General features: G+C 46.3%; 4 protein-coding genes and 1 pseudogene across 6 annotated transcripts; 2 read left to right on the forward strand and 3 right to left on the reverse strand.

Moving 5' to 3' along the window:
* Positions 1-93,786: 93,786 nt before the first annotated feature.
* On the reverse strand, positions 93,787-126,931 carry LOC115314300. The gene is made up of 3 exons (XM_029973359.2): positions 126,822-126,931; positions 102,072-102,429; positions 93,787-94,734 (listed from the first exon to the last, which is right to left on the reverse strand). Exons 2-3 carry the CDS (start codon positions 102,369-102,371, stop codon positions 93,787-93,789), a joined length of 1,248 nt encoding a protein of 415 aa, XP_029829219.2. The 5' UTR covers positions 102,372-102,429; positions 126,822-126,931.
* A 17,143-nt stretch (positions 126,932-144,074) lies between these two features.
* LOC8026720 (protein EFR3 homolog B) lies at positions 144,075-214,495 on the forward strand. Of its 3 annotated transcripts, none has more exons than XM_029973357.4 (14): positions 144,075-144,406; positions 145,903-145,979; positions 156,525-156,803; positions 160,741-160,862; positions 163,284-163,421; positions 184,597-184,807; positions 185,608-185,858; positions 189,223-189,442; positions 190,018-190,425; positions 194,893-195,024; positions 197,772-197,958; positions 199,734-199,822; positions 201,578-201,739; positions 214,290-214,495. In XM_029973357.4, the coding sequence occupies exons 1-14, from the start codon at positions 144,403-144,405 to the stop codon at positions 214,446-214,448; spliced, it is 2,439 nt and encodes an 812-aa protein (XP_029829217.3). In that variant the 5' UTR covers positions 144,075-144,402; the 3' UTR covers positions 214,449-214,495. The 3 variants fall into 3 exon arrangements, with proteins under 3 accessions (XP_029829217.3, XP_029829218.3, XP_029829216.3); XM_029973358.4 differs by lacking the exon at positions 144,075-144,406 and adding an exon at positions 144,434-144,631; XM_029973356.4 differs by lacking the exon at positions 144,075-144,406 and adding an exon at positions 145,069-145,840.
* Positions 214,496-223,328: 8,833 nt separating this feature from the next.
* Positions 223,329-228,370, reverse strand: LOC115311828. Its single transcript, XM_040214535.3, has 2 exons — positions 227,260-228,370; positions 223,329-225,139 (listed from the first exon to the last, which is right to left on the reverse strand). Exons 1-2 carry the CDS (start codon positions 228,368-228,370, stop codon positions 223,359-223,361), a joined length of 2,892 nt encoding a protein of 963 aa, XP_040070469.3. The 3' UTR covers positions 223,329-223,358.
* A 20,818-nt stretch (positions 228,371-249,188) lies between these two features.
* Positions 249,189-250,192, forward strand: LOC8033088 (NPC intracellular cholesterol transporter 1). The gene has a single exon (XM_002402545.4). It carries the CDS (start codon positions 249,238-249,240, stop codon positions 249,919-249,921), a length of 684 nt encoding a protein of 227 aa, XP_002402589.3. The 5' UTR covers positions 249,189-249,237; the 3' UTR covers positions 249,922-250,192.
* Positions 250,193-251,261: 1,069 nt separating this feature from the next.
* LOC8040885 lies at positions 251,262-251,970 on the reverse strand (annotated as a pseudogene).
* Between the last annotated feature and the right edge of the window lie 36,388 nt (positions 251,971-288,358).

Below are 288,358 nucleotides of genomic sequence, written 5' to 3' on the forward strand. Positions count from 1 at the left end.
TGATATGAGTACAATGTCGTCTGCATACATTAACCCTGGCAATACTTGATTTACTTCATGTCCTTCCTCCATGTAAGTCAGGTCAAAACCTAGGTTGCACCGTTCTAAACTTTTTTTCCATTTCACTGAGGTATATCATAAAGAGCAAGGGAGACAATGGGCAACCCTGTCTAAGACCTCTTTTTATTGCTGCTGGTCTTGTAGTTTCGGCTTCCCATGTTATAACTACCCTATTCTCCGTATAAACCCGTTCTAGAAACTTAACCATGGTTCCCTCTAGCCCATATCCCTTCAGTTGGTTCCAGAGTTTTTCCTGATTCACATTGTCATATGCCCCTTTGATGTCTAAAAATGCTATCCATAATGGCCTTTGACTTGTCACTGCTATCTCTATGCACTGAGTGATTACGAATAAATTATCATCTAGTCGTCTATCTTTCCTGAAACCGTTTTGAAGCTCCCCTAGGATCTGCTTTCTCTCTGCCCATTCTTCCATTCTTCTTTTTACAATTTGCATAGCTAGCCTGTATATTACTGAAGTTACTGTGATTGGTCGGTATGATTTGATACTGTCTTTGTCTCCCCTGCCCTTATATAATAATCGCATCCTGCTCAATTTCCAGTCACTGGGTACCTCCCCTCCCATAAGTATCTGGTCAATCACCTGCCTTAGTTTCAATTTGCTTGTTTTGTCTAGCACTTTTATCAATCTCATTGGTATGCCGTCTGGACCTGTCGCAGTTCCAGCCGGAACCCTTCCTTCTGCTTTTTCCCACTCCCCAGTGGTCATTTCCTCTTCTTCGCTATGATCCTCCTCTTGTGTTGTGTAGACGCTATTATTCCCTACTGCCTGATCTGATTCTAACTCTGAAAATGCTGCTTCGATTGTATGTCTAATGTATTCTCTTGCCTCTTCCCCCTCTACCTTTGTCCCTTCCTGTGTGTTTAGTGTCTGCTGGTACCCCTCGGTCTTTTTTCCCTGCGCACTGATGTGTTCCCAGAACCTTTTTGCCGCATTCCTATCCTTCTGGTTTATCTCCATCATCCACTGGACCCCTGCCCTCCCAATTTTGGCCTGTATTAATGCTGATGCCTCCCGCTTTCTTTCCTGAAATTCCTCCCATTTTGATGCTACTTCGTCTAGTGTGGCCCCCTTTTTCTTTGCCCATCTGTGTTCTTTAGATGCCGCCTGGCGTCTCGATATTGCTGCCTTAACCTCTTTATCCCACCAGCTTTTCAGCTTACGTTTTAGTTTTCTACCTCCTTGTTTGATTCGATATTTCTCTAACTCTCTTTTGAAAACACTAATTAAGTCTTCATATGTACATTCTCTTACCGGTTGCTTGGATACTATGATCTCGATTTGCTTAGATACCTCCTGTAGTTGTTTATCATTTAAGTTATTCCTTCCTTCTTGTTTTTGATTTTGCGTTTCTAATTTTACTGTGCCGAATCTGATCTTGATTCTCTTATGGTCGCTCCCCAGACTTTTTGTGCCTTCTTCATCTATTTCCATGCCTCCTAATCTGTTGTATATCTTACGCGACATTAAACAGTAGTCAATAGTCGAGTGAGAGTTCTTTCTTTCCCATGTTATTTTTCCATCACATTTTACCTGAGCATTAACCAATACTAGATCTAGAGCTTCGCAGAACTCCTCCAACAACCTCCCCGTTGTATCTGTATGTCCATCAAAGTCTTCCAAATGTGCATTCATGTCCCCCAAGATAATTATTTCCTTGTTAGTGCCGATTTCCCTAACGCCTCCTGATATACATGTCAAGCGTTCTGCATTTTCCTCCGCTGCATCACTCCCTGTTTTTAGATAAACAAAACCCAAGATTGTGTCCAGACCCCTAATATTGCCTTTGACCCACATGTGTTCCCTGCAGTCCTCTTGTTCCCTTTCCCATTCCTGACCCTTAACTAACACCCCTAATCCCCCTCCCTTGCGTTCCCCATTGGCCCGGTTGCATCCCATCCAATGATATCCTGGTATGTATGGTGGTTCTTCCATATCCCTCAGATGTGTTTCTGCTAATCCATACACTGCAAAGTTTTCGCTCTCTAATTGCTCCTGAATCTCCTCCCACTTTATTCTGTTCCTGCCCCCCTGCATGTTTATGAACCCTATGTTAAGCTGTTTCTTTTTCTTAGTCCTGCGAGGCTTCCTCCCACCCACCGAAACCCTCCCCTGTGTATCTACATTTTGGCCCTCATTCACACCGGCACCCTCAGGGCTTCGGGACCCCCCAAAAAATGTACGATGTGACGTCCAATCCTATCACCTACCGTGCTCCCAGTGATTCCACTGTAGTGGATGCCCCATGTAAAAGGGTCGGAGCGAGCCTCGTACACCACCCTGTTGACTTCCATTACTCCGTACCCAAATCGTCGGCTCAACCCCCTTATCACCCGGTTTGCTTCCACCACCAGCCTCTCTATCTGCAAAGACTGTCCCCAGACCTCTGGGACGGTGCATATTTGCACATGCACAGTCTCAGAGACCTCCCTCAGCTTACGTAACCCCAACTCTATCTGCCTGGCAAGGTTCTGGCTCCGTCCCTTTAACACATCATTTAGTCCCGCGTGTATTACAACTAGGTTCTCTCCCTCCCTGTTTTCCCACACCTCATCCTTCGCTTTGGCCATAGCGTCTACCATGCACTTTCCTGACTGAGCCACTACATTTACCCTCCCATCCCCTTTCACCCTGCCCAGCAGCCCCTCCTTAACCCTTGTTATGTTTGAGTCTCCTACCACCAGCACCCTCTTAACCCCCGACTGCCTGTCTCCATCCCCTCCAGCTATATGTGCTTTCTCTGCCTCAACTTCTGCTGCCCTCCTCGAACCCTGCTGTACTGCAGCACTATACAGCTGTGCAGGCTCCTTTCCTGCACAGTCCAACACCCCGTCACACCTGTCTGCCGCCCCCACCGCCGTCTTCTCTGCCACCTCCTCCTTTCTCTTATTAACTACTCCTGTCAGTTGCTGCACCATCTCCTCACACTTCTTCTTGTGCTCCTTCAACTCCACCTTCCACTCCTCCACCTGTCGCTCAAGTTCGGCTCGCTGTTCCCGTTCTCGCCTCAGCTCTCCCGCCACGCTATCTACCTTACTTTCCCATTCCCTGGTCATCTCCTCCACATCCGCTTCGGCCCTCTTAATCAAATCTCCCACCTGCGCCTCGAGCTGTACCCGCTTCTCCCGCTCTACCCCTATCTCCCGCTTCAACTCCTGAACCGTATCCGCCCATTCCCTTCCTATTCTCCCAAAACCAAGTTCTACCTTCTCGCAACTCCGGCAGGTAAAGCTGCTCTCCTCGGCTTCTGCTACAGTTTTGAACTCCGTCTCCATCATGCAGCACCAACGGCCACACCCCTCACACTCCACATCGGGTCCTTCTTTTACTTTAGGCTGCGCATCCTTCTTCTTTCGCGTATTCACCATTGTCTACCGACACACAGCGCGACCCCACGACGAATATCCCACCAAAACTCAAACCAAGAAAGCCTGTTGTACGCCTCTGCCCTCACAACCAACTAGCCCGCCAAAAAAATTCCAAACGTGCAGGTGGTTCGGTCTTGTAACCCTACCTAAAAAGCCTGCTGAACCCCCTATCGCTACTCTAAACACTTTTTTTTTTCTACTTATAAAACCACTAGCATAATCAAAAAATGCTTCGCAGTAGGGCTGTAAACCTGGAGGATCAAACCCAACGCGGTGTGCCTCTTGCCTTTAGCGCGCAACACCACCAACAACGCCGCCAACCATTCAAACAAAGCACGTGGCCCAGTCACGTGGCACCGTTGATAATACTCCCGTGCCTACAAGAATCTAAACTAAACTATAAACTATCCTATCCCCCTGTCCCTACTAGTACTACAAAAAACTACCGTCCCTATTCCATGCACAGCTAAATAGGAAACGAAAACAAAAAAAGTACTTAGCTTCGGGAGCTTCCGAAAACACGTCCGCCGCGGTCAGAAGTGTCCGCCGCGGTCAAGCCGTCAGCGCCTGATTTCCAGTGTTGCCGGGGCCTCGAGCGGCTAGTTTCGGTTTTGTTGGCCGCGGCGCAAACAAAACTTTCAGGCGTCGATATCTTTAAAACTACGCACAATAACGAGAAAAAAATTACACCTTGCAATTCAGGGACGCTGACTGCACTAAAAACAGTCATAATCACAAAATCGAAAGTATGGACCGGAGTTGCCCTTTGAATAAGCAAAACATTGCGCTTCATGACGTAAAATGAAACAGTTTAGCGATTGGAGCAAAGCGGTTGGCCAATTGGTGCAAAGCGCCGGCCCGGGCGATTGGAGCAAAGCGTCGGCCCGGTCGGCGCGTCGGCCATTAGGCCTAGCTGCAACCATCGTAGCTTTGGGATCGGGTTGCCATCATCCATGAATTTACCGGGCTTATCGGATTTTGAGTGCGGAGCTGGGCGTCGCGCCGTACGTCGCTCCACGCAAGCGCCGCGACGCGTCTCTGCCTCGGTCGGCTTCGACTGCCGCGGAAGACTCGTCTCCCGCAACTCCGCCACCGGAGCCACCTCGGCGAGTAGGAGCTACAAACTGGTGAGCGGTCCCGTTTGGCAAAAGCGGGGTCCCGTCGCCGCATTTCACTCGAACAGTGAAAAGTCTGTCACAGCACTAAAAGAAAATAAGGGTTCCCCTGGCTCCTCTTACTGCTTTTAGTTGACCGGGACCGGGGGCGCACAAGTGAAAATACGGTGCGCGTTGTCTGCATGGATCACTTGTCGTCTGCTCGCGATGGTACGTCGCGGACGCCGCTGGGAGGCGCGCATGAGCGACAAGGCGTTGTTTTCGCCCTTTTGAACTTTACTTTGCAACTTTATTAGGTCTATAAAAATGACTTGTTAGAGAAATAATGACGGTTAACGTGTGATATACTTTATTTCGCTTCAAAATTCCTGGGACGGCTCTCGCCAATCACGAAACCCAGAGAATGTGACGTATAGTGAAAGGGAGCGCCGTTTTGCGCGCGCATTCCGCACCTCACGGCGCCACCGTCGGAGGAGGTGTTTCCGAGTTGTCAAATTAAAATATGATGCGCTAATATTTTCAAACTCTTTCGTTGTCCACTGGGTTTCCGGGACCACTAGCGTGTAGAAACCGCAAAAAAAAAAAAAAAATAGATGCTCAAATACTGTTGGAGGGCTCCTTTAAATTGCAAACGCTCTCCAGGTTTTGAGTTGCGCCCACCCTCACTAGAGCCTCCCTAGTTTGAGTTCGGTGCACACATTTTTTTTTTGTATTCATACGCGATCTTCTTTTGTTCGAGCGACAGCGAACGCGGTTTAGTTTAACGCTGCGGCGCTTGGCGTTTGGTGCGTTCGAATATTTGCCGTTCGGAAGTGTTACGTTCGCCTCTGGCGTCATAGGTCGAAAGCAGGCTTCCTACGGCAAGCGAAAGCTAAAGGAGTGCCTGATTGAGAATACTCGCAAGCGACAGTGTGTGGAAGCTTCGCACGTTGAGGTTCCTGGTGAGATCGAGCCATCGTGTTCCAGCCCGGATGGTTTTGTTAGCGAGAGGAGCGAAGGTGGTCCTCAAGCCGCGACCGTGCGAGGCTCGCCGTAAGGTGTTCTTCTGCGGCCGTATTCCGCGCCCTTATCCTGTTTCATTGTGCACGCCGAGGCGTCAGCGTGCGTGTCTCGCTTTCCTGGTTCTCGGTGGATAGGTCTCCGTGTTTTCGCACGTGGCAAATTCACCTTGGAGCTATGGGTCGAAGACAACCGTCCTATGGCAAGCGGACCGCGAGGTGTTCCACAACCTCGTGATCCGTCAATGCGTTGTGCTTGTTTGTACTTTTTTTTTTTTTTTCTGACGCAAAGTTTTATTTTATTGTTATCTTTCACACAAACGTCCTTCCGCCTTGGGGTCGTGGAAGTCGGGAATGAAACGCGCACAGGGTAGATCGTTCTTTTCCTCCTTTATATTTTTCACGGACGTTCTGTGAGCTCCGTACGGTTCGTGGTCACCGCAATCTGACGCGGGGAAAACCGGGTCGCCTGCTCTGTAGTCAGGGTATTCTTAGGGGAGGGTGATAACTCGCTGTTCTTTTGGAAATTCACAAATATCCCAAAATGGTGACATGGGTAATAATTAAAGTATGTTTTTTCCGGTGTTTATTTTTGAGCAAAAAGTCGGTGCATGTTTTTCGGTGCTTATTTTTTTAAACACCAGTTTGTTATGATTGAACGTCTCGTGATGATGCTAAAAAGCGTGGATAACAGAGGAAGAAAAATGCGATTGGACAAGAACATTTCCAATTCTATTCACACAGGGTTGGGCAGTATCGCGATACAAATGTATCGCGATAGTATTTCAGAAATACATTTCGTATCTGTATTTCTGTATCGCGATACATTTTTTTCACCAGTATCTGTATTTCTGTATCGAAATACATTTGGAACGTTTCTTTGTATCGCGATACAATCAGAATGAAATGTATTTCGTTACATTTCTTGAGCAATACTTCTCCCCCCCCCCCTTCCCCCCCCCCCCCCCCCCCCCTAACAACAACAACAAAAAAGTCCGAACGCATTTTTTTTTTACTTCTGAGGGCACCAGGAGTTCAAGACATATTAGAATGCGTCTGCGGCTGCGCCCGTAATATTGCACGGCTCACGGGAACGTCATCAGCCGACGTGAACGTGACTCGGTGGTCTCGTGATCTGAGACCCAGGAAGGAGGCCAGACGTGGCCTCGGGGTGCCGACCCAGACTTCGTACACCTGCGACTAGTCTCGAGCTCGCTGTTTCTCGGAGAGCTCACTCCTGTGCCGGCAATATCAGGTCGCAGCCCACGAGGTCTCTGTTTGGATAATGCTAGGCGAGACTTGGAGGACTGCAATTTATGTGTCGGTGGCGGAGGGTCGGCAGAAAGGACCTTCACAACAGGGATGCCACCATACTGTTTTTTCAACCGTAACATACGATAAGGCACGTGTTTCAGAGTGCTTGAGGTGGTCCACTATTCTCGAAAATTCCAAATGACACTGCCTGCTCGGTCTTCAACGAGGTAACCTACAACGAAAGTACGCATTGTCCTTCCATACAGCAGCGTGCTAAAGTTTCACGTTCAAGGCCACACCTACAGATAAAGAATACCAGTTCATTCCACCGTGACGTCATGTGATAAATGTTGACAGGGGCGTCCCTATTGGACAGGGGCGTGGTGATTTAGGACGACATAGAATTTATTTAGAGGTCGAAGTCTTTTCGCATCACTGTTAGACATGTCAGGGAAGGGACCACGGTCAATCCTTGATAGATCATTTGTTTTTTTGCCCATTGAAGACTCTTGAGACGTCGTCGTGTTGCTTCCACCCAGTATCAGGTGGTCTAAAAAGAGGGCGACTCCTCGTCGTCCGAAACCACTACCTTCAATGCAAAGTGCCAAGCCTACGGGAAAGTAATTTCTGGATCAAAAACTTCCTCTTCAAGCCTCATCTCAGTTGGCGTCTCAAACAAATTTCAAAAATGTATCGCAGTATCTGTATTTCTGTATTTGTATTTCTGCGCTTCCTAAAATGTATTCCTGTATTTGTATTTCCAAATACTTTTTGCCTCTATTTAAAATGTATTTCCGATACGTATCGCGATACATTTTTACACATATATTTCAGTATCAGTATTTTAGGTACTATTTTAATGTATCCCAGTATTTGTATTTCCAAATACATTTTTGAGTATTTCTGCCCAACCCTGTATTCACATATCTCATACGCTCTTCTCGTGGGAGCATCTATCCCGACCAAAAATGCCTGTGAACGCATAATCAGTGTACAATATTTTGGCCTAGAGAGCTATTGCACACGCTCGAACGCGCTTCACACCCCAGTAGACGAAGTTGGTGGCACCCAGAAGGCGAGTTTTTGAATGGTCTGTAGTAGGCAAAAGAAATAAAAAATACAATCAACGCATCTCAGTTCCCCAAACGAAGAGGCGCGTTTCTAAGGTCAATGGTTCCGGACTACACTAATGTTGTTGACGTTGTCTTCCAAGAACCACACCGACCACTGAATAGGCACTGGAAGGATGGAGGATTGACGAGATAAAATGTTTCACAAACTTCTACAGAGGAGGCGTTTCGAAGAAACTAGCCGTCGCTAGGGCGGGAACAGTCACCGACTGGAGTGTTTTGGTTTTACCCAGGCCGAATAGAATATTTCGAATCACCTGATTTTTTCTGTTGTAACCAATTCAGTATTTTTGTCACCGGCGGATGTTTATCAACTGAGAATAATAAAGTTTGTCCTTAAAATATGTGTTTTTTTTTCTTGGTGAATAGAGGTGATTTGTTGAGTTCAAAACTTCGCATTATCAATATAACAAACATGGAAACGCTGAACACCGGATAATGAAGTTGCTAAAAGGCCAAAGCGCCGGAAGGCAACCCTGAACTGCAACAATATTTATTTACTTCGACTTCGAAACGTATGCTTGCAAGGTAAACTGGACGCGGGCAAGAAAGAAGGGAGAATGAAAGGGCCGGGAAGGAAAAGGTAGTTCGGAAGAATAGAGTGAGGAGAAAAGGAGTTTCAGCAGATCGTTCCCGAAACCCGCTAAGCGCCAGTTTAGCTCTGCGTCATCCGCCACGAGACCTTGAAATATGCAGAAAAGACTGGAGGCGTGCATGCTCAGTTGCGACGCGTTCTTTGAGGATACCGATACGGAGGAGAAAAACGGCCTGCTGAATCTCGCTATCTCCAAAGCTGACTGGTAACGCCACGCAGAGGAAACGGCGGCCAAACGTTCCGGGCGTTGAAAATGAACCTCCTTTCGAGATATGCTCATGAAGGTGGTGCATATGTTATGTTTGCAGCGACGCATAGCAACTGCCTCAACGATCGCGATTCCTTTCAAACTCTGGCCCACGCAAATGATAATCTACAACGCGGTCAAAAGCGATGTCTTGGGCACCCCGATCAGTCGTTTTTGTTCGCACTGCGGATTATCGGTTTCCCGAAGTTAGCACAAAGAAGTTCAAAATGGGGAGTTTCTGCGTGCCTAACAGAAAATTAAGCACCCTCAACATTCCATAGCTTCGCTTAGTGAAGTGGCCTACTAATCCTTGGGGTCTCGTGCCTAGTTGTTCTGAAAACGGAGAGAGAAAAAAAAAAGAAAAAGAAAGAAGGAACGTTTGAAAGTTTTTGTTTAGACATGAGTGACGGACCCAACCTCTTTCGTAACAAGAGTCGTAAGAAAATTTCTACCTTTCTCCAATATATGTGGCCTCGTAGGACCGCCGAGTTCGTCAAATAACCCCAGCGAAGCACAAGGAACAGCTCCCTTGCGGCAACACAAAAATATTCTATAATATAATTTGTACACTCGTTACTTTCACAACACCATGGGACCTCGTATTTTATCCTTTCCTCGTTCATATTTCTTTCTGCGCGTTATGGTTGTTATGGCGACAGGTGCTACTTCACTCTCGATTTTGAACGTTAGCTGAAAGAAGAGACGCAGAAATTGGGGTGGGTAATGACTCAGGATATTGCAGTGTGTCACGAGATTTATGTTTTTATATAGTAAATAGATTTGTTCTGTGGAGTTAGCAACCCACCGCAGTTCTCCAGCCGTGATGTATTTGGAAGGCTGCCATGCAGTGAGGGAAAAATGTGACTTCGGTTACCACGTCTAGTTTGAGGTCAGCGGGGCAGAGAGCAGCGGAGAGAGGGGGGATTCAATGCGGACGCTGACATCGTCGGTCCCAAGATACCGAACGAGGCGAAGCGCGCTCGCTTTGCATCTACGCTTTGCCTTTGTTCAACTGTTCGTCAGCGTGATTTGTTTCTGATACAATGACTTTCGCCGGTTGTTTCTGCGGAAATAAAGCAAAAGGACACTAAGTATTGTCATTGCAAATGATGTTTTACCAGCTTTTGCGTTTATGACAGCAAAGCATAAAAATGATGCTGGGCCTTTTCCTCGATATTATTATATGATCTCTGTGTTCGATGTAGACCATCGCGATGCTCGTAAGAGCCATCAATGCAAAGTCCTACTTTTCTCTCCCGCCCGGCTCTGTAAAACCACCGAGCTCGTCAAATACCACAAACAAAGTAGGAGCACCAGTTCTTCTGAAAAAGCTCCTTCAATATATGTAGAAGCCTTGTCTATGTTATACTATTTTCAGCCGGATATAAACGCGACGTTCAACTTGTAAAACCACCATCAAGTAAAAAGTGTACGATAGCATCCGTCGTATATTCATTACTTCCATAACATCGTGGCACCTCGTATCCTAATCTTTCCTCGTTCAAATGTTTCTTTTTTTCTGGCATTACGGTTGTTACATCGTCAAATAAAAAAAGGCGTAACAGTTATTTAATTACATGCACGAAGCAAGTAATCTAAAGACCGTACATTCTGTGGTTTCAGTCCACCTAAGCTTTCAGTCCACCATGTCATGTGTTGAAGCAAGTAAAAGTCATTGCCAAAATGATTAGAATGGAAAGTGAGTCTAACGCGGGTATCTTCCAGCAAACGTTCGCGCGCCTTCAATACGATTTCTCAATAAATCGCCACTGTGCCCCTTGGACACACTTTGGAGACCAACACATGCTTACGTCCTTGAGTCAGCGTGTAGTGCTGCACCGCAATAAAATGCAAAACGAACTTTATAGGCTGGTTCACACTGTTTGTTTTTGCTAGCTTAGGAGGGGGTCACAGAGCCTATATTTTTATCTTCCTCCGGGACAGACGTACAGAGTCATACCGCAACACGCATATGTGGAACACACAGAGCTATCGCTCTCCTGTTGGCGGTACAGTAGCAGACGACACGACATAGCTCCGTGGTCTATCAAGGGCATGGCTTTTTGCCCTCGCCCACGTACCTCCGTAGGCGAGGGCAGGGGCGTGGGCGTGCGCCGTTGAAGACTAGGGAAATGGTCTCGAAGAACCGAGAAATGGTAGCTTGGGGGGGTATATAGTAATCACGTGCCGTTAGTATACTCTAGTTGCTAAGCCAAATAAATATTTGCAGCTTGTGAGAATATGTTTGCGTGACGATTTACCGTTCGCACTACTGACGGATGTTAGCGAATCCTTCATGTTCGTGGCTCACAGTTGTCGGTACCCCTTCAGATGGACTTCATCATATATCTATATCTATATCTATCTATCTATCTATCTATATATATATATATATTGTGAGGATGTTAAGAAGGTGATTTAATAAGAACTGGATAGAGGTGTTCAAGCGACAAGATCGTTGTGCAGCTGAAGAGCGCGCGCAGCTTGGACCTCCTCTTTCAGCTTCGTCGTCTTCTCCCTAACACTTCCCCCGGGCGGATAAAGGGCCGGTCCACCGGCCTTGGTGTGTTCAGTCGTAGGGTGGGTGGAAAGGTTTCATGCGGGAAACATGGACAATGTCACGTGACTTCGTGCGGTGATCTCTAGGTGGTGCCACTGGTTCCACTTCGTAGTTTGTAGGAGACAGACGGCGGAGAATGCGAAACGGCCCAGTGTATTTCTGGAGCAATTTTTCACATTTACCTGGCTTGCGGAGCGGGGTGGCGAGAAGGACTTCGTCACCAACGTTGTAGGATGCTTCGCCATGCGTCTGTGCGTAACGAAGCTGTTGTTGCTGCTGCGATCGTAGCGTTTGAAAACGCGCGAGTTGTCGAGCATCCTCCGCGCGGCAGATGACCTCTGAAGGATACGACGTGTGAGGTTCATAGACGGAGGGTAAGATAGTATCCAGAGTTGTAAGTGGTTCACGGGCGAATAGCAAGTAATACGGTGAGAAGCCTGTCGTTGACTGACGCGCGGTATTATAAGCGAAGGTCACATATGGGACAATAGCGTCCCAGTTTGTATGATTGTCCGCGACGTACATCGACATCATCTCTGATAACGTGCGGTTAAGGCGTTCTGTTAGCCCATTGGTTTGGGGATGATAAGCGCTGGTTAATCTATGAGTTGTGTTAGCCAGGCGCAAAAGATCATCGAGGAGCTTAGCTATAAAAGGAGTGCCCCGATCGCTTATTATAACCTGGGGTGCACCATGCCGGAGGAGAATGTTGTGCAGAAAGAAAGTTGCCACTTCTTGGGCTGTGGCGGTTGGAACACAGGCTGTTTCGGCGTATCTGGTGAGATAGTCTACAGCGACAATTATCCACCGGTTGTTGTTTGTAGACGAAGGAAATGGGCCGAGAAAATCGATTCCGATTGTTTGGAAGGGTCGATGAGGCGGTGTTATGGAATGCAAAGGGCCGGATGACTGAATGGTTCGAGTCTTGTGAAGCTGACATTGGTGACACGTGCGAATGTACTTGTTGATGGTGCGATACATGCCATTCCAGAAGTAGTTCGAACGCACGCGGAAGTATGTCTTTGCGAAACCGAGATGTCCAGCGGTAGGGTCATCGTGGTGTGCTTGGATGATGTCTTTCTGGAGGGTCCGAGGAACAACGAGCAGCCAGGGTCGTCCGTGTGGCTCGTAGTTTCGTCTATAGAGGACACCATCACGAAGGGTGAAGAGACGAGCGCGCTGTTGAGTGTGCCGCGTGAGAGATCCAGGAATCCCCATCAAGCATTGTATTAGTGGCCGGATATTCTGATCGGACGCTTGAGCAGCCGCGATGTCAACGGTATCCAACAGAGCGATGGAAGAATCGTGGTCGCTTGGAGCATGATGTGAAATGTCAGTGGGGAGAGGACATCGGGACAGCGCATCGGCATCCAGATGACGTTTTCCTGACTTGAAAACAACGCTAAAGTCGTAGTCTTGAATTTTCAGCGACCAACGCCCAAGGCGGCCAGATGGATTTTTAAGGCTGGCAAGCCAGCATAGGGCGTGGTGGTCTGTAACAATTTTAAAATGGGTGCCGTAAAGATATGGTCTGAATTTCGATATCGCCCATATTAGCGCTAGACATTCACGCTCCGTAATACTGTAATTTCTCTCACACTTCGTTAGAGTTCGACTAGCGTATGCTATGACGCGTGGGCGACTATTTACATTTTGCGCCAGAACAGCCCCGATGCCATGTCCACTGGCATCCGTTCGGATTTCCGTGTCAGCTCCCTGTACGAAGTGGCCAAGTATTGGGACGGAAATGAGTGCACGTTTAAGAGATAGGAATGCCTGGGCCTGGGAGGGTCCCCATTGGAATGTAGTGTTATTTCGAAGTAGTTCATTCAGGGGTTCGGCGAGATCTGAGAAACGAGGGATGAATTTTCGGAAGTATGTACAGAGTCCAAGAAAAGCCCGGATGTCTTTTGTGGTTCTGGGATTCGGAAAGTCAGAGACAGCTTGGACTTTGGTGGGGTCTGGGCGGATGCCTTCCGAGCTGACTAAGTGACCCAGAATCCGAATTTCCCGAGCCCCGAACGTACACTTTTTTGAGTTCAACTGCAAATTAGCGGAGCGAAAGCAGTCCATAACTTGCTGGAGTCGATGTAGATGATCTTCAAAGGTAGAGGAGAATACAATAACATCGTCGAGGTAGCAGAGACATATGTTCCATGTTAAACCGCGTAGAACACTGTCCATCATCCGCTCAAACGTCGCGGGAGCGTTGCACAGGCCAAAAGGCATGACATTAAATTGGAAGAGACCGTCCGGAGTGACAAACGCGGTTTTCGGTTTGTCCGCGTTGGCAACCGGGATTTGCCAGTAGCCGCTACGGAGGTCAACAGATGAAAAGAACGAAGACCCTTGAAGTGCGTCGAGCATGTCATCGATACGAGGGAGCGGATATACGTCTTTTTTAGTTACCCTGTTTAGACGCCGGTAATCAACACAAAAGCGCCATGAACCGTCTTTTTTCTTCACGAGAACCACGGGGGAGGACCAAGGGCTGGATGACGGCTGTATAACATTGTTTTTCAGCATATCAGTCACATGGTCTTGAATCACTTTACGTTCCGCAGGTGAAATACGATACGGGCGGCTCCTAAGGGGACTTGTGTTTCCCGTTTCAATCTGGTGGTGCACCACAGATGTCTGTGGGAGTGCCGAGCGGTTGAAGTCAAATAAGTCGCTATATGCGTCCAGAAGACTGGAAAGAGCTTGCCTTTGGTTGGTTGTTAAGCAGCTGTCGATCATCAGCGTTGTATGTTTGGTGGAGCACTGGGTTTGAGGAATTGGCTGCGAGTAGAGATGGCACGTGTCTTGAGCCAAAACGGCGAGGCTATCATGGTCGAACGTCCGGATGGTTGCAATACCAGCTCCTCGAGGTAATATGAGCGGCTGTGCAGAAGCGTTTGTAACGTATAGATTAATTTGGCTTGCTATTACGGCGACGGTACAGTAAGGCAGAAGCAAGCCCTTTGGCACGAATGTGGTAAGCAGTGGCTCGACAAGACCGTAATCTCCTTGGAAACTGAACTCAGGCTCCAGTGTTACTGCGACAGCAGTCAATGGTGAGATACATAGATCGGCTGTCGTTCGAAGGACAACAGGATCACAACCGGCAAATTCGTCTGTGTCAGAAGTGTTTAAATGCAGCTGACGTTCCCCACAGTCAATGATGGCATCGGTTGACGACAGGAAATCCCACCCCAGTATCACGTCAGCCACGCAGTTCGAGAGGACTGTGAAGACAACAACGTAGCGATTGGAGCCCAGAGTCACTGAGAGTGTGGAACAGCCGAGAGGACGTATTAAATCTCCATTTCCCATACGTAAAAATCGTCCAGGTGCTGGCGTCAATACTTTGCGCAAACGCCGTCGGAAAGTGTCAGAGATACAGGATTTGGCGGCACCGGTGTCTACGAGGGCTATAAGTTTTTGTCCGTCAATTTCAATAGCAACAGTCGTTGGGCCATCTCCAGGAGGATTTATATTGCAGTTTCGTGGTGCAGCCTGACCTCCTGTGGCAACGCAGGCTGCGGGCTTTAGTTTGACGTTGTATTTGCGACGGCGGCGACATTGAGGGGCGACACGGAGCGCTGGCGTCGAGGGTAAGGAGACGGTGATCGGCCTCTGCGATTGTCACGCTGTGAAAATGGAGCTGGGGTCTGGCGGTCAACGGGACGGCTATCGTCATCGGGGGAGTAACGTGGATAAGGTTGAGGGAAACGGCGATACTCGTCAGGGTTCATGCGACGGCGGCAGTAGCGCGCGACGTGGCCGGGTAAACAACAATTAAAACAGATGGGTCGCTGGTCTTCCGTTCTCCAAATGTCACTTCTTCGGCGCGGTGCGTAGGTTCGCGACGCTGGGGAGGCCTGATTGAAACGGGAGCCTGGGTAGAAGTGCGGCGCATCATGTGGCATGGTACAGAAGAGCGGCGGTGCGGGAGGTGGTGAAGCATATGCCGACGTCGATGGCGTCAGTGATGCAAGCGCAGCATGAAGTTCGTTCTGGACGACTTTCTGGACGCTCTGTGCCTGAGGGTGGGTTTGGGTAGTCTCGGAAGGTGGACGGAGGTGATCAAGAAAAGAACGCAGCTCTTCCCGAATGATGCTGCGAATCAATGCCGGCAAGTCAACACCGGCAACAGATGCAACGGATACCTCTGGAAGGCGTTCGAAAGGTGCTTTTGAGATCCGTGCACTCTGCAGTTCTTCGTACTTTTTGCACTCACCGATTAGTTGTTGGACTGTCGTGGGTGACTTGGGTGCGACAACAGCGAAGAGGTCTTGGGACAGCCCCTTAAACAAATGACGGATACGATCTTCTTCGGTCATGTCGGCATCCACTCTGGTGCAGAGACGAAGGACATCCTCAATGTAGCTGGTGGAAGATTCGGTGGTGGCTTGAAATCGGCGAGCCAGCTTGTCTTTCGCTTGCTGTTTGCGTCGTTCTGGTTTTCCGAACGCCTCCGAAAATGCGACTGTAAAGGCGTCCCATGAACTGATTTCATCCTCATGGTTGTCAAACCATTGCAATGCAGTGTCTTTCAAAAAGAACACTACATTGGCCAACTTAAAGCTGTCGTCCCATCGGTTGTGGTGACTTGCGCGGTCATAACTTTTCATCCAGTCGTGAACGTCAGTGTCAGGAGAGCCAGAGAAAATAGGAGGGTCCCGTTGCCGGTTCTTGACGGTCGGTGGCGATGGAGTGGAACCGGGGGGTGCCAGGCCGTTTGAAGTACTTGCTCCTTGAGACATGGTGTTAACGGTGCGCCCGCTACGTAACTCCAGAATAGCGGTCAGCCGAGAGGTTGGGAAACGTACTGACCTCCACCAATTGTGAGGATGTTAAGAAGGTGATTTAATAAGAACTGGATAGAGGTGTTCAAGCGACAAGATCGTTGTGCAGCTGAAGAGCGCGCGCAGCTTGGACCTCCTCTTTCAGCTTCGTCGTCTTCTCCCTAACAATATATATATATATATATTGTTACGGTGAAAGATGCTTTATTTACAGACGATTAAGGAGGGTTGTAGGAGAAGGATGAGGTGGGTGCTTCGAACTTGAGGGATCCGGCGATTGGGCACTTCTTCCTTTTTTCCTGCCTGATTGCCCGTCTTTGTTTCCTTCCTCTTCGTAAGATTACCCCCCTCGGTAAGAAAACGACGTCTCGTCGTTGAGCTACGGGGCCGACGGTGCGATGTATGGCTTTAGACGGAGCACGTGCACTGTGTCTCGTTGTTTGCGGCGTCCGTCGTTTTGTTGATGGAGGGGTTCTATTACATAGGTGACGTCACTAGATTTGTGGCAGATCCGGTAGGGTCCAATGTAACGATGTTGTAGCTTGTCGGCCAATCCGACATGGCGCTGCGGTGTCCAAAGAAGGACAAGATCCCCGGGAGAAAAACTAACATGCTGGTGGGAACTGTCATACCGAGTGCACTGGCGCTCTTGAGAATCGAGTGTGCGTAGACGCGCTAATTGGCGGGCGTCTTCGGCTCGACTTACTGCATCGGATGCGAACGCTGTTAGCGAAGCGTCTGGTTGAAGTGGAAGGAGAGAATCAATCATTAAGGGAGGTTCACGGCCAAAGAGTAGATAAAATGGGGTAAAACCCGTTGTGTCGTGGCGTGAAGAATTATATGCAAAAGTGATATAGGGTAAGGCGGCGTCCCAATTGCTGTGATCGGACGAGACGTACATAGACAGCATGTCGGATAATGTCCTGTTCAATCGCTCGGTCAATTCATTTGTTTGTGGATGATAAGCGGTGGTGACTTGATGGCGTACGGAGCAGGATTGCAAGATTTCTGAGACCACGCGCGAGAGGAAAGAGCGTCCACGATCGCTGAAAAGTTCTCGGGGAGCTCCGTACTTCAATATGACGTCCTCCAAGATGAAATTGGCTAGGTCAACAGCAGTACTGGTTGGAAGGGCGCGGGTGATCGCATAACGAGTGGTGTGGTCTATTGCAACTGCGATCCAGCGGTTGTCAGTGCGTGACAAAGGAAATGGTCCTAGGAAATCAACTCCGAGTCGCTGGAATGGGCTGAGCGGAGGGTGCAGTGGTTGAAGGAATCCTGATGGTCGAGTATGCGGTTTCTTTCGACGTTGACAAGGGTCGCATGAGGAGACATATTTCTTAACAGTTTGATACATGCCCGGCCAATAAAAACGTTGCTTAACCTTTGTGTAGGTGCGAAGCAGACCGAGATGACCTGATGAAGGGACGTCGTGTAGTTCGTTGAGAATAGTTATCCTTAGGTGTTTAGGAACAACTACAAGCCACGGTAATCCATCTGGTCTGAAATTTTGCCGGTATAGGATGTCGTTTCGAATGCGAAAGAGTCCTGAGGGTGGCTGGTTTAGGTTTGACGTTAGATGTTCAATGTGAGCTCGAAGAGCTGGGTCACGGCGTTGTTCCTGGGCAAGGTTGAGGAGGTCTGAGATTGGAAGGACAGGCAGTTCAGTGTCATCTGAGGAATCGACTGGGCTCACTGGGTAGCGGGACAAACAGTCAGCATCTTGGTGCATTTTTCCGGATTTGTATACGATGGTAAAGTCGTATTCTTGAAGTCGAAGCGACCAGCGGCCGAGGCGGCCAATGGGATCTTTCAAGGACGACAGCCAGCAGAGCGCGTGGTGATCAGTTATGACACGAAAGGGACGCCCAAAGAGGTATGGCCAAAATTTACAAATTGACCATACCACAACCAAGCATTCCCTTTCAGAGATGGTGTAATTACGTTCAGCTGGCGAAAGGAGGCGGCTGGCGTAGGCAATTACTCGTTCTGTACCAAGTTGATGTTGCGCAAGAACAGCTCCGATGCCGTGACCACTGGCATCGGCTCGAATTTCGGTGGGTGCCGTGTCGTCGAAATGTCCAAGAATGGGGCTTGATGTCAAAGCAGCCTTGAGATATCCGAACGACGAGTGGTGTTGATGGTGCCATTCGAAAGGTTGATTCTTCTTGAGGAGAGAGGACAGTGGTAGCGCGATGTGTGCAAAGTCTCGAATGAAGCGGCGAAAGTAGGAACAAAGCCCCAAAAAACTCCTAACGTCTTTCGTTGATTGAGGTTTGGGAAAATCTTTGACTGCCTGAATTTTTTCTGGGTCTGGGAGGATACCATTTTTGTCGACGAGATGTCCCAGGACTTTAATTTGCTGACTTCCGAACCGAGATTTTGATGAGTTGAGTTGTAGTCCAGATTGTTGAAAAACTTCAAGAACTTGCTGCACACGTTCGAGGTGCTTGGAGAATGAGTCAGAGAAAATGATTACATCATCGAGGTAGCATAAGCAGGTTACCCATTTTAGGCCTTTGAGGAGACGATCTATCATTCTTTCGAACGTGGCTGGCGCATTGCAAAGGCCAAAGGGCATCACCTTAAATTCGAAGAGTCCATCAGGTGTGATGAACGCAGTTTTCTCGCGGTCCGATTCGTCCACGCTGATCTGCCAATACCCCGAGCGTATCAATGCAGGAAAAATATTCAGCGCCATATAAGCAATCGAGAGTATCGTCGATACGGGGCAGAGGGTACACATCTTTTTTTTGTTATCTTGTTTAATTTGCGGTAATCGACGCAGAAGCGCCATGATCCGTCCTTCTTTTTTACTAAGACGACAGGAGAGGACCAAGGACTTGACGAGGACTGGACAACGTTTTGTGACAGCATCTTATTAACTTCATGTTGGATAGCGCGGCGTTCGCTCGGTGATACTCGGTAAGGACGGTGGTGGATTGGAGGTTCAGTACCTGTGTCGATTCGGTGAGTAACTGCATTTGTCTGGCCAAGAGGACGACTTTGAAAGTCAAAGATGGTGTGGTACTTGGAGAGTAGGTCGTGAAGTTGATGGATCTTATCCTCGTCCAAAGTCGGATCAATCATGGTTGTAATGCTGGCCAAGGCAGGGCTTGATAGTTGCGTTGCGACGGTGCTTTCTGATTGTTCCTCGGAAATGGCTGCGACGACACAATTGATTGTAGGGAAACTTCGCGCAATAGTCATACCTTTCGGTAATATTTGATGACTCTGACCAATATTGACTACCCATAAATCTGTGGCACCACTTTGGATAGTTGCGACGCAGTGTGGTAATGCAAGTTGCCTTTCAAGCAAGATGCTCATATTCGGTGTGATAATGTAGTCACCGTCTTGGATCGAGTGGGTCGTTGTGACATTTATGGCGGCAGCGGACAAGGGAGGAATGCGTGATGTCTCAAGACAACATAATCTCGACACAACCGAGTCAGAAACGTCGCAGGACTCACTGGTATCGAGCTCAATCTCGCCTTTGGCACAGTCGATGAGGGCCGAATGTGAGGAGAGAAAGTCCCAGCCGAGGATGATCTCGTGGGGACAGGTTATAAGGACTGTAAAAAGGATGAAGGTAGTCTTGTTGTTAACAATTATGCGAGCGCCGCACATGCCATGAGGTGAAATAATGCCGCCATCTGCACCGCGGAGCGTTTTCGTGTCAGGTCGCGTCAGTACTTTTCGTAAGCGTCGTCGGAGGTCTTCGCGCATTATGGAAATTGCGGCTCCAGTGTCGACAAGGGCTAATGCGCTAATACCGTCAATATGAACCATGAGTCGATTATGAGATGTAGCGACGATATTCTGTAGAGGATTTGCGGCTATAAACTGTGATGCAGCCTCACCTCCTGAAGCTGCATGGTTCAGTTTTCCGAGGGTCGAAGATCATGGGACGGCGAAACGGGGCGGCGAACGAGTGGGGCAATGATTGGCGGCGACGCGGGGACTGAGGGCGAGGGTTCCGCGATGAGCGATAGAATGTTGCATCTTGGCTTGGGTAGTCATCAGAGGGTGAACCGAAGTTTCTATTGTAATAACGACCGTCATTGGTGGGTAGAAACGTCCGGTTGTTTGGTTGTCGGTTGTTCCAGCGATTTCGACAGTAGCGGGCGACGTGACCAGCCATACCGCAAGCAAAACAAATGGGTCGGTTGTCGGGGGTCCTCCAAGTGGCGGGATCACGTCGGTGGTACGGTCTGAAGGATGGCGTCGCAGTTGACGATTCACAGGCGCAGCATTGGAGTGTCTGTGCCTGTTGATCAAATGATGGTCGAAGACTTGGACGCGGTGAGCCGCCGAACTTCTCTATTTCTTGCCTAACGACAGTTTTAACGGCGGCGATGGATAACTCGCTAGTCGATGAGCGGGGAGACGGGGAAACACCGTCAGCGGGCATCATCGCCTCGAGTTCTCGGCGGACGATTTTCGTGATGCGCTCTGTGTTAGTATCAGAGTCTTCACAAGATGATGTTGCCGGGGTGTTTGGCAAACGGTTGAATTTTTGCGCTATCCTGCGAGTCTTTGCAGCTTCGAACCTGCGGCACTCTTTCAGGACGTCGTCGACAGTCGAGCAATCCTTAATGACAAGTAGCTGGAAGGCATCATCTGCGATGCCTTTGAGGATGTGTTCCATCCGTTCGATTTCTGGCATTTCGTGGTTAGCTTTCCTGCACAGAGATAGGACGTCTTGGATGTAGGTCACATATGACTCGTTCGATGTTTGGACTCTGGATGCCAGCTTTCGCTTGGCCGAGAGCTTGCGACCGGTTGGACGTCCGAAGAGGTCCTGAAGCTTGGCTTTGCAGAGGTCCCATGACGTTAGTTCCTCTTCATGTGTTTCAAACCATGTTCGGGCGGTATCACGCAAGTAGAATATGACATTCGCCAGCATAATAGTGCCATCCCAGCGGTTGTGGACACTTACTCTTTCATAGAGGTCTATCCAGTCTTCAACCTCCTGGTCTCCTGTGCCGGTGAAAAGGCCAGGATCTCGCGGTTTGGCGATAACCAGTGAAGGCTGCGGCGGAGCTTGAGCGCCTTCGGGTGGTGTTTCGGAACTGGAAGTCATGTCGGTGGAAGGTTGGCGACGTCTGCTTCGTGTGTCCAGGTCGGGGCCGATCCTCACCTCCACCAAAGAATGTTACGGTGAAAGATGCTTTATTTACAGACGATTAAGGAGGGTTGTAGGAGAAGGATGAGGTGGGTGCTTCGAACTTGAGGGATCCGGCGTTTGGGCACTTCTTCCTTTTTTCCTGCCTGATTGCCCGTCTTTGTTTCCTTCCTCTTCGTAAGAATATATATATATATATATATATATATATATATATATATATATATATATATATATATATATATATATATATATATATATGACTGGTTTCATCTCAAATCGTGCAGGCAAAAAGGGTCGAATTTTCAATTTCGATGAAAAAAATATATGTTATGGCGCCCTTTCTAAAACCGCTGTCGACACAAACCGCAAGTTCGTCGGATTTTGTATTCTCGACTTATGAATTTTTAAAGAGGCCGCGGCGAAAAGCAGTGTTTTTCACACCCGTCGTGGGTCGGATGTTTCGCTTGATCTCCCGCCATGGATTTTCAGTCCACATTATATTATCTTTTTTGAAGCACTCTGTGGACACATTTAAAAGGCTCCAATACCATGAAATAAGTTTAGGCCTTTTGCTTTTTTTCTGTAAAAATGTCAAAAACGCCTCCTCGGTCAATTGTTGACGAACTTTGACAATTAATTACTGGCGATCTACTTGGGTTACACCGATATTTTTTATGTCCACGGAGAGCCCAAAACACGCTCTTTACATTTAGTATAAAATGCCTTGGCTGTATAAAATATCCTTTGCGGTACGTTTACTTTAATACTATAAAAAAAACCAAAAAGTACCATTTTTGAAATTGATTTTCTCAAAAAACCCATTTTTATTTTTTTATTTTTTGTTCAAATGTAGATATGATAGTTGTCTACACGAAAATTAAGCCTAGAAAGTGTATATTTTGTTTGTATGTTCTACATTTAAGCATCAATATCGTAGAAAAACGTGTTTTTACGGCTCAAAATGGACTTGCGAATTGCGCGTCTTCACAAGCTTGGAAATAGTTTTTTTATTTTTTTCAACGTTCCCACATAAAAATGAAATACAGTATTTCCACCCTGGTATATTTATTGATTATTTAAATTTTATTAAAGGCGGCAAGCTACATCGGAGGAGTCCCAAAAAGAGAAAGCAACACTTCTTAGCAGACCAGCAGGTGTCGTAGATTTTTAACGTGTAGGAGTTGGCAAACGTCTTATTGATTCGGGGCCCTCATTGGCCTGCATGAACGTCCCGCCCTTTCGGAGCCAGCAGATGACCACGGCTTTTCGCGCTCGTTGTGTTAGATGCGACGGCCCGTGACAGTAAAGCGAGCAACGCACCCTGTGTCACGAGGAGTGAAATGGTACGATTGTGTCGTTGACGCGGCGAACAGTGACCGCCACCCAGGAGGAGTCTGTCAGAGTATTGCACAAGGGAAAGCAAAGGAATCGTTGCCTGAAAGGATGAGGACACCACGGCTTGACAATGTCGACGGTCAACAACTGTTCTGCCAGCCAAAACAACGCCGCGTGCGCGCTAAAACCGGCGGCGCGGGACAGAAATCCCGCAGACGCACACACGAAGATGGGCCGGTTTCGTTAGGGATGTGGGGAAATTTGAAACCAGCCATCCGTGCATGCGTGAAACGACACCGCCTGTTTGCCCTAGCTTCGAGCGGCCTATCCTTACCTTGAAAAGGCCGTGCTCCCTCTCTCTCTCCCCGGGGAGATCCGATAGCACCGAAGGGTTATCTATTAAACTTGAGGAAGAAAACGAGAAGGGAGTGTTTAAGTTTAATTATCCCCACCAACCCGCTCGTTCTGTCCTTATAAAGGGCTATCTCTTTTGGAAACAGCAAAGCCCGGAGACTGACATTAAAACGAGCGTGTTGGTAAATATACTTGTGTTTGTATTCTGCACGGAGACTAGTTGGGTCGAAGTCAGCCTCCTTGTTAACTATAACCGTTTGTGAAGAGTGGGCTTCTCCCGAGATGAAACGTTAGCGCCGGCTGACGTGTTCCTTTGAAAAAAGGAAGGGGAAAGAGAAAGTTTGAGTAACTGCAGAAACTACCTCGAAAGCTCCTCTCCCGATATGAAGCTTGAAGCATAGTCTCGGTTACTTTCTCGCGCATCGCCTGCTCGAATCTATTCTTCACTTTGTTTCGTACAGCCACTGTTCCGCACAGCCGTCGTGGATGTGCGTAATAGAGGGAGGAACAGATTCGAGCATCATCTGGACGCCGTCATCCTGCCATACTTCAATGTCGTGGGGCCGACTCGTGTGTGATTTTTCGCCCCGCTGAACTTTGTTTCTCGAATGCGGTTTTTTCTGAACGTTTTTTTTTTTTTTTCAATGTTTTCTTACTAACTGTTTCTTAGCACTGTTCAGTTGTTGGGTTTATTTCGTCATGGCGTAGCGGCCTGGCGGTGATGTAGAGAGCGTGTTCGCACGCATTTGGTTGCGTCCCGTTTAGGGAATGCCCGGGGGAGTTGGTGTTTGTTCTTGCCATGTCCGGCTGAGTTTTCCCGTCTTTATTAAATTATCGATTTTTTTTTCTTTACCTTTACGTGCCGTCGATTTCTTTGTCTGCGTGGACCTATCGCCTTGCCACCGCTCGAACCTAAATACTTTTTTTTTTTTTTAACGCAATTTTTGTTAAGATTGGAGTTGGGCAATTTAATTCCTATTTATTTATTTTTATTTCCTACCCCTCTTCATGACACACTCTCTGTGTGTTTCGGACCGTTTCTGTGTCATCAAATTTGTGTATTACGGAAGTGAAAGGACATTCTCTGGTGACCTGTGCGATGTGCGGTGAACAAGCCCCAGTGTTTGGTTTCGTAAAGAATTGTATATAATATATCGACGATGTGGTGACTTTCTTTGTCTTAGTAATATGACAGCTAATAGCTAGTCGTGCTAGTTTACTTTGAAAGGTTTATAAATCGAAACAATACAACGTCTGTGCCTTTTGGTTATTGAAAGTCTACTAGGCCTGCTGATTTGGTTAGATATGTATCTCGTGGTTCCCGCTCTTATCGAAACATACATAAATATTCAATGCCACAAAATTCGTTTATAATTTATCACAAAATGCAGAAGAAAATTCAAGAAAACTTTTTCACAATTCATAGACACGCATGGGTCGCTACCTGACTTAGGTCTTGCAAAACAAAGACGTCTTTTTCCGATATTGAGGCCTAAATATAAAACATGCAAACAAAATATACACTTTCTAGGCTTGATTTTCGTGTAGACAGCTATCATATCTACATTTGAACAAAAAATAAAAAAAATTAAAAATGGGTTTTTTGAGAAAATCGATTTCAAAAATGGTACTTTTTGGTTTTTGCATAATATTAACGTAAACGTACCGCAAAGGTTATTTTATACAGCCAAGGAATATTATAATAAATATAAAGAGCGTGTTCTGGGCTCTCCATGGAAATAAAAAATATCAGTGTAACCCAAGTAGATCGCCAGTAATTAATTGTCAAAGTTCGTCAACAATTGACCGAGGAGGCGTTTTTGACATTTTTACAGAAAAAAATCAAAAGGCCTAAAATTATTTCATGGTATTGGAGCCTTTTAAATGTGTCAACAGAGTGCTTCAAAAAGATAATATAATGTGGACTGGAAATCCATGGCGGGAGATCAAGCGAAACATCCGACCCACGACGGGTGTGAAAAACACTGCTTTTCGCCGCGGCCTCTTTAAAAATCCATAAGTCGAGAACAAAAAATTCGACGAACTTGCGGTTTGTGTCGACTGCGGTTTTAGAAACGGCGCCATAACATATATTTTTTTCATCAAAATTAAAAATTCGACCCTTTTTGCCTGCACGATTTGAGATGAAACCACCCATATATATATATATATATATATATATATATATATATATATATATATATATATATATATATATATGTATTGCTTCCAGGGCGTTGTAACAATCACAAACACGCGAGAAAAAGAAATCTTATTGAGTACGCGTGATTTTGGGCGTCGCAGCTCTAAAGATGCCTGATAAATGTCGTCCAGCTTGGGGAAAAACCAATCCTTTTTGTTGTAAGTTTGACAAGCGTATGCTCGCAGCTCGTTTGCTGTCTGTTTTGTCTATACTCCGTTTCACCGTAATTTGGCAAACCTCAGTTAGAGCTGCTGTGAGGGAATCACAGTCGCGGAGCAAAGCACGTGACAGCTACTTTTAGGAGCAGTTCTATGGCACCTGGAGCGCGTTTCCGACTGGTGTGTTTAGCGTCCTATCCCGCCCACACATTAAAAGTAGGGGTGTGCGAATACCGAATAGTAGCTTTCGAATCGAATACCGAATCGAATCAAGGAAAAAAAACCGAATATCGAATCGAATATCGAATAGTGATTTTATTCGTAGGAATTTTTCAAAGTGTGCTGCGAATGCGATTATTATATGTGCAGAGTATGCGCCTGGTGCAGAATATACGTCTTGTACAAAACAAAAGCCAAAATGTAAAAACGTTCTGGTGAAAAAAAAAAAAAAAGCAGTTGCTGTTGAACGTTGGGCACTAAAGATCCAATTTTATGGTGCAAACATAATCTATCTACCCTAAACGTCACAAAAAAAAAAGTTACAGCCACGCGTGCCTTTTTTTCTCTTTAAAAACACAACCTAACACCGCAACTTTTTTTAAAAAAAATATTTGTATATCTCAGAAAAGGGGCATTTTGCGATAGTTGGTCTCCATTTTAAAGGAAAAAAATGGCACCTGGGATTTGATTTCACATAAATAAATAGACAGGTGTTAAATCTGAGTAAACAGCAACGAGATAAACTGGCTTAAACAATATAATCTAAAGTAAGAAAAAAAACGTGGTTAGGTGGCGCAAGTCACCGTCCAACTGCCGCTACGCATCCATTTTTCCGTTTATATATCCTGTTTTAGAGAGCCTTGATTTAAAAGAGGGAGCAACCGAAACTGAAAGCACAAAGACTGCTCCATCGCAGATTGATCGTGAATGCGCATGTGTTGTGTTGTCGCGTGGAAAGAAGGCGAACAAACAGAAGAGCGACGACGCCTGCCCTGCCTGCCCGAACCCGACCGACGCTTTCGCCTTTTCAGCACCTTCTCGCAGTTCGTAATTCAAACGCGGCTATCGAGCTGTTGGAAATCCTCTCAAATCTAGGCACACTATTTTTCCGTTCCGTTTCTTCCGCGCCAAGCCTAATTCTTTTCACGAGTAAAGCCCCTCGTTTCAAATTGAAGCGCCGATGTAAAACACACTTGCCGCACTCGCAGAAATCGGCTACTGCACCACTGCACGATCACAGAAAGAAAACCAACGTTACCACGTCGGCGAAACCAACCGAGTTGTCGTTCTGATTCGGAATCAGAATGTGCGGTTCCAAAAGAACGACGACGAAAACTCGGTTGGTTTCGCCGGCGTGGTAGCGTTGGTTTTATTTCTGTGATCGTGCAGTGGTGCAGTAGACGATTTCTGTGAGTGTGGCAAGTGTGTTCTACATCGGCGCTTCAATTTGAAACGAGGAGTTTTACTCGTGAAAAGAATTAGGCTTGGCGCGGAATTCCGGCTTCCCAACAATTCATCTCTGGAAGCGGCGCAAGCGGGATGTTTCAGTTGTGATTCAAGGGTAGATTGTGTCATGATCGTGAGTAAATCTTCGTGCTATAAAGTTTGTGGCGTTCGTTACTTTTCTGTTTTCTAACCTGTGCGTTAGATGTTTGTGGAATGGTAGGACCAAGAGGTGTTTCTCGCATGGTCTGTCTAATAGAGAGTTTTAGTAGATCGTTCCCATGACTCCGATAACGATATCCCGATACTCCGCCACCGCCTCCCTTGCGCATGCATAGTATCGTTACCGGGGCTATCGGAGGTATCGGAACGATCTACTAAAACTCTCTAATATCACGGCGCTTACATCGGAAAAAAAACTGCTTTTTTGTTTGCTCCGCGCCCACCGCGCGTCTTTGGCCGAATATATCGAATATTCGAGTAACCGAATACTAGGAATTCGATTCGCGAATCGAATTATTCGGGAACTTTCTATTCGATTTGAATTCGTATATTCGAGTATTCGCACACCCCTAATTAAAAGTGGTCCCGCAGTGGTAAAAATGACGTCACAGAAGCCGGAGTGTCATGCTGTTGCCCGTCGCGGCCCTGGCGATTCATCGTAGAAATGCTGGCGAAAAGCACAAGCGAACGCAAGTGTCGCTGTCGCCATGGCGTCCCAACGAAAAACAATTATGCAATTTTGACGTTTTTGTAATTCGGTAATATAAATAACCGTATATTTTTAAGGAGGTGAAGACATCATAATTAAATAGGAACTTCCATGCTAAAACATGCAGTGCGAAGGGAAGCCAACTACTTTTTTTAATGTCCAAAACAAAGAGGCTATGCAGCATCGTTCGTACAGTTTTTTCTCGCACATTATGTGATGTTTTCTACCGCGAAAGTACCGACGTAAAAACGCTGTGGAGACGACATGAAAAAAAAAAAAAATTTGAAGTGAACCCAGTCTTGTAGTAAAACGAAAAAACACCAACAAATATTTAACAATTTTTTGGTAAACGCTTCACCTCTAAGTAGAACTTCAACCAAGTGGCGGTTACGCGCTTTCATGCCCATTTCAACGAAGTTGGGAGAACGATGTATCGCGTCTTGTGAATACACATGCGGAGCAGCATGTTTATGTTAGAGGCATTGTGTGTAATCGCTGCGCAGTACCTGCCAAAAGAAGATATTATTTGGACACAGTCTCCGTTTCCGTCTACGTGTGCTACGAATACAGCAACTCTGTTCGTAGAAGAAGTGATGAGGAAATGGCGTGCCCTTGATACGATTGTGATTATAAAATACAATTTTAATGAACCAATAATTGCAACCTGTCCGGTCGCCTGGAACTATCATTCCAGGCGACCGGACCGGACAACTGGAACTACTATCGTTCTCTGGAAAGTTCATTAGCTAAACCTACACCAGTTCCCGAATCCAACACAGCACTTTTGAATTTTAGCGCTGTAGATAGCTCTGCAAACAGCGTATACTTGTGTGCAAATATTCGTCTGACAGTTTTGCAACGTTGGAAAGCATCAGAATGATTCAGAATCACTGCGGAGTTGCTTTGGGAGACTGGTATTTGGGAGAAACGGACCGTGGCATTTGAGACAGGGGAACTGCCGCGGGACAAACGTGCTACAATCGCATACCCTTCCAAGGTCGTCGCTTGGGCGACCGCGTACGCCCAAGAAACCTTTCTTTTCTTCTCTTTAGGGGGGGGGGGGGGGGGGGGGGGAAGTGGTGAAGCGCTGATAATCTTCCTCCTTTGTGGCTTCTGACAGACGCACAACGAGACTGGCAGAACAAGCGCATGATTCATTTCCTTCGATGGAGGCGTTCTGTCTGTGTATGCGAACATGATTATTTTCTCCCTTTTAGTAGTTAGTGTTTCTTGCCTTGACTCGGGTCCCAGTGGGTGCGTGGTCATTGTATGCCCATTATTTATTTATTTTTTAGTTTATGGTAGTTTTTGCGCTGATCGGGGGTATCAAGGTAGACGAAAAGAAAAAAAAAATTGTGCCTCGACCAAAAAAAAAAAAAAAAAGAAACAAAAAAAGCTGTTGCGATCAGGAGCGTTTTCAAAGCCCGGAGCACCTCGTCTTCGTTCCCGTGACCATGTCGCTCGCTTTCTCGTAGCATTCCTCAAATCTGAAGGCCACGGTGTTTTTCAGGGAAGGAGGCGATTTTAGGTGCGCGCAGTGTTACCAAAGGTGCAGGAATGAAAGCGCAACCCAAGCACTTGAAGAGAAGGGGAACACGGAGCTCTCTTTTTATCGGGACTCTCTTTTATGGGTCTCCACGTCGCGATTGTCCTACAATATCAACTTTCATTTATTTCTCGCTCGTGGCTTTCAAGTACTGCGCGGAACTTTTGAGATTGGGTATAGTCATAGCTGATTAACACGGTGCATATTCTAACACACAATAGTTTTGCGAAATCAAGGTTTCGCTGAAATGGATAACTCTCACGTACAGTTCGACGCGCAATACCTTTCACGTATTGACTCGCGAGAGATGCTCCCAACACGGCTGAGTCTGGTGGTGTTCCAGACCTAACATCTACATTTTGTTGCCTTACCTGTTACTATTTCGCGCGCAATTTGCGCCATATCAAAATGAAAGCGCATGATGAAAGTGACGCTTGTTTTCCGAAATTTCACGCCAGCTCGTTGTCTTCGCTGGTACCTTGAGCGTTTCCCAGCGATGCAGACCGTTCAACAAGAAAAAAGCGTACGATGGCATCATTCGATCGTACACTCATTACTTCTATAATACCGAGCCGTCTCGTATCCTTCTGTTTTTCTTTCATGGTACCAATTTATTTCTGCGCATTACGGCTGTTACGACGCTAAGTCTGGCTGCACCCTCGAATTTGAACTTAGCTTAGATCAGGGACAGACCAGTGTAAATCAGGAAAATATAATTAACACTGTAGCAAAGTAAATCCATCATATCGATCGGAAATACGATTTTACACATTCCATCTGAACACATACTGTGCACAGCGAATGCAGTAGAGAGTCAGCGTGCAAAACGCCGCCACACTAGGCTACCATAACATCTAAGCGATTTTTGCATAGCACCGAGCACGGAAAAGAGAAAACAGATGTTCATTCACATAAACGAAGCAAATTTTTTTAAAGCCCGGACACTCCGTACGTCCAACCTAGCTAAGGTTATCAATAGACTCGACCATGTCATTTGTCGAAACAGATAAAAGACGTTGGCAAAAATGATTAGACTGAATAAGGGAATCTAACGCACGTATTTTACCAACCGACGGTCGCGCGCCTTCAATACCATTTCCAATTGCCCCTGCGCACCTTGGACACACTTTGGGAAGCAATACATAATTACATCGCCGCCCGAGGTCTTCATTGAACGTGTAGTGCTGACCAAAATAAAATGCTAACCTGACTCTCAATCGCTCGCCGCAAAGGACGATTTCGAAGAGGCGGTACTCTAAGTCACTTGAGATTAAAAAAAAAAAAAAAAAAACTCAATTTATAGAAACGGGGTGTATCTCAAAACGTCCCATTCGCATTTGAACCTTGCACATTTCGACCCATTCTCATTTGGTCCTTCTCGTTTGAACCTTCTCATAAGATCCGAATGGTGTTTTTCGCAACTGGACCCATTCTCATTTCGCCCGTTCGCGCTACGACCGAATGGCACTAGTTCGGCATGCTTCTACCGTCGTTACGCCTTCGCGGCTTTGTTGATTAGCCTTAATTACCTTGCTTGGGCCCCCAACATACCATCAGATATATGTTATGTGTAGAGGTACGCACTGAGAATCGTACATTGACGCCTGCTTCCCTTCCTCTAAGCAAACAAGAAAAAAAAAACGAACATTTAATTTGGAAACTTTGTTTGAACAAAAATAGCATACATAATAGGAGTAGCTCTCAACCATTGATGTTTCGCGGATACCTTGTAGAAAGGCGGAGATGATGGGGGACCCCGTTCGGGGTGAGGGGAATTGAGAGATATATGGTTATCATGATAATGATTTAAAGGGATACTGAACCAAGGAATTTAGTGTCTATAATAAGTGGCGCACGTTCTTTCCACGAGCCAGCAGCCGCGAGCACACGCAACGAAAATGACGTCAAGGACCTCCATTCGCGGTTAAGATGACAGTGAAATGTATGGGCTTCGGACCAAAGAGAATAAACACAAGTTTTTCATCTACACAGTGGTGTCTGGTGTAAAAGGTAAGCGATTAATTGGTCTTACAAGCACATAGCTTTCACTTGTAGAGATGAAAAGCCTATCTTTACTCTGCTTTGGCCCGAAGCCCTTGCTCTCTTGTTTTCTTAAAGGGCAACTCCGCTTCATTTTTGATTTTGAAAAAACAATGCAGTCCTCTTCAGTATCGCCTAGGAAGACCACACGTCAAATATTACGACGCAGTTCTGTCTAAATGTTTCTTAAACGGTCCGGCAAACTTTGCAACTCGCCAAGTTGCCGAAATCGGCTGACTTGAGCGGGCGAATTCAGGCGCAACCAACAGCGCAGTCAAGGCTACGGCATGGGCGGAGCCAACATTGAGCTAAACGCCATCTACATGGCCCCCTTTTACTTGTTTTCACTTCTCCGGGCGAGCGTAGCGCATGACGTCAGCAACGTTGCCTCTCGGCGCTCAGCAGTGTCCACGTGATTGGCGTACGCGCCTGCGCAGTGCGCTTCTTGGGAGCAGACCAACCGCCCGCCGTGGTCCCGCCGTTACCGCCGTCTTCCGCGTCACAACCACCGTCGTCGTCTCACTGTTCGTGATTATTGCCTCCCGGAGTTTCGTCCACACTATGGACACCACGTGCGCAGTGTCGCAGACTTATGCCGCAGTTGTGCAGACCAGGGTGTAAGATAGACAAGTGGGGAAACGGCCCATAGAAACCTACCGCAGCGCCGTGACCCGATTGTGTACTCGTCTGCTTGCGGGTGGCTTGCGGGTACTCCCGATTTGCGACAGATGGCGCTGCGGCGAGAAGAAAAAAATTGGAATCGAATTTGCATGGAACTCCATGGGAGAGTGCGCAAAATAAACTTAGAGCACGACAGTCCTCCATTGAAAATCCACGAGAAACCTTCTCCGTCAGTTTAACCGGTCGCCAGCGTTCGCCCACCCGGAGTGAAAGTTCGCGGTGCTCCACATAGATGGCGCCACAGAAAAAGAGAAAACCGAGGGGGACACAATCGGGTCGCTCATTTGGCTCTCGTTTCACCACCTGTCTATCTTACACCCTGGTGCAGACGTCGTCGAATGCCGTAGACACCAAAACGTGACGAAGACTGCGGTGCAGACGACACTCGCGCCTGCCGCACGCCCGCCCGCCCCCATCCCGCCCGTTGTTGGGCCAAGGATCACGTGACATTTCGTATCACGTGATGGCCATGTACTTGGCGGCCCGAGGCCAATGTTGCCGGACGGAGCCGAAGTTTCGGTTTCGATTTTCGCTCGTGTTTAAAATTAGATTTAAAACTCTATATCCCATTTTTCGCGAAGCAAACGACGTAGTGTCTTTTACTAGGGCTTTTTCATTCGAAATCACTCATTATCCCGAAATCTTCGGAACTGAGCGATGGAGGTCTTTGACGTCTTTTTCGTTGGGTGTGCTCGCGCACACCGGCGGCTGTTGGCTGGTGGAAAGAACGTGCGCCACTTATTATAGGCACTAAATTATTTGGTTCAGTATCCCTTTAATAAATGGATATAACTAATTTCTAGTGTGAAGTAGACTTATCTCAATGACATACACACGAGAGTACTCTCCCCAATATTGGAACGTTTCTTTTCAACGTGAAGAAATACAACTAATATTGCCGTGCCTGACTGATGAGACAGGGCTTCGCGGACCCCTAGGATGCCTTCGCAGACCCCCTTTTGAGGACCACTGCATTATAGAAGTGGTGGCATAGTCCCAAGTCGAGAGACCTCAAACAACGTGACATTTCGCAATATGATCTGGCTGGGATAAATAGTTGGTCTGTTTTATTGTCAGCTTGTAGCTTTTCGCTACACCTTGACGCACTGCAGAAATCCTTAGCAGAGAGAGTATGCCTGTAGCGTGGCACATACACACACACCTAAATTATATCAATGTATTTTTTAATTTTACCCTAAAAACGATTTTGGTATATAAAAAGTTAAGTGCGACGGGTCAAAGCGAGATATTTTTGAGAATGACTGTTTTTAAAAGGGCCAGGTGAAAAGGGCGAAACGAGAACGGGCCCAAATGAGGAGGGTTGGAATGCGAAAGACAAAACGGGAAAGGACCAAATGCGACAGGTCCAAGAGAGAAGATCCTTTTGAGAATGTTTGTTTTGAGAAGGGCCAAGTGAGAAGAGCGAAACGAGAAGGGGCTCAAATGATAACCACCCATAGAAACGAGCGTCGTAAAAAAGGGGATCGACATTTTTATTCCTACCTCCAAACAGAAACGAGCGCCACCCACTGCATCACACAGAGTGGAGGCCGGACTCGGCCACCGCGCGTATTATCACTGACGTCCGATGCTATGCACTCTGAGCTGACTGACCGCAGACATACCAAGCGCGCGCGAGGGAGGGAGAAACTTCCTCCGCCGGGAGAACACGACACATTTTGGGGATCTATTTCACGTAGCGGATAACGCGGGCCTTTTCACACTTCGATACTGGCGCCATCTAGAAGTTGCTGGTTCAACCACGTTACGATCCGCGCGCCATCTGGTGGCTGAAACGGACGAATAAATAGAGGTACCGCACCCCCTTAAATCGACCTAAAAATTCAGTTTCTTAACCTATCGCGCTACGACTTTGTGCAGCGTTGCCTACAGATGGTGCTTTTTTTTTGTAAAATTTGCAAAGAGCGAACTTACCTGAGGAAAAAGTAAAAAAAAGAAAAAGGCTTAGCTCCTATGGAAACGCAGCGAAGCCGCCGGTCTTCAAACCATGGAGTTATTAGGGAGTTTTAGTAGACCGTGTTTCCCCCTCCGCTAGCCCTTCGCTACGAAGAATCCGCTACTGCGCCTGCGCGCCGATGGCCTTGGCTGGAGAGTTCCGGGTAGCGGAGGGGCTTAGCGGAGTGGGAAACACGGTGTACTAAAACTCGCTATTATAATGTACGCTAGAGGTTCAACTGGCGCTAGTGTCTATGCGACTTCCGTGACGCAAATTGAAGCAGACAGCAACCAGTCTACTTTTGCGATGCTCTTGTGCATCCCTATGGGAAAACGCGCGTGCATTTTGTCTCTTCGCCGGAAAATAACATGGAACACTGGTTATTTCGGTCGTATCGAATAGTATGTGTCTTAATGAACATTGTAAAAGTGTAATTGCTTTAGTTTACGCTTTTTTTTTTTTCCAGTGAGCGATGTTTAACTTCGCTTCATTTCAGTCCCAAACGCGTGCGTTCCGCAGCAGGTGTGTAAGAACAAGCGACGATTCAAAGCAAAATTACAATCGAAAGGAATATGGAGTGTGTTAAGGGCTCGCCAGCATTCCGGTGACGCTTATATACATTGATAATGCCAGTCCTGTCACTATATGAAAATGACCCCATCGTGCATGCGCGGATAAAAACTTTCAAGACGTAGATAATAAAGAGTGTGGGCTATGAAAGGTGTCTCTTGGTATTGTTTTCTCTGCCGGGAAGCTTTTATCGAGCAGTTGTTCTCAAAGATTTCGAGCGTGCGGGTGATATCTTGAACGTGCGAACAAACATCTTCGCACAAAGCAGAAAGAATAATGCTGTACTTGCTTATTTAAAATCGGAATATACTGCGTGACCTTCAATTTATTTTGATCGTACATGCACGGGTAATTATAGTCAGTTACAGGTTAAGAAGGTAGCGGCAAATGCCCCTCAAAGGGAATAAGATATCCCTCCGCCACCTCCGCATCCAATAGCGTCCCACCGTTTCCGTGACGTCGCGGCCAACGCGCAAGGAAGGGCTTGCCTTTCTGTACATATTTGCTTTATATTTCGACTTTTACTTAGCATTGTGGAAGGCACGAGAGGGAGATTAAAGTTCTCCCCCACCGACGGAAACAAATACGACTTTCGGGGATTAGCTTCCCCCCCGATGGATACAAAGGCTGCTTTCAGGGGCACGGTTCCCTCTCTGATAAATACAAAGGTCGCTTTCTTAAAAAGTGGGATCGGAGGCAAGTTGGAATCTATTGAAGCGGAACAAGGAGTGTTTCCAGTGAACTCTTCTTTCGACTGCGGAGAGATTTGAAACGGGCGCATCACGCTTGTGGGTGGAGCTTCTCCTACCTTCTTGACTTGTAACCGACTATAGTGATCCAGTGTTACTGCGTAGTTCTTGCCGTCCGTCTCCCTTTATTTCCAGACGCCGTGTTCGCGCTAACAGTGTCCGACAGTGCACATAAATACACGTACGAAGCCGTTTTAGCACCGTTTTTAATCCGGCCAATTTTAAAGAAAAACGCCGTAACTGACCAATTATTTCGTCGGTCTGACTGAGAAATGTTCCATGCTACTTAGTACGTATACAATTATTCGGGATATTTGCTCTTACGATCGATCGCAGGGAGAACATGCACTCACTTTTTTTCATGGAAATGTATTACCGGAAGTCAATTTTCGACTGGTTCCTGTCTGCTTCAATTTGCGTCAGCACACTAGCGCCACTTGAACCTCTAGCGTGCATTATAATAACTCTATCGCAAAGTAGAAATTTGGGCTAGTTGGTTCATGATCAGTATATACAGCGCCAAAAAACGACACGACAAAGACGAGAGTAAACAGGACGAGACGCTGTATATACTGATCATGAACCAACTAGCCCAAATTTCCACTTTGCTGCAGTTCATTTCTTTTACAACGGGCTCTTCTTTATGTAGCGCCTCGTCCTGTTTACTCTCGTCTTTGTCGTGTCGTTTTTTGGCGCTGTATATACTGATAATAACTCTATGCTTCAAACAACACGGCGCCGTTTCGCTCGGGAGACAAGAGATGGCGCAAGCGGTCGCGACGCCAACTGCCGCCAACGAACGAGTATACGACGCCGAGGGCCGGCGTCTTTAGCAGACAAGAGACTGCAGTTCCTTGTTGTTAACGAGCCTGTTTTTGTTTCTGCGACTGTCGACGCCTGCGGAACGCGCGCCGCTTTTGAGTCGAAAAGATCGCCTGCTAAATACGCCGGCTCTCGACGCCGTATGCTCGTTAGTTGGCGGCGTAAGTTGCGCCATCTCTTGTCTTCCGTGCGAAACGGCGCCGTGTTGTTTGAAGACCGGTGGCGTCACTGCGTTTCCATAGGAGCTAAGCCTTTTTCTTTCTTTACTTTTTCCTCGGGTAAGTTCGCTCTTTGCAAATTTTACAAAAAAAAAAAAAAAGCACCATCTGTGGGCAACGCTGCACAAAGTCGTAGCGCGATAGGTTAAGAAACTGAATTTTGCGGTCGATTTAAAGAGCCTGGCGTCTCCTTGAATGACCCTGTACTGAATGCAAGGGTACTTAAATGCCACAGCATCGTATTAAACAGAAAGGTATCAAACAGAAGAGAACGAGCGCTCAGCTTCCGCCGTTGTTACGGGCAGAATCGCTAGGATCTTGAGGAGACGATAGACGTTCTGAAATAGGGCCTTCGGACAGAGGGCGACCACCTGTAGCGCAGACCTGGCGGGCATTGGACGCCTAAAATTTCCCTGTTTTTGATGAAGTCTCCCTCCTTTTGTGAAATTTTCCTCTATTGAGTCCCTCACGGATAAGATGACGGTCCGTCTTGCTTTCTTCTTTGCATGTCCAGGTGGCATCCGATGCAATTCGTTATTAGATCAATCGTTTCATTGCACGGAACATCAGAAACTCCGAAGAGCCTTCATATTCTTACTACGGATAGGCGCATGGCTATTCAAGTTCATTCCCACGTTCGGCGTGTGTTTTGCGTGTTTGTGTGTGGTGTGTCATGTCATTTCTCCGAATGACGGAAAGACGAGTTCGCACTGATGACTTCTCATGACCCCGAGGATATGCTGCTGCTGTCTTCGGACCACGCTGCAAGATAAAGCGGCCTAGCAAAGATAAGACTTTCTTTCCTTCGGCAGCTGGTTCTGAAACACGAATTTGTTAACCCTTTAATAGATAATAGATTTTGATTTTCGTTCTAATTTTACAGCGTCAAGATTTTTTTTTTTTTTTTTGCTGCTTTATTTGTGTTTTGTCTGGCCTTCACGTGTTGGTCAATGGTAATGCAGTGGTACCTCAAAAAGCGGAGGGAGTTGTGTGCTGTGAGGAAGCTTTTAAAGTTGGTGGGTGGCAACTGCGATGACAGTAGAACAGTGAGTCACCACGCCCCTATTCCTGTAAATGAAACCTGCTCAGTTTTGAAAAATGACAATGCAGCTTTACCCGTTTGATCTTAAAGGGCCCTTGAAAAGAAGCTTTTTTTAACAGTTGACGGCGCGAGACGCGATTTAGTCGGTAGTCACCTCCTTTCCACTTGTTTTCTCTCTCAGCATTTCGGGAGCGTGGAGGAGAGGTGACCACGAGACTGTGGTAAGAGCTGGGAAACTTCGTCGAAGAAGAAAGACGGGGAAAAAGAACGTCTCTTTACCCGAGACTGTGGTAAAAGCTGGGAAACTTGGTGAAAGAAGAAAGACAGGGAAAAAGAACGTCTTTTTACCCGAGACTGTGGTAAAAGCTGGGAAACTTGGTCAAAGAAGAAAGACGGGGAAAAAGAACGTCTCTTTACCCGAGACTGTGGTAAAAGCTGGGAAACTTGGTCAAAGAAGAAAGACGGGGAAAAAGAACGTCTATTTACCCGAGACTGTGGTAAAAGCTGGGAAACTTGGTCAAAGAAGAAAGACAGGGAAAAAGAACGTCTCTTTACCCGAGACTGTGGTAAAAGCTGGGAAACTTGGTCAAAGAAGAAAGACGGGGAAAAAGAACGTCTCTTTATCCGAGACTGTGGTAAAAGCTGGGAAACTTGGTCAAAGAAGAAAGACGGGGAAAAAGAACGTCTCTTTACCCGAGACTGTGGTAAAAGCTGGGAAACTTGGTCAAAGAAGAAAGACAGGGAAAAAGAACGTCTCTTTACCCGAGACTGTGGTAAAAGCTGGGAAACTTGGTCAAAGAAGAAAGACAGGGAAAAAGAACGTCTCTTTACCCGAGACTGTGGTAAAAGCTGGGAAACTTGGTCAAAGAAGAAAGACAGGGAAAAAGAACGTCTCTTTACCCGAGACTGTGGTAAAAGCTGGGAAACTTGGTCAAAGAAGAAAGACGGGGAAAAAGAACGTCTCTTTACCCGAGACTGTGGTAAAAGCTGGGAAACTTGGTCAAAGAAGAAAGACAGGGAAAAAGAGCGTCTCTTTACCCGAGACTGTGGTAAAAGCTGGGAAACTTGGTCAAAGAAGAAAGACGGGGAAAAAGAACGTCTCTTTACCCGAGACTGTGGTAAAAGCTGGGAAACTTGGTCAAAGAAGAAAGACGGGGGAAAAGAACGTCTCTTTACCCGAGACTGTGGTAAAAGCTGGGAAACTTGGTCAAAGAAGAAAGACGGGGAAAAAGAACGTCTCTTTACCCGAGACTGTGGTAAAAGCTGGGAAACTTGGTCAAAGAAGAAAGACAGAGAAAAAGAACGTCTCTTTACCCGAGACTGTGGTAAAAGCTGGGAAACTTGGTCAAAGAAGAAAGACGGGGAAAAAGAACGTCTCTTTACCCGAGACTGTGGTAAAAGCTGGGAAACTTGGTCAAAGAAGAAAGACGGGGAAAAAGAACGTCTCTTTACCCGAGACTGTGATAAAAGCTGGGAAACTTGGTCAAAGAAGAAAGACAGAGAAAAAGAACGTCTCTTTACCCGAGACTGTGGTAAAAGCTGGGAAACTTGGTCAAAGAAGAAAGACAGGGAAAAAGAACGTCTCTTTACCCGAGACTGTGGTAAAAGCTGGGAAACTTGGTCAAAGAAGAAAGACGGGGAAAAAGAACGTCTCTTTACCCGAGACTGTGGTAAAAGCTGGGAAACTTGGTCAAAGAAGAAAGACGGGGAAAAAGAACGTCTCTTTACCCGAGACTGTGGTAAAAGCTGGGAAACTTGGTCAAAGAAGAAAGACAGGGAAAAAGAACGTCTCTTTACCCGAGACTGTGGTAAAAGCTGGGAAACTTGGTCAAAGAAGAAAGACAGGGAAAAAGAACGTCTCTTTACCCGAGACTGTGGTAAAAGCTGGGAAACTTGGTCAAAGAAGAAAGACAGAGAAAAAGAACGTCTCTTTACCCGAGACTGTGGTAAAAGCTGGGAAACTTGGTCAAAGAAGAAAGACAGAGAAAAAGAACGTCTCTTTACCCGAGACTGTGGTAAAAGCTGGGAAACTTGGTCAAAGAAGAAAGACAGGGAAAAAGAACGTCTCTTTACCCGAGACTGTGGTAAAAGCTGGGAAACTTGGTCAAAGAAGAAAGACAGAGAAAAAGAACGTTTCTTTACCCGAGACTGTGGTAAAAGCTGGGAAACTTGGTCAAAGAAGAAAGACAGGGAAAAAGAACGTCTCTTTACCCGAGACTGTGGTAAAAGCTGGGAAACTTGGTCAAAGAAGAAAGACGGGGAAAAAGAACGTCTCTTTACCCGAGACTGTGGTAAAAGCTGGGAAACTTGGTCAAAGAAGAAAGACGGGGAAAAAGAACGTCTCTTTACCCGAGACTGTGGTAAAAGCTGGGAAACTTGGTCAAAGAAGAAAGACGGGGAAAAAGAACGTCTCTTTACCCGAGACTGTGGTAAAAGCTGGGAAACTTGGTCAAAGAAGAAAGACAGAGAAAAAGAACGTCTCTTTACCCGAGACTGTGGTAAAAGCTGGGAAACTTGGTCAAAGAAGAAAGCCAGGGAAAAAGAACGTCTCTTTACCCGAGACTGTGGTAAAAGCTGGGAAACTTGGTCAAAGAAGAAAGACGGGGAAAAAGAACGTCTCTTTACCCGAGACTGTGGTAAAAGCTGGGAAACTTGGTCAAAAAAGAAAGACGGGGAAAAAGAACGTCTCTTTACCCGAGACTGTGGTAAAAGCTGGGAAACTTGGTCAAAGAAGAAAGACAGAGAAAAAGAACGTCTCTTTACCCGAGACTGTGGTAAAAGTTGGGAAACTTGGTCAAAGAAGAAAGACAGAGAAAAAGAACGTCTCTTTACCCGAGACTGTGGTAAGAGCTGGGAAACTTGGTCAAAGAAGAAAGACAGGGAAAAAGAACGTCTCTTTACCCGAGACTGTGGTAAAAGCTGGGAAACTTGGTCAAAGAAGAAAGACAGGGAAAAAGAACGTCTCTTTACCCGAGACTGTGGTAAAAGCTGGGAAACTTGGTCAAAGAAGAAAGACAGGGAAAAAGAACGTCTCTTTACCCGAGACTGTGGTAAAAGCTGGGAAACTTGGTCAAAGAAGAAAGACAGGGAAAAAGAACGTCTCTTTACCCGAGACTGTGGTAAAAGCTGGGAAGCTTGGTCAAAGAAGAAAGACGGGGAAAAAGAACGTCTCTTTACCCGAGACTGTGGTAAAAGCTGGGAAACTTGGTCAAAGAAGAAAGACAGGGAAAAAGAACGTCTCTTTACCCGAGACTGTGGTAAAAGCTGGGAAACTTGGTCAAAGAAGAAAGACAGGGAAAAAGAACGTCTCTTTACCCGAGACTGTGGTAAAAGCTGGGAAACTTGGTCAAAGAAGAAAGACGGGGAAAAAGAACGTCTCTTTACCCGAGACTGTGGTGAAAGCTGGGAAACTTGGTCAAAGAAGAAAGACAGGGAAAAAGAACGTCTCTTTACCCGAGACTGTGGTAAAAGCTGGGAAACTTGGTCAAAGAAGAAAGACAGGGAAAAAGAACGTCTCTTTACCCGAGACTGTGGTAAAAGCTGGGAAACTTGGTCAAAGAAGAAAGACAGGGAAAAAGAACGTCTCTTTACCCGAGACTGTGGTAAAGCTGGGAAACTTGGTCAAAGAAGAAAGACAGGGAAAAAGAACGTCTCTTTACCCGAGACTGTGGTGAAAGCTGGGAAACTTGGTCAAAGAAGAAAGACAGGGAAAAAGAACGTCTCTTTACCCGAGACTGTGGTAAAAGCTGGGAAGCTTGGTCAAAGAAGAAAGACGGGGAAAAAGAACGTCTCTTTACCCGAGACTGTGGTAAAAGCTGGGAAACTTGGTCAAAGAAGAAAGACGGGGAAAAAGAACGTCTCTTTACCCGAGACTGTGGTAAAAGCTGGGAAACTTGGTCAAAGAAGAAAGACGAGGAAAAAGAACGTCTCTTTACCCGAGACTGTGGTAAAAGCTGGGAAACTTGGTCAAAGAAGAAAGACAGGGAAAAAGAACGTCTCTTTACCCGAGACTGTGGTAAAAGCTGGGAAACTTGGTCAAAGAAGAAAGACGGGGAAAAAGAACGTCTCTTTACCCGTGACTGTGGTAAAAGCTGGGAAACTTGGTCAAAGAAGAAAGACAGGGAAAAAGAACGTCTCTTTACCCGAGACCGTGGTAAAAGCTGGGAAACTTGGTCAAAGAAGAAAGACGGGGAAAAAGAACGTCTCTTTACCCGAGACTGTGGTAAAAGCTGGGAAACTTGGTCAAAGAAGAAAGACAGGGAAAAAGAACGTCTCTTTACCAGAGACTGTGGTAAAAGCTGGGAAACTTGGTCAAAGAAGAAAGACGGGGAAAAAGAACGTCTCTTTACCCGAGACTGTGGTAAAAGCTGGGAAACTTGGTCAAAGAAGAAAGACAGGGAAAAAGAACGTCTCTTTACCCGAGACTGTGGTAAAAGCTGGGAAACTTGGTCAAAGAAGAAAGACAGGGAAAAAGAACGTCTCTTTACCCGAGACTGTGGTAAAAGCTGGGAAACTTGGTCAAAGAAGAAAGACGGGGAAAAAGAACGTCTCTTTACCCGAGACTGTGGTAAAAGCTGGGAAACTTGGTCAAAGAAGAAAGACGGGGAAAAAGAACGTCTCTTTACCCGAGACTGTGGTAAAAGCTGGGAAACTTGGTCAAAGAAGAAAGACGGGGAAAAAGAACGTCTCTTTACCCGAGACTGTGGTAAAAGCTGGGAAACTTGGTCAAAAAAGAAAGACAGGGAAAAAGAACGTCTCTTTACCCGAGACTGTGGTAAAAGCTGGGAAACTTGGTCAAAGAAGAAAGACAGGGAAAAAGAACGTCTCTTTACCCGAGACTGTGGTAAAAGCTGGGAAACTTGGTCAAAGAAGAAAGACGGGGAAAAAGAACGTCTCTTTAACCGAGACTGTGGTAAAAGCTGGGAAACTTGGTCAAAGAAGAAAGACGGGGAAAAAGAACGTCTCTTTACCCGAGACTGTGGTAAAAGCTGGGAAACTTGGTCAAAGAAGAAAGACGGGGAAAAAGAACGTCTCTTTACCCAAGACTGTGATAAAAGCTGGGAAACTTGGTCAAAGAAGAAAGACAGAGAAAAAGAACGTCTCTTTACCCGAGACTGTGGTAAAAGCTGGGAAACTTGGTCAAAGAAGAAAGACAGAGAAAAAGAACGTCTCTTTACCCGAGACTGTGGTAAAAGCTGGGAAACTTGGTCAAAGAAGAAAGACGGGGAAAAAGAACGTCTCTTTACCCGAGACTGTGGTAAAAGCTGGGAAACTTGGTCAAAGAAGAAAGACGGGGAAAAAGAACGTCTCTTTACCCGAGACTGTGGTAAAAGCTGGGAAACTTGGTCAAAGAAGAAAGACGGGGAAAAAGAACGTCTCTTTACCCGAGACTGTGATAAAAGCTGGGAAACTTGGTCAAAGAAGAAAGACAGAGAAAAAGAACGTCTCTTTACCCGAGACTGTGGTAAAAGCTGGGAAACTTGGTCAAAGAAGAAAGACAGGGAAAAAGAACGTCTCTTTACCCGAGACTGTGGTAAAAGCTGGGAAACTTGGTCAAAGAAGAAAGACGGGGAAAAAGAACGTCTCTTTACCCGAGACTGTGGTAAAAGCTGGGAAACTTGGTCAAAGAAGAAAGACGGGGAAAAAGAACGTCTCTTTACCCGAGACTGTGGTAAAAGCTGGGAAACTTGGTCAAAGAAGAAAGACAGGGAAAAAGAACGTCTCTTTACCCGAGACTGTGGTAAAAGCTGGGAAACTTGGTCAAAGAAGAAAGACAGGGAAAAAGAACGTCTCTTTACCCGAGACTGTGGTAAAAGCTGGGAAACTTGGTCAAAGAAGAAAGACAGAGAAAAAGAACGTCTCTTTACCCGAGACTGTGGTAAAAGCTGGGAAACTTGGTCAAAGAAGAAAGACAGAGAAAAAGAACGTCTCTTTACCCGAGACTGTGGTAAAAGCTGGGAAACTTGGTCAAAGAAGAAAGACAGGGAAAAAGAACGTCTCTTTACCCGAGACTGTGGTAAAAGCTGGGAAACTTGGTCAAAGAAGAAAGACAGAGAAAAAGAACGTTTCTTTACCCGAGACTGTGGTAAAAGCTGGGAAACTTGGTCAAAGAAGAAAGACAGGGAAAAAGAACGTCTCTTTACGCGAGACTGTGGTAAAAGCTGGGAAACTTGGTCAAAGAAGAAAGACGGGGAAAAAGAACGTCTCTTTACCCGAGACTGTGGTAAAAGCTGGGAAACTTGGTCAAAGAAGAAAGACGGGGAAAAAGAACGTCTCTTTACCCGAGACTGTGGTAAAAGCTGGGAAACTTGGTCAAAGAAGAAAGACGGGGAAAAAGAACGTCTCTTTACCCGAGACTGTGGTAAAAGCTGGGAAACTTGGTCAAAGAAGAAAGACAGAGAAAAAGAACGTCTCTTTACCCGAGACTGTGGTAAAAGCTGGGAAACTTGGTCAAAGAAGAAAGACAGGGAAAAAGAACGTCTCTTTACCCGAGACTGTGGTAAAAGCTGGGAAACTTGGTCAAAGAAGAAAGACGGGGAAAAAGAACGTCTCTTTACCCGAGACTGTGGTAAAAGCTGGGAAACTTGGTCAAAAAAGAAAGACGGGGAAAAAGAACGTCTCTTTACCCGAGACTGTGGTAAAAGCTGGGAAACTTGGTCAAAGAAGAAAGACAGAGAAAAAGAACGTCTCTTTACCCGAGACTGTGGTAAAAGTTGGGAAACTTGGTCAAAGAAGAAAGACAGAGAAAAAGAACGTCTCTTTACCCGAGACTGTGGTAAGAGCTGGGAAACTTGGTCAAAGAAGAAAGACAGGGAAAAAGAACGTCTCTTTACCCGAGACTGTGGTAAAAGCTGGGAAACTTGGTCAAAGAAGAAAGACAGGGAAAAAGAACGTCTCTTTACCCGAGACTGTGGTAAAAGCTGGGAAACTTGGTCAAAGAAGAAAGACAGGGAAAAAGAACGTCTCTTTACCCGAGACTGTGGTAAAAGCTGGGAAACTTGGTCAAAGAAGAAAGACAGGGAAAAAGAACGTCTCTTTACCCGAGACTGTGGTAAAAGCTGGGAAGCTTGGTCAAAGAAGAAAGACGGGGAAAAAGAACGTCTCTTTACCCGAGACTGTGGTAAAAGCTGGGAAACTTGGTCAAAGAAGAAAGACAGGGAAAAAGAACGTCTCTTTACCCGAGACTGTGGTAAAAGCTGGGAAACTTGGTCAAAGAAGAAAGACAGGGAAAAAGAACGTCTCTTTACCCGAGACTGTGGTAAAAGCTGGGAAACTTGGTCAAAGAAGAAAGACGGGGAAAAAGAACGTCTCTTTACCCGAGACTGTGGTGAAAGCTGGGAAACTTGGTCAAAGAAGAAAGACAGGGAAAAAGAACGTCTCTTTACCCGAGACTGTGGTAAAAGCTGGGAAACTTGGTCAAAGAAAAAAGACAGGGAAAAAGAACGTCTCTTTACCCGAGACTGTGGTAAAAGCTGGGAAACTTGGTCAAAGAAGAAAGACAGGGAAAAAGAACGTCTCTTTACCCGAGACTGTGGTAAAGCTGGGAAACTTGGTCAAAGAAGAAAGACAGGGAAAAAGAACGTCTCTTTACCCGAGACTGTGGTGAAAGCTGGGAAACTTGGTCAAAGAAGAAAGACAGGGAAAAAGAACGTCTCTTTACCCGAGACTGTGGTAAAAGCTGGGAAGCTTGGTCAAAGAAGAAAGACGGGGAAAAAGAACGTCTCTTTACCCGAGACTGTGGTAAAAGCTGGGAAACTTGGTCAAAGAAGAAAGACGGGGAAAAAGAACGTCTCTTTACCCGAGACTGTGGTAAAAGCTGGGAAACTTGGTCAAAGAAGAAAGACGAGGAAAAAGAACGTCTCTTTACCCGAGACTGTGGTAAAAGCTGGGAAACTTGGTCAAAGAAGAAAGACAGGGAAAAAGAACGTCTCTTTACCCGAGACTGTGGTAAAAGCTGGGAAACTTGGTCAAAGAAGAAAGACGGGGAAAAAGAACGTCTCTTTACCCGTGACTGTGGTAAAAGCTGGGAAACTTGGTCAAAGAAGAAAGACAGGGAAAAAGAACGTCTCTTTACCCGAGACCGTGGTAAAAGCTGGGAAACTTGGTCAAAGAAGAAAGACGGGGAAAAAGAACGTCTCTTTACCCGAGACTGTGGTAAAAGCTGGGAAACTTGGTCAAAGAAGAAAGACAGGGAAAAAGAACGTCTCTTTACCAGAGACTGTGGTAAAAGCTGGGAAACTTGGTCAAAGAAGAAAGACGGGGAAAAAGAACGTCTCTTTACCCGAGACTGTGGTAAAAGCTGGGAAACTTGGTCAAAGAAGAAAGACAGGGAAAAAGAACGTCTCTTTACCCGAGACTGTGGTAAAAGCTGGGAAACTTGGTCAAAGAAGAAAGACAGGGAAAAAGAACGTCTCTTTACCCGAGACTGTGGTAAAAGCTGGGAAACTTGGTCAAAGAAGAAAGACGGGGAAAAAGAACGTCTCTTTACCCGAGACTGTGGTAAAAGCTGGGAAACTTGGTCAAAGAAGAAAGACGGGGAAAAAGAACGTCTCTTTACCCGAGACTGTGGTAAAAGCTGGGAAACTTGGTCAAAGAAGAAAGACGGGGAAAAAGAACGTCTCTTTACCCGAGACTGTGGTAAAAGCTGGGAAACTTGGTCAAAAAAGAAAGACAGGGAAAAAGAACGTCTCTTTACCCGAGACTGTGGTAAAAGCTGGGAAACTTGGTCAAAAAAGAAAGACAGGGAAAAAGAACGTCTCTTTACCCGAGACTGTGGTAAAAGCTGGGAAACTTGGTCAAAGAAGAAAGACAGGGAAAAAGAACGTCTCTTTACCCGAGACTGTGGTAAAAGCTGGGAAACTTGGTCAAAGAAGAAAGACGGGGAAAAAGAACGTCTCTTTAACCGAGACTGTGGTAAAAGCTGGGAAACTTGGTCAAAGAAGAAAGACGGGGAAAAAGAACGTCTCTTTACCCGAGACTGTGGTAAAAGCTGGGAAACTTGGTCAAAGAAGAAAGACAGGGAAAAAGAACGTCTCTTTACCCGAGACTATGGTAAAAGCTGGGAAACTTGGTCAAAGAAGAAAGACGGGGAAAAAGAACGTCTCTTTACCCGAGACTGTGGTAAAAGCTGGGAAACTTCGTCGAAAAAAAAAGACAGGAAAAAATAACGTGTTTTTATTGAGACGTTCTTTTCCCCTGTCTTTTTTCTTCGACCAAGTTTCCCAGTGTTTACCACAGTCTCGGGTATTCTACATCATAATCAACTTCCACCAGCTTGCCTGCGCACTCACTGTTTTTTTCAGGAGAGGTGAATCGGCTTCACCTTCACCTTAAAGTGGAAAAAGCGGAAGACCATCTCGTTGAGGTCGAAAGAGCGAATGACCATTCCGTGACGTCATGGACTTTGCGCGCAGAATTTCAAATAAGTCTCTCGCCGTGAATATGGCTCCTGAAATTTTTTTTCACGTAAGTTTTATTTATTGACACGCGTGTCCAAACCAGACTGTTAAAAAAAAAACATGTTGTTTTCTATTCAGGGGCCCTTTAACAGCGCCTCCCTAATCGTCCGTACCGCCGAGCTCACCCTGCGTCATTGGGAGGGGGGGGGGGGGGGGAGAGAATGCTGTTGAACCCCTCCCGAAAAAAGATCCTGGCTACGCCACTGATTCCGACGTTGACGTTCTACGATAAGTAACTAATGTAATAGCTACGATGGTTCCCCATGGCTGTGGACAACTTTAAATTTGGGAGCTAAGTTCACTTTGCTTACCCGCCAATTTTCTTACCCGATGTTAACAGGAGAAAGCGGGTAAGCGGCAAAAGACTTCAGGAAAAATTAGGCAGATAATCGTAGCCCCAATAGCGTACTGACTTGAACGCATAATTGAAAATAAATTGACGGCTGTATTCTAGCTTTTCTATATATTATTAAAATGATGTAGTTAGCCCACAAAAGGTATAATTACTTTCCAAGGGCCTCTCAAAATTAGACACTAGAACATCCCTAGCTGGGTCGACCAATTTAAGCGTGTTGGCAATGTTAGATGTTCCATGTGTAATAGCTACGATTGTTCCCCATGGCTGTCGACAAAATAAACCTGATTATGCACTTACTATTTTTTAAACAACTTTAAATTTGAGAACCCAGCTCACTTTGCTTACCTGCCAATTTTCCATTTTGATGAATTATTGGAGACTGTGTCGAGAAAACTAGAAACATCAACCGTGGAAGAGACAGAAAGAGGTTCTATCTCTCGCTGGCAGAGAGCTCGAGCGAATCAGCGCACAATGTCCGTTCACTTGGACCATATTTTACGACTAGATGCACAACTACCAAATCGTGAAGTATCAGGCCCACCGCCATGGATGCTCTTGGGTCCAATTGTAACGTTGGGTCCAACCGTTTATTATAATAACTCTATGGGTCCAACCACTGATCTACAATAGAGTTCAGTGGGTCCAACTGCTAGTCCTGGAGCGTCTACGTTAGCAGATGGAGATTTGCCACGTTCAGCACCAACCGCTCCACCTCCAGTGATGCAGCCAGGGTCGGCCGGCGATGCCTCCTCAACGCCGGCTGAACGTTCAACTCGGTACCCGCAACGCGCTCGGCGTCCCCCGGACAGACTTGGAGCGCGGCCTAACTCGGGCAATGGAGGAAGAGAACGTGCACGAGCTGGCAGAGAGCTCGAGCGAATCAGGAATCGGCCGCCATCGGGCAAGCATCGGCTAGCACAGCCTAGGGTGCCTTCATGTGCGCTTTGCTTAGGGTGGTGGCATTTCGCCATTTTGTCACACACGTTTATTTTTATTTTTTGTTCGGAAGCGCGTGAAAGAGCGTGTCCCTGCACGCGCTTGTAGCGCTGACTGTGCTATGGTGACATTTTGTTTTCGTCGATTTCTTTGTATTTTTGTCGTGAGCGCGGGCTGTCGGCATCTGGTACTACAAAGGGTGGCATCACCCTAAACAGAAGGACATTGAGGCACCCTAGCACAGCCTAGGGTGCCTTCATGTGCGCTTTGCTTAGGGTGGTGGCATTTCGCCATTTTGTCACACACGTCTATTTTTATTTTTTGTTCGGAAGCGCGTGAAAGAGCGTGTCCCTGCACGCGCTTGTAGCGCTGACTGTGCTATGGTGACATTTTGTTTTCGTCGATTTCTTTGTATTTTTGTCGTGAGCGCGGGCTGTCGGCATCTGGTACTACAAAGGGTGGCATCACCCTAAACAGAAGGACATTGAGGCACCCTAGCACAGCCTAGCCTGTATAAATATGTAATTAAACCGCAATTTACTACATTAGTCTCGGTATGGTGCCTGGAACGCGTCTCCGACTGGTGTGTTTACCGGGTTCAAAAAAGTGGTCCCTCGATTTCCGCCTGATGACGTCATAGAAGTGTCATGTTGTCGCCTGTTGCGACCCTGGCGGCGCCCAACAGTTGTGGTATAAGTGGCAGAGGCCTGTTCTGCTGCAGGTCGCTTTCCACTGTGACAGTTCACGGAAACTAGAGCAGCCGGAAGTTGGGACGCCTAAAGGGACGCCGTGACGAAAGCGACACTCGCGTTCGCTCGTGCTTTTCGCCAGCATTTCTACGGCCAACCGCCAGGATCGCGACAGGCAACAGCATGACACTCGTGTCATTTGTTGCCACATTGGGACCACTTTTGATGTATGGGCGGGATAGTACGCTAAACACACCAGTCGAAGACGCGATCCAGACACCATAGTCTCGGGCAATTCATCCAATTACTGTTCATGTACACCCCAGTCCCGGGCTCTCACAATAATTCCTTCCAATTTCGTTCAAGAGAAGGCGAGTCGGCAGCGAAAGAGTTGAGGGCCAATGGGGCAGATAGTCGTAGCCCGTATTGCGCACTGACTTGAGAGGATAATTGAAGAGATTTACACTGACGGCTGTACCTCGTTCTTTTTATTTTATATAATATTGAAATGATGTAATTAACCTACAACAGGCATAATTATTTTTCAAGCAACCCTATATTGCCGCGCGCCAAGTAGGCAGCGCGGCCATAGCCTAACGGTTATCGCGCTTACCTCCCACGCGAAGGGCCAGGGTTCGATTCCTGGCCGCGGCTATGCATTTTTGTTAACACTGTAATGTGATGTTCTGGTGAAATCGAGAACCGTCTCGCTGATTCGAGATCAGAATGTTCTACGCGTACAACCGTCTACGTCGAATGCTCCAGAAGCCAACGTGTGTACAAAAGCGGCTCCGCGGGCAAGCCGGAGGCAGTTTTCGCCCCAGCGTTCGGCTGTGCTGCTCCGCCGACCTCGACGCCCGCGACGCTCTGTTTTTATCGTTGTACCCCTTTTATTTTTTGGCACAAGTTCGCCACATTAAACGTTTATTTCTTCCTGTTTATTTCCTATTTTGTTGGTCACCACACGTGACATTTTGGTGGAGGTGCGGGGTACAACGATAAAAACAGAGCGTCGCGGGCGTCGAGGTCGGCGGAGCAGCACAGTCGAACGCTGGGGCGAAAACTGCCTCCGGCTTGCCCGCGGTTAATCATGCGGGCAAGCCGGAGGCTTGCCCGCATGATTAAATAATATTTTCTAAGCAATATTGGCGATCCTTTCCTGGCACAAAGACTCAAAATATATCAAATTTAATTGTACCTATAGAGTAAACAAAGCAAATAGTGCCGCAAAAAAAAATCTTATTAGTAGTCAACCACAGCAGTGTTCAAAACTATCATTGTGCGGTCACATAAAAAATAATTTAAAAAAGGCGACGCTTTACGACGGAAATGCAAGTCGATTGGAGATCACTCTCTTCACTAATGAAATTATAAATGGGTTGCTGATGCACGTACATGAATTGCGATTCCACTGCTTTGACGGCAGCGGCATACGCGCGCAAACACAGTAAAGTGTCGCAACGTAAAATAAAAGTTTTCTTTTTTTTCCCCCTTTTTTTAGACTTGGTAAAAAAAAAGTGAAAGCCGCTTAAAACTCCCTGTAACGTCGAATTAGAGCGCAGCTCTTGAGGAGGAGGAGGGAGGGCACTGGGGGGGGGGGGGGTTAAACTAACCAGGGGGGGTCACGTGACCTTGCGGGTCGCGCGACCCCCAATGCCGATGATGTCATCACTGACGTCACTGATGACGTCATCAGTGACGATGACGATGCGGGTACCAATGACGTCATTAGTGACGTCACTGATGACTTCACCAATGATGATGACGATGCGAATGTCGGTGACGTCATCAGTGACGTCGCTGATGACGTCATCAGTAATGATGACGATGACGATGCGGATGTCGGTAACGTCATCAGTGATGATGACGATGACGATGCGGATGCCGGTGACGTCATCAGTGATGACGACGATGACGATGCGGATGCCGGTGACGTCATCAGTGATGATGACGATGACGATGTGGATGCCGGTGACGACATCAGTGACGTCACTGATGACGTCATCAGTGACGATGACGATGCGGATGCCGGTGACGTCATCAGTGATGATGACGATGTGGATGCCGGTGACGTCATCAGTGATGATGACGATGACGATGTGGATGCCGGTGACGTCATCATTGATGATGACGTCATCAGTGATGATGACGATGACGATGTGGACGCCGGTGACGTCGTCAGTGACGATGACGTAATCAAGGGGTCACGCGACATCGGCGGGGGTCACGTGACCTCGAGGAGGGGGTCACGTGACCTCGGGGGTCACGTGACCTGAGGGGAGTCACGTGACATCGGGGGGTCACGTGACCTGGGGGGTCACGTGCCCCCCCCCCCACGAGGTCACGTGACCCCGGTGGGGGGCTCGCGCGGTGCATTACGGGACATTTCCCATGACGCACCGGGGTCACGTGACCTCGGGGGGTCACGTGCCCCCACGAGGTCACGTGACCCCGGTGGGGGGCTCGCGCGGTGCATTATGGGACATTTCCCATGATGCACCGCGCGGTTACGCCGACGGCGACGGCGACGCCGCTCAAGCCGGAAACGGGCCCCTAAGAGCTGCGCTCTAAAATATTTAGAAACAGATGAGCGGTGGCCTCTTTGACGTCTAGTTTTGGTTCTTTACTAGAAATTAACCAAGTGTGGGGATCAGGCTGTTCATGCCTCGTCATTGACTTCATTCGGATGGATCAGAACAGGCGCGGCATGCTTCCAGCAGCCGGTAACTCCGAGTTCCCAAGAGCGCTGACCTGAGTTCGAGGAGTGTATGCGACAGCGCAACTGTGCGCGAGAAGACAAATTAAACAATATTGCATCCTAATCTTTGTCCGAATAGCCCGGACCGTTGAAGAGCTAGCGAAACCACAGAGAAAAAGATCATTTATCTTGAGGCGGATGTTACAGTCGACGCCGCCTTGTACTTGTGAGACACACTTCCAGACGACAGATGCCCTTATGCCTGGGTTATTTCCTCTACCCCGGAGACCTGAAAAATTATCACAGTTTTTCAAGACACAGAAAGCCTCAACGCGTCAACCCGGTTACGGCTAATTAGGGCGAATTTGAGCCACGGCGCGACGCTACTGGTATCGCTCCAGCGCGCCCTCTGGCCCAGCCAAACGGTCCCTTCTCTGGCCGTCCCATTCGAGTCGCTCCCCAGCAGTAGGAGAGTAATTACGCTAACTCCGTCGCTCGCGATGTCTGCACAGTCATAACAGAGGGGAGAGCCGTCAGTGTCGCAGGTAGAGATCACTGGTACGGGCCAAGCCGCGGGCCACGGGCCGGGCCGGCCCGCGGGCCGGGCTCAGGCTTCACGGGTATGCATTCATGCACGAAGGGCCCGGACCGCGTACGGGCCTTGCATTCAAGTCTACAAAGAGGACCAAAGCGGGCCAAGCAAGCGTGTTTGGAAGTTGGGAGAGGAACCACAGTGGGGGGCTAAACAGATGCTGAAACATGTGTGTGTGCGCGTATGTTTCTGTACGGTTCGGTGTGTGCAGCGAATGCTCTTCCAGAGAAGAACATAATGGCGCTTCACGACAGGGACGAAGAGTAGGAACGAGACAACACAATGCTCTGTGTTGTCTCGTTCCTGCTCTTCGTCCCTGTCGTGAAGCGCTATCATGTTCTCCAAGTTTCAGTACTAACTCGCCAAAGAATCCGCATTAAGGCCTGTTCACACATACACCGGAGCGCTATAGTTAGCGCTACGTGAGCGCTCCAAGGAGCGCTCATGTGGCGCTTCCAGCGCGTGACTTCGTTCTAATATAGCGCGTGGTAAGCGCTTTACTAGCGCCTTGTTAGCGCTGCAGTAGCGCCTTGTTAGCGCTTCAGTAGCGCCGTGTTAGCGCGTCAGAGCATGTTTCCCGCTCCGCTAAGCCCCTCCGCTACCCGGAACTGTACAGCCAACGCCATCGGCGCGCAGGCGCAGTGGCGGTTTTTTCGTAGCGGAGGGCTAGCGGAGCGGGAAACACGGTCTACTAAAACTCCCTATTACCGCTTCTTGTACCGCGGTGCTGCGGATTAGCACGTGCACTGCGGTTTCGGTTCCTGTGGTTGGGTGTGCATCAGCAGCACCATGGCGGACATGTGCGATGCTGAAATAGAAATTTGACAAATGCTCTTACATACGCGATTAGTGCATATCTTTGTGGACGCTTAACTCCCAGAAGAGCCTTCTGGGTGCGCGAAATCTTTCGCCACCGAGATACCGACGGGTACCCAGAGAACCTTGTTCCTATAGGCTGAGGGCCCGAGACACAGAGCTCTTTCGAAGGCGATTATTTTTACCTGCGTGTCCTTGAAACCAGCGTCACACATATCGAATTGAAAGTTATGAGGTCGTACCCAATCAATTTGTCGCTCAGAGTCCACGACTCTGGGTCGCCTGCCCGACCCTCTGCTTAGAGAGCGGCTCATTTACTTCCTCTTCTTTCAATGCCAAAGGAAAAACTACAACCAAGGAACCGCCGTGCACGCGCTATTCCCCAGCAGCAAGCACGGCACAAGGGGCGTGAGAGCGCTAACAGAGCACTACATCACGCGCCAGGAAGCGCCACATGAGCGCTCCTTCGAGCACTCACGTAGCGCTAACTTAGCGCTCCGCTGTATGTGTGTATGTGTGTGCTGTAGCGGCGCGGTGTTCCTTTTCGTTCCCGGCGGCGCAGCCATCATACCATGGCTTCTCACCACCAACACGCACACACGTGCATACACAAGGCGCACCCTCGCCGGCGTAAACCAATCTGTGCGTCCGAGTGCTAGCATCCCCAATATGGGTGAAGAGGTTCCCCTGAGGGGTACTTTTAAGAAACAATTTCTCGCAAACCAAAAAAAAAAAAAAACTTTTTTTTTTTTTTACGGTTGTTTGCAGCGAGAGTGGCCAGTTTAGAACTTTGTCCGTCTTCTGTACAAGCCCGCCGCGATGTTTCCCTTCCTTTTCAATTCTGGCACGTGGGTTACTACTGCTTGTCATTTTCTTCCTTCGTCCTTTCCGCGCAGGTTTGGTTGCAGAAAAGGAAGATCGGGATGATTTCTCCAGGCGAAAATTTCTAACTGGTCCCGAGTGGGACCATCTGCAACTGGTTTATGGAACCTGGACCCAGTTGCAACTGGTCCCAGTTACCAGTGGCGTAGCCAGAATTTTATTTCGGGAGGGGTTCAAAGACATTATCCCCCCCCCCCCCCCCCCCCCCCAATGACGAGGCCAAATACAATATAGCTTCGCCAATACTGGAAACTCCTCCGAAAACACATAGGAGCGGCGGCGAACGTGACAGTGGCGCCTCTAGCGGACTCGGAGTCTACTGAAGCAGTCGTCGCAATGGAAAAGTATAGGCTCCGCGACGTCCTCGAGCTTTACAAGCACCGTATCGTCACCCTAACAGCAGAAACAATTTATTACGGTCAGATCGCTTGCAAAGCGGAATCTACTGATCGCAACTGCAACGACAATCGAATAACAACGCGCGCATAAACAAAGATAAAGCAGTTTATTTAGCGGTCTCAAACGCCTCTCAGGGGATCACACGCGTTTGAAACGCGTCTGGGAAGCGGAAAAAAGGCGTTTAGCTGCTCGAACTACATCGTAATCGTTAAAACATGCAAAAACGACACGTTAATATTAGCAGAGCAAGCGCACGAGCTGCTGGAGCATAAAAACAAAACAAAAAGTAAGGATCAAAATGAACGTGCAAACACTTACCGAACTTTGCAGAAAAAATGGTGTCGCCATTCCCGACGAAAATAAGAAGAAACGGGAAAGAGAAGCGAACAACGGCGAATAAAACAAAGAAGCTAGCAAAAAACTATTTCAACGACGACGATCGTTGCGGCGCTTATAGAAAAAAATAAAGAAAAATGGAAAGCAGCAAATGAATAGCTGGTGGTCGCCACCGGTGTTGAGTTCACGACAAACAAAGCGGAAGCAACAGACGAAACTAATGAAAAAAGAAGAAAGCGTCCCTTTTTTTTTTTCAGCTGCTTGTTGTACATTTCTTTATTTGCTTTCGCGGCGTAGGTACGAACTTAAAACAAAACAGGAGAAATGAATAACGTAGTGCAGCTCACACTGCCCGTTAAAAAAGAGTCGCAGAAATGTTTTGGTCGCAGGCAGCAATCTTCTATATGTGCTAGCAGTGAGTAACCTTTTTTTGCTTTCGAATTTCTTTTTCCAGTGACTTTGGCGGGTTGTTCGTTCGCTCACTTGACGAGGCAGTTTAAAAGTGCATTCAAGTACTTGTTGACGTAGGTGTCCGTAGGTTGACGTAGGAAGCAGAAGAAAGATTTTCCACCACATCGCACAAACTTGTTCTTGCAATGGTAGGCACCACATCGCACAAACTTGTTCTTGAATGCGGCCGGTTGATCAACAAACGATGACCCGTAGCAGACGTGCCGGCCGGAGTACACAAATAAAATTCGAATAAAAATGGGTAACGAGCTTACACTTCTTAATATATTTAATAAATATCAAAAAGCACGTATGGCGATTTTAGATTAGAAACTCAATCGAAGGCGAAAATAAGAGGTTATCGGAGACGGCAGTGGAAGAAAACAACAACAACAACAGCAAAGTTGCAGACGGCCCTCAAAATGCCCGGGCCTAGCGCAGACGAACCGGGGGTAGTAAGCGCCGAAGCGAAGGAAAGGGAGTAAAAACTAAGCCAAACAATGCAAGGATACGCGATTGTTTACACGTCGGGCAAAAAAAATAAAAAAGCAAAAAGCAAACAAAAAATATACACAGCAACATATAAGCAGAAGGAAGAAATAACGCAGCAGAGTGCCGTCGCCTCAAAAATATAAAAGAAAGAAGACTCATAAATGAAGAGTGGAGACGGTTCAACGGGTGTCGGCCTTTACCGTAGAAGTAAAGAAGCAGCGAAGCAGAAGATGTTGGTCGTCCCCGCGCCAACAATCGGAATTTGTGCACTGTAAATAACGTGACTGAAATCATCTTTTTTCGCGGGGCTACGACGCTCTCCCCTTCTTTCTTTGCAAGCGCGAGAAGTCTGCTTTTTTCGTAACTCCGCTTTTGTTAATCTATAATCGCGTCAGATTTGCATATGCACAACGCCTTCTTTCGGAGCATACTGACATCGCCGTAACGTACGTGGTTCGAAATTGACTTCTGCTTCTTCATCCGGAGACGATCTTAACGGGATTAGCCAGCTCGCCTGTTCGACGAAACGGTTATAAGCAAGACACTCATGAGAAATGGGAATTGCAACGACAAAACGAATTGACTGATAAGAACAATGAAGTTGAAACGAAGCTATGTTCTGAAATGTTAGTACATTTCCTTTTTTCACGAAACAGCGCGAAGGCATACATTCGTGTTTTGCTTGGCTTACATAAGTTGTGACAATGTTTTCTTCGGGAGAACTCCGAAATTGCACCCAGAAAGCTGTAACATCTTTCCCACGGGAAGAGAATGTCTTTCACTCATGAGCTGGCACCCATTTTTTAACTTTCAAACCAGCGAATGTCCGTGACAATTTTTTTTCGTTGGTCACCTCGCACGGAGATAGGCAAAACCAATGCATTTCGGAGAATTTGTCTGCCAGCGGAGACTCCGAGCTCGCCAGGGGCGCTGCAATCACTTTTCGCCCGTTTTCCGCGGGAGTTGCCAGTATTGGCTTCCACGGTATTTGACGAGGCAGAGTGAACTCGGCGCTACTAGAGCCACTGTATAAAGCGTAGCTTCATATAGTGTCACTAGGCGCTACGGATGACGCTCACGCAAAGATTAGGGAGGTGCTGTTAAGATAAAACGGGTGAAGCTGCATTTTTATTTTATTTTATTTTTTTTTTAAACGGAGCAGGCTTTATTTGGCCTTTCTGTTCTACTGTCGTCGTAGTTGTGGCCCACTAACTTTAAAAGCTTCCTCACGGCACACAACTCCTTCCGCTTTTTGAGGTAGCACTGCATTACCAACGCATGCCGGCCAGAAAAACAACAAAAACCAATGGATAGATATACTGTCACAAAACATTAAACAGCAACACACAAAGAATCTTGACGCTGAAAAATTAGAGCAAACGTCCACCCACAAACACTAGGCCAGATTCCAACTTCGCCACTAAAATAGCCGAGACAGCAGAAGTTGAAATTCAGATGCCGCGAGTAACAAGTCAGCAACGTCACCGCTGTAACATTCCCACTAGAAGCACAGAAGAGCATTTTACGCGCTTCGTGTTCCTTCCTTTCATGGCTTACCTCACAGTTAGATGGTAGATTTAAAAAGCACCAGCGTACAATGTAATTACTTTCGTCCCTTCTGCCTGCAAAGATCTCGGACAGCGGGACAGCTCCCGGCGCTGAAGAGTTTTTGGAGCTCTATTCAGGCCTGGTTTCAGTTCCTGAACTCCAATGCTGATTGTTGGGCAAGTTGGCATGGTACGTTAGAAAACATGATTGCGCTTTGAAGACAGGGACACAGGAAGAACAGACACCACAAAGCGCTCTGTGGTGTCTGTTCTTCCTATGTCCATGTCTTCAAAGCGCCAATCATGTTTTCTAACCAACCATCTGAACTACGAAGTTCTAGCCGACGAAACGCCAGCCACGACCCGAGGTGGTGCCTGTCGTCCGGCTCAAGCCGTATTACGAACGATAAAACTTTGGACTCTCGTCAAAGAGTGAACTGTGAACTGTGGAACTGTGGCTCGCGACTTTGCTATCCTTTTTTTGTGAAGTTCTGTTTTCGTTTTGTGCTGCATCGGGACAATGCACTTTCTTTAAAGGGAGGAATAATGCCGCGAGCGCAGCTGACTAATACCCCTGTTATGCCTGATTCACATGGTGCGAATTTGCCTGCGATTTCGCAATTGCGACGCCGGTCTTGCGGCACAACGCAGTTGCGGTGCGAATTCGACTAATTCGCAACTCCGTATTTTGCCAAACTTTCCTTGCGAACGGCCGCTCTTGCGAAGGGGACGGACAGCCAATCAGACTCGGCTCGTGAAAGGCGTCACGGTGGTCATAGCAACGTGGGAATCAAAAATACGAAAAATGCGTCACCTACGTCGTCGTCTTCGAAATTCGCTGCTGGGGTGGGGCGGCGGGTGTGCTTCTTCCATGTGAATATTTTTCGCCGGGGGATGTAAGCTTCAGTACGGCATTAAAACGAACTGGCGTTTGCGTACCACGAGAGGGTTGTGGTTGCTTCCTTTGTAAAATTGCAGGCGATAACAATTGACGCTTCTGTTCGATCACTTTGCGTAAGGGACTCGTGGCATAGAAGAAAGATCCTTTCTTCAAATCTGTTTGCAGATGACGCGAAGGTCTGTCTAGAAACTGAGAAACGCTGAACAGAACCTTGTTATTAAAGCCATTTGATAAAAATCGAGCTTCACATTTTTACGTATAGTGAGAATAACTAATCGATATGTAAACGCGCTGGACGCGTGCTACGCGAACGACACGCGTATAAAATGGCTTTAATTACAAAGTGCCGATCAGCGATTCTCGGTTTCTGGACAGACCTTCGTGTCAGATCCCCAAACAGATTTCAAGAAAGGGTCTTTCTACTATTCAATGAGTCCCCTACGCAAATGTCACACGTGCCACGCGTGACATTTGTCATAGAAATCCTGTGACAATTTGGTTTTGTGCATAGTTTGCGATTATTTCACCAACATGATTGTTTTGGCTTTTTTTTTCATCTGAATACCTGTGGTTTTTTTATTTATGTCGTTTCCTTTATCTTCAGTGTTTTTGTCATGTTCGCAATCGCTAATATTGTTTTGAATTTAAAAAAAAAGCTTAACATTTACGTTAGCTTGTTCATGCTGACCTACACTGAGGAAGTACAGAATGTGTTTTGCACGTCCAGCGTGTCGTTCATTTCATGAAAGTCGGCCGATAAAACGAATTCTGTGTTAAGTAAAGACCCGATTGGGCAGCGTAGGTCCAACGAAAACAGTAAAATAGCAACTTACCCTGTGGGGAATCAGCCAGTACTCTGTCGATCTACTTTGGGCTATACCTGCCACAAAAAGTGTCCGCCAGTTTGTCCGTAAAAGGGGCAAAGACCACAACCCATTTTCTACAAAAATATTGACTGATTTAGAGGCAACAGGTCCGGGGTGGAAATGAACTAGAGAGATGACATGATGCAGGGGTGATTCAGAAATCACTTTTTTATTGCTGGCTTTAAATGTTGAAAGATAACAACTAACAAAAGACAAAAAAAGATGCAATTACAAAAGAAAAAAAGAATCAAGTACAGGCTCACCTTTTTGGCAGACATCAAATATGAATAAAGAGGAACATAACATGTTGCTGGAGTCATGGGGTGCACCGGCGCCAAAAGGCAAATATTTTCATTGTGCGCCGGTGTTGCAAGGCCGCCCACTCATCTACGCACGCCACCGACGATCCGAGTACCCCTTGTCAACGGCCAGACGAAATCGACCCCTACGTGACCCGGAAGCTACAACGCAAGGCACGACAAGGAGGAAACTCGCCGTGCCTTGTGTTATAGTTTCGTCGTAACCACATAACCCCCTACAGCCCACCCCACACTGCAGAGAGGGCAGATGCTACGCTTCTTCGGCGTGTACAAACACACTCCCTTTCAACACTACACTACCTCCAGCACGTTGCAGATCTACCTGAACCGCCTAAATGCACATATTTCCGGAGACTACTCAAATAACTCTCACACACCAAGTTAAAAGGAAGCTGAAGTGGTTTTGTATTTGAGGAAACACACTTAAGTCGTCTTCATTTCACCTCCAGGATCTCGAATATCGAAATTATTTCTTTTATAAATTGGGGCATGGAGGTTGCAGAAAATCATTTTCAGAGTACTACCGAAGGCCCTCCTTCCAGGAGCGTGACGTCACAAAAGAAGTTTTCGGAATCTTCCTTTCAGCAGCGTCCATCAAAGCTATGCATGCGTACTCTTGCTATTTGTTTTTAAGAAGGGCAGAAAAAGATGTTAACACTTGTGCCAGTAGGGGGGAATATACCTGGCAAGCTAGGGATTGCATGCGCGGCCCTCGAGTGACACGAGCTTTGCGGCCGAAAGGCCCTCTTATGACGCCACGACGGGTCGGGTGTTTTCCGTGTTTTCTCGCGTTAAGTTACATCTTCGGGGAAAACGAACGCGATATTCATATCCACGGGATAAAACTACGCTAGAATCAAGCTCTATCTCATTTTTTTTAAAGAAGTGTTCCGGCTTCCCTTTAAGGACTGCGCCTCAGCTCAGGATCTTGCAGAACGTGCACTGAAAACACTCGTCCCACTTATCCAACCAAGGATCTCAGAGGACTGTTTCACTCCTCCACAGGCGGCAGAGTATAAATTACGTCCACCCCTAGTTAAGCACATTAATAGCGTACATGAACAGGGAGAGTCCCTAATTTCATCCCCCTCCAGTAGCACCGGTCTTGGTACAATACAAATGTTTCACTTTCTCTGTTCAAAGTCCTAGTGGGCCTCACACGGAAGCCGTCTCTCACCAGAACGCCCGTTCAAAAGTAGCGAACTCGCAGCGGCAGAATATTGTTGTAATGGTGGCCTCAGCTCCCTGTTCCACCGGAAATAGGTCAGACGATCCTCACACACAAAAACTTGAAAACTTCGTGATTTGTCACCATACCGCTGACACTACTTATAGGATTTCAGTCCAGCGCGGTTCCTTTGCCATGACACTGCAGCTTCCTTTACCAAGTACCTGCGGTACAGGTCTCTCACTGCGGTGGCCACTGTGTTGCATTTTCGGACAGATTGGTCGACGTGCCGCGATCTCAGCCTTGGTAGGCGGAGCAACGCGTTTGTCTGTTGAGAAACCTCCTTGCGCCACTGGCCATCAACGATGTTGCCGAAGTGGTTGACTTCAATCAGCATTGGCATTTAGCATGTGCAACTTCTCGTCTTGTAGGTAGTTGTGCAGTACACAAGCTGCGCGGACGACTCCAGTGGCGTGGTCTGGGAGGAGGTCGATTGGCCTGCGGAAGATGCAAAATCTAGTAGCCAAAATTTCGAATGCGTTCTGGACGCACCTTCTGGAAATGGGACAAAGACAACACTGTGATTTTTGTTATTATAATGCAAGTGCAACAATTCTAAAGGTTACCTCGCTCTACACAGTCGATAGTTGAATATTTTTAGATAATCGCTGAGGTATCAACCAGGACAGGGCCACAGAAAGTCCGACCTCAGTTGAAATGCCTCGTCTCCAACGAAGACGGACGCGGCGATAACATGGGAAGATGGCAGCAGATTTGGTGGTGGACAATTCAAGGCAGCTTGACTGAGGCACTGTCCTATCCTTGATGCCTTGAAGACGCCACCATCACTTTGGTGGCCATACGCTCCAGCGTCTGTGGCCATAAACCTCGACTTGCTGTCCACGACGGCCATCAGCACTACAGAGTAGGTTACCCTAAAAAGCCGAATGTTACGTCACTTCATGCGCTCTTCCAAAACATGATATGTGTTAAAGTAAAGTTGTAGACCCATAAACAGCACCTTGTAGTTATAGTACAGGCTTCAAGAATCGGCAAGAGCTTCGATATGTCCGTGTTTTCCGTCAACGTTCCCCACACAATGAGGAAAATTCCGCCCTGTCTCAAAGCCCTTGGCGATTTCCCTTGGTCTGTGATTCTTGATGGGAGCTAGAAGTACAGCACAAAGTTCACACATGGTTTTACGTTGTTATTTAAAAGCCGTTCATGTAATCTTCACCTATAGTAATACTTGTAATAAATGCATTCTCAAATATGAGAAATACTTGTTGACGCTTAACAATTGCGAACACTTTTGTAACTGAATCTGAAAAGCCGTGTGTCTGTTTTTTTTTCTCCCTCGCTCCTTTTTTTCTACGTTCACGTGGAAACTTTCAGAAGCATGTTTAGCCAACTAGCCCAGCTCCAGGCACACACCACTTAGTTTTGTAAGCTATCATATTATGCCCAAGTCAGGCCGGTGTCAGACTGCTTATACAAAAGACAAAAAACAGTCTGCAGACATCGATCGAACGCGACTCACTGACGCATCTGTGTTTCATAAGCCGCGTGCCAGGCTGCTCCTTTCATTGGTTGCCGTGCGACATAAAAAAGCAGGGATGCTGCGGTGCCTCAAATTACTATTTGTCTGCAAACTGTATTCGTAGGATGCCTAATGTGTGACCCCGTCTTTTGAAGGTGGCGCAGTAATAGCATTGGGGCCCTCAACATCCTCAGGTCTGCAGCCCTCTCTTCCCAAGTTCGTCCCTAGAATCATAAATCAATGGCTTTCTGTTGTGTAAACTTTTTGAGAAACCATTTTTGACAGTACAGCTTTCAACATGATTCATTTAGATATTTCGGCTGCGAATAGTTAGGAGCAGCTGCAAAGGACAAGTTTGCTGCAGTGATTTGTACACCCGACTCCCATAATTATCTCCAGGTGGGGTGTGACACCCCCCTCCCCCCCCCCCCCCCCCCAGGATGTCTTAAGCAATGTATATAAACCTAAAGCCAGCCCCTTCTAACACCCCCTTATTTATCTCCAGGTTGAGGGCGACACCCCTCAGAATTTCTTGACCAATGCATCTAGACCTAAGGCCACCCCCTCCCAACAGCCCCCCCCCCCCCCCCAAATAATTGCAACACCCCCTGATTTAGAATTCTGGATGATTCCGTGGTTTGGTAGTGTGTAGAAAGAGTACACCGGGGCAGGGGGGGGGGGAGGGGGGGGGGGGAACTTGAATTCATCAATTTCCCAAGACCACCACTGTGAGTCTTGTTGTTCGTCATGATCTATATCTTTAAAGGCGGTATTTAGTGGACGCCGTATTGGCGCGCATTGTTCGCAGCTAGAGCTCAAAAAGAACTGCTACGTACAGCTGGCAAAGATAAACAATCTTGACGGTGTGAAATATACGTTGCAGAAGCGTTGTGCAAATTCACTAACAGCACGTGCTCTCAACAGCAACCGGCGCAAGCTATGGCCCCCAGTGAATACCACACGACCGGAATACCACCTCCATTTTCAAGTGTTTTTTCATTACGAGACGCCAGCGACTCTTTCACAGCATGCATGCGACACTAATGATACGGTTGGTTTTGGATGAGGCGCGTTTTTATTGACTGTCTTTTCGTACCATCGCAGCGCCGCTGGTGACGTCTCGAAAGATGTTTGACAATTGACTCAGCTCCGATTATTTCATAATCGCATTGAACCTGCCTGTTTGCCGCAACAGCGCCGTCGCAACTGCGAAATCGCAACTAAAATCGCTCCATGTGAAACCGTCCTCTTTTTCACAAGTTACCAAAAACAAAATCAGATTTCTTTGCTTGCCTTCATGTGTTTTGGGCGAAGCACCTTTCATATATGGGGACATCTCTCATGCACGATGGATGCCCCTGTTGACACTCCAACCTTGAATTGCAGTGCAAGATCCTGCATTGACGTTGCCGATGACAGGTACCTGAATAAAAACAAAACATTGCTGTGTACATCAATGTCTGGAAGCCGAGAAACTAGTAATGAGTTCGCCATATAAACCAGTTGAATTGCACCTAGTATTCACTCCAAACAGTGAAGTTTAAAGAGAATACCATTTTACCTCAAAGTGATAGCAAGCCGCACCCGCTACGAAAATGGGCTCTTTGACGACATATTGCTTCGTAAGCTTTGTTTCCAGGCGAGTGTGGAGTCTTTCAAAGGCGTTCCGCATTATCCGGTAATATCTTCGAAACTGCTCCGGGTCGCTGTGCAGCATAAAGAGGGTCTGCAGAGAAAAAGTATTCCAGAAAAATGCTCGCAGAAAAACACAAGTCGACTTACCAATGAGTAAAACTCCGATTCTTTGGCTCTGTTTTGCCAGCACGGCCTGACCCGCCATCACCGCGGGCTGCCGTCTAGGAGCAGGAGTTTTTTTTCCGCAGAAGTAGGTATTCCTTTTTACAGAGCAGTCTGAACTCGTCGTCATCAGCGGCCATCATGCTCTATGAAAGTCAAGACGCGCTGCTACTTGCCATCTTTCAATATGGAACATCGTCCACGTGACGAAGCCACCGGGACAACTGTTCGCCTTGCGCGACATGCCAAGCAACGCAGCAACTAGCTTGCTCAAGCAGTTATGAGCTGTGACTCTCCCGGTGTCCTTGTCGCGTTCGTCGTACTCGTTGTTTTCGTCGTTTTCGTTGATGCGAATGCAGTCGATGCAAACGTCTGAATCGGCCCTAAATATAAGTATACGGCGTCCTTTTTACCAGAAGCTAATAAATAAATCTAAAAATTTTATAATTTTGTTAAATATCGAAATTAGTATCGTCAAACGAATTCAAGGGTTCCAACCATGTGCTTCGCAAGTGCGAAAAATCACATATGTTCTCAATCAATGTGTTTAAAAACAAATACCTCCGACTTGCATAACAATATCAACATTTATCAGACGTTTCGTCTCCTATACGGGAGACATCATCAGTGCGGCCTGGGAACACCCGACTAGCTACCAGAAATCCAACGCTTCTTAAAGGGGGTGTGCAACGATATCCAATTGGAATGTTTTTCACTTTACACGAGCTTACTGGCACTAGTGGGACTCAAGGATACTCGCACGCAACGCCACTGACTAAGAAACTCCTTTGTTGCGCTGTAATTTCGAGGACAAAACCGAGCGTTTTCATTCAATTTCTCCGTCGCAAAACCTGATGACGTAGCTGGGCGGTAGCAGTACCGCCCAGTGACGATATTTGAATGCGGCTCATAGATTGGAACCGAGCATTGCGTGGGCACTCGATTTGGGCTCGTGATAATCTATAGCTCGAGAAGCATTCGGGTGGTGTCCTGCGTCCAATCGCTGCAATGACGAAAACAGCCAAACCATAACAATGTCTGGAACGCAGCGCGTGTCCTGTGCCTTGCCAACCCCAGCGCATGGCTATGATCAGCATTGGCGGCATATAATCGGCTCCAGATCACGTGCCCGCTTGTTCTGGCTCCGAGTTGAGGGAGTGAACTTAGCTAGTTTTTCTTTATTTTTTTCTGCGACTTCGATTGCATGTGGTGAAGAACGAACGGGTATTTTACAGGTCATTAACGTCAAGGATCCGTTCTAAGCGGTATTTGCGTAAAATACAAAAATCGTTGCATCGCCCCTTTAAGCTTTTTTCTTAAACTTCATTTCGAAGCCAAAAGATCCAACCCCTCCTGAATCTCAAAGTGGTGTTGTATACAAAGTGAACTGTCAGGACTGTGACAAGTGTTACATCGGAGAAACTGGCCGCAAACGGAGTACCCGCCTCAAAGAACACAAAAGAGACGTGGAGAAGGCAACACATGCCACAAGATCAAAAACAGAACTGGTGGACCATTGTTGGACGACTGGTCACACTTTCGACCTGGCGAATGCTGTGACCCTGGCACGCGAACAACGGTGGGGCCCCAGAAGATTTCTGGAATCATGGTGTATTCGGAGTGACCCATCTGCCTGCAATTCTAACCGCGGCCCCCTCCCCGACGTATACACCGACATCCTGAAATAACTTGTCATTTAACTTACCATCCAGGACGGACGTAAAAAAAAGTTGAAGCGAGGGCAGACAATGATAATGTCTCCCTTATGCCATGGACGAAGAAGTCGGCAGAACCAGCGCCACGGATGAAGAGAAGGAAGAAGAAGCGTTGGATTTCTGGTAGCTAGTCGGGTGTTCCCAGGCCGCACGGGGAAAGAAGAAGCTGCCGAACAGTTCGGACGCATTTTTCTTGCTCTTAACCTATGGCCCCTGAATTTCTTTTCGGGGGACATGGCGAATCCTGTCCAGTTCCCGGAACTCACCCCACAAGCTGGGCCTTCGACGGAAGAAGGTCCTCCGCCTTTTGCATGCCAGGCAAGTGAGGCTACTTTCAGTAATATTGTAGCCCAGGTCAGAGAGCCGAGGATCGGGCTGTGGTCCGAGGTCATGGAGGTTACCGAGAATACGGAAATCTCCGAAGACCACGGAAACAGGTCTATACTACAAGGGGCTCAAACTCAGCCATCTTCAAGCAATGTAGAATTGTTGGCAGAGACCGGGATCAGAAGATTGCTCGAGGGATTACCCCACGAGCTTCAACTACAAATTCTCAAGAAGCTTCTCGTAGAGAAGCATAACGAGAGTACGAGCAAACCCAAGAAAAAGAAGAAATCAAAGAAAACCAAGGGTGCTCCCCAAGGTCACGGCAGCGTGGCTGCGAGCCAAGACCGTCCAGGTCAAGGAACGCAAGCAGCGCCACTACCCAATACGAAGCCATCAGGTGATGCCGGCGGGTGCCCCGTCGACACCGACGGTGCAACACCTGCAGATGGAGGCCTGACGTCACTCAAGGAAGTTGCGGAGATGGTGGCGCAAGATTTTGCGCACCGCCAAGCACCGCTAGAAAGAAAAACGGAGGAAGACACCGGAGATCCGTGGAAACACGTCACATACAAGCGCGCGCCTAAGCGAGTTCGCGAAGAACCTGCCGAGGTACTGAAACCACCAAACAAGACCTTCAATCGATTTTTTGAACTGAAAGTGAGACTTACCAGAAGCCAGACTTCGATCAAGCCATACCTCCAGTCATTCAAGATGCAGTGCTGTAAATACCTGCCTGACAAGAAAGTCGCACTCACACTCCACCTTCTAGAAAACGCCAACATCATTTCGATTCGTACTGACTCCGAGGAAGTGGCCCGCCACATCCAAGAAATCAAAACGATACAAGCAGAAGACCTCAAGGAGCTCCCCGTGCAAGTGTTTCGCACGTACGGCAATACGTATGTCAAGGGGGTCATTTATGACCTTTTTTCCTTAACCCAAGACAGAGACGACCACACTCTAAACAACGAACTAGAATCGAATAAGATCCAGATCGTTGCAGCGCGCCGGCTTGGCAAGACCAACACGGCTATCATCACCTTTGAAGGTGATCAACTGCCGCGATCGATCCTATACGGGAATATTTACAAGCGGGTTTTCCCATACAAACCAAAAGCGGTGGTGTGCGCCAACTGCCACTGCCTCGGCCATAAGGAGGACATCTGCCCCAATTCAGGGGTATGTACGACGTGTGGCCAGGCGAAACATGCGATGGTTCTCGTCCCTGACACTGGAGGGATGCAATGCGCTGGAGACACACCCTTCTGTCAGGGATGCAAGAAAGCAGGACACTTAGCAACCAGCAACAGCTGCCCCATAAGGAAAGCAACCAACATGAAGATGCGAGAGGAACACCAGCGATTTCGCAAGCAGCAGAAACAGCAAACACATCTGCACCCCGGCCCGCGGGAACGACTGATTAAGATTCCAGTACCCCCGAGTGGAGGAAGTTGGGCAGATAGAGTAAAGAACGGGAAGCAGTCTTCTGATTCCTCGAAGCCCGATGGAGCAGCACCACCAGACTTCAGGAACCTCTATCTCTACCTCCGAGCAGAGACGGAAGCCATTGCGAAGCATACTGAACAACAACTAGAAAGGCAAGCACGGAATACCGCCGTACTACAAGCCTTGCAAGCATTCATTAAATGATAAAAGTCCTGCAATGGAATTGTCGGGGGCTCCGAGGCAGGGCGGCGGAGCTCAAGGCAAGGTACGTAGACAGACCATCAGAACGCTCTGACATCCTGCTGTTGCAAGAGACGAACACAACGAACATCGTACTCCAAGGGTACGAATCATACTCAAGTCCATCGATACCAGGGCGGGCGAACGGACACCTCATTGACCCTCCCGGGATGGCCATGGTGTACGTTCGCCAGGACTGGCATCGGCACCAAATAAACACTACGAAGTTTTGCACTGAGAATCAGGAGGTGGTTGCCATCAGGGTATCGTACCAGCTCCAAAACCTGGTAGCCGTCTCGGCGTACTACAGACCAAGGCGAGGAGGAGGTACTCCACGAGACTACGGCTGGGTGGCCTATCTGCACAACTTGTACCCACGGGACCACAAGTTGTACGCAGGAGATTTCAACGCACAGCACACTCTTTGGGGTTACGCAAGCAGCGGAGGCGGAGCGGAAAAGCTCATTGAAGAGATGAGCAACTACCAGATGCATCTAACTAACAAAAAAGGAATCAAGACGAGGATCGGTGGCGCCGGTCAGAAGGACACTACCCCGGACCTTACTTGGGTAGCGAATCCTTACATACAGCATCACAAATGGAAGTGCCTTCCAGACAACTGGGGGAGCGATCATTTTCCAATCACTTTTCAATTTTCGTTGACTCGGAAGGCACGCGACGGGCCAGCGCAGAAACGACAAGTTAAGACAATATACTGGGATAAGTTCAGGCAAACATTGAAGGACGAGACTATGGAGGCCGCCCCCCTAGATCTAAGACTTCGGTGCGCAATTGAAAAAGCCACAATCAAGACCAAAGTGGATGAAGACGCGCCTACACCCGATTTGGGCCTGCTGCAGCTCTGGGCTCACCGCCTGCGAGCGGTGCAGACTTACAGAAAGGGACCACGCACTCCAATCAAAAGACGCAACATTACGCGAGCGACGGTTGAGGCTAAAGTCTACGCCCAGAAGCTTGGGCTTCAGCGGTGGTTAGATTACAGCTCGACGCTTTCCGAGAAGACGTCAGTGGCTCGACTCTGGGCCACCAGCCGCTCCATGCTTGGAAAAAAGAGGACAAAGGCTGCTACCGGCACCCTTGCACTCAAGATGGGAAAGACGGAAGAGGAGCTGACGGTCATGGCGGGGGACTTGTTCTTTCCGCAACCGGCGGCCGACTCCTCTGACTATGACTCCTACGCGCAAGAAGTGCTTGCACCAGACTCAAACCTGGACAGACCATTCACAAGGGGAGAGCTGGAGAGCGCCCTGCACTCTGGGAAAGCCAACACCGCACCAGGGCCCGACCAAGTCACCACGAACATGCTACGGAATTTACCTGACCACATCGGACAAGAGCTTCTGTGCCAGGTCAATCAGATCTGGGAGACGGGACAACTACCGCAAGATTGGAAACACTCTGCAGTGATTCCCATTCCTAAACCAGGGAAAGACAAAGGTGACCTTGCAAACTATAGACCCATCTCCCTCACGTCGTGCACGTGTAAGGTCATGGAGAGAATGGTTCTGCGGCGTATCGAATGGCTCCTTGAGACGACCGGGGCTTTCCACTCCGTGCAGACTGGGTTCCGGCCCGGCCTAAGCACGCAGGAGAGCCTAACGCTCATATCGGCAGGAGTCATCACAACAGCCACACGCCAAGCCGTGCGTGCCATTGTTACGGTGGACGTCAAGAAGGCGTTTGATTCGGTTCCCCACGCCGCAGTCATTCGCGAGGCACAACAACTCGGCCTCGGTGGGAGACCGCTCAACTTTATCCGGGCTTTCCTTGCGGGAAGAACGTACTCGGTTCAGTGTGGCTCTAGTCACAGCGAACCAAGGGCGAACCGGGTAGGGGTACCTCAAGGATCTGTATTATCGCCTATGCTATTCAACATAGTCATGGCAGCACTCCCACACGAACTTGACAAGGTGCCACAACTTGGGTTTACGATATATGCAGATGATATATCAATCTGGACGAGAGAATCGAGCCTATCCCAACAACAAGACACGCTACAAGCCGGCCTTGACACGATAGAGAATCATCTTCGTCGCGTCGGGCTACAAGCGTCACCAGAGAAGACCAGTTTCGTCGTTCTTGCCCCGAAACGGTTACGCGAAGCCAAGATTTCCGACGCCTTCAACCTGGTGCTGGCAGGGAAGAGGATCGTCGCAGCGCCATCAGTCAAGATCCTAGGGCTCCTAATAGATGAGACCGGTGGAGCAGACCTCTGGCTTCGACAAACTATCAAGCAATGCAACTCGGCCCTGAACGTTATTCGCCGCATCTGCTCGGCACAAGGAGGAGCAACAGAAGAAGTGGCCAGGCGGATGGTCAAGGCGCTCGTGGTGTCACGCGTTTGCTACGGCGCGACTCACTGCAGGCTCACCAAAGCACAATGGAAAAGACTGGAAACGCTAAACCACCAAGCGATGCGCGTAATCACCGGTCTACCGGCTTACACGGCACTTCCAAGACTCAAGGAGAAGGCTCAACTCAACTCACTCTACGACACGGTGCATGCGCGAAGTCGGGCCCACTGGGACCGACTGAAACACTCTAGACAAGGCAGAGAGATTCTCTGCCGACTCGGCAGTAAACAAGAGGATTGGCCAGCACTCCCGGAACAGCTTCCCCCCTGGGAGGATTTGCTGGACATCGTGGAACACAAACCCCTGGGGAAGCTCAGGAAGGGCGACACACAGAAGCAAGAGAGACTTGTAAAAGCCCACAACAAAATGGTCGGATCCTGGACAAATCCAAGTACCATACTCGCTGCATACACAGATTTTGCTCTCGCCAACGACGGCCCCGGGGCGGCAGTAGCCTGCTTTCCGGAGATCCAGGTCGATGCGACCACGCAGCTTCCAACTAGCATGACAGTTCGAGGGGGGGAACTAGCGGCCATTCAAGTGGCCCTAGAATCTGTCCTGGCGAACTCCACCACCAGACCAAAAGAACTACACATCTTTTCCGATTCTAAGGAAGCAGTCACAGAATGTAAAAAAGCCAACAGCCCGTGCCGAAGGGTGAGGAAAATAAAGAAAATTGCTGCTCGTCTCCTCTTGGAGGGGACGAAAACTATTATCAGCTGGGTTCCGGGTCACGCCGGAATCCAAGGCAACGAAAAGGCACATCAGCTTGCTCGCGTCGCCGTTATCTCCCTCCGCGAGCAATCCGCTATGCCCTCACACCAGCTGGACCACGGCTACTTTATCGCTTGTAATCAAGCACAGGAGTCCGCGGACGAAAACAACTACGACCCCGGTGAAGAGAAGCTTCGCATCAAAGAGCAATACAAGCATCGCCTGTGGGAAAGCCTGCCCCCAGATCCGGATCCCCTTCCAGGGGGATTGGGACGAAGAGGACGAGTAATCCTCAGTCGCATACTAGCCAACGCCAATCCCACTCCGGCCCGGATTGCCCGGTGGGGTAAAGGACGATCAGGCACATGCGTAAAATGCAACGGAACAGCAAAGGCGGACACTGTCCACCTTCTATGGAACTGTCCATACTACAAGGACTTGAGGACAAAGCACAAGCCCACAAACATCACATCGCTGGAGGAATGGGTGCGCCCACCTCCAAGACCACCAGACAACGTGAACATCCTGAAGAGTCTCTTGGACTTTATCTTTGAGGCGAAACTCGATGTTCACATGTAGTGTATATAGTATGTAGTATAGTGCCAAGAGTGTCCAGGTCGCCGTCACCACCGACACCGCCCTTATTCCTCATCCCTTAGTTTATGGCCAATAAACGTTTTCAATCAATCAATCCAGGCCGCACTGATGATGTCTCCCGTATAGGAGACGAAACGTCTGATAAATGTTGATATTGTTATGCAAGTCGGAGGTATTTGTTTTTAATCATGAATCCCGGCTTTTGGAACATTTTTGCATCAATCAATGTGAAAGGAAACGCGAAATTTCGCATGTGCGGTTCATCGCTTCACCAATTTCGCAGGAGAAAATCGCACCATGTGAATCAGGCTTATACCCCTGTTACACGGGCACACTTAACCGCGGTTAACTCAGCTTTAACTGTGGTTACGTGGCAGCACAGATGCCGCACTATACCCTCGGACAGCTATTTCAAAAGAAGTGAAGAGAGCGCGTGCACTGCTTCGATGGGTGCTCAAGATGCTCAAGCGCACGTTCGCCCATAGCTCTGACTGCATAGCCGCAGAATGTTGTCGGCAAGTATTGTGCGCTAATTCTGGTTTAGCGTAACTGCAGTTAAGTGTGCCCGTGTAACAAGGGTATTACACGGGCACACTTAACCGCGGTTAACTGCGGTTACGTGGCAGCACAGATGCCGCACTATACCCTCGGACAGCTATTTCAAAAGAAGTGAAGAGAGCGCGTGCACTGCGTTGATGGGTGCTCAAGATGCTCAAGCGCACGCTCGCCCATAGCTCTGAGTCTAGAGCACTGCACGGGCCGGAATTTCTAGGCCCGGCCCGACCCGGCCCGGTAGAGACACGGCCCGGGCCCTGCCCGAGCCCGACAGAATTCTTAATTTCTAGGCCCGGCCCAACCCGGCCCGGAAGAGAGACGGCCCGGGCCCGGCCCGAGCCCGACAGAATTTTCAATTTCTAGGCCCCGCCCGACCCGGCCCGATGGCTGTAGCCCGAAACAACCCATTCCCGTTTGAACCCGTCCCGTTTCGACCCGTTCCCGAAACCAGCTCCCGATTTGAACCCGTCCTGTTTCGACCCATTCTTTAAACGCCCTTCCCATATGAACCCGTCCCGTTTCGACCAGTTCCCTAAACGCCCTTCTCGTTTGAATTTGTCCTGCTTCAAACTATTCCCTAAACGCTCTTCTTACTTGAACCAGTTTCCGAAACACCCTTTGCGTTTGAACGCGTCCGGTTTCAACCCACTTTTATAAGGCCCTGCCCATCGCAACCTCTCGCAAAAAGTCTCCATCGTTCTAAGCCTTGTCTGCGCACCTTTTCTGTTTAAGAATACGTTCTGAAGTAGCTTTACATGTCAACGCGTTCTTAAAATATACAACCCTTTCAGGCAAGCTTAAGTTTAATATATTCCTACTTAACCCCTTAAAACGTTTTTTTTTCTCAAGATGGTTCCCAAAACGTGCAAGCGCGGAACGGATTATGTACACTGCGCGACACTGATACCGCGAACACGACGTTGGCTCTTTTTTCGAATTTTACTTCGAAATGGTGTTAGTAGGCACCAAAGTATACCGCCTAGGTCTGTGGCCCAGATGAGCACTTCTAAAGACACTAATAGTTTTGAAAACAGCATTTTGGTTCTATGAGATAAACATAAAAACACGACGATCGCTTGTTCGCGCTAATATGGTGTCGCGCTCTGTGCAATAAGGGAGTCTTAGAATAACGTACTCAAGCACTTTGGGCAAGCTAAACTTAGCATCGCCATAGGTTTTATATCGCAACGCTATTTTTACGGTACCCAAAGCGCTTGCGTAGGTTTTTCTAAATCTTCCTTATAGTGAACTAGATATTTTTGAGAGCGATGAATCAGACAGGTTGACAAGCATATGACTGGGACTTTACTTTGTTTACAATTTATAACACTGAACCCTCGCTCACACGGAAAAAACTTGAAGGCTTTCTAGCTTCAAAGACGTCTTTTAGTTATTATTTTTAACGACGCTGTACTGAATTTGCACTTCGCTTTTTTTTGTATTCAATGAACCTAAAAGATTAATAAGGAAACTTGCTATCAACAACAATTTATGACTTACGGCACAAGATTGCCCAGGCACGGCCCGGGCCGGCCCGGGCCGGCGCGGCCCGAGAGCTTTTTTGTTCAAGCCCGAGCCCGGCCCGGGCCCGAGAAAATACGTGCTACCCGGCCCGAGCCCGGCCCGCGGGCCGGGCCGGGCTCGGGCTTTCGGGCTGGCCCGGGCCCGTGCAGTGCTCTAGCTCTGACTGCATCGCCGCAGAATGTTGTCGGCAAGTATTGTGCGCTAATTGTGGTTTAGCGTAACTGCAGTTAAGTGTGCCCGTGTAACAAGGGCAGCGCACTCGTGGCCTAATGGTTATCGCGCGTGCCTTCAACGCAGAAAGCCAGGGTTCGATTCCTGGCCGCGGGTACGCATTTTTCTTTCATTTCATTTCATTTTATTACCTTAAAGACCCCGTTAGGGGTATTACATAAGGGGTGGGTTACACATAAAAGTATTTTTAACAGACATTCATGTCGGAAGGCGGTTGACGACAGTCTCCATGAATACGGACGGACATGTGATGGCGGCGACGTGGTGGGGAAGGCCGTTCCAGTCTGCTGCTGCTGCTTGAGAAAAAAAGGAGGCTAGAAAAGTAGTAGTGCGGGCACGTGGGAGTGTTACTTGAAGTGGATGACCAATGCGCGGAGATATGCGTGATGGGGGCACAATGTAAGGTGCATGGTTGAGCGAGCTGTAGTAAAACTTGTGAAAGAGAGAGAGGCTGGAAGTGCGACGGCGAAGAGAGAGAGGTGTCAGGCTGGATTCTGCTTTTAAGGATGAAACGCTGATATCGTATGAGTAGGCAGAATGAATGAACCTAGTGGATCGATTTTGAACAGATTCAAGTTCATTAGTAATATATGCTTGGTGAGGGTTCCAGATGGCAGATGCGTATTCGAGTTTTGATCTAACAAGTGATTTGTACGCAAATAAACGTGCGTGCTCCGGGGCATGGCGTAGATTACGTTTAAGAAATCCAAGGACTCTGTTCGCGGCTGATATGACGTTGGTAGTATGCGCGCGCCAAGATAAATCGTTCGCTAGCAATTGTATAGGTAAAAAGAAATTACGGCGACGATGGAATGATACAAGTTTACTTTTGCTGGGATTAAGGGTCATTTGCCAACAGTCGCACCATTCTTGCACATGGTTAAGGTCATTCTGCAGGCATGACTGGTCAGAGGTGTTAGTGATTGAACGATAAATAACGCAGTCATCCGCAAACATACGAATGTGGCATGACAGATGCGATGGTAAGTCATTTATGTATATTAAGAACAGGAGGGGGCCGAGGACAGATCCTTGTGGGACGCCTGATGTTACTGGGAGAGGGTTAGATGAGTGGTTGTTAACAAAGACAAACTGAGACCGATTAGACAGAAATTCCTTGATCCATTGAACAATAGCAGTGTTTAGGTTTAATTGGGAAAGTTTTAGTAGGAGGCGCTGGTGCGGTACTTTGTCGAATGCTTTGGCAAAATAAAAAAAAAACCGTGTCAGTTTGAAGGTTATGGTCAAGATTAAAATACAAGTCATGAACGAAGAGTGCAAGCTGAGTTTCGCAAGAGAAGCCCTTACGAAACTCGTGCTGGGAGGGGTGGAAAAAGTCGATTGAGTCTAGGAAATTAATTATTTGAGTGTAGATGACGTGTTCCATGGCTTTGCAGGGGACGCTTGTTAAAGAGATGGGCGGTACTTTAGTGGGGAGTCCTTGATACCCTATTTGTAGACTGGAACGACCCTTCCCACCTTCCAGTCGTCCCGTAAGATGCCTCTAGAAAGTGACTGTGAAAACAACATGGTCATGTACACAGCAGATATACGTTTGGTATTTTTTTAAAAGTTTTGAGTTAATTCCGTCAACGCCGGATGACGATGGGAGTTTGATATTTTCAATTAATGATGAGATGCCACCTACAGAGAATGTGAGAGCTGGCATAGTAGATACTGCGTTAGAAGGTATTAAAGAGGGAGGGACATCGGTTTCTTCGGTAAACACGGAAAAGAAGGCGGAGTTAAAAGCATTGGCGCACTCAGTGTCAGTGACTATTTCGCCCGCTCCGTTCGTCAGGCTAATGATGCGCGTCTCTTGAGGATTTATAACTTGCCAAAATGTTTTGGATTGTTAATTAAGATCTTTGGTAAGTCATCATAAAAAAAGGAATGCTTTGCGTTACGTATAGATGCCAGATAGGAGTCTTCAGCTGCGTAGTATTTTTTCCATGCGCAGGGGTTTCCATTCCGCTTTGCCGAGCGGAAAAGACGTTTTTTATTGTTGCCTAGCTTTTTTAAAGACTTCGTAAACCAGGGTTTCTGTCGATTCTCATGGAACGTAATTATTGGGATAAATTTATTTGCAAGTTCATTTAATTTATTTCTGAACATTATCCAGTTTGTATTAATAGAGCGATTAAAAAATGATGCTTCAAAATTGGAAGAAAGGCGTTTAGTTCCCTGTTTATTACTTCATAATTTCCCTTATCATAAAGACGAATTCTTTTATCGCGTGTTTGATGTCGTACCGGGCAAAAGTTGAAGGTAGGATGAATTACTTTGTGGTCGCTGATTTCGCGGAGATAAGTAACCGATGATAGGCTGTCGGGATGACTGGTTAGTATTAGATCTAAGATGTTTGCAGAATCCCGTGAAACACGTGTGGGTTCGGATACTAGTTGAACAAGGTTGAAATCAAGACATACGTTAATAAAATCTTTTTGTGGCTTCATTGCCTATAGCTGAGGGGACCTGGTTGCTCCAGTCTATTTGCGGGTAGTTAAAGTCTCCAAAGAGAAGGATATGCGCATTCGGGTACGTTGAGGCAAATTCACTAAGGATGTTATTAAGTTTACAAGAAAAGTCAGGAGAAGTATGGGGAGGCCTGTAACAGACTCCCAAGAGAACCGTCTGAGGTGAAGCGCGACATATGATCCATAGTATTTCAAGGTCGGATGTGATGTTAACAATAGAACATGACAACTGCTGGTGTGCGGCGATGAGAACACCACCTCCTCGTGTGGCTTGGCGGTCATTTCTATAAAGTCCGGCAAATCGGCCAGAACTTCAGCATCAGTGATTTCTTTAGACAGCCAGGTTTCGGTTAATATCAACAAATTACTACAGGAGGACAACACGAGATTAGACAAAATTTCTCGTTTCGGAAGAAAACTTCGCGCGTTGGTGAAGATTACAGAAAATGAAAGATTAGTTTCGGTAGAAATCCGAGAGGGGGCTGTTATTTCCTTCTGACGGGGCAATTGCTATGCTGTTTCCTTTACAGTCTGTGATGATTCATCAAAAACATAGCGTTTCGGGCCCATAAGTAGGGTTTTAAACCGTAAAGAAAATGGCGTATTTTTGCTCTTTGCAAACGCAAGTAGGTGTTTGCGAGCGTTTTGGACGGGCCGAGAAAAGTCTTCGCCAACACTGAAACTTGTTCCTTTGAACTTGCGGCCATTAGCTAGTATGGTGTCTTTTGTCTAATAGAACGTGAATTTAACGATTACTGGGCGAGCGCGGTCAGATGTATGATGTCCAAGACGATGTGCACGCTCTATTTCTTTGGGGTCTATGGTTATGTTCAAGTGATCACGACAGTGCCGGATGACGAGTTGTTCAGATTGGGCGAACGTTTCTGGTCCAGTGGAGTTAGGGATGCCATAGAAAATAAGGTTGTTGCGTCGAGAATGACGCAACAACAATATGCCGCCTGCATATGCCTTCCGCGCTGAGTTCGGTTCTGTTTTCCCGTGCCGAGTGCCAACCGGCGTTCAACGTGGTTCTGTATTTCTGCGTGTCAGCAACATCGTCATGGCAGTGTTGTGCAGTGGCGGATCCAAGGGGGGGGGGGGGGGGGGGCGATCGCTTCCACCGCCCCCCCCCCCCCCCTTGGATCCGCCACTGCACAACACTGCCATGACGATGTTGCTGACACGCAGAAATACAGAACCACGTTGAACGCCGGTTGGCACTCGGCACGGGAAAACAGAACCGAACTCAGCGCGGAAGGCATATGCAGGCGGCAGGAAAACCTGCCTGCCTTGGGCGCAGTTCCTGCGATTTCCAAAACGTCGAAAACGTCGACACAGTTCAGCGTGGTTTCGCTACTGTAGCTCCGCGTGGGTCCCGCTCCCACAATCGAGAGACGGCCATCTTACCCAGTGTACGTAGCGCTGCTGGGACTGCTCCGGAACTTCGTTGTTTCTAGCAGCTTCGTTTGCTCGTTTGATAAAATTAGTGGTAAAAACGTCAATGCAACAGAAATGTTCTGCCCAGTGGCGGATCCAAGGGGGGGGGGGGGGGGGGGGGCGGTGGGGGCGATCGCTCCCCCCAAACGCCTCGCCAAGCAACCCCCCCCCCCCCCCCCCCCCGGGGTTCTTCGTCAGCTCGAAGAAAAAACGTAAGCAATCGACGCAGGATGCAGCTTGTACAACCAGGTGACCAATTGCTTTTCTTCTCAACTGAGAGAGGAAGCAAATTCTCTGGGTACAGTGTAGTCTGGGTCTGAGCTTCTCCTGAAGACGCTCCGGACTTCCCCACGACCTTGGCTTAAACATAAGCCCGCTTTCGTCCTCGCCTCCATCCCTCACTAGAGTAACTGTATAGGCTCTGCTTGCAGAGCCGCAAGCGGAGCATATACAGTTACTCTATCCCTCACTGAGGATCAGCGCCGCAGCGCGGAATACAGAAAGAAGCCGACAAGCGCCAGAAGGGGGAGATGTTTCCTCTAATGGGCTTCGTACTGCCTGCAGTACGACTTCTCATGGCGGGAAGCTATTAGCGAGTTTTAGTAGACCGTGTTTCCCGCTCCGCTATGTCCCTCCGCTACCCGGAACTCTACAACCAAGGCCATCGGCGCGCAGGCGCAGTAGCGGTTTCTTCGTAGCGGAGGGTTAGCGGAGGGGTAAATACGGTCTACTAAAACTCCCTAATAAAAGAAAGATAAACGGTAGGAGCACTCTAAAGGCTGGAGGCTGCTTACACGGGGTCCTCAAGCTGACGCCGTAGGCATTTATTTGTATACAATACTGTTTCAACCTAGGGTGGCGGGACATATTTTAGGAAAGGCGCCCACTACTCCTTGTCTCCCCTTGGCGCCGTCTTTACTTTTCGAGTTAAACGCGGCTTCTGTGGATTGACGGCAGAGCTTTCGCGCGGCTTTGCAGGAGCGAATGTGTGTATCGAACGGAACAGAGGCGGGGCTTGCTGGTTTCCAACTGCGGCTTCGAATTCCCTACCTTGGGACTTGGGGAAAACTAGCCCTTTCAAAGATGCGACTATACATAAATTAAATATACAGTGCCTGTGCCCGTTCGAGTGACCACCGACTCCCAAACATCCATGCTGCAGTCGTGATCGGCCTTTAGTCCAGTTGAGATTCGCCGACCGGGCAACCGTTCTGCCCCATCATATCTCTGCACCTGTCCTCTCGACCCCTGACGAATGAGCTAACTACCCAGAAACAAGTGTTCTTTTCATACAGAAAATATCCAGACGAAGTGCAATTGAATATATTTTGGAAGGATCCATTGCTGGTTTAAGGTCTTGTCTAAGTTTAAAAGTTATGGTTGCCGAACTGCAACATGCTTTCAAAAATATTCAACAATTATTCGCTTTCGTTCTCTCGAGTTGCATCCAGAACACGTGAAAACACGAGTTTGGGTTGGCAATGCCGCATGTGCTGCGCTCTGGACATTCCAAATATACGGCGACCAACCGACGAACTTGCCTGGTAGCGTTCGTTTCGCTCGCTGCGTCAACAGTGTTTTGACGCCGCGAGCAGCGTCGAAGACGCCGGGCCATTTTTGTCGCTTGTTTGCAACGTACTTGCTCCATTGATTTAAGCCGCTCTTCCCGTTGCCGCAGCAGTTGAGCACTAGCTCCAACCAGAATGTCTGCCAAGGCAATGTCTTTAAGCTGCCCTATATCGACTGCTCACGTAGTGTCGGTCTGAAACCCAAGTTTCAGGAAGGATAGTGCCACCACAATTTTCTAGATACTTACCTCTAGCGTGGTCACCCGAAAGGTTTTAATTCAAAGAGTTCATCCACGACAGGTAAACCGATACAAAAGCTCTCAAGATCTATATTATGTTATCAGAGTTTAGTAAAAACGATAACTCCACGAAAAATATAAACACCCCCCCCCCCCCCCGCCGTTTTACACCGAGGAACCGCCCCCCCCCCCCCCCCCCCCCCCCTAAAATGGAGGTCTGGATCCGCCCCTGGTTCTGCCCGTTTGGACTAGAAGACGGAATTACAGGCGGCGTTCGCTGCCGCTGAAGTTCAATCAACTCAACAACATTTATTAAACAACGTGCGCGACGTGCTCGAAAAACGAAACCCGAAAGCTTTCTCCCGTCTGCCTGAAGAAGGAGGAAAACGTCTCGTTCCCCTCTACCTCGTTGCGTTCCTCCCCGTTTCTCGTGTCCGCTCGGGGGCGCGTCAGTAGAAGGGAGGAAGACGCGACGTTGCTACCTTTCTCCTCTATTTTTTCTTGGAGTGCATAGTAATTATATGTACGAACCACGTGACGTGCGCAAGCAATGGACGTGCAGTTTGCACGGAGGAACAGGGCAACAAATTTCGAGTTTACCCTATTGTGCAACTCAATATCGAAGCAGCAGACTACCGAAGCAGCAGACTACGATTAGTGGAGTTATCGTATTCGAAGTAACAAACAGGAGCATGGTTAAAGTACGCCGAGCAAATCTACCGCTCACGTGAGAGCTGCTGGCCGGTAAGGTTTCAGATCGGACCGCGTTTCAGTAGAACTATCAAACCACGATTTATCTTGCGGGAATGCGGTCCCAACTTCTAACGATGAAGTCCTAAAAGGAATCTTTTGCTCATGTGTTTTCAACTGGCTGACGTCCGGATCCCGGGCCGCAGAGCCTCAGGCACCTCGGCCGACTTGCTTATTCGGTTTTGGTTGAAGAATAAAAATCCAGTCGCAGGTGGTGTAGCGCTTGGAATCCGACCCCCGAGTTTTCTCGCGCGCTTCGGACTCGGGATACACAGGGAGAATAAACAGAACAAAAGATTGCAAGGCCGACCAAGCTAAGCGCGCTTATTGTTGCCAATCGAGTCAATAAAAACCGAAACCAAGACAAAATAAAAAATTTTTTTGGCGCACGTTTTGCCATTTGGTGCATAATGGCGCGAGGTAATAACTGTGGCGCAGTTTCCGGAACATGGCGCAGGATGGCGCAGACAAATGCGTCTGGCGCAAAATGGCGCAGCCGTTCCACCCCTGTAAAAGGAACGCGTTCCAGGAAAACCAGACGGAGTTCCATCAAACGTGTTTATGTTTAAAACATGCATCTCTATATATTTCTTTTTGCAGTAGGTAAAGCGTCGTGTAAGGGAATATTTAAAAGACTACCACTGATTATCTCTCTTTCTGCACATTCACTGTATTTGCCTTCGGATCTATTATGTGAGCACACAGCTCTTTTTGACATACACCACGACCCGGTCTTTCATACTGCCAAACAGCGAACAAAAAATCACGTTTCAGCAGACTCAACAGATGGCGTATTTTCGAGTATCGTCCTCCGTGTCGGTCTCAAGCGGTTATGTGAACTTCATACAGTCAAATTTATTGATGACAATAAAAAAAATATTTTATTACTGCCTGAAGACCTAAGAAATAAATGGCCGATCACCTTCAAGATATACATCATAAGTAAATACACACCCAAATTATATGAAATAGGCTCTGCAAATCTTTTCCGGTGTTTTTATCCTCGATAGGCACGTCTATAAGTGATTTGGGAGAACCTTAAACATTTTTTTTTATCTTGAAGCTCGTTTAAATAACATATGGGTTCCTGACGAATATTCAACTTCTAAAACATATACCCCGCAGGGGGCACCTGTGAAAGCAGGTGTTAAGAGAGTGGCGTCTCCACGGAAACCGAGCCATGCGGGTTCGCCCGCCCACGTATGGCTGTGCGTGGCTTTCCCGTGTCCGGGGAAAAGGGCATCCTGGTGGTTGAGCCAAGCCCGGTGTAGGTTTGGACCCTTCGGGACCCCCCGGGTGAGGCAATACACGACTTCGGCCCCTGCTTCTCGTAGACGGGAGTTCTGGTAAGGCCCGGCCAGGATGATTCAGTCTAGTCGCCACTTCTACTATCCCCTTTCTACTCTCACCCTTGTCTTCTCCTCCTTTTCACTCTTCTCATTTCTCTTCTTTCCTTTTCAACTCCTTTGGCGGCAAGGGCTAACCTTGGGTGGCGACAGACACCTTGTCCAGAACCACTCTTGGTTATAGAGACTGGGCAGCACTAATAGAGTAACGTCTTCAGCCAAGCCTTTCTTGTTATGGAGCGTTACCTATTCCCTTGTTGGGCTCGGTGGTGGGCGGTGCACCACAGTTTCCGAAAACCCTCCCCCTTCATATGGGCTCTCAAGCTAAAAAAACCTTTTGATCGGGCCCCGAAAAGGGTCCGCACCGAAGCACTACGCATAGAAAAACCAACATACGCATTTTCAAAGTTCTCCAAGTTTCTTGTCATGCACTCTGAGGATGAAAAACCGCTTGGCAAGTTGTCCCCTTTCCTCATTTCAAAAGTTCTTGAAGGAGTGATTGGGAAGAACTACAATGCCAAAAAGATGGCATCTGGTGATCTCCTAGTGGAGATACACAGTAAGCAACAAAGTGATTCACTATTAGCACTAAACTGCGTGACTGATTACAAAGTCAGTGTCACACCTCATAGAACACTTAATACAATTCAAGGGGTGATCTCAGACGACGACCTGCTCGAGTGTATAGAAACCGAAGTAGTTGAGGGCCTTTCTACACAGGGAGTAATCGCTGCCGAGCGAAGTAGTTGAGGGCCTTTCTACACAGGGAGTAATCGCTGCTCGGCGTATTACCCTTCGCCGCGATGGTGTTGAACGCAAGACCAAACACATCATCCTCACATTTGAGTCAACTACACTTCCTGAAGTTGTGAAGGCAGGATATCTCCAGTGCCGCGTCCGCGCCTATGTGCCAAACCCTCAGCGGTGTTTTAAATGCCAGCGGTTTGGCCATGGGTCACGGAACTGTCGAGGAAGTGACACTTGTGCCAAGTGTTCTAGCAAGGAGCACGTCGCTGATGTGTGCGAGAATAGGCCCCACTGTGCTAACTGTAGCGGTAAGCACCCAGCGTACTCCCGATCCTGCCCATTATGGAAACAGGAAAAAGAAATCCTCACCTTGAAGGTTACCGAAAATATTTCATACGCTGATGCAAAGAAGCGCTTCGCCTTTGTATCCAAAGGCTCATATGCCGAGGCCGTACGCAGGGGACCGGTACGGCCAATGGTTTCGACGGGAACGCAGACATCTACGGACAGTCTGCGCCTCCCGTCGAGGTCTCCTTCGTCCTCGGGAGCGGTGCCAGTGACACCGCTTTCGAACCGTAAGGTGGATGCTGCCTCTTCTGCATCCACCTCAGGGCAGGGGCTGACCCCCCCCCCCCCCCCCCCCCCTGCTCCACCTGGCCCTTTGGCCCCTAAGGGCCGAGGCCTACCCCCTCGCTCCTCTGCTCCCCAGAGGAAGCCCGGGGAGCCGCCGAAGCAGTCGACCTCCAAGGGTCAACTGCCGGCGGCAACAGACGAGCCCATGGACGAAAGTGGGCCCAGGTCCGAGGAGGATGCTCCCCTCTTAGGATCAGAGTCCTCCCTTTCTGTCGCCAGTGAGCCCACTTAGAGGCAGAAAGACCATCCTAAAAAACAGAACACGCCACGTGTTAAGATAGATTTTAAACCTTAAAATCTCCTTTTAAATCTTTTTTGTGTATATACATTTTTCCTCTCTAGATGCCAAAGTATAGTATCATGCAGTGAAATTGTCGCGGCATTTTTTCTAATATTGATGACATAAATTTTTTTCTTGATGAGCTTCGACCTGTGGCCATATGTCTGCAGGAGACTCATCTTAGGGACACGCATGCCAAAGTTTTACAGCGCCATCAAGTTTTCAGAAAGGACCGTGCATCATCTAGCAACTCGTCTGGTGGAGTGGCTGTTGTTGTCCAGAGCGGTCTAGCCTGTGCTCCAGTTCCTCTCACGACCTCGCTGGAGGTAGTGGCAGTCCGTGTGCTTCTTGACCGCCTGATTACACTGGTCTCAATCTACCTACCACCAAATATTTCACTGCATCTACAGGACCTTCAAGGACTCATTAGCCAGCTTCCCCAACCTTTTTTTTAATTTTAGGAGATTTTAATTTGCACCACCCCATGTGGGGCAGTGCCCGCCAAGACTCCCATGGTGGGGTCATTGAACTTTTTTTGTTATCATCTGGCCTTTGCCTTTTAAATTTAAAGTGATCCAACTTTTTTTAGTGCATCTCATAATACTTTCACCTCTATAGATTTGTCTCTTTCATCACCATCCTTACTTCCATGCTTTTCATGGAAGGTTTTAGACAATCCCTTTGGAAGTGACAATTTTCCTGTGATTTTAGAAAGTATTGCATCACTCCCTTCTCTTCGAACCAGCATCCCCAGGTGGAAGTTGGATGAGGCGGACTGGGCTCTTTTTGCGTTGGAAGCGGTACTTTACTCTACCGAATTTTTATCTATGACGCCGGAATGCAACCTTGCACATTACTGACCGAATCATAAATGCAGCATCTATTTCTATTCCACGAACATCGGGGAATCTTCCGAAGCGGTGCAAGCCTTGGTGGACCAAGGAGTGTACTGCCACACGTAGGTCTCAGAACAAGGCCTGTGGCACTTTTTGTCGCTACCCAAGTACTAGGAACAAGATTGAATTAAAAAAAAGTAAAGCAAAGGCTCGTTGGACAAGGAGGCAAGCCAAGAGGAGTTCGTGGATGAAGTATGTTTCCAAAGTAAACAGTTTTGTTATTTCCAAAGAGGTGTGGGACCGAATGAGAAATTCGGGGCATTTATTTTTCTTTTAGGATACCTCTTTTACCCTCAGCTATACCAACGTTAAAGGGCCAGGCAAATTGTCTTGCAAATTATTTTCAAGAAGTCTCTAGTTCATCCAGTTACACTGCCAAATTTCAGAAATTCAGGGCTATGGCGGAAAAGCAGACAATTGGTATGTCTGGATCAGATGCTCTAGGATATAACCAGCCTTTCACATTGTGTGAACTTGAGATGGCCCTTGCAACAAAAAAGGAATCTGCACCTGGACCTGACAGAATTAAATATGAAATGTTGCGGCACTTGTCCCGTGAATCCCTAGGACATCTATTGACTTTTTTTAACCATTTGTGGGGAGCTTCTGTTTTTCCTCAGTGCTGACGTGCGCATATAATTCCCTTGCTGAAACCCGGTAAAGCTTCGTCACTGCCTACGAGTTATCGTCCCATTGCGCTGACCAGTTGTCTCGGGAAAACGTACGAGAGGCTGATAAATAGGCGACTAGTGCACTTTTTGGAGGCTGAAAAAATTTTTAGATACGAATCAATGTGGATTTAGAATGGGTCGCTTAACCTTAGATCATCTTGTTCGCCTGGAAACTTCCATACGTGAAGCTTTTGTACATCGACAGCACTGTGTGTCGGTATTCTTCGACCTAGAGGAGGCTTACGACACTACTTGGCGTTTTGGGATTCTCAAGGACTTGCACATGTATGGCATCCGTGGCCGAATGTTGCGTTGCATACAAGACTTTCTTACTAACCGAACTTTTCAGGTTAGGTTCGGCTCCACACTCTCTGATGTTTTTCTTCAAGGAAATGGGGTCCCCCAAGGGGGTGTATTGAGGGTCACTCTGTTTGCAGTGAAGATAAACAGCCTGGCTGCAGCTATACCACCATCTGTCTCCTATTCGTTATATGTAGACGATGTGCAGATTTCATTTTCTTCCTGCAACCTCTCAAGTTGCGAGCGCCAACTGCAGGTCTCTATAAATAAAATGAGTAAATGGGCCGATGATAATGGGTTTAGATTTTCTCCTGAAAAGACAGTATGCGTGCCCTTTCCACTACGGCGTGGCCTCTCACTTGAGCCCAGTTTACAACTCAATAGTAAATCTGTACCTGTAAAGCAAGATCACAAATTTTTAGGAGTTGTTTTTGACAAGAAACTTACGTTTTTGGCCCATATCAAGGAACTAAAGAAGAAATGCCTGCAAGCGTCTAATATCCTCAAAGTACTTTCCCACATGTCTTGGGGTCTGACAGGCGATGTCTCATCCGATTATACAATGGCCTGGTTCGTTCCCGTCTGGACTACGGTGCAATTGTGTATGGATCAGCACGGGAATCTGTTTTAAAAATGCTAGATCCAGTCCATCAACTTGGCCTTGCTACAGGAGCTTTTCGGACTTCGCCTATAATGAGCTTGTATGCAGATGCTTATCAAATTTCTTTAAGAAAAAGGAGACAATATCTTAACATTGTTATGGATACAAAGTTAAATCTGACCCTGCACATCCCGCCTTTAGCTGTGTACAGACTTCTTCTCTCGTACGACTTTTTGAAAACAAGCCAAGCATTGTGCGACCATCAAGCTTTCGGCTTCAAAGTATTTCAACCTCCCTGCAGCTTGCAATCCCTGAGAATAGCATGATTACAATGGTCGAGAGCGTTCCTCCCTGGAGTGCCGTAAAAGTTCCATGCGACTGGTCACTGGCCAAATTTCATAAGAAATCAGTCGAACCTCTCGTGATTCAGCAGGAGTTTTTAGCATTGCTGGAGAAATATCAAGATTACATACAATTTTATACTGATGGTGCCAAAACCTCATCCTTCGTAGGTTCTGCAGTGTTTTCACCACAGTACAAGAAAGCAAGACGTATCGATAGCATTGCAAGTATTTTTACTGCTGAGCTTTATGGTATAATGATGGCCCTTGAACATATCTTAGAGAATCATGTGATGAAAGCTTTTTTGTTTGTTGACTCCCAGTGTGCCCTGCTCTCAGTTTGCTCCCTTACCGACACAAAAAACTGGCTTACACAACAAGTGCGTGTAAAGCTGCACCGTGCTCTCCTACTTGGATTCGATATTAAACTCTGCTGGGTACCGAGCCATGTAGGAATTATCGGTAATGAAAGGGCAGATGAGATAGCCGCCTCTATCAAGGATAAGATTAAAATATCCTTTAAACTTCCATATGAAGATTTTACGCCAGCTTTCAGAAGAGTAATTATTAAGGTATGGCAGTCAGAATGGGATAGGGAAATTGACAATAAACTGCACGTTATCAAACCTTGTTTGGAGGTGTGGGAGAGCTCCCATCACAAGAATCGTTTCCATGAAGTTTTGATGTCCCGATTGAGGATTGGCCACTCGCGCTTGACACATCTGCATTTGCTTTGTGGTGAAGATGCTCCACAGTGTGAGCACTGCGGCAAAGTAGCGACTGTATTACACATCTTGTGGAATTGCAGGCACCTACATGAACAGCGACGGGCACGTTTTCCAGAACTTTTGAGATGTCATCTCTCGTTTCACCCAGCCTTCCTTCTTGGCGATAAACCTCTAGTCCCTTTTCGACGCGTTTTAGAATTTCTTGAAGTAACTGGCTACATACACCGGTTGTAACTTTTATTCATAAAATATATCACTCCCATTGTAGATATCTTAAAATGTTGTAGATTATGGTCAGTGTGTAATCTTAAAATTCATAGACATAGTAATTATTATACCCAGAACTCATGTTTATGTGATACACGATTCATGTTCATAGTCTTATAAAATCATCAGCTACTATAGCTCTGTTTCTTCAACCCTTGTTTCTGCAATATTTTATGCACTTGGCGCATTTTGGCCCTGGTAGCTCTCGCGCCATAAAACTCAAATCAATCGATCAATCAATCTAAAACATATAGAAGTCTGTGGCCTCTTTTATGTAAAAAGCAAACATTTGACGTGACTGCGGGCTAAAAAAAAACAAAGTACGTAGTTGCGCCTGGCGGAACTATGACTATTGCGCACGCAGACCGTTAGAAAGTGACAAAGTAAGTAGCTGCGATGTCGAGTTGAGTATAAAATGTTACTTTGCTTTATTTAACAAACAAGCAAAAATTAGCAAGGGTGATGCTTATTTGCAAATTGAATTGACCGGCATCCTGTCAAGAACAAACCTCAAACGCCAAGCTATGACGAAAATATTCACTTCGGCACGCGCTATTTTAGGACAAATTCGATCTAAACACGAAGGTCCCTCTTTTCCGCATGGTTATTCGCCTACATCATGGTGCTGAGGGTAAACAATATCGGTCAGGAAAGCAAGCGTTGTGATTGCCGCTTCTATAAAAGGTAGACTGAAAGGGTTTGTTTCAAAACTTTCCTGACATTTTGAAAATATTATTCGTTCTAGCTCAACTGCGCCGTCATCATATATAACTTGAAACGTATTTTGTAAACTAGACTTCAGAATATATATGTCGAGGACGGGCCCATTTCGTGATTTTATGCTCTGTAATTAACTCATAAGTTTAACAGCACAACAGGATTCGATTTTTAATAATGCGACACAAAGTTGTACCAATCACGGGTATTTTAGGCGACCTACCAGACTGATAACCTTTTGATTAAGGTAAAATATATGCGACTGAGGTAAAAAAAGCAGATCTTGAGTCATATATGTTAGTTTAGCTTTTCTTTTACTGTTTCATCGAACTTAAATAACGCAATTTATTTTTGGTACCTGAAAATAAAAGTGGATTCTACGAATGATAAAAAGCTATATAGTACTCGTTTCACTGTTGAAATAGTACTTAGTGCCAAAGGAATCCGGAAAATATATTCTCAATTTAACGGTTCGCACCGGTTTGAACCGGTTCGAACCGTTATTTCTGACTCCTCGAAACTGAAGCGGAGAGGAACAGAAAGCCGTGAACCCGAACCGGAACCGAACCGATAAAAATTTCGGTTCAACACTCTGCTCCCGAGGTTACAGATAGAGGTGCAGATATGTTTCCATTTATCTCAACCTTCTGACCCCGATTTGACAGGTATGCTTCTATCCAGTTAACGATTTTATCACACAACCCTATCTTTTTTAATTTTAATAATAATTTTTTTTGTGAGGTATGCGGTCGAATGCTTTTGAAAAGTCTATAGAAATTACATCGATCTGTTGGGTTGGATTGGGTTTTTATGGCGCAATGGCTGCTAAGGCCGAAGAAGGAAACTATTGCATTGAGGGTAAGCAAGAACAGAGGACTCTAGTGGTCAGGGTTAAAAATAAATGAATGAGACATGAACCGGATAATGTCACAAACAAAAATGGGCATGAGTGAAAAGCTTTAAAGTTCACAGTCGATGTAGAAGACCAATAGCATCTAAAAACTTAAAAACCTGCTTGTAAGTCACGAATGGCTCATCACCCAGTAACAACATTGGGTGTAAGGGATAGGAAGTGAGATCGGCGTTCCCGTTCATAGAAAGGGCACTCAATTAGAAAATGGAGAACACTTAGAGGTTTGTCACACTGTTCACACAAAGGGGCATCCTCCACATGGAGCAGGTAGCCATGAGTCAGATGCGTGTGGCCAATGCGCAAACGACACAGTATTACTTCATAAAACCGTTCCTAGTGCCGGTTTGCTCGCCCATTCACCCAGGTTCGGCTTAAAGGGGCCCGCAAGGACTTTTTTACTGGTTTTTAATTTAACCTGACTCCTGAGCGCACTGAACGTAGTAACTTAATGACACTTTTCTTTTCTCGAAATTCGCTTTATTTTAAAAGTTATCGGCAAATTAAAATTACAAAAACAAGCAAAAAATAACCTCCCTCATGGCGTCCTTGGTTGCTTGAGTCGCCGTGAACTAGAGGAGGCGTAGTAAGCTCATCGAGCGCACACGGCTGCCGCACTCCGTGTCTACGGCGCGAGAGGGCGCCAATAAAGCATGTTCTGAATAGGTTGTATGCAGTGGGCGGCCAGAGCGGCTCTCATTGCATTTGCTGCGCGATTAAACACTAATTCGGCAGGACACTTCATTGGCCACAAATGACAGCAAACACGGGGTAAAGATCAGTTCAGAATGGGAGCCACTTCGCGCTGCCATACCGCGAAACGGCCAAACCGCAAGACAAAGCTTCTCGCCGAAGGCCTTCGGAACGCTCGCAGCCGGTCGGATCCTCCTGTCCATACGACCGCAGCGCCGCCGCGTACATCCGGGACCTTTCCGTGTTCGGCGCCTGATCCCACTACTCCTTTCTAGTATGCGCCGCCTTTTCCACCACTTGGTGGCAGGTATGTCGACGGGTCATTTCTTGTTCCCGTACTTTATAAACTGCATTCGTTTCTTTTCTGATCTAAAATACTTAACAAAAACTACTTTTATAAATAATCGAAACGGTTTGCGCTACTTATATTTTGTATTTCGACTAAAAAGAAGCTTTTAGCGGCTCTGACCAGTAGTAAGCCCAGGACCAAAGACGTCACATTTCGCGCGCTTTCGGTACTGGGGGTCGCCCTCGTCGGTGGAGGAGGTTTCCGCGTCGTCCGGTTAAAATATGACGCACTGGTATTTGGTCACTCTCTCCGTGCCCGCTGGCTTGCCCGAACCCCAAGAGACGTGGAAACCTCAAAAAAGGTAGACGCTTATATATGACCGCAGGGCTCTTAATGAGATGCAGCTTGTTGTAGATCTCCTCACACCACTCGGCTTGCCATTGTGCTCGTATGCGAGACCTTATACAGAAGGGCGATAGTCCATGTAGGGGATCCTTTTAATATCTACCTGTCTGCTAACGCATGTGCGGGCAGCACGGTCGGCCGCCTCATTGCCTGGGATACCAACATGGCTGGGAATCCAACAAAAGACAATAGTGTAATGCTTTCTGGCTGCAATAATTTTCTTCTGAACTATGTAAGGTTTTCTACTTATCGTTAGCAGTTACCTCAATATCCAACCATAAACATTAATAAAATTTGGAGTAGTGTAATTAAAAAAAGTTACTTAGAAGTCCGTACCCATAAGTGCGCGGGCACAGCGCTTACTTGTCTCAATATGGGAGAATGCAGATCGTTAGAGAATTCCTCTGGGGCCTTTTGTTTTCGGCTTAGAGTTTGAAATACCGAACTTGATATGTAATTGTCATATGTTTTATGTCAAACAGATATGCAGTGCATATACATATGGGTGGTTTCACCTCAACTCAGGCACGGATTTGGGGTCGAATTTTTAATTTTGACCAATAAAATATATGTTTTGGGGAAATCCCTTCTGTGACACGGAGTGCAAACCGAAAGTTCGGGCGATTGTTTGTGCTCGAGTTATGGTCATTTTAAGCAGCCGAGGCACAAACTGACATTACTCTTGCCTGTCGGAGGTGTCATGTTTCACTCGTTTCTACTTTTTGCCCTCTTTTAGTACTGCAATGTAACTTTTTTGGTCCACTCTCATAATAGGGATTATATATGCTCAATAATTTTATTGTGATCATTTATCCTCACTTTTGTTTTAAATATAGTCAAAGTGCGTCCCTTTGACAATATTTGTCAAAGTTTGACCAGCTCTTCCGTGTGACCTATTTGAGATATCGTAACATATTTAGTATTTTCAGGAAGCTAAGAGTGTACTCTTTCTATTGATAACAAATTTAACGTTGTGTGTAAAATAAAAAGGGCAGTGTATTCTCGTAAAACAAGGACTTCTTCAAAATATTGGCAAATTGGAAATCCATTTTCTACAAAAACCCACCTTTTATTTGCCTTTTTTTCTCTAGCTAGCTATTGCAGTGCTTTATAAAGTAATATAAATAGTAAATGTAACATTTTGTTTATATGGCAGCTATAAGAGCTTGAAATCTGATTTTGTTTGTCTGTTTTGTCAGTAAATCAACTTACTCGCAAAAATACACTAATTCAAAATTGGCACCCCTTATTATTTTTTTAACAGATACCTGTGAACACACTTATTGTCTGATAAATATTTTAACGCGATTATTTATATGAAATATATTTGAGAAAATTTGTCAATATGACGCTTTTGGACGATATATTTGTTAAAGTTTACCAGCTCTTCGATGTGACCTATATGAGCTGTTTTCCGAAAGTTTAGAGTACACTCCCTCTCATGATAACACATTTGATGTTGTGTGTAAAAGAGAGGGTGCAGTATTTTTTCGTAAAGCAAGGACTATTTCAAAAATTTGCAAATTGAGGGTCGATTTTCTAAAAAGCCTACCTTTTCTTTTGGCTAATTGTTTTTCTCTAGCTACCTATTGCAGTGCTTTATAAAGTAAAATAAACAGAAAATTAAATATTTTGTTTGTATGACGGCTATAAAAGCTTACATTTTGGTTTTTGTTCACTTGTCGCCCAGTAATACAAGTGACTCACAAAAGTACACTAACTCATAATTAACACCTCTGAAATTTTTAGTAACTACCTTTAAATTCCTTTAATAAAAGAAGATGCGAACGGCGAGTTATGCTAATAAAGCGTCTAGGTCATAATAAGTTTAATGTTTTTTTTTTTTTTTTTTATTGTCAAACCGTTTATCTGCAACAATATTTGACGAAGTTCAGCAGGCTGTGCTGTGTGACCTAATCAATATATTTTTATGATCTTTAAACCACCGTAAATCTACAATTAAGCTCTTTCTTTTATATATAATTTGAATATTTTGCCCAACCTATAACGCGGAACATTTGCTTGAAAAACGTTGTAGTATCCCTTTAAGCTAACATATTTTTGTATATCAAATTATCAATATATTGAACTACTTTAAGATTCCCTTTGATTTCGATATACATGGATTCGACTGTATTTTCTTTCTACGCAAAGTAATTCATGGCCACATAGATGCTCACCTAATAAGCTATGTACATTTTCCTACAGCTGCTCGCTTTTGTAGACACCACTCTATTTTATCCCTTCCTTTAAAGGGATACTTCAACGAAATTTGAAATTTTCCCGTCGTGTTCAAAAATAGGTTCAATATGATCCACAATATCCGTAAATGACAATCGCACGTTTGTATTTTGAGCCTGGTGGCTGTATTTTTCGTTATAAACGGCCCACTCTGGCAAGCGCTCGGAGAAAGCCCAGCGGAGACCACGTGACATCCGATGCAGTCGAGACGTAGGTCGTCTCGGGACGATCAAAGCTACGGCGAGGCTGACGTCGAGAGGATGGCCTAGTCGTTCCAGCCACCAAAGCGGCTGCTTTTGTACGAATTTTGGGTGACGGGTTAATCTTCTATAACCCTTCTAGGGGGACAATAGCGACTTCCGCGACACAAAAGGCATTCTCGGGAAGAGGGGAGTTCCTCCTTCCCCTCTTCTCTCGTCGTGGCCGGAGGCGAGACAACCTCCGTCACTAGCTGTCAAGGTTCCTAGACGAGCATTACAAGCAAGGCGTTAGCGACATCCACAAGGTGCTTTTTGCTAATCGTTTAATTCGTTTTAAAATTCCTTTTCGTGACTTTTTTAACAAGATATTGGTATGTTCGATGTGATGCTGCTCCTTTGAACACATATAGACCAAAAAATGAGCGCCGAAATTTCGTTGTAGTATCCCTAAAAAACAATATTACAATTAATTCGCATGCAACTCTAATTTAACGATTTAGAGTATCCATGCTTGGACATTTTTGATGAAATGAACACTTTCAAGTATAAACTGTTTTGTTAACTCCATGTTCAAGACTCTTTTGATGACATAGACCATTTTCTTTCTTTTTTTGTGGGAATTTATGTTAGGAAAAATGTGTTCATGGCTTATTTTTTGTTACTTTTTCTGAGAAGCATGAGTTTTTTCTAGTGCAATCGTTTTGTGACATTTATTTGACTTTCCCGTGATGAGTTGGACCTTTTTCATTTTATATCATCTGTGAAAGTGTATGAATAGTATCTTAAATTTTATATCTTGTGCTACCACATCCAAACCGCGAGGTTTTTCTGGGGCACGAATAAAGAAATATTATTATAGACTGCAACAACAAATGAAAAGTCATGTGCGTCATTCGTCGCAATTTCTCTTTAACATTCGAGATTTGAGGAAGGGTGCTATAGGGCGTAGCTAGAGGGTCTCCAAACAAAATAGACAAGGTATACCAAATCCCTCATTCAACTAACCACCTCCACACAATATGAGGGCAGTCAATGAAGCTTAAAATAAGAGCAGAATTATTGTAGGCATGGAAGCTTGTGAATGAGATCAGCTATTTCTTAGACAAATATCGCCCCCATGCTGATTTTCGATCATCATAAAACCGATTATAAAATACCACGGGTGTGCATAATCAAACGAGACGCTTTGATATTAAACTGAATTAAGAATCAGAATTTTATTGCAACGTTTAGAACCCAGTGTTCAATTCATCACCAAAATTATTCTATCTAGAGATTGTTTCAGTGGAATACTACTGCAAAACCCTTTAGTTTAGCAGCCCTGATTTTTCGCGAATTGGGCAGGACGGTCATATTCGCGACCATTAAATTCCGAATTTTGCAATTCACAAAAATTAGGGGCTCGCATATGTTAAGGGTTTAACAGTATTTGGTACACCTTTGGTTTCCTAACTAAAATAACTACTAACTACTAAAGAATGCTCATTCTATGACCTTTATCAGTCAGCACATTTGGAGAGTGACTGCTGAACAATGAGGCTTTTCAACCTAGAGAAATTAATTTCTCATTCTTCTAGGATTGTCTGGTACTTAAAAAAATCACATAAAACTTGCCAAACCAATGAATGCTAATAAGATATCACATAGGAATAACAGTGTATACACAGTGGAATTAATAAGATATGAATATGTACTTTTTCTCTAAAAGTAATTTTTGCTGCTCCAAGATGAACCAGTCAAATCACTGTAAACTACAATGCCCTTAAAATGTGTGGCTTGGAGCTGCAAAATAAGAATGCGAAGCAACAAGCCTTGAAGAATAACTAAGTTTATTGATAACCCAATAACACAGCAATACAGGCAAAGGAAGCTTCACATCCCTGAGCATTTTTCTGCATCAAGCTCAGCAAAGTGACAATACTTTTTTTTTTCTTTTAAATATAAAAATCTTAAGATGGGGCTTGCAAAAATGAAGACAAAATCAAGGTTCAATTTCCAAAAACAAGTGCAGCTTGTCGTTTTGAACAAACCCATCCTCCTCTAGCTTTTCTGCAGTAGACAGGCGTGGTCTTCCGAAGCCTCTATTTCCTTTTGGCTCATGAAAGCATGGTTCATCCTCATACCAACCAGCATTTACCTTGAAGGAAATCACATCTGATTGATCCTTGGGGTGAATGACGCCGATTGTGTACACATTACAGAAGGGCCATTCCAGCCCCACATCATGTTCCCCGGGATTTAAATGCATGTAACAGCCGAACCGCAGCTGGTTGTCTTCTGGTTGAAGCACAATGCATTGGGAGACATTATAGCCATGTACGGTCCTTATGGGACTATAAAAGTCCTTGTACCCAGCTTGCACTGCTTGCTTCTTCAGTTCTGCCCATTTCTCAATGTACCAATGTACCGTCTTAGGTCTTAGAACTACAGACAACTTGGCTCTTTGCAATTGCAACTCCTTGCTAACATGATCTTTGTAGTCGGTCACTGCTGCCTGGAGAACCTCCAGTTCCTTCGCAAAGCCGGTGGTACACACTAAGCTAAGGTCTTTGAGCTGTTCAGTAAGCCTAGAAGCTTCAGCCCTCCATTGGCCCTTGCATTTTGTACCCTCAGCTCCAGCATCTTCACCGCACTGGTTCAGGCTGGTTTGCAGCAACATGAGGTTCTCAGAGATGTTCCCCATGGCTTTCCTCATCTCAAGACAAGCATTGCTGATGATCTGGAGATCTTGTGTGGAATGGTCGTCGGCAGACTCACACGTGTCTCGGCTACAGCCAACCTTGAAGTGCTCCAGAATGTTGCTCTGCAGCACCGACGAGGAACAAAGGCAGCAAGACAGAGTGCTGAACTCGCATTCTTTGTAGTGGTCCAAAAGGCAGGCTACGGGGCTGATGAAGCTGCAGCCTCTAGGCGCATTCCAGCAGGCAACCTTGGCCAAGAAGTATCAAAGATGTAAAAATAAGTGCCTTGTTCAACCAATGTTTAGTTTTGTTTTATTTATTTCCTTATTTGTAGTGTCAGCCCATTGAGGGCTGTTACAGGGGTATAGAACTAGGGCGGTTTCATTTGGATTCAGGCAACGAGTGGCAGTCATATTTTTTATTTTGCTGCACATTTTTATATTTCGTGGCGTATGTTCCAAGAATAAAAATCCTTTTTATTTTAATGTCCTGGACACGTTTAGTTTCTGAGAAAAAAAATCTAAAAAAAAGCGGGAAAGAACGACGAGGTTTTGACGATTGTCGTGTGTGGCGTTTTTTAATTACTCTCAATTTCAAAGTATTTAAAAGAGAGTGTCTATATTTTTTTAGTGTGATGTATATGCAAGTAGATAAGACGACATTACAACTACTGTTTATTATTCGTCGCTCCAATCTTAGTAAAAAATCCCCAAACATGCCTCCGCGAACAACTGTGACCTAAATGGCGAATTTTGTTTTGAGTCAACTATGTTTAGTATCGCTTTTAAAATAGTACCACGTGTATAACAGTACGGGTTCTTTCGTTGCTCGGTCACCTTGCGCCGTCCGGGTTGCCAGGTCCGGATGGGGTGACGGATTTCGTTGCGGGAAGCTGGGCGGGTCTTGCCGGAGACGATGTTGCTTCCCTTGGCCGTCGACGACTAATTCAGTTGAATTTCGGAATTACTTTTCAATAAACAATTTAATACTTTTGTAGGGAATGAAAATACAAAGATAAACGATACCGCGAAGTGGTAACTTCCCCTGTACGGGGTTGGGAAGGAGGTGGTCGGGTGTTAGCTTACCCAAGCTCGGGAGTTGGCTGGCTCTTAGGATTACGTCCCAATTGCGGGGACAGAAGTCCCTCGGAATCCCACGACCTGACTCGATTACGGAGCGACAGCTCTCGAGCCCCAGCACGAACTAAACTCACTCGCTGAGTTTCCCATCCAAGTCGCTCGCTGGTCCGTCCCCTTTTAGTGGACCGGCGAATCCTCGATGCGTCGTGAGACAGGCCTTTCCCACCGCCAACCAATCGGCTCACTTTCTCGCCACGTGGCAATTGCCTATATTCCTGGGTGGGAACCCACTGTCTGCGTACATCTCACGGTCAAAGGTCGGGCTGGTTCGGATGCAAGCAAAACCATTTCTCGGAAGGCGAAGCGAACAACCGACCCCAGTGTGGATAGCTCCGACTAAGTGAGCCATCCCGTAATTCATTCCGCCAGACACGGTCTGACGTTGCCGTTCTGCCGTGACCCTCCCCACACTCGGGCGAGAAAAACTAAACCGATGTAAACGTGCCGTATAAACAGCGCTGGCCAGAGCCACTGCGCTCTGGTGGCGGTGTAACTTTACTTTTCCGGCCCGGAACGCACGCTCCGATTTTCTTGGCAAAAAATGCGCGCTCCGCACCTCGCGTCGTAAAGTACTATCGCGGGCAATATGAGCTGAAACAGCGCTCCGGCCTGTGCACGGTACTACCTGCGCCGCCTATCGCATCGCTCCCGAAACACGGCGCACGCTGAGGCCGAGATAAATTATCACTTGCGCTCACTGCGCCACTGCGCTCTTCCGGCCGTCTGCTAGCCCAATGTTCGTCTTCAGCTACCATGAATTTCAGTGCAATTTAAAAAAGCGCCGAAGTGGAAAATGCGCTGTCACGCTCGTAACTCCTCGAGGAGCGCTGCCTGACGAAGCTGCCTTGGCCCCTAAAAGGAGCCGATCTGAATATCATCGAAAACATTTGGAGGCGTATCAAGGTAGCTATGTCACGGCTTCCCCTCCACCGCGCCACTGCCTACTGAAAAGCAATGGGAGGTGAATGGGGAGTGGCTTCGGGGCTGAGCCAGACTTCGTGGCCGCGCTCTATGATTTCTTACCAGACAGGATGAGAGCCGTGGTCGGGAGTCAAGGGAGAATGACGCGGTATTAAATTATTTTGCAAGTTTTACTGCGCCTCGGGACCCCCTGAACTGGACTCTTGCCGATTGGAACAAAGCTTGATGCTACGGTTGCGACACACTGTTTGACGCCGTTAACCACGCATACTTTTGAGGGGTGCCTCCTTCATCCCGATCTTCTTGTATAGTGCAGTTAAACTTCCACGCCGACTATTAATCTTTTGTGTCTGACAATGTCCTCTGGAAATATTTTTTTCGATTAAGTTTCAATCTCCTTCTCTTGACAAATATATGACTGTTTGTCCCACCTTATTAAGACTAGGAATTCGTAAACAAAAAACTGGTGTCTCGTCAGCAACTTGCTTTGCTTGAAACAAACACGTGGGCCCAGTAATGAAGAAATAATATTTTTATACCGTTTCATACTAATCAAGGTTACAAAACCTTCTCAGTAACTTGTATGCTTACCGTTTTTTGAACATATGTGATCAGTGAAAGAGAAAAAAAGAATAAATACATTGGAGCCGGACTAAATCCGGCATACAGATTTTGGACTGTATTTTACGGTGTCCCCTTTTATGCATGCACCTATAATCAAACAAAAACAGCCTGCAGCGTATTTTGATATGACTTTCAAAAACGGTAATTGCAGTTGAAATTTTAAGACACTTCAATATTTTTTCTTCACCAGTCAGCGTTTTCTCTACGGGATTTTACGCGATAAAGTAAAGTAAATCAATACCAAAAGGGGAACGACAAGTGTAATCTTTTGTTCCCCCCGCCGCCCTGCTACACATGCCCGCTGTCGCGCCCACCCTCTCGCTTGCAGACAGCCGGAAGAGCGCAGTGGCGCAGCGAGCGCAAGTGAGAAAATATCTCGGACTCAGGGTGCGCCATGTGTGCGGAGCAAGGCGACAGGCGGCGCAGGTAGTACCGTCCGCGCCTCTGCGTCCGCCCAGTTTGGCCAGTCTATGATCTCGCCGCCGTAACGCTCTCCTCCCAAGTGAGCCAATCAGCACGCGGCGTGGAGCGAGAGGCATGAACGCATGCGCGTGAACTCCCGGCTGCTCCCACCTGAGTGGGGAGGGCCGCCATCTTCGATCATTCTCCCGGCGGAATGCGTGGGATCGACATCTAAATCTCGATTATTGCCTTTTATATTGCTGGCTCTGGCAAGAAAATGACATTCTGTTATTTCTCGGTGGGTTAAAAAGCTAATAAATGAAGATTTTCGGCGTATGGCCACAAAGTTTTATTCAGGCGGAAAAGAAGCCGGCCCGTAGCAGACGACGCGTAGCCTCAGCAGTGCTCTTTTCCGACCAGTCTCCGACGGCGTTGCTAAAAAATGGCGGTCGTCTCCTCTCTGCTCCCTTATTTCTCTCTCGCTCCTTCGGCGCTCTCCTCCCTTTCATTTACTTTTCTCCTCTCCGGCGCCTTCGTCGCCACACCCACTAGCCAAACTCTTCCAATATACGGCTCTGCGTCCGCCTAGAGTAACTGTATAGACTATAACTGTATAAGCGGAGCATATACAGTTACTCTACGTCCGCCGGCCGAGCGCTGTTTCAGCTCATATTGTCTGCGATAGTACGCCTGTCTCTCGAGGTCGCCTGCCACGGGAAGTGTTTACACCAGCGCTTTCCTTCCAGCCAAATCTCCCTGGTGCTAACGGCCCAACCGCGGAACCCTCTTCGATCCTTACAATAACCTTTCATTGTCTTCCAAATTAAGCAAAGTTTGTGTTTTTGTCATGGAACAGAGAGGGTTTTCACTTTTCGTTCAATTTCAGCACGCTGTATATAAAAAAAAAACATTTTTAATTTTTTTTATTTTCCTCGCGTCACATTCTCTTCACACCCTTCTTTTAGCCATAATACATTACGTTAGAGGTATTTGCCTTGGTTTTGAGTTTTAAGCCTCTAAATGTGCTAAGAAAAAGAGCAAATGCCGATGGTGGGTTTTGACGACTGTCGTGTGTGGCGTTTTTGTACCACTCTCAATCTCAAAGTATTCAAAAGAGAGCTTCTATATTTTTTTTATTATGATCTATATGGAAGCCGGCAAAACGACATTCCAACTACTATTTATTATTCGTCGATCCAATCTTTGTCAAAATCCCCAAACATGCCTCCGCGAACAACTGTGACCTAAACTGCGGATTTTTTTGTTAGTCGACTACGTTTAGTCTTGTTTTTAAAATAATACCACCATGTAGAACCTTTCATTGCCGTCAAAATTATGTAAAGTTGGTTTCTTAATCGCGTACGAGTACTGAGAAATAAATTATGAAACAGAGTAGGTTTTCACTTTTCGTTTAATTTCAGCACGCTGTATAAAAAAATATTTTTCTTTTTTTTTTTGCGTTTTCTTTACACCTTTCTCTTACCCATAATATATTCCGTTAGAGGTATATGCACTGGTTTTGAGTTTTAAGCCTCTGAATATGTTAGAAAATGATTCGGTACTGTTATCAACATGAATTTTGCTTTAGAAATATAAAATTTCGTATCTAAAAATCTAAGTTTCCAATAGGAAGTGCATTTTACTCTAATGTTTTACAATATTATACTTTGATATTTTTTAAGTAGTATAGATTATGTAGCGCATAGGGTTTAGGCTTGAGGACCCTTCAATCATGGCACCAGCGGAAATTGTCTTATAACCAGCTTTCGGCAGTTGCAATTTTATAGTGTTTAGACGTTTGGAATAGACCTTTTTCCAGTAAGCGTCTGCGCACGCGCACACCCTTTTCCCTTGACCTTGACCACCCTTTCGCCATTCTTGGGGGGCACTGTTTTCTTCCAACACTAATCTGTTCCTATGGGAGAAGGCGAGTCCGGTTGCCCTCCATTTGTAGTTGGCGGCGAAACCGTCATGAGGCGCTCCTTACTGGAAAAAGGTCCATTGCAAACTTGTTATTATACGCCTAACAACATGCATGTCTTTTATGTGAGTATTTATTCAACGTCCCTTAGAATATTATAATAAACAATGAAATATACAGCTGTAACCCATAAACCCATCATCAGCTTTTGCTCTTTTTTAGCATATAACATTTTGTATGCTGGCTAAAAGAAAGGTGAAAAAAAAACGCAACGCAAACAAATTCAAATTTTTTTTTTTGCAGCGAGCTGAGATTGAATGAAACCTGAAAACCTTCTCTGTTTCACAATTTATTTCTCAGTGCTCACACGTGATTAAGACACAAACTTTCCATAATGTGGAAGGCAGTGAAAGGTTCTACACGTAGTATTTTTTAAAAACAAGACTAAACGTAGTCGACTAACGCAAAAATACGCAGTTTAGGTCACAGTTGTTCGCAGGGGCATGTTTGGGGATTGTGACAAAGATTGGATCGACGAATAATAAATAGTAGTTGGAATGTCGTTTTACCGACTTGCATATATATCACAATAAAAAAATATCGAAGCTCTCTTTTGAATACTTTGAGATTGAGAGTGGTTCAAAAACGCCACACACGAAAATCGTCAAATCCCATTGTTTTGCTGTTTTTTTTAGCATATTTAGAGGCTTAAAACTCAAAACCAAGGCAAATACCTCTAACAGAATATATTCTGGCTAAAAGAAGAGTGTAAAAAAAAAACGCGACGCGCGAAAAAAAAAATGTTTTTTTTTTTTAAGCAGCGTGTTGAAATTGAACGAAAAGTGAAAACACTCTTCGTTTTATAATTTATTTCTTAGTACTCGTACATGATAAAAAAATTTGCTTAATTTAGAAGGCAATGAAAGGTTCTACACTTGGTATTAATTAAAAAGCGACACTAAACATAGTTGACTCAAAACAAAATCCGCAATTTAGGTCACAGTTGTTCGCGGAGGCATGTTTGGGGATTTTTATAAAGATTGGAACGACGAATAATAGTAGTTATAAATATAATGGTCGTCTTATCTACTCGCATATATATCACACTAAAAAAATAAAGATGCTCTCTTTTGAATACTTTAAAATTGAGAGTGATTCAAAAACGCCACACACGACAATCATCAAAACCTTATCGTTTTTTCCCGCTTCTTTGAGATTTTTTTCTCAGAAACTAAACATGTCAGGACATTAAAATAAAAAAGGATTGTTATTCTTGGAACATGCGCCACGAAATATAAAAATTTGAAGCAAAATAAAAATACGACTGCCACTCGTTGCCTGAATCCAAATGAAAACGCCCAACTACATATGAAAAGCATATACCGATACAAGGAAGAAAAAAGAATGAATTCAGAGCAGGACTGGACCAAGAAGGAGCAGAATCCGAGACCTTCTCGGTACCTTCGCTAGACCGGCCATTTCCACCAAATGATACGGTGATTATGAAGTGATTTAATTAAACTGAAGAGAGAAATTAAAAATGGCGACTCTACCAAAACTTTTGTGAAACTCTGCTTGAACTCCTTGATCCAGTCCTGCTCTGCCCTCATTCTCTTCTTCCTTCCTTGTATCAATGTATCCAACTATCACTGTTTAAAAGCATCACAGTTAATACAGTAACAGCCTCTACACAAATAAATATTTAGCACTATCTAAGAAACACTGAGAATTGTAGAAAGTTAGATCTGCACATATTAGCAAGTTATAGCATAGCATGCAGAAAAGCTTTGAGTACACAAAGAACAGTCTCGTTGCCACTGCGCATGTGCCAAACGCTAACCACGTTTTCTGCATTGTGGCCGCAATTTGTTTGTACACTAATTTTTAGAAATTGAGTGTGTGGAAAGGTCTTTGCGTTATTCCAAGGAGGATTTGAGATGCATGAAAAGTTGGCTGAACCCAAGACAAGCACAGTCGGAAAACGGCGACTCCTAAGATTGGGGCCGTCGTGAGCACAACATTGGTGGTGTTTTTGCAACCTAGATTTTCACTACAGGATGATATTGCACTCCTATGGGAGGTGGCACGCCATAAACATTTTGGAAGGTCTAGAAAGGTGGGCAATGATCGCCAGCAATTTGCAGCTTGCAAAGCATAAACGCTTCTCGACACAGGTCAGCTCTCGCCGAGGCAATGCCAGCGGACACGGCATGGTCGACCACCTACATCGCGTTTTCAGATTTAAACAAGCTTAAAATGTTACTCTGGACCACAATTTTTTTTGTTCTCATGCTACAGCATGAGAACTAATTTAATAAAAAGAACAACCAAGCTAGCTTATAATTTATACGCTAGCTTCGGCTAGCTTATAAATTATAGTCAAGGAACAGAAAAAAACATGTAAATGTTCTTTCTTGATCTGCTTTATGTTGGCAAACAAAGCATTGTATTTACTCTGTTTGCGTCATATGTCGTTGTAGCTCACTTTATCTGATTTTCCAAGAATGAGGTATTCCCCCATACCCAAGAGAAGAGAAGACAGATTGAGTAATAACTGATTTTACAGGTGATCACTTACTTTACGGTTCAGGATGTACTTGAGGGAGACTTCCAGCGGCTCGACATCATCTTCGGAGAACGTTTGCTGGTCCACAGGACATGCACCTCCTTCATCGATGCACTGTGCGTGACACTTCACACACAGCGTGTGGACACAAGGGAGCCTGACAGCATTTTTGTATAAGACGCCACAAAGCGCACATGCTCTCTGTGCGATGATGGGCTCTTGAAACAGCATGGGCCTCCAGTCAAGGACGTCAGAGAATCCGGCTACTCTGAAAGATGCCATCTGCACCTTGGTACAGTCGCCATCACCCATCCTTTTGTCGGTATAGCACAGGAATATGTATTTCGTGAAGGTTTCTTCTTCGGAAGGGCTATGGAAGAGATTAGCAATTATGAGCAAGACTTCATAAAGCCTCAGAGAAACTATGTGGAAACTCTAATAAAACAACAACAAATTGCTAAAAAGATATAAAAAATCACTAGGCAATCAGCAAAGGACCAGCTATCCAGATGCTTTCGGTTTCACATAGTACGACAGATTTGGCTGCAACATGAAAATGGTGGCTCCTGAATATGTATGTATCTCTGTGGCACATTCTATCTGGATGAAGTCAATAAAGCATGCAACATTCTTTAAAACAAATGAAAAAAATAAAGAAATGAAACATGTCAATTTTCAAAGTTCCACATGTTAATTGTTCCCCAAGTCTTGAATCTCTGCATGGTGCACATCACAATACTATGGTATTTTGCAAAAGCAAGTGCTTGTTTCACCTAGGTGCCGATGTCTGACACAAATTGTGACACATCTCCCAAAACGTCTTCAGGCCACGATAGTATCCCTTTTTTTATTGCGAAAGGCTGCGAGGAAATTTCGCTCCTCTGCTCGCTCACATATTTACACTGTCCTTTAAACAGATCCCTTTCCCGTGCACACAGTAGAAGGGTGTTGCGATTCTATTACTGGAATTAGGAAGACCTACCTATGTGCAAACTACAGGCCTATTTCCTTGTTACCGCCATTTTCTAAAGTTTTCGAAAAATCCATTCACAAGCATCTATCTAACATCGTCAAGCGATTCATACACTAAAATCAGAACGGCTTTATGAGCGGTTGTTCGGTTGAAACTAACATTGTAGTTTTTCTGAGCGACAGGCACCAAGCGTTAGCTGTCGCAAACAAAACTGACTCACTATATTTAAATTGCACCAAGGACTTTTGGTTGGGTTAGCAATAAGAATTTTACTGTGTAAATTATAATTCTACAGCTTAAGTACTGATTATGGTTCATGGTTATCTAGGTACCTCTGAGATAGGTTAAACTATGTTTTTCATAAAAGTGCCAAGTCACCTTTTTTGGGGGGTTCCTTCATAAGTGTTACAGGGCTTGAACCACAGTCCCTTACTCTTCAATGTTTTTGTGAACAACATTCAGGATGTGATACAGCACTCCACTTTGCCGACAATATGAAGTTAAATCGCAGACTACGATGCTTAAGGCCACGGTCCCACTGAATGTGGCAGTTTAGGTACTTTTTGACAGGTCATTACTCATCTCCTTTTAAATACTGTTTTGTGGGATTGATGTCATTCGAAAGGCAATGCAGTCCTCTTTCATTTGATATTATGTGTGTGTTGGTTTTTACTGTTCATGCGCATTTGTAGCGTTGCAAATATGATGTCGCGGACCCTCACTTGCACCGCTAGTTCATGTTTTATGAACGATCCATTAAAGATAACACGGTTCCAATATAGCAGTTTTGTTAAGATGATGTTGGAGCAGAATGTAACGATGCACTTTTTTGGTATTTGCACTACTTTGTTTTTTTTTTCATTCCTCCAAATATTGCCCTAAAATTGACATTTTTCAGCACAAATATGTTTTTAATGACAAGCGCTAGGGCAATGAAATTAGCTACAGATGTAGTGCTTATAATTGGTAATATGCAGAAAAAAATTTTATGTTGCGTAACATTTTTTTGTTTAGATATTTTATATCAAACGTAGCACTTTTTGGTGCTTGAGTCATGGTACTTCAAATGCCGCTGAGGAAATAATTAAACTGTGATAAAATCTTTTATAACATTTAGAGCTACAATGGTTGCCCAAGAGGTGGACGATGGCTTTTTTTCATTTTCAAAGTCATAACGCTCCAGGAGCCCTTCAAACATACCTGTTTTTGACGCACATCTTTTTTGGACATAAAACAGATTTATTGGCATCTAATAACATTTATTGTTTGGAATAGATATACATTGCAATGTATTACATTTTCATAATGATATTGCTTTGGTTTTTTAATAGGTGTAGAGCTTAGTAAATTTTAAAAACAATTAAAAACTGTTTGGGCGTTTTGTTGCGCTACCTGGCGGATGGTAGACAAACTGCTGAATTCTAATGTTCAAAAAAATTTCCGAAGGCGGCGTTGGCGTCTGTATCATCATCAATCTCCGTGTCTTTTTACCTTCACATTAAAAAAATATATTGGAAGATTCACTATCGATAAATAAATGGTTTAAGTACTCAGTCAGGTTAATAAATCTAAGACAAATAATTACACAAGCGTAGCGTGATATAATGTGTTCATTATTCGATATGATTGAAATCAATAAACAATAAAGACGAAGAGGAAAAGAATACACCCGAGTTCACTTCATGCCTAGAGTCACTAAATGAGTTTTAAAGAATCGGCACTACGTTCCCCAAGATTGTTTTGGGCGCCGCCATTTTGGGTCTTGTTCAGAGCAAACGCAACGGCCGATTGTCATGATCCAAAAGTACGACTTCCTCAGCATTAGATGCGGTGCTAGGAAGCTGATGCAATATTGCAATGCTCTGTCACGGGTTGTTTAAACATTTGTGGGGTACGGAAAAGCGTTTCCTGTTATCTTAGATAAAGCTTCAGATAACTGGCAACCATGATTTTAAGCCACAATATGGCCAAGTGTCTTTACTCTGAACCGTAGCTAATTTACTGGCACAAGCGGGAACAATGAGGAAGAGGCAGGTGTCAAAAAGTAGTAGAGGTTTGTGGAATCCACGGGGCTTACGTCATGGCCCCTCCAGGTATTACAAGCCTCTTGAACAAGTGCATGAATAATGTCTTAAATAAGCTACACTCTAGAGTAGCGACACTTGGCCTTATTGTGGCTTAAAATCACGGTTGCCAGTTATCTGAAGCTTTATTTGAAATCACAAGAAACTCTTTTCCGTCCTCCACTTTAAACAGTATGCGACAAAGCAAAGCAACATTACATGAGCTTCCTAACACCGAATCTAATGCTGAGGATGTCGTACTTTTGAATCATGATGATCGGCAATTGCGCCTGCTCTGCACAAGCACCAAAATGGAGGCGTTCACAACACTGTCGGGAAAGAGAGTGCCGATACTCTAGGCGCCGCTCATTTATTGGCTCTAGTTCCCGCGAAACTCCTTTTCCCTGACTGAAACTGAAACTAAATACGAATAATAAACCATTACTATAGCTTATTTAGTTATAACCAGCTACACATAATGAGAGGAGGAAGCGGCCGGGTAGGAGAAACTCGGATTTTACGTGCGACCGTTCTAACCGTCTCAAAAGAGAGAACGCGCGAGCTTTCGCTGGTTTAAAAAGGGCATCCAAAAAAAAAAAAGAGGCGGCACGCTGTGTTCCTTGTTATTATGCGTCTAATTGCAAATTGTTGTGTGTATGTTTAAACAGCCGGAAGTTAGGCGTCTGGTGTCTCAGCTGTAGATGAGCAAGTTAGCCAGTGCGGTACAACCGCTAACCTGGGGTCTTTAACGTGCACCACGCAGTAGGGATACACGACCGCACGCCGGTACGATGCTCATCCAAATCGAAACGGGCAGGGGCGAGGTGGGTTCTGCAGCGCGAGCTTTCGCCCCAAGCGCTCCGAGCTGATGTGCGCTAGACCATGCACTCGGCCACCGACTCCCACCCCCTTTGTGCGTCTAATTTATATACAGCTATAAGTATTTGAAGATCGACGATGGACGTCGATCGTCTCGAGGTAATGTAACGTAATAACATCATATAAATAATAAATTTGTTGAAGGACTGAACGACTCAATTTTTCAATTCTTGGATTGTAATGTGGCAGCAGCCTATTGTACTTACTGTTGATGAAGAGCAATATGAGGTGACGAGGTAATGATTAAATGATGAGGCTCTATAAGGACGACGATTTTAGTGGGTGTCGAACCACAATGTACAGTGCCAGACTTGTTTCAAGTATCGTGTACCCAAAGACATTCTTCACCCGCAACAGAGTATGGTAGAATCAATGAGGATGCTGCTTTACAACTGTTCGTGGAACAGGAAAACTGCACTGTGCAGAAGTGCGGTTTATTCGTTAATATGAGGGACGGAGTTCTAGCAGCGGTCCCTGATTGACTACTTGGAACAAATGGCCTCGTTGATGTAAAGTGTCCCCGTTAAAAAAGATTCTTGAAGCATACTTAAACCGCAAATACAAGGGCAGTTACACAATACACAAAGAGAGTTTTGTGATTTAGTTATATTTACACTCAAGGGCATTGATATCCAACGTATTCAGAGGGATGACACCTTCTGGTCAACCAACATAGAGCCTTTTCTACCCAAGTTTTACATGGAAGGCCCGACTTCTGCTGAAATTCCTCACGTAGACGAGTTGTCCGACCGAATAAACTGCCATTACTCCCGATCTGGGAATCTCCCGATCTTCGTTCGTAGGCCATAGTATCATGAGATCGAGGTGTGTGGCTCTTCGTCCGCCGAATATTGCTTCGGCGGGTGTTTTTACCCTGTAATATGAGACCGTCGCGTGCTATACTGGAACAAGAACCTGGCGATTCTTCAATAAACTGCTTCTTCCGTAAGCTTCAAAGGGGCATTTTTCCGTTTCGCACACCATCTGTTCTGCTTGCCCGTTAGTTGCAGGATGGTATGGTGCGCTAAATAGGAGGTAAAAGCGCTAAAAAACGACGGACAAGTTGAAGAATGACGAACACCACAGAGCGCTAACTTGCAACTGAAGTTTATTACTGAAAACACGTACACATATATACACCGTGACATCAAAAAGACAAGTGGCAATAATGCCGCTTCATCTATCTAAGGTTAATCTATGAATTGTTTACTCTTTCGAATGATTTCAAATATGCCACCTCAGAGCTATACAGGTTTACTGAGGGAGCGCTGACACATATGCCCTGATCGTAGCGCTTTTACCTCCTATTCATGAATAACCAACTAGCCCAAGTACACACCCTTCTATGGTGCGCTAATGTGATGCCTGATGCCGGTTTTTTTTTTTTTTTCTTCAAAAACTAGTTTATTTTATTTGAAGCAAGATTTGGCGCGTTATCAGAGAAAAGTATTTTCGGTAGTGCAAAAGTAGGTAAAATAGACCGTAGAACGTCAATGACGTGTTTGGACGTCGTGGCAGGCATCGTGTAAACTTCCAGGCACTTAGAGTACTCATCGACCATGACTCCGCAAATGCGGATACGTTTCGCCACGCACCTACTGAATAGTGGATCGTTTTCAGTTTCTGTTCATGATGGCGTTGGACTCAAGGAAGACTTCGAGTCTTTCCAGAAAGTTTCTGGGAACTATAATGTAACAACCTATACAACACCTTACGGACCCCGTGAAACACAATATTACGTGACGTTATTCTAGTCGTCATTAAAATGGTGAGGTAAGTACCGTAAATCGCGAAGCAGTTTACTTGACGTCCGCTTCCACTGGTGTCTTGGAAGATTGAGTCTACTGAGCGTGCATTCCTGCAGAGGAATTTTTCATTGATAGAATTTTGACACGTCAATCAACCATTAATTCCTTCTTGGTAAGATTTATTGCGAAAGTCCCTTACAACCGCCGAACCGCATCTCCCTATAACAGAGAACAATTGACCTTTTTCAGAGATCGCTGGGAGCATGCGCCGACTCTGAGAGAGGAGAGGAAAGGGAAAGGCGCCATTTTTGGTGGCTCTCTCGCCCGCTGGGTCGCTCAGACAGTGCTGGTTATGCTTGACTCCTCCGGTATTCTCGCGGCTTTGCTTCATAGTCGTCATGCCTCACCACCGCGCAGCAGAAGGTTGCACAAATAGAAGTAAACATTGTTAAAATGCCAAATTTTATAAAGTTCTTGTAGCTTTTGGCGGGTGGTCCACGAAAGCACCCGATGTCAAACACCCCGCTCTTTTTGCCCGGCTTTTAAAAGCCTATGACGAGAGTCCCCCGTGTCAGGTGGCTGGATCATCAATGTGACAGCTATACATTTTGCTTTTAACTAAAATACAGGAATCTGAACATGATGATATACCTGAAATTGGGGTAGGAAAAGGAAAACGCAAAAGGACACAGAAAAAGAACAGGCAACGTCTCTTGAGACGTTGCCCGTTTTTTCTTTCCTACCTCAGTCCCAGGTTTAATAATTAAAAATGAGTGTTGGCGACTAAATATGAATACATGAAAGGATAAAACATCAAGGACGGGGACGGATACAGGACTTCTTGGTGTACTCTTTCCGTCCCTGTCCTCGATGTTCCATCAAGCTTTCATGTATTCATATATCAAGTTTTCCATCATGTTAAACTTACACCAGCTCGCCTGCACTCCGACCATTTTTTGTTAATAGTAAACGTGCAAACGAGGTTGTGCGACGTAATCATGCCCGTACCCGGTACTCAATTAAGAAATAACAACATGAAGCTTTCCGTTCTTCAGGCGTGCGCTATACACATTCGCGTCTTGCCACGTTAAAAAAAAAAAAAACTGACAAAACATTTAAAGCTAGCGAAACGAATTTAAGCCTATTAACCTTGATGAAACTTCCTGGCAACGAACCGTGAACCATTCTGTTTGCTGGGCCCACTTTGTCGATGGTTCGTAAACGTGCCGAATTCAAAGACGGATTGTTTCTAACATACTGTTCCTTACTTTTTGACAGTGCAGGCAATCCTTCGCGATATCAAGACGGCTCGGCTCGGATTTCGCACCGCCCGAGTTTGTTTACACATGCCCGAATACAGCAATGTCCCGTGCCCTCGCGCGGTACACAGGACGGAGAAGTGACGGATGCGATAAGCTTGAATACCTTAAGCGAACAAGGAGAGTAAAATCAGCTCTTTGTAGTGGCTGGGAATCATAAACGGAGCTCACAGCTCAGCACAAGGTAGATGGTTGGGTCGGTATCCAAGCTGGTCACCATTGCTTTCCTTACATAACACTCTGCGAATTTGCTTTGAAAGCAGACCCCTTTTTTTTAGTTGCTTGCAAGACGCGACACCGAAGAGACGATGAAGTGACTCCGGGTCGATGGTAAGAACCGATGCGGCGTCGGCAGTCTATCCATCCCTGAAGGTATAAAATCGAACAAGGTCCTCTGTATCCTAGACATTGACTTTTGTTAATCCTCCAGGTCCTCTCAGCCATTTCGAAGAAAATATGCACGCGAAGCGACGACAGAAAGACACGTTCAAATTCGTGAAGGAGCGAACAACGCCACCAGAGAACACAAGCAAACACATGGATCGGGAAACAAGCGAGGCCTGGCGCGGACGACGGAGAGACGTTCCCGGAGCCACCAAAAGTGTTTCGAGCGATTCCCGCGAGGGCGCGCCACGATCGTGGCCAAATTCTGAAAAAGGTCAATTTATACCCAGCCTGACATTCTCGCATACATCCGTTTGCTGTGCCACGCTACTTGAGCTATTCGCGACTCCAGCAAAACGGACGCCGCCAAGCGGGAAAACCGGGAACCAGCCGGTCCAGGTCGCTCCGCGCCCCTCCGCGTCTCTGGTGGCTTTCGCGGAGACGTGTTGTCGGCGCGGTGGCGAGCGATGTAATTTGACGAAGGTCCGAATATTTCTTCAGTTTGCCTGAGTGATCATTAGTGTGGTAAAGCCTGAGTAGATTGTTTTCTTCTATTACGTGTTTGAAAGCAGGCTTACTCCACAGCACACGGTCGCGTGCTTTCGATTTCTTGGATGGAGAGGAATCACGGAAAAACTTTTTGATATCTTGTCTGTCTCGAATCACATTCAAAGTGGCGACTGCTTGGTAACTGATGCTGGAGGGGACATCAACGTTGCAGTCAAGTGAATGGGAAGGTTCGATAGCTGCTTTTCCTGAGTTTGGTTGTGTTCGGTTAGCTTCAAGTTTGAGCCACCCACGCCGGTCGGTGCGTTGGCTATTCATCTTGGCTGCTTTTCGCCGAAAAAGCCTCTGGACCACACTGAAGGAGTTGGGCTTATTTCGCAATTACTTGATTCAGGAAATCTTGCTCATTGCAAATGATGAATGAGGGAAATTATCTGTTTTCAAAAGGTGGGAGACAAGTCTCGCAACGTTAGATGCTGTCACAGCATTTTGACTTATCACGCCTTCAATATTTATATTACGAGAACGTCGAAGCCAGCAGCAATATACGTCTACATTGGTCAGGTTGACCGGCCACAAAAAAATACTAATTTTCTCCGTTCAGTGCAGAGAGGTTCTGCGCGGATCTTCAATGAAGACTCTCTTCAGTTTGTCCCCGTGCTGCCGGCTATAGAACCATTTGGCTAAGTTTAAGTAGTATGTCTCCGTCTGTCAAATATACTTTTATTCAGCAGCTCACCTAATAGCTAGTCAACTAAGCTCATACTTCAACCCGAAGGATATACTAATATCGCTTTAGTAGGACCCCCCCCCCCCCCCCAATAGTACGTAATATAATACATAACCCGCTCGTCAAAATGACTTCTCGATTGCTACTAAAACCTGAATTGAAATACGAGTATCAGCTGCTTAGTGGGGCGCCGGCGGGTTAACATGGTCCTTGGCTCAAGAAGCGGTTACTAAATTTTCGTAATTTTCCTGCAGCCTGTGTTGTTGGCCGAGCAGACGACTGGAGCTGTTTCGTAAACGCGGATACGCACAAAAGCTCGATTTCGCGGACAGATAAGTCGCATGGTCGAGGCATGCGAGTTAGCTGAAAAGTTACTCTCTGTGGAACAATTCTGTAGTCATCGCCGCTTTCCTTGCATGATCAAAACTGATTAGTATATTACCGTCTCTCCGGAGCCCATAGTTTCGGTTTTGAACGAAATCTCCGAAACGAAAGTTTGACACGAAAAGAACAAAAAAACACCGGCAAAACAAAACTATGCTTTGCAAGTTTATCTGCACCAGCTACACTTAACCGTCTCAGTTCAAATACCTATAAAATTGGGCATTAAACAAAAGAAAATCTGTTAAATTGAACGCGCCCCTTGTTCAGGCGGCCCGGCCGAGCCGCCGCGACCTGGACTCAGCCGCCATGTTTGTTTGGTGGGGGCGCCCCCTATAGGTCGCTGGAGTCGCGAATACTTCGTTTCACCTTATGTTGTACCGCAGCGAAGGCTAGAAGCGCGAGCTCATAGCGTTGGCAGCTGCTCTTAATTCACGAGAGCTTGTGCCGCCGAGATCTGCCCCAGAGCAAGGAGCTCGCGCTTGTAGCCTTTCCTGCGGTACATCATAAGGTGAAACAGAGTATAGCTGAACACAGCTGGCGGCGGCGCGAGCAAGGCCACGAGGGGAACGTGATGGTGCTCGAGCCATCCCACTGTAAACCAATGTTTCGGCCACCCCACGGGTGCGTGTCGCCATCTATTGGTTGAACTAACGCCTTGTTCAAGATGGCTGCCGTGGGACCGCAGCCTTAAATGACGTACCTTGGTACAAATCAACATCAATGCCATTTCCTAAATTCTAGAAAATCACAAGTGCAATAACTTTCTCACTCAAAACTCTCCCCGTTATCTCCGATTACTTTCTCGACGCAGCTATTCTAAAGCTTGTGTTGGGTGTGCATGACCTAGATGCAATGCTTGATGAGAAACTAAATTAAAATATTGTGGCGGGCTAGTTGGTTATACATACTAAATTACAAATAGCCTTCATATAAATATAGAAAATAAAGGTTATTTTCTAAGCCTTCAGAATAGTATCGTACAGAGATGGGAAGTATTTCAAATACAAGTATTTGAAATACGTATTTCAAATACTTTGTGTATTTTGCATTTGTATTTAATTACAAATTGGGTAATGTATTTGACGTGTGTATTTAAATACTAAAACGTGGGTATTTTAAATACAATTATAATTAAATACAAATTTGTGGGCGAAAATACATATTGTTTTTATGCATGTGGTTATAAGATATAGTCTCCATCCTTTATTCGGCCATGGGTTTTTTTTTTCTTTTTCTCCTCCGGCTTTATTTCAAAGGCACTGACCAGAGCAGGAAGAAAACTACGTTCTGCACCGAATGCAGTGTCTCTCAATCAAGCACAAGCGTTTAGTGACTTTGTGATTACGGTGCTAGTCCAGGGCAGGAATGGTGACGAAATCGACTTTCACAGGCAGACTGGCTAAGTAACTGCCTGTGACAACTTGTGATGCTTTCCAGCCTGATTTCCATCCATCTTTTTGCCTGGAACATTCTAAATGCGCGGGTCGTCCAGATTTTCGTAACTGGTGCGAGTTGCAACAATAAAAAATTCTCTAGCTAGTGCTGCGCGTCTTGGTCGTCTCGGTTCTTTGTTGGTCTATACCGAAATGTAATCCACAAAAAAAGGTGCGTGAAGCTATAATTTTTTCACCTATTACAGCCAAGCTGATTACATTTTTTTATTATATTTCTATTACGTTACTAGAGCCTCGCACACTAACTTCCGAGTGTGCGATGCAAAATTAATATGAGATACCCAGAAACTTGTTGCAGGTGCCCTCAAGTCGCTGACGCAAAGTTTGAGAAATGTATTTGGAAAAGTATTTGGAGGAGACCAAATACATTTGGTTGTATCTGTATCTTGTACTTAAATGCTTTTCTGGAAATGTAATTAGATTTGTAATTAAATATATTTTTTACGAAGTATTTTCTATTTGTATTTCGATACATATTTGCATGTATTTTGCCCATCCCTGGTATCGTATATAGTTAAAAATAATTCCTTCGTTTCATTTTTAATATTTTCGTTTTGTTCTACTGTGCTTTAGTCTTTTTAGTCTAACAATCTTCTTAGAGTGCCCCGGCTAGAAATAGACTTATTTCTTCTTTTTTCAACACCAGACACTTCCTTCACCTTCTTCTTTATCGTTGTATATAAAACCATCAGTTGTGAGTTAGCACCTGTCCTGTCCACTTCTTCGTCTGTCCTTGTCTTAGCGCTATTTGTAATTGAGAAACTAAACTTAAATAGTCATGTTTGTATGATCCTGTTATCATCTCGCAGAGTGTTGGGTATTGTCAGATGCCTCAGTCCTGTGTTTAGCGACTTATTTTGTTTTTATGCCTTGCTCAGAAACCTTAATCTGCCAAAACTAGATTTTGCATCCATTGTTTGAAAACACCTTAGTGTCACTACTGTGGCCAGTCCAAAAGAGATTGGCGAGAATGCTTCACGCTAGACAAAACTTGTCTCAACCTCACTCTTGAGAGAATGTACTTCATTTGTTGGGTTTGACAGAGCTCAAACCTACACGAGGAAGTGGTGACTTAATATTTTAGAGCGGCAGCTGTTACGGGCCCTTCCCCTCGGTTTTGTGATGGCGCGAGCGTAAACGAATTCAGGTTCCCCGATAAATTTAGCGTAAAAATTGACGTCACGTGACCTATGCACCAATTTAGTTTTCCTGCAAGTTTGTTTTATAACGAACGGATGTACCCTTTATGACGCTTTTTCTTTTAACTTTGTTTATTTACCAGTGACTCTTCTGACATTTTACACCTTAAACAAATAATAAAATAAACAAAAAAACAAAAACAAAAAAACAGAGCCTTCATGATCCTAAATCTGGCCGTGATGCCGATGAAGCATGCTCTTTTCCTAAACTGAAATCTGCTAAGTGCGTACAGGCCTGGTCGAACCCTTAGCGAGTGTCCATTCCCTTGAAACTGCATGGAATGGCCCGGACGACATGTAAACTTGAAGAAAAAAATGTGCCAAGCTTACAATGATAATGTTCGGCCAGCACGGGCACTAATTTTTCAAAATTGGTTAGATCACACTACAAGCACGAAGTTTCAATATGCCTCCGACTAAGTTGCGATGCAAAGGGCTGTCTTGTCGGCAAAACAATCTTTATTATGTGTCACAATTATTAGACAAGTGGCTCTAGGAGTTACTCGTAGTTAAGTTGTTATAATTTTGCGAAGTACTGGCAATCAGTGGAAGGTTACTGTGTCGCGGACAGCACAAGCCGAGGAAACAGAGGCAGTGTCTCGGCTTTGAGCGTCTCTACATTTATAAACTAGCACTCTGCATATTCCATGACCATAGACTTCAACAACCTAGCTATCCATCTGCATGCACTAGACCCGACCACCATTACAACACTCGAAATGACAAGTATATACTCCCCAAAATCAGGACAAACATGGGCACAAACGCTCTCATTTCAAATTCCAAACTTCCTTAATACACACAGTTATCTTCATACACTTATCACGTCAAATATATCGCTAAACAGATACAAAAGCACAGTGAAAGAAACTCTCTTGCCCACAAATGTTGCAAACAGATCTGAAATATCTGGTTTTATCCTCTTTGCTATCTATGTTGTTGTCGGGTTTTTTTTTTTTTTTTTGTAGGCTTTTTTTGTGCTATGGTATTATAGTATAGTTTTATAGTATCAAAAATGTGTACTATCTAAATGTCATTGATATGTATATTTCATTATTCATTACATTTTATTTAAGAGCGCTTCTTGTTTTAAGGCCTGTTCACACATGCAGCGGAGCGCTACAAGCATAGCGCTGACCTCGCGCTAAGCACGTGCCGACGGGAGCGTTCACCATAGAGCCACTAAATGAGCTGCGCTTAGAGTATCGGCACTCCGTTCCCCGGCATTGTTGTGGGCGCCGCCATTTTGGCTCGTATGCAGAGCAGACGCAACTGCTGATCGTCATGATTCAGAAGTGCGACCTCCTCAGCATTAGATTCGGTTTTAGGAAGGTCACGCAATATTGCTTTTTCTCTGTCACGAACTATTTAAACAGTTGTGGAGGGCGGAAAGGCGTTTCCTGTGATTTCAGATAAAGCTTCAGATGACTGGCAACCATGATTTTACGACACAATATGGCCAAGTGTCGTTACTCTGAAGCGTAGCTTATTTAGTGGCACTAGTTCACCAGCTTTGTATCGCACCGTCAAAACTGTTGCTCATGCCAGACGATAAGTAGCTGACGGCACGTGAGCAGCGCTACATCAGCGCTTCGCTGCATGTGGGAACCGGCCTTTACCGCTCATTCACACTGGGAGCGGATCCGCGCTCGCGAAGCGGTTGCGAACGCGGTTGTATAAAGATGCAGTGCAATTGCACGCGCACTCGATGACATCAAGTGCGCGTGCAATTGCACTGGATCTTTATACAACCGCTTTGCGAACGCGGATCCACTTCCAGTGTGAATGAGCGGTTAGTGTGCTCTGCTGTCGACGAGTGTCATTGTCTTTTTAATATTTCATTTATGTAGCGGTACCAAGGCCTCGTCAGACCTTCTGGTCTTTTGCCTTGGTACTCACGACAAAATGTATTGTCTAAACAGACTGAAATAAAAAAAAAAAGTGCAATCAAGGGCTATCGTTGACCGATCCCTGCCTGGCCAGGCTCGCGGCACATCATGCTCGCCTGCACTCGGCAAGGTAGCCCCGAAGGTGCGCGCAAAGTGTGGAAACGGCGTGATGAAGCGAGAAGCAAAGTGAATCCATATCACGAACGGCAAAAGCCGATGCGAAGGCATGTGCTAGACATTAACGCATGCATCGTTAGACAAATGTCGGCACCAGCCGCTCCGAAATGTGTCTCATAACTAGAGTTCGGCGCTTTCAGTTTTTATTTTTTCAAACTTTGGCATACTTTTTTCGGTGTTTACTATAAAATTCAATTTTTGTTTTGTTCTTTCGGTGTGTATTTATGCCCACAAAGGTTTACCTTTTTTTTCGGTGAATATGAAAGAAACACCATCGGACCCCGGACCAGACCATCCTTGTAGCTCTCATATATATTTGTGATCACTAAAAGAATAACGGCACAGATACATACGACGGAAGATACAACTTTCGTGAGGACACATCTCAAAATCGCGGAACTCGCGGGCATAATCTTTAGCGTGCATCTTTTTCCTTCCCATTCTGACGGCGTGACTGTCTAAGGCGATGACCGTACAGGAACCAGCGGAATGGCAAAAAAAGTCTAGGGGTGTGCGAATACCGAATAGTAGTTTTCGAATCGAATACCGAATTGAATCAAGAAAAAAAAGCCGAATATCGAATCGAATATCGAATAGTGATTTTATTTGTAGGAATTCTTCAAAGTGTGCTGCGAATGAGATTATTATATGTGCAGAGTATGCACCTCTTGCAGAATATGCATCTTGTGCAGAACAAAAGCTAAAATGTATAAAAATTCTGGTGAAAAAAAAAAAAATAAAAGCAGTTGCTGTTGGATGTTGGGCACTAAAGATCCAATTTTATGGCACAAATATAATCTATCTTCCCTAAACGTCACAAAAAACCCAAAGTTACAGCCACGCATGCCTTTTTTAAAGGGATTGTCCGGTCAAATTTTGTATTCGAGAAAACAATTGAATATCATTGTTATTGCCTCGAGAAGCATCGTACGTGCAATATCCGAATTTTATATGCCTCTATACGTGAGTAATTGAATTTATACTGCTCCAATCGCATTCTAGCGTAAACGCTGCTTTCGTTGGCAACATTGAAGCTCTGACGTCACAGAACACAAAGCGAGCAGGCGAGCACTTTTGTCTCGTTGTTTGCCTGCGAGTGAATGCCTCAGCGTGCTTCGTTTTTGTTGTTGTGCTCGACTTCTTTCGTTGTTGGGTGAGATTTTCGTTGCGCGGTTGGGTGCCACAACCACTGGGCAGCACATGCGAGTCAAGACATGACGTTCCACACTTTTCCGCGAGACGTGCAGTGACGAGCAAAGTGGATCGTCGTCGTTCGTAGGGACTGGGTTCCCGTCCAGATCGAGATCCTGCTTATGCAGCAATCATCTCATAGAAGAAAGCTACGAGCTGAGCTCTCAGCGGACAGAAGGCTTGTAAGCAGAGGTGTGATGCTGTGCCAACGATATTAAACTACGTCCACCCACTCCTCGCCCAAATCGGATCAGTCAATTTAGGTCTGTTCGATTCGGTGAACTGGCTGAACTATAGTTCGGCAGTGCAGGAACTGGTGCATTCGATTCAACCGGAAGTTGCACGACCGCTGCACTGGCACGTTCGATTCATCCCAGTTCTGAACGAGTTCAGACCCAGTTCCTCAAAACCTTGCACCGGCTCCGGACTCGGTTTAGCGTCCGTGCAGAAGCAGACGACAAGAGCAGACGGCGACTGAACTCCTCGTCCGTCTCTGCTCGCGGTGCCATTTTTCGCAGCGCTTGCTCAAATGTCTGCCATGTCTAACAATAACGCCGATACGGAGGTTGCATTTCCTCTCATTTATGATAATAACGTACCCGCGGTGGACGCGGAATTGAGATCATAACCGAGGGTAGGAATTTGCTTGATTATGATAATCTAAAAGCGTTTTAGGCACCTGCTCGCGTAGGTTTGGCTCCCTGTAGTGAGTATTAAAATATTGGCTCACGTAAATTGTTTCCTTTTGATGCTATGTGGGGATCCACAGTGTTGATATTCTTACTTACAGACACGGGAAAGGTATTGCCCTCTTGTTAGTCTCCGCCTTCAGTTGCTCTTGGATGCATATTGACGACTCCGATACATTGCAGAGGTCTGGGATTTAGTGCGTTGGCACTCGCATGTCCCCGTAGCTGAGCATAATACTGCATGCTTTGTCCGCTGGTATCTGTGGACGCCCACTAACGGGCCTGGGAAAAATACCGAGAATCGGCATTTTTTTGCCGATTCTCGCTTCAACTTGACGCCAAAGTTCCGGTCGATAAATGTCTCGGCCAAGACGCTATCGTCAGGCCTTCGTCTTCGAGGTGACCGGTATACCGACCGCGCGCTGCCGCCAGTGACTCCCGACGCAAAATCATCCTGATGCCGCGAACCTATCGTCGAAATGCAAAGAGAATTCCCTTTGAGAGGCAAGTGCCGCTACCTTCTTGACTTGTAACCAACTATAGTCCAGAACTTCCTGGCCGAATCGAACAGACCTTTATTATGCAGCGAAACCGTAACCAACAGCTTAGCCATCTCGAAATGATACTAGAAGTTGTATAGCACGCGTGCAGCCCGATATCTGTTTGACCCGTGTGTGAAAATGGAGCGTAGCTACGATTCACCAAGCTCGTACAAGGTAAGTGACGACATGCATTGGAACGGTTCGCCGTTTGCCTTCGACCCGCGGACGTCGCCTCTGAGGGAATGACCCGCAGCCTCATCACCGATCCAGTGGATCCGCCGAAATGTGTACCCAGATGCCGCTTCGTGTACCTAAGTGCCGCTTCAGAGGCGAAATCTGCAAACTTTGCTTTGCAAGCGCCCCTAGTTCGATCGGCGTCCGTCGCGGTTGTGTTTGCGCGAAACGGCATGCGTTTGCTCGAAGCTTATGGCTGTCTGCGAGTAATATCCTGCTAAAAGGTGTGACTTTTTTTGCACGTGCTTGGGAACTGCATTAAAAGAACCGTATTTCAGTAAGGTACTGCCTAGGAGACTATATATAATTCGAAACAAAACACAAGATATCCATCGACCAACGCTTGTTATCCCGACCATCCGACAAATCTTTGCGTTTTATGACGTCACGCAGCACCTACGGGTGTCAGCCATTGACACTGGCGAAATTCGGGGTGCAGTTTCGTACATAAGATCATGAAAGGTTTAATTAATAACGGGAGATCATATATCAAAATAAAAATGACGTTTGTCTATATAAAGGCTCCCTCGACGTAACGAGCGCAAGAACTTAAGTACTTCCGGTTTCGACCGGACAATCCCTTTAAGCCCAGCCTAACACCGCGACTTTTTTTTTTTTTATAAATGTTTGCATATCTCAGAGAAAGGGCATTTTGCGATATTTGGTTTTCATTTTAAGGAAGAAAAAGGTCACCCGGGATTTTATTTCACGTGAATAAACAGATAGGTGTTAAATCTTAGTAAACAGGCTTAAACAATATAATCTGAAGAGAAAAAAAAGCGTGGTTAGGTGGCGCAAGACACCGTCCAACTGCCGCTATGCATCCATTTTTCCGTCTATCTATCCTGTTTTAGAGAGCCTTGATTTAAAAGAGGGAGCAAGCGAAACTGAAACCACGGGGACGGCTCCAGTGCAGATTGGTCGTAAGTGCGCATATGTTGTGTTGTCGCGAGGAAAAAGGCGAGCAAACAAGGGCGACGACGCCTGCTCTCCCTGCCCTGCCTGCCCGATCCCGATCGACGCTTTCGTTTTTTCGTCACCTTCTCGCAGTTCGTAATTCAAACGCGGCTATCGAACGGTTGGAAACCCTCTCAAATCTAGGCACACTATTTTCCCGTTCCGTTTCGTTCCGAATCAGAATTTGGCTTGAGGCGCTTGGAGGTTCCAAAAGAACGACGGCGATAACTCGGCTGCTTTTATCGGCGTGTTAACGTGGTTTTCTTTCTGTGATCGTGCAGTCGCCGATTTCTGTGAGTGCGGCAAGTGTGTTTTACATCGGTGCTTCAATTTGAAACGAGGGGCTTTACTCGTGAAAAGAATTAGGCATGGCGCGGGATTCCTCTCTGGAAGCGGCGCAAACGGGATGTTTCGGTTGTGATTCAAAGGTAGGTTGTATCACGATCGTGAGTAAATCTGCGTACTATAAAGTTCGTGGCGTTCGTTACTTTTCTTTTTACTAACCTGTGCGTTAGATTTTTGTGGAATGGTAGGACCAAGAGCTGTTTTTCGCATGGTTTGTCTAACATCACGGCGCTTACATCGGGGGGAAAAACGGCTTTTTTTTGTCAGCTCCGCGGCGACCGCGCGTCCTTGGCCGAATATATCGAATATTCGAGTGACCGAATACTAGGAATTCGATTCGCGAATCGAATTATTCGGGAACTTTCTATTCGATTCGAATTCGTATATTCGAGTATTCGCACACCCCTAAAAAAAAAACCATTGTATTTAGTTTTCAACCAGAGGGAAGTTTGAGAGTGTGTTAAGAAAGGTATTAACGGCTTTCCTCGATGTCCTCTGAAGTGCATAAAGCAAAAAAAAAACAAAAAAAACCTTATACTACCCCACATTCAATTTTTTTTTTTTCTTGAGGGATGGGGTGGGGGATCGGAAACTTGACAGATTAAGCCCGATCACAGAAAGGACACAATGTCCCGCGAAGGCCAATCGAAGACCTCTTTGAACCTTGGAAGAGGGCAATCACGAAGAGGTCACACAACGTCGAACCTTGCAAAACACTCTCTCCCCTTTCCCCCACACACCTCGACGCGGCCCTAAAAAAACTGACCTTTTTCGGTGAAAACTGAACTTTAGAAAATGGATTAGACATACTTTTATCGGCTTTTATGGGTTCAAACCGAAAACACGGAATACAAACTGATTTTTTTTTTTCGGTTACAACCGAATTTCCGAAAATGAATTCGGCGTACATTAATCGTTTTTATCGGTTTAAACCGAAAACTCCGAACCTTACTCATAACATGTGGCCGCATTCGTTCCCTGTCCCTAGTACTTTCTCCAACTTGACGGGTACTCTTTCGTGGGGCATGCCAATGAAACGTTCGTTTGTATACGTAGCAATTGCTACAGCCAAACTCGGCGCAGTTTACAATGGCTCTCAATGCGAATGGTCGTCGACTCAAACACCAGCATGGCAGTGGCCGGTATTCAACGTCGTCATGTTACGAAGGTAAAAGGCATGTACAGTCGGGCACAACTCCACACGAGCAGACATTTTTTTGAGGAGCACTTGACTGGTTTGTTTGCGTTCGAACCAACATTGGTTCGAACTAGTGCCGACGTCACGGGCTTGCACATGTGAAGCAGGAAGGGGGAGCCGATCAATGCAAACGAACAGCCATTACAATCTGTATCTGGATCACTAATTGTCTGATTAGAGGAGGGAAGGATTCAGTTTCTCGTGAAGGCACTTGTAGAAACGGCTGCGGCCGCTTTGGTGGTCCTTAATCCTTGCGACTGCGATATTTAATACAGGACGACACCGCACTCATACAGGAAGTGCACGTCACAAACGGTTTGGAAGACCCAGCAAAGTGGACAACGATTGTCGGCAACTTGCTGCTTGCGACGCGCCAACATTTCACGGTTCAAGTACAGTGTGTGAAGGTCAGTACACGAGACCTCTCTTGCTGAGGTGGTGCAAGCGAACACGACCGGTGGACCGCTCTCGTCGCATTCTTATATTTAAACAAATCTAAAATGGTGCTCTGAACCAAAACACTTCCATTTCTCAAGCTACAGCATTTTGTATATGAAATAAAAATTGTTAGTGTATCTTGGTGGCGTTGCAGGCACGAGATGCTTGGGATTTAATAAAGTTAGCACTAGCATGCCCCAAAATTGCATACATTATTCTAAAACTCCTTATATTATTTATTTTTTTCAACGTGCCCTCGCACGAGTGATTGCTGCTCTCCTTCTCCAAAATCCTCTCCTTCTTTCCTTTTATTTACATGACAGTGTCACAAACAGAAGTGACAACAGTTTGTGTTGATGAACCCCCCCTCTCCCCCAGTTTGCTTCAAGTATGATCCCGTGACATTCAGCACCAATTCAAGCGCAAGACACCAGACAAGCGCTAAGCAGAAAAAATTGCCCACTCCCGTGTAGTTAATAACTTCTTGCCTGACTGTAGAGTGGCCTGCAATATGAGCTGGAATGCGCGAACGGAAAACAGGCGGTATAGACCGCGCGACACAAACGCCATCACGTGTTTGGCGGAGTGTGCAGAGGTATGTATCATGCGCGGGGGTTGCGTTAACGAAGTTGAACACCGTCACTGCTGATTTCATTCTTTGCTGGCTACCCGCTAGTTGCATAGTCTGAACTGCTCGACTGCACTTCGTGCACTTCTAACTCATATTGCCAGCCACTGTATGTCCATGAAAACTTGTTCATGAAGAGATGCTATTTTCACGACAGTGTGCGACTTGACCAGAGGTTCCTATTCAGACGACTAAAGCACTGGATGGATTTTATAAACTAGTACCGCGAAGCTGCTGCATGCTGGGACGCACTTGAGCCAAAAATGGCGGAGCGTCGTCGCCAATTCGAGTTTTGAGAATAATGTACCTCTTGTGCAGCAGCGCTAGATACGTACAGAGAAATGGGCATTTTTTAGCTTTCTCTGAACTTTTTGTGCTTACCCAACAAGACATGGCCCAGCCAACTTTTGTTACGAATTTCAGACGGCAGGGGGTGGGCGAGGACTCGGGGGTATTAAAGGGCAACTCCGGCCAAAACTCAAAATGAATTAAATTACTGGTATCGCTTTAGTGACACAAAATACGACCTCAGCCAAAATTTCACGTCCGTGCGACGCCGCATTCTCAACTAATGCCGATATTAAAAATGCGACCCGCCGCGAGCCGCTGCTCCTTAGCGGGCGGCCAGCGGGTTGCCGATCGCTAAAGCAACATTGGGCCGTGATGTCAACATCGTTCTCTTTTTTTCCTCCGTTCCGGACGGGAGCACGGCGTAGCCGTCGCGTGCGTTTCTTTGTGCCGCTACCACCGCTACTTCGGCTTGTTATTGCGTGTTTAGCCGTTGCTTTTACCTGTAGCCCGTGTAGCCTCGGTATAGCCTTTTGTTTATTTGCTTGCGAGGTCTCCTAGACTCGTTTTAGCGAGCAACTCGGTGCGTCCAAGACTGCCCAGCTGTTCCTCGAAAGATGCCGAGTACAGCTTAAAGCGCTGTGGGCTGCTCAAACAAGCCGCTGCGCAACCCGGAGGTGCTTTTTCACAAGTTTCCAACGGAGCGGAAATTGGAGAAGGTGTGGGTGAACGCTGTTCGACGAGTGGACTTTGGAAAGCCTTGGACGTCGACCCCCAGATCGAAGCTCTGCTCCGATCATTTTTCGCCGGAGAGTTACGAACAAAACCTACGGGTGTTGGTTGCTTGTGGCTTGTCAGCGAAGGGGTCGAGGCTTAAAAAGGATGCCGTGCCGTCGCTCTTTGCCCATCGTACATGTACCGAAAAGGTAAACATGATAAGAGTATCCTGATCAATAAATAAAACAGTCATTGTCAAGTGCAGTGTTGAAGATTGAGCATTCATGCTCCATTGAATAGGGAATGGTGGGCATGTAGAGTACAATCACTAACTAGCTCCAAACACTGAAGTTTGTAATGAAAACGAAAACAATGTTCTGCTTTGCGTCACTGCTTGTTTACTACGCAATCTCGTGCGTAGTATTCAGGTCCGTAACGACTACTATAAAAGCGAACGGCCGGCGCGTGAAGCTCATGCGATATAAACATTCGCCTCCCAATCGTTCGAACCCGTTACGCAGCAGTATTAATTAACATTGCGCTTGTGAATACCACAAGGGACTTAAAAGAAATCGCGAAAGTTCGGATTTGTAAGTTACAACTCTCTAATTTGCCCGAGTTCGGCTGGAGGTAAATATAATATTTAAAAATGAAAAAAAAAAAACACTTTAGTCAAAAGTTACGAAGGAAAACTTAAAATCCTATGTATTCTAATAAAAAAAATTGTTGTGGGTGGGGGTGGGAATGCGGAAGGGAAAGAAAATGTTCTCACCTTGCTAACGTTCTCTGTTTTCCTTTATCACCCACAAAAACTTTTGCTAGCTTTGAGAAGAAAATAACTGCCCAAAGAACTTTTTTTCTTTTTAGTGCGGCAAGTTTTTTTTATTTGTACAAAGATTCACTACCTGGACGAACTTATGTGGTGAATTAGTGTCGTAGCTTACAAATTCGGCTTTTACGCGTTTGAGAAAAAAAATAACAAAAAACAGACGTCTGCAGCTCGACACACGTCTGTTCGGTTGTTGCGGAACGCGCCGGAGAGCCTCAAAGCTTCGTGTCTGGGACTGACCCGCCGCGCGAAAGCGCCAACACTGTACGTCACTGGCAGCGCGGCGTAGAGCAACGCCGCTCCATCCACGGAGCCCCGATGACAATTTAGGCCTAGCGACGGGTGCGGGAGACCGCACGCACGCCGACAGCTGCCGAGTACGGCACGGAACGAGTTCACTCGTTTTCCAGTGCTTTTGGGTATACAAGCAACGAGTACGGCACGGCATAGCGCACGCGCGGCGGCGGCCGCCGAGTACGCCACCGCACAGGGTCGAAGCAGGCACGAAATCATCTCTTCAATTTTATATTGCCCACAAACCGAGTATAGAATCGGACAACTTCTACAATAACAGCGTGAGCAACCGTCTCATATTTGAGGCCTGAGCGGGAGCACTGCAAGCAACTATAGCGACAGCGGTTCGACCCCTTAATAGTGACAACCGAGTGTAGCGCCTGCGACTGGGAAGAGGAGACAATTGATCACTTGATCCTGCGTTGTCCGGGCTCGACGCCAACATGTGATGAGGTGGGCTGCACACACAGCGACTAAGGGCCGCTTAACCACAACGGAGCGCAGAGCGCGCTCCGAATTCCGCGCAGGCACCAATTACGCAACAGCAGGCACTGGGCTTCCATCTACCCACAGGCAGAGGTCGGCATTTTAGGTCGCCCTCACTCACCCTCACCCTCACAGCCACACTCACCTAAGCCCCTCACTCACCCTCACCCTCACAGCTACACTCACCTTCAGCCCCTCACTCACCCTCACCCTCACAGTCACACTCACCTTCAGCACTTCACTCACCCTCACCGCCCTCACGGCCCTCACTCACTCATGGCCCTCACGCCACTCACCGCCCTCACGCCACTCACCGCCCTCATGGCCCTCACCGCCCTCATTGCCCTCACGACCCTCACGCACTCATAGCCCTCACCGTCCTCACGGCCCTCACGCCACTCACCGCCCTCACGGCCCTCACCGCCCTCACGGCCCTCACCGCCCTCATTGCCCTCATTGCCCTCACGGCCCTCACGCACTCATAGCCCTCACGCCACTCACCGCCGTCGCGGCCCTCACGGCCCTCACACACTCATAGCCCTCACGCCACTCACCGCCGTCGCGGCCCTCACGGCCCTCACCGCCCTCACGACCCTCACCGCCCTCACGCCATTCACCGCCCTCACGCCACTCACCGCCCTCACGCCACTCACGGCCCTCACGCCACTCATGGCCCTCACGCCACTCAGGCCAGCTTCAGATGGGGCGATTTCGGCCAGGAACTTTACGTCGCAACACCAGCAACACGCGCCGCCCGCGATCACACGCAGCAACTAATTGCTGCAATTTGCCATCGTCATCATAAAATATTATTTTTCTTGCACTATTAAGACACATTTACGCGTTATAAACGTGTTTTTATGCATTTAAATCTCGTTAAGAATACTAATACACCTTTCTGAAACAGTTTATTTCCAAAAAACGATCGATTTCAAACGAGAACCAAATCTTTCGGTGTCATCATCACCGGCACGAGGTATCACGTGAAAATTTTGCGTCCCTGATTAGATGCGGCCGCTTCAAACGTATTCGAATTGCTCCGAGTTGCTTGCTTCTTTCGAGCCGGACCCGATCTCAGCAATTCGTGTCGATCTAGGGAAAGCTAGAGAACAACCCGCCATTAACACCAAAATTGCTGAGAAAGATGCTCGATCTGAAGGGGGCCTCACGCACTCACTGCCCTCACGGCCCTCAAACCACCTCATGCACTCACCGCCCTCACGGCCCTCACGCCCCTCATGCCACTCACTGCCCTCACGCACTCATGGCCCTCACACCCCTCACGCACTCACCGCCCTGACACCAATCACGCACTCATGGCCCTCACGCCACTCACCGCCCTCACGACCCTCACGACCCTCACGACCCTCACCGCCCTCACGGCCCTCACCGCCCTCACCGCCCTCACAGCCCTCACGGTCCTCACGGTCCTCACCGCCCTCACAGCCCTCACAGCCCTCACGGCCCTCACGGCCCTCACTCACCCTCACACTCATGAATTTTCCTGGTTCAGAAACTCACTCACTCAAGATGAGGGTGAGTGAGGGTGAGTGAGGGCCCTCATGAGTGAGGTTTGCCGAGGTATGCCCACAAGCAATGGCAACAACAGGAGAGAGAGGTTGATAGTCGAAGATGCAAAGTGATGACTGGAAGATTGGTGGAGGAAAAAAGACCAATGTGGAGACTAAGCCCGCAGGCTTGGAGCGTTAATACGTGACCAACCCGTTACAGAGCGAAAAAGCACATGCATCATCCTCATCACCATCAGCGAATAGCAACTTCCGGTCAAGTCGCACGACGTAGTCCTAAAGCCCCTCTACGCAGTCCAGGAGAAACGCGTTACCATGAAACGTGCTTCAACGAAACAATATGGACCCGCTCTGGAAAGCATCCTTCCTGGCATCACAGCCTCACATCTAGCGTGGCGTTGCCATTATGGAGCGGCCACAGAAGTCCACCATTTTACCTCGCACACATTTTCTGACCCTTCATTGCAAGTTTTCCCGTGCCACCATAAATGGTTCTTTCAACCCACTTCCCTGATCAAACCAATGGCTTTTTCAAGAGCTAGTATCATTTCCAAAACCCCAATCCCCGCGAGATGTCGGCGAACGGGACTGAAAACTGGTGGGAGGTCTACTTTCCAAGACCTACCAGCTTTTGCAGTGCGAAAACCGTGTGCTGAAACGCCTCCTTCTGGTCTAATGACTAAGTACTTACCAGAAAAATTTGCTCCACGAAGCTGGAACGAAAAGCCTGTGGTAAAACTGAAAGTTCTGAAAGCAGAGGCAGAGATTTGAAATCCTGAAACTTTACAAACCGGACCCTAGACTCGCTCGACTCCAACAAGAGCTCAAAAACTGCGCTGCGGCTTATGGATTGGCCAGACGGATAAAGTGGATAAAGTAAGTTTCGATTCCACGAATCGAGTGACAGCTATCATCATCATCGTATCACTAACAGAGGGTGGCTAATTTTTTTAATTTTTTTTTATTTTAGAGGGATATGGTTTTTATATGTTATGATCTATAAAAAAAGCTAAAACTATTTTGAGACTATGAATGAACTGACCCATTGCCGACGAAAAGTATCTCCGGCACATTGATACTTTAGACCCATGTTGTTGTAAAAAAAACTATCTCCAAACTCCGGTCTAAAAACATGCTTTTCGTGCAAGGCTCGTCAAATAATGAGGCGCTGGAGAAATGCAGCATTCTGTGTTAAGTCCTTATTTCAAACTCTTTTTGTTCGCCTTCCGCCCATTGAAAAGCATGCGGGAAGGGCCTTAGAACGCACCTGGTATCGCTGCGCCGCAGCGTTCTTCCGCATCAAAAAGTTCGTCTGCTTTCCTCGCCGTCACCATGGCAACGAACGCCGAATGAATAGAAGCACGCATGGTACCGCCGCGTGAAGCCAGCAACAGCTGACGCCATTTTACGAACGCCGTCTGCTAGCCAAAGCCGAACGCGGTGTGTCAGATCAACCGCCTCCGCCGGTGCGGTAGCAAAGACGACGAAGCTGAGACACGCCGACGGCGATCGAGCAAGCAACAACACCGCGGGACGACTGCAGCGGCGGCATTTATTCGGATCAAAGGCCGCCTTCGCCGGTGCGGTGCTAGCAAAGACGACGAAGCTGAGGCACGCCGACGGCGAATGGGCGAGCAACAGCACTGCGGGACGACTGCAACTGCGGCATTTATTCGGATCAAAGGCGCGAAATAAGCAAGAACAATTTTTATTTGAATCATAACACCCGATATCCAAGTTGGGGACCAGATATGTTTGCAGGGTCTTTCCTGTGAACTTTTTACAGAGACACGGGGTGCCGCATTCAAAACACAGCTCCGTTTGCAAAATATGGGGGCCCTGAAAAGGACCGTTTAGACCGCTACCAGAACCTATAACTGACGTAACGAGCACTTGACGAGCGGTTGGCGGATAAGTCGTCTTTATGCATGCAGGCAGGTGACGGGCTCAGCGCAGCGGATCACTCGAAGTCACCGGGGCCGTCAGAATCCTCGCCCTGTCTGCGTCGGGGCTCTACACTCTTAGAAAAAAGGGTCAGTATAGTCCTCCCTAAAGGGAGGAACGCTCTTGACACATATGTTCCTTCAGAAAGGGAGAAACTTTCGTCCCTTAAGCAGGGGAGGAAAAGTTCCTCCGTCGACTGCATCTCATTATGGCGGCCACGAATCGAGCAAATCGAGCTCGGTAAGGCTTAACGAGAACACTAAGTCTATTGCACGAAGCGAGAGGAGCAGGAAATAAAAACGGAACACGAGCTTTCCGCGAACTGTATTTATTTCCGAAGTTTCTTTACCCCTGCAGGTAAAGAAACTTACGTTTCGAAAGCATGCAGTCACTCAGTCTTCTCATCGTCAGCACTGCGATGTTCAACGGAGACAACCGGCACTCAGTTCGCGCACTTTATGTCCTACCTTTGCTATTCCTCGAGCCACAATTCCTTCGTCAACCGTTGCCTCAACCGCACATCACGGAGGAGTGAAAATCATTCGCCCGCAAAACCAAAAGCCGCTCTCAAAAATAAGCAAATCCGAAGCAACCTCTTGGCTTATCTCAACACGGTAACACGAAATTATGGCGTAGCCGCGTAGCGTAAAAGGATGTTAAATCGCTTGCCACCAGATGGCAGGGTCAAGCAGAGTAATCGCACGTAGCTAGGCTAGGCGGCGCTAGGTACCGCCCAATTCATGTTTTACAAAAAAATATTTTTATTTCCTTACGCCACAATTACGTTTCCTTTTCTTCGGAATCTCTAACACATGTAGACACGTTGCGCACACTACAAACATCAGGTCAACATATATTGAACGCATACACAGGCATCGCACATACAATCATCAATACAACAGCACACAACCCCGATCACTACTACCGAGCCCTGCGTTTCCGTCTTTTATAGTGGTCGTTTTGAACGTACGGAATTTTTCGGTGACTCCCTAAGCAAAACAAAATATTCCGAACATGTTCATTTCTTTCCAGCAATGTCATACATCTGAGGCTATTTTTAATGGCTCAGGGGATGAATCTCTTATTAAAAAGAAGACGCTCGATCATGCCATAATTATTTGAAAGCCAATAAATCGAGCCGCTCCAATGTGGTTCCAAGCCATGAGTTCGTTTTCCCGCATGGCCCTTCGTAGCCAGTATTTATATTGTAGTGTTCGTTTTTCTATTTGTGCTGTTCGCGCAAAGCTGCAATTGCCGTCTTGAATTAATCTCTGTAGAGCGGATATCCACTCAGCTGGAAGTGATGCTTCACGGGCACAGAAATCGCTTTTCGATCAACTTGAATGCAGTCAAAGCCGCGACTTGCGACAACTGTTAAGTGTACGGAGCTGCGCCGTTGCGAGCTCGAAAACTTCTAGCGCTCATGCCAGCGCGCCACTTAGAGGGCAGTTTCTACAGGAACCGTAATATATTTAAACAGTAAAATAAAGGATAGCGTTGTTTTTTTTTTTTTTTTCGATTTTGCCTGTCTTTTTTTTTATGCTAAACTTCCATTATAAATATACGTACTTTCCGTCATACTTTCGTAGTATTGTCTTTTCCCCAGAGCGCAATCGCTCTCGGGGACCGACAGTCACATTGGCCACTGTACGATAGGAGCTTACCCAGCTTACCGTTCAGACCAGCGTTCCAACATGACTATCCACACGTCGATCGACTGCACCTAATCCCTCAAGTGGTTTTAAACTCTTTAATGTAAAGCGGAATGTGATCCTGCGACACCCCGGCCCCTCCGATAACGGCCTGACCAGCGGCATCAATGCCCGACAGTTTACGTCATCTCATCTTGTTGTTACACCACTGATACGCGAACACACGGTCACATCGGCGATAATTCCAGTCTTCTGTTCACAACCCACGACACTGCCATCACGATGTCGCTGACACGAAGAAATACAGAACCACGTTGACGATGTTGCTGACACGCAGAAGAATCACGTTGAACGCCGGTTGGCACTTGGCAGGGGACAACGGAACCGAACTCAGCACGGAAGGCACCCAGGCAGCCGGCAGGAAAACCTGCCTTCCTTGGACGCAGTTCCCGCGATTTCCATAACGTCGAAAACGTCGACACAGTTCCTCGTGGTTTCGCTGCTGTAGTTCCGCGTGTGTCCCGCAAATCGGAGACGGCCGTCTTACCCAGTGTATGTAGCGCTGCTGGCACTGCTCCGGAACTTCGCTGTTTCTAGCGGCTTCGTTAGCTCGTTTGATAAAATTAGTGGTAAAAACGTCAATGCAACCGAAATGTTCTGCACGTTTGGACTAGAAGACAAAATTACAGGCGGCCTTCGCTGCCGCTGAAGCTCAATCAACTCAACATTAATTTATTAAACAACGTGCGCGATGTGCTCGAAAAACGAAACCGAAAGAAGATGAGTCGAGAGGGCGAAAGCTTTCTCCGGTCTGCCTGGAGGAGGAAAACGTCTCGGAGAATAATAAGGACTTTAATTTTCCTTTCATCGATCTGGGTTTGTTTATGTGTGTTTTAATAAACAAAAAAAAAAAAAAAAACTTTTCTGGGGATTGAACCGTTGACCACTTGGTCAGTAGCGCGATGTTCTACCCCTGCGCCAACTGAACAAGGAGCAACTCGGCCTCCTCCCGTCATCTGAACTGCCGTTCCTCCCTTCTCTGGGCAACTTGTCCGCAACAAGGAGGAACACTCGCTTTTGCTACCTTTCTCCTCCCTTTTTTCTTAGAGTGTAGATTTTGGCGGCCGCAGCGATGAACGACTGGAATCTATTAGTGTTTCCGCGCGCCTTCCCTTTCCTCCAAAACATGAACTTTGCAAGGTGACCAGTGAAATGGTGGCTCTCGCGCCGTCCAGATGGAAGAGCGTTCTTGAGGTGGGCCCAGGTGCAATCCACCGTATTGCTGTGCGCACCAGTGTTTGCGTCGACAAAGTGCAGCTTGTGGTTGACGGTGAGGTGCGTGAAGCGAGCGTCATCTGCAAGCTTGCGATAGCCAGCCCAACAATCAGTGATTATTCCTGTTCCAGGACGGACCCACTCGGCTATTAGCCCTTGCACGGTTTTAGCATCACGGGTCTCTACGGGAACAAGAAAGCAGCACCCGCTGCAACGCGCCACATCGCCGAACACCCGCTGGCCAGGCCTTAAATACCCGCGATGGTACTTGTGCCGACCCAACATACTCTCGTCTAGTTCTACAGTCACGCCTTCGCCACCAATCATGTCTTAATGCTTAAAGACGGCATTTACCACAATCTCCCGACAAAGGCCCGCCCAATCAGTTATTGTCTTACTTGCGATATCAGCCTCCCGCTGAATGACGGCGCACGGTAGGTTCTGTCATCTGGAGGATGATTTTCACGAGTTGGAGAATCGTCAGGTGGCGATCCTTCGAAAAAGGAACCGCTCCGTACCGAGACCTCGCCCCGGCACTGAACTTTGACCGGCTTCCTCCTGGGCACCTCACGAGTCATCCACACACCGCACCTCCCCACCCCCCACCGTGTAGCCATCCGCAGATCTAGCGCGGACTTGCAGGTTGTCATCGCAGCTTCGCACTCTGGGCGCGCACGAAAACCCAGGAGCCAGGAGCAGGCCAACGCGCTAAGGCAAATTAATTGCTTCAAGAGGGTCTTTCATGGCGCCATGAAGACGGCACAAGTTGAACGCCATGGCACTGCGATGCTCGCCTCTGGAAGAATAAAGCGCCGAGGGGGAACTGCGCGCTTCTTTGCATTTATTATTTTTATTTCATCCGCCATTTTATACCTCGTGACACAATTCTAACAAACTCGTTGGTTGAACGGTGGGACCACACCATCGCGTGACAAAACAAACGCCAAACCAGAGTCCTGCCAAACGTATGTCCACAAACGGCATCGTCACAGAGAAGGGAGCAGTCGAACCCAACAACAAAATAAAGTAACAAAGTGAATAAAAAGAAAAAAAAAATAAGAAAGGAGCCGTTGGAGTTTCGGACGGCGTCTTTGATGAGAGGAGCTGCTCTGGCTGCTCGGAATATTCCTTTTTTTTTTCTTTACAGGGGTGCCACACCGCCTATTTGAAGCTAATTCGTTAAATTAATAACAAACAACGCGTTGGAACGGGGGAAGTAGAGAGTCGTGGCGTCAGAATTTGACGTGGTAGAAAAGAAAAGAAAATAACGAATGCACAATACATACCGTATGCCAAGACCGTTATACTCCGCACTTGGCGCGGCCTTATGACGCCGCCGACGACCGTTAGGCTATTTATTTTTTTTTTTAGATTTTTTATCGTGACGACTACCGCACTGTGCCTCGGAGTCTCCAGCGGAGATTCGGCAGTTTTTAATAATTATTATTATTGTCGTTTGAAGGGCACTCTTCGTATGCTGCTTCGTTCCTGACGCCATAAAAATACGGGGCGGGGATACTTTGCACCACGTATAAAAAAAAAAAAAAGTTTAGTTCATGGTCGGATTGGTTTGTGGATACAATTAGTCCAATAAAATTAGTCCAATAATTGATTAGTACGATTATTTAGCTTCATTATTAGCATCTTTTGTGTGCATGCGTGAAAAACAGCACCCAACGAGAAGACACGAGAACGCTGCAACTGCTGGACCATAGTCCACTTTTGAGAAAATGCGCCGCAAGACAGGGAGGAAGTAAGGGAAACAACAAGTAGACTATTTTATGTCACCAAAATCCTGGGCGGGGAACACTTGGTGGTATCAGTGTATCGTTTTGAAAGCGATACAAAAATACGTCGGGGACACTGGACTTCTGGACCAACTTTGAGTGCGTGCGCTTGTGATGTGTGTGTATGCCATTATTTCTTTTTAGATTGTAGGCGCGAAAAATCCACACGGACTAGACCCTGAGTAATGCAGAGTTGTTACTCAGGCCCCAGTCAGTGAGGATTTTTCGCGCCTATAATCTAAACAGAAAGAATATTTTTATGGCGTCAGGAACGAAGCAGCATAGAAAGAGTGCCTTTCAAACGACAATAATAATAATTTTTAAAAACTGCCGGATCTCCGCTGGAGACTCCGAGGCACAGTGGAGTAGTAGTCACGATAAAAATCTGAAGAAACAAAATAAATAGCCTAACGGTCGTCGGCGGCGTCATAAGGCTTCGCCAAGTGCGGAGTATAACGGTCTTGGCATACGGTACGCATTGTGCATTCGTTATTTTCTTTTCTTTTCCACCACGTCAAATCCTGACGCCACGACTCTCTACCTCCTCCGTTCCAACCCGTTGTTTGTTATTAATTTAACAAATCAGCTTCAAATAAGGGTTGTGGCAGCCTGCAGAATAAAAAAAAAAAAAAAAATGAAGGAATATTTCGAGCAGCCAGAGCAGCTCCTCTCATCAAAGACGCCGTCCGAAACTCCAATGGCTCCTTTCTTATTTTTTTTTTTTCTTTTTATTCACTTTGTTACTTTATTTTGTTGTTGGGTTCGACTGCTCCCTAGTGATGAAAAACTATCGATAAATTGACTATCGATACTATCGATAGTTTTTCCAAAACTATCGATAGTGTCCCAGAACTACTATCGATAGTTTTCCGATAGTCGACTATCGATAGTACTATCGATAGTTTGTCGATAGTCGACTATCGATGGTTTTTTACTATACTGGCGACTTCGATACTATCGCTAGTGCTATCGATAGTCTTGCACCACTATCTACTGGGTGAAACAAGGAGATGGTAGGCTCTTTAAATCGACCGGAAAATTCGGTTTCTTAACCTATCGCGCTATGACTTTGTGCAGCGTTGCCCACAGATGGTGCATTTTTTTTTTTTTGTAAAATTTGCAAAGAGCGAAGTTACCTGAGGAAAAGTAAAGAAAGAAAAAGGCTTAGCTCCTATGGAAACGCAGCGACGCCACCGGTCTTCAAACAACACGGCGCTGTTTCGCACGGGACACAAGAGATGGCGCAACGTACGCCGCCAACGAACGAGCATACGGCGCCGAGAGCCGGCGTATTTAGCAGACAATCTTTTCGACTCAAAAGCGACGCGCGTTCCGCAGGCGGCGACAGTCGCAGAAACAAAAACAGGCGCGGTAACAACGAGGAACTGCAGTTGCTTGTCTGCTAAATACGCCGGCCCTCGGCGCCGTATGCTCGTTCGTTGGCGGCGTTGGTTGCGCCATCTCTTGTGTCCCGTGCGAAACGGCGCCGTGTTGTTTGAAAACCGGTGGCGTCGCTGAGTTTCCATAGGAGCTAAGCCTTTTTCTTTCTTTACTTTTTCCTCAGGTAAGTTCGATCTTTGCAAATTTTACAAAAAGAATGCACCATCTGTGGGCAACGCTGCACAAAGTCGTAGCGCGATAGGTTAAGAAACCAAATTTTCCGGTCGATTTAAAGGGACACTGACAGGGTATTTATGCTCGCTGAAGTTTTTAGTTGTACGTGACATATCAGAGCTCAACTACCTAGAACCATAGAGTTATTATAATGTACGCTAGAGGTTCAACTGGCGCTAGTGTCTATGCGACTTCCGTGACGCAAATTGAAGCAGACAGCAACCAGTCTACTTTTCCAGTCTTCCTGTGTAATCCTATGGGAAAGCGCGCGTGCATTTTGTCTCTTCGCCGGAAAATAACACGGAACACTTTGGTTATTTGGGTCGTACCGAATAGTATGTACCTTGATTTACACTGTAAAAGTGTAATTGCTTTAGTTAGCGCATTTTTCTTCATCAGTGACCGATGTTTAACTTCGCTACATTTCAGTCCCAGACGGGTGTTCCGCAGCAGGTGTGTAAAAACAAGCGACGATTCGAAGCAAAATTACAATAGAAAGGAATGTAGAGTGTGTTCAAGGCTCGCCAGCAATCCGGTGACGCTTATATATTGATAATATGCCAGGCCTGTCACTATATAAAAATGACCCCGTCGTGCATGAGCGGATAAAAACATTCAAAACGTAGAGAATAATGTCCGTGGGCTATAAAAGTTGTCTCTTCGTATTGTTTTCTCTGCCGGGCAGCTTTTATCGGGCACCTGTTCTCAAAGATTTCGAGCGTGCGAGTGATATTTTGAACGTAGAACAAGCAGCTTCGCTCAGAGCATAAAGAATAAAACTGTACTTACTTATTTAAAATAGGAATAGATTACGTGGCCTTCGATTAATTTTGATCGTATATATGCACGTGTAGTTACTGATCCGGTGTTACTGCGTAGTTCTTGCCGTCATTCTTAATTTCCAGATGTTCTTCGTTCGTTTGGCACGTATATCCCCCACGCTGAAAAGCGCCGACGTCGTGTTCGCGCTAACAGTGTCCGACAGTGCACATAAATACACGTACGAAGCTGTTTTAGCACCGTTTTTAATGCGATGAATTTGAAAGAAAAACACCGTAACTGACCAATTATTTCGTCGGCCTGACTGAGAAATGTTCCAAGCTACCTAGTAAGCACGAATTATTCGTGATATTTGCTCTTATGATCGAGCGCAGAGAGAAAATGCACTCACTTTTTCCCATAGAAATGCATTACCGGAAGTCAATTTCGACTGGTTGCTGTCTGCTTCAATTTGCGTCAGCACACTAGCGCCACTTGAACCTCTAGCGTACATTATAATAACTCTATGCCTAGAACAAAATTTGCGGCTCGAAATTCGGTTTCTTTCCGCCCGAAAACCGCCGATCAAGAACTGGCCGGTTCGAGCAATCGAGTCTCGCTCACTCTCTTTTCCGCGGTCACGGGCCGTTTTCTAATAGCGAGTTCGTTTCACACGCACTGGCACCGTTCGAGTTCTCTCCCAGAATGCATCGCACTCACAGAGTGTTGCACGGAAAACTGGACTAAAACGAACTCGCCAAATGCACCGAGTGCAGAAGATAGGGTGCCTACATGTCTGTCTGTCTCAGGGTGAAGACATCCATTGTTGCCCTGAATGTGCCAGCGCGTAACACTCTCGCGCACTTGGTGCGTGACTTGGGCGGTAAAATGGCGTCTATGCCTTAGCCAAAGCTACGCGCTCGAGCTGAGTGACACCGGATTGCGCGCACTTCAAAATGCATAAAAAAATGATTGGGCGGCAAAATGGCTGAGATGTCACCACTCAAGCAAAAGCGCGTGTGTGTATGAAGGCACTCTAGCAGAAGACTGATGTTGCCGCCATCTATGTTATAGAAAAGGTACCGACTTCAAACCGAAACTAGCGCCTTTCTGTTCGGAGTGATGCGTGGGAATGCGAGAATGCAGTCGGCTACCAACGTTTATCTACAAACGTTGGTCGCTGCAACCTGTAGTTTATAGTTGCGATGACTTCAAGCAGCTCGGCTGCCGTAGAGATAGTTACAGACGGCGTAAATTTCCGCACCCAGTTGTGTACAAAGCAGCTGGTTGCGGTCTTTCAATTCTTATAACCGTTTACAATGAAGAAAACTGATGTTGCTGTCCGAGCAGAAGCTTGATCCGTTTGAGCATGGTATTATGCGTGAACCACTGAAAGGGTACGGCTTAAAACTAGCCTGTTGGAATATCCAGCAAAACTGGGACTTTCGATTTGGATCGTCATTAAAGGTGGATCAGGTGAGCCTTGGTGAGGGCGTCAAGAACGAGAGCTTTCTCGAACAAAATACGACGGGGCAAGTTAGCTGACGTAGGTAAGTGTTAAACATGATGTTGCCCAATCCTCAGGTAAAGTTACCATCTTTAGCTTTCTCTGATGCTTATTGGGCAGTCAGAGGTTTCTGCTGGGGGAGTTTTGCCGACAAATGTTAAATTTTTCACCCGCACACTGATGATGATAGACATCTCGGGGGCCGCTGTTGCGTTTGTTCTGAGCATTTCTTTACACACTGGTATATTTCAGCGTTTGTACGGCAACAGAGCGATTTAAAACCTGCAAATAAATCACGGGTTGTCAACTGCTTCCTTCGGGAAATAGCAGACGCCCATAATTCAAGCTCGCGTTTGATTTCGTGGCCCGCGGGACTTGATTTCTATCAGAAAATCTACTTTTTGTTCCGTTCGGTTCCGCGACACACCGTAGCAGACGAACCCTCGTCGTCTGCTCCCGCTCCTCGCCGGCACCGCCGGAGCGAGGCATGACGGGATTGCATTTTGGCGCGAGCGCATGCACGCGTGGGGTATCAGCGCTGAAACGAACTCGGAGAGTGCAACCACTCATGGAGTGCCGGCCGAAACGAACCCGTTCCACGCTGCGAGTGGGCACGCGTGGGCACGAGTGCCGTGAAACGAACTCGCTATAAGGTATCGATGCGACCACCAAATTTAGTCAAAGTCGTGGGTCACTGAAGGCCCTGAAGGCACACACTCTTTATTAAAAATAGAAAAAAATATGAAAACCATTTTTTGTGGCTTCTAAAAAGCTGCAAATACGTTGATTGAAAAAAAAGTTCCACAGATAACCGGAAGCATTCTGTGCGTGCGTCGTTTCGCGTATCGTGGGACGCGCAGGGACGGCGTTGCCAGCGGACGACGAACTGTCGTTCGCGGTACCGGCGAATTTTGTCTGCCTTTAAAAGAGAAATTTGGGACTGGTCAAAAGAATTGGTATTCATCCCGTACGACACGCCCGACCACCAAGCCGATTTGCACGAAGACGTCGCCGAGCCGTCGCTCCCTTCTTGTGGCTGAAGACATCGCTCGCGCAAACGTCAAGCGCGACGTGTCTACTTCGAGTTGAATATGCGCGCGTACGATTTCTTTACTGGGTGAGAATGTCGCCAATGCGTGGTGCATCCCGACTTCGACCCGGGAGTGCTTTTGCTACAGGAAAATCGGCAGCAAACTTTCCAACTTACAGTTTATCGGCTGAATTGTTACTAAGGAAAGAGATCCCGTACTTTCGATGCGCCCCAGTAGCTCAGTGGGAAAGACGTCCGCTTCACACGCGGTGGGACCGGGTTCGATCCCTCGTGAAACCCTCCATTTTTTTTTTTTTTTTATTTTCTGATGTCTACATTTCTTTTTTTACAATTATTACTGAAGAAACAAACAAAAAAAATGAGAAACAAATGTTGTGGACGACGCGTCGCTGAATTAAATGGTATGGGATTTCCTTTTTGACACCCGCGAACCCAATGTAATCACTTTTCACAAAATGCAAGGAGCATATAAATCAGGTAGCGTCCGCTTTCCGAGGTGCCCGTAAATGGTCTACGGGAATTGCAGCCAGCCATTGGTCCCGATCCCGTTGATGTATCGGAAACTCTGTCGCACAATGCCACTTCTGTTTCGGACGCAGGACATGTGAGCCAGCTCTTCACGCAACATCTTGGGTGCATTCTTTTCGGAGCCGATCAAAATTCACCACGGGCACTCACTACTCATCTCCAACTCCTCAATGTACAAAACGACTCATCTTGGAGTACAGAACAACGAGCGGAACATACATAACTGCAAAAGAATCCCACGGCGAACAGTTCCCGTACGCCGCATGTCGTCTGCTACGGAAAAAAGCAAAAAAAAAAAAAAAAAACACACGGTCGAGTGTAGCCACGTGACTTCCGCCACTCACTCTCTTCTCTCCACTTCTCCGACCTCCGTCGGGTTTCGGTTTCGGTTTCGAGCAGTTGCGTCTTTTGGCTTTATTAAAAAAATACGCTACTCTGTTGCAAAATATTAATTGGGTAGTCCTCCGACACCATAATAAAGCGCCTGGCAAAAAATTAAAAAAAAATTTTGGGGGGTGTCAGCACCTTTTCCACAAGGGCGCCGCCATCTTGAATTGTCGTCACTTCCAGTATGGGCGAAAACATTGTTTTGCCGTCGCCACGCCAATAGAAGACATTTAGGATATAAGCCTAACCGTGACACATTCTCGTTTTGGCTCCCCTCTATTTTTTTGCTAGTTACAGGTTGAAACGCTTTATTATTTTGTCGTCGCCCATACTGGAAGTGACGACATTCCAAGATGGCGGCGCCCTTGTGGAAAAGGTCTATAGTCCGTTACAACTCAAGAAGGTAGGGCGAGGGTAAGATGGGCCGGGGAGGAGGAAGCAGACGGAACGCTAAAGAGAGAAGGAGGTTTCCCCCTCTCTTCTCCAGCGGTTCGTCTGGTTCCTCCTCCCCGGCCCGTCTTGCCCTCGCCCTACCGCTCGCCTCCCCCTTCTTTTTTCGCACAAACCCCCATCTTCGTCATCACTGAAAGCTGAACCAAAGTTGGGATGGTAAGTGCCAGGGCTAGCTGGTGCCCCGTTTGAAAAAAAAAAATTAAAGCGATAAATAGACAAGAGGGAGCGACGCAAACTACTAGTGTCGCAAAACTATCCATAGTAAAAAAATATTGATAGGTTTACGATAGTCGACTATCGATAGTTTTCCGATAGTCGATTAACGATAGTTTTCTGATAGTCGACTATCGATAGTTTTCCGATAGTTTTTCGATAGTCGACTATCAGTACTATCGATAGTTTTTCGATAGTCGACTATCAATAGTACTATCGATAGTTTTTCGATAGTCGACTATCGATAGTACTATCGATATTTTTTTTCTCCATCGATAGTCAGATATCTGGCGACTATCGATACTATCGATAGTACTATCGATAGTTTGGACCACTACTGCTCCCTTCTCTGTGACGATGCCGTCTGTGGACATACGTTTGGCAGGACTCTGGTTTGGCGTTTGTTTTGTCACGCGATGGTGTGGTCCGACCGTTCAACCAATGAGTTTGTTACAATTGTGTCACGAGGTATAAAATGGCGGATGAAATAAAAATAATAAATGCAAAGAAGCGCGCAGTTCCCCCTCGGCGCTTTATTCTTCCAGAGGCGAGCATCGCAGTGCCATGTCGTTCAACTTGCGCCGTCTTCATGGCGCCATGAAAGACCCTCTTGAAGCAATTAATTTGCTTTAGCGCGTTGGCCTGCTCCTGGCTCCTGGGTTTTCGTGCGCGCCCAGAGTGGGAAGCTGCGATGACAAGCTGCAAGTCCGCGCTAGATCTGCGGATGGCTACACGGTGGGGGGTGGGGAGGTGCGGTGTGTGGATGACTCGTGAGGTGCCCAGGAGGAAGCCGGTCAAAGTTCAGTGCCGGGGCGAGGTCTCGGTACGGAGCGGTTCCTTTTTCGAAGGATCGCCACCTGACGATTCTCCAACTCGTGAAAATCATCTTCCGGATGCCGGAACCTACCGTGCGCCGTCATTCAGCGGGAGGCTGATATCGCAAGTAAGACAATGACTGATTGGGCGAGCCTTTGTCGGGAGGTTGTGGTATTCAGACATCATTGGTGGCGAAGGCGTGACTGTAGAACTAGACGAGAGTATGTTCGGTCGGCACAAGTACCATCGCGGGTATTTAAGGCCTGGCCAGTGGGTTTTCGGCGGTGTGGCGCTTTGCAGCGGGTGCTGCTTTCTTGTTCCCGTGGAGACCCGTAACGCTAAAACCGTGCAAGGGCTAATAGCCGAGTGGGTCCGTCCTGGAACAAGAATAATCACCGATTGTTGGGCTGGCTATCGCAAGCTTGCAGATGACGCTCGTTTCACGCACCTCACCGTCAACCAGGGCCGTAACCAGGGTGGGGGGGGGGGGGGGGGGGGTTAGGGGGTTCTGACCCCCCCCCGAAATTTTGTTCTGGGCACGGCCCTGGTCGGTGCACTTGCAGCCAGCCGATTTTAATCTCCACCTCTGCGCACGCGCAGTGGCACCGGTCGGCTACCGGGTACCAAACCGGGACCGGTTCTCCGGTTTGCTATAACTCTCCATTATATGCCACCGATGCGCATGATTCATAGGTGAAAATAAGACAATAGACATTTTCAAAATGGCCGCCGTTGTCCCCGAAACCCCCCCCCCCCCCCCCCCCCCGAAATATTTTTCTGGGTACGGCCCTGCCGTCAACCACAAGCTGCACTTTGTCGACGCGAACACCGGTGCGCACACCAATAAGGTGGATTGCACCTGGGCCCACCTCAAGAACGCTCTTCCATCTGGACGGCGCGAGAGCCACCATTTCACTGGTCACCTTGCAAAGTTCATGTTTTGGAGGAAAGGGAAGGCGCGCGGAAACACTAATAGATTCCAGTCGTTCGTCGCTGCGGCCGCCAAAATCTAGAGCCCCGACGCAGACAGGGCGAGGATTCTGACGGCCCCGGTGACTGAGCCCGTCACCTGCCTGCATGCATAAAGACGACTTATCCGCCAACCGCTCGTCAAGTGCTCGTTACGTCAGTTATAGGTTCTGGTAGCGGTCTAAACGGTCCTTTTCAGGGCCCCCATATTTTGCAAACGGAGCTGTGTTTTGAATGCGGCACCCCGTGTCTCTGTAAAAAGTTCACAGGAAAGACCCTGCAAACATATCTGGTCCCCAACTTGGATATCGGATGTTATGATTCAAATAAAAATTGTTCTTGCTTATTTCGCGCCTTTGATCCGAATAAATGCCGCAGTTGCAGTCGTCCCGCAGTGCTGTTGCTCGCCCATTCGCCGTCGGCGTGCCTCAGCTTCGTCGTCTTTGCTAGTACCGCACCGGCGAAGGCGGCCTTTGATCCGAATAAATGCCGCCGCTGCAGTCGTCCCGCGGTGTTGTTGCTTGCTCGATCGCCGTCGGCGTGTCTCAGCTTCGTCGTCTTTGCTAGCGGCGCTCCGGCGGAGGCGGTTGATCTGACACACCGCGTTCGGCTTTGGCTAGCAGACGGCGTTCGTAAAATGGCGTCAGCTGTTGCTGGCTTCACGCGGCGGTACCGTGCGTGCTTCTATTCATTCGGCGTTTGTTGCCATGGTGACGGCGAGGAAAGCAGACGAACTTTTTGATGCGGAAGAACGCTGCGGCGCAGCGATACCAGGTGCGTTTTAAGGCCCTTCCCGCATGCTTTCCAATGGGCGGAAGGCGAACAAAAAGAGTTCGAAATAAGGACTTAACGCAGAATGCTGTATTTCTCCAGCGCCTCATAATTTGACGAGCCTTGCACGAAAAGCATGTTTTTTTGGCCATCCCGCGTCCTGTTTTTTTTACCCGTAACATGGGTCTAAAGTATCAAACTGCCGTATCTCCTTTCCCTCTTGCTCTGGTTTCTGGTTCTGGTTTTGGCTCATTGTGCGACACGCGCGTTTTTGCGAGCGTTGCAGAGGCTGGCGTGGCGGCAGAGTGTTGAAGACACATTTTTTACTCGTTCGTCGTCATTCGCCCACATGGGCGTACCAACCGGGGGGCAAGGGCAAGGGGGGCGGTCGCCCCCCCAGTTTTCAGGGTGGGGGCGGGGGGGGGGGGGGCAAGGCATGTTTTGCCCCCCCCCCCCCGCCCCCCCCCGAAACAGCCGCCACCGGGCAGGGCAAACACTGGCCGGCGGCGCCGAAGGGAGACCAAGGGCACTGCCTCCCGGGCTTGGGGGGTTGGTTTGCCCCCCCCCCTCAAAAACAAGTTGGTACGCCTCTGTTCGCCGAATTAAACCCTTGTACAAGCGGTGAGGTGACGTGGACTTTATTGGGCCCAAAATTGTTAGATCCCCGCGTCAAGCGAGTCTCTCCTAGGGAGAGACTTGACGAAGTGATCCCCTCGGTCGACAGACGAGACGCGATGTTCCCGGCGACGTCCGAGGCCAGCTGGACAAGAATTTTCTGAGTCTTGGGGTCAGATCCCGCAGGAAGGATTCCCAGGTGCCTGGTTGCCTGGCTCGCTTGATGAACTCCTTATTCTTCGAATGAAGCAGCAGCTCCGGGCACCCCCAGAGTATATGGTGGAGTGTGGCGATCTCGCGAAAGTTGCTGCAAGACGGGTCGTAGTTATCTGGATACCACGAGTGCAACTGCGCCGGGTTGAGGAAGGTCTCCGTCTGGACTTGATGGAGGATGGTGGATCCTGCCTTGCTGAGAGTGCTGTGAGCCCCTGGGTAGGTGATAACTTGCTTTGAGAAGACGTGGAAATTTTTACGAAAACGTAGCGCTGCAGAAAAATGCTGAAAAAAGGCATATATAGCTCGTTGAAAGCAAGTTTCGCCGGTCTCGCGGCGTGATCAAAGCTTCCTCGGCACTCAGAAGCGCTGCGTGTTTGTGCCTTCGTACGCGTGGATACCGATCAAGAATCTACGCCGCGACAAAGTTTTAAAGGTGTGTCGCGCGTAGATGTTTTTGCATCATATATCGGCCGCGGAGTTCTTGATCGTCCAGCTGTTTCGGCAAGTTGTTATCAACAAACGGGGAAATATATGTATGGTTGCTCGCATGCACAATTAACCATGGCCATGTTCCAAATCTACCCTAATGGATCACATGGCGCTGACGCTGTGGAGCAAGGAAGGTTTTAGAAGGCAAAAATGGGGAGACGGGCACATCGCCACTTTTGAACAATGGAGCTAGGGAGGGAGGGGGGGGGGGGTGTACAGAAATAAAGATTTTTGTTCTACTGAATTGATTGCCATAAGCGTCTAAAAAAAAAGGGTTGCCGCCCCCGTTTCCTTTCTTCCGTCGTCACTGGACACTGGATCAAGCTCGCTTCTGAACCGCGAGTGCCGCAAATCACAAATACAGTCGTCAGAGTAAAGTAAAACGCTGCTCCAGGGGCACATACGCCTTCACGCTCATTGCACTGGCAAAACACGTCCACACGGCGTCGATTCTTGATCAGCATCTAAGCGTACGAAGGCACAGAGACGTAGCACTTCGGCGTGCCAAGGAAGCTTGATTCATCACGCCGCGAGACCGGCGAAACTTGCTTTCTACGAGTTGTGCGTTTTTCCTGCAACGCTGCGCTTTTGTAAAACTTTCTACGTGTTCTCAAAGGCAATTGAACATGAGGAAGGTACATAGAAAGGGGGGGACGGACAACGAAGTCTTCGTTGTCCGTCCCCCCTTTCTATGTTTCTATGTAACTTCCTCGTGTTTAATTACTGTTGCCAACACGCTCGTTTTGTACTCAAAGGAAAGTCGCACTGTTTTCACAAAATTAAAAAAAAAAAAAAAGAAAAAAACTTGTTCGGCGAATGACGACGAACGAGTAGAAAACGTGACTTCAGCGTTGCTTCTGCACGCTGCCGCCAGGCTCTGTAACGCTAGCGGAAAAGCGATTTCGCCGCATGCAAGATGGCCGTCCGGTGGTCGCACTCGCGCGCTGCCGCATAGAACGTTGCAGATACCAAAAATATTTATCCTATCGGCGCAAAAACGGTGTCTAAAGAAAGTGTTATTTCACTTTCCGCGTCAATTTATCAAACATCTCCAGGGATTTTTATAACCAGAATTACGTTGAAAAAGCACCCAATTTTTGGGGCCCTACCCTGGCGCCATCTGACTTCAGTCATCCGAAACGGAAACCCAAATACCCGGGCGCCTTTGACTTCGCCGTCGTCGCGAACTTGGAAACGGAACCAGGTGGAACTTTCGTACTTTTGCAATGGGTGAGTGGCGACCGCTTTGTCGGACATTTCCTAGGGTCACTCGGCTACAGTAGTGGAAGCACGAAGCGTTGACTGTTGGCGTAAGATGCGACATTCCACCCCCGGCGACAGCGTGCATGGGGCGTCTTCCGAACGTTCCGTCGGCGTCTGGGGAGCGGCCTACGGGAGCGTCGGGTGTTCCGGCCAGCTGACGTGATCGCCGAGGCGTCAGCCGTCCTTTTTACGGTTGAAAGCTTTCACGATCTGGGCTCGGGGCAAGCGGTGACCGCGGCAAAGGCCGAAATCGCTAACGCCGGACCAAAACAGCTTGGTCGCCCGTACACTCTGGAATCAGCTGTTCTGCATTCCGCGTATTTTCGAACTCGAACGGAATGAGGAACCCATAAGACTACAAACTTTAGACTCTCGAACTAATACGTCCTCCTGCTTTCGAACAGTTCGAGCTTTCTCGGTAATCGATTCTCAAAATAGTTGTTTGTGACGGGACGGAAAACAAGCGGACGAACACGAACACAAAAGAGTTGACAAAAGAGATGATGATGATTGGCAGTTCTGCGAGCGTGGTACCGAAAAGTAAACAAAGTTGTTTCGGAACACACCGATTCAGCGTGCATCATATTAAAGCTCTGTTTGGTTCGTTCTCGGATCAGACAGTTTGTACCCTTCGGGAAACAAAAAGAAAACATGAGGATCGTCTCGAGTGTCGGTTGAGTAAATGAAACCCGCGGACGCTGGCGTTTCCTAGTTCCTTGTTTGGAGCACTGTGCACGCGTACGAAACGGGGGGAAAGCTAGATCTGGCTTCTAGCAGACGACATACTAGCGCTTTGCCCGATGGCAGACGGCCGTAGTAGTGTCTGCGCACCTTCGCGGAAGCTGCATTTTCGGTCTCTCGCACGCTAACGCCAGGTCGAGGTCACCGCGAGGGTAGAAAAAAAGAAAATAGGTCGCGAATTGCGCTGCACACAGGCGCACGCCGAACGTCCGCAGCGCGCGCCTACTACGGTCTTTCGGGTCGATCGACGGGCCGTTAGGATATCGAGTCCGCGCGGACACCCCGCAAGTGTCGCAGGAGGGACCGCTTCGGCCAAGCGCTCTACTGAACGGCACAGCGATGCTCACTCCCGTGCGTCGATGTCTCTCGTTCCGCGACGGCGTCACCGTGGTCGACCCGTCGCCTCCACTCTGCGTGTGGGCGTCGCTACGGGCGGCTTGGGCCTTCGGTCGCCTGCTCCGCTGAGCGCCATGCCAGGCCTCGTTAGCTAGCCTTCCTAACCCCTCACTCGATGCGGCCGCACCACTAAACCGTTCGTAGAGCAATAGCTAGAAGTAGGAGGGGGAGTCGTAAAAATGGCATTTCTGACGGCGGGTCTTCGCTGGTGCGTGGAGAGCCAGTGGGTCGGCTCGGTGCTCAAGCAGTGCGAGCAGCACGACTGTGAGTGCGACGCGCTGTCCGATGCGCCGCCGCCACTTGATCGGCTACTGCGGGGATTGCAGGTTGCTGCGGCTGCTGTGCGGCGCTACGGCCGCGCTACAAGCGCCTCGTGGACAACATTTTCCCGGCTAATCCCGAGGTGAGTTTCCATGCCGAGGGCATCTTTCTTGAGCCACTCCGTTCTCTGCCCCCTTCTCCACATTCGTTTCCAAAAGCCAAAAAAAAAAAAAAAACCCTAAAAAAAAATTTTGCTAGTTTTAGCAACATTTATGCTTCCAGTTTGTTAAATTGTTACATACAGTAGAGTCGGTCAAAAGAAATGCTTGCATACAAAAGAAAGTGAATGGCACAACATCCCAGTGTTTCTTCCGAGCTAGTGCAGCAGTCGTGGGTTTGATTCCCCTGATTTTTTTATCTATTTTTACGGTGATCTGTCCACTGTCGAAATACCCGGGCGTGTTATTTTAACACTCCTAACGTCGCTTCCCGAGGACACACGAAAGAGCCTTTTATTAATTATTTGGACGTTTGCGATAAGGAGAAAGAAATGTTATTTTGACCGGTGCGATTTATTTTTATTACATCGGTCATCCATGCCATGAATGGCTTATTCTGAAAGAAGCAGGCGAGAAAGTTGGTTAAACACCCTTGAAGGATTTGAACGCGAGTTAGCACAAGGGATGAACACAGAGTGCAACAGACATGGACGGCATTAAACTTTTCAGCAGGTGTATTTGGTGTATATGTTGTGGTCGCACCCCTTCTTTCAAGACATGCTCTATCCCAGGGGTGGCCAGGCTGACCCAGCCAAAGAGCCGCAAACAGAAGTATGAAACTTCCAAGAGCTGCGGGGGTGGGGCAAACGTTTGTCCAGAGAAATAAATGAAACTCAAACTACTTTCAATTTATCCAAGTCAAGAGCAGTCTAACTGCACGTAACTAGAAGCAGCACAAGACTACCAAACTGCAACCTGTCGTTCGATTTAAAATGCGTTCAAGCAGTCTCTTTTGGGGGAAGAGCTCGTGTGACCGGTACTATAGGGAGACGGGGGAGAGGAGTGGAAGGCTGTGGAGGGAGCTGCGAGCCGCACTTTAACACGCGAAGAGCTGCATGCGGCTCACGAGCCGCAGTTTGGCCACCCCTGCTCTATCCCCTCCCCTCTTCCTTGCAAGGAGAAGAGGTTTGTGAAAAAGTGTTACTCTTCAATCAACGAGGGGGATAAATCATACTAAGTTGCTAATCACTTTGAGATGCACAATCACTAGCCGTGTAGTTGGATCTTCCTTCCTGAGCCATCTGTCGCTGCCCACTTGACATTTGTATGAATGTGAAAAATTGCAGCTTCTTGGTTTACGTAGCAACAGCCGTGCGTGCCGCTTTTACATACATTGGTCTGGCACGTCCCTCACGGGGCCATGTCTTATTACTGCTCAAGGAAATGATGTATAAACCAGACGTGTTTATGCCGTATGAATGCACACTTATAAGGTGCAATAATATGAGCTCCAGAATGCAGCCCACTAGTGACTTAGGCAGAAATTTGAGAGTAAAGCTGGAACTGGAGCTGCAGTTCGCAAAAATGGTGACGTAAGACAGCTTCGTGGGTTTAAAGTGTCCTAGGTTCTTTCAAAAGGGAGAGAGAGACAGATGGGCAGATGGCAGACAGAGAGCAATTATGTCAATTATTTACACAGAAACATAAAAATCTGGCCGGAGTCAGGCCGGCAAGCCGATGTGGACTCCAACGTACTAGATGTTCCTTGGTTCTGTCCAGCATGACAACGATCTTGGTACGGGCATTTATGGTAATTTAAATGCGAGAAACACAATTTTTCAATGGGAATTTTAAACTTAGATGCAGAAACTTGATGAAATGCCAATTAATACAGAAGAAAGCTATGGTCTGTGCTTGTCGTAGAATAAAGCGCTTGCCACTTTTTTTTTTGTTTTAATCAAAGCAAAACCAGTATGTTTGCTTTGGTGTAAAGTGCGCTACTTTTTTTATATTTTTAGTCTGATCGAGTATAGGTTGTCAGAGAGCTCACAATGATTTTAAATGTTTTTTGACATTTTACTACCACTTGTAACCAGAGAATTAAACCGAAAATAAGAATGGTTCGCTTACTGTTACAGTTACGGTTACAAATATGAAATCGGTTTCTTCTAATTTTTTTTCTTGTTTGTTCTGGTTTTAAATTTTGGTTACCAGATAAGCATTCATCAGATCCACTTTTTTTTTGTTCGGAAAGAAACATTGAAAAATGCAAGAGTTGAGTTACTCTTTAACCTTAAAGGGGCGGTGCAATGATTTTAACACTGAACGAATGTGCAGCTTGTATTTTTTATATTGTTTACTTCGGCATAAGTAAGAGAAAAAGTGCCACCTTACCCCGAAATACCTCTATTTCGCTGCGTAATCACAAAACAAAAACACTTTTTTTCCCAACCTGCGGCCACATGGTGGCCGCAAATGGAACCTGTGGTGTGACGTCATTCGTAGTGGTTTTTGTAAGTGATAGTGTTAGGCAATTGTAAGCTTGATTTAAGGTTAAGTTTAAAAATCTTGTTGTTTAGGCATGCAGAAACGCTTCAAAAGCCTAATATTGCCGCTAAAAGGGTATGAATTATTTGTGGCGCCATCTACCGCAAGTCAACAGAACCTGCCGTCGCCCTCATCCGTCGACGCCCGAGGCGCCTATGGCGGCTACACGAGCAACCCGGACGTTTTGTCTTTCCCTCGCTCGACGGAGTGCGTTGGTTGTGGTCCGTAGTATCGTGGTATCGTTATTCTTCCTGGTGTCTCGACCTCGACTTCGACTTCAACTGCCCGCCGCGTCGCAAGCATCTTGCGCTCTACGTCGCTCAGGCCGTCCGCCCATGCCGCCATGTTGGTCGGGAATCGGCGGGAGAGCGGGAGAGCGGCGAGCCTGGCGACCCGGGGAGCGCTGGGGAAACGGAAGCCAGAAGAACCCAACCGGAAACCATCGCCACTCCGAATGACATCACAGGCGAAGCTGGTGCCACTTCAATGTTGAGTTGAGGGGTGCCAGAGATACCAATCTCTTTTATTTTAGAGCGCAGCTCTTAGGGGCCCGTTCCCGGCTTGAGCGGCGTCGCCGTCGCCGTCGGCGTCGCCGTCGCCGTCGGCGTAACCAAGGTCATCCCAAGGTCACGTGACCCCCAAGGTCACGAGACCCCCAAGGTCACGTGACCCCTCCCAAGGTCATCTCAAGGTCACGTGACCCCACGTCTCCCAAGGTCACGTGACTTGGGGGTCACGTGACCTTCAAAGGGTCACGTGGGGTCTTGGGGTCACGTGACCTTGAGATGACCTTGGGAGGGGTCACGTGACCTCAAGGAATCACGTGACCTTGGGAGACGTGGGGTCACGTGACCTTGGGAGGGGTCACGTGACCTTGGGGGTCACATGACCCCAAGGTCCCGTGGTCACGTGGTCTCCTCCCCAAGGTCATCTCAAGGTCACGTGACCCCCACGTGACCCCCAGGTCACGTGACCCCTCTGAGGTCACGTGACCCCTTTGAGGTCACGTGACCCCCCTCCCCGAAGTCACGTGATACCCCCCCCCCCCCCCCCCCCCGAGGTCACGTGACCGCCCCCCCCGGAGCATATTAAAGAATGAGGGGAGGAGGAGGGGTCTACCCTCCCCTCAGTACCCTTCACTCCTCCTCCTCAAGAGCTGCGCTCCAATTCGGCGTTACAGGGATTTGTAAACGGCTTTCACTTTTTAGAGCGCAGCTCTTAGGGGCCCGTTTCCGGCTTGAGCGGCGTCGCCGTCGGCGTCGGCGTCGCCGTCGCTGTCGCCGTCGCCGTCGCCGTCGGCGTAACCGCGCGGTGCATCATGGGAAATGTCCCATAATGCACCGCGCGAGCCCCCCACCAAGGTCACGTGACCTCGTGGGGGGTCACGTGACCCCCCGAAGTCACGTGACTCCCCTGAGGTCACGTGGCCCCCTCCTCGAGGTCACGTGACCCCCCGCCGATGTCGCGTGACCCCCCGATGACGTCATCGTCACTGATGACGTCACCGGCATCCACATCGTCATCGTCATCATCACTGATGACGTCACCGGCATCCACATCGTCATCGTCATCATCACTGATGACGTCACCGGCATCCACATCGTCATCGTCATCACTGATGACGTCACCGGCATCCGCATCGTCATCGTCATCATCACTGATGACGTCACCGGCATCCACATCGTCATCGTCATCATCACTGATGACGTCACCGGCATCCGCATCGTCATCGTCATCATCACTGATGACGTCACCGGCATCCACATCGTCATCGTCATCATCACTGATGACGTCACCGGCATCCACATCGTCATCGTCATCATCACTGATGACGTCACCGGCATCCGCATCGTCATCGTCATCATCACTGATGACGTCACCGGCATCCACATCGTCATCGTCATCATCACTGATGACGTCACCGGCATCCACATCGTCATCGTCATCATCACTGATGACGTCACCGGCATCCACATCGTCATCGTCATCATCACTGATGACGTCACCGACATCCGCATTGTCATCGTCATCATCACTGATGACGTCATCAGTGACGTCACTGATGTCGTCACCGGCATCCGCATCGTCATCGTCATCATCACTGATGACGTCATCAGCGACGTCACTGATGACGTCACCGACATTCGCATCGTCATCGTCATCATCACTGGTGAAGTCATCAGTGACGTCACTAATGACGTCATCGGTACCCGCATCGTCATCGTCACTGATGACGTCATCAGTGACGTCAGTGATGACATCATCGGCATTGGGGGTCACGTGACCCCCAAGGTAACGGACCCCCCCTGGTTAGTTTAACCCCCCCCCCCCCCCAGTGCCCTTCCCTCCTCCTCCTCAAGAGCTGCGCTCTAATTCGGCGTTACAGGGAGTTGTAAGCGGCTTTCATTTTTTTTTTAATGAAAACTAGGGCAAGCAGGAAAGAATAGTTTTCGATCCTTCGTTTTATATGTGGCCGGGATCAATCCCCGCAATTAATTAGCCAAAGTCCGCAAATTGTTGCTCTGCCCCTTTAAACCATCTTTCCCTTTTAAGGATTTGTTTTATTCGAGGCTGGATACTTCATTTCTAAGGGATACAAAAATCTAAAGATGTGGTCGCCTTTTCTGGTTGGTCAAGAGTCTCAAATATTTTTAATTCTAAGGCTCTTGTACGTCATAATTCCTTCCTAGTTTTTTCTTTTTCTTTTTACAGAACAGACTAAACACATGTAAGACTTCAAAAACATTGTCTTGAATAGCAAAAAAAAAAAAAAAAAAAAAAAAGATCTTTGTATCTATACTTGGCGACAACTTTTCATGGCAATGTAGTGGAGGGTACAGGCATGTGTTCCCTCTCCCATTTTGAGCGCTGAATAAAGCTGTGCACGGGCTCTCCTCCTGTCCACTGCGTTGCGAAGAAAAGTTGTCACGGAGTGTAGTTGGTGCGCCGGATCTTGTAAACAATCCCATGGCTATGACTACCGCAAAATACTGGGGGATAGCCTGCCCCACTTTCACTGAAGATTGAATTAATCTAGACATGGGCGCTTGTCCGGCCAAATTGGGCGCTTAAAGGGATACTGAACCGAATTTTGAAGTTTACAAAACAGGGCTTGAGCGATAGACAAGTCGTTGCAGAACCTAAAAACACCACTCATACAGCAATATCCCTAACGGATGGCCGTATTTTTGGAAAAGAAATGCGCGACTGAACACGAGCGAGGCGAACGAGACGTGACGTTACGATTCTTATTCCCTCATTTTCTCACTTCGTCTCGTGGAGATGGGGAATCGAAGCGAGGAGGAGAGAATTGAGGCCGCTTCCTCTCATTCTCAATTTTTCCAGGAGGATTGTGACGTCAGAGTCCTCGCTTGATCGCGCCTTTCTTTTCCCAAAAATATGGCCATCCGTCTGAGATATTAATGTATATGAGTGAGTTTTTGGAGTTTGTAGCATCCCGTTTAATTGCTTCTGCGGCCTTATTTTGCGAAATCCATATTTCGGTTCACTATCCCTTTAACATATAATTTGGAGGATTGGAAAATGTTGATAGTGGGCACAAAGTGGGCACTTCCACGGTATTTTACGGTAGTTTGTAGTTTCCAGGGATTCGTTCCTTTATTTTCTATTGTCCGTGTAGAAAACAAAAGAAAACAACAAATCATTGACGAAGCAGAACTTCCATCTTGCTATTCAACAGCATCAAAAACATTCCTCACCTCCCAGATCGCTCTGCACTTGCACTAAAAATCCTGAAACCAACCCACTCACCTCCGGTCGCTCTGACCAGTCCGGCAAGATGATATTTCTTGTTAGCTCTCCATTAATCTGACATCTGAGTGGAGGCAACAGTGTCCATTTGTGCATGGTGGTCAGGAGCGAAGCTCACTCAATTGCTTATAATTGAAGTGTTGAAATATTACTCTGATTAGTGATCTCATGACCACACTGGCAGCTAGCTGCAGGGTACATGTGGCACTCACATTAATTTGGCAAGTGCCTAAAGCTATGCAGTATGGCTCCATGTTAGCCAATATGAGCATCAAATTAAGAAAGGCGGGTGATAGCACCATAGTTTTCCCCCTGCAATCCGTTGTCATGTGCCTCGCTCTTGTCGGTTCTCATGCTCACTGGGCCCATATCAGCTGGTGTTTGCCAGGTCATGCTGCAACAGAGTCGAGTGTATACCTTACCCCCGGCGCCTGCCACGATGTGCCGTACGCCAATTAATGTTGGTTGTGTGTCCATATCCTTTTAACGTTTCCGTCTATGCCCTTTCAACTTGTCTTCGTGATATGAACTAGCGCAATTATTGTACCCTTTCACCGGTTACGTTTGTGAAGAGCACCTCGTAAATAGTACGCATGCGGCATTCCTAATGGAGCAAAAAGTGCTCATGCAGCGTCGTCATAGGTAAGGACAGAATTTTTTTAAACTTTGTGCTCATAGTTTTGATTGCTTTTTGTTTCATTAGAGGACATTATTTCTATTATTTATATAGAGTGAGGCCGAATGTCAGATTTTATTGTCCACCAATCTTTCAGAATGATTACCGTAAAATCCCGAGAGTTAGCCCACCTAACATTGAGAGCAAATCGGGTGAAAATTTGAAGTGGTCGAACTTTTGGTCTACAATCAAGAAAAGTTTGAAAAAATTGCTATTTTTAGGTCGTGTCCCATCCAAGCTTGTTAAAAAGATGACTCTACTTGCCAGTCAGCAATGCCTGCTTATATCCTGCTAAAGCTAACTAGCCGCATTTATGCTGAGGCCATCAATGATCACAGCACTTCTATTACTAGGAGTGGGCTATCTTTTTTGTGTTTAAAAAAAATATAGTGAATTAAGCCAGAAATAGGAGTCGGGCTATCCTTTGGGGGTGGGTTAAGGAGTTAAATGGACCACGAAAAGATTTTATAAATTGGTCACATTTACTACAGTAAGTGCGAATTGTTTGCATTTATAAAACATCTAAGCAGCAGCTTTGGTTTTGATACAAAAGCTAGTTTCTGGGAAAAATAAATTGATGCACAAATTGCTTCTTTTTCCCTGGCTCACTCTTTGTCCCAAAGTGAACAATTCTGGGCATTGGCACTGGGGGTAGTTTAGGAAAGCCTTCTTTGAGAGTTTACCTGACATGGGATTATCTCTTCAGAATGGGATTATCCATTTAGTGGGCTTTTAGGAAGTGGAACAATAACCGCTCCTTAAAAGGTCGGGCCAAGAAATATTAAAAAAAAAGGAAAACCTTTTGCTGAGAATAACGGTAGAGCATTCTCTCCTTCATTATCCGTAAAGAGGGGAATAGTGCACTTGGCTTTTGCTGCCGGTGTGTGCTCTGTGACCTCTTTTGAGTGATGGGATTATAAGGTTTCGTTTCTTGAAAGGGGTCGGCATGCCCCTGAAAACCAACTTTTTTTCATCTGGAACTGCTATACTATACGTGCCCTCTATGTTTCCTTGCTTGCTCATCCCGTAAATTATCTCCCAATAGTTTGATCCCTTTTCCTCTGAGAAAGGTAGGTGTAGAGCCTTTCTTTGTCCTTTTTTCCTCCTTCCAAATTGTTGCAGGTTTGGGAAAGCAAAGATGAAGTGATTATGGTGTATTTGCACTATGGATCTTTTCTCCCAGGAGGGGATTGAATGTCGTCGAGTTTTGAGGTCGTGTGCACCGCGTCGCTAATGTTCGCTAATCCCCCAAGCCAGCAAGGAGTCGCTAAGAATCTGCAACTTTGCCACCAGAATATCCGTCATTCCGTGGGAGTGACCGGTTCTTTTGGGGAAGGATTAAGGTCAGCAGCATTGAGCTTTTGGGTGCCTTTCTTTTTCTCTTTTTCTGCCTTTTGACCGACAAGCCCCGGAAGGCTAACACACTCACAAAAGAAAGACTCCTCTCACTGAACTGCGTGGCACTCAGTTGTTTCACGTAAAGTATAATGTATCAGAGTTCAAGGAATGTATCTCCATGTGGAAAGCAGTTGTCAGGCAATAATTATTTGACATGTTGCCAATGCAACCTCCGCTATAAAGTTGTTTGAAACGGTTTTCAGCACGGCAAACACCCTTCAAAAAGGGGGATCACCTCAATTTGTCATATTACATACCTTTTTCCACGCCCTTTTCCTTGTGGTCTTTCCTCGTCGCAGATCTGTGACATACTACTCGGTGTTCTCTGGAGATCAAAATCTGTCGGGCGAATACACCATTATCTCCCTGGCAGAAAATCAATATCGCTGGTTGGCCTCTAACCAGGCTTTATGCTCAGCTTAATCTATCTTTTGGGGAAAGGGGCAAAATCTGCACTGTTCCAGTTGATTAATGAATGTGAAGGTATTCCTTCTGAATCAAAAACAAAACAAAAAACTTGCCTTGACAGTGAAAAGTGTAGCTCACTACTTACTGTAGGAAACATTAGGCGCTTGTGAGTGCTGCCTAGTAGAAAGGCCTTGTACTTATTACCAGGGCTGAAAGGAGTTCAGAATGTTGATTATAGATAATTGACAGCCTTTCCTTTTTCATTTTCTTTGGTAGAACGTGTAAATATTGAGTAAAAAACCAACACATCTTTTGGCTACTGACTTTAATATACATGCTTGCATTACGTCAGGTAGCCAATTGCTAACTTTAAATTTGACTTCGGCCCTTTTTGGTTACTGCGGTCGCATGTGAGAAAATTCCCAAGGGGTTTCAATTAAACCTCAGTATACTTCATCGTTGCAGGCTGGATGCACTTCCTTGGACTGGCATGTAAACTCTCAAGTGTCAGACCTTTTTATGGTTTGCGCTAAAACGGTGAAGTACAGGGTGTCACAAAAGAAAATTTACACTGTCTTTTTTACCGGAAAAATAAACTAGGTATCGCCGAACGCTCATTCTCCGCCCAAAGGTAGAGCTAGAGGTCACAACCAGATGCCAAAGTTTCAGCCCAATCGATAACTTAATCAAAAGTTATAAGTGATTTTCTGAAAATTTCAATCGGAAAATGGAGCCCATTTTTGCCCGTTTTTGGTTTCTGGTGGCATAGAGCCCACGTGTTCGAAAACTCCGTTGGTCGCCTTTTTCCCCATTGAAATTTTCAGAAAATCAATCGTAACTTTTGTTTAAGTTATCGGCTCGGGCTGAAACTTTGGCATCTGGTTGTGACCTCTAGCGCTACCTTTGGGCGGAGTATGGGCGTTCGGCGATGCCTAGTTTATTTTTCTGGTAAAAAAGACCGTGTAAATTTTCTTTTGTGACACCCGGTATGTTGCCAACATTGCCGCCAACCGTAAGTGTTGACATCGGTGCTCCATAGATAAAAAGGAGAATGAGAGTAGCAGAAAAGCGGAGCAAGAAAGCAGACTATAGGTTGTAGGGGCGCTCGCGCGCTTAAGCCGAGTGGGGGCGCTGAAAGCACCGCGCCCTCCACTATATGTGTGGGGCCAACTCTGCCCAGCGGCCAGTCGGTGCTGGGGAGCCAACAGGTAATAAACATTTTTGTTGTTGAACTGGATTCCGGGTGTCCTACCTCCCTACGGGCAGCAGCAAGGCGAAACTGCTGCAAGGTTAAGCGTGCTTGTTTTTCTGCAATGAGTTTAGACCGTTTGAATGCTTGTCAGTTTTGTTTGACCTTATCAATCTGTGATGCTGGTGGTTTTGTGAAAAATGAAGCTAGAAAAAGTTAAGTACAGAGAAAGAGTAAGGAAATGTCATGGAGGAATTGACTAAAATTGTAGAGAAGTTTGTTTCACTCTAAATAAATCATGGGTGCCCGCAATGTCATTTCTTTTTTTGACAAAATTAGGCTTAGGTGGATGTCGGTTCGTAGAGAAATTTCATCTTTCTCTCTTATCTTTTGATCCAGATTACGTCATGTTCTTAAAATTTCTAATGTTGTCCCAACCCCTAGTGCCTTACTCCGACAGAGTTTCGGCTTTTTGCGACGCATAGTTTACTTACGCGGGCTGAAAATTCGTATTCCTTCCTTCCTTCACACATTGTGGGGAGAGGGGTATACGCTTACCAGAAAGCCGCAAGCCGCACTTGGATCCTCAAAGCATGCTGCTCGTGAGCCGTGGTTTGGCCATCCCCGGTATATACCGGAAGCGCAGAACCCTACTTTGGGGTGCCCCGTGGGCTAAGGGGGCCACGGCTAACCGTGCAGGACGGCCTGGTACGCAACAACATGGAGAAGCTAACCTTCTACGCGCTGTCGTCGCCCGAGAAACTGGACCGCATCGGGGAGTACCTGGCGGTGCGGGTGTCGCGGGACATCTCGCGCCACCGGGTCCGCTACGTGGAGATCTCGATGGAGGCCATGGACCAGCTGCTGGTCGCCTGCCACGCCCAGAGCCTGAACCTGTTCGTCGAGAGCTTCCTCAAGATGGTGCAGCGGCTCCTCGAGTGCCACAACGCCGACCTGCAGCTGCTCGCCACTCAGTCGGTGCGTGGGCGTCCTTCGATCGTTACGGAGAAGGGAACCGAGGTTTCGGGTTGCAGGTCAAAGGATCCCCGGTTAGTTCAGATTAAGCCGCAGTCCTCCACCGTTGCATGCTTGATGTCCTTCGTTGAATTGACAAGTAAACCCCTGAGCATTCGTCTATTTATCACTTTTAAAGTGATGGCTCTATAAGGAAGCTGTGCAGGGACCTTGCTCGATCATGTTGCACCATAGCAAGGCCAATAGAGCGCAGCTGTTGGCCCGACGTCATTGTGTGCATCACCAATGGTGTAGTGCCACGTGGAGTGAGGGGTGTAAGAGGTGCACTAAAATTTCCCTCCGCTGCATACTAGGGTAGGAACTAGTGATGCAAAACTATCGATAAATTGACTATCGATACTATCGATAGTTTTTCCAAAACTATCGATAGTGTCTCAGAACTATCGATAGTCGACTATCGATAGTACTATCGATAGTTTTTCGATAGTCGACTATCGATAGTACTATCGATAGTTTTTCGATAGTCGACTATCGATAGTACTATCGATAGCTTTCCGATAGTCGACTATCGATAGTACTATCGATAGTTTTTCGATAGTCGACTATCGATAGTACTATCGATAGTTTTTCCGATAGTCGACTATTGATAGTTTTTACTATACTGGCGGCTAACGATACTATCGATAGTGCTATCGATAGTCTTGCACCACTATAGTTCGTTACTACTCAAGAAGGTAGGGCGAAGGTAACACGGGCCGGGGAGGAGGTAGCAGACAGAACGCTAAAGAGAGAAGGAGGTTTCACCATCTCTTCTCCAGCGTTCCGTCTGCTTCCTACTCCCCGGCCCGTCGTACCCTCGCCCTACCGCTCGCCTCCCCTTCTCCTCTTTTCGCCCAAACATGCACCTTCGTCATCACTGAAAGCTGAACCAAAGTTGGGATGGTAGGTGCCTGGGCTAGTTGGTGTCCCGTTTGAAAAAAACTAAAGCGATAAATAGAGAAGAGGGAGCGACGCAAACTACTAGTGTCGCGAAACTATCCATAGTAAACTGTCGACAGTACTATTGATAGGTTTACGATAGTCGACTATCGATAGTTTTCCGATAGTCGATTAACGATAGTTTTCCGATAGTCGACTATCGATAGTTTTTATTATCGATAGTCAGATCTCTGGCGACTATCGATATTGCTATCGATAGTTTTGCACCACTATAGTCCGTTACAACTCAAAAAGGTAGGGCGAAGGTAAGACAGGCCGGGGAGGAGGAAGCAGACGGAACGCTAAAGAGAGAAAGAGGTTTCCCCATCTCTTCTCCAGCGTTCCGTCTGCTTCGTCCTCCCCGGCCCGCCTTACCCTCGTCCTACCGCTCGCCTCCCCCTTCTTCTCTCCTCGCCCAAACTCCCGTCTTCGTCGTCACTGAAAGCTGAACGAAAGTTGGGATGGTAAGTGCCTGGCCTAATTGGTGTCCCATTTGAAAAAAATAAATAATAATAAATAAAGCGATAAAAAGAGAAGAGGGAGCGACGCAAACTACTAGTGTCTCAAAACTATCGATAGTAAATCGTCGACAGTACCATCAATAGGTTTACGATAGTCGACTATCGATAGTTTTCTGATATTTGATTAACGAGTTTTCCGATAGTCGACTATCGATAGTTTTTCGATAGTCGACAATCGATAGTACTATCGATAGTTTTTCGGTAGTGGACTATCGATAGTACTATCGATAGTCGACTATCGATAGTTTTTCGATAGTTTTCCGATAGTCGACTATCGATAGTTTTTCGATAGTTTTCCGATAGTCGACTATCGATAGTTTTTCGATAGTTTTCCGATAGTCGACTATCGATAGTTTTTCGATAGTTTTCCGATAGTCGACTATCCATAGTTTTTTGATAGTCGACTATCGATAGTACTATCGATAGTTTTTCGATAGTCGACTATCGATAGTACTATCGATAGTTTTTTTCACTATCGATAGTCAGATTTCTGGCGACTATCGATACTATCGATAGTACTATCGATAGTTTTGCACCACTAGTAGGAACTGCTGATCGGTGCTATCACGCCTTCGTTGCATTCAACGGAATGTCTGAGCATGGCTATTTTAAGTTTGTACTGAAATGGTAAATGAATGTAACCGTCCTTGTTTTAACTAGACTGAACCAACAGTCGCTATAGTTACCACGAACGCTTGAAGAAATGAAGAGCAGAATGGTTTTGAGTAAATTGGCGATCAGTTACAATATCCACAAAAGGGTCAAGGGGCCACAGACACCATGCCAGCTGCTGGGGTGCCAAGCCCACTGCGGGTACAAACATGGATGCCTCTTTGCTTCACCTTGAGGTCTGTCCAGCTCAAAAGTCATCCAGATGGCGATGAGCTGCGCTGCCGCTCTGTTGCGTTTCCTGAACAGCGCTTGGGGGCATCCCTTTGTTGAGATGGAGCTGAGAGCCCTGTACCAGAGTCAACGTTGGGAGGTAGACTATAACCTGAAGGAAAGGTTTTAATTTTATATTGCATTGCAACATTGCAGGTGGAAGGACATGTAGCAAGCTGAAATGTGACTCTTATTTTGTTCTACTAGCGGTCTACGCTTCATACTAAAATTGCAACATCAACTCCTCACCAAAAAAAGTTAGAAATAAAGACCTAGACCTGTCTTCCTGTTTTTATAGCAGTATGAATGCCCACACAAGCTGATTGTACAGTGGTGAGGGAAATACATATGCCATTGGAGGAAGTTCAAAGGAGTTTAGTATACACCCAGAGGTAACTACAATATCCCCATCGAAATGCTGCCATGCCAGTGAGGTGAGATAACAAAGTCTTCTAACCTACCAACTCATCATCCCGAGAGCCCAGGTGTGTGGAAGCGTAGTAAAAACCCTGACGATCTTGTAGGAGTAGACAGAAGAACCGTAATTTTTTCAGCTTTCTTGCCATTTCCCCACGTTAGAATCTATTCCAATTACCAGGAGAGTCTGATTACTGTTTCGAAAAGCAAACAAAGAGCTCACACTTGTGCGGAGTACAGTGGTCCCCCTGCAAAAGGGTGCACAGTGAGACCCCTCAAGAGGGTCAAACTTCGTTGTACAAAAGGAACAGAACTTTCAGTGAGGCATTCCTTTGCACAGCTGTTGAGATGACAATCGGAGGAAGAAAATCCATCAAATTATTATGCGCAACTTTGTGTGCGTGTGCCCAGGCAGCACACACAGTCTTTTAGAGATGCATGCACAAACGTTCACGCATGTACAAGGAGAGGAGTTCATAGCGTTGCTTATGTGGATGCCAGGCCAAGTTGTCTGGAATTGGAATGAATTTGCATTACAAAAGTGAACTAGGACTGTCTGTGGCAAGCCATGTACTCGGGCATCTGAATCTGGACAGTGGCAGTGCACCGGGGCCAGTTAGTGGTTTAAGACTACTGCATTGATAGCATAAAATGAGGTAACAATACTCTTGGATTCATTCTTCAAAGGAGGAGGACATTTTGAAGATGTAAAATTGGAAGAGAGTAGGTTTCACTCGCTGGTGGAGCGTACAGTGCATGACTTACGCACTATCACACATTTGTACTTTAACTTCATGATGTTCGTGTTAGCAACTCGGGGTCACCTTTCTCTTTTGTATTGGCACGTGAAAATAGTTTGATTGACACTGCCATTGGGAGATAGCACTACCATTGCCAAAAAGGCTACTTACTGCAAGGCCACCGTAAGCACCCTACCAAGTACTCGCAGGTTTGGTAAGCTGCACAACGAAACACAGATAAACGGAAAACTTGCAGCACTGAAAAGGCTGTTGTGATGTGGCAAGATATACATTCTTAGTTGGGTGCACTATAGGGTGGTTCTGGCTTCTTTGAATTCCATATTGGCTCTGAGGAGTTGTGCCTGGTGGGGGCACTGACACAAATGTGCTTGTGCATTTCAGTTTGTCAAGTTCGCCAACATTGAGGAAGACACGCCTTCTTACCACCGGCGCTATGACTTCTTTGTGTCCAAGTTTTCCTCCCTTTGCCATGACAACAACCCGGATGCTGAGCTTCGGAAGCAGTGAGTGCTTTGGGCTCTTGTTAGCTCACAGACCCATATGGGGGTTTGTTAAAATTGCTTTTGTGACATTAAGAGCATTTCTTGAACGAAGTCTGGGTTAGTGCTGCCTGCAAAAGTTTGTCTGCCAGCCAATACTGACCACTATAACCCTATTAGTGCTAATGTTAAACAACTTATTTAAAGATAAATTTAATTATTTAGTCTAGCATTGTTTGGGTTGCTCATTGATAACTGGAGAGCCATGTCTCAGTTATAATACCAGGTTTAAAAATGGGTGCCTTGACCAATTATTGAGAGTCCTCAAAGAGCTGAGAGCAAAGCAGAACAGATTTTCACTACTGTTAAAGGCCTAGCAAGCACCCCCTCAAATTGGGGATAATTCACTCGAACAGGTCAGCTCTTCATCAAATCTGTACTTAAAATTCCAGATGGTGGTCACGAAAAAGTGATGACCAAAAGTAGAAGGTGCGTGTCTAGTCTGCGTTGTTTTAAAATATTGCTGAGCCCTTCAAATCGGATGGCAACTTGCGCCACCTAGCGCCAGTGTGGACAAGTATAAGGAGCGGTGGAACTACTTTTTGATGGAAGATTCTACAGTGTTACTTTTATTTAGTTTTTCTCAGCACAAGTAAAACATGATTGGGCTGCGTGTTTGGTCATTCTGCCAAACGCATTTAAATGTGGTAAATGTGGTGCCTAGGGCAGTTCAGATGGCACCTAGGGGAAAGTTTGGCATGACAACAGATTATGTCACACCATTGTCTGTTTGAGAAGCTGCGCTCGCTTCCCTTCAGCACCACCCGGGAACAAAGCCTTCGGGCTGAATTTTCTGGGTCACAAAAAAAGGGGAAACATGCTTTTCTGCCCTTTACACTTTTCGTTCTGTGCGCTCTTTCTACACCCCCTGTTCCTGCTCCTCACTTTCTTGCCCTTTCCACCCCTCTCTGCTTTGTGCACTTTCTCACACCACCTGCTTCTGCTCCTTCTATTCCTGTGTATTGGGTTTGTAGCTGTCAGCAGCGCACACTGTTTCCACGCCGGTGATTGGGGTTCTATCCATGGTTGCCGTTTTTTTCAAGATCGTTTAGCGGTTACAAACTGAGCGACTTACAGACTTTTGTGCTTATGTGGCTCCTGAGGTTGGTTGGCCCTATAAAGCTACCGCTTTAAATTGACTATTTCCCGACTTGCAGCCAGATGTGGCGGCCATGGAAACCGTGGCTTGACATTGTCACGAGGTCACTGTAGGAAATGTGGAAGTTGTGCATTTGTGATGCAGTAAGCCAAAGTCAACAAAACCGCCTCTTCTGCGTTGCTTCTGTGGCAAATTGGCAATAACACGCGTCAGCCCTTATGTTTTCGGTGCTCGTCCGAGACCCACTGCGGACATCAGGAGTGCCGACTTGTTGTGGTGTTCCGATGTGATAGAACCGGAGCTTAAGAAGTGCGTTGATTTGGGGCGAAAACATCCAGATCACCAGAGAACGATGGGAGTTCATTAGTGTTGTGCGAATATTCAAATTTTTGTATAATACACTAATCAATATTTGCTTCAATATGAACTGCAATATTCATACTTGTCGAGTGTTGATCGCTGCGAGTTAGCCCCATTGAGTGGGCCTTTCACTGAGCACCTGTGCATTGTGGGAAAGAAATACCTGTGGATCTTGCGGGCTCTGCGGCTATTGTTTCTTTGCAGTGCAAAGGTGCTTGGTGAGTATTGCACTCAACAGGGGTAACCCGCTGCGATTACGCCAAAGTATCTGTTAGGCAGCATTGTCTTTGCAACCCGCGCTCATCATTTGTGCTTGTTTGTTTTTTGTCAAATTTGAAACTGAAGAAAGAATATTTGCATCCTGCGAGCAAATTTATAAATTCCCTCGATTAAGATAGCTGTGAGAATTTTGTTGTTTACATGCCGCAGCATGCAAACAACATGATGCGCAGCATGCAAACAACATGCACTACATGCATGGTGTAGTTACTACTGTGCACCATGCTAACTACATGCACCGTGCACTCCCGTGCATGGTGCACGGTAGTTAAGAGCTTGGAGAAACGTTTCAATATTCAATTTGTAAATATTCGGCCACAACCACTATTCGCTTCAAACTCAAAATTCACTATTCCCACATGACTAGAGTTCATGAGCATGTTTGAGAACGCATCTGGAGGCTCTCCGTCACCCACGATCATGTCACTGCGCATGTGACCCAGGAGACGGTGCTAGAGTTGAAGGGTACTGCACACTTCATTTGGCTAAATCTTTTTCGAATAGAAACTAGCGTATGTAAGCATAAATGTTTTTCTGTTGTTCATTCTCCAAGTGTAGGGACTGATTCCTGCAATTATTAGGCGGAAGTCCGAAAACTGTTGCCAGGCCCCTTTGCGTGTTCCTCCACGTTGGCCGTCGCTTTGCAGGCTCCGGCTGGCGGGTCTGCGCGGCCTGCAGGGCGTGGTGCGGAAGACGGTGAGCGACGACCTTCAGGTGAACATCTGGGACGAGACGCACATGGAGAAGATTGTGCCCTCCCTGCTCTTCAACATGCAGGACGCCAGGTGGGTGTTTCTCGTAGAGAGGGAATGCAACCTTCCTTCGTCTTTTGATGAAAGATCGCATTCTAATTGAAGCTAGCTCAGATTTTGTGAACCAGTGATGCGTGCATTGCACAGCATAGTAGAGGGTATAGGAGATGGCCATCTGCTTTTGGAAACGGCAACAAAAAATAAAAGGTAAAAGCCAGGGTTAAGACCAATCTGCGAGAAGATTTGGCCTGCTGCCAAAAGCTTTCGGAAACAAAACTTGGGCAGGAGAGAAGGGTGAGGCGACACTTTGAAAGATCATTGGCGGCGCATTGCAGGAAGATTGAAACTGAATCTGAGCATCAGCTGTGTTCCTCATAAAACGCAACTCCACATACGAGGGATGGATCGATGGATCAGCTGCAGATCTGTTTTCTCTCTCGACCCCTCATAGATCACGACGCCATGTTGCTAAATTTCTTGTTGCCCAGCGGAGGTCAGCACGGGGCACGGAATGGACACGAGTGCTGCGGCAGCGTTCGCTGGAACTCTGCTTCAGTCGGCCAAATGCCGATGCGGAACTTATGCCCAGTCTGTGTCTCACGCTGGCCTATGGAAAGCGACCTGAAAAATCCAGCACTTGGGTCTCTTCATCTAGGAGGCGTTGTGCCTTCAACAAACGTGCTCTATTGAAAAAGCGTGACTCCAAGCCGACGGGGCACATTTACTCAAGCGGTCGAGAGGAAAGAAAAAAATTGTTACGTAAGCTTTTCTTGTTCTCGTCGTCGTTGGATTTGTTCAGATTCGCTCCGTTGGTCGCCACGGCTTGATGCTGCGTTTGCTTGCGTCGCGTCGTTTCCTTTTGCTCTTGGGGGACTCTTTCTCTTGGGGGATGGCAGCAATTATGTTCTGTCAGAGAAGCGGTGAGACAGACAATAATGCGCATTTATTTTGGCCGCCAAAATTAAAGCTCTTCTTTGGCATATTTTGGCCTCTTGTTTACGAATGGGTGTGATTGAAAGTCACACCCATTCGGCCAAAACTGAATAAGTAAGTTAAGTTCAAGGTAAGTTCAGTCTGTAATGACTGGACAGCTAGATTGACGGTGACGAGGTAATGCTAGTGCAAAGTTCACGCTTCGTTTCGCCAATCTGCACCGAAGTGGCTGAGACATCGGAAGCTGCTTTAACCTCGATATTACAGTGGAGCTGTTAAGGGCTAGTTTTCCCAGTTTCATGTTTGTGGACAAATAAATCTCGACACAAAACCCTGGACAGCTACCGCCATCTATGAGCGACGGTGGCAACCAGACAACCAGTTTGCCGGTTTTCTGGTTGTTGTTGTCGGTCATAGATGGCGGCAACCTTTCCAGGCCTTTCCACTCTGGTTTTCACCAGAGTGGAAAGGATGAATTTCTCTAGGCATTGTCCGAAAGGTTGTCCTTGAGATCATCCTAGACGTCGTCCTTGAAGTCGTTCTTGAGGTCGTCCTCGAGGTCGTCCAAGAGGTCATCTTAGAAGTCATCCTTGAGGTCATCCTAGATGTAGTCCTCGAGGTCGTCCTAGATGTAGTCCTTGAGGTCATCCTAAAAGTCGTCTTTATGGTCGTCCTAGACAATGTCCTCGAGGTCGTCCTAGAAGTCGTCCTTGAGGTCGTCCGAGATGTCTTGGAGGTCGTCCTAGAAGTCGTTCTGAGGTCGTCCGAGACGTCCTGGAGGTCGTCCTAGACGTCTTCCCTGCAGTCATCCTGTGCGTCCTTGAGGTCACCCTAGACGTCGTACCCGAGGTCGTCCTATGCATTGTCCTCGAGGTTGTCCTAGAAGTTGTCCTTGAGGTCGCCCCACCATAGTAGAGCTTCGCCGGTTTTTCTTCTTCACCAGAGTGGAAAGGCTGAAAGTTTTTTTAAAACCGGCTCATTTTCCCATTCTCATCGACGGTGTCTTAGCCGCTGCGGTTGACTTTCGGAAAACAAACTAACTCGGATGGTGGCACCACAATCTACACCTAACGGTTGCACGTTCAGGGTGGGAGCAAATCACTCATTGGGGATCAAATCGACACATAGGTTATCAATAAGGTTCCGCGTTCTGCCGTCGAGTACCTGAAAATTAATTTCCGAGCCAGTTTGGTTAAAATAGAGGAAAACCGAAAGGCCCTGAATCGGAATTGTCCGTGAATAGGGCACATTCGAGGTTCACGGGAAGAAATTCTAAACTCCAGCTTTACTTTGTGCGGACCGGGAACGCAACCTGCACCGGACTGTCCTCGAGGCTGCCGCTTTCTCCGAGAACCACATTCCTCATCTCGTCTCCTTCTCTCGTCGGTGCTGGGACGTTCTCCAAGGGTTTGAGTCATGCGCGTGTTCTCTGGAGCTTGGGGAATCCCGTGGCTATGTCTAAAGCTCTAAATACAATTTTAGAGGCACACTTTGAGGACAGTTTTTTCTGATTGAGCCCAAGTCTCTTTATCACCATGGCGGAAGTGAAAGAAAAGAAGATTATATCCATGCAGTTCTGCCCTCAGCCTGTCACAGCTGTGTACTCTTAGCTGAGATAAGTCTGTGACCGTAGATGATAACAATCACTATCTAATAATGCCAAGAAAGGCTGACTCATGCGGGTTGCCCCCTCTTTTTATTTATACTTTCAACAACCAATCAGAATGAAGGAGCACTGTTTAAATGGGAGTTTTTTTGTTAACATCCATGGACACTTTTTTTCCAGATTTTGCAATTTTTACAGCGAAGCTGTTATAGCTTCGCTGTAAAAATTGCAAAATTGTTGATTTTTCGAAGATCACAATTTTGAAATCTTCGCAGCCAGGAGTATCTCTCTGCAAAATATGACTGCTCAATTCCATCTCTATCTATTCTAAAAACAGAAAGTTTAAAGTCTCAAGCAGCTGGATTTAAAGAATAGGAGAAACTTTGTAAGTGGTTTTCTCGGCTTTGCCCTTTTTGTTGAGTGCCTTTGCTTTACAACTGTTTTGACGACATTCTCTCGAATGGATTTCAAAGAACTTGGTATGATTGTTTTCTGCAGTAGCTGAACTGCGTCCTAAAGCTTTACTTTTTGCCCTAAACTCAATAAAAAGATAATATTTAGCTGCAACTTAAGGTAATTATCGTTTCATTTATTTTGTTTTCATAACTGTGATTTATTTGTATGCAATAATGCTGTTTTATAAGTTTTCTATTAGCTTTAGCATGTATGGTGGGCTCTTGGAAATTCCTGTATAAATCTAGAAGGAAAGAATTTCAATCAGAAATTACCCAATTACCCTCACAAGCTGTAAGAGATGACCTAATAAGGATTATGTACCGTGTTTGCACGATTCTAATGCGCCCCCAGTACTAACGCTCAGGCAGATTCACCTTCCAGATAATCAAAAAGTAAATTGTTGCCGATTCTTCCGCACAGGCAAAACAACGAAGATTGAACACATACCTCATAGAATGGATTTTATGAAACGCATGCCAGCATAAAAATAAATGCCGTGCACTATAGTCGGATGCAACCTGAGAACAATCTTTTAGCTCCGCCCACAAGCACCCCCGCAGGGGGCGCCTGCACCTTAGGTGCTAGGTGAGTAGCGTCACCACGGACCCCAGCCGCGTGGGCCACCATACCCGCACGCAGGGGGCACCTACTTTGGTAGGTGCTTGGTGAGTGGCGTCACTACGAACCCCGAGCCATGTGGGTTCGCCCACCCACGTCTGGCTGTGCGTGGCGTACCCGTGTCCGGGGAAAAGGGGACCCTGGTGGTTGAGCTGAGCCCGGGGTATGTTTGGACCCTTCGGGGCCCCCCGGGCGAGGCAATACACCGCTTCGACCCCTGCTTCTCGTAGACGGGTGTCCTGGCTTGGCCCGACCAGGATGATTCAGTCAGTCGCCTCTTCTACCCTGTTCTTCCTTCTTTCACTTTTCCTTCCACCTCTTTCTCTTTTCTTCTGCACCCTCTTCCTTCCTTTTTCACCTTCTTAGGCGGCAAGGGCTAACCTTGAGTGGAAACAGGTCCTGTCCCTGCATCCACACTCGGTTATAGTGCCCGGGCAGCACTGGTAGAGTAATTGTGTCAGCCAAGCCTTTCTTGTTATGGCACATTACCTACACCCTCGTTGGGCTCCGTGGTGGGCGGTGCACCCGGGCACTGAAACTCCTTCCCATCTATATGGGTTCTCAAACTAAAAAACCTCCTGATCGGGCCCTGAAAAGGACCCGCACCGAAGTACCGTTTCAATTTGAAATGTCTCTTGTTTCCGAAAAGTTTCCGAGATTTCTAGTTTTACATTCTGAAAGTGAAAAGCCACTGGGCAAACTGTCCCCCTTCCTTGTAGCCAAGGTACTAGAAGGCGTTGTTGGTCAGAACTTTCATGCGAAGAAAATGGCATCCGGAGACCTCCTTGTAGAGATCAGTACAAAACAGCAGAGTGATGCCCTTCTGGCCCTCAACTCGGTTTCGGACTACAAAGTCACTGTTTCTCCGCACCGCAAACTGAACACTGTCCAAAGAGTTATTTCCGAGGACGACCTGGTAGACACATCAGACGCAGAGTTAGGGGAGGGGCTCTCTAGCCAAGGAGTTGTTGCTGCGCGACGAATCAATATTCGTCGTGATGGCAGCGAACGGAAAACAAAGCACATCATCCTAACCTTTGACAGCACCACTCTCCCTGCGACTGTAAAGGCAGGCTACCTACAGTGCAGAGTCCGACCCTACGTGCCAAACCCCCAACGGTGCTTCAAGTGCCAGCGGTTCGGCCATGGGTCACGTAGCTGTCGGGGGGCCGACACATGTGCTAAGTGCTCAAGCAAAGAACATGTTGCTGACAACTGTGACAATGAGCCAAAATGTGCGAACTGCGAAGGTAACCACCCTTCATACTCGCGTTCCTGCCCTCTTTGGAAACAAGAAAAAGAAATACTGACGCTGAAAGCCAAAGAAAACATACCATACGTAGAAGCAAAGAAACGATTTTCTTTCTTATCAAAGGGTGGATATGCCGAGGTCGTGCGCAGGGGACCGGCACGACCAGTAACGGCATCGACGGGAACCCAGACGTCTCCGGATGATCTGCGGCTCTCGTTGAAGTCCCCTCCTAAACCCACAGCGGCGGTGCCAGTGGCACCGGGTCCCAAGCTCAGGGTGGATGCTGGCTCACTAGCATCCACTTCAGAGCAGGGGAAGGCCCCCCCTGGTCGGGGCCAGCCACCCCGCACCTCTGCTCCGAATAGACCTGGTGAGCCGTCACGGCAGTCGACCCCCCAGGGGCGGCCGCTGGCGACGCATGAGGAGCCCATGGACGAGAGTGGGCCCAGATCCGACGAGGAGGTTCCCTCCTCAGGATCGGTGTTTTCTTTCTCTGCCCCCAGTGACCCCACTGGGAGGCAGGCAGATACGTCGAAAAAGAAAAACGCTCCACGTGTAAAAATTGATTTTAAACCATAGTGATGTCATCTTATGTTTCGTCCTGTTTTTTAGTCTATTTTTTATTTTTACCTTTTTATTGCTCTGAGTAAACATATGGGCGTCATGCAATGGAACTGTCGCGGCCTTCTTCGTAATATTGATGACGTGAACATGTTTCTTGATGAGCTCCGTCCCGTGGCGCTCTGTTTACAGGAAACTCATCTCAATGACAATCATACACAGATCTTACGTCGTCACCAAGTTTTTAGGAAGGATCGCCTTTCCCCCACTCCTTCCGGTGGTGTTGCAGTAGCAGTGCAGAATGGAGTGGTGTGTGCTCAAGTACCTCTTCAAACACCACTTGAGGCAGTGGCAGTTCGTGTCCTCTTTGATCGCCTCATCACCATTGTATCGCTCTACCTTCCACCTAACAGTCCATTGCATCTCCATGAACTCCAAGGCCTCGTAGATCAGCTGCCCAAACCTTTTTTAATCTTAGGTGATTTTAATTCCCACCATCCTTTGTGGGGAAGCTCTCGTCAGGATTCCCGTGGTGGAGTTATTGAACGGCTCCTATCGCTATCTGGACTGTGTCTTTTGAATAAGAGAGAACCAACCTTTTTTAGCTCTGTTCATAACACATTCACATCAATAGATCGTTCCATATCATCACCATCTTTACTTCCATGTTTTTCGTGGAAGGTTTTAAATAATCCTTTTGGAAGCGATCACTTCCCCATAATTTTAGAAACAGTTATACCTCTTCCTTCGCTTTCGACCCGCCTTCCAAGGTGGAAGTTTGAGAAGGCCGACTGGGCTCTGTTTGGTTCAGAAGCTGTGTTTGATTCCTCTTTATTTACTAGTATGTCTGCAGAGGAGGCGACAACTTATGTCACTGAATGTTTAATTAATGCTGCTGCATCGTCTATCCCACAAACCTCTGGTAAGCTCCCCAGGAGATGCAAACCCTGGTGGAACGATGAGTGTACAGCCACTCGAAAGAAACAAAATAGGGCTTGGGGAATCTTCCGCCGATATCCGACGCCTCTTAACTTGATAGAATTTAAAAAAAGCAGAGCCAAGGCTCGATGGACGAGAAAACAAGCCAAAAAGATATCGTGGGTTAAATATATTTCAGCCCTAAATATCTTTGTACCGTTAAAAGAAGTGTGGGACCGCCTGTGGAAGGTCCGAGGAGATTACCAGTCCTTTCGAACTCCTCTCTTTTCCTCCTCCTCTGTATCACTCAAAGATCAAGCAAACATCCTTGGTGAACATTTTCAGCTTATCAGTAGTTGCTCAAATTTCAGCGCAAAGTTTAAGAAATTCCAGTCTATTGCTGAAAAGCAGTCAATTTCCATGTTAGGGTCTGCCACTGTTTCATACAACAAACCATTCACTATGGGTGAACTCAAAGTAGCACTTGCTACAAAAAAGCAGGCTGCACCAGGCCCAGATAAAATTCATTATGAAATGCTTAGACACCTGTCCCCTGAATCACTTTGCCATTTGCTGACGTTTTTTAATCACCTATGGAAACAAGCTGCATTCCCTCAGTGCTGGAAATGTGCTCATGTTATACCTCTCTTGAAACATGGAAAAGATCCCTCTGTCCCCACAAGCTACCGCCCCATCGGACTCACTATTTGCCTGGGGAAGACATATGAAAGGCTCATTAATCGGCGTCTTCTTTATTTTTTGGAGGCTGAGAACTTTTTTGATGTTAACCAGTGTGGATTTCGAGAGGGACGATCAACCACAGATCACTTGGTTCATTTAGAAACCCTTATTCGTGAGGCATTTGTGCACCGACAACGTTGTGTTTCGGTATTTTTTGATATGCATACAGCATATGATACCGCATGGAGGTATGGAATCCTTCGAGATCTGTACAACTGTGGTGTGCGTGGTCGATTGCTTCAGTGCATACAAAACTTCCTAACCGAGCGAACCTTTCAGGTTCGCTTGGGTGGCACGCTGTCAGATGTTTTTAGCCAAGAAAATGGGGTCCCTCAAGGAGGAGTTTTAAGCGTTACTCTTTTTGCTGTTAAGATCAACAGTCTTGGAAGGGTGATACCGCCATCGGTATCTTATTCTCTTTATGTAGACGACGTGCAGATCTCCTTCTCTTCATGTAACCTCTCCAGTTGTGAACGGCTACTACAACTCACTATCAACAGGATGAGCAAATGGGCGGATGAAAACGGTTTCAAGTTTTCTCCCGAAAAAACTGTTTGTGTTCCCTTTTCATTGCGCCGGGGTTTGTCTTTGGACCCCTCTTTGCATCTCAATAACATAGACATATCTGTTCATCGGGAACACAAATTTCTTGGTGTAATCTTTGACAAGAAGCTTTCTTTTGTGCCACATTTGAAGAAGTTGAAACGTAAATGCTTAAGTTCTTTAAATGTTCTCAAGGTGTTGTCCCACATTTCAAGGGGATCGGACAGGCGATGCCTCTTACGATTATACAACACCCTGGTTCGGTCTCGGCTTGACTACTGTGCAGTCGTGTATGATTCGGCACGATCTTCTACTTTGAAGATGCTGGATCCCGTTCACCACTTGGGGCTCAGACTTGCCTCCGGCGCATTTCGTACATCACCTGTGTTAAGCCTATATGCCGATACACATCAGATGTCGCTTGAGAAACGCAGACAGTACCTGAGTCTCTGTTATGCTTATCGGGTCTATTCTAGTCCTCAGCACCCAGTTTACAGTGCCATTCATAGCTCTCGTTTCTCTCGACTTTTTGAAAACAAGCCGAGCATTGTACGGCCACTTAACTTTCGCATTCAAAATTTCAGTGCTTCCTTTCATGTCCCACTTCATGTTGCCGTGCTAAATTACAGGGACAGAGTTGCTCCTTGGGACGAAGTCCCAATCATTTGGGACTGGACACTTACAAAATACAGTAAGCGGGCTACCTCCCCACGAGTTCTTCAACAGGAGTTCCTTTCATTACGGGAGACATATAGAGGTTACACTGAATTCTATACCGATGGATCGAAATCCTCGTCTTTTGTTGGCTGCGCAGTATATTCTGGTTCCTTCATGAAATCTCTTCAACTTAACTGTGTGGCAAGCATCTTTTCTGCAGAGCTTTATGGCATTTTACTATCTGTTGATCACATACTAAAAAACAATATAAGGAGAGCTATTCTCTTTGTTGATTCTCAAAGCGCATTACTGGCTGTGTCCTCACCGCTCCCTACAAAGAATCTTCTTACTCTACATGTATGAGGTAAATTATATGGAGCCCTCCGACTCGGACATGACATAAAGTTTTGTTGGGTGCCGAGTCATGTCGGGATTCCAGGGAATGAGAAAGCCGATAGCTTGGCTGCATCTGCCAAAGATTTAGTAGCAACTTGTGGATTACCTCATCAAGATTTGAAGCCTTTTTTGAAAAAATCACTCTTGATGTCATGGCAGTTGGAGTGGGACAGAGAGTATGACAATAAGCTTCATGTCATCAAACCCATTTTGGCCCTGTGGGAGAGCTCGTTTCACAGGGAATGGCGTGTAGAGGTTCTGCTCTGCCGCCTAAGAATTGGCCACACACGCTTGACGCACTTGCACCTTCTTCGTGACGAAAATGTGAAGCTTTGTTCCCATTGTGGGAAAGGCCTTACAGTGTTACACATTTTATGGCATTGCCCTTTTCACCATCAGTTGCGCCGGTCTAGCTTCCCTGAACTTTTTAGGGGTTATCTTCTCTTTCATCCAATGTTTTTACTTAGTGACTGCCCTTTAGTGCCTTTTCACCGTGTTCTCGACTACCTAAAGAAAACTGGCTACCTACACCAGTTGTAATTTTTTTATACTGTTATCTTAAACCGTTTTGTTTAGTGCCAGCTAAACAACATTGAATTGGCGCAATATGACCTCCGTTGTCAATGCGCCACTAAAACCCTAATCATCATCATCATCACCCACAAGCGCATTGCGCCCATCTGAAGTGCCTCCACCGTCGAGAAAGTAGTTCACTAGCAACATTGCTTTTTCTTCCTCCAGGAAACACGTCTTAAACTACTACAATATTTATTTAATTCGTTCGGGACATTTAAATAAGTTAGAATACTTTTTTGTCAACGAAATAGCTGTTTAGTAAAGAAAGAAAGTCATGTCCAATGTACCGTCTTCCCAATTCATTTTCTGTCCAAGATAGTTTAACATACCATCTTCCAGCTCCTTCGATTGAGGGAAAGCGAAGCACTTATAGTTCCTGCAAATAATAAATATTTAGTGATTTACTTAGTTTTGTGGGCTTTGTGCACGAAATGTGGGCCTTTATTTTGTTGGATGAATAGAAAACAAGAATAATTATACTTTTCGGGTTTTGACAAATCGGCACCCTCCCAAGTCATCGACACCACCACCGCGCCCCGCTCTGTTTGTCTTCCGTCATGGACCCCACTGAGGTGACATCGGAAAGGATTCCCCCGATTCTTCTTGGACGAAACAGCCTGGTGCAGCCTTACCGGCGATACCAAAGCGGTTCTTCAAGAAGCAGAATCCAACGAAGCAGACGACGTCCGGCGTAGCTTCTCACCTCTCAGCAATGCTGAGCCTCGCGCCCGCTTCGAAATTTTCGTTGGCGATAGCGTCGCTGGATTCTCACGTTGTCGCGCAAAAACTGCTGCAAACGCAAGCCGATACCATTAAGATTTCGTGGCGTAACCTCGGGCACGTAAAACACGGTGCAAAAAAAGCAGAATAATGGTCACGAGAAACTAGCGTTGCGTTGCTAAGGCCAGCAGCCATGTTGAGCTTTTTTTTTTTCAAAAGGATCGCGATTGGTCCACGGAATCGTGACGTCATGAAAACGATTGGCTGGCGTTTCTCGGCGTAGGATTACATTTTCCTCTGAGAGGCATTTCCGGTTTTTTCTTAGCTTGCAACCGACTATAGTCGCCTTTGTCAAAGTCCAGCGATGGTTCTTCACCGTCCACAGAGGTAATTATTATTTGCTTTTGTCTAAAGTGTTTTGAGTGCCGCACTCCTTGTGTGTGTATGAGTGTGCGGCCGTTGACTCTGGCTGGGTTGCCTTTCTAACACTCTGCGAGCTCGTCGGGTGGATGGGACTGCAAGGCCACGCTGTGCTGCTCCGTTGTTATCTTTTTCCGCCAGTGTGATCACCTTTCGTTTAAATAAAACCTCCTTGTGGAATTTCTTTTTTGTTTTTTTCATCTTAAAACGATAGACACAGGTCCGTAGACGCAAGAGAATGTGCATAATACGGATACCAAAATAGCGAACATAAAGGGTCACGATGGTGATGGGGCTAGCCACCTTATACCGAGCATTGCGTTTTTCTTGAGTTTCGGTTTTTGGTTTCAATTGTAACACGCATGTAGTTTTGGGCACCGATTTTGGGGAAAAAAAGTGTGCATTAGAATCGTGCAAACACGTTATTTGCCATATATTTCGATGAGAAAAGATATTTTAAATCCAATTGCAGAATCAAAATCAGCATTAAGAGATACATGTGTGTGCTGTATTTGAGGGAGATATGTTAATAAATAAGAGAACGGTATTTAAGCTTATCCGCCTAAACTTCAAGAAACAGCGATTTTTGATCAGACCCCAAAAGGCACATAAAAATATGAAATTTGTGGAAAAAACAAAAAGAATCTAGAGAAAACACCCTCGTAAACTAAGGAAAATTAACCCCAAAAACACAGAACCCTAGTTGCATATTGTATGATGGATTACCTTCATCAGACATACATGCTAACTTCGGTAAAACCTCTTACTTCAAAATGTTGCAAGCCTTTCAGTGCACACATGCTGTATCCTTCTAAACGAAAAGGAAAACATCTTCTTGACCTTATTGGTGCTGAGCTTGCTAGGTATTCTGACTGTTGCATTAGGGTAAACCAAAATGGTAGCTTTTTGTTTTGTTCTAAACTAGGAAAGTATGAGTTCAGTATCTCACAAATTAGGCATAAAAATGGCATATTTGTAGCTTCTTTGTTCTAAAGGGCCCTGGAATCTCACAAAAAACATTTCACACTTTTTAATTTTTTTTTTGCACTCCGTCAATCTATTTGTTTTGTAGACATGCAACAGAGGTACCGCATAAACCGTAACCAGCTTGTACATGTTAGCCTTTATAGCTGTAGGCCAACACGCTCTTTACAGACAAGCTTACATTTACCTACGCCAGAGGTCGACACTGCATGTGTGCAGAAACCAGGTTTTCCTTAGGTGAGGCATCTGCGTTTGTGCCGTTCCAACATCAGCGCTACTGCAGCGGCACGACGTCACGGCCATGTACCACATGGCCCTGACATCCCATGTCACATAAAACCATCCATTATAAAATGGAAATATGATTGAAAAAAACTATGATTTTTGAAGGCTGATTTTTTCCAAGGAAGTCTTCAGCCTTTTTTCTTAATTCGAGGATTCTGCATTAGGTCAGAGTTATCGCAACTTGGTCATGTCGTAACGTCTTGACGGGTTCTTTTTGCAGTTCTTTACAGTAAAAAGTTTATCTCCTGGGTAGCGCTACAAATCTAGAACCAACATTTACCAAGAACGCCGGGATAATTAGCCGCAATCTTTCTCGAGTCACAAATGCCTTTTATCACGCGGGTTATCGGAGAAATTATAGTACAATGCTATTGAATCCAGTTCAATTGGATTTGATTGGGGGGGGGGGGGGTTGAAGCCGTGCCGATACCACTCTCATTGTTTGCAGCTTGCTAGCTTTTTCGGTTTTATTGGCATTATCCAGGAGATGAAGCCATCCCGGCAATGCTTATACCGTAAAGTTCTAAAAGAACGCCCACCCAAAATGAAGAGATAAATGATGAAAAACATGGGATGGGGTATCTTTTGGGGATGTCACAGCAAAATTTTATCAAAAACCGGCTACAAACCACGTGACACGGGAGCTGATACCGCAGATCGTGGACACCGCAAATTCGCGTTTCACGATGTGATAAACACGCGGGAATTCGCTATGAACTTGCTTGTCACGGGAACCGATATTATGTGCACAGATTGTGGACAAAAAGGCGGGGATCTACTGCAAACTCGTATGTTATGGGAACACATAGCGCAGATCACGAATGCAGCTGAATCGTATTTCACGATGCAATATACACATGGGACCAACTAGCGTGGAATGAAGATCGCACACGCAGATCTCAGATAAAAACGCAGGCATCCGCTAAAAGCTTTGTCATGGGAACGGATGCCGCAGATTGCAGACGCAGCAGCTTTGAATCTCACAGTGCAACATACACGTGGGAGCAACTCGCGTGTTACGGAAGCCGATATCGCGTGCACAGATCGCGGACAAAAACGCGGGAACCGGCTATAAACTCGCTCGTCAGACGTGCTGGTACAGCAAATTGCGCGGTTGATGCGATTCCCGTCGGACATTGCGTGATGTCCGACGGAAATCGGGGAGTGGGCGATGTTTGGGAATTTTTATGTTACAGATATTTAGCCAGGAGAACGGGATGGGCAATCTCTCGGGGGCGGGTGTTCCCTCGGAACTTTACGATACTTTTTTTTGCTCTTTCTCAAAAATGCAGTAAGTGTGCAAGCAAGCTGGTGAATGTTGATCATATTGAAAATTTCCCAAGACAGTGGTAAAATTTTGGAAACATGGTGGAAGAGGCAGGGGCACACAAGAAAAGAAATATCTTTCTTGCTTTTTTGGTCTTAGTGCCATGATCTGGGGATTGAAACGTTGTCGGTAACGTGCACATTGTTTGCAAGTTTTTCGCTTTTTTGGCATCAATGTGTGATCCAGGAAAATGTTGCACCAATAACGCTCGTTTGTAGCTTTTTTGCTTTTCCGATAACTGCCCTGATCCTAGGGTTCAGGCCATGCCACTAACGCGCAGTCGTCTGTCAGACTCCCAGGGTGGTGGTCACCAGACTTTTCTTCCCACTCCGTTGCAGTGCGGAACTCACCTTGCCTTCCATCCACTTGCCTGCACAGCTCGAAAGTCAAGACGCAAATCCCGCCAAGATAAGGTGGGCCGTCGGATTGTGTGCCGCGTTGCAATCTCTTAACTTGGTCAAGCGTGAGATTAGCTTTGATGTATGGTCCAAGTTTCTCGGTAGTTTATTGAACTCTAATTCAGCACTTATCAAGTGCATTATTTCTAACGTCCGTGGTTTGCATAATTTACCTCTGACGCAGTTTGTCAATATCAGTTTGTTTATAGACGCTTTGCGGCAGCTGTGCATGGGAGCCGCCATGACTGACCTTCAGTTTTTGTATCCTCTTATTCCATTCACTTTGCTTCATCATGACCACAGTAGGACGGGTTATTGCCATTTTAGATTATACTGTGTCCATCTCCTCAGCATAGACCTTTGTGACAGGCTTGCCACCTCGCCAAGACAAGAGAAGGTCAGCAATGGCGGCTGAAATCTGGCGCGTTTGTGAAGCGTCTATAACGCAGAATGCGTCTTTAGGGTTGGTTTCTCAGTTTATAGAGGGTCGCGGAAAGTTGTAATGAGAACATGATTACCGTAATATCCCAAGTCATCGCCCATCCCCGAGTCCTCGCCCACCCCACTTTTTAGGCCAATATCTATTAAAAAAAAAACGCACAGTCATCGCCCATCCCTTTAAAGGGACACTGACAGAGTAATTATACTCGCCGAGGTTTTTACTTGTACGTGACATGTGAGCCCAACTACCGAGAATGGAATTTGCAGCTTGAAATTTGGTTTCTTTCCGCCCGAAAACCGCCGAACGAGAACTGGCCGGTTTGAGTCGTGCTCACTCTCTTCTCTGTGGTCACGGGCCGTTTTCTAAGTTTTAGACACAACCACCACATGTAATCAAAGTTGTGGGTCATCGAAGGCACACACCCAATATTAAAAAAGGAAAAGAAGTATGATGGCCATTTGTTGTGGCTTCTAAGAAGCTGCAAATACGTTGATTGAAAAAGAAAACAAGTTCACAGAAGACCGGAAGCATTTGGTGCGTTCACTGCGTAACTCTCAACATGGCTTCATTTCGAGTATTCTGGGACTCGTGGTGACGGCGATGGCAGCGGACGACGGGGTTGGAACCTCTACCTCAGAACTGTCGTTCGCGGTACCAACGAATTCTGTCTTCTTTTGAACGAGAAATTTTGGACCGATCAAAAGAATTGGTATTCATCCCGTACAACACACCCGACCACCAAGCCGATTTGCACGAAGTCGTTGCCGACCCGTCACCCCCTTCTCGTGGCTGAAGACATCGCTCGTGCAAACGCCAAACACGAAGTGCGTACTTCGAGTTAAATATGCACGCATACAATCTCTTTACTGGGTGCGAATGTGGCCAATGCGTGGTGCTGCCCGACTTCGATCCGGGAGGGCTTTTACTAGAGGAAAATCGGCAGCAAACTTTCCAACCTACAGTTAACTGGCTGCATTATTACGATTGAAAGTGTTTCCCCAGTAGCTCAGTAAAAAAGACGTCCGCTGCACACGCGGCGGAACTGGGTTCAATCCCGTGTGGGCATATGTTTTCTTTTTTACTTTCTTTAACATAATACCCAATCACGGCAGATTTTTTTTTCTTCTTTGTCACGGAAAATTGATGCTAAAAAATACCCAATACATAGTCGCCGACCGATTTGTCAGACTTTGCAGGGACCCCAAAACATCCGAATAATAGAGCAGTCCGAAAAATCAGCAGATGACAAAACATGCCTTTATCACGTCTAAGTGGGCTTTGAAAAGCCGTCATTAGTGCCTTCCTTAAGGTTAGACCTCCACTTGCGTTTGGCCACTTTCTATCAGCTTAAGAATCGCTGCCTTCTTTTCTAGCATTATGATCAAGTACTTGGTGCCACTTTGTGGCAGTGGAAGAACAGATGGGGCCATGAGGTCCAAGCCATCGTAGTCCGAAAACATAGGGTGTCCCAAGCGAACCTTCTGTTGTAAAATGAGCCAGAGAAATCGGTGCCTATAGAAAGCTCAAAGTTTCACCAAATGCACGATCAGCTCAGTTTTACTGTGTGAAGATTCAAGGCATAGTTCTCTTTCTGTAAAAAACGAGAGCAAAAAAGCCGTCATTAATGCCTTCCTTAAGGTTAGACCTCCGCTTGCGTTTGGCCACTTTCTATCAGCTTAAGAATCGCTGCCTTCTTTTCTAGCATTATGATCAAGTACTTGGTGCCACTTTGTGGCAGTGGAAGAACAGATGGGGCCATGACGTCCAAGCCATCGTAGTCCGAAAACATAGGGTGTCCCAAGCGAACCTTCTGCTGTAAAATGAGCCAGAGAAATCGGTGCCTATGCATAGAAAGCTCAAAGTTTCACCAAATGCACGATCAGCTCAGTTTTACTGTGTGAAGATTCAAGGCATAGTTCTCTTTCTGTAAAAAACGAGAGCAAAAAAGCCGTCATTAATGCCTTCCTTAAGGTTAGACCTCCGCTTGCGTTTGGCCACTTTCTATCAGCTTAAGAATCGCTGCCTTCTTTTCTAGCATTATGATCAAGTACTTGGTGCCACTTTGTGGCAGTGGAAGAACAGATGGGGCCATGAGGTCCAAGCCATCGTAGTCCGAAAACATAGGGTGTCCCAAGCGAACCCTCTGTTGTAAAATGAGCCAGAGAAATCGGTGCCTATAGAAAGCTCAAAGTTTCACCAAATGCACGATCAGCTCAGTTTTACTGTGTGAAGATTCAAGGCATAGTTCTCTTTCTGTAAAAAACGAGAGCAAAAAAGCCGTCATTAGTGCCTTCCTTAAGGTTAGACCTCCGCTTGCGTTTGGCCACTTTCTATCAGCTTAAGAATTGCTGCCTTCTTTTCTAGCATTATGATCAAGTACTTGGTGCCACTTTGTGGCGGTGGAAGAACAGATGGGGCCATGACGTCCAAGCCATCGTAGTCCGAAAACATAGGGTGTCCCAAGCGAACCTTCTGTTGTAAAATGAGCCAGAGAAATCGGTGCCTATGCATAGAAAGCTCAAAGTTTCACCAAATGCACGATCAGCTCAGTTTTACTGTGTGAAGATTCAAGGCATAGTTCTCTTTCTGTAAAAAACGAGAGCAAAAAAGCCGTCATTAGTGCCTTCCTTAAGGTTAGACCTCCGCTTGCATTTGGCCACTTTCTATCAGCTTGAGAATCGCTGCCTTCTTTTCTAGCATTATGATCAAGTACTTGGTGCCACTTTGTGGCAGTGGAAGAACAGATGGGGCCATGACGTCCAAGCCATCGTAGTGCGAAAACATAGGGTGTCCCAAGCGAACCTTCTGTTGTAAAATGAGCCAGAGAAATCGGTGCCTATAGAAAGCTCAAAGTTTCACCAAATGCACGATCAGCTCAGTTTTACTGTGTGAAGATTCAAGGCATAGTTCTCTTTCTGTAAAAAACGAGAGCAAAAAAGCCGTCATTAGTGCCTTCCTTAAGGTTAGACCTCCGCTTGCGTTTGGCCACTTTCTATCAGCTTGAAAATCGCTGCCTTCTTTTCTGGCATTATGATCAAGTACTTGGTGCCACTTTGTGGCAGTGGAAGAACAGATGGGGCCATGACGTCCAAGCCATCGTAGTCCGAAAACATAGGGTGTCCCAAGCGAACCTTCTGTTGTAAAATGAGCCAGAGAAATCGGTGCCTATGCATCACCAAATGCACGATCAGCTCAGTTTTACTGTGTGAAGATTCAAGGCATAGTTCTCTTCCTGTAAAAAACGAGAGGAAAAAAGCCGTCATTTGTGCCTTCCTTAAGGTTAGACCTCCGCTTGCGTTTGGCCACTTTCTATCAGCTTGAGAATCGCTGCCTTCTTTTCTAGCATTATGATCAAGTACTTGGTGCCACTTTGTGGCGGTGGAAGAACAGATGGGGCCATGACGTCCAAGCCATCGTAGTCCGAAAACATAGGGTGTCCCAAGCGAACCTTCTGTTGTAAAATGAGCCAGAGAAATCGGTACCTATGCATAGAAAGCTCAAAGTTTCACCAAATGCACGATCAGCTCAGTTTTACTGTGTGAAGATTCAAGGCATAGTTCTCTTTCTGTAAAAAACGAGAGCAAAAAAGCCGTCATTAGTGCCTTCCTTAAGGTTAGACCTCCGCTTGCGTTTGGCCACTTTCTATCAGCTTGAAAATCGCTGCCTTCTTTTCTGGCATTATGATCAAGTACTTGGTGCCACTTTGTGGCAGTGGAAGAACAGATGGGGCCATGACGTCCAAGCCATCGTAGTCCGAAAACATAGGGTGTCCCAAGCGAACCTTCTGTTGTAAAATGAGCCAGAGAAATCGGTGCCTATGCATAGAAAGCTCAAAGTTTCACCAAATGCACGATCAGCTCAGTTTTACTGTGTGAAGATTCAAGGCATAGTTCTCTTTCTGTAAAAAACGAGAGCAAAAAAGCCGTCATTAGTGCCTTCCTTAAGGTTAGACCTCCGCTTGCGTTTGGCCACTTTCTATCAGCTTGAGAATCGCTGCCTTCTTTTCTGGCATTATGATCAAGTACTTGGTGCCACTTTGTGGCGGTGGAAGAACAGATGGGGCCATGAGGTCCAAGCCATCGTAGTCCGAAAACATAGGGTGTCCCAAGCGAACCTTCTGTTGTAAAATGAGCCAGAGAAATCGGTGCCTATGCATAGAAAGCTCAAAGTTTCACCAAATGCACGATCAGCTCAGTTTTACTGTGTGAAGATTCAAGGCATAGTTCTCTTTCTGTAAACAACGAGAGCAAAAAAGCCATCATTAGTGCCTTTCTTAAGGTTAGACCTCCGCTTGCGTTTGGCCACTTTCTATCAGCTTGAAAATCGCTGCCTTCTTTTCTTGCATTATGATCAAGTACTTGGTGCCACTTTGTGGCAGTGGAAGAACAGATGGGGCCATGACGTCCAAGCCATCGTAGTCCGAAAACATAGGGTGTCCCAAGCGAACCTTCTGTTGTAAAATGAGCCAGAGAAATCGGTGCCTATGCATAGAAAGCTCAAAGTTTCACCAAATGCACGATCAGCTCAGTTTTACTGTGTGAAGATTCAAGGCATAGTTCTCTTTCTGTAAAAAACGAGAGCAAAAAAGCCGTCATTAGTGCCTTCCTTAAGGTTAGACCTGTTTGGCCACTTTCTATCAGCTTGAGAATCGCTGCCTTCTTTTCTGGCATTATGATCAAGTACTTGGTGCCACTTTGTGGCGGTGGAAGAACAGATGGGGCCATGACGTCCAAGCCATCGTAGTCCGAAAGCATAGGGTGTCCCAAGCGAACCTTCTGTTGTAAAATGAGCCAGAGAAATCGGTGCCTATGCATAGAAAGCTCAAAGTTTCACCAAATGCACGAGCAGCTCAGTTTTACTGTGTGAAGATTCAAGGCATAGTTCTCTTTCTGTAAAAAACGAGAGCAAAAAAGCCGTCATTAGTGCCTTCCTTAAGGTTAGACCTCCGCTTGCCTTTGGCCACTTTCTATCAGCTTAAGAATCGCTGCCTTCTTTTCTAGCATTATGATCAAGTACTTGGTGCCACTTTGTGGCGGTGGAAGAACAGTTGGGGCCATGACGTCCAAGCCATCGTAGTCCGAAAGCATAGGGTGTCCCAAGCGAACCTTCTGTTGTAAAATGAGCCAGAGAAATCGGTGCCTATGCATAGAAAGCTCAAAGTTTCACCAAATGCACGATCAGCTCAGTTTTACTGTGTGGAGATTCAAGGCATAGTTCTCTTTCTGTAAACAACGAGAGCAAAAAAGCCGTCATTAGTGCCTTCCTTAAGGTTAGACCTCCGTTTGTGTTTGGCCACTTTCTATCAGCTTGAGAATCGCTGCCTTCTTTTCTGGCATTATGATCAAGTACTTGGTGCCACTTTGTGGCGGTGGAAGAACAGATGGGGCCATGACGTCCAAGCCATCGTAGTCCGATAGCATAGGGTGTCCCAAGCGAACCTTCTGTTGTAAAAGGAGCCAGAGAAATCGGTGCCTATGCATAGAAAGCTCAAAGTTTCACCAAATGCACGAGCAGCTCAGTTTTACTGTGTGAAGATTCAAGGCATAGTTCTCTTTCTGTAAAAAACGAGAGCAAAAAAGCCGTCATTAGTGCCTTCCTTAAGGTTAGACCTCCGCTTGCGTTTGGCCACTTTCTATCAGCTTAAGAATCGCTGCCTTCTTTTCTAGCATTATGATCAAGTACTTGGTGCCACTTTGTGGCAGTGGAAGAACAGATGGGGCCATGATGTCCAAGCCATCGTAGTCTGAAAACATAGGGTGTCCCAAGCGAACCTTCTGTTGTAAAATGAGCCAGAGAAATCGGTGCCTATGCATAGAAAGCTTAAAGTTTCACCAAATGCACGAGCAGCTCAGTTTTACTGTGTGAAGATTCAAGGCATAGTTTTCTTTCTGTAAAAAACGAGAGCAAAAAAGCCGTCATTAGTGCCTTCCTTAAGGTTAGACCTCCGCTTGCGTTTGGCCACTTTCTATCAGCTTAAGAATCGCTGCCTTCTTTTCTAGCATTATGATCAAGTACTTGGTGCCACTTTGTGGCGGTGGAAGAACAGATGGGGCCTTGACGTCCAAGCCATCGTAGTCCGAAAACATAGGGTGTCCCAAGCGAACCTTCTGTTGTAAAATGGGCCAGAGAAATCTGTGCCTATGCATAGAAAGCTCGAAGTTTCACCAAATGCACGAGCAGCTCAGTTTTACTGTGTAAAGATTCAAGGCATAGTTCTCTTTCTGTAAAAAACGAGAGCAAAAAACTGGCCAAAGTCAAGTTTGAGCATGTCCGCCGACGACAGTCTTCTGCTCTTTGCACCTGCAGGGAGATGGTGCCACAGGTTTATTTGGTGGTCTGCAAACGCGCCCAACCTTGACTTTGGCAAGTTTTTTGCTCTCGTTTCTTAGAGGAAGGGAATTGTGCCCTAAAATTTCCCAAGGTAAGACCGACCTGTTCAGTGCACATTCTGTGAAAGGTTGAGCTCCGGATGATTACGCTAAAGAGTTCAACGATTTTTATGTGTCTTCTGACCCTTCGTCTGTGGTGTGCATAGACATGTATGCATGCATAAACTACAGTAATCAGGTGTGAGAGAGATTGTGTAAAAGACGTAAATAAAATTTGGACTGTTTGTTTGTCTTCAGCGGGTCGTTTACCTTCGCAATTTTTCCCTCCGATAATCACCGTTTTAGTGGTTGCACGAAAGAATTAACTGAAAAGCACTGGTATTCTAGAAATAAATAAACAGAGATAAACATCTGCCAATTTTTTTTCACAAATAAACACCGGGAAGTAAACACCCTTCTTATGGGTAATGTCAACTGGCATGTGGAGCGATTGGCTAGCCAGTAATCAACTGGTCACTGATTACAAGTTACAGATGTGTTGCCAACTGATGATTGGCACTTGCGGGTGATTTGCCAACTGGTGATTCACACTTAGGGCAGTTGACCAACCACTCGGGGGAATGATGGGCACTTGTGTGTGATTGACCAACCATCGATTGGCACTCGGCCGGGACCGATGGGCGCTTGTGGGTAATTGACCAAGCATCGATTGGCACTCAGGGTATCGATGGGCACTTGCGGGTGATTTGGCTAAGCATCAATTGGCACTCAGGGAATTGATGGGCGCTTGCGGGTGATTGTCCAACCATCGATTGGCACTCGGGGTATTGATGGGTGTTTGCGGGTGATTGACTAGCCATCGATTGGCACTCGGGGATTGATGGGCGCTTGCGGGTAATTGACCAACCATTGATTGGCACTTGGGTATTGATGGGCAATTGCGGGTGATTTGACTAAGCATCGATTGGCACTCGGGGATTGAAGGGTATTTGCGGGTGTTCGTTGATTGGCACTCGGGAGGTTGACGGGCACTTGCGGGTGTGCAGCGGGCGGGCCTCGGAGACCCCCGACAGCCCCCAGGTGGAGAGCCCCCTGAGCCTGGCGGAGAACTGCTTCCGGGAGGTGATGGGCCGCGCCACGTACGGCCACATTGCCTCGGTCATCAAGCCTGTGCTCAAGCACCTCGATAACCACCGGCTCTGGGTGCCCAACACCTTTGCCATCTACACCTTCAAGATCATTATGTACTCCATCCAGGCAGGCATCCCTTCTTTTTCGCTCTTTGACTTTGACTCTTGCCACTGAATAAGCTACATCTCAGACCAGTGTTGCCAAGTCAAAAATGAAAACCCAGCAATACATACGGGTCCTTGAAAGCCGTTGAATTTGAAAACTGCATTTTCCAGACCTTGAAAGCCCTGGAATTTTTAGCGGCGCTTGAAAACCCTCGAATTTCCAAATGATGGAAAGTTTTGTTGGTTGCAATAATGAAATTGTTTAAATGTAATTATTTTTTATGTACGTAATTATCTTTTAAAACAAAAAGGGCAAAATTTTAATTTTTTTTATTTCTACATATTTCTACATATCAACATAATTTGCTATGATTCTCCTACTTTAATTCTTTTACTTTCGTCCTTTTTGTCTTTTGTATAAGTTCTATCCCTTCTTTCTTTTCTTAGTTTTCTAATAAAACCTCACTTCCGAATATAGGGCTGCCCTGTCTACTTCATGTCCGTGTCTGCCCCCGCGCTTTATAATTTCAACATTTCTCACCGTGACAGCGCACGGGATGAGACTTGGCATCAAGAGCATTTCTGTCTCCAACGTGGAATCTTACGAAATTGTTCTCGTTGCGGCGAGCTAACTCGCAATACTGGAAGTTGCGAGGACGAAAGACCGGCGGTGACAGGAAAAAATGCGATGCTAAAGCGGCGATAAATTCGGCCGTCATTACAGCGCCGATTGAGCGCTGCGCCGCAGGTGCGAGGTGGCCTCTAAGAGCACGAGACCAGGTGCCGAAGAGGCAACTCGGGCGTCCGGTGAACGTTTTGCAGGCCCAGTACTCGTACGCAGTGATCCAGATGCTGATGAACCACCTGGACGAGAAGTACCGGCTGGAGACGTCGGCGTTGACCCAGGAGGACGGGGGCGAGCGCCTGTCCCGGGGCCCCAAGGTGCGCATGGGCATCGTCAACGTGCTCTTCCACCTGGTGAACATAGCGGCCGGGGAGAGCGTGGGGCCCTCGGTGCTCGAGGTCTTCCACTCCCTGCTCAACCACCTCAGGCACTCCATCGACATGCACAGGTAGGCGGGCAGGTGGACCACGCCACCGGTCGTCCTCGGGCTACGGGCAACTGCGGCGCGAGCGTCCGTGATTTAGTAAAGTATGTTGCCGGGTTGTCAGCACCTCAATAATTTCAGCGCCGCATTTTCTCGTCGTCTCTTTGGTCCAGGCTTTTTGGGTCTAGCATCCACCCCTGCCTATGAGGCGGTGGCAGTGACAATATACCGGTCCAGCATAACTCGCAAGGGCGACTGTGCCAGTCAGAGTGATGTAGCGAAGCTCGTGACGCCTCTCCGCAGGAGGAACGCGACAGCAGGTTGTCACATACTTTGCTTCGCCGCTTCGATTGGCTCACACAGCCCACGGTGTTCTTTATTTGCCATGCTGGAGCGGAGTATGGAACTGTCGCCAGTGTTGTGGCGATCCGAGCAAATGCCCAGTTTTGGCACGAGGTGGAAACCTTGCGATGTTGCGGTTCGAAACATGCGAGAGCGAGAACCTTCTCGGCCGCTAATTAAGTGGGCATTATCGACCACTGAAAAATTCTTTACTCACTTGCGAGCATACGATTGGACAGTATTTAGGCGAGAACTTCTTACCAACACGCAAATGGCAAGAGAGGGCATGCAGCCTTCGACGAGTTTGTCCCAAGGGGGGATCGGTGGTCGAGTGCGTTGGCGCACCACAGGTCGGAGTGCGTGGAGCGAAAGCTCGCGCTGCATAGCCTAGGGTTCCTGGGTTCAATGCCCACCCCTGCCCGTTTCGATCTGGATGAGCATCGTACTGGCTTGCGGTCATGTTTCCCTGCTGTGTGGTGCATGTTAAAGACCCTAGGCTAACGGTTTTACTGCACTGGCTAAATTTCTCACTTGCAGCGTAAACCAGTGTTGCTGTATCTCAAGAGGCAGAGACCAACCTTGCACCATAAAAACACGAAAGTCAAAAATATTTCTTTTTTTGTGTTTGTCTTAAATGGTTACTAAAGAGAATACAGGAATCGTCTGTCCTCGGTCATAACTGATTGTATAGCCTTTAAAGGGCAACTCCGCTCAATTCCGAAGATTTCGGGATGATGAGTGACTTTGCATTAAAATGCACCAGTAAAAGCACTACGTCATTTGCTTCTCAAAAAATAGTATATATATTGTTAAATCTAATTTTAAACACAGCAGAAATTGAACCTGAAACTTCAGCTTCGTTCAGCAACATTGGCCTCGGGCCGCTAAGAACATGACCATCACGTGATACAAGATGTCACGTGATCCTCTATACAACGATGAAAGGGATTGGGGCAGTGTGTGCCAGGCGCAAGTGTTATCTGCACCACGTTCTTCACCATGTTTTGGTGTGTATGACATTGGACGACGTCTGCACATCGGCAGCATAAGTTTGTGCACATACTGTCCGTAGTGTGGACGAAACTTCGAGAGACAATAATCACAAATGGTGAAACGACGACGATGGTGGTTTTGATGCGTGAGACTGCGGTAACGGCAAGACCACGGCGAGACGGCCGGACGGCTCCTAAGAAGCGCCCTGCACAGGCGCATCACACCCATCACGTGGACACCGCTGAGCACCAAGAGAAAACGTTGCTGACATCACTTATTACACTTGCCCGGAGAAGTAAAAACAAGCAAGAGGGGCAATGGTGACGACATTTAGCTCAATGTTGGCTACGCCCAGGCTTTAGCCTTGACTGCGCTGTTGGTTGCGCCTCAATTTGCCCACTCGAGTCAGCCGATTCCGGCAACTTGGCGAGTCGTGAAGTTTGCCTAACCGTTTAAGAAACATTTAGACAGAACTAGGTCGTAATATTTTATATCTGATCTTCCTAGACGATACGGAAGAGGACTGCAATGTTTTTCGAAAAACAAAAATGAAGTGAAGTTGCCCTTGAGGCATCCTAAAAATAAAAAAAATTACAATCGCGCGACGCCGTTTTTTTTATTTAAAATATGATGAAAGGTCGGGACACACCCCTTTCGGAGTGGATTTTAACCACTCAGAAAAGGCAGGGCACACCCCAGCAGCTGTCTCGGTGCTGTGACGACGGGCGCTTATTGGCGAATTGGAAGCCGCCTCAGTCGCAAAATGCCTTTTTGAGAGAGGCGACTTGCGATTGGCTGACGAGCGCCTGTCATCACCGCCCTGACACCGCTGCTCGTGTATACCCCGCGTTTCCTGAGCGGAAAAACTGCCTTTCATTGCGTTTTACAGTGGAACTGTTAAGGGCTAGTTTCTCCAGGATTGTGTCCGCCAGCCAAATAAATGTTGACTCATCACTTCGTACAGCTACCGCCATCTGTGAGCAACAGCGGCAACCAGACACTTGGTTGCCGCCGTCGCTCATGGATGGTGGCAACCTTTCTTCAGAGGAAGAAGAACGGGAGCACAACGAGCGGCGGTGTGCGCAGCGGCACGAATGGTTCTGCAACCACCGTGAGGCCGTTATCGGCTTAGTTCTACTGCGTCGAGCGCTTCAGATTCCCTTGCAATAGGAGAGCAGATTCCTTGCCTGGAAATCCACTGCTGAAAACAGAAGCTACAGCTCCGCTGCTCTTCCTTCTTCACCGGGCTGGAAAGGCTGAAAGTTTTTTAATAGGAAGATCAGTGTGACATGATTGTAATTTTTGGATTTTTAGGATGCTTACGGCCCATAGAATCAGTTATGATCAAGAACAGATGATCGCAGAATCCTCTTTTGTGTCCCTTTAAGTGGTTTTTATTCGTTGAAGGGTTTCAGCTTGTGCAAAGCAACAGAACAACTTGAGGTTTTAAAAAAGAAAGCACTGCTCCTCAATTTCTTACAGCTTAAAACATCAGCTGATAATTATTTCGGTTCGCACCCGATATTACTTTGTCGAGGCAATCGGTTTGTAGCAGACGACCACCTATTTGCTTGGTTCTTTTAGCAGATGGCTGGTAGGTGAAAAGACTGTGACAAGCAGTTTTTCGTCTACAAGCCAGGCAGGCTAGCTAGTGGTAGCTAATCATGTCATTTAACACCTGAGACTGGTGCAGAAAAAAACAAAAACACTTTTTGTGGAAGAACAGACACAGAAGGGAATGTCTCTTCCCTTCACTCCCTTCTGTGTCTGTTCCTTCGATTAAAAGTTTCCTTTTCTGCACCATAGTCTTGGGTGTTAAACGACATGATTGGCTCATAGGTGTTCGCTCGTTTTATTTTTGTCTACAGCTAGCACCTTGTGGCAGATGAGCTTGCATTCTTTGATCTTGTTAGGAGACACACCATCTGCGAATGATTTGTAAGTTCGCTTCGTGAGAGTGAATTTAGACCTCGCGGTGACCAAAATGAAACTCCGGGCACCTTCATTACGTCTGCCCTACTTGATGCATAGTCTTTTCCTCCCCTGCGATCAGCACCAGTGAGGAGGAGCTGGAGGACGAGCACCAGTTCCAGGAGGCGGTGATCGGCACCCTGGGCGAATTTGCCAACAACCTGCCAGACTACCAGAAGATTGAGATCATGATGTTCATCCTGGGCAAGGTGCCCCAGAGCCAGGAAGCAGAGTCATCCGACCCCCGCCAGAGGAACTCGGAGGTGCTGCTGCAGCACATCCTGCTCAAGTCACTGCTCACCGTGAGTGCACTTCGTGATGAGGAGGGGTCTCTCGGGGGCTCAGCTTACGCCTGATGAGGCTTCGCTAGGCCGACGTCTCGACCTCCCGCAAAGATTCGGTTAGGATGGTGGTTGCGGGTTTCGAAAGTTTCAACGTTCTTGACTGGGCAGATGATTGTGAATTAAAAGTAAGCACTAACGTGACAAAGGCAGCTGTAAAACAGAATGTACAGTGTGTTGCTTTGCAGTGATATTGTACGGAGGAACTTGGTACGCATTTTTTGTCAGTTTTCAACATTATCATACATAGCTTCTCAGGAAGAAAGCTCTGCCAAAGCTAGTGCTGCAGTGGGAAAGGAAAGCAAAATTTGCGTCTTTTGCAGTCACGCTCCAGCTCTGACGCTGGCATCTTCTATCTGCCTTTTTTTTTTTTATGCAAATACTTTTTCTCCTCACCCTCTTCTCACTCTTTAACTTTATGTGCAAGCACATTTGTTCATCACACCTCAGATTACAAGGCCATAGGGTTGAATGTTTTACATAACCTATTGGAGGTCAGTACGGGGCACAGATAGGAAACAAATGCTGCGTTGCAGGTGGGGCAGAAGTACCGGACGGTGCAGCTGGGCCAGGCGTTCCCGGCCTCGTTCCTGCACTCGCTGCTGCGCATGTCCCTGGCGGCGGACCCCAGCGTGCGGCTGGTGGTGCAGAGCATCCTGCACACGCTGCTGGATCGCCACGGCAACCTGGACCAGCTGCGCAGCATGCCCAGCTGCGAGGGCCCCCTGGGGGACCTGCGCCTGGAGAAGTGCTCCCGTCAGGACACGGTGTTCATGCGCAAGCACGGCCCGGACATCCTGTACCATGTGTACGAGAATGCCCAGCTGGCCAACAATGGGCCGGCCAATTTCCAGGCCCTCTTCACCACCCTGGCCCTGCTCTGCGTCGAGCTGGGCAGCGAGGACGTGCTCATCGACCTGCTCCGCCTCATGTTTGCCATCCAGGTCGGTTTTGCAAGGACCCCACGACAGGGCTTGTACCACATTTTCCTGAATGTATTGTGAAGATTATGTGTTTTACAGTATAATCTGCACCTAGTGCATAGCCTGCAGGAGCAAATATCGGTTAGAAAAGGAAAACGTTTTTTTAGCGAAGCTGTTATGTGCGAAGGTCTGGAAAACAATGCGTCCATGGATGTTAACAAGAAACCTTCAGCCTTTCCACTCTGGTGAAGACAAAAGAGCAGCGGAGCTGTAGCTTCTGTTCTCGGCGGTGCCTTTCCAGGCGAGCAATCTGCTCTTCTGGAATCTGAGGGTATCTGAAGTGCTCGACGCCCTCACAGCGGTTGCGGAACAATTCGCGTTGCTGTACACATCATCGCCGATTCCGTTCCCTCTCTTCTTCCTCCGAAGAAATGTTTCCGCCATCTAAGAGCGACGCAGCAACCAGTTGTCTGGTTGCCGAGGCTGGAAAGGTTGCCGCAATCTACGAGCGACGGCGGCAAGCAGACAACCGGCGAACACAGCACTCTGGACCGCCATCTGTGAGCAACGGCGGCAGGCAGAGTGTTGTGTCGACGTTTGTTTGGTACCAGACACGATCCTGGGGAAACTAGCCCTTAACAGCTCCGCTGTAAAACTCCTGTTTAAATGGCGCTCCTTTGTTCCGATTGGTTGTGGCAAGTATAAGTAAAAAGAGAGCAGGGTGTCGAACCGGAACCGAACCGAACCGAAAACCGGAACCGAACCGGTATTTTTTCCGGAACTGAACCCGAACCCGAATTGTTATATTGTTATCGCGTTGAACCCGAACCGGAACTGAACCGGAAAAAAAATAATGGTTACCGGCTCATGTCAAAACGGTTCGGCCACGCGCTGTTGAAAATGAATGTGCTATCAATGCCATTTGTTTTTTAAGTGCCGTCAACTGACACACACCTCGCTTACATATTTTTCTTCTCCACTCAGTCTTAGGAATATAAACGCTGCATCCATGAATCTTGACAAACGCTCTGCATCCATGAATCTTGACATAGGAACCAGTATTGCGCTGGTCGCGGCTTGCACGGAAGAAAAATAATTAAAAGGCTGTGCAAAAAAAAAAAAAAAAAAATTCGTCACGGGATTTTGTTTTTCTACAATCTCGTAAATCCTAAATGCTGCTGTGTGCTCATTTCATAACACATTTCTAGAATGCGCGAGTTCTTAAAGCTTGCTTCCATCGGAATGAGAAAAGAAAAGGCTGTGGAGTTTGATAATAATGCATCCGGTTTCGTATAGGCAGTTAGAAGCTAACATATTTGTGAGACAGCGAACTCTTCTATATTAATATTTATCTTATTTGTCCATCTGGCGTTGCGTTCGGTGAAGTGTTTTTCATATTCCGTATCTTGTTTAATTAAAACTTCTTTAAGGGTCTAATTTGAGTTACCGAAGGCTAGTTCAAATAAAGAAAGCTGTATTTTCTCCCCACTGTTCCTTCAGTTGCTTACACGCCGAGGTGGCGGGATAGTTAGCGAGTTCTACTTGTAAGTGGGTTTGTAAGGAGGTCGCGGATTTTACAGCTACTGCGTCGGACCCAATTAGATGAAGTCCGAATGCGTAAATGTCGGTGAGGTAACCTTTGAGTGCACATAAAAAAACCATTCCTGGTAGAAATCCCTGCGCCTTACACTACGATGTATCCCGTTTCGTATGTGCTGATTTCAGATGTTTTATTTGTAATTTATTTTGATGTTGCAATTTGTCATTTATAATTTCCGAACCGGTTCGCGAACCGGATCAGCGCCCCGAACCGGTTCGCGAACCGGTTCGCGGATCGAATTAATCGAACCGGAACTGAACCGGAACAAAATAAATTTACCTGAACCTGAACCGTAACCGAACCCATATTTTTTTCGGTTCGACACACTGAAAGAGAGGGCAACCCGTGTGAGTCCACCTTTGTTGGCATTATTAGATAGTGATCCCTTGTTATCATCTAAGGTCACCGACTCAGCTAAGAGTGCGCTGTGACGAGGCTGAGGGCAGAATGCGCCGATCTAACCTTCTTTTCTTTTGCTTCCACCGTGGTGATAGATAGACTTGGGCTCAATCGGATAAAAACTGTCCTCGAGGTGTGCCTCGAAAAATTGGATGTAGAACTTGCCCATAAGTGACAAAAAGGCAATAATCACTTTAGTCACTAATAATTAAATAAAGACAATTAAACCACGAAGTCGTGTCTTCATTGCAGTCACATGTAAATGGTCTAGATGGAAAGTTGCAAGATTGTGGTAAAGATAGCAGCTTTGCTGGTCCTCCATCTTCATGTGAAATGGATGGGCTGTACAACCTTTTGTTTTTTAGGTAGTTTGCACTTCTTGCCTAGTTTACACCCAGTGCATAGTCTGCACCTGGCCCCTAGTTCACAGATAAAAAGTTATACAAAGTATAGCTTGACAGATCCCGGCTTTATTTAATGACGGAAGCTGGTATCGTATGTAAATCACCATTAATATTCTCTGTCGTTCACAGAATCCATTGTGTCCCATTATAATGAACTATCCATAAAGTACAAATCTTCAATAGTCTGCACGTGTTGATAGTCTGCACCGCCTAAAACCTAAACTTTTAAACACGCATAGTCCGCCGACTTGTTTTTCCAGAAAATACGGAACTCAAAGCCAACTATTCTGCGCTATGTTGTCGAGGCAAGCATGGCTTCTACGGTGCTCTAGCACCGCAGCCCCACACTGCTGCGCGGGCATAAGGCTTCATCTTGCATCTCATTTGCGCACACTCCCTCGTGAAAGAGGGAGTGTGCAGTCGTGCAAGCTGATTTGAAAGTGTTGGAGCACTGCAGGAGCTATATCACCTCCACAAGTTGGCACGAAACACTTGATGCCGTGTAGACAATGCATTTCTGACTGACGTGTTTAGCGTCCTATCCCACCCATGCATCCAAAGTGGTCCCCTTGCAGCAGCAAATTATGTTGCGAAAGGGAACATGAGTGTTGCTGACGACAGTGACATTTGCGTTTGCACATGGGCGGTATGGACAGTAGAGACACCACTTGTGGGCATGCTGCAGGTGTCATGCTGACAGAGCTGGGGCTCAGGGTAACTTTGTTAGAGTGCCAGTTGGTTTAACACCTTTTTAAATGAGTTGTCCACTGGCGAGAGGTCCACATCGTGACACTGTTAGCGCAAACACGACATTGGCGCGTTTTCGCATTCTAAATAGTATTAGCGAGCACAAAATTTTATCGCTTACATTATAGAACTGAATGAGCTCTTTCCATAGCAATAATAACTTGGATGACATCCCTTAGTTTCAAAGAGAAAAACTGGAAAAACTGGCGATCGCTTGTTCGCGTTAACAGTGTTGCGCTCTGTTTAAGATATCAGTACGTACACGATTGAGTAAAATTTGTCCGTGTCATGTTATTTTTTTTTTTGCATCTCGTTTGGTTTGTATTTACAACCAGCACACATCCCGTTTAAGTGTTAAGCCTGGCCCTGCAAAATCTTCCTCAGTGGAACTGTGATTGGCAGTCTGGTGCTGGAGCGTGTTTGTGCACAGCAGCTTGGCGCTTGTGAAGGCATTGTCAAACGTTTAGGGGCGAAGCTCCTTAGGGGCTTTGCTTGTCCGTCCGGCGTCCGTGATCACATCGATCTTGCTGGCGCTCGTGAGCTCACGTGCTCACATGGTCACGTGCTCGTGTAGGGCAAAAAAAAAAAAAAAAAATGTTTGCGCAGTTGACAGGATTCAAACTTATGCGGGGAGACCCCAATGGATTTCCAGCCCATCGCCTTAACCACTCGGCCACGACTACGGGACGAGTAGGGGGCTCTGAGATGTGGTATTAACTCAAGAGCTGGGGTTGTCATGGATGAAAGGTTGCATGTAGCCGCTCAACGTCTATACAGGAGAGGGCGCTGCGGTCAAATGCATATATAACCACGTTCCATACCACACATTCTCTTTCTGACATGGATGAAAACGAACGAAAGGCTTGGGATGCTGCGTCTCAGCGTTTACGCAGACAAGCACCACCAAAGCTTCGCCCCAATCAACATCATTCACCACGTGGAGATGCGGTCATTTTTTGATCTTTAAGAACATCAGTCATTTTTGTACGTCTAAGGAAGCGCTCTGATCTTGGCCTCGATGCAACAAATCGGTGCAATGCAGTGCAAAGCAGTAATGTTCATGCTAGGGAACAGTTGGCTCAGAGTAATGCATCAATGGGTGGCTCCCATCTGCTAGGACAGTGCCTTAGCTGGACGGGCAGGAACTGTTAAGGAAATTTTGGAGGGAACCCCCGGGGGTGAACCCAGTTTGAGAACTCGTGCTACGCTATCTGTCTCGAGCGTGTATCGATCGAAACCCTGGGTCTTTTACCGAGGCATGCTGGACTTACATTGGTAGGTCTGGACCACAAACCCCCTCCCCAGCCTCCGTCCTAACGCTCCTCTTATTGTGTGTAGGAGCTTCCCACGACCGGGGGTGCCAGCCTGAGTACTGCCCAGGTGGCTTCCCTGCACGGCCTGGTGGCGGCCTTCCTCTTCCTGGCGGCCCAGCTGACGTCCATCCCGTCGCTCAATGCACACGTCAACGAGGTGGGTCCCTCTTCCCCTTCTTCACCTGGGCAGTCGTTTGTGTGGCCCCGTGCATGCCCAGGTGTGGCTGTCACCGTGTCGACGCTCGTGCCATAAGATCACCTGATAACCGGTGCTGTCGTGGGCTTGGTGGGGAACTCACTCGGCCCAGAAGTGTCGGGGAATGGCCTGGGAACCAACATATATGGAGATAAGTCTACGAGTTTCTGAATGGTTATCAGTTCTGCAGTCACATCCCTCAAGGTACAGTATAGACCACTTACAACGTAACCGCTTATAGTGCAGGACCGGGTATAACGTGGCTTATTTAAACCACCGGTTCGCCTCCCATAGAACTCCATGTAATTACATACCGCTTAAAATGCAGGCGCGCGAAGGGAAATACCGGTTATGGTGCGGTTTCTGGAACAGCCCGCCGACCGCGCCGACTTAAGGTCCAGGCGAGCACGCTTCCCTGTGCGACACTAGATAACGGCACGAGCCGCAAGCGGCACTCGCAGGGCAAGAAAGTTGCTCGAAGCGGGGAGAAGCGAAGAGAGAAGCTTCAGTTGCCATAGCGACGGAGGGACGCACGCACGTGTCGCTCACGTGCGTGCGTCCCTCCGCTGCGTTGGTTGGAAACAACCGCAACGACAGACCAATCGCAGGTCGAGGAGAAGTGTTCGCGTGCGTTGCATGCCGGTCGCGGGCCGGCTGCTTCTATCCGCAAACATGGCGTCGGTTGTGATCATCGACGTCGACGGCGTGGTCGAAGCTCATCGTTCCGCGTAAAAGCGCTATCCTTGATTGTCAATTTTCGTTGTGTGCCGCTATGATAACCTAGCACATACTAGAAGGGAAGATCCACCTACTTGTCGTGCGGCGATGTTGTGGCGGCACTCTCAAGACGGCAGAAACGCCCGTGTCGTCGTGCTTGTTTACTTCGACTACAGTAGTGCTTTCTAAGCATTTGTGTTTTCGAACGTCGCCCGTATTTCTTATTTGGAGCATTTCATGCCTGTGCTCAAGTTGAAGGTAGTACTGGCACGTACCGTATAAAGGATGCGAATTTTCACGCGTTTTTTTCGTTGGAGAAAAGTGATTAGGGTTAGCAATCCTGAACGCTCGCAACGTCTGTCCGCAACCAGCGACGCCATTAAAAGGCTGCACCAGGCAAAAGTCGCTCATTTCTTTCAAAATGTGTGACACACTTGAAAGAGAAGTATACTAGTCTGGTGAAATAAAGACTTTCCTCGAACTAAGCTTTATTTTTCATCTAATATAAAATAAATTGTTTTACAAAGGTAAGTTGTCTGATGGTATGTATTTTGGCCTGAACAATTTATGTTTTGGTTATAGCGCGGTACCACTTATAGTGCGAATTTTCGCGACTCCCGCGACATACGTTATATGCGGTCTACACTATAGCTTGCTGGGTGATCATAACATAATTTAATTTCGCAAAAAAAAAAAAAAGTTAAGTATTTTTTTTTGGTAGGGGTCACACTTTACAATTATAGACTAGTTCAGGTGCCCCCCAACTATAGCGGATAAATGCTTCCCGCTAAATTTAGCGAGGCAATCAAATTGTTGCAGAACTATGCGACATTTCAGGTTTTCTCGCTAAATTTGGAATTTAGCGAGTGAAACTGAGTGGTGACAGTGACCTATTGTGCAAAGGCATTCGAGCCTTGCACTGAAGTCACACTAGCTGCCATCGTGGTGACCTTGCTGCCGGATGCGTACCCCTTGCAGTTCGTTGCAGTACGCATTTCGAACCATCAGACTTTTGTTATATGAAACCGTGATGCTTGACGTTTCACGAGGCACCATAAAATAATCTCTTTTGAGGGTTCTCACGAGATTTGTTGCCTACGAAATTTGTTTTACGACTCTATGACTGTTTGATGTTCCCTCAAGGAGCATAAACCTTCTGTTTCATAATTTGGAGGAACCATGAAGCTTCTTGTTTCACGATCCTGGTTCAGTCTCTTTGGCCCACACTAGAGACGCTACAAAGCCACACTTTGAGCATCGGCCCCTTTTTCTCCCATTGTTTTGTTGCCGCCCCGACGGCCATTAGCGCTGGCTGCTTAAGGGCGCCACCATTTTGGCGCTTAGAGCTGTACGAACATCATTTGCGACGGCTATCATTCTGAAATGTGACATTTTGAAGGGTACATACGGTTTGGGAGATAGTAGTGGCATTGCTTTCCTCTGTCGGGAACTGCTTTGGCGGGTAGGATGAGGGAAAACACTGGCATCTTCCATCAGGCACGTTGGTAAAAGCTGGTGACAAATGGCAACATTTATTTTATGCTTCAAATGTAGTTGAAGTGCCTTGGGTCTAAACCTGTGGTTCTTAGTCACTGATGTTTTGGGGACATCTTCTGGATCAGCCAAAGAGTGGGGTCTTTGGGGTGGGAGGGGGGAGGGGGTGCTGGATGATTACAAGAACAGAGGGGTAAAGGAAGAAAACTAGATGCGTGCAAACCAACTTTGAGGCTTTGAAACAGAGTCACCAACCCTACTCACTTGGTGCACATGGTTTGGCGTGTATAGCTTCGTGAGTCATCCAGCATGAATAAAAGAAAACAAAGTTTTGCTTGGCTTGACCGAAGGGTGAGGGCTCCGGGGATCCCCGAAAAGTCAGCAGAGAACCGCTGCTCCAAAGCGTAGCTTAATTAGAGAGCGTCCCACACTGTGGTTGTTTGGATTGTTTTTGGCACGCTCCGCGAGCCAAGCTGGCGGAACCTTGCGTGACACAGGTGCTGAAGGTGCGCCGGGAGCGTGCCCCGCACCTGCTGCCCCAGCCGGGCCGGCCCGCCTCCCCGTCGGGCACGGTGCCGGAGGCGGCCCTGTTCGACCGGGCGGCCGTGGGCGAGGCCCTGCGCAGCACCGGCCACGACACCTCCAAGCTCTTCACACAGTTCTCGCACCGCTACTCAACCACAGGTACGGCCGGGGAAAGCAGGAAAACAGATTTTGTTTTACTGCGATGGTTGTTACGGGCTCTTCCTCGTAGTTTTTGTCGTTTTTCATTTGTAGTCGGCGTAGTAGGGCATCCGTCGTCGACGTTGCGAAATCCTCGAAAAAGGTGGCCCGCCTACTGTGGGAATCAAACCTTGGTCCGCCGCTTCCAAACCAGAGGCATTACCACGGAGCTGTGTCGTGGCGTTAATAACCCTCTTTATGCTTAGAGTTTTTGTGGTACCCAGTGCTCACTGCACGCGCGCTCTCGAAAAAAAGAAAATAGCCGATAACAAAATGCCGTCGTAGCATCGTCAATGCTAAGAGCTCTTGCCGGTAGACACACTTTTGCGTGCTCCAGTACAAAAAAGAAACAAATCCGTTCAGAACGAAATTTTCAGATGTCCATTCTATTCCAAATGCTTCTGTTCACGCACACCAACAGTGCAAGAACACGACGCCGATGCCCAACGACTTTGCCGTGACGTGCCGCAGCTATCGCTGGGACTCTATTGGGGACGAACACGGGGTTGGCAATTTTGTTTAGTGGCGTGCACCGTCTGGGGCTTTTTTCGCGAACTGCAAATGAAGGGCAGCCCAAGCTGCCTCCACCTGTCGAAACACATTGGCATCGTGCTGTTGTATTGGTTTTCGTCACTTTTTATGCCCCATAGGTCGATACTCGAAAAAGTCTCATAGAAAAAGATGATGTACATGCAAAGATGGGTGCCGAATACGTGGGCTCTACGGGAGGGTATGTGGATGCGTCGAGGCTCGTTGGAGAGAGGTTCATTTCTCTGTGAGTGGGCAGAAACTTGCAAATATGTGTTGCTGCTTTATGGCACGCTATGTTTGAGCCGTGTGTTCTTGGGACCCGAAGACGGATTTTTCAGTGGTTCAAGAATTGCAAATGTGTCGATGGTAGATCGAGACATTAACCTTATACGGAGTGCACGTTTGTCCGCATCTTTTGCGGGGGTTGCAGTGATGTCAGAATGCCGAGCTTTGATTGGCTTTGATTGAAGGAGAGTGGGTAGACGTCGTGGCAGCTTGCTTCGAGGCCTGTCCACTCTCCTTCAATCGGAGCCAATGGGAGCTTGGTGTTGTTCTGACATTGCCACAACCCCCGCAAACGAAGTGGACAAACTTGCTCTCTGCATTGCTTTTTTTCTTAGAGCACGCAGAAGGTCAATATTCGCTATGATATCACACCAGTCAAATGGGTGTTTTATGGACAGAGTCCATGCATTTTCCGCAGAGGATACTGGCGCTAATAATTTATATTAACGGCGTTGAAGGAGGGCAGCGTGTGATGAGCCACCGACAATTTGACACAGAGAGGCTGTCTGCACAGAAATTTTTAGGCACGTGGATGCTATGTTGAGAATCCCAGCAGAGAAAAATTTTCCATGCCCATTGTTATCAGTGGTTCACTATTCACTGGGTTTCTTTCAGAAACGGCAGGCTCCTGACAGATTTACAAAAAAAAAACAAATGCAGATGGCAATTAAAAAAAAATCTTGCATTGTCTGCAAGATTTTTTGCTGCAATTTAATATTTCCATCATCACACTGATTGTTTTTGGCTGTGCTCCCTCACCGAATTGAATGGTGAATTCGGGTAGCTAAGCTTTGGGTGTTGGATGGATGCCGGGTGGTCATCTTGGCAGTGCAGGGGTACCACTGAATTCAGGATGCTGTACTTAGCTCGTCCCAGTGCACCTTCCCCGGGGGTGCCTTCTGATTGGGCGCAATGTGCAGGGGAGCCCACGGTGACAAGGAGCGTGAGCGACCTCAACTCCAACAACGTCGAGGTGGCCAGCGTCAATTCCTCACCGGGATTTGTCAGGGTAAGCCTGGAGAGATGAACGTTTGGAATAAGCACAGAAAAAATGACGGGACCAACAAGCTAGACGGTACAAAATGCACTCGCAATTGAAATTTGTTGGAAACTTATTGATGGAGACATACTGTATTATGGTAATGCACCCCCGATTCTAACGTGCACCGGTTCCCGGAACCAAATAGAAGATTTTAATTTTGCCCCCGATTCTATACGAGTATTCACATCGGTTAAAAATCCCTCCCCTTGCTCCCTGGAATGTGCATCACGTGAGAACTGAGTCACACTTCTGCGCGGAAGCGCGCCGACGTGGACGTCCAAACGGGATGGGGGAAGCTTTTGCTTGGGCTGCACAAACGCTCCCCGCCTTGGCGTGGAGATCTCTTTGCCCATAACGGAATAAAACGGCGCAAAAGATACAAGGGAAGAGACTAACTGGATGTTTCTGTCTTTTGCACTGTTTTATCCCATTATGTGCAACGATTACCAAGTAGCCCAGCTATCAACTTTATTGGAACAAAGTACCGCAATTGGCGGTACTTTGTTCGCGTGTCTGGCAAATTTACAGATCAAGAATCTCGAAATGTAACTGGCAGAGGCAACGCTACAAGGAATAGGGTGACTTGCTACGTAGTGTATCATCCCATGGAGCACTTATCTCGGCCGCTAAGGGCTCCAAGTGTCCACTCGTTACGTTCACTATGGTACGCCATGGAACAGCAGCCATTTCAGCTTTTCCTACTGTGGGCGATGATTGAACAAAGCAGGAACTAACGGGACATATATGGATGAACTAACGCTACGCCGCTATTTTCTAATGGCAATGACAGTGGGACTGTCGCGGGTTTCGGTTTCATATCCGATTTTAAGACGCGTGCCATTTGTAGCCGTATTTTTTTGTAAAGAAGGTGCACGTTGGAATCGGGTAGGTACAGTACCTGCCGAAGCTCAGCAGGGCACTGGTCGCACGGTAACGTCAAATTTGTCGCGCGGACGTTTGGTCAGAGGGAAGTTATTCCGCCTTGCAATGGGGCAACTTCCGTCGTCGCCACGGGGGGTCTAATTGGGCTCTTTAACTTGTGTCGTGCAGTGGACTGCACAAATGTATGCTAGTCCTAATGAAACCAGCTGAAGTTGGATCTGAATTTATGATTCTCGTGGGTCGTAAATTCATCTTATCCGAGAATAAGATGTCCGAAGGATTTCCAATGCAGGTACTGCGTGAAGGGGCTCTTGCATCAGCCCCTCCTAGATCGCACAGCCACAGCAGTGGAGTGTCTATCACAAGTGCACGCACCATTTGTGGTGCAGTGACTGGCATGTACCTCCGACCGGCATGTTTAGCGTCTTGTCTCTCCCACCAATCGGAAGTTGTCCCGAAGTTGCGTCAAGTCGTGGGAGTCAGCGTGTCACACTGTCGGATATCAACATCCCGGCAGACGGTCGCGGAAATTCTGGCAAAAAGCACGGTTGCATGGGAGCGTCGCCGTCTTCGCGGCGTCCTGTTTTCCGGCTGCCGAAGCTTGCGTGAACTGCCGAGCTAGGGAGTGACTCGCAGCAGAACAGGCGTCTGCTCGATCCACCTCCACCACTGTGCTGTGGCAGGATCGTGGCAGGCAACGGCACGACGCCTTTGCGACGTCGTAGGGTGGAAATGAGGACGCGATAAACGAATCGGTCGGGGACACTTTTGAGGCGCCGTAGTCGTGGGCCCTGGGCAGGAACGGAAAAGGAAGAGCCCTTGTGCGTGTGCCACCCGCAGAAGCACCCAGAGGAGGAGATCACGGTGGAGTCCCTGAAGAAGCTGATGCAGGAACCGCCACCGAGCCAAGAGGCCCAGGAGGAGCGGCGGCTGGCCGTGCTGGACCGCTTCCGCCACACCCCCTTTGCCGAGCTGCTCTCGTGCCCATCCGGGCCACCCCAGGTAAGTCCGTGCCCTCCCCTCTCACACCCGCGGTGGACATGTTCCTCCGAGACGGCGGCGTAAGAAGCACTAGGGCTGCGCGAATATTCAAATTTCTGAATATACCAATCTCACCAGCTCGTTTAACTACACCACTGCTGCCGCGATGCATCGAGGGAACTTAGTCTTTCTGCACATGCGACAAAATTGCTGGAGCTCTGCGCCTGCAGAGCATGAGACATCTGGGGCACTGCCACCTGCCTCTTGCGAACTAAAGTTATGGTGACCTCACACATGACCGTAATGCTTGGTGAGACCAGTGTATTGTAGTTTAGTGTAATTCACTATTCGATATTCACCTCTAGATGAACTGCAATATTTAAGGCTGGTCCACACTAGGGTGCCTTCATGTGCACTTCGCATAGAGTGATGCCAACTCCCTGTTTTCCTTTCCCACACCCTCTTCCACCGCCATTTTGTTCCTCTCATTGTTTCCCCGTGCGCCGGAAAGTGGCCTTTGTTTCCATCGGTAATCCCATCCAAGGGGGAGAACGCTAATCCTCCCTCCGTGGTTTCCACAACGCTGCTCCGATCTTGTGAGATAAGGTGCTTGTTTCCGGGAGGGTTATAAGCCCCACGGATTATCGCCGAGGAACAAAATGGCTGCTGGTTTGTGGGCGAGAGGTATTACAAAGGGTGGCATCACCCTAGCAAGGCGCACATGAAGGCTTCCTAGTTCACATATTGCCATTTTCTTACGTAACGTTACATTACGAAAGCTTACGTACAAGTCACCGGGACGTGTGCTTCGAATTAAGCGTGGCTACCAGTTCAAGGAGATAGCCTGGCACGTGGCATTCAGGACACGTTTGTTTCGGTGACTTCTACGTAATGCAAGAAAACATAAAGAATTGGTGCCGTGCGATCGCAGTGGGTTAGCCCCGTTGAGTACACTTCTCGCCATCATTCGAGCACTGCGGGGGAGCAATACCCACGAAGCTTTGCTGGTATCGCTTCCCCACAGTGCAGGAGTGCTCAGAGAGAAGCGCGCTCACAGGGCTAACCCGCCGCAAACGTGTGGGAGTAAGTATTATTATATAACGACTGCGGCAGCTGCAAAAAATAACTATGAAAGAAAATTTATCAACGTGCACACCATGAAATGTGGCTCTTATAACGCATTTAATATCCTGTCTTGTCCGAAAGCATATTATACAACTGCAAATTTTATTGCAGCAATTAAGCTGGAATCATTTTCACTCCCAGCGATATATTTCTTTAGTCTTAATGCCAAATATGTTGTTAAATGTGTTTGAGTTGACAACATAAAATTAACTTCAGCAGAACTGCATGCATCAAAAAGAAAGAAGAAACAGTAAATCTTATTTAGCTTCTTGTTTCCTGTCGATGGATGCTTTTGCCAATTGACATGCTCCTATACAATATTAGACGGCTAACAAACGGCGTAGGGACACGGACGGAGTAGAAGAGTGAAGCCAAACATGCTGCTGACTGACAGCTGAGCTTTAATGGATCTGACAAGGAGTGTAAATGCAGCATTTGCCTGAAAAATGACATATTCACATCCACCAACATCTAGAGAGTGTTCCCAGAAAGTTTAATTAATTTACATTGCATAGTTAATTTTTTATACATTGTTTTCTGTCCACCGAAGCTAAAGAAAAGGTAGGGTTCGGAGCGCTTTAAACATTGTTTTCCGTTACACGTTTTGGTATAAATTCCATTTTAGTCAATCTGTCGCTTGATAATGGCAATACAGGGAAGGCTCGTTCTTCACTTTTCCTGATTGAACTTTAATAAGGAATGTGGCTATGGAATTTTTTTGTCACTTTACGGATGTCTTTTATAAAAAAGGGTTGACATTTTGTCGAAGACACAGAAGACCAAAAAGTTGACCAATTTCGCAGAAGAGAAAATTTATAGAAATAAATGACCTTTTACAAAAGACTTCATAGCTGCACCCCCTGGGCATTCTGCTACATATCTAGCGAATAAAAATCTTAATTATTGTGATAGTTTTCTAACAATAGATTAACTAAACAATGTAAGCATGTTTCTGACAGCTGCTCTAATTTCCTTCCCACTTAACTGACAGACCTGAAATTTTGTTATGCACCCTCTAACATGACCACCAGCGTGCCTTGTAAATTTCATTAATTTTAAAACACGAGTTCAAAAGTTGACCCTCCCAGGGGGTTTAAGTGTTGTTTCTTTTCTTGGCTTTCGGTTCGCGCAAGTGCTGTATTTATGCTTGTTGTCAGATCCATAACAGCTCAGTTATAGGCAAGTGCCGTTTGTGCCTTCCCTCTTCTACTCTGCCCGTGTCACTGTGCTGTTTACCCTTTAAAATAAACTACCAACTCGCCCATTCATCAATGCTACAAATTTAGAACTTTGCATGTTTTTTTGCCATTAAGAGTTGCAGTCTTTTCGTCTTGTGTGGTCATCTTCACTAAAAAAGCTTTCCGCAGCAACCCTTTCTGCATCGACACAGCATTTGAAAATAATTACAAGAATTTATTTTTCAACTTTTGCCGAGCAATTCTTTTCGCAATATTTTGCCACCAAGGGGAGAGAGGCACAACGGCGCATGCACGCTACCTCTCCTGCCAAATGTATGCTTGCTTCCCGCAATGTTTGGATATAAAATGGCGTATCATTGCAATTCAGACGATTACCAGCGACCTCTGCACTTCCTCGTGCCCCGTTGTTCGGCACTGCCACGAGTTGCGTAGTTAATTTTTGCGACAGTGTGAATTGCGGGACATTTCAAAGATTTCGTTATTTTTTGCGGAACGCTGAAAATACCGATATCTCTCAATGTGGAACGGTCCCGCGAGTAGCGGGACGGGTGGTCACCCTATTCTCCACTGTCCTTACTCCGCCTGCATAACATTTTCCGCGCTAGTTCATACAATGTTGTTTTTCTGGGATCTGGTGGAGGCACTAGATACACCCGCTGGCAATATGAAGGGGAACACCTTACCTGGTTTCTTGCCTGTTTTACGGCTCCCTAAAGCTATATTAACTCAACGTTTCAAATGGTACGTGGCTTGAAGTCTAAACTTTGCGTTCTAGCCCTCTTCTGGAACAGGGCTTGTTCCAAAACTTGCAGGAGCGTCAAAAACAAGAAGAAGGCTGTTCACCTTCATGTCGCTCACGGGTCTACACCAAAATTAATTATATTAGCGAGTCTGGCTTAGAAAGTATTGTTTGTTCCGTTCAGAATGACCGAAATAAGACCAAGAATCTAGTTACCGGGAAAACTGTTTGCTACGCACATGAAAAGCAATGCAAGAAGCAACTTCGTGAAAAAACCATGAGCCACACGTGTCCTAATGCCTCTATTAAGGCGACAGCCTTATATGTCCTATCGTTCAGTCGACCTTCAAAGTCCCTGAGCGAAAGCACGTCGGCAACACGAAAGGTACCAAAACGCGACGGCGACACGAAACATACCAAAGAAACGGCACCAAAAGTGCGTCGTCAGAGAGCGTGCTGTCTTTGGAGTTCGCCATCACGTTTACATCAGCGCTTGGGCTTTCGCCTTCAAGTCTTTTTAGGGATATTGTTGCCGTGGACGCAGTCGGCACGAATCTGGGAAGCAGCCTTAACCAGCCATTACTACAGTAATGGGGAGCTCTGTATATCGAGAAAATTTAACGAAGCCCGCAGTAGAGGCAGGTGGCACGGGCCCTGGCATTTCGCCGCTCGGATAGAGATTGAAAAGAAAATCAAGCGTAATCTGTATATTTACTTTAGTTAGTTGGCTTCTTGTTTCTTCGTTGATTGCGCAGCGAAACACGGCAGTAGTGCGGCATCGCTTTCCCGTAGCAGCGCTCTGGTCGTCACCTTAGTTGTAGGTCGTGCTACGGAAGAAGGATCTGAATAAGGTTTAATGCTTTTTTTTTTCTTTTTATAGTTCATATATAGGCCAAGGTCAGGTGTACTCTGTTCAAATAGGGATTATTATCAACTTCAGATAGCAGCAGGTGGGCGCAAGTTTACCTGATTGCCGGCGGCGCAATTTGCTTCCCGCTGATGACGTCGCATTTGGACGTCGAGGAAAACGGGAGAAACTAAAGAATACAGTTTTGGTTTTGGTAGCGAACAAAATATGACTTTTCAGTAATTAGAGTGAATCTCAAGGAACGTGATAACATTTCGGAATCAAGAAGCCATCCGCATTGAGATGATGCCGATCGAGAAGTGGCCGGTTTCAGTCGCGCTCACTCTCTTCTCCGTGGTCGTGTGTTGTTTTCTATGGTTTAGACACAACCAACACAGATGATCAAACTCGTGGGTCATCGAAGGCACACACTCAATATAAGAAATGGACAAAAATATGATGCCCATTTTTTCTGGCTCCAAAAAGTTGCAAATACGTTGATTAAAAAAAAATCACTCAGCCTCGTGATTATTGATATCTTTCTCCTTTATGTTTCTTCTTCCTCCCCAGTCCAGTTTCGGTTTCGAGCAGTTGCGCTTTTTGACTTTATTAAAAATATAGGTGGGTGATTTCAGATAAGATCGACCAAAGGGTGGCTGGTCGACATTTTTAAATCAACTGATGTTTTTTTATGCCATTGTCTAGTGTCTGGTATTAACCAAGTTACTTAGTTTTGTCCAGAAAAGAAATTGGGGGACAGGAAAAATCGTAAGGCATGAAGAGGTGGACAGTTGCATTAATGCACACTAATGGAGGGGACACGTTTGAAAGTGAATAACTAAAAGGATAATGGTAGAAGAATTCTAATACCTTCTAAATACAAACTATGGGTACAGCTTGCTTGTAATATAAAGTAATAATATTTATTTAAATTTTATTTATTTCTCTAAAAATTGGCAAACATGCCTGCTCGTACGACAAATGGCAAAATTTGGAGGCCTGTATCCCATGAAATAATTTATTCATTATCTTACAATTTGCAGGTAGTATTCTACTTATATATGGCTATTATTTAAAAAATGAATAAGGTATTTGAGAGATACGATAGTCCGGATATATTTAGGCAAACATGAGAAAAAAATCAAACAACGAAAAATTCCGATGCAAATGAAAAAAAAAAAACACCACATTCGATTTTGTTTAAATTTGGGTACCCTGTCATACTCTATTTCGGCATTCATTCCTTTTAAAAACATGTTGCATCATTTTATTGAGAAAGAAGACACAACTCCCCAAAGTAGGGTCCTTTTTCAAAGCCTACACTTTGCAGTGCCCTATACGAAAAGTTACTCTGAGTTCCAGTTTCAAGAAACTAACTCACATCTTTCATATATTTTTATTCAGATGATGTCACTGAGAACTAGAGCAATCGGTCACATACTAAAAGTGAGGAGAAATTATTTACAGCATTTTACAGAGGCATTTTAAAGAGGTATCATATTGGAGACTAGTGATTCGAGAAAAGATGATGCAATGTGAAGTTTTACTTTCCGGTATAATTTATATTAAAAACAAACAAACAACAACTTCACTTCCACACACAAAAATAAAGATGGAGTACTAAAATTGTTTAGGTTAGTTATGTATTTCCAGGGAGAAACCCTTTCAGGTGAGCGGTGCCACCACGCCGGACTGTAAGATCTTCGATACTCTCGGTGTACGAATGGATCGTGGCAAGCCGAGATATTTTATCCTGCGCGATGATAACGTTTCGTGATTCTCATGTGGTGATCAGATAAAGATTATAAGCTATCACTAAGTAAAATAGTAGGTTAAATACCACGCGAAGAAAGCTGTGATAAATAAGATGAGAGCCGTCCTTGGGGGCATCTGATTCGGCACTTTACGGTGGGGCTTTTCTCGATGCACCCATTTAATAAAGTTTCTCTTAACTAGATCCGACTGTTTGTGCTACATATATGTCACAGGTTCCTTCTGTTGATGACTAGCCGAGCCGCCACGCGTGCCAAGACTGAATGCCAGGAAAGTCGCGCACCGTCAGCCACTCTTTTTTTTTTTGTTGACGTTACCGAACAAGCTTATTTTCGCCCAGATACGCAAGATGTACCCAGTTTCTCAAAAAGAACGCTCACCATTGTCCTGGCTGTCTGAATTGCGTTTATTCAACATTCTCTCAGGTTGTTCAGCATGGCCTGGTGCTTCACGAGTCCGCCAACTCCGTCCATGCATTTTCCCATGTCCAGATGCAGAAAATTACCACGGGGCTTGTGGGCAATCATTTTGTGCAAACTGGTGAAGCTGGTAGCAATTCTTAAAATGACTGGCGGCCCTGCCACTTACGTACGTCACGTGTGAGTATACCGCAACATTGTCTTCAACCCACTATTTCACTTTTTCTAGAGCCAAGCACGTGAGAGCGACGTCGTCACACAGGTCCTACTGATGATAGCAACGCTGTTTGTAGATTTTCTTGTCGTCACTACACATGTGATATTGTAACTTTTTCTTCTTTAGTGGTATGCTTTAACTTTGTCAGGAAGCACAATGGTCCAGTTTTCAGCACTCAAATTGAAAGATAATGCTTTTGCATTGCGTGCAGCTGCTTTTCATCATAGATTGCTTTATCTTGCGTTCGCCTGATATGGTTCTGAAGTATCCAACTTTCAACGGTTACTTAAACATCTTCTAGGAAAGTCTCAGGATCCAATGTTTTTTTCACAAGGTCGCCGGTCTTATATGTTGTAAGCACAATCTCTTCATCCTTTCATCCTTTGGGATATAAAGTTCCTCGAGTGTAGGAGACAGGCTTTTTGGGCAGTGATCATAGTCTCCTTAAAGACACAGACTTACTAGCGGGTTGCACAGAAATGCCGAGTTCATTTCACCAGTGTTGAATGTTGAGCCTGTAACGTTCTCTACAGCGGCAATACAAAGGTAATAATTGGCGCAGCGCACACAAACACACACTTCGTGGTGTGGAATACATTTGACCCATCTAGGGCGCAAGGAATGAAGTTTCGTTAGCCCAACGCCGGTATCAGGATGCTTGTCTTTGTATACACGAAAGGCCTCTCGGACGGAGCGTGTCAGGATGCGTTTTGGCAGGAACGTTATCTCCACGTCGAGCATGACACAGATCACGTTCTTCTCTAGTTGAAACCTTGATGCGAATATTGTAGCTCATCTTTCGTGAAGTACTCTAGGGCAGCAGACAAGTTCTCAGGGCTCACCTTGCACCTCGTGTAAGGATCCGCCTCATACCACACGCCATGCTTTTCCTTACCCAAACGTAAACACTGTTGCCATGTTAACATTTCCTGGGTTCCCATGGCAACAATGTTTACGCTCTATTCTCTGTTTTCTCTGTCGGTGTGCCCCTTTGTGCCTGATATAATCGCCCGCGAAGCCAGCGAGTGGGATGGCGACAGACACGACTGCTCAGTAAACAAGCATATCGGCGGCCATATTTTGCTGGTTGAAGCGAACCCCCTCATCCTTGACAGCGAGCAGGGAGATGCGAAAAAAGGTTGTATTGGCCGTTTTTCCAGAACTAGCGACGAGTGTCGCCTGTTACTTCCGTCAACTATTGCGCCATAATCGTGATCTTCGCGAGGAAATGATTGTTGCTAGCCACAGAACACTATCACGCAGAAAGGGAATGCTTGAATATGTTTTTATTCTAGGTATACGTCAGGGATATATGTAAGAGAGGGAGATGGAGATAGAGGGTAAGAGAGAGGAGCATATAGTGGCCCGTAGGAAAACAAACTACACAAATTTCTCAGTGCCCGATGGCTGCCGGATCTTTTCTCGGATCACTAGTTCATAATATGATAACTCTTTGTACACTGTAGTTTCTCCTCAATTTTAGTGTGTGAATGATCTCTATAGTTATCAATGGCCCCATCTGAATAAAAATATATAAAAGATGTGTGTTAGTTTCATGAAACTGGATCTCAGAATCACTTCTTCTATAGGGCACTGCTAAGTGTAGGCTTTGCAAAAGGACCCTACTTTGGGGAAGTTGTTTCTTCTTTCTCAATAAAATAATGCAACATACTTTTAATAGAAATGAACGCCGGAATAGAGTATGACATAACAGGTTACCCAAGTTAAAAAAAAAAAAAAATCGAAGGTGGTGTTTTTTTTTATTTGCATCGGAATTTTTCGTTGTTTGATTTTTTTCGCATGTTTGCCTAAATATATCCTGACTATCGTATCACTCAGATACCTTATTTATTTTTAAATAATAGCCATATATAAGTAGATACTATCTGCGAATTATATATATTAATGATAAATTATTTCATGAGATAGAAGCCTCCAAATTTTGCCACTTGTCGTTCGAGCAGGCATGTTTGGCAATTTTTAGAAAAATTAATAAAATTTGAATAAATATGATTACTTTATATTACAAGCAAGCTGTACCCATAGCTTGTCCCTAAAAAGTATTAGAACTCTCCTAATGTTATTGTTTTAGTTATTCACTCGCAAACGTGCCCCCTCCATCAGGGCACCTTAATGCAACTGTGTACCTCCTCATGCCTTACGATTTTTCCTGTCCCCAAATATTTTCTTTTTCTGGTCAAAACTAAGTGTGGATTCGTTTATACCAGACACTAGACAATAGCATATAGACGCTTTACACACGCGCCAAATTACAGCCGCCATTGTTGACCTTCTCTTGTCTTACCGAGGTGCCGAGCAACTGAAACGGTCGTCGACGATCCTCTACAAAGGCCGATGCTTTAGAAAAGGACACAGTTGAATCTAATATGGCAATAACCTGGCCTGCTATTGTAATGATGAAGTGAAATAAACGAAATAAGAGGAAGCAAAAACTGAAGGTCAGTTATGGCGGCGTCCATGCGCAGCTGCTGCAAAGCGTCTATAAAAACATCAGTTGATTTAAAAATGTCGACCAGCCACCCTTTGGTCGATCTTATTTGAAATCAGCCAGGTGACACTGTAGTCTTCTGACACCATACTGGATCGCCTGGCAAAAAATGAAAGACGTTTACAGATCTCTGTAATGCCGAATTAGAGCGCAGTTTTTGCGGAGGAGGAGGTGAGGCCGCTCCTCCTTACCTCCCATTTAGCGTGAAATTTTCCGCTAAATTTATTGGGGAAATTTTCCCAGAATGCAATGCGCGGTTACGCCTGGTTGCATTATTCCCAAAATGCAACGCGTGCGGTTACGCCGATGCCGACAGCGACACCGCTCAAGCCGAAAACGGGCGCCTAAAAGCTGCGCTCTGAAGTCAAAACATTTTTATTTTTGTGTCAGTGTTTGTTTAAACGTGCTGCGTGGCAGTGAAAGGCTCGAAGAATGTATTCGATATGCGATTCGAAAATATATGGCCTAATCCACTCTTTGCACATGCCTAAAAAAACGTGGTTCTTTTTTGGTACAAATAGACCGATCTCAGCAAGCATTCGGCACATGCATTATGCCGTCATAACTTGAGCCTCCTCTATACTCACAAAGCCTGGCGGTTCGACGACGGAGCCGTAGAGTGCCCGGTCGCAGATTCGGAGCGCCAGGATCTGGTAGCACAGAGCATTTCTCGGGGCACCTAGACGTCAGCGCACAGCTTTTGCAGCGGCGAGGACCCAAAACATGGTTTTCAAACCCGACGAGAAAAAAAAGCGGCAGCGCGAGGAACGCCAGGAGCACGAGCGGACATTGCGTCGCTCGGAAGAAGTGTGTTTCGGCGTCTCGCCGCAGCGGGGCGCCCGTCACGTGGCTCTCCTCTCATCCGTTGTCTGCCGCTCTACCCTTTCAATTTCGGCTGCCGCTTCTCGTGGCGATCTGCCAGGCTTTGTCAGTATAGAGGAGGCTGTGCTTTAGTCCACAAGAGGCAGGCGGAGCACACTTGCCCATATCTCCACGCGCGAAGCCGCAGGGAGGTTGGCGCATATACAGAAAGAGTAAAGTTGCCTCGATGCTTGGTGACGGCGGCGGCGTAGCTGACCTCAGATTGAGTTACTCCTATGATCGGTCTTTTAATACGAAAGCATTACCTGTCCTATGGAGCGAGCCGACGCCATCAGCCGCACCAAACGGCAGATAAATTCCTGAAGCCGCGGTCTGAGGCATCCCAGCTTTGGAACCACGCAGAAAGCCACGCATAACGGCAGTGATGAAGCCGCCGCGCGTCAGTTTCCATTAGCGCCTCCCCATGGCGCTGCGTGTCCGCGATGCAGCGGCTCCACCGCTCCTCGCCCAAGGTCAGCGTGGCGAGGAGCGCGCGCGCTCGACCGTCGACGCAAGTATACGCCGTAGACGAAGTAAAGGAGCGAAAGAACGGCGTGCATGCTTTTGCATTCACAGCTCATAAGAAGTGTTTAGGTGTACTTCGAGCCTATTTTGTCACCAGCTGTATTGGTGCCAGAGAAGAATGTGCTTGCTACAGTTAATGCCGAATCACTCTTCAAATGATTTTAGTGCCGATATGCTACATCAGTGGCTCTCCACCATTGATGTTTCCGGACCCCTTGTGGATCGGCGGAGATGATAGAGGACCCCGTTCGTGGTGAGGGGAAGGGAAACGTATCGGTTAATTATGGTAATGATTTAATAAATGAATATTATACCTAAGGGTATATTATACCTAGTGTGAAGTAGACCTCTCTCATTGACATACACACGAGAAAACTCGCCCGAATATCAAAACGTTTCTTTAAAAAAAAAATCATAATAAAAAAAACATATCTGGCTGGATTGATGAGGCAGGGCTTCGCGGTCCCCAAATGCCTTTGCGAACCCCAAGGGGTCCGCGGACCTGCATTTGAGAACCACTGTGCTATATTCGTAAAGTTCAGTGCTTAATTTTTTTTCTTCGTATTCGAGTATTGTTTTGTCGATACGAGCATGTGATCTTCAATCTCGAAGAAACATGCAGGCCGTAGCGGGTTCCTGCGTGCTTACCGCTCCACAGAACCCGAGTTTGCCATGCCATGCGCGCGATATCAGTTGCTGTGTTATGCGGGTTCGATTCCCGCCTATCTAAGGCGAGGCCTGTTCGTTACGTCATCGCTAGTGGATCCCCGCCCCAAGCGGCAAACACGCTGAAGCTCGGCGAGAGCGAAGCGGCACATGCGTGTGCCTTTGCGTCGCCTCCTGCTGGCGTCCCGCTTGTTGCCAGACGCTGCAAGACGGCTGGTGGCGGCGCTGACTGCTCAGGCAAAAAGTTCGGCTAATCGCGAGACATGACTCATCTCTCCTTCGGGCGTTGAATTATGATATATGTGGGTGCACCTTAGATTGGCTGTATGTAACCTTATCAAGACGCACACGTTTGAAACGTTAAAAGCGTCGTTCCTTCCTTCAACAACCAAATTTTGTAAGAACTACTTCGCGCAGCGCACGAATAATGCGCAAAATCTATTTTTTTTTTGTTGATGCGAGGACGAGTACAGGCGATATTGTTGTATCGCACCGTGGAACGCCGATCTGCTGCACCCGCGATCTGCCTCCGTGAGACGGGAGTTTGTAGTCAATTAAAGGGGAACTCCGGCGATATTTTGAGCAACCCCAACTAACCATATATTCGAAATCGCCGTCCGTTACTCTTTTCGGTATGCTATTTAGTATCGCGAAATTCAGAATAGTTTTTGTGAAATCGGCAAATGAAAACGACGCCAAAACGAAGATTCGAATATACCCGCGCTTTTCATTGCCCTGACGTCACGGTTGGGCTGGATTGCAGTTCGAGCAGGCAGTCTAAATATTAACTATGCCGAGCATTTGTATCGTGCTGCTGCGCGGGGGCTGGAGCGACCTTCCAAAGCATTCATTTGACACCATGAAACTGTTTGTAATCAGATGTGAACAAAGTCTACAGCCCAAAGAGTGAACTCCTACCCAACCATGACGTCACTTTTTCAATGTTGCCCGTAGAGCTTTTCACTTTGAAAAACACGATGAGGTCCAAAATTGTAAATTCTGTAACTGCACGAAAAAACGTTATTTTGTCCAAATATTTGGGTTACTAGTTCAGCGATGTTTGTTGGTGTGTCTAGCAAGCTTTTAGGCAAATCGGGGACTACGAAGAAAACGGCGGAGTACCCCTTTAAGCGTGTTGAACGCACTGTGGAACGCGCATTTGCCCTGTCCGCGATCTGCGGTATCAAGTCTCTCGTCATGCTGGTATATTCATAGCCAATGCCTCCCCCCCCCCCCCCCCCCCGCCTTCAATTAGTAAGCACTTTAGTTTGTCTAGAATGCGAGGTGGAAATCTGTTTTTACGAACGTTTACTCGTACAACCGAAGTCTTGTTCAGCTCCATTTTCGCCCCCTTCCTATGGACCTGCCTTTCTACAGACACTTTGGCCCTTTAAGGCCGGGGCGTTTGCCGAAGACTGGTGAGACTGTTCGCTCGCACGTGTTAAAAAAAAAAAAAAATGAAATGAAAGCTCTGCAGTTGAAATGAAGTCTAGAACCACTGCCGTCGCGGTGGTGCAATTTAATGACACCCTAATCTCGAGCCCGTGTGAATGCTTGGAGAGCGTTCGTGCGTGTGCTAAAGGTTTAAAGTTCCTGCTTACGTGATACTTAATGACGAGGCTCCGGGGACAAGATGGAAGCTAAACGAGATCGTTGAGGCTTGACGACTATGCGCGTTTGTGTCCATGCAGGCCATGGACCTGCAGAACAAACTCAAGGAGATCCTGGGCAAGCTGCCGGGGACTCTAGCAACGTGCGGCGGTTCCCAAGGCAAGCTGGATGCCGTCAGTCAGGACCTCGCCTCCGCCCCGGTTTACGAGGTCAACTTTCCCGAACTGTTTGTCTTCTGAGACGCTTTTTCTTGGTTGTACAATAAATAAGCTTATTCCGTGTTGAAGCACTGTCCGAGCCACACTTTTTTCGGGCACAGTGTCGTGCATAGGACCCGTCCTGCCTCTTAGAGGAAGAGTCCCGCAATCGTAGATGCGGGACAACGGTTCTTTTGTAGGAACAGCACCACTCACTGGGGGAGCCGCCACGTGTCGAGGTCGAAGGCCATCTCTTTCTGGTACGTGTGTGTGCGGCCTTGTGGGGATTTCTGGCGGAGCTTGACGTTGACGAGGAGCCGGCGCACACCGGCGGGCACGTCCCTGACCATGAAGTTGGCCGTGTACGGCTCTGCTCTAGACTCGGCCGCCGACTCGAAGCCCAGGCTGGCGGTTGAAGGCTGTGACTGCAGTCGCGATTTGGCGCTACCCTTCAGCCCCACCTCACCTGCGATACTGCGGAGCGTGTGGCCTTTTTCCCTCGCCACCCTGTCACGAATACGGCGCGCCAGCCGGGACGCCAAGACCCTTGTCCAGACAATGAACCGTATACGATCGGACAATGGCCTCGCTGACTCTATGGGGGTTACCACGATCTCGTCCGCAAACTGAGAATCGTCGAAACTGGGGAGCCTTTCGTACATCGGTGCCGACTTGCTCGGACGCAGCTTGATGCCTTGGGATGCCCGGGTAGGCTCGTAAGCCATCAGGGCGGCCAATCCGAGCAGGAGCAGAGCGCCGAACAAGAGCATTTCTGCCTGGGTGTCCCTGTCTCCCATTGCAGGCCCCTGGAGCGTCGAGTTGTCACCAGGCTCTGCGAAGTCTGTCGGGACAGCTCTGGGCAGCCTGAGTGACCTCCAGCCTCTGTGGTCGATCTCAAACGACTCATCTTGCAACATTTCCACTGCCGGCTGACGTGTCGACGTACTTCTTTTTAACTTTCCCGCGACGGCCGCCAGGAATTCCTGCAGCCTGCCTCTCGACTCGTTAACTGGCGTTCCACTTATGCGGGTTGTATGTTTGGCTGACCTCAGCGTGCTATGCGTTCTAAATACTACGTTAATTGTGGTCAGACCTACCGTGGGCACAACGCTGGCGTTAAGTCCGGCTCTGACGTTAGGCACGACGCTGGCGTTGGGCACAGTGCTGACCTTGCGTGCTACGCTGACGTTAGGCACAATGCTGACGTGAAGCGCGACGCTGACGGTAGCAACGCTGACGATCGGCACGACACTCACGATAGCCACACCACTGACGTTGGGCGCACCGCTGACGCTAGGCACAACGCTGGCGTTAGGCCGCACGGCCTCCTGTTGGCGACTGCCGCCGTTGGCCCCTACGAGGACCCTGCTGCTTACGTTGGTGACCTGGGCTTTAGACACGACAAAAGTCTGGGACACGACCACGCGACCGTTACCCGGCTTAGCAGCGACCCAGGAGACCAGAAGCGGGGCCATGATAGGAGCCATGGTTCGTACGAGAACCATTTCCTCTGGTGCATCCTTCTGGGCCAATGATGTTCGTCTGCGAGAGCATGCCACCGTCTCGCCTTACGTGGGCAGCAGCGACACGATGGTTAGTAGCGCGAGCTTCTTTGTTCAGAAAGCGCCTTAAAGGGGTCATGAAACGATTTTCCTACTTCTTCCTCCTTAGCTTTAATCCTCAACTCAAATGCGAATTGTGAAATCATGTGGTCGTGACATTCCTTCGGCACCGGTGCGATGACTCCTAGCTTCCACCGTGCTTTTTATGGACACCATAGAACTTGTCATTCCCTAGTGACAATAAGTTCCGTTAGGGCACTCATTGGCCACGAACGCGAATCCAAATATTCGTCGACGGATTGATTGTTGACGAGCGCATACGTCCGAGTGACGCAGTTCTCGTGTCCAATCCGTGAGCTGGGCTCTGCTGACGTCAGTTTGGCGCCGGTGACGCGCTTTTGGAACCGCGGATGTATCATAGTGAAAAGGCGGAGAGCTTTCGAAGGCAAGAACGTACAAAATAGTCCGCTATATTTTCAAATGTTCGTACCGAAAAGCTGGCTTTTGACTTTCTAGCATCTTTCTTTTGGCCAACTAAACGATATACGATTAGTAAAGTCCCAATTTAAAATCATTCATCTCAATCCAAAATTTGTTTCATGGCCCCTTTAACTATGAAAATGCACGTGTAGCGGGAATGCTTTATAAATCAGCGCGCACTTAATTTGTCCTAATTGTTGCACGTTCATTTCGTTTGCTAATTTAAACTTCAGATGATACTGAATTTGTTAGATAAGGAGGTGTCTAGGACGACAAAAAAAGCTTTGAATATAAAAGGGGTGGGCAGAGATCCTACAGGTTTTCCCGCTCATTTTAATCAAAATAGTGGTTAATTTAATCCAAGTGCTATTCAATTTAGTTCGAGCGCCATTCAATTTACTCCCAACGCTACTAATTTAATCCCGGTATCAGTCAATTTAGTCCACAATAAACAGGTTTTCTTTTTTTTTTTTTTGCTGCACCAAATTTTAAAGAAAAAAGAAAAAAAGGGATCGCGAGATAGAGTAATTTGAGCCCTGGGGAAGTGTTAATGGCCATGGCGGCCTCTAGAAAAAAGGTGAAATTAGGTAATTAGTTAACTTACTTTTTAATTTTTCACTTTAGGGAGCATAATGTAATTAGAGAATTGAAGCTCGACTTCAATGTCGTCTAGCCCTGCATCAAAGTTTGATTAAAAAAATCGTTCAGCCTTTCCACTCTCGTGAAGAAGGAAGACCAGCGGAGCTGTACTCGATACACTGTGTGCTTCTTCTTTGTCGTCGCTTGTTTTTCGCGCTGTTTCCTACGATGAATTCCCACCAACGCGCCCGACTATCCATTCTTCTATTATAGCTGGAAAGGTTGCCGCCATCTACGAGCGACGGCGGAAACCATACTGGTTGTGTGCTTGCCGCCGTCGCTTAAAGATGGCGGTAGCTGTCCAGGTAGGTTTGTGTCGACATACACGGACACGATCCTGGGGAACCTAGCCCTTAAAGGGGTACTCCACCGATTTCTTGAGCTACCTCAACTAACTATATTTTCTGACTCCCCGGCCTTTAGCCTTTCCGGTATGCTATTTAGCATCGCGAAATTCATAATAGGTATTGTGAAATCGGCAAATGAAAATAGTGCAAAAACCAATATTCAAATATTCGCGCACTTTTCAGTGCCGTGACGTCAGTGGCAGGCAGGCTTGCCAGTCTAGCAAGTAGTCTAAAAATAGAATATGCCAATCATTTGTTCCGTGCTGGAGCGCGGATACGGGAGCGAGCTTCCAAAGCACTCATTTGACACCAAGAAACTCCTTCAAATCCGTTGGGAACAACTTCTGTAGTCAAAAAAGTTAACCCCTGCCTTCCACTGACGTCACTTTGTTGTTGTTGCCAGTAGAGACTTTCAGTTTGAAAAACATGGTGAAGACCAAAACTGTAAATTCAATAACTTCGCGAAAAAACAATATTTTGACCTAATATTTGGGATACTATTTTAGCAATGTTTGTTGGCTAGTTTAGCGAAATTTCAAGCAAATCGGAGACAATGAAAAAAACGGTGGAGTACCCCTTTAACAGCTCCGCTGTAAAAATTTGTAATAGGTGCTACGGGGTCAAGAAATGTCACTTTGGTACACGGCGTCAAACCGAAACTAAGCGAGAAAGAGCGCCGGTAAAGTTATCGCCCCGCCCTTCCGGCCCCTGTGGATTGTCGTTATCGCAGTCAGCTTCGCCTAAGCAAGTGGAGCCGGCCGCGATAATGACGAATCACATGCCCAGAAGAGCGGACCGATAACTTTACCGGCACTCTTTCCTGTTTAGTTTCGGTTTGATGCCATTTGCCAAAGTGATATATCTCGACCCCGTAGCGCCTACTAGGAATTTTTTTAATGCAAATTTGACGACACGGCTAGACCATATTGTGGTCGATCTTCAACCCTCTAAACACATTTTGTGCCCTCAGGTGAAAAATTAAAAAAAAAGTTGGTATAAAACATTTTTGTTAATTATCTAACTAATTACCTAATTTCACCTTTTTTTTCTAAAGGCGGCCATGACCATTAAAACTTCCCCAGGGCTCAAATTACACTATCTCGCGTTCCCACTTTTTGAAAATTTGGTGCAGCTAAGAAAAAAAAAAAAAAAAAACACCCTGTATACATGCGCGTTTTGTATTCCATGGTCCTGTTTAGCTTACACTTTTGATATCTTAGAGTAATTTTTATACAAATTGATTTTGTTGGGGACTACTGATATGTTAACTACTTCGGTCACTTGGAGTTAGTAGTCGCACGATTGACATGTTGATTACTCTTTTCATAGGCGTAGACTACGGGGGGGGGGGGGGGGGGGGGGCATCGGGGCTCGTGCCCCCCTGGCGAGATCCGGGGGGCGGTGGGGACAGAGCCCCCCCCCCCCCCCCCCCCCCCCCCCCCCCCCTTTTTCTTCCGGGCCTGGGTCATGATCCTTACCGAGACGCTGTATGCGTGCCATGAACGAGTTTCTAGTAGTGGCATGTAAACAAAATAATGCCCACGTTGCCTTTATTGACAAAATACACGGGAAATGGAATCCCAGCGTACTTCCGGGGAAAAGCAGGAGGGGGGTGCTCTTCCGCCTGCGCGGAAAAGCAAACCCCCCTTCCCCCCCCCCCCCCCCCCCCCCTTTTTGGAGAACTTCTCAGCTTGCCCACCCTGGGAAAATGGAAAGTCTATGCCGCTGACTCTTTTGGTAACCTCGAGTTATTAAGTACGCACTCCACATTGACGTTTTGTTTACTCTCATTACTTCGACATAATACAGTTTAGATGATATGAGTACAATTGTAATTTGAGACTACTCTTTCTATTACTTGTCGCTGTTATTGACACCGCTGACTTAAAATGGCTTCCATTTGTAATTACTTTGACCTGGTAATAACAATTTAAATAATAATAATAATAATAATCTTTATTTTATGTGCCCCAAAACGACCCGGAGGTCTTCACTTTGGAGCACAAGTCAATGCTAAAATCGAACAGAAACAAAGTAACAGAATAAAAGCAAAGTAAAGCACAGGTCAAAGTTCTGTTGGAAGCACTTCCAATCAGTGTTGCGGAAGTGGCACCCCCATTCAATTCCTATTCCATTCCGAGGAATTTGAGCTTCCGGTAATTCCATTCCTTTCAACTCCTAAGAATGGGGATTGGGCCGATTCCCACTCCTGGAATGGCTGAATCGTTTCATTCCATTTTTCCAATTCATAAACGTAAAACTGGCACTTGGCAGCTACGTTGTGTTGCCGGCATAGGCATCATAAAGCTGGCATTATCAAACGCATAGACAATTGCAAAAAATGCCAAATGCCTCCAAAAAAATACAGATTTTACTAAGCGGAGCGCTGGTAGCACAAAGTTTGTTTACATCCTACTGCAAACTTCGAGAAAGCCCCTTGATTGTCGATGCTTGTTTAAAACATCGGTCTCGCGACCACGTGGATCGCAACTAACAGCAAAACCTAAATCCACTCATTTTCTTTTCTTTTTTTGCAAACTTTTTTTGCGCTTGATTTTTAGGACATACGCGTCCAGCGTGTTTGTTTGATAAGACCATAGAAATGTCCAGTTTGTGCGTGGCGCAGAAATAAGCTATATTACTGTATTCTTCAAATACCTGCACAGCAACACGGCTAGTACGCTGCTGGAAGCGACGCCATGCACAGCGGCAAGAACACGTCCTCTGACAAAGTGCAACCTCTACAGCGCAGCACGAGGGGACCATCTAGAGTTTCTAGACCATGTCACGAAACCCGTTTTAAAACGCATAAGTTCACGCTTGCTTTGCAAATCTTCATATTTCTTATCACATTCAATTCTTTATGTGTTTTCCAGGCGATCAATAAACCGTCTGCTGGGCTCAAATATACGTTTGTTTATTGTGGTTGGTTGTTTGCGTTGTGGCGACGGGCCGCGCCGTCGGCGTCGACAAAGCTAGCTTCAGACCAAGGTACAAATAACGGGGTAATACTGCACCGTTCGAATGGACATCCCCCTTCTCTCCTCAGCACCACCGTCCAACTGACTTCTTACCGCCTCAAACAGGGTCCAGAATCAAGGAGCACGATTGCAGACCAGAGAGCCGAGACGCGCGGAAGCCAAAACCTCAGTAGCAGCTAGCACCCAGCTCTCCTTCTCAGTGGTCCTCACAGCAACGGTCGCGCCTCGTCTTGCGCGGGACGGTCTTTCTGCATGTCTAATCAGTTCGGTCTCGCGACAAGGGTGCTGACGATAGTCTACTTCACCTTATGATGGTCCGCAACAGACAGCACGAGAGCCATCGAAGCCAATCCAGTGCCTTCCAGGGCGCCTCTTTCGGAGGTCGATACGGGGCAGAGCTAGGGGACAGAGTAGTAGTTTGACGTCTGTGACGTCATGTCCGGTTTTCGTCAAAATAGAGCTATTTGTACCTATTTTGTTAGTGTTACCTTGACCTTCAGTCACCCCTCCATTTCGCGCACTCCTCCGGAGGGGTCCTTATCACGAGGGCGAATGACGTTTTAGCGAACAGCGACATTTGAGCGAATCGACGTTTTAGCGAATAACGGGGGCGCGCTCCATCCGCCGCACTGCGCTTTACGCCGCTTCGCGGCGACAGTCTGCGGCGGCTCATTGCAAAAATGTGAACCCACTTGGCCCACCCGAAAACGCCGCTTAGCGGCCTCCGACTATTCGCTAAAGTGTCGTTCGGTGAAACGTGGGCGTTCGCTAAAACGTCATTCGATCAAGTGAGTGCCTCCCCCTCCGGAGTATGCTCCCAGCTCGCTCGCTCCTCCGAAGTCAACACAACTGTCATAGTTGCATGTAAAAGACGGCCCGTGCCATCGTTTGCAAAGCGACAGAAATAAATCGCCGCGGCGTTTTTCGCGGCCTCGGAGATGCAGGAGCGAGCCGACGTTAAAAAAGATACGTTTCAACTACGAGAGCAACGAGAGTGTCAGCAAGAGCCACGTAAATACCCGTTTGATCGAACTGCTTCGGGACCGATCATTTACGAGTATATTACTCGATACTGACGTGACACTCGGCAAAGAAAGGTGGGACCGGCATTGCGTAGCTCCCACGAACTGTTATAGTGATCAACAGTGACGTGCAGTCATGTCAGAATACAAATGGCAAACTAATAACGAAGTGTACATACCGTGTTGCGAAGGTAATCCATACGGCATTTATTCGAGCTCCATATCACACTAAAACAGGGAGATAGAATCTACGAGAGTCCCTTTTCGACGACAGCGTTCACCACCGCTGCCTCAGAAAACAAGGAGATGACAAGAAAAAGAGATTGACCTCTTAATCTAAAATTGAGGTCAGCGATCAAACTATAATACGGGAAGGGTCCACAAAAGTCGTGCGGGCGCGTATTCCTTTCAGCAAGCGAGCCGGTCGTGGGCAGACGGTCTTGGCCAAGGACCGTCGGAGCAACGCTGCGCCGAGTCGGAGTGCCCGCAAGGCCTAAATTTTTTCGAGCTCGCTCGGTCGGTATCAACGTTGCCGTTGCGCCTTTTCCCGGGTGTTTGTGGATCCAGCGTTTGTGTTCGTCGTGGCCTGTTTCGAGTACGTCCTTCTTTTTCTTGCTGCTTCTAATCGGGACCCGTGAGAAGTATTTCGTCGCGACCAAGTAACTGAGCGACGTTGTCGGTCATGTTGCTTTCATCGTGGAATGACGGCTCCGGAGCTGTTCCGATGCGTACATGTCTGCAGCGTAAGATCGTTTCGTGAATCTCGCCTCTGTTCTTTAGCGCATCTCCCCCCAACACTGGACGCAGCAACCCGCAACAAACTCTCCGGAAAACGCAAAAAAAGAGATGCTTATATATTTTTGCTTGTTTTTACGTTTCCGGCAGTGACGTCATAGACGTCACTGCCCAGTATCGGCCTCTGAAAAAGGCGTCCCATGTCTTTCGAGTGTCGCGTGACGGTGTGACCCTTGGGCGCATGCAACGCGCCGCGCCTGTAGTCCCGCTCACGCACTCACGGTGCTGGATTGCCTGGGGTTACTCGTAGCGTACGCAGTGGTCCATCGCAAGGTGAAACAAAGTATGCAGAGAGTAAAGTCAAAGGAAATGAGCGGGTGGGTAAAGGCCGGTTGTGGGTAAAGGCCCGTTCACACTCTTGCAACCGAGTACGACCGAGAGAGACGAGATCTGTTAAAACTTCTTAAAAATTCTTAGGACGAGGGAACACACTGGCCTTCTGGCGCATCTGTGCGGTGACCCTGGCACTGCATTTCACAAGAGCGAAGGTTTTGCGGGATTTCCGAGGTCAAATGTGGGTAATACCTATAAGAAAGGCTCGTTTATGACGTTGACTAAAGTTTTTCGAGCCAAGAAACAAAGGATAATGGGCGAGAGAAATAGAAAATATGCCGGACCGCCAAGTTTACACTGCTACCCAATAGATGACGCCAGGCTGTCCTCTCGTTGTAAGAGGTTTTAAGGAACCCAGTTCTAAGAGGTCGCAAGAGTGTGAACGGGTCCTTTACCCACTTGAATGTAAAACGTATAACACAGAAAACAAGCATCAGAACAAAGACCAAGTAAAATGCAGTATAAAAAAAAGCAAGCGTCGGAGCAAAGCGCAGGAGGAGAAGAGAGAAGTGAGAGAGAGAGAGAAATTAGCATTTATTGAAAGGAAGACAGCGAGGTCAGCCAGCGCTTTGTGCCGGCTTGCTACGCTGTGAAAGAAGATGAAATTAAAAAAAAAGAAAAGGAAATAAAAAGAAATAGTATAGACAAAGATAGCAAAGATACGAAGAAAGAAGATAAAGAGATGAAAAGAAAAAAAATGCGCACGCACACAATACACACACACATACAAACTCACAAAACTGTTATGTTGGCAAGTGTTGGCTCACTTTGCAGCACACTGGACTGCAGTTCCTTAAAGTGTTTGTTGAAGATGTGTCTTCTTAATGAAATGTAAAAGAGCTTCAGTGGCCTTGTAACTGTCTGCAGTGGAAGGCCAGGGTCCAAACAGAAGCTTCAAGTCCACCTGGTCCTCTTCCTTTAATTTCAGGCGAGTCTTCAGTGCGGTCCTTTCAATACTGTAATCCCCGCAGGCACACAGGACGTGTTCGATGTTATGAATTGTTCTACACGATGAACAATCGGAAGATTCAGCTTTGCCAATTTTATGAAGATAATATTTAGTATATGCAACATTGAGCCGCAAACGATGTAACACCGTCTCAAGTTTCCTTGGTAGTCCTCGTGGTATCCGGAATTCGAGTTTAGGATCAATACGATGAAGGCTGTAATAGTGATATTGTGGATTTTCCCATAAAGATAGTGAGATTTCATTTCCGATAGATTTGATTAAATGATTGGCATCAGATCTTGAAAACGGAATAGATACAGAAATTGTGCTCTCGTGGGCGTCTTTAGCGGCTCTATCGGCGCACACGTTTCCAATTATCCCGGAGTGGCCCGGTATCCACTGCAAGATGAAGTGATGTCCTTGATTCGATGCATGCTGAATAGCCTGTAAAATATCATGGACTAGTTGTGAGTTAATGTTGTCTTTTCTTATCAAAGATAGAGCGTACAACGCAGATCTGGAGTCGACAAGTATTGCCCAACATCGTGGGCTTTCAGTGCCCGCGTGTACAACAGCTGCACGAATAGCTGCTAGTTCTGTCGCTGTTGATGAGGTGGCGTGGCTTAGTTTAGCCTTTATGTATGTGGCTGTGGATGGAATGTATACCCCCAGGGCTGAAGATGTGGGAATTGTAGAACCATCGGTGTAGATATGAGTAAATGACTCGTAAGTTCTTTGAATATATTCGAGAGATATCTGTGTAATTACCGGGGAAGGAGCTGAATTTTTTTTAGTGATTCCTGGTATGCTTGTTCTTATTTCCAAGTGAGGGTACTTCCAAGGTGGATATTGTGGAATCGCAGCTGCCTCAATTGAACTTGGCATATAGTCTTCTAGTACCATAATAACTTGCGCAAAGGCAGATGATGGTCTATATTTGACAATGTCCACCAGGTGGTGTTTATACACTCTGGTTTTGTGTCGTAGATGAGCTCGCAGTGTTTCTTGCGTCCTTAATATTGCGGGAGATTTCGCACGAGATTCCGCCAGAGTTCCAGAGGTGGAGGTACATTTTGGCAATCCAAAGCAGGCACGAAGTGCTTGAGCTTGCGCGCTTTCAAGTTCTTTAAAACAAGACCGCGAGACACGTTGCATGACTGGCAAACTGTAGCGCATAAGACCGACAAATAGAGCGTTATACAGAGCCATCAGCGCCGATACAGAGCATCCCCATCTGGTTCCACTGATCATTTTGATTATATGTGTAAACGAGGTGAGCTTTTTCTTTAACCGTTTAATATGGGGTCCCCACGTCATTTGCCTATCGAGAGTCACGCCCAAAAATGCATGTTCGGAGACATATGGGATTGGGATTCCTTCTAAGTTAATGGGGTATCTGTATGTTTGTTTCATTGTAAACGCCAACGCCGCAGACTTCTCTGGTGATATGTACAAGCCTCGGCTGCTAAGGTACCGTGCGGCAATGTTGAGGGCTTTTTGTAGCCTGGCTCTGTTTATATATAAAGACTTGCTCGATGACCAGAAACATATGTCGTCAGCGTATAAAGATACATGCACAGAAACAGGGAGTACCTTCAGAAGGCCTATAAGGCATATGCTGAACAGCATTGGACTGAGTACCCCACCTTGGGGAACCCCCTGTTTGACCTCATGGAAGTCAGTGTTGCCATCTTGTGTTGATATATAGACTTTTCGTTCTTTAAGATAGCTGGAAATCCATGTAAATAAGCGCCCTCCGAAACCAATCGCCTTCATGTCGGAAAGTATGGCCTCGTGTTCTACCGAGTCGAAGGCTGCTTTTATGTCAACGAATACTGCGGTGGTGACCTGCTTGACTGATTTCATTTGCTCTATACTAGACACTAGATCTATAACGTTGTCAATACTGCATCTGCCACGTCGGAAACCATTCATGGATGAAGGATAAATGCATCTATTTTCAAGATCCCACTCCATGCGTGCAAGCAGCATGCGTTCCATTATTTTGCTTATGCAGCTAGTTAATGCGATCGGGCGATATGAATTGATATCGAGTGGTGGTTTCCCTGGTTTGAGAATTGGTATTACGCGAGCGATTTTCCAATCTTGGGGTATAATGCCAGTCTCCCATGAGGTATTGAATAAAGTGAGTAGGGCCATTCTAGCAGTTTCCCCCAAGTGACGTAAGGCTGAGTAGCGTATGCCATCTGGACCTGGACAGGACTTAGTGTTGGATGTGGCAAGTGCTATGTCTAGTTCCTTCAAGTTGAAACGGTCGTCCATAGAATTACATGCACTTACAGCGACGTGACCATCTGGGGCACCCTTGCTGTGATTGTTACCGGATGGGCAGCTTGTAATCTTTATGCAGAACTCTTCTGCCACGACTGTTTCGGGTATTTGCCGTCTCAAAGAAATGGCTCTGAAGGGGTGAATTTGCTTTGGCCTTACGCTGAGGCTTCGCGTGATGTGCCATATTCGGGTAGTTGGCTTCCTGGGATCAAGGCCGGAACTCAGTGACCTCCAGCGTCTTCTTGAAAGTTTGTCTAAGTGCCGCTGTACACGTTTTTGTGCTCGTCTGGAAGCCTGAATATCTTCAACGTCTTGTGTTTTTCTTGCTTTTCGTTCAGCCCTTCGACGGATGGCACGAAGACGCTCATATTCTCCATCAACCGTTGTCTGCGGGTTTGTCACGTTGAAATATTTTGTTGCTTCTGAAGTGGAACATGTTATGGCATTCACAAAGGATTCTGTTCCAGTGAGCATAAAACTGACAGCTTCCATTTTTTCTTGAAATATTTTCCAGTCGGTAGAAGGTACCGAGAAGCGTTGTTTGGAACAACGCAGACCTCTCACTGTGGTGTATGTCGGTGCATGGTCACTTCCGTGAGTTTCAATGTCAGCGAACCATGTAGTTTCTTCAGCAAGACCTGAAGATGCAAACGAAATATCTAAAGGGCTGTTCACTGATGCACCTTTAAAGAATGTAGGACTTCCATCATTTAGTATTACGAGATCATGGTTTAGCGTAATTCCAAGTAATGCCCTTCCTCGAGCATTATTCTTCGCACTTCCCCACAGTGTGTGGTGAGCATTAAAATCTCCTGTCAGAAGACGTGGTGGCGGGGCTTGTTGGAGAATAGCTTCAAGTCTCTTAGTGTCAAATTCTGCTCGAGGAGGTATATAACCAGTTATAACACTGAATGAGATATCGCCTTTTTTTATAGTCACAGCAATATATTCATTTGTCCTATGGGACGAAATATTGTGCTCAATAAATGTGAGATCTTTTCGAATGCCGAGTAATACTCTGCTAAGACCGGTTTCTCTGTGGGAGTGAAGAAGCTCATAACCAGATAATCTGATGTTAGGTCCTACTCTTGATTCCGAAATTGCTACTACAGGAAATTTGTGTTTGAAGAGGAATTGCCGAAAATTTGACAGCCTATTTCGAAAACCTCTTGCGTTCCATTGAAGGACAGTGGCCTCACTTCGTAATTTATCTAGTGACACCAGAGCATCACGAATGGAAGGACAGCATCAATCAACGTAATAAGCGCTTTGGCTATAGGCGAATCCCAAGAGCAAAGAAGACTGCGGATGACATTGACAACTGTCTGAATCTTGGCCTCAGACATTGGTGGTTGCTGTCGTGTAGACTTCTCTTCGGGTCGTTTGGTTTCTCCTTCTGATTTATCCGTGGATTTTGAAACTTGTGTGGGAAGAGTTGGAAATTCATCTTCACTGTTCCACTTGATTGGGGGACTACTCGTGTTTTTCTTCGCGTATTTCTGCAGGTGTCTCAGGTTGGACTGCTTGGCTGATGAGGAGTCTTCGCTCGTTGGGAGTTCTTGAGCTGCAGATGGTTTCTTTTCCTTTGACGCAGTCGTTTTAGGGGTCTCTTCTGCCAGTTGTTCTTTCGATGCGAGCAGCGCCGCTTTCGCGGACGCATAGCCAACTTTAGCTTGGCTCTTGTACTTGTATATCTTTTGTTCTCTTTGGTATGCCGGACAAAGATGAGATGTCGAGTCATGAGCTTTGCCGCAGTTCGTGCAGAGGGGGTTGTCTGCATTGCAGCCGGTGCGTTCATGTGGTCCTCCACAGCGTGTGCAACGTGACTCTTTCGTGCACGCGGTTCGAATGTGTCCAAACCCATTGCATTTCGAGCATTGGCGAGGTTTCTCTACAAACGGTTCCATCCTGTATCTTGTATATCCAATCGTGATGTATTCCGGCAAAATGTCTGTGTTGAGGACAACCTTAACTACTTGGGACGTGCCTAGCCGACGAACGGAGATAACAGGCGCCGTAGCTCGTATAGCCACCTGAAGTTCCGTGTCGTTTATGTCTGACGGTACTCCGTATACAACTCCGATGGCCGATTCACGGGGAAAAGGCTCGTAGGCCTGGACAGGGATGCCTCCGATGGTGGTCAGTGCAAGCAAAGCTTTTGTCGCATCTCTGTTTCTCGTGTCTATAGCGAGTAGATTCAGCCTTCGGTTTGGCCTGACAAGGATAATTCCATCTGGGGCAGTCATCTCTAGCTTCTCGGTGATTTTCAGCGGATTGATTGTGGCGATTATTTTGGATGGATCTTTTGGCTTCAGTACCACTACAAGGTGGGGATGTTCTTGTTTCGTGTTTCTGACGGTCTTATTACTTGTCTCGGAGCTGCTGGAAGCTTTGCGTTTTTTGCGACTCTGGACCAGGTTATATGGGTCGGAATCGTCACCGGGATCGTCAGAGATGCTCTCGTAGTAGGAGATTGTGCTCGAAGCACTTGACGTACCCATAGGCAGATCTTCCATTTCGACTGAAGGTATGTCCTGGCCGGAGGAAGGGCCGGCCTCGGCCATGGCAGATGAGCGATCGACTCAATTCGAAGAAAATGTTGCCTTTGGCTGGCCAGGGAGGTGAGAACTTTGATTAAAAAGGAAAAATATAGAGACGAGCTCAGGATCAACAACGATAAGTTCGACCAAGAGAGAAGTGAATCTCGCTTTGTTTTAATGCCGAAGCAAACCCACATTTACCACTTCAGATGAGTGCACGCGAATGAGCGTGGAAGGCAGCAGTGTTGCGGAATGGGCACCCCCATTCCATTCCCATTCTATTCCGGGGAATAAGAGTTTTCGATAATTCAATTCCTTTCAATTCCTAGGAATGGAGACACCGTGCCCATTCCCACTCCTGGAATGGCTAAATCATTCCATTCCATTCCTCTAATTCCTAAACGTAAAAATTGGCACTTCACAGCTACATTGTGTTGCCGGCATAAGCAGCATAGAGCTGACATAATAAATGCAAAAACAATTTAAAAAAAAAGCTTAAAAAAAAACAACATTAATTTTACTAAGCAGGCCACAGGTGGCACAAAGTGTTTATTTACAATATACCAGTGTTGCGGAGTTGCCACTCCGGAGTTGGAATGATTCCGGAATCATTCCGCATTTTCGCGACCCCGGAATGGAATGGGAATTTCATTTCATTTTCATTTATTATTCCCTCAGGGCCCGAAGGCATTACAGAGGGGAGTGGGCGGTCGACACATAAAAGTAACATAGTTAAACGAGGCAAAAAATACAAAAAAAAAACACACACACACACACACAGAAAAAAAAAAAACAAAAAAAAAACACGCGCTACGCATCATTTGTTAAAAAGTTGGTAATAACATTTTTAAAATCAACAGTGTTAGTTATTGAGACTATATGTGCGGGAAGGCGATTCCAATCAATGGAGGTTTGGGGTAGAAAAGAAGCATTAAAAGTGGATGTGCTACAATGGGGAATCCCTACCTTTAGGTCATGGTCTACACGTGATGATATGTACGATGGTTCTAAAAACAATGCTTGACGGAGAGCGGGGTTAGACTTATAAATCTTGTGAAATAAACATAGACGAGATATTTTTCTTCGGAAAGAGAGATCAGGCAAGGAAAGGGACGATTTCATGGAAGTTACGCTGGCTGTACGATGATAGTTGGAGAGTATGAAACGGGCAGAACGATTCTGAATAGATTCGACAGCTGATGCAAGGGTGATACCAAGGCTCCAGATAGAAGCTGCATATTCTGGTTTAGGACGAGCTAAGGTTTTATAGAGGAGAAGTTTTAACGAAAGAGGAGCAAGCTAAAAGTTACGTTTGAGATAGCCCAAAAGCCTATTTGCGTTGTTAGTGACATATTGGACGTGGATATTCCAAGAGAGGTCGTTGGTTATGTGAATGCCGAGATATTTATAAAAGGACACAGAAACTAGAGTAGAATTGTTGATAGAGTAGGAAGGACAAGTGTTGTTATAATGAGATACTCTCAGAGATGTACATTTAATGATGTTAAGCTCCATGAGCGATTCCTTGCACCATTTGCAGATGTTGTTAATATCAGCCTGAAGGGCGGAAATGTCAGAGTCGTTAACTATATCTTTATAAATTACACAATCGTCAGCGAATAAACTAATAGAGGAAGAAACATGCACAGGAAGGTCATTGATATAAACAAGAAATAAGAGTGGTCCGAGTACGGAGCCCTGACGGACACCGGAGTTAACAGGTGAGGGCGAAGAATTAGTGTGATTAGTTCGAACAAATTGGAAGCGATTCGTTAGGAATGATTTTATCCATGTGAGGACATTGGGATCTATATTAAGGTTACTAAGTTTATGAAGAAGTAGCCGGTGAGAAACCTTGCCAAAAGCTTTTGAGAAATCCAGGAATATGCAGTCAGTCGTAGAACCCCGGTCTAGAGTGAGGTGAAGATGATGAGTTAATGTTAGCAGTTGTGTATCACAGGAATAAAACTTTCGAAAACCATGTTGAGCTGTGTTAAAAAAAGAGTTGGAGTCAAGAAAATTTACAAGATGTGAATATATTACGTGTTCAAGAATTTTGCAAGGGATGCTTGTTAGAGAGATCGGGCGGAAATTAATAGGATTATGTTTATCGCCGCCTTTATGAATTGGAATCACCTTCCCCACCTTTTAATCACTGGGTAATATTCCTTGTTCGAGAGACTGGGAAAAAGATAAGATAGAATAATGCTTGAATACGTTTTAGTGTTCTTTAGAAACTTAACAGTTACATTGTCGACGCCGGCTGCCGAAGAGCTCTTAAGATTTTCAATTATGTTAGCAATCCCTTTAGATTCTATAATGACAGGATACATTGGCAAAAAGTTACAAACTGGAGCTGCGGTAAAGTTGGAAATAACAGTGCACGAAAACGCTTTGACAAAAACATCATTTGAAACAAAAGAACACTGATCATATGGTACATCTACTCCGTCAGCCATTCTAAGCGCAACATCGGAGCTTTCAGTGGGGTTAACAACTTTCCAAAATTGACGGGGGTTGTTTATTAACATAGATGGTAACAGAATATTAAAAACATGAGCTTTTTGCCTCTACAACAGCATTTCTGTACACGCCCGCAGCTAGATGGTACGATGCCCAAGGCTGTATACGTCATCCTTCAGCTTAGCAGCACGAAACAAACGCTTCTTTTTATTTTAGAGCCTTTTTAGAGTCACGGTTTACCACGGCGATTCAGGTGACGACGTTATGTTGCGAAGAGGTACATGTGCCTTCATCAGTGATACCACCTCATCTTTGAATAAACGCCAGTTGTCTGCGACTGAGCGCCCGGCAAAACAGTGCATATATCGATCGAAAAAGAGACTCATTTCATTGTTAATCACATCAAAGTCCGCTCTAGCATAATCGTGTATTTGCTTTATTTGTTTTGATTTGTGGGAACTGGAAATGTTCAATATGAAATGCAGCAAGGAATGATCACTAATGCCCGGCATGTAAATCAATGAAGGAATAAGCTCGGGCGATGTTGTTAATATGAGGTCTAAAACAGAGGCAGTTGTAGTTGTAATACGCGTCGGTTTCGTAACAATTTGTGAAAAGCTAAAGTCCAAGCACAAGTTCAAAAACTCACTACTCTCTGAAGAAAAGTGTCTGAGGCTAGCACCCATATCTGACCATACTATGGCGGGGTAGTTAAAATCACCCAGCAGCATTATTGGCGTATTGGGAAAACGGATCATGACTCCGTTAATGGCGTCGTGTAGGCTTGTAACAAAAGTGGCACTTTTAGAAGGAGGACGATGGGTCCATATTACATGAGCGAATGACGTTTTAGCGAACAGCGACATTTGAGCGAATCGACGTTTTAGCGAATAACGGGGACGCGCGTTAACCCATCCGCCGCGCTGCGCTTTCGCCGCTTCGCGGCGACAGTCTGCGGCGGCTCATTACAAAAATGTGAACCCATTTGGCCCACCCGAAAACGCCGCTTCGCGGCGTCCGACTATTCGCTAAAGTGTCATTCGGTCAAACGTGGGCGTTCGCTAAAACGTCATTCGATCAAGTGAGTGCCTCCCGGAGGACGATAACAAACGCCTAAAATATATTTTTTTTTTGTTTTTAACTGAAGACAAACCCATACAAGCTCCAGTTCAGAAACAATACTGATTTGAAATGATAATACGTTTTCCGCCACCGCGACCAATACGCCACCGACATTTTTTTCGCCCCTGTCATGACGGTAAAAATTGAAACGTTTATGACAGTTTAAGGTTTCATCGTTACGTATTTGGCTTGACAACAATGGAATGGCGGTAACGATGAGGGGAATGAAATGGGAATGGAATTAGATGTCATTTGCCCGGAATGTAATGGGAATGGAATGGGCCCGGTTCTTTATTATTATTCTTTGTTATTTTTTTAAGGGGGGGGGGGGGGGGTTACGTTCAGCTAAACGGAGCCAGTCAGCGAGTCAGTTGCTCAAAGAAAAATGTACGGGAAACTGCTAGCAATACAAAAAACAAGCGTCAGAGCAAAGACCACAGGGGGGAGGGGGGGGGGGGGGGGGGGGTGGAGGGGGTGGCGGTGGCGCCTTTCACGGACGCGCAGACGGCGGGCTCTACTGGTGTTACACGAGAGCGAAAGAAGAAACCAAGCACCAAGCGAAGGAAGCGGCAAAGAAAGAAGCCGCCATGCGCGGCTCCTCATCGTGCTTCTTGTATTACTTTTTCTTTTTTTTTTTTTTTTTGCGACGGCACGGAGATTGAACGCGCGCGCACAGACTGGGATCTGGGAGCGGGGGGCGACTCATAACTCGCAGAGCTCTGATGACTCGTCGACTCGGACGCCGCCGCAGAAAGATGATCGGTTATTGTTTTCTTGTAGTTCGAGGAGCGTTGTTTAGCAGGCGGCCAACCTTGCTGCATTCCACGTTCATTCGCGCGCACTCCTTTGAAGTGCGAAAAAAGCCACATTCACTTCTCACTTCTCCTCTTGCGCTTTGCTCCAACGCTTGTTTTTTTATACTGCATTTTTTTGCGTGTAAGTTTACCTTTTATTTGGTGTTTGTTCCAATGCTTGTTTTTTGTGTTATAGTTTTTTTTTTTTTTACATTTAAGTGGGTTGGGGCTACAAGCAAGCTCGGGTTCTCGCTCATTTCCTTTGACATTAGTCTCTGCATACTTTGTTTCAGCTGCGATTTTTTTTTCTTCAATTGTCTATGAGTTTGACAATGTCAGCTTTATGCTGCTTATGCCGGAAATATTGCGAAATGTAGCTAGCTGTCAAGTCCCAATTTTTACGTTTAGGAAGTAGAGGAATGGAATGGGAAGGACTCAGCCATTCCAGGAGTGGGAATAGGCCCAGTGTCCCCATTCCTAGGAGTTGAAAGGAATTGAATTATCGAAAACTCTAATTCCCCGGAATGGAATTGGAATGAAATAGGGGTGCCCATTCCGCAACACTGTAATATACTGCAAACATTGAGAAAGCCCCTTGATACGTCGATGTTTATTTAAGACATCGGTCTCGCGACCACGTGGCTCGCAACAAACAGCAAAACTTAAATCCACTCATTTTCTTTTCTTTTTTTTAACTTTTTTGCATTTGACTTTTAGGACATACACGGCCAGCGTGTTTGTTTGATAAGACAATAAAAATATCCAGTTCGTGCGTGGCGCAGAAATAAGCTATATTACTGTATTTTTTAATTACTGCCACACGGCTAGTACACTGCTGGAAGCGCGACTCCATGGACAGCGGCAAGAACACATCCATTGCACTGCCAAAATGCAACCTCTTGGGCGCAGCACGACGGACCGTATAGTAGCGGTGTAAAACCATCGGTAGTACTAGTGACAGTATCGATAGTCGCCAGAAATCTGACTATCGATAGTAAAAAACTATCGATAGTTCTATCGATAGTCGGCCATCGAAAAACTATCGATAGTACTCGATGATGTTTTGTCTTCAGCAATGTAGCGAGTAGAGCGTCCTTCTCGCGTTCGGTGAGATTTGGGGCCCCCGATGGCTCCTTTATTTCAAAATGTGAGCACGAAAACTACTGTCACTGTCAAAATATTCTGTTATTGACCGAGAATAAACACACAATCACAGATGTGAAGAGCATTCGTGTTAATTTAAAGTGTTTCGCACTATCGATAGTCGACTAATAAAAAAACTACCGATAGTACTATCGATAGTCCGCTAGTGAAAAGCTATTAATAGTACTATTGATACTCGACAATAAAAAAACTGGTGACAGTTGACTATCGATAGCTCTGCGACACTACTGATAGTTTCGGAAAAACTATCGATAGTCAAATTATCGATAGTTTTGCATCACTACCGCATAGGACACGAAACCTGTTTTAAAGCGCATAAATTCACGCTTGCTTTACGAATCTCGATATTTATTATCATATTCAATTTATTTTTTGGGTGGTTCGCCTGCCCTTTTCCACCCTTCGCATACTCATTCTAGTGTTTCCTCTACAGAGTGCGAATAAAATTCGATGATATACGCCGACTGCACCGTTTATAGTTTCGTTGCACAACTTTTAGCGTGCAGCTTGTTTATTAGGGAGTTTTCGTAGATCGTCTTCGCCGTCCCGCAAGGCCCTCCGCAACCCGCTACGATAGCGGGAACTCCACAGTCAAGGCTATCGGCGCGCAGGCGCAGTAGCAACTTCTTCGTTGCGGAACGCTTAGCGGAGGGGTCAGCGCGGTCTACGAAAACTCCCTATTTTCTTCGCGAATAATGTCGAAAAATGTCTTCCACGATGGCCAGACTCGATCTGTCCTCTTCGCGCTGATCGAGAGGCGGGTTCAAGCAGCAGACGGTGTCAACCGATTCATTCTTCTACCTCGGTGTCGGTTGTTCGCTTTGTGGCGACGGGTCGCGCAGTCAGCGTCGACAAAGCTAGCTTCACATCAAGATACGATTAACGGGGTAATACCGCACCGTTCGAATTGACATTCCCCGTGTTTCCTCAACCACACCGTCCAATTGATTTCTCACCGCCTCAAACAGGGCCCAGGACAAGGAGCACGATTGCAGACCAGAGAGCCGAGACGCGCGGAAGCCAAAACCTCAGTGGCAGCTATCACCCAGCTCTCCTTCTCAGTTGCTCTCACAGCAACAGTCCCGCCTCGTCTTGCGCGGGACGGTCTTTCTGCAGGTCTAGTCAGTTCGGTCACACCAAGAACGGTGACGATAGTCTACTTCACCTTACGATGGACCTCACCAGACAGCACGAGAGCCATCGAAACCAAGCCAGTACCTTCTGAGTGTCGCGTGACCCTGCATCCCGCTCACGGTGCTGGATTGCCTGGGGTGACTCGTAGCGTCCGCAGCTAGGGTGACCACCTTTCTGCTAGCCAAATGCGGGACACGCGGGAGCGGGAGGGGGGGGATTTACGAACACGCAGACCACGAACCGAGGCTCTATTAACGCATTTAATGTCTTGTGCTGTTTATACACCTGCAAATTGCATTGCAGCAATTAAGTTAAACTCATTTTCACTCCCAGGGATATATTTGTATGTTATCAAATGTGTCGAAGTTGAAAGCATAAAAATCAACTGCCGCAGAACTCAATGCATCAAATGAAATTAAGAAACGGTAAACCTTTTCCGGTTATTGTTTCCTGTCAATGCTTACTTTTATCAACATGTTCATACGCACATTGTTAACATTATTTTCTTTTTCGAAGGTTGTGAGGCTTTTTGCCTAATGAGACTGTCTTAACTTAAAAAAAAAAAAAAAAAACACCATTTCTGCAGCAGCTTTTTTGCATTAACACCAGTTTTGCGGAGTTGCCACTCCGGAGTTGGAATGATTCCGGAATCATTCCGCATTTTCGCGACCTCGGAAGGGAATGGGAATGGAATGGCGGCAACGTTCAGGGGAATGGAATGGGAATGGAATGGGCCAGGTTCTTTATATGTATATACAACGGGCATAGTGGCGGGGGGCCGAAGGCGTGGGTATAGAAGACGAAAGAAACCCTTAGTGAAAAACAGCAACAACGGACGATTTAATCTTCGACGTTTCGGCCGGAGTCCGGCCTTCGTCAGGAGTCCGGCCTTCCTGACGATTATCGAAAACTCTAATTCCCCGGAATGGAATTGGAATAGAATGGGGTGCCCATTCCGCAACACTGATTGACACTACGACACGAAAATAATAACAATAACTTATATTTAAACTATTGGCGAGCAATGTTTTCTTAAACATTTTGCCACCAAGGTGAGAGGCACAACGGTGCATGCGCGTCGGGTCTCCTGCAAGAAAAACGGTCGCTTCCCGCAATGCTTGGATAGAAAATGGCGGACCATTGCGATTCCCAGCGACCTCCGCGCTTCCCCGGCCGTGCCCCGTTGTTCGGCAGCATCTTGAGTTGCAGAGGGAATTTTACGACAGTGTGAAATGCGGGACATTTTGAAGATTTGGGAATTTCTCGCGGGACGCGGGACACGAGCCCTCAATGCGGGACAGTCCCGCGAGTCGCGGGACGGGTGGTCACCCTATCCGCAGCGGTCCATCGCAGGGTGAAAATGAAGTATGCAGAGACTAAAGTCAAAGGAAATGAGCGAGAGCCCGCTAGCTTGCTTGTAACCCCAACCCACTAAAACATATAACACAGAAAACAGGCATCGGAACAAAGACCAAGTAAAAGGCGGACTTACACTACAAATGCAGTATAAAAAAACGAGCCTAGGAGCAAAGCGCAAGAGCTGAAGAGGGAAGTGAATCTTGCTTTGTTTTAATGCCAAAGCGAACCCACATTTCGCGCTTCAAAGGAGTGCGCACGAATCAGGGGCGGATGCAGGAATTTCCTGAGGGGGGGGGGGGGGGGGGGGTCAGGTGTTGGTCAGTGTACCATATGCTTAGGAACCCCCTCCCCCTCTCCTTCGTTTTACGCCCTAAATTTTACACACGCAGAAATCAAGAGGGGGTTCAGGACATCCGGACCCCCCCTCTAAATCCGCCCCTGGCACGAATGAACTTGGAAGGCAGCAGGGTCGGCTCCATTAGGGTCATAGCAGAGAGGGTAAAAGAGAAAAAAATGCACTCCCCCTCTCACCCCATATATCGTCCACTCCGCTGAGTGGGCTGTAGCTAGCGTCCGGCTGGCGTGCAAACTCTGTTTAAAATCGCGTCATTTTGGAACTTTCAAGCGCAGATGCGCAGATTTTGGTATGCCAGTTGTCGTGTAATATTATGCTAGATAAAAAGACTGACAGGGTCCAATTGCGCTGTTACCTGCGTGAAAAAAAAAAAAAAAAAATAGGGGAAACTGTGTCAGATTGGCCGGTCTCTTTGGCGAAAAGTAAATCCGGTTGCTGTACCTTTTTTTTTTACTGTACAAAAGTTCATACTGGTGTAGGCCTTTAGCGACCATGAGTGGAAGTCTGAAACAATAAATAAAACGTGCGTTCCTGCCGCAATACAAGCAGTAGTTGAGGGTAGTACTGCCGGCTGACTCAACTGCTATTTAAATAACGAAAAAAGATATGCTAGCTCATCATTTTGCAAAATAGAACAACAGAGAGCTATAGACTGATTTTGGACTAGCCACAACTATTCTAAGAACGCGAACCACTTCACAATGGCAGCCACGAGCGAGAGTTGGATGTTCGGTAGAGCCCGCCGATACAGCCCAAAGATGGAGAGTGGCAACCTCCCGGTTTGTCGTCTGCTAGCGGAGTCGGGCGCGTGCCCTCTCTCTCGTTTTACCCCGCCGAACCCGCTGAACTTCCCGGATGTGTGGAGAGGGCGCTGCGGTCAAACAAAATGGTGCCGCCCAGAGAGCGCTAAATGGAATGGTCTATACCTGATCATCTTTCGGCAGCGCCCGAGTCAACGAGTTATCAGAGCTCTGCGAGTTATGAGTCGCTTCCGCTCCCAGATCTCAGTCTGTGCGCGCGCGTGCATTCTACAAACCGTCGCAACAACAAAAAAAGCATGACAAGAAGGACGATGAGGAGCTGTGCATGAAGGTTTCTTTGTTTGCCGCTCCCTTTTAGATGGGGAGCATCTCTTGCTCGGGTCTATGTCCCGCGGCGTCGTAGTCCGTACTCACACTACGCATGCGCAACTCTCCTCCTTCCCTCTCTCCAACAGCTGCGCGTTACTCTCTCCGCTCTCTCTCTCTCTACCAGCTGCGTGCACTTCGCGTGCGTTCGCTTCTACTCACACCGCGCGCGCATGCGCAACTCTCCTCCTCTAGTTTCCTCTCCTTCAAGTGTGAATATAAGCAGCGGTAGCGCGCTGCGCGCGTTGAAGGGGAGGAAGTGGCCGAGTGGGCTAACGCGTCTCAGCTCGGAGCGTGGAGCGAAAGCTTCCGCTGGGAACCTCCTGGGTTAGAGTCCCCGCCACCCCCGCCCGTTTCGATCTGGATGAGTTTCGTACCGGCACGCGTTCGTGTGATCACTACTGCGTGATGCACGTTAAAAATCCCAGGTCAGCGGTTGTACTGCACTGGCTAAATTTCTCATCTACAGCTAGGAGACCGATTACCCGTTCAGGCGCATCTCTATCAAGGCTGTATAAACATAAAGAGCAAACCAATTTCTGCGCGCGTTCAGTTCACCGCTGTTGACTCCACTTCGTTCTTCCGATGAAGTGTGATGGAACGATGCTCCGCATCACCCCGTGGTTCCCCTCGGGAAGATGCTGTAATTTTTCTTTTGCATGGTGCTTGGTTTCTTGTTTCGCTCTCGTGTAACACTATCGAAGCCCGACACCTGCGCGTCCGTGAATGGCGCCACCGATACCCTTCTTTCCCCCTTTGCTTTAAAACTTGTTTTTTTTTGTATGGCATTTTTTTTTTTTTTTTTCGTATATGTCTGCTATGGCTCCACGCGGACTTGCAGTTTCCCGCTCGTTTCAGTTTTGAGCAACTGACTCGCTGACTGGCTCAATTTAGCTGGCCGTAAACACTAAAAAAAAAAAAAAAAAAGATCCGCGTTTATTCTATTTCAATTCCGTCCTGGGCTCCTCAACGTTGCCGCCATTCCATACCCATTCCATTCCGGGCTCGTGAAAATGCGGAATGGTTCCGGAAGTCATATCAACTTCGGAGTGGCAACTCCGCAACACTGGAAGGCAGCAGGGTTGGCCGCCTGCTAAACAACACTCCTCGAACTATTGGGGAGGAGATCGAACAGTCATGCCTCTAGCGGCACGCTCCAGCTGTAGGGATAACAAACCAAATTTTCTTGTTTGTTTTTGATCAGCGATATCGAAGATGACGATTCGAAGACCACTCCTCGTGCGACTAAAGCACTGGTCAGAGCGAAGCGCTCGTGTCCAGGTTGTGCATGACGAGGTTCAACTTCTTTATTATGCTGTGTTAGTAAACACCGGGCTGTGGGGACAACGACCTCGATAAAGCGCCCCCTATAGTTCGATCTCCTGCCCAGTAAGAAAACAATAACTGATCACCTTTCGGCGGCGCGCGAATCAACGGGTTATCAGAGCTCTGCGAGTTATGAGTCGTCCTCGCTACCAGATCTGTCTGTGCGCGCGTGCATTCCCCATGCCGTCGAAAAAAAAGAAAAGAGGGACGATGAGGAGCCGTGCATGGCGGTTTCTTTGCCGCTCCATTCGCTTCGTTTGCTTGGTGCTTGGTTTCTTGTTTCGCTCTCGTGTAACGCCAGTGAAGCCCGTCGCCTGCGCGTCCGTAAAAGGCACCTTCCTCCCCCTCTTCCCCCCCCCCCCCTCCCCTCTGCTCTTTGCCTTGACGCTTGTTTTTAGTGTTGCATTTTTTGCGTACAAGTCTGTAAAAGCTCCACGCAGGCTAGCAGTTTCCCGCTCATTTTATTTCTGAGCAACTGAATCGCCCAATTTAGCTAACCATAACCCCCTCCCCCCTCCAAAAAATGAAAAAAAAGTTTGTTTTACTTTTATTTTATTCCGGGCAAAAGGCATCTAATTCCATTCCCATTCGATTCCCTTCGACGTTGCCGCCATTCCATTCCCATTCCATTCCGGGGTCGCGAAAATACGGAATCATTCCGGAATCATTCCAACTCCGGAGGGGCAACTCCGCAACACTGCTTCCAATTGCTTGCGGTAAACAGATATATCACTGAATACTGTATACCAATATTTGAATCATAAGGGCGATTGTGGTGGCTGCGGAAGAAGAAGCAAACTTCCTCCTCGAGCCCCTCGAGAAAATGATGGTCACGAGGACACACGGGTTAGAATGACTACAACGCTCACTGCCGTTTCCACGATTAAATGGTGATATATATGAAATCGAGTCTCATCACGATTATATAACGAATGTATACGTGACAGGGCGAGGATCTGCACATGGTATTGACGTACAAAGCAGTATGGTTTCTAGTTAACCGAGAAGGGACATGAATGTTAATTCTGGATAAAAGCATATCGCTATTTATCATCGCATTTACTACCTTATGTATAAAAACTAAGTCAGGCTTTCGGACAATGGCAATAATATTAGTTAAAAAGTTTATTACTGGATTGCTTTGAGAAATTATTGACAAAAATATAACTTCGTAGAAGTTCATTTTACGGTCTGATAACTTTTTGGTTATATAGCTTTTATAGGCAAAACTTTATAGAAGCAAAACTTTCGTTACTCAGTCAATTACTTTGAATTATTGTTGACAAATTCGACTTCCTATAAGTTCAAAGATTCGGATTACTCCTTTGATGAACCCGTGTTACTATTCACCCACTTGAATTTAAATTAACTCAATTAACTTAGTTCCTACCTATTATCCTTTCCCGATATATTAGTCACACAACTGAATTTATATGAACATTATTGACATCTTGATTACTTTGAGTAACTAGTGACATTTGATTTTATATTGGTCTAATTGACATAATTCTCACTCTTATTATTACTTTGAGCTCTTATACAACAAAGCGATTTATTCTCAGCACAGTTACCATTTTGATTACTCTTGATTACTTCGACTTACTATTGATCTATAGAGTGATTCGGCCTATTGACTTCATGGTTACTTTTGACATTACTTTGAAAAATGATAGACACTGATTTATCATGAGCACGAGTCACATTCTGATTACTCTTGACTGCTTTGAGCTACTTTTGACCCAATGGACTTTAGTTCGAGTTAATTGGCGTTACGATGATTTTCTTGATAGCTTTGAGCTGATATTCAACCAAAGGATTTATTATGAGCTTAATTGACATTATTACCCTTTTGATTACTTTGAGTTAGTATTGTCCTTGACCCAATGAACTTCAGTTCGACCTAATTAACATTTTGGGGAATCTCTTGATTGCTTCGAGGTACTATACCACCGATTCATCTATTACGAGACCAAGTCACATTATTATTGCTCTTGATTACTTTAAGTAACCTTTAACCCGGTTGACTTTAATTTGACCAATTGACATTGTGATGACTGTTTTGATTACTTTGAGATAGTCCTCAACCAATTGTTTTATTATGGTTGACTATTAGCTCAAAGTGAAGACCCTTCGGTCAAAAATAACGCGACATAATCAAAAAAGTAATGTTAATATGAACTGAGCTCATAGTTGATCAGTTACTTGTAGAATAACTCGAAGTAATTAAGGAAATCAGAAGATGTCAATTAGGCAGAATTAAAGTTCATTGGGTAAAAAACAACTTAGAGTAATCAAAAGAGTAATCATAATGTCAAATGAGCTCATAATAAAAATTTTGGTTGAATATTATCCCAGACTAATAAAAAGAGCAATGGCAATGTAAATTAGGCCGAATTAATGCCCATTGCGACAAAACCGACAAACTAATCAAAATATTAATATTAACGTGAATTGAGCTTATAATAGATCCATTGGTGGTATATAAACAAGTGAGAAAAGTTACAATTAGACCTAATTGAAGTACATTGGGTCAACAGTAACTCAGTGATCAAAACAGCAATCATAAGGCAACTAATAGGCTCATAATCAATTGATTGAATATTAACTCAAATATATTAATAGTCATAACAATGTGAGTTAGGCCCAATTAAAGTATATTGGGTAAAAAACTCGGAACTCACGAAAAAAGTAATAGTAATGTGAGTTGATCTCGTAATAGATGAATAGGTGGTATAGTAACTCGAAGTAATCAGGAGAATCCTTAAGATGTCAACTAGGCCGAATTAAAGTTCATGGGTTCAATAATAATTCAAAGTAATTCCGTAGCGGTCCTGCCACGAGAGAAGAGAAAGATGAGAGCACGAGCTCAGTTTTCCTTGGCTTCCAGATGATGTCGGAATAAAAGCACGTCGTTCAGCCCGTCGTCTCACGGCTCCCCACAAATCAAAAACATAATCATAATGTCAATTGAGTTCATAATAAATCATTTGGTTTCCTATTTAAGTAATCAAGATAGCCATCATAATGCCAATTTAGGACAAATTAAAGTCAATGGGTCAAAAATAACTCGAAGTAGTCAAACGAGTAATGATTAAGTGAATTTAGCTGATAATAGAACAATTGGCGATATATTGACTCGAAGTAATCAAGAGTCACCCAATTGTCAAGGAGGCCGAATTAAAGTCAATTGGATCAATGTAACCCGGCCTAATAAAACTAGTAATCATAATGTTAATTATGCATCATAATAAATGAATTGGTTGAAAAATAGCCCAAAGGGATCAAGAGTAACTCATCACAATGTTAATTAGGCCGAATTAAAGTTCATTTATTTATTTATTTATTTATTTATTTATTTAAATACCTTAAGAACCCTGGAGTTAGGGTATTACATAAGGGAGTGGGGTTATAGGAGATGTGATGATAACAATTCGCGGAATGAGCCGATGTCTTGGGTGGAGACGATGATTTCAGGCAGGCCGTTCCAGTCCACAGATGTCGCCGGGAAAAAAGATTTAAAGAATGCTGTGTTTCGGGTAAAGAGAAGGCCAACTTTTCCAGGGGGATCAACACGAGGAGATATGCGATGAGGTGGCAAGATGAATGAGCTATGTAGCTGGTCATCGTAGTAAAACCCGTGAAAAAGACATAGTTTAGCAATACGCCTGCGTGAACATAAAGGAGTCAAAGATAAGTTTTGTTTAAGTTCAGTTACGCTGACAAACCTGGAGTACTGAGACGTTATAAAGCGAGCTGCACGGTTCTGAAGTGATTCTATGTCCGATGTAAGGAATTTAAGATGAGGGTCCCAGACTGATGATGCATATTCTAACTTTGGGCGTACTAATGTGACGTATGCGAGGCGTTTGACAGATGAGGACGCGAGACGAAGATTGCGGCGTAAAAAACCAAGAGTGCGGTTTGAATCGGAAATGATGTTGTTAATATGAGTCTTCCAGGAGAGGTCGTGAGTGAAGTGAACGCCAAGATATTTGTAAGTTGAGACGGCATCAACATTGAGGTTACCAATAGAGTAAAAAGCTTGAAGGTGTTGACGGGTTCGAAAAAAAGAGAGGGATTTAGATTTGGAAGCATTTAAGAGCATTTGCCACTTTGAACACCATTCATTAATTCGGTCAAGATCAGTCTGCAGATTGAGTGAATCATTTGTGTTAGCTATGGGCCTGTAGATTACGCAGTCATCGGCAAACAGGCGGACCGTAGAGGACAGCGAAAGGGGGAGGTCATTAATATATACAAGAAAAAGCAGGGGTCCAAGAACAGATCCTTGCGGTATGCCAGAGGTTACAGGAGCGCTTCGGGAACGGCAGTTGTTGATGTGCACATGCTGGGTTCGGTAAGAGAGAACATTTTCAATCCATGCTAGAACGGAAGAATCAAGGGAAAGTGCGGACAGTTTTGTTAGTAGGAGTTTATGGGAAACACGATCAAAAGCTTTGGAAAAATCGAGAAAGATAGCATCAACCTGAGGAGAGGTTTCTAGGGAAATATGAATGTCATGGCTGAAAGCGGCAAGCTGTGTTTCACAAGAACGATGTTTTCTAAAGCCATGTTGATTAGGAAAAAAGAAATTGTTTTGTTCTAGAAAATGTATAACTTGGGAATGAATGACATGTTCCATGAGTTTACAACAAACAGAAGTTAATGATATGGGTCGATAATTTAGAGGGGAGTGCGCATCGCCGCCTTTGTGGACCGGAACGACCTTACGTCGTTGCGGTCCCATTGCGTCAAAAGTGACACAAAAATAGTATAGATAATGAGAATTCAGCTCGTAATAGCTCAGCTAGTTGTATAATAACTCGAAGTAATCAATAGAATCACCAAAATGTCGATTAGATCGAATTAATGTTCATTGGATCAATAGTAACTCAAGAGTAAGAAAAAGTAATCAATGTCCATTGCGCTTGTAATAAATAAATTCGTTGAATATTATCTCAACGTTACATAAAGAGAAGAAAAAAATGTAAATTAGGTCGAATTAAAGTCCATTGCAGCAAGAGTAACTCGAAGTTAGTAAAAAGAGTAATAATACGAATTGAGCTGAGAATATATCAATTGGTGGTATAATAACTCGCATCATTCATGTGAGAGCAATATGTCAATTAGTCTGTTATAAAGTTTATTGAGTTATTAGTAACTCGAAGTAATCTAACTACTCATCATAACATCAATTAAGCTCATAACAAATAAATTAGTTGAATATTCGCTCAATGTAATCGAGTCATCAAGATGTCAATTAGGGCGAATTAAAGTCCATTGTGTCAGTAACTTGAAGTAACCAAGAGTAATCACAATGTGACTCGTGCTAATAATAAATTAGTGATTCTAACTTCGCTCAATGTCAAGTGTAATCATGATATCAAAAAGGCCGACTCAAACTCTTTGGGTCAATAGTAAATCGAATTAATGAAAGGAGTGATCATAATGGTAACTGAGCTGAGAATAAATCACTTGGTTGTATAAAAGCTCCAAGTAATAATGAGTGACGATTATGTCAATTATAGAGTCAAAAGGTCACTAGTTACTCAAAGTGATCAAGATGTCAATAATGCTGAGATAAACTCAGTTGTACGACTTATATATCGAGGAAAGGTAAAAAGTAACCACTACGTTAATTGAGTTAATTTAAATTAATTAATTAATTTATTAGAACCTCGAAGGCCCTAAAACAGGACATTATACAAGGGATGGGCAACTCATATTTGTACGTATACAAGACAAGCATATACACTCATGAACGTCAAAACAAAAAGAATCAACAAAACATTAAAACAAAACATGAGAAAAAGTTAAAACACACTTATATCTAAAAAAATACTAGTTAATTGTGGATTCTTAAACTTCGCCTTAACATTTTTTTAAAAATATATCTATATTGTTGGCTGTGACTGTCTTTGGGCAACGCGTTCCATTCCATTATTGTGAAAGGTATGGAGGCGTCAGCGTAGGAAGTTGTGGATGCATATATGGGTTGTATTTTACTGGTGTTACCTAATCTCGGAAAAGATAAAGTGGGAGGAGGAAATGGTTCATTTCTAATTGTTGGGTTATGGTGGTAGATCTTGTAAAACAGCGTTAAACGAAATATTTTCCGGCTTAAAGTGAGTTCAGGGAAATTTGCTCCTTTGCGCGCAGTTCAGACACGCTTATGTAAAAAGAGTAATCGGAGTCAATAAATCGTACCGTTCTTTTTGGGATACTTTCTATAGTTGATCTTTCAGACAAGTTTGCCACGTAGACCATATGGATGCAACATATTCTAGTTTTGGGCGCACTAATATTATATATGCCATTTGTTTTACTTTAGGGAGGCGATTCTTAATTTCCGTCGCAGAAAACCGAGTGTGCTGTTCGCCTTAGCAACAATGTGCTTGACGTAGGATATCCATGTTAGATCGGTAGGTATTTATAAGATGAGGATGAACCGAGTATAATATCGTTAATGCCAGGCACGCAGCCAGGATTTTCTTTTGGAAGGGGGGCGCCCATGACAAAATGCTGTATTAGGGGGAGGGGGGAGAGGAGGCCTCCGCAAAATGGAAGATTTGGGGGGGGGGGGGGGGGGACGTCCGGGCCCCATGCCCCCCACCCTTTCTTTCACCCTGGCTACGTGCCTGGTTAGTGCTGTAGTTATAAGAGGACTGTGATAAAATGCGAGAAAAGGTGAGTACTTTGCATTTATCTAGGTTCAGTGACATCTGCCAATTATAACACCATTGTGCCATGGATAAGAGGTCAGTTTGAAGGGACGAGTGGTCGTTAGTGTACGAAATACCACGGTAGATTACGCAGTCTTCTGCGAAAAGGCGGATTGTGAAAGAAACACAAAAAGGGAGGTCACTGATGTAGATAAAAAAAAAAAAAGAAGTGGTCCGAGCACGCTTCCTTGAGGAACGCCAGATATTACGCTCGTTTTGGATGATACTCAGTTATTGACAATGGTATATTGACAGCGATCAGAAAGAATTAGAAATCCAAGTAATGATGAAGGGGTCAATTTTTAACTGGTGAAGTTTCATCTTGAGGTGGTTATAAAGTGCTCTGTGGAAGGGCATTCAAAAAAAAAAAAAAAAACATCTTTATTTCCATCGATAATGATGGTGGGACCCGTGGAAAAAAGCTGCAATATGCAGTTTGACTGGTCCTCGGGCCCCTACAAGAATCAGCAGCAACAAAAAAAAAAAAAAAAAAAAAATATATATATATATATATATATATATATATATATACACAAAGAGCAACAATTGAAAAATACATAACTACACACTTGCCTGTTTGTGAAGCAAATAGACAAACACAAAAAAGCTACAATAAAAATTTACAAAACTATGCGCTTTGGCCTGTTAATGAAACAAAATAAAATAGAAAATAGAAATCATGTACAGATCAGGAGCAAAAATACAAACACAATCCTTTAGAAGTTATAGAGTCAAAATCTACATCATAAATATAAAAATTACTTCGCAAGTGTGGTAGGGCGAAATTAAGCTTTTGGAGACCATAGTTCGTTCGCTGAGTGACCAAGAAAGATAGCGTCAGTTTGTTTTTTATGTTTCGAATTAGAATGAATGTTTTGCACAAATTAGAATTACTTATGTACAAATCCGAGGAGTTGGATTTCGCCTGATAATTCTTTACTGAATCCGTGTTGGTTTCTGGTAAGAAGGTCATTAGATTCGATACATTTTTATAACATTAGAAAATATGATACGTTTTAAGAATTTTGAAGGAATGCTGGTTAGTGATAGAGGGCGATAGTTTAAAGCCGAATTTCGGTTTCCGGACTTATGGATGGGGATGACACGGCCAATTTTCTATTCACGCGGGACGTTACCTGACTTAAGGGATCCACGAAAAATGTCGGTTAAAAACAGAAGTGGTGCATGCTTCGTATTTGTTAATATTTTTGAGTTGATGAGGTCATCGCCAGAACTCGAGGAAAGTTTGTGATTTTCAATAGCGTTGATAACCACAGAATAGTCGGTGGTAGTGGTTTTATACAAGGATGAGGAAGGGCAGGAAGGTCCGTAATGTTGTTAAGATGTTCGCTGGTGAACACGGAACGGAAATAGCTGTTTAGGCAATCGGGAGACTGGTCGTCGAAGAGAACCAGACCTTCGGGTGAATAGTAACACGGAGTAACCAAAAGAGTAATAAAAAAATCTTAAATGAATTTTTGTGTAGTCGCATTTGTCATAAATGCTTCAAAGTAATCAACCGAGTATTGAAAATTTTGCTTTCCTGGAGTTATTCGTCAATAATACCTATATAACCAAAAAAGTAATCACAAGGACACATAAGCTTCTACAATGTTCTTTTTTTATTAATTCCTCGAAGTAATCGAGCGAGTAATCAAAAATATATCTTGAACTTTTATCACGCGAATTGTACTATCACTATGTCGAAGTAATTACAAGTGCCACGTCCAGTAAGCTTAAAGAATCGTTGGATCACACTTGACTTGGACCGCGAAGCTTGGATTTCAATCTTCGAACTTTTCTAACAATTTGAAAAACATATTGAATTTGTGTGAAGGATAGGGACAGGAAACGTCTAAATCAGGTGTTTCAGCTCATATTGTCGGGTGGTGTAAGTGTCTGACGCATGTACAAGAAGTAGGGCTTTAGTAACGCCATCTATCTAGAAAGATTAATCGAGCTAAAGGCAAAAAGTAGTAAATTATCGTATATTATCTAATCGGCTATCCTTCTTAAAATAAAGGGTGTCGTCTTACACCCTTTCGTCCCATATAAAGCACCCCGAAATTTCAGTTCGACACACAACGCAAGTCAGACAGACGTCCCCAAATTTTACCATGGGGTTGATAACGGTGCGATATAACTTATTCAACAGCTGAAGCACGCATCAAAAACCACTGAAAGAAAATAGCGAGGTTTTGCAGAAAAAAGCCAAGAAGAAAAAAAAACACCGAATTTTTTTTTTCGTAGTTAGTAACGCGTACATTACCTATTTTAATAAGTTGTACCTCATGGCTATCAAGTTTCTCGTGAAACTGGGTACGCGAACTGAAGTTTTGGGGTGTCTTATACTGGACAAAGGGTGTAAGATTAAATTTTTTTTTTCTGAGAATGTACATTGCATCTTTTTCTATATTATTTTCTATTTGCACCTGGAATTCCACCTGGAATCGGTTTGGAACCCTCATCAGAGCTAGCTTATTAACAATCTGGAATCAGTTCGGAACCGGGCAGCAAGATTTATCTTGTCCGACTATGACCGCACCACCAGCGTATCTGCTCTAAAAAATTAACTGAACCTCTCACCCCCATTACAAGTCCGCCGTAAAACTGCAACCCTTTCAGCACTTCACAAAATTTCCTATTATCATCCTACGCTTCGCGACGCCCTACTGCGTTCTGCCCTCCGATCATCGACCCGACAAGGGAATTCCCGAACAACCGCCCGCTTATCTGATAGCACGAAGGCATTCAACCACTCTTTCTTTCCCCAGACAATTGTCGACTGGAACAACCTGCCTGATGCCATCGTAACAATTGAAAACTCGGAAGCATTCAAAACGGAATTATCGAAATTATTTGATTAAACAGCAAGGTTTCATCTTGAAATGTGTTTATTGTGCCTAATGTTTTTTTTTTGTGCTTTTATGTGAACTCGTGTTAATGTCTGTATATTTATTTTACCTTGTTTCTGTAATTATTGTATGAAACTTATCCATGCAGCCCCCCCCCCCCCCCCCCCCTTTATAAAATGCTCTCACGAGGGCCTTTAAGGATACATGAATAAATAAAATAAAATGAATAAATAAATTTCACGTCGTATATTATCGCATGCGATCTACACGGCTACGTTGGATCACCTCCCAAATTCTTTTCTATTTGCGCCTGGAATTCGATATATATATATCACGTTATCGGCACACTAGAATCAGCTGACGACGTGCGTCACGCACGGCCGTTGCCGTTCACAGATCGCTGTATCGCAGTATAAAAAAGAGGATTCCCCGACGTTTGCAGCACCCACACACACCGCTTAGACAGAAACATGAGGTCCCTGATCGTCTTAAGCCTTCTTGCCGCGTTGGCATCGTCCACGTACGCCTCTAAATGTGTCACGTACGGTGTGTGCGCGCTGGACGAAGACACGGACAAAGAACTGCCCTGCAGCGCCGAGACAGAGCCCGTGCCCATGGCGAAGAGCGATCTAACCAACGCCTGCCCCGCCCTGGCAACCTCCGACGGAAAGGAGGTGCCCGTCTGCTGCGACGCCAAGCAACTCAATACCTTCGTTGACAGCCTCAAGCAGATCAGTATTCTCGGCGTGAGCAAGGAGAGCGCCTGCTTCCTCAACTTTCAGAACTTCATCTGCCAGTCGGTCTGCTCGCCGCAGCAGTCCGACTTCATCGCCGTGAACGCGTCCAAGTCCACCGAGAAAGGCAAGGCCCACGTCGTCGAGTCCGTGTACGCCATCAGCAAGACGTTTGCCGAGGGCGTCTACAATTCGTGCAAGGACACCAGCACCATCGTCCTCGGCCTAAAGCTCATGAAGTTCATGTGCGGAAAGTACGGCGCGTCGAATTGCTCGCCGGAGCGCTTCCTCGAGTTCATCGGCTCCACATCCGACGAGGGTGGCCAATCGCCCTTCAAGACACACTTCCTGATAAGCGAGGCTCCTGTGACGGTCAATGGCAAACAGCTCACGCCGCTTAACAGGCCTCTGCATAAATGAGTTAGTTCGGCACAATTACTCTGATTGTAGGAATGTTTTTGTTTTGTTCCTGGATCCTGAGTTAGGTACGGAACCTATACTCCTTACCCGAATTTATTACGCTTGTGATCCAGACATAGAGTGTTAATTTATTTTAGTCATCGGCGGTTCGAAATAATTGGGAAGATCTGTACCCACAGGTGCACAGTGTACGTTCTATTTGGTTCCCGAATGCGCTATAGGTATACGCGTCCGATAAATGAAGCAAAATAAAATGTATTTGAACCTCCGCCTTACTATTTACCTTTTGATTCCCCCGTGTCAGCCAGTGATGTTCCTTCCGCATTTTAAGATATTTTGTTCAGTTCACAATGAGCGAGGAAGCCGAATGAAAGGTTCAGTCGAGTGCGTATCTGACCAGAACACCAAACTGGGAATTTTTGTTTCTTCAGAGTGTTGTAAATAAGACGGTAAGCGGCGTCATTTCCGCGGCCTTTATATTTGGCGAATAGTGCAAACTGTCAGTTTCCAGAACATTTCGCGGATATAAAATTTCGTGAGTTTAAGTGGTATGTCGTGCATTATATAAAAAATATAATGATGTATTTTTTCTGATTCATTCGTAATACTTTTCGGGAAATTGGCGAAGATCAGGCATTCGCGAAATTTTAAGCCGTTCACAGTACTTGGTACATAGAAGCTCGCCTAAATTGCTGGCCATACCGACGCGCTTACCGCCCGTTTTTACGCGTGCGCGTTTTTTTTTTCTTGGCGGGAGGAAGTTACGTTTTCTTGCTAAATACGAATAGCGGAGCGCGTGACCTTAGCCATCTAAAGTCACTGGATCAAGTGACTTTATAGCCATTTTTAGCCTGCAGAACCCTAAAGCGGAACTTGGTGGCACTTTGCCGGCGGTATTTTGCGCCATGACATCATCTTTACTCTTGGCTACACGTGGCGGGACACTCGCCGTCTTCATGGTGAGCGCACCCTCGAATTGCTGCTCTTTAGAATCAGAGGGCCGTCCGCGATCCCGTTGAAACGAGAACACACAAAATCGAGTATAGTCATTTGCAAATCAGGGTAATTTCAACGCGTAAATTTTGTTTCAATCGACAAACGTCCATTGTTATTTTTTGATTGCAACATAATGATTTCACTGATAGCGCATAAGCCACGATGACAGTGGATTATTAGAGAACGACGCCCCTTCTGAACGGAACTGGAGTGGCTTCAATCGAATGACTAAGCAGAACATGTCAATACAATGTTCAGCCTCTGCCTGATCAACTTCCGGCGTGCCACGAATTCCCACGGAGGAGTGGCCTCACTCTTCAAGCCACTCAAGAGCACACCGTCACTCAAGAGCACACCGTCAAAGCAAGAGGCCTGTTAAGCGGCGTGAGCTGTTTGCCATTGATCGTGACGGGAGCCTCGCTTATCAGGAAGTGTGTTTTGAAGGGCGATTGGCCACCCTCGTCGGATGTGGAGCCGATGAACTCGAGGAAGCGCTCCGGCGAGCAATTCGACGCGCCGTACTTTCCGCACATGAACTTCATGAGCTTTAGGCCGAGGACGATGGTGCTGGTGTCCTTGCACGAATTGCAGACGTCCTCGGCAAACGTCTTGCTGATGGCGTACACGGACTCGACGACGTGGGCCTTGCCTTTCTCGGTGGACTTGGACGCGTTCACGGCGATGAAGTCAGACTGCTGCGGCGAGCAGACCGACTGGCAGATGAAGTTCTGAAAGTTGAGGAAGCAGGCGCTCTCCTTGCTCACGCCGAGATTATTGATCTGCTTGAGGCTGTCAACGAAGGTATTGAGTTGCTTGGCGTCGCAGCAGACGGGCACCTCCTTTCCGTCGGACGTTGCCAGGGCGGGGCAGGCGTTGGTTTGATCGCTCTTCGCCATGGGCACGGGCTCCGTCTCGGCGCTGCAGGGCAGTTCTTTGTCCGTGTCTTCGTCCAGCGCGCACACACCGTACGTGACACATTAAGAGGCGTACGTGGACGATGCCAACACGGCAAGAAGGCTTAAGACGATCAGGGACCTCATGTTTCTGTCTAAGCGGTGTGTGCGGGTGCTGCAAACGTCGGGGGATCTTCTTTTTTATACTGCGATACAGCGATCTGTGAACGGCAACGGCCGTGCGTGACGCACGTCGTCAGCTGATTCTAGTGTGCCGGTGTGCTCTTGAGTGGCTCTTGAAGCCACTCAAGAGCACACCGTCAAGAGCACACCGTCACCCTATGGCGGTGAATCACAAAAATAAATTTTGTCACAATAAATAAAAAAAATATGAACCGATATTTCGCTTTAAACGCTGCCCGCATCCGCCGCTAGGAAGCAATTTTCGCATTTCTTGATTGCACAACGAGCATGTCGCCTCCCCACGTTGACAGCTTGGGGTGAACGGAGTCTAGATGCCGGTGTCTTTCGTCAGAAGCCGTTTCTATACTTCGTTTCAGTTTAAGTCAGCTGTGGCAATAATAGCGTGAAGTAATCAAAAGAGTGATAACAAACTGCAATTGCACTTGTATCACCTGAATTGCATCAATGATAAGTCGAAGTAATAAAAAAGAGTAAAGAAAACGTGAATTCTGCTAAAATAAAGTCCAGTGCGCCACTATAATAACTCGTCAGTCATACGAGTAGTTACTCAAAGGAATCAAAATACTGAAAAAAATTCCAGTCGTCCCCTTAAAATCAAATTCAATAAACATGTTACTCTAAAATATTAAAAGGGCGAAACGCGACCACATAAAAAGGGCAACTCCGCTCAATTCCGAAAAATTTAGGCTTACATGTGATTCCATTTCCCAAAGCACTACTAAACAACTCTACGTCTTCGGATTCGCGAAATGTGGAATATTACTTGCGTAATCTTAATTTAAACATCAGCTGATACCGAACCGAAACTTTGGTTGCGTCAGGCAACATTGGTCTCATGTCGTCAGGGTCATGGCCACGTCACATCGAACCACGTGGTCTTGTGACGTTCGGGGGGGCGAGGGACAGGACACGCGCGTGGTCGGTGGTAGCCCGGGGGAGAGGGGGAAGGGGAGAAGACGAAAGAGGAGAGGGGGAGCGGAGAAACAGAGCGCTCAGGGCAGCGCAAAGTAGCGCATCCGCGTTACGGTGATCACGTGGACGCCGTTCAGCCAACACCGAGAGGAGAAACTCATGACGTCATCGTTCTATTTCGCTCTGAGAAGTAAAAACAAACACAACGTGAGAATGACGTACACATGCCTCTGACGTAGTGGCTCATCGTTTGCCGCTCCAACTCCGTCGCATTGACTGCGCTGATGATTGCGCCTCGCGCCGCACGCTAGAGTTGGCAGATTTCGGCGACTTGGCTCGTTTAGAAGCTTGCTGGCCAGTTTATTAAATATATAGACGAAATTAGATCATAATATTTGACAGGGCTGCATAGTTTTCTAATTATCACACATGAAGCGGAGTTGCCCTTTAAGACAAAGGGGCCCTGCAATCATATTTAAGCGTCTACCTTTTTTGCGGTTTCCAAGTCTCTTGGGGTTCAGGCAAGCCAGCGGGCACGGAGAGAGTAACTAAATATCAGTGCGTCATATTTTAACCGGACGACGCGGAAACCTCTTCCACCGACGAGGGCGACCCGTGGTACCGAAAGCGCGCAAAATTTGACGTCTTTGGTCCTGGGCTTACTACTGGTCAGAGCCGCTAAAAGCTTTTTTTTAGTCGAAATACAAAATATAAGTGGCGCGAACTGTTTCAATTACTGATAAAAGTAGTTTTTGTTCAGTATTTTAGATCAGAAAAGAAACAAATGCAATTTATAAAGTACGGAAACAAGAAATGACCCGTCGACATACCCGCCACCAAGCGGTGGAAAAGGCGGCGCATACTAGAAAAGAGTAGTGGGATCAGGCGCCGACACGGAAAGGTGCCGGATGTACGTGACGGCGCTGCGGTCGTTTACGGACTGGAGGATCCGACCGGCTCCGAGTGTTCCGAAGGCGTTCGGCGAGAAGCTTTGTCTTGCGGTTTGGCCATTTCGCGGTATGGCAGCGCGAAGTGGCTCCCATTCTGAACTGATCTTTACCCCGTGTTTTCTGCCGTTTGTGCCAATGAAGTGTCATGCAGAATTAGTGCTTAATCGCGCAACAAATGCAATGAGAGCCGCTCTGGCTGCCCGCTGTATGCAGCCTATCCAGAAGACGCTTTAGTGGCGCCCTCTCGCGCCGTCAACAGGGAGTGCGGCAGCCGTGTGCGCTCGCCCTGAGCTCACTATCTCTTTTCTAGTTCACGGCCACTCAAGCAACCAAGGACGTCATGAGGGAGGTTATTTTTTGCTTGTTTTTGTAATCTTAATGTGCCTATAACTTTTAAAATAAAGCGAAATTCGAGAAAAGAAAAGTTACATTAAGTTACTACGATTAGTGCGCTCAGGTTTGGTGCAAATTAAAACCAGTAAAAAAGTGCTTGCAGGGCCCCTTTACTACATGCATTTAGGGTGTCACAGATACCCAGGCTTGATCTAAAATGGACCGTAAACGGCGGCGCCGTTACGTGGCAATTTAAACTTTTCGTGAAAAATGAATTTCGCAGGTCGGTTTTATTATACAAAATTACAAAGCTTAGCTCCCTTGCTGTAAAAAAATAGTGCCAAAGAACTTGCCAGATCAACGGCGGGCGGCGACGCAGACGAGCAAGTCGAGTGGCGGGGGACGTTTGGCGCAAGCATTGATATGTGGCGCTGCCCGCTTGTTCCGGTTTGCTTTTAAAGAAATATCGAAGGTGCTCGGGTAGACCGTTGTCTATTGATAGAAACGCAATCTCTTTGTTAATCTACAGTCGGCCACAAAAGTTTGCCTACCACGCGAATTGTGGTCGAGCTGCATGGCCGCGCAAACTTGCGGCTCGGGGCCTGTGGTCGAGACCCGTAGTGTGCGGGTAAGGTGAAACAAAGTGTAGAAGTGTGCGCCTTCTCGCCAACGCCAATTCGTGCGGCACATATACATGAAATATGCCGAGGTATTTGTTTCATCAATATTGATTTGTCTATGTCGTCGCTGCCGTTTGTTTAGTCAAAACTGAGTCTCTGACGCACAGTCGCGAATATTTAACTGGCTTGGCGCCGCCACCCGCAAGATGGCGCGGCTGTCATTTCATTGCGCAGAACCATTTCCAATGAATCGGAAACCACCTCATAAGATTACGGTTTCGTTCCGGTTTGAATTCACTATCAAATGTTTGGTTTCGGTTACAGTCTTGTTCCGGTTCAGTTAGCAATAACAGTTTTGCTCCAGTTTTCGGTTCGGGTTTGGTGCGACACACTGGTTAAATTCTACATACTAATCGCGCATGATTACAACAGCCACTTTGACGCGTCTGGGGGCGGCAGGAGCAACACCTTGTCTGTCTGAACTACTCAGTTTTAATTGCTTCAGTCAGGACGCGCCACTTTCATCCTCGAATGAGTATAAGTCGGTGAGACAATCAAGCCGTTAGTGACTACCCCTGCAATGATGCTGTTTCAAGAGCTACTTACCATGCGCTAGCGAATCGCTCCATCAGCCCGTAGGTTCTAGAATACAATCAACACAGCTCGCATAGGAACCGAGCCCATTCCATTCCATTTCGGGCAAAAGGAATCTAATTCCATTCCCATTCCATTCCCCCCAGCGCTGTCGCCATTCTATCCCTATTCCATTCCGGGGTCGCAAAAATGCGGGATGATTCCGGAATCATTTCAAATCAGGAATGGCAACTAAGCAACGCTGCTTCTTGAGGCTATTTGGACCGCACTTTTGAGGCGCGTGAAGCTAGGAAAGTGTACGCCGGCTAAACAGCAATTAATGGCTGAGCCCGTGAATTGAAGCCTGTGGTTCTCGCGGTTGTCAAAAGCGCTGGTCAGATGTAAAAAATGCTTAGCTATGCTCTTCAGTCAACATGCCAACCTCAAACTTGGAGCTACTTGGGCAGCCTTCGCCCATAATCCGTAAAGGCTGCCTCACGCATGTTGTCCATGATCGCACCGAAGGCAGATATAATCCGCTCTTTTAGTTTTTAGTCCCGTCATCGCGCGCACGCGAATTGTGTAGACCTGGGCCTTTATGAAACGATTGAAACCCCAACCAAAAAAAGTTACAAATTGTCAGGTAAGGTGACTGTAGGAACCAGGGCATTGTCGGTGACCCTCGACCTATCCAGTGGTCGGGAAAGGTCCTGTCATACCAGTCCCTCACTGATCTGGCGTAGTGCAGGGTTGCTGCATCTTGCTGGAAAATGCACACCTCCCTTTGCATGTGCACAGCTTCCAGCTCCGACAAGACGTCCTGTTAGAGCATGGGAAGGTAGGCATTGCCAATAAAGGTGCCTTAAAAAATGGACCAACAACGTTTTTTTTCCAAAGTCCACACCATACCCGATTTTTGGTGACTAGACAACCTCTTCAATGACCCAGTGAGGGTTTGCTTCGGACCAGCGGCGGGTGTTCAGCTTGTTGACGTGCCCGTCCAGGTGGAAAATAGCTTCATCCGAGAAAATCATAAACCGAATCTTGTTCTTGTTTGTGGAGATGCACATAAGTTCGTCTGCGCAAAGCTGCTTTCGCCTTTCATAGTCATCTGGTTGCAACTCGAACAGTAGCTGGGGCTTGAACGGATATCTTTGATTGGCGGATTACGCTCCAGACGAAATCTCTCCTGATACCAAGTTGTCTTGCGACTTGTTGCACGGGCAGCCGTGCGTTGGATGCAAATGCCGCAAGCACGGCGTGGTTTTATCAAATACCATGTAAGCCAATACTGGCAACTCCCGCGAATCGCGGGCGAAAAGTGATCGCAGCACCCCTGGCGAGCTCGGAGTCTCCGCTAGCAGACGAATTCTCCACAACGCATTGGTTTTGCCTATCTCCGTGCGAGGTGAGCAATGAAAAAAAGATTGTCACAAGTATTCGCTGCTTTGAATGTTAAAAAGTAGGTTCCACCTGATGAGTCAAGGACATTTTCTTCGCGAGAGAAGGATGTTACAGCTTGTAGGGTGCAATTTACGGGCTCTCTCGAAGAAAACATTCCGCCGGAAGACTCAGAACTTATGTCTGCCAGGCAAGACACGAATGTACCTTCGCCCTGTTTCTTTGAAAAGGGCAATGTAAAAAATGTTTTAGAACATTGCTACGTTTCAAGTTTACTGTGCATATCGATCGGTTCTTTTTGTTGTTGCTATTTCAATTTCTCATGATTGTATTGCGTAAAACCGTTTCGTCGAATAGGCGAGCTGGCTATATGCTGATCGTCTCCGGATGAAGAAGCAAAAGGCGATTTCGAACCACATACCTTACTGCGATGTCAGTATGCTCTGAAAAAAGACGATTGTGCACATGCAAATCTGACGCTATTACTGAAACTAATACAAGCGGAGTTACAAAAAGAACACCCGATGGACGGTCGTGCACCTCCTTCGATTTTTCAAAGTCTACTTTCTTTTTATACTTGAAGGCGACGCTACGCCGCCGCGGTCTTTCTTCCTCCTGCGTTTATATTTTTTTGTTTGCTTTTTTTCTTTCTTGTGCTTACTTGACGGTTGAACCATTGCGTACTTTGCTTTGCCTTTTTTGGCTTAGTTTTTACTTTCTTTCCTTCGCTTCGTCCCTCACTACCACCGGTTCGTCTGTTACGCTATGCCTGGACATTTGGAGGGCCGTCTGCAACTTTGTTGTTATTGTTGTTTTTGTTGTTCTTTCACTGTCGTCTGTGATAGCCTCCTATGTATGCCCTTACATTGAGTTTCTGATCCGAAATCTTCATATGTACTTTTTGATACTTAATAAATATATTAAGAAGTGTAAGCTCGTTATACATTTCTATTTGGATTTTATTTGAGTACGCGGTCACGTCTGCAATGGGGCATCGATGGTTGATCAACCGGCCGCCTTCGGGCATACACCAGCTCATACTTGGAGATGGCAGGCATGCCATGTGCCTGCCATCTCTACTGCGAAAACAAGTTTTTCTGATGTGGTGGAAAATCCTTCTTCCGCTTCCCGAAGACCGAACAAACGTGAGCAATTAAGTTACTTCAAATTAAACTGGAATAGCTATCCAAGTCTGGCTTCAAAATCGCCACTGACACCTCAACAGACGAATGTTTCACCCAACAAAAGTTCAGCTGAAAACGCACTTGAGGCCGCTGATCGACTCTCAAAACAAAGGCACGGTGAGCACGGATTGCCTGGACATGTACGCCAACAAACACTGGAATGTACGTTTGAACTGCTGCGCCAAGCGAGCAAAAAACAACCTGACAAAGTAACTGGGAAAAGAAAAGCGAAAGCAAAAAAGGTCACACACTGCTAGCACGTAGCAGATTGCAGCTCGTTTGTTCTTAGTTCCTACCAACGCCGCGAAAGAAAATAAACAAACGTGTAACGTGCAGCTAAAAAAAAAAAAAAAAAAAAGTGAAGCTCTTTTTTTTAAAAATAGTTTCGTCGTGTTGCTTCCGCTTTGTTTGTTGTGGACTCAATACCGAGGGCGAGCACCACCTGCTAATTTTCAACCGACGCCCCGTGCGATCGTCGTCGTCGTTGTTTGAGGTCTTTGCTTGCTGTGTGATTTGTATTTTTGTATCGTCTGCTAACTTCTTCGTTGCAATCGCCGGCCGTTGTCCGCGACTGTTCTCCATTTCTTTTTATTTTCGTCTGGGATGGGGACCCCATCTTTTCGGCAAACTTCGGAAAGTGTTTGCACGGTCATTTTTCTCGTTACTTTTTGTTTTTGTAATGCTGCAGAGGTTGGTGCACTTGCTCTGGTAATTTTAACATATTGTTTGCTTACGTTTTAATAATCACGTAATCAGGTAAAAAATTGTGACAACGCGCAGTTTGTAACGGATAAACAGTAACTTCTTACGACGTAGTTTGAGTGGCTAAATACCTTTTTTCCGCTGCGCTTCAAACGCGTGTGATCTCCCTGAGTGGCGTTTGAGACCTCTAAATAAATTGCTCTATCTTCGTTTATGCGCGCGTTGTTATTTGATTGTCGTTGCAGTTGCGATCAGTCGATTCCGCTTTGCAAGCGGACTGACCGTAATGAATTGTTTCAGCTGTTGGGGTGACGAAACAGGGCTCGCAAAGCTCGAGGACGTCGCGGAGCCTATACTTTTCCATTGCGTCGTCTGCTTCGTGAACTCCGAATCCGCTAGAGGCGCCCCTGTCACGTTCGCCGCCGCTCCCATAGGTTTTCGGAGGAGTTTCCAGTATTGGCGAAGCTATATCGTATTTAATTTTATTCTGCTGTGGCGACTTCTCTTCGCGTGCTCGCGGCCTGGTCTCCATATTGCTCTCCGTGTTGAAACGGTTTACCCAGCGCATGGCAGTCCGACAGGTGGGCGGGCGCCTACGAAAAGTGGCTCGAAACTTCAAGCGCACTCGCCTCATGCTCCTGGTTTCTGTAAACCAAATGGCTACCTGTGGCCTCTATTGGACGGTCAGGTGACGCATTGTGGCAGTTTTTCCACCAATCGTGACGAAGAATTTACCAGGAGCAGCGTCGAAAGGTGTAACTGACCAGCGAAAAAAATCAGACGACACGCATATGAAATTCGTCGGCAGCAAGAACGGCGTCGACGCCGTCGTTATGCAACTGCGTTTTCTTTTAATGCGAAAGCATTAACTATCCCATGAAGTAGGGCCGGCGTTGTTCGTAACCGCGAAAAACGGCAGAGAAAGTCCCTCCGCGAAACGGCTCTTACAATGGCAGCGACGCTGCCGGCGCGCCGGATAGTTCACTCTGAAGAAAAGGGGGTGTAGTCGTTACACCCTTTGTCACATATACGACACCCCTTGTCACATATACGCACCCCAAAATTTCAGTTCGACGTACAGCGCGCTGACGTCGAACTGACTTCCCCAACTTCTGCAAGAGGGTTGATGACGGTGCGATATAATAATAATAATAATAATAATAATAATAATAATAATAATAATAATAATAATAATAATAATAATAATAATAATAATAATAATAATAATAATAATAATAATCAATCAATCAATCAATCAATCTTTATTATACAGCGCCCAGGAACAACCCTGTGGTCTTGGTGCTGGTACACTGGTGGATAAAAAAAACAACAACAAAAAAACACACCATACACATCTCCGCAGAAAATAAGATACATTTTTAGCATAATACTAGGCAGTGCACGAGTAATTAGTACAATGAAATAAAAACGAGGCAGTAACAGTAGAGACGGAACACAAGACCGAAGGACAACAACTGCACCACCAGAAAACACGACATGGAGATGACGACATTCAGACATAACAAAGCAATTCAGCAATGCTCATCCTGCACGGGCAAGTTTTTAATAGAAAGGACAAACGTCCTGTAGCAAGGGTTGAAAATATCAAGTTTTTCAGAGTAATGATTCAAACGCTGAGCCATTCTCACAATTGGGTTTACCGGACTAAACATTCTAGAAACATAAAAAGATGACAGGAGACGAGTAGGCACACGTGGGACCCTAAGGCACAGTTCAGATAACAGGCTCGGAGAATTGATGAGTCCATGCAGCGTTTTAAACAAAAATAGTAAGTCCGCGTTCTCCCGACGCCGGTGCAAGCTAAGCAAACCAACACGCTCTAACGCAGACTCATATGTTAAACAGTGAACATCCTCCTTTATGTAGCGATGTTTAAAGATAGAAACAAACTTTTTTTGCACACGTTCGATCTCCAAGGAGTGACTTTTAGAAATTCCATTCCAAACAACTGAGGCATATTCTAACTGTGACCTGGATAGCGAGCAGTATAACGTGATAAAAGCCGTCGGGTTTTTGAACTCCCTGGTTAAGCGAGAGGCAACACCCAACATTCGCAAAGACGAGTTAACCAGTTTACCAACGTGATAATAATAATAATAATAATAATAATAATAATAATAATAATAATAATAATAGTTTATTTTTTTCGGATGCGACGAAGTATGATTCGGGTCTGCCGAAGCCTGAATTGGCTTGTTTGGCTAAACCACCAGTATTACAGTTATAAATCAATTAATTTCAACATTGTGAAGAGTGCATCAGCACATAAAACACACACACACATACATACACACACACACACGCACACACGTTTTAAGAAAAATAACATTGAAGCATTGGTAAAGTTAGTGTCCAGAGTTGTTGAAATGTGGATAGTCACATTACATGAAGAACACACACACAGACATCAAAATATAAAAAAAAATGAAGCACAGGTCATGTCAAGTTGCCACAGTACTTGGGTTGTAATAAAGATGACATCACTGGCCTAAGAAAAAAAAATCTTTTGAGCACAGTTTAAGACGCCCAGAAGATGAATCTGGTTCGTGCAGGCACACTTGATTTAAAATAGGTCTCGTAGGGCTTGTTTCAACTTTTTTTTCGAATCCAGGTCCAACACTCCTTCAGGAAGACTGTTGAAAATGTCCGGTACATAAAATATTCGTTGTCTTCTGCCATACCTCGTTGACATTCTCGGCACCTCAAAACGAGTGGTATGTCTGAGTGCCCGAGGTGCAATGTGGGGAACTTTAAATTTGTCATCCCAAAAGTGTCTTAAAACAACCGTCTCAGTAAACAAAGCATGACATAATGGAAGATTAATATGATCAATTGTTTCTTGTTCTGTTTCGGTATCAGTGCCGTATGTAATACTTCTAAACATTCCAGTCAAAATATTGTCAATTTTCTTTTGCCATAACGTAGAACAGCCACCATAAATGGTTATTCCATAGCGAAGAACACTGTATGCCAAAGCATTGATGACCATCTTTTTAACATATTGTGGAACACGTGATCTCATATTATAAAGTAAACAGGAAACATGTCTAAGCTTTTTACATACAGTTCCCATGTGCGTATTCCATGAAAGGTCACTATCGAATTCAATACCTAGATATTTCACATGATCCACATAACCCACTGGAGTGCATTTACACGAGGGACAAATTGATGAATGTAAAAATAGTGGCGTATCTGGGATAACAACTTTTAACGGATTCCGGAAACACACCAGACGTGTCTTTGTGTTGTTAATTTTTAAGTCATTTTGCTGAAACCATTTAATCAAATGTGCGGTTTCACGTTGGAGAATAAAAATTGATTTTTCGTATTCTATATGGCGTGACAAGAGTACAGTATCGTCAGCATACTGATATAGTTTGCAGCTAACTATTGAATTTGACATTTCATTGACAAAGACATTAAAAAGTAACGGAGACAAGATAGATCCTTGTGGAACTCCGGATTTCAAGGCGAGCTTTGAACTTCTTTTGGGACCTATGTGAACTTGTTGAGATCGTCCAGTTAAATAATCTTTTAGTAGCTCCAGAAATGGACCTCGGAAGCCAATATGATAAAGCTTTTGGAATAGAATGCTGTGGTTAACACTGTCAAATGCCTTTGAAACATCCACAAAAAGGGCACATACGACCTCATTTTTTTCGAACGCGTAATGTAATTCATCTGCAAAATCTTCAAGTAATGGCTGTGTACCCCGTCCGTTGACAAAACCATATTGATTATTGGATATGATTTCGAACTTTTCAAGAAACTGACACATTACTTGGAATAAATGCTTCTCTAAAATTTGACTTATACAAGACAAAATCGAGATGGGACGATAATTTTCCACCTTACGACGATCTCCTCCTTTATGAAGAGGCTTAACTTTTGCATTTTTCAGGTTATTAGGGATTTTTCTTTGTGCAATGAAACCATTTAACATATGCAGAAGGACATGTTTAATTGCATCAAAATTGCGGATGAGGTCATTTGCTCTGATATTATCAGCTCCAGGAGATTTTCTAGGTTTAAAACTAAGCAGCAGACTTTTCAGATCATATTCTGATAACTCAGGAAGGAAAGCTGACGCCATGTTCGAATCCCTCGAGGGAATTGAATAGGCAACATCATTCTGCGGAACGCCGGAAAACGGTGCAAAAGTTGCGTTAAATTTGTCAACAACTGAGCATGTAATTGGGCCAAATGCTTTTTCAAGCTCCTCATCTACTGAATTTGAAGGCTTCTTTCCACGGAGTTGGTTGAGTAGAGACCAAGTTTTTGCTGCATTTGATCTTGCACGATAAAATTCATTTTGAAAGTGTCTCCTTTTGGTGGCCCGGAGGAGCGCATTTGCACGATTACGTGCGCAACGATATTCTGTTTTCAGTTGTGCATTTTGGGGAGAACGCCTGCATTTTCTCCACGAAGTATCCTTATCCTGAATGGCTCGTAGAATATCTGCATTCAACCAAACATACTCCTCACGGCGTTGTCGAATTGTAAGAACTTTTTTGGAATCTTCAATAAAAGAATTCCAACTTAAATGAAAATTAGAGTAGACTTCGTCGTAGTTTACGTTCCCTAACAAATCTTGCCACTGGTAAGCCGAAACCAGTTTGTCAAATTTTTTTTTATCTACAATCTCGACCTGCTTTATTTCAGGACTTGTTTGTTTGATTGTCGCCTCACAAATTACTTGACACGCTGTGATATAATGATCCGCCAGTTTTTGCAATATTACTGCTGACGTAATAATACAAGATGACGCACGCAAATGAATATGATCTATGCATGATGGTATTAATTTGTCTGTCATGTATTTTTCCCGTGTTGGCGAGTTAATGACGTTCACAAATCCTACGTTGGATAGGACATTGAGATAGTCGCAGACAATTGAGCTTGATGTTTTCAAAGAATCGATATTAAAATCCCCTACAAGGCAAATATTTTCTATTGATGAGAGTCCCGCTAGTACTGTTTTTAGCTCGTTTACGAAAAGAGTCGGATTTCTGGAAGGAATAATAATAATAATAATAATAATAATAATAATAATAATAATAATAATAATTTATTGCTGGTGCTTTAAGTATATCAACGTACAATAACGGGACCATCAAAGCCATAAAGGCTTGTAAGACTAGTCCCTAAAATATTAAATTCAATACACATCTAGATCAGAAGAAGAAAAGGCCGAGAGTCGGAACGCATGACAAAAGGGAATATGTACAAGCAGAGAGCCAGAACACGTGACAAAAGGGAATATGTACAAGTAGAGAGCCAGAACACTTGACAGAGGGGAATAAGTACAGGCAGAGCACTATACGGCACAATGCACATAGTTCACGAAAAGTGAAGGGAGCAAAATAAGATAGCATCGGCACATAAATACATCATTTCATTTCTGAACAGAATGCGTTTAGTTGGCGTTTCAAACCTCCTCGAGATGTGACATCAATTAGCGCAGAGGGAAGGCTGTTAAAAATGTGAGGTACGTAATAAGGGGTATTCACACGAGGGAGAAATCCCGGGGATTTCTCCCCGGCACGCGCGCATCACGAGATGAAAACGCGAGGCTTTTGCACATCGCAAAGCCTGACGTTTTCGTCGTGGCATGCGCGTGCCGGGGAGAAATCCCCGGGATTTCTCCCTCGTGTGAGTACCCCTTATAGGCGGATGCATTTCCCAAAGTGTGTACTGATGCGCATCGGTTTAAATGGTGTCGGATCTCGAAGGGCACGACATACATTGTTGGGGGTTTTAAAAGTGCTATCCCAGTAGTGTCTGAGTATTACAGTTTGCCAAAATAGTGCTCGAAATGTAGGTAGAGAGAGGTCATTAAACAGGTTATCGGATGATTGTAGACTCGAGCCATATGCTACACTTCGCAAAATGCCTCTAAGTAAAGAGTTCACTCTAGAGTCTAATTGGTCCGTACATTGTCCGAAAACAGTTATCCCATACCGAAGTAAGCTATACACGAGCCCATGCACCAGTAGTTTTCTCGTTGACATCGGAAGAAATATGCGCAGGTTGTAGAGGGTGCAGGAGACGGCTCGTAGCTTGTTAAAAATGTAGGAAAGGTGAGAGTTCCACGTTAGATCACAATCAAAGTGAATTCCTAAATATTTTGTGGTGTTGACATAGTCGATCGGCACACACTTGCAGGATACACAGTTTGACGCGTGCAAAAACAGGGGTTTGTCTAAGAGAATCGATTTTAGCGGACTACGAAAGCATATCAGCTGCGTTTTTTTAGCATTGATCCGAATGACATTCTCCGAAAACCAGTCCATCACCCGTAGTACATCTAATTGGAGCAAATCAACAGCCTCACGATAACGCATATGTCTGGACAACAAAAGTGTGTCATCGGCGTATTGGAACACTTTACAGTACTTTATCGCCTGCGGAAGGTCGTTGACATAAATGTTAAACAAAAGAGGTGATAATATGGAGCCCTGAGGAACGCCAGCCCTAAGGGGCATTTTTGCGCTATGAATGTTACATATGAGGACGAGCTGCGTGCGATTTAACAAAAAATTCTCGAGCAATGCATAAAAGGGGCCTCTGAAACCAAGACTGTATAGTTTACTTAAAAGAACTTTATGGGACACCGAGTCGAAAGCCTTAGACACGTCCAGAAAAAGCGCACATGTGAAAAGGTTGTGTTCGAATGCACTATGAAGAAAGTCGGAAAAATCTTCGAGCAATGCTTGTGTGCCCTTTCCCGCAATAAATCCGTACTGCTGTGGCGACAGTAAATCATATTTATCTAAAAAAGCTGTCATTACCAAGAAAACGTGTTTTTCTAAGAGCTTCGCCAATGAAGGCAGGATGGAGATGGGACGATAACTGTCAACTCTACCATGGTCTCCATTTTTATATAAGGGCCTGACGATTGCTGTTTTAAGATCGTTAGGAATATTACCGGATGTTATAATACCGTTTAATATATTCAAAATTAGACTCTTCAGTGACTTATAATTTCTACGCAAATCAGCCATCCGCATATTATCAATACCGGGAGATAAGCCAGGCTTGAAGCTACAGAGCATACTATATAGTCCTTCCTCAGTTATTTCAGGTAGAAAGGCAGATGAAGCGTTTTTCGAAGTTACCGCAGAGCGACAGTAGTCACTGTCTCGTGAGACACTTGAAGTATTTCCGAAATGAATATTAAATGCATTAGCCGTGGAATGCTGGTTACCAGGAAAATACTTTGCAATCGTCTCATCGACAGAGTGTTTCGCTTTGTGTTCAGCTCGCAGTTCGTTAACGACAGACCAGGTGACGCGGGAATCGGAACGCGCGCCAACCAGCTTCTGTTTAACATAGTTTCGCTTGGCTGAGCGAATGAGTGCGGTAACCCGGTTTCGTTCACTTTTGAACTTGATTCGAAGATCCACGTTATCGGGAGAGCGCCGGCAACGCATCCACAAGAGCTCTTTGTACCTAATTGCGGCGATTATGTCATTGCTCAACCACAAGTGTTCCGCGCGACGCTTTTTTAAGGTAACAACTTTTTTACTGAGCCCTGTAAACTTTTGCCATACGTGTATGAATTTAGAGTAAAGCTCCTCTTGACTGAAAGATCGCATTAAGATGTCCCACTCATAACCAGAAATTAGTTTATCGAATAAGTGTCGATCGATAACTTCTATTTGTCGTGTTTCAAGGCCAACGTATTTAGAAGGGGTATTTGAAATTAACTGAACCGCGGTGAAGTAGTGATCGGCAAGTTTTTGCGAAATTACAGCAGATTTAACTATAAGTCCGTAGGCCCGTACATTGATGTGGTCAAGACAGGCAGAAACAAAACGCCCATTAAAAAATTCTTCTCTGGTAGGAGCCTGTATAGTACAGTCAAGACCGAATTCTGAAAGAATATTGAGGTAGTCACACACGATTGTCTTTGCAGGTTTTAGAGTGTCAATGTTTATGTCGCCGAGTACGCAAAACTGTTCTGCGATACTGAATTCAGCCAGATTTGATCTCAGTTCTTCTAAGAAAGACGTAACACTAGCAGATGGAGGGCGATAGACGGCAAGTAATGTAACCGAGTATAATGAGTTGGAAATTTTTAAGGCGATACACTCTGCGTGAACAAATGTAACAGTCAAAAGTTCTGTAACCCATGATTCTTTGACGAATATTGCGATACCTCCACCTGTCCTACCCGAACGGGTATGAAAAAATTCTCGATATCCAGGAAGGGAAAAATGATCAACAGATGTAGATGGCACATTAACCTCAGTTAAAACCCAAACGTCAGCGAGATCTTTCATAGAATTGGTGACAATGCAAAATTGGTCCCAATACTTCCTAACACTACGAATATTAGTGTGAAAAAGAGTAAATCCACTAACTGTGGAGTCAAAGTGACACGAAATGGAAGTGAGATCTTGGCAGTCAGAAAATGTGAAGGCCATAAGAACTAGACAATGAGCTCGAGGTCACTGATGCAATTAACGCGCACGAGAGGGGCACCTTCCGTCTTTTTAGCGTAGATGTTGGCATTTCTTACCCAAACATAGCGATATTGCTTCTCTTTGCCTTTTGATCGGGCCTTCCAGAAGAGCTCCCTGTTCGTCTGAGTGAGATTCTCATTGAAGAATAGTCTCGGCAGCTTCCGTTCGCGCGCAAGAGCACCCAGCGAGGTACGGCAGCTCAACCAGCGGTCTCTAGTAGTCACTGCGCGAAACCTAACGAGAACGACGGGGATGGTGCCACGCGAAGAGGGCAAGCGGTGAACCGCATCAGCTTCCGAGGATCTGAATTCGGAGATGCCGACTTTTTCTGCTATATCAACTAGCATGGATGGGAGGTCCTCGTTAGGGTTACATGGAAGGCCATGAATCTCGAGATTCGATCGACGACTGTACTGCTCAGAGTTATTTAGCTCAGAGCGGAGCCGTTGGATCTCATCAGACTGCACCGACAATGAGGACTTCAAAGACCCCACCTCGGATTTCAGCTCCTTAATAACAGCATCATTCGCAGTCACATGCTTGAGCAGGGAGTCATATTGCTTGGAGAAGAAGTCCACTGACTTGACGACGTCATTAACGGATTTCTCCATGGTATGTACAGCGGATTTGAGCGATAGTAGCTCATCGACTTTCGCCGGAAGCTGGACAAGCGAATCCACGCTGCTCTTGAGGGAAAGAAGTAAGTCAATTTTTTTGTTTACCTCAGCTAGCTGGGCCGAGAATGACGGGGAGTCTGACTGTGAGTCCGCTTCCAAGCTTTCTTCAACCGACTCACTGACAGAGGCGCGGCATAGTTGACAGGACCACTGCCCTCGCTTCGCTTCACTCATCGACTTAAATGTGCTCGCAGAAACACCGGCGCATGACTTGCCAAGGTGGTAGCTTCTTGCGCAACCCGCGCAGGTCAGGTATCTGCCATCAAGCGTTACAAGCTCGTGGCACTTTGAGCAGTTAGTGGGAGGCATGGTAAACAGGCCCACCACGCGCACAATGAAGCTCAATCAAGCGGCGCACTATGGCGACTTGAAGTCGCAACGACGCAGTCGAAGTCAGTAGGCGAGGCCGGCGAGAGGCACTTGGGAGGAGGCCATGAAACTTGGAGGTTGCTGTCCGAAGATCCTCCCCTACTTTATCCTTTTGTTCTTGGAAACGTGAGCCACTGTTTGTTTATGAGCACACCGCAAAGATTGGCTTGCGATGAGAGCGAGCACGGACCCGATTACGCGAAAACCCGGCAAGCCTAGCCACACAGCCGAGGGCAGTAAAGGCGGTGGTATACCCGGTCTTGATAAATGACCAGGCTCGTGGTATTGCCAGGGCTGGAATGTGGTGGTCAGATTGCTCACCGGTTGTAATGAGCCCGCTCAGGTAGCCTCACTGGAAGAGGCCGGCCGTTGGGAACATGGCGGCGATCGTGCCGGTGATCCAGTCGCCGCCTCAGGAGGATCTCTTGGCCTTTTGTAGGTGGAACGACGTCAAGCGACTGCCTCAGACACCCACTCTGCTTGGCGTAGACTGGCAGACGTTTCCAAGCGACTCAGGTCATCGAGGATAATGGTAAAACAAGAGATTTGGCACCGAGCAATCGAAACGAATGTCCGAACCCGGACAGCTCTTCTTCCTTTTATCTAATAATAATAATAATAATAATAATAATAATAATTTTATAATAATAAAATAATAATCTAATAATAATAATAATAATAATAATAATAATAAGGGGGAAAGGAAGAAGAAGCGCCGGGGCGAGGAGCTTATGCTCTTTTGCTCCTGTGCTTATGTCCAAATTCGAGCCGAATTTGGACATGAGGTTGGCTAGAACACCCTTCTGAAGGCTAACGACGTCCCTTCCAGCAGGTCAGAACCCACAGTGAGTCCCGAACTCGGTATTTCGCATGTGTTTTCGACCGCCGGCGAATGTGCTTCGGACCTAGGGCTAACTCTGGAGCTGGCCAAAGGCGAAGGGCTCCGAAGAGAGCGACATGGCTGAGATCTCGCAACCGTCTCAACCCCAGTCTTCGAGCGATCTCGAGATGAACATCGTTGGGCAAGCTCCTGCGACCGGCCAAATCGAAGCGATTGCTACGTTTACACAAGCTGAAGCTTTCATCCAGTCACCGCAACGAATTCATGGAAAGCGAAAAACGAAAAGAGACCCACTGATATTTTTGGATCCCGCAATCAAACGGACCCGCCACCCTAGTAGTTCTAGTACCGGTACGAACTCCTCCGAAGTGAAGGAAGAAGACGACCGCGGAACTACTGACACAAATTCTGATCGAACGGACGCCGACGCAGACTCGGACACCGGCTTCTCAATGGCTGAGATATCGTCTACAGAGACACTCACCGAGGGTCCTCTTTCGACCTTCAGAGAATCAGTACATGCAGAAGACTATCCAGGCTCCGAATGGAACAAGGTGACATATGTTAAAAAAAAAGACGCATAGACAAGGCGACCATAGTGTATCAGTGGGAGGACCTACCTTATCATACACAAGACTCAGGGGTACCGATGAGGAAGACAGGCCGTGCCACGTAATTGTTTTTCGGTCGAAGGAACCTTATGATCTTACGAGCATTCCGAAGGGCTTACTGCAGAGAACTTTAAGCCAAATAACCGGCTTAATCAATGAAGAACTTACGTTCAGGCTGAATAGGGACACCAACACAATCTCAGTCATGGTACATTCGAGAGACGCCGCAGAAAAGCTTTTGGCGCTGCACTCTCTCACCGCACAGGATAGAGCCGTGTCGGTGGTGACCCACGAGATTCCCCCAAAGGACACAGTACGCGGCGTGGCGCACGGCATTGACTGCGGAGAGACTTCGGACACTTTAGCGAGTGCTCTACGGTCCAAAACACACGAGGTCCTATACGCGACACTTCTCGGCAAAAACGGGCTGGCCATAGTGACATTCCGCGGAACCAATGTGCCAAACTCTATCGTATACAGAGGGTGCATCATAAGAGTCACGCCGTATGTGTCTCACACAGTGCAGTGCTGGAGATGCCAAGGCCTATAGGACACAAGCAACACGTGTGCACCCGCGCGCTGAGATGCCCCGATTGCGGGTGGCTGAAGCAGGAACACCACGTGTGCGGACGGAAGTATTGTATCAACGGCCGATCCCACGGCAACCACCTTGCGACCGATCCCAAGTGCCCCAGCAAGCTGCGGGTGGACCGAAGACTTCAGGACAGAGGCCACGCAAACCGTAACCAGGCAACTCGAGACAACGAAAGATGCCGTAACCCCTCGGGAGGCCGCGGCAGGAGCAGGCCTCGTAGCCCGCCCGATGTCACGCTAAAAGACTACCCTCAAGTAATAGCTACACACAACAGATATGCCGCGCTCGGCACGTTTTCTGACGGGGAAGAAGAGAACGAGATACCGAAAAACAAACCGAGAGTTACAAGTAAGAGCACAACAAGGCGTGACGTATCAGTGTCACGCCAACTCTTAAACAACGCGAATCGGCGAGACGAGGCCGCGGAATTCCAAAAGCGCCAACCTAAGACGCCGAGACCGCAGCAACAAGGTGGAACGTATGCCCAAGCGGTGCACAAAATGCTCAAGACAGGTTATTATGCGGACAGTGACACTGAGGCGCAGGCCTGGATGGAAGAACTGCGGCCTATCGGCGAAGCCCGCAAGAAAAGTGCGAAACGAATTCAAGATCTTGAAGTTCACGCAAAGAAAATGGCAAATAAGCACGTTGAAATTCGGATGAACGAAATAGAAGCAGAGAAGCGCCGAGCACTCAGGGAAACCGAACTTCAAAGGCGCCTCAAAGAAAAAGAAGCAGTCAGGAAATCGCAGCAATGTGCATCAAATCAACAACAACCCAAGACCCACGATGTGCAGCAATCATGCAAAGCAGTATTGGTTTCCCAATCCACTCGACCTGAACAACCAGCCACCTCCGTCGTCACTACGACGGTAACACAGGAATATCTTCATGCCGCACTCGCCCAAATGCAACAGCAATTGCAGCAGCAGCAGCAACAAATGCAGCAACAGATGCAGCAACAGCTACAACAATTCCAACAGATGCTGGCGGCGACCCATGCGGAGCACTCTGCAATGTTCATGGTCGTCCCCCAAACTCCGCCGATCCAGGTCCAAAACCGCAATGGCTTCCAGACTCCTGAATAACGCTCCGTTCCGGATCCTGCAGTGGAACTGTCGTGGGCTAGCAACAAGAAAGGCCGAACTCCTTACGCGCCTGTCAGATCCACAATATACCTGTGACGTTCTTTTACTGCAGGAATTTCGCGCCAAAAACATTACATTGTCAGGTTTCGAAGGGCACCGCAACCCTACGATAGAATACGCGGCGCGTTCACGCCGAACCCCCCTTACTAGTGCTCAGGCCAGTATATATGTCCGTCATGGTGTTTCGCATATCAAGATAGACACGATGAACTGGTGTACCACCACGCAAGAGGTAGTCGCGGTCCGCGTCGCTCTCGACGGAACTACTAAACGCCTCTTGATTGTCTCCACATACGTTCGGCCCCTCCACGCAGCTCACGATTTTTCATTCCCCAAAGCGCTCTGCGATAAGTACCCCTCTGACTATGTAATATTTGGAGGAGACTTCAACGCTCGCTTTGAATCGTGGAGTTCTGCGCCACATACCCCGCGCGCACAGGACTTGTGCACTGTCCTCGAACTAACCGACCTAACGATCGTCAATAATTTAGATTGCGCGACGCGTTATGGCACATCGGCACGCCAATCGATAGTGTAATAGATCTCACTTTCGCACCCGCGTCGACCGCCCGCCTTCTCGCGTGGACTGTGCTTCCCGACGCGTGGGGAAGTGACCATTTCCCCATAGTGCTCGAACTATACGCAGGCAAACGCAAAATGATCAAGCGACTTACGAAGACAATAAAATGGGATCAGTTCCGTGCCTTTATAGAGGAGCACATTGAAGATATCAACCCTGCTAACATTTCGGCCTTTCTCACGACGGCTATAAAGTCTGCGACTGACTTCCGCCAGGTGGATAGGAGTACACCCACCCCGGACACGCATCTACTATCGCTGTGGGATCGTCGCATGGCTGCGCTTACCAAGTACCGGAGGCACAAGCGGCGCTGCTATCTGAAACGTGTGACCCTCCTAACCAAGGAAGCTAGCACATACGCCCAGACCCTCAGCCTCACACGCTGGTTTGCCCATTGCGAGTCATTCGACAGGACTACGAACTTCGGCGAGGTGTGGCGAACTTTTAATGCTATGTATGGCAAGCGCAAGTCGTGTAGCCCTGTCCCTCTTCTGACCCTGCTTTCGACAGACACCGAGGAAGATATCCTGGATCAGCTTGGCTCGGCATTCTTCCCGCAACCTGACGATCTCCCATCCCCCGATGTATATAGACCCGTGTATGCAGACATTGTGGACACGGAAAACCCTGGGAACCAGCCATTCACTGAGTGGGAACCTGATGCGGCAATCGCCCAGTGCAAACTTAAGAGTGCCCCCGGGCCCGATGGAGTTACAGCCCCGATGCTTCGTAATGCACCTCGTGCCGCAAGGGAAGGTTGAACTCCATCTGGCACACGGGTCACCTCCCTGAGGATTGGAAGATGTCATGGGTTACCCCCATCCCCAAACCCGGCAAAAAACCGACCGACCCGAAAAACCTGCGTCCAATTTCTCTTACATCTATAATGGGAAAGCTGATGGAACGAATGGTACTTGCACGCATTCAGTGGCAAGCAGAAAACCTCAGGATCTTTCATCCCACACAAACGGGGTTCCGTAAGAATTTGAGTACCCACGATAGTCTGGCTATGATTTACCATGATGTCGCTGACTGGCACCCCAACAGCCAGCAGCTCCGGGTCGTGGTCACGGTGGACATCAAGAAGGCCTTTGACACGGTCCCACACGAAGCCGTTCTCTCCTCGATGTACGAGCAGGGCCTAGATGGGAAACAACTAGATTTTGTCCGGTCATTTTTGGCCGGCCGCCGATACCTCGTCAAGTCGGGCTACGGCCCTGACGCGCGGAGCAGTACTACCAAGGAGAACAACATTGGAGTCCCTCAAGGAGCAGTATTGTCACCGACGTTATTTAACATTGTCATGGCGCCGCTGCTCTGGGCCCTCCATCGTATTCCGAACCTACGAGCTACTGCCTACGCCGACGATATTACCATCTGGACATGCCAAAGCTCGGTTTTGACGCAAAAGACAGTGTTGCAAGCGGGTCTAGATGCCATCCACTCCCACCTTCGCCGCGTCGGCATGTTTCCGTCCCCGGAAAAAACAAAGTACATGCTGTACGGCCGTGGGCATTCTACCCTGGACTTGGGCCTCACTTTTGACGGTAGTCACATAAGCAAAGAGCCTTTCATAAAGATCCTTGGAGTGAATTTTGGGTACAGCTCTCAAGTAGCAGCCGAATGGGTTAAATCTATTTCGCGGCAATGGAGACACGGCCTACACCTCGTCCGTCGCATCTCCCATCGTCTGGGCGGCGCGGGAGAACGTATCGCCAAGATTCTAGTCACGTCCGTCCTTGCTTCGAAGGTGGCCTATGCAGCGCGTTTCTACTCCCTCAAACGAGTCCATTTCGACAAGATTGCAACGCTGTATAACGAGGCCCGCCGAACCATCCTCGGACTCCCTCGACACACACGAACGTCAGAGCTTCGCAAGTGCCTGCACCTCGTCGACCTTCGCAGCAAGTCGACATCCACATGGCCCGACTTGAGCATACGCTCCAGTTGAGGGCAGTTGCTCGTTTCATTGGAGTAGCTGTAACGAACATAAACGACCTGCCGCCTACCAAGCCTCCATGGGATCTTATTGATCTCACGCAACATGCCCGGCCTGTCCCGCGAAATATGGATGCCAAGCGCCACGCCAAGCGTCGGGAGCATTATGCTCGTCAACACCAAGCCGAGGTCACCGCATTATCTCAGGACCCTGCACAGGTCATCGTGCATACGGATGCTGCCCTGCACACCTCCGGTCGGTCTGCGACAGCTGCGGTGTTCCCGTCCCTTGATCCTGCACAGTGCGATCCCATCGTTGTTGCAAACACCAACATGACCCCTTCATCGCCCGAACAAGCCGAAGCCCGCACCGTCCTCCTCGCCCTCCAGACGTATGAGGTCAGGAATCCAGGGCCCGGCACGCTTACGGTGTTCACAGACTCTCAGAACACGATTCGCGCGCTTAAAACGCATCTACTCACATCAAGTCCGACAATTGCCGCTATTTACGACACTGCACTTCGCCTGTACCGCCATCGAAGAGTCCGAGTCAGCATACGCTGGGTTCCAGGACATGCGGGAATTGACGGCAACGAGAAGGCCCACAAGGCTGCATTGGAGGAGCTGCATAGAGTTTTCCCCTCCTCCCAGCGGACCTTACCGGTGCCTCCCGCGTCGCCCAACGATGACCAGTTTCCCGAAGACGAGGCCTACGTCTACGACCCAGTCGATGCTGTTCGCCTCGTCCGTCGGGACTGGAAACGCCGACTCGACGCCTCTTGGACCCCAGAACAGTTTCTAATACCCGAAAACACCTTCCGTAGGCACCAGACGGTCCTGCTTCGACGCATTAGGACAGGTGGAGCGGTCACGCCTCATCATGTCTATCGCTTCGAGCTGACCCGGCAACGTAAACTTGACCCGTACTATGTCCCACCAGACCCTCGCTGCCAGCGATGCAAAGACCCAGATGCCCTCCCGAAACTTCACCATCTCATTTGGGAGTGCGCAGCTCTGGTTGCCCAGCGTCAAGAAGCCTGGGCTACTCTTCTTCCTGAAGACCTTCCGACGACCATGCAAGAATGGGCGCATCCTGCCGGCGACTCCGAGCGCCGGACGAGGGTCCTGGCTTCCCTCCTCGACTTTGAGTGGCGGAGCGGACTTGGGCCCTCGTTATAATGAAACGCATCATCATTTCACGCCGCCAAGGACGTAGACGCCACGCTTGAGAGCGACCACGCCGCGTCGGTCCCTTGGGCCGGGGTCGCGCTGCTCATTCATCGTGCGGGGGATGGCCTGCGGACGCGAGTCGCCGCGGTGTTCGTGGTTCGGGTGGCGCGTGCCGAGTTTCTCTTTGTTGCCCCGCGCCATTCGGGGCACGGATTTCGCGGTGGCTCGCGCCCAAATATTTCTGGGGGCTGTCTTTTGTGTGGTGTCGGACCGGCGTGGCCCCCGCTTTGGGGACTGGCGTTTGTCCTTGGTTTAAATAAACGTTGTTCTCACCTCTCACCTACTACTACTAATAATAATAATAATTATTATAATAATAACAATAATATATTTATTTCACACAAATTGGAATTCATGTACTAGATACGGGCATATCAAAGCCTGCAGAGGGCTTGTATGATGACGCCCATAAAAAAATTCAAAAGACGATTATCATGATTCCACAATGTAAGACAGAAAGTCGAACTATAAAACACAAAATAAGCATGAAGAAGAAGAAAAAAAAGCGAAGAGCTTAAAAAAAAAAGAAAGCACGGAAGAAGAAGAAAAAAGCACTTAGAAAAAAAAAAAACACGAAAAGTGTTAAGCGAAAACAAAGTAAAGGGGGAAAAAAATAAACAAAAGGCGAAACTATGTTAAAATTAACTTAGCTAATTACAGTTCAAGCTCGAAGCTTGCAGACACAGCAAAGAGATACTAGATGAAATCAAAGTTGGTGATCTTGAGTTCTTTCTTCAGTTGTTTCAGTGATGTAATGTCAATGAAAGTGTCACTGGAGGGCGTTGAACAAACGTGGAACGTAGTAATCCCGAGTGCATTTACCGTACCTGGTCGAACAAACTGGCACTACAAAACGAGGAACGCGACGAAGTATTTGGGGAGACTGAAATGGTGTTTTAAACTCATTTTTCCAAAAGCTACGGAGCACTACCGTTTGTATAAAAAGATAACGCAAATTAGGCAATTGAAGACTTCGAAAAATATCACTGTTGCTGGAAAAATTCGAATTGTATGCAACGCTTGTCAGGATTCCTTTCAATAAAGAATTAACTTTGGACTGCCAACGACCCAAAGAGTTGCCAAACACCGTAACACCTTATCGAAGGATACTGTAAGCAAGAGCATGGACGATTATTATTCTGATACCGACTGGCATAAAGAATTTAGTATTATAAAGCATACAAGACACAATCCGTAATTTGCTACAAATATATGACATATGTGTGTTCCAAGACATATCAAAATCGAAATGTACACCCAAGTATTTTACGTGATCGACCGACTGGATGGAAACACAATTGCATTGAGCACAACTGGAAGGGTGAAGCAAAATCTTTACTTGAGCCTGGCGTCTTTTAAGAGGGTTGTGAAAACACACCAGCTTTGTTTTAATAATATAATAAATAATATAAATAATAATATAAATAATATAATAATATAATAAATAATATAAAATAATAATAATAATAATAATAATAATAATAATAATAATAATAATACTACTAATAATAATAATTTTATTGGCGATGGGGAGAAGATTAAAGAAGTTCAATTAGCGGGACTGGACAAAGCCTGCATGGGCTTATGGGCCCAGACCCAGTATGCTAAGTTGTCTATTAAAATGTTTACATTATCATTTGCTTGCAATGCATTATTGCTTCCACATATGTATCTGCACACACATATACACGCACAAATGTCATTCTTGTTGCACCGCTAAACCACAGTGAAGCAGTGCCAGGTCGTTGCCTCGGGAGTGATTGCAGTTTGAAGACAGGCCGGGAGACGCCCACACACACACACACACACACACACACACCCACCCACCCACCCACCCACCCACCCACCCACACACACACACACACACACACACACACACACACACACACACACACACACACACACACACACACACACACACACACACACACACACACACACACACACGCACGCACGCACGCACGCACGCACGCACGCACGCACACACACACACACACACACACACACAGGCACAAATGGGTTGAAGTAGAACGGAAGAAATGTCATAGAGTATATTACTCTTCTTGAGCGGGAGCATTGTGCACATTTCCGTAAAATGATATGCAAAAAAAATGTTGATTACAATGAGAAGTATACTAAATTATGCAATGTTGAAATTAGTTAACATCTTTTTCAAATTTCTTCTCGTCGTAGCCTTGAGAATACGCTCTGGAAGCTTATTGAAAATGAGAGGAACGTAATATGAGCGAACTCTCTTACCGTAACGCGTAAAGCATCGCGGGGTTTCAAAGCGAGTTACGTGGCGAAAATTCCTTTGAGAGATGAAGGGACGCTTAAAGTCATCGCTCCAGAAGTGGCGAAGCACAACGCTTTGTAGAAATAGAGAATAAAAAGTTGGTAATTGCAGAGTTTCAAAGAGTTCCATGTCAGATGTGAAATTCAGTTGGTATCCAACGCTTTTCAACAAGCCTTTTAGAATACGATTGATCTTGTCATGCCATAGTTCTGAGCAATTAGCGAACAGAGTGATGCCGTACCTGAGTATACTGTAGCCTAGAGCATGCGCGATTGACTTTCTAATAGTAGATGGCATAAACGCTTTTTGATTAAAGAGTAAACAACTAACACTCCGAAGTCTGTTACATATTTGTGAGAGATGCGTGTTCCAGGACATATCCGAGTCGAAATGTATGCCCAAATACTTCACATTATTAACACATTCTAATGGCAGACATTTGCAGTTGCGACAGTTTGATTTGTGTAAGACAACCGACGAGCGCAGATTCAACTTTTTTAGTGGATTTCTAAAGCAGACAAATTGTGTCTTGGACATGTTAATTCTAATTAGATTTTCGTCAAACCAGTCCATTAGCTGCGTCGCGTCCTCTGTCAATAGATGTATTGCTTCGTCATAATTCAGATGACGAGACATGAGAACAGTATCGTCTGCATACTGAAATATTCTGCAGTTGGATACTCTGGTTGAGATGTCGTTCACATACATATTAAAAAGTAAGGGTGACAGAACTGATCCCTGGGGGACTCCCGCTTTTATCATTACGCGCGAACTTTGAAAATTTCCAACACTTACAATTTGCGATCGATCAGAAAAGAAGTTTTCTATTAATGCAAAAAATGGACCGCGAAAGCCGAAGTTATAAAGTTTCTGAAGAAGCAACTTATGGCTGACCGTATCGAATGCTTTAGCAACATCTAGGAAAAGCATAATGGAACAGCGCGAATTTTTGCAAGGACAGAAGAAGGAACTGGACAGGACGAGCGCTGACTAACAACTGAAAGGTTTATTCTCAGGAAACCACGAAGAAAAACACATAACACGACTCTCTAATCACGATGGAAGTGCGCATGCGCCTCACAAAATTGGGTGCTATCAGTTACACAATGTTACATGCGTCATCCCCGATCTAAAAATTCGACCTCATTGTCCAGCAAAATCAAGGAAGCCTGACTCACGCAGGCTGACCCCTCCTTCTTTATTCTATGAGCTTCAACAATCTCTCGAGCTTTTTGGTCCCGGTGTTTGTACAAAACAACGGCTTTTTCCAGTAACGGGGTGCAGGCGCAGTCCCTGCAGTGTAACGCCAAGTGGGAGCTTGCCGTACCTGTTAAAGAACTACGGTGTTCCCGCAGGCGAATGTTGAGGCACCGCCCCGTTTGTCCGATGTATACCTTCCCGCAGGTGAAGGGTATCTTGTATACTACACCCAAGGGACTGCGCCTGCACCCCGTTACTGGAAAAAGCCGTTGTTTTGTACAAACACCGGGACCAAAAAGCTCGAGAGATTGTTGAAGCTCATAGAATAAAGAAGGAGGGGTCAGCCTGCGTGAGTCAGGCTTCCTTGATTTTGCTGGACAATGAGGTCGAATTTTTAGATCGGGGATGACGCATGTAACATTGTGTAACTGATAGCACCCAATTTTGTGAGGCGCATGCGCACTTCCATCGTGATTAGAGAGTCGTGTTATGTGTTTTTCTTCGTGGTTTCCTGAGAATAAACCTTTCAGTTGTTAGTCAGCGCTCGTCCTGTCCAGTTCCTTCTTCTGTCCTTGCAAAAATTCGCGCTGTTCCATTATGAATCCATACCAACTCGCCCAGTTATCCTGTTTACTAAATCTAGGAAAAGGGCACACGTAAATAGGTTATTATCAAATGCAGTGTGTATGAGATCGGTGAAATCCTTAAGTAAGGACTGAGTGCCTCGTCCAGCTACGAAACCGTATTGGTTCTCTGATAAAATTTCAGAGGTGTCAACAAAACTAGTCATTATATTGGACATGTGTTTTTCCAATATCTCGCCAATGCACGGTAAGATTGAGATGGGTCGATAGCAGTCCATCCGGCTTGGTGTTCCCCCCTTGAAGAGTGGTTTTACGAGTGCGGTCTTTAATTCAGCAGGAATGTTGCAAGACGACAGGATACCATTTATCATGATAAGAATGACGTTTTTGATAGTTTCAAAATTTCGGCAGAGGTCTCCAATTCGTATGCCATCGATACCTGGAGACTTTTTCCGCTTTATACCGAATACAATTGATCGCAATGTGTGCTCATCTATTGGGGGCAAAAAAGCAGATGGAGATATTTTGTCAACATGCCTAGGAGTGATGAATGTCACTCCGGAATCCCTGGAAATTCCCGATGATGTCGCAAATTGCTTGTTGAAGTCATTCACAGTTGACTGCAAGTCCAAACCGAAATGCTTCTCTAGGGATGCAATTATGGGTTGCCTAGATGCCCGCCCTCGAAATGCGTTTATTAAGTCCCAGGTTTCTCGTGGATTGTGCCTCGTCTCAAAAAACTTTTTTTGGAAGTAACGGCGCTTTGAGGATCTGATCATCGCATTCAATTTGTTTCTCGCGCAACAGAATTCTGCTTTTAGCTCCAAGTTACTAGGAGCGCGACGAGAGCGTATCCATAACGCCTCTTTATCTTTAATGGCTCTCATGATATTGATGTCAAGCCAGGGCTTATCTGATCGTTGTTTGAAATTGACTACTTTCTGGGAGGCCTCATAAAAAGACTGAAAAGTTGCAACAAAAGCAGGGTATACATTACAAGGTTCTGTAGATTGGAGGAAGTCATTCCAATTGAAGGCAGCGACTAAAGCATAAAATTTAATAGTATCTGTTATAATTACGCACGTTTGGTTTCTTTTACTATATTTCTGTTGGGTAGCTTGGTGCTCCAAGTGACAACCTACCAAGTAGTGATCGGAAAGCTTTTGATGAATGACAGCGGTTTTCACAAGTGCATCTGGGGCTCTGATATTTATGTGATCGATGCAAGAGACTACTAGTCTACCAGATAGAACTTCTTCTCTTGTTGGGATGTTAATGGTATTTTCAATTCCATAGTCTGACAGTAAACTTAAGTAGTCACAAACTGTAGATTTGTTAGGCTTTAAAGTGTCAATATTCATATCTCCTATTAAACAAAATTGCCCTTCTGATTTACTCTTTGAGGATAATGTCCAGTTCTGCTAGAAAAAGCGAGGGGTTCTCCGAAGGTGGCCTGTACAGTGCCAGCAAGAATAAAGAAAATGTGCAGTACGTAACTTTGATGGCGATTGATTCTGCATGTTGAAAAGACACACTTGAACTCGTTGGCAGCCATTTGTCCTTAATATAGATGGCAAAACCACCGCCCCTACGAATATTACGCGTGTAAAAAAATTCATTATACCCATTCAAGACGAACTGATTACATTGAGAAGCTATCACATCAATCTCGGTTAGAACAAATATATCTACAGCTGGATCTAAGTTATTTACGACTATTCGGAACTCCTCCCAATGCTTTCTTAAGCTTCTAATATTTACATGGATAATTGTTAATGAATGATTAGAAATTGGACCTAAGATATGATTAAATGAATTACAATCTGAAATGGAGTAACAAGTTGTTGGAGAGCTACTCATCGATGTTTAAGTGATTTGATCCAGTGCACCAGTGTCAGTAATGCGGAGAAGGGGAGAGTTCTGGCTCTGTTTAGCGTAGATTTTGCCATGTCGGACCCATACAAATTTGAAATTATTTTCCTTCCCTCTGGTCCGCGCCATCAAAAATAGCTTCCTATTTGAATCCGTGAGATTTTCGTTAAAATATACTCGGGGATGAGAATCATCACGAGGTAAGTAACCCAGGCGTCCTCGGTAGCCCATCCAGCGCTCCTTAATGGAGACGGACGAGAATCGGATTAGCACGGGTGGTACTGCACCAGACTTCACCGGCAGGCGATGTGCAGAAACGATATGTGAAGGATGAAAACCCTCAATATTGATTTGTTGCGCGAGCCCTGTTAAATGATCCCTAATGTTCTCCGGGGGTGAAAATGGGATGCCATGCACCTCTAAATTGGAGAGACGATTAAATTGCTCCATGTCATTCTGATATATTTTTAGCTGTTGGATTTCACATGCCTGCTCAGACACGGTGGATTGCAAGGAACATGTTTCAGCTTGTAGCCCTTTGATTATTGTGGCCTGAGATATAGCTGAGGTCACAAGGGAGTCATACTGTGACGAGACAAAGCTAATCGATTCCTGCATCGTATTGACCGAGTCGCGCATTGTGTCGACCGCATCTTTCATCGATAATAAAGCGTCGACCTTTGGGTGTAGTTCGTGAAGGGCATCAACGGTGTCCTTCCACGCAAGCAGAAGGTCAAGTTTTTTGTTCACCGTCGATAGCTCTGCCAAAAAGGCAATGGGATCCGCTTGAGATGACGGAGTGAGATCGCCGTCAAGATTTGATTTAGACAGTCCTCCCCGGCATCCGGGACAGCGCCATTTCTCATGTTTTGCGGCGCACATCCCTCTGAACGTGCTTTCCGAGACACCGGAACATTTTTTTCCTAAATGGTAGGCAAGCGCGCAGTCTGCACATTTCATGAAGCGACCGTCCTTTGGCACCGAATCGGAGCATCGAGCACAAATCTCAGGTCCTGCCATAGTGTTTACTCAACGACGAAGAAGGTGAAGATAGAAGCGGAAAAAAATTATCAAACTAAAAGCAAGCAAGAGAGACACTTCCAGGCTCACCCGCAAAATCAGAGTACTGGTATTGTGGTGAACGTGGTCGCCAACAATGATCAGCCGGTTCTAGCATGGGCTTGATGAAACGAAGATTGAGCTTCGGTGGTCACCAGTCGATTGCCGTTGTCATGATGTTTCGAAAGGTGCTGGCTTTAGCCCTCTTGCTATAGGTCAAGAGGTTTCGTGCAGATGAGAAACGTCTTTCAGCTCACCGCGAAATATATTGCGCTAGGTGAGCTAGAGCTGCGCGACTGAAGCGGCAGCGAAAGCCGGGAATTTAGATACTGCGGAAGGCTGCCGGGAAACTAGAGCCAACAAAATGCTGGTGACCTGATTTGGCTTGAGGACCGCTCCCGTCTAGTTCCCTTGGCTTCTTCATGGGTCTTTGACTGGCTGATGGTTGTAGACGCGCATTAAATAATTTGTTTTCTGCTAAAAATGCGAAGAGCATTCAAAAAGACCGACCGTTCTCGGGAACTTCTTCTTCTTCTTCCTATAACAACAATAATAATAATAATAATAATAATAATAATAATATATTTATTTGTGCGGATAATTTCTCAAGTTGAGGCACGGGTCTGTCAAAGCCAGTAAAGGCTTGTGGGACAGCGCCCTACTGGTCAAAATCACAATATCCCCCAAACACAAACAGTGTCAAGCTCACCATGCAGCATCTGCACAGTAATGCAAAAAATATTATGAAAAATGCCACGCACATAGTATCAATAAATACACTGTGATGCAATAAATAATCATGTAAAACAAACACACACACACACACACACACGCACACACTCACGCATAGTTATGTTGTTCCATTGAAGTCTTGGAGCACTTGTTTGAGTTTTTTTAGAGAGTCCACACCATATATGTTTTCCGGCAGGTCATTGAAGATTGAAGGTACATAGTAATTGCGAACTCTTTTTCCGTAATTCGTTGTGATAGAAGGCACTTTGTAACGTTCGGTCCGGCGAAGTGATCTAGATACTATGTTGGGTTCTTTATAGTCATCGTTCCAAAAATATTTCAGTACAACAGTCTTAACCAATAAGGCATTGAAGAGCGGCAAACCTAAAGCTTTTAGTTTTTCTTCTTCGGTTTCTGCCGATGGACCATAGGCAATACTCTTAAACATTCCTTTCAAAACTGAATCAACTTTTTGGCACCATATTACAGACCCATGTCCGAAAATTGTTATGCCATACCTTAAAACAGTGTAAGCTAAAGCTTGAGCTATCATCTTTTTGGTTGATTTAGGAATTAATGATCTTGTATTATAGAGTAAGCATGACACTTTTCTCAGTTTTTTACAGATATAAGACATATGAAAATTCCATGACAAAGCACTGTCAAACTCAATTCCTAAATACTTAACCTGATCTGCATAAGACACCGGGCAGCAGTTGCCGTCTGCACAGTAAAATGCATGTAAAGTGGATGATCAAATGTTATATTTCTTAGCGGATTATGAAAGCAGACAAGTTTAGTTTTGGATATATTTACCTCAAGACAATTTCTTTTGAACCAGTCAAGTAAGCAGCACGTGTCTTTTTGGAGTAGCGTCATTGCTGGAACATAATCAAGATGGAGCGAGAGCAGTACCGTGTCGTCAGCGTATTGGAATAGTTTACATGTGGAGACAGCGTTGGACATATCATTGACAAACACGTTGAAAAGAAGAGGCGACAAAATAGACCCCTGAGGGACTCCAGCTTTTAAATTTACTTTGGAGCTTCGGCTATTGTTTATAGAAACTACTTGCGTACGGCCGCTCAAAAAGTTCTGAAGCAGAGAAAGGAATGGGCCGCGGAATCCAATTTTATGCAATTTTTTAAGTAGAATGCTATGGTTGACCGTGTCAAATGCTTTCGCCACGTCAATAAAAAGTGCACACGCGACTTGATGCCTTTCAAAAGCAAGATGGAGTTCATCAGCGAAATCTTCCAGAAGTGGCTGGGTCCCCCGGCCACTGACGAACCCATACTGTCTAGACGATAGGATATCAAAGCTATCAACGTACGACGTCATAGTATTGAGGATATGCTTTTCCAAAATTTGCATTATACAAGGTAAGATTGAAATTGGGCGGTAATTGTTAATTTTTTTACGCTCCCCACCTTTGAACAAAGGCTTTACTAAGGCACTCTTTAAATCATCTGGGATTTTTCCACGAGAAATGAAACCATTTAACATATAGACGCTTTCAGGCAGCTGTGCATCGGCGCCGCCATAACCGACCTTCAGTTTTTGTTTCCTCTTATTCCGTTCGCTTCACTTCATCATTGCGAAAGCAGGACAGGTTACTGCCACTTTAGGTGCTACAGTGTCCTTCTCCCCAGCCAAGGCCGTTGTGGAGGCTTGTCAAAGTCCGCTTCAGTGGCTCGGCATCTCGGTAAGACAAGAGAAGGTCGGCTATGGCGGCTCAATCTGGCGCGCGCTGAAAGCGTCTATAAAGGAGCACGTGTTTTATAGCATCATAATTTCTCTGCAGGTCTTCTGCACTGATGCCATCTACACCAGGACACTTGTTTGATTTGAAACTGAAAAGCGTAGTTTTGACATCAAGCTCCGTCATCGGGGGAAGGAAAGCCGAGGAAACATTTGAGTCTAGAGTACCTGCTGAAAACAGAGCATCATCTCGGGCTATTCCGGAGAATTTAGCGAAGAATTTATTAAAATCCTCAACCAGTTGCGTTGTATCGTGACCGAATGTTTTCTCGAGTGTGCGATCAATTGACCTATTAATCCCCTTGCCTCGTAGCTGATTAACCAAACACCAAGTATGTGCTATATTTGACCTTGCTTTAAAAAATTTATCTCGAAAATATTTTCTTTTTGCCGAACGTATCAGCGCGTTTAAACGATTTCGTGTACTGCGAAATTCTGTTTTCAACTGAGAATTATTTGGAGAACGTCGGCATCGTGCCCAAAGGGCATCTTTATACCTAATTTCTAGTAGAATGTCACCAGTTAGCCAGTCGTGTTCGTTCCGACGTCTCCTCACAGGAATGACCTTTTTTGCTTGTACCCTAGATGCACAAAATTGATTACACATTTTTGAAAACCGGAGACGACGGACGAAGAAGGGGACAACACACAAAACGTCTCAAACGCAGCTACTAAATTTTATTTGAACAGTCGTTTATATAGCATCTCTCCCACACGTCTTCCGGAACTTCCCACGTCACAGCAACTTTTAGCCAAGGTACATCTCGTCTTAACCCTTTTTTTTTTTTTTTCTCTCTCTCTCTCTCTTATCACCTCACTTAGTTTGTACAAAGCATTGCAATACAATTTAGTAGCTGCGTTTGCGACGTTTTGTGTGTTGTCCCCTTCTTCGTCCGTCGTCTCCGGTTTTCAAAAATGTGTAACTTCAACCAGCTCGCCTGCCTACTTACTTTATCTACAAAATTGATCTTTAAAATTTCTGTAAACGTCGTCAATGTTTTCAGTAGATAACAAAATGTTCCAATCGTTCGCCCTAACCAAGTTATCAAACTTCGTTCGATCAATTATTTCGATTATTTTTGTTGTCTCTTTTGGTGATTTAACATTGAGTTGTGGTATAAGTTGACATGCCACGAAGTAGTGGTCAGAAAGTTTTTGCTCTATTACTGCTGATTTCGCAATTATATCCGGTACGCGTACATTAATATGATCAAGGCATGACACCACAAGATGATCTTCTAAAAGTTCTTCTCGGGTAGGAGCAAGAATTAAATTTTCAATACCAAAGAGCGCCAATAGGTTAAGATAATCACAAACAACAGACTTGGAGGGTTTAAGCGTGTCAATGTTAAAGTCGCCTATTAGACAAATATCATCGATGGACCGAAAACTATGAAGCGTATCTCGGAGTTCGTTCAGAAATCTCGAAAGATTACCTGACGGAGGCCTGTAAAACGCTAGCAACATCAATGACCACTTCGAATTCGATACATTCAGTGATAGTGACTCGCAACTAAGAAAATCTACATCAAGTCTCTCAGCACACCAGATATCTTTAACAAATATAGCAATTCCTCCTCCTCGTCCAATTGTACGTGTTAAAAAGAATGCCTTATAACCCGGTATCCGGAATTCATTGCAGAAGTCCTGTTTAACATTGATTTCTGTTAGTACAAAAATATCGAATAATTCTATTGTATCATTCACAGTTGCTATAAACTGATCCCAATATTTGCGTATACTCCTAATGTTTACATGTAAGAGACCAAGAGCACTATCACTCACTGGGTACAAGAAACCTCGAAGGGACAAAAAATCCGAGCACCGACAAAACTGTACTTCCATTATTCTAAGTGGTTTTCATTCCATGTTCACAGAGCCGTTTAGCAAAGAGGATACTAAACAATCTTTTCTAGGTCGTCGAGCCGATGGATGCGGATAACTGGAGAGGATTCTGTCTTCTTTGTAAATAGCTTACCGTTCTTGACCCATGTAAACTTGTACAGCCTTGCCTTTGCTCTCTCACGCAGCCTCCAAAACAGTTCCTTGTTCTTTCGGGTTAGGTTTTCGTTGACGTACAGTTTTGGCAGTGACCCGTTGGCTGCAAGAGTCCGCAGCTTTCCTCTTGCGGTGAGCCATTGATCCCTGGCTGTCATCGAAGAAAGTCTAATCAGTATAGGCGGAGGGATGTCACGTCGAGATGGTATACGGTGGGCTGTTAGAATGTCTCTTGGATGGAAGTCAGGAAGGCCAAGTTGACTTGCTAACTCGCCTACAACAACAGTCAGATTTTCGTTTGGGGAATGAGGCAGCCCGTGGATCTCTAGATTGGAGAGACGACTGAACTGTTCGCTGTCATTGAGCTCCTCTTGGAGATGTTGGATGGTTTCAGACTGCTCCGCTATCACTGTTCTTAAAGACGTTGTTTCATTGCGGAGTTCTGTTATTGAGGCGGAGTTGGTGGTGGCTGTCGTTAATAGGGAGTCATACCTGTCTGACAAAAAGTCAATGAACTTCTGAACCTCCGATACGATGGATTTGAGGTTTTCCACTACCGGCTTTAAGGTCAAGAGTTGATCGATCTTGGATGGTAGATCAAGGAGGGACTCAACGTTTGACTTGAGTAAGGTAAGACATTCCAGCTTAGATTCAAGTGATCGAAAGTGGTCACCAGTCAACGGAGATTCACATAGTGACTCATTTTGAGAATCAGCCACACTACTTTGTTGTCGGCAAAGACGGCACCGCCAGATCTCCCTTTTAGCAGCACCCATGGTTTTGAAGGTGCTTTCCGCAACACCGGAGCACATCTTCCCCAGGTGAAGTGACCTTTTGCAGTCGGCGCAGGACATATGGCGACCATCGCTGACAATCTTCTCGTGGCATTTAGCACACTTTGATGGAGATTGAGAAGACATGGGAGGATAGCGATAGTAAACAGGAGTAAATACCGTGCTTCTTGACGCGCAGGTTGTCCTGTTGCGTTGAGTCCACTCGAGAAGTTCCTCGTACCCAGAAAGGTGGCGTGGAGCTGGTAATGGATGCCAGTGAGGTTAGGTTTGGTTATGCTGCAAAAGCTCAACCAGAGCAGGCGGTCGATGAATGGCGATGGTGACCTGGTCGTGATGACGCCAGGACTTGACCTCTGCAGCGGATTGCTTGCAGGCTGTTGATGAGCTTGAAATATAAGGAATAGCTAATGGAAATTTGAAGAACAATCGGAAAGAACGACTGCTCTCGGGGACTTCTTTTTTCTATATAATATCAATCAAGAATCAAGAATAATCAAGAATAATTTTATTAGGTGTCCAGGAACGACCATGCGGTCTTGGTGCTGGCACACCGAAACTTACACACTACAAAAAAGTAGTAATAAACATAAAAAACTCAAAACATTGAGTAAAAGATATGATACATATAACGCATGCTGACACAAAGATACGATATACACAACAAGGAAAGAACGGAACACAGGGTCCGAACGCAGAGTAGGAAGACTACCACAACAACGAATATACCTTCTTAAAATAATATATAATAACATCACAATCACCGACAGGTTCAGAGAGACCCATACAAGAATCTGAGAGATCTGACAAATTCAGTCACAGAAAAAATATCAAGATCACTTCCAATGCCATTATATGCCCGACACATACGAAACATCGGGTCCAAGATATTTAA

This window comes from Ixodes scapularis, unplaced genomic scaffold (assembly GCF_016920785.2).
Source record: "Ixodes scapularis isolate PalLabHiFi unplaced genomic scaffold, ASM1692078v2 PGA_scaffold8__174_contigs__length_109621045, whole genome shotgun sequence".
Classification (NCBI taxonomy): domain Eukaryota; kingdom Metazoa; phylum Arthropoda; class Arachnida; order Ixodida; family Ixodidae; genus Ixodes; species Ixodes scapularis.

What these genes read in the sequence shown, in the direction of transcription:
- LOC115314300 (XM_029973359.2), bottom strand. Translation starts at nt 102,371, where the DNA reads ATGGGTGATGGCGACTGTACCAAGGTGCAGATGGCATCTTTCAGAGTA. An exon ending in AGTACATCCTGAACCGTAAA is followed by an intron (nt 94,735 to 102,071) that starts GTAAGTGATCAC and finishes TTCTTGGCCAAG; the next exon opens with GTTGCCTGCTGGAATGCGCC.
- LOC8026720 (XM_029973356.4), top strand. Translation starts at nt 145,756, where the DNA reads ATGGCATTTCTGACGGCGGGTCTTCGCTGGTGCGTGGAGAGCCAGTGG. An exon ending in AGCTGCTCGCCACTCAGTCG is followed by an intron (nt 156,804 to 160,740) that starts GTGCGTGGGCGT and finishes TGTGCATTTCAG; the next exon opens with TTTGTCAAGTTCGCCAACAT. An exon ending in CACTCCATCGACATGCACAG is followed by an intron (nt 185,859 to 189,222) that starts GTAGGCGGGCAG and finishes CCCTGCGATCAG; the next exon opens with CACCAGTGAGGAGGAGCTGG.
- LOC115311828 (XM_040214535.3), bottom strand. Translation starts at nt 228,370, where the DNA reads ATGGCCGAGGCCGGCCCTTCCTCCGGCCAGGACATACCTTCAGTCGAA. An exon ending in TCCCCCAATCAAGTGGAACA is followed by an intron (nt 225,140 to 227,259) that starts GTGAAGATGAAT and finishes TCAGTCCAATGC; the next exon opens with TGTTCAGCATATGCCTTATA.
- LOC8033088 (XM_002402545.4), top strand. Translation starts at nt 249,238, where the DNA reads ATGAGGTCCCTGATCGTCTTAAGCCTTCTTGCCGCGTTGGCATCGTCC.